Source organism: Drosophila eugracilis, unplaced genomic scaffold (assembly GCF_018153835.1).
Source record: "Drosophila eugracilis isolate 14026-0451.02 unplaced genomic scaffold, ASM1815383v1 contig_649, whole genome shotgun sequence".
Classification (NCBI taxonomy): Eukaryota; Metazoa; Arthropoda; class Insecta; order Diptera; family Drosophilidae; genus Drosophila; species Drosophila eugracilis.
The window spans coordinates 1,822,553-2,074,693 of NW_024573535.1; the positions used below are offsets into that span (position 1 = coordinate 1,822,553).

The following is a 252,141-nucleotide window of genomic DNA, read 5'->3' on the forward strand; positions in this document are numbered from 1 at the left end:
CACCTCCAATAGCGGAGCCCCACTGTAGTGGCAATTTTTTCGGTTCCCCCCAGTGATTTGACAGCCAAACAGGCAAATAAACAGGCTGGCAAACAAGCGAGAGAGTCAACAAAAGGCCCAGGACTCTGCACTTTTTTGCGAGTGCGCATTTCCGCTAAGCAAAATATAAAAAAAAGAAAACAAGAAAAATCGGGGGAAGGGGAAATGGGAAATAAGAAAACAGGCGAGAGGTGCGCTTATCTGACATCTACGATATGCCATTCATCACCTTTGTGACGGGCCCAATTCAATCAGCGGTAATTATGTCGCATGCAAGTCCTTTATCGTCCTGCCAGATCGCTCCCGAAACCGAAACCCAAAACTCAAACTGAAACTGAAACTGAAACCATAAGGGTCAGGGATTAGCCCTCGGCGTTTATTAAAAACATCCGTGAACGGAGTTCAGATGGCTATCGAAGGGCTTAGTTGCCCAACATTGGCAGTACGGAGTGCTGCATCCAAAGGCCGGATGTCGATTTCCATCGACAAGTCTGCAAATTTCACCTGAGATCAGCGGAAAGCGATAGAAGAGGTTTATATGCAGTGACAGGTAGCTCGTTTGCCATGATATTCCCAGATAGAAGTTGAATAAAATCGCTTATTTATTATTTCGATTTTAGACCTGATTTTAAGCCAAGGTTTATAGGAAATTTTATTAAAACATTCGAAAAAATTCTCCAAATTTGGAATTCCTTGTCCTTAAGTTTATAATAAAATTGGACATTGATTGGTAACAAATCCTGAAAGGTTTTTTCCCCCATAACTTTTAGTTTTATTTTGTACAAAGGTTAAGGTTAAAAGTTAAAGTCTCGTTAAGCTTGCTATGAAATTGCCAATTGATATCTGAAAAACATTATTTATTACCACTTTTTAAAAAAAAGAAAGGAAAAGGGATGCCACTGCCCATGTGACGCCTTTAAACTTACATTTCTTAATAAATCGCAAAAAAAGGGTTCGATTAAATCATTTTTGGTATATCGATAGATATTGACAAAAAAAATGTCATACAACGTCAAACGAAAAATAAATTATAACTTTCTAGCTCTTATAGTTTAGTTATTACCATAATGGGGGGTACCATAAGAAACACCATGCCTAATCTGCCTTTTATAGTTACTGATATTTTAGGGTTCTTAGAGAATTCGGCTACCCTTTTTCGCTGTTGCTGGGTGCAGAGGGAAAGGTGTAAGAGTACGCGTGGCCAGATAATGTTATAGACTTGAGCTGCGCTGACATCCCAAGAATATACCGTCGGCACATAATTTATTCGTACACCCATGAGTTGGAAGTTTATTCCTTGATATCTCGCAAAATACATGCTTAATGGTTTGTAGAATGCGAAACGTGTCAATCATTTTTTAAAATATTGTTTTAAATGCTTAAAAATTGAAAGATTTTATGTACAGAATTTTGTATATTTTTATTTTATTTCATTCCGATATAAATTAAAAGAAAAAAAGGCTTGATCGCTCTCCTTCTCCATCGCAGTTTCATTTCCTCGCTGCATGTTCATAATATGTGTATATTTTATGTTTATTTTGTGTGTCTTCTGAATTATTCGGAACCAACTATTTTGTATTAAATATAAATTGAATTTAATATTCTGAGATGTCATAGTTGGTTTCGAACCCCTTAATCGGGTTTTTAGGGTTCGCGTTAATCACTCTTCTGATCCGCAACGACGCGTTGCTCGACTTCAATCGGAGGAGCATTCTCCTTATTGTCAACTTCAGCACCGAGATTTACATCGGTTTCCCCTTGGGCAGCCTCTTCTTTCTTAGGAGTATCTTCTGCTAGGCTCTTCAAAAGCTGTTCGATAGCTCTCGGTGGGAGATCACGACGGGCCCTCTTTGCTGGAGGAGGTTGGAAGTACGGATTGTTATTTCCATCTTCGGATAGTGGTCTGCGGCGAGCTCTATTCTCGTTCCTTGGCTGGGCAGTAGGTTTCCCTGCTTCGGGGTCTCTACCTTCCGATCCACTAGTCTTAGGATCAGCAGTCTTAGGAACATCTTTAGAATCACCATCGTTAGATTCGTCACCTTCAAACACAACAACTGTAGACTCACCATCGTTAGAAGCTTCACTCTTCGGTACAACATCTTTGGTTTTACCAACGTTAGACTCCTCATCCTTAGGCACCACAACTGTAGGCCCATTAGAAGCTTCACTCTTCGGTACGACATCTTTGGATTCACCACCATTAGAATCATCTTTTGGCACCACAACGGTTGACTCGCCATCGTTAGAAGCTTCGCTCTTCGGTACATCTTTGGATTCGGTACATCTTTAGTATCATTAAATTAAGGAACAACAACTGTAGACTTACGTCCATTGGTATCTTTCGACTCAGGCATACCAGGCTTAGGGTGTTCAGCCTGATCACCAGATCCTCCAGGGCTAATGCGTTCGTTTGATGAACTTTCTACCGCGTGGTCACTAGAAGGAGCGGTAACAAATAAGTCATTCGTGGCACCCTTGGCCACTGGAGATCCCGAATCAATATTTTCACACTGATTATTCATCCCGAAATATTTTTTAGGTCTTACAAGGATGAATGCCAAATATAAAGTGAAACTGCAACTTTCTGAGAAATGTCAAGCTCACGTTAGTTTTTTCGTCGACTTGAATTAGGATGTATTAGTGCGGCGATATATCGATATATCATTATTAAAGGGTTAACGCAGCAGAGGTGTAATTTTGATATCAACATCTTAGTCGATATTTTAGCATCAATTTAATATTAATAACAAGAAGAAAAGCTATAGTTGAGTGCCGCGGCTATAAGGTACCTGTTACTGTTCAATCCAATTTTAAAATATTCATTTTACTTTTAGAAACTAATGAAGGACGCCGCAGTTTTCCACGGCGTTAGAGTGGGTAAATATTACGCATTGGGGGCATCACTAGATACTAAATGCCTAATTCCAACTTTCTAGAGTTTTTAGCATTCCACAAAAGCGAAAACCATTTTTAGAGCTTCGAGCTTAATAAAAGATAAATTAATAATAAAATCTCTATCAAATGCCATAAAACTTAAAATCCATTAATATTGGTCATAAAAAACATCATTTAACTTGATCTCAAAAACTCAAAATGATTGAAAGAGAGCATTAGTTTTGCTCTTATTGAGAAAATTGCAAGAAAATCGCCGTAATTGAATATATTATAGGCTAAGGAAAGCTATAAGGAAAGTGACTTCACAGCCGTGTGGATGTAATATTTAGATATAGTCGTATATATATATAGTGTCTTCCTGCATTATGTATAAGCTGAAACTTCATTACATATTATTTAAAATTAATGTTGGATTAAAAAAATGTTAGAGAAGCTGATGCATCTGTTCATAAGGTTTTCATTATAACAACAAGTAGTAATGTAGGTTAACTTGGATGTCTTACTAAGTTCATACAAAGTCTGCATTATATGGCTAATAATAATATTTTCCTTATCTATCATCCTTTCATATTTAAGTTGTAATATATGGTATGTTTTAAATTCTTTGATTAAATTACTAAAACTGCAAATTTTTATCAAACAAAAATCCATAAATTTTTATATTTATTAAGCTGAAAAGAAAGGTTTACCTAGTAATCAGGTTACCTGCTTTATTTATTATTATTTTTTATTATTTATCATATATTTGCCTAAAGAATGAACCGCCAACTGCTAAAGCTTTCGGCCAGAAGTATATGAAAGCTTATTGCACTTCAAAAACTAAGAAACACATGTACTTCACACAACAATAAATTAAATATTCCTTAAGTAACAAAAAGTCGAAAGTTGAACTTTATAACCAGCAGCTAGGTTTTCAACCATTTTTAGCCTTATTTACATTTAGCAAGTTTTACATTCGGTTTCGGGAAACTTCCGTTGCTAACAGGACGCCTCCTAGCGTCTGGTGGACAGACCTGATAAACTCATCTGGAATATTTATCCTACACGATCATTAATATCTACATGTTATTTTACATAACGCACCTCCTGTCGGCTTGGAAGGAAACTAAGCTGAACCGAAAAGTGAAAAGAAAATGTAAATTCAAAATTATAAAAAAGGAAAAAATAAAAGTCCTGCAAGAAGTGCCCCTCCAGCGAAATAAAAGCCACTGGATATTTATGTATATTTCGTAACAAATCGAAAATTGTTTTTATTACTTTCTGATCAAAATCATACAACGTTGTCAATTCGTTTTGTTGATTACTCAATTATCGCATTATAATAATGTGTTTTTGGTTTATGTTTGGTTTTGTTTGTTTTTTTTTTTTTGTGTTTTTTTTTGTTTTTTTCGTTTTGTATTTTTAATCTTGTTTGTTTTTCGTTTTTACGTTTGTTGCTTGCTTTCTTTAATAATAATTTATAATTATAATAATTTATATAATAATATTTTATAATATTACTTGGTAATTTATTAATTCCCATCAACGTCCCTGGCCTTATGTTTTCTCTTTCGTTTTTCTTGGGTCTATCTGGGGGCGGGGGGTGTGGCTCGTGGGGGGAGAGTTGCCCCCGCCCCCTATTTCCCCACTGGGCTCATTCGCTTTGCTTTTGCTTTTTCATTTGCTTTTGCCTTGGCCTCTGCCTTTGTTTGTCTTTGCCTTTACTTTACTTTTAATGCATATGATTTTGGTTTTATTTTTCGTTTCTCTTCTGCCTTTTTTTTAGTTGTATTTCATTTTATGTAATGCGCCTGCTGCAATAATTTTAGTTTGTAAAATTAACTAATCGTAAAATGTGTGTGTGTGTGTGTGTTTGTGTGGCTGTGTGTGAGTGGGTGTATGTATACTGATGTGACTGTCTGCGATCTGTCTGTGTCTGCATGTGTGTGTGTGTGTATTTGTCTGTAATGTAGTGGTGTGTGCGTGTGTGTGTGTGTTATTTACAAGTTGATTTTTTGTTCAGTGTCTTAAATGTTAGGTGTTCTCGCCTCCACTTCCGTTTCCGCTTAGTACTCACTCCTCCTCGCTTTATTGCATAGTATTATTATTAATGTTATTCGTATTGCTGACGTATATAATATATATATTTTCGTGTATATATATATATCTGCATACCGCCCTTGTGTTTGTGTGTGTGTGTGTTTCGTCTGTGTCTGTGTGTGTGTGTGTGTGTGTGTAGTTCGATTATGTCCGCCTGTGAGTGTATAATTTATTACTTAGTCTGCTAAAAATTCACGTTTATATCCTCAATATAGGGGCTTCATATAAGTGTATGCCATGTATTGTATATAGATTTGTTTTGCCTCCTCACTTCCTCCTCCGATCGGATCGATTCGATTAGTATAGACTAAAAATTCTCGTCACTGGTATTATGCATATAGTAAGTATATGTGTGTGTATATGTATGGCGATCGGGGCACGTGGGCATATATCGGGCATATATCGACGGATATCGGGGATATATGAACGTATATGCCAGCGGCGCCGATCTATCCTGCCTGGCTCTTCTTCTTCATTCTCGCTCTATCGCTAACGTTATCGTCATCGCTATCGCTATCGTTTCCATTTGCCATCAATAATAAATTGATTCGATAAATAATTTTAATTGTATATTACTTATATGGGGGCCTTAAGACCTAATCCGTACTGCCTACGTGTTTTCGTTTCGTTTTCGTTTCGTTTCAAGTTTTCCATGTCACTCATTTGAAAATTTATAAACTGAGGACGTTTCCTTGTCAGTATCTTTATGTGTGTGTGTGAGAGAGTGTGTGTTGAGTGTTAGTGTGTGTGTGTGTGTGTGTGTGTGTGTTTGGGGTATATATATATATGGGCGTATATATATACCTATATAGCTTCAAATTAAAGCTTTATTAACCATGCTCGCGTTTTGTTTTCGTATTAACAAAATTAAACGTTCCGTAATAATCGTACTCAAGACTCAATAATCGATAATCATAAATTACGATAACTGCACGTTATAACTAGTTAAATGTCCATTACCGTTACCGTTTACCGTTACCTATTACCATTTACCATTTACCATTTACCATTTACCATTACCTTTACCGTTAGCATTTACCATACAAGTACAAGTACAAAAAAAAAAAGATTGGATCTACTACTCCTCTATCGACACGAATCGATTTACTCTCGACCTCGTTCCACTGGCTAGTTGTATGCGGTATTTGAGTTATCGATAGGTCTGTATATCTGTATAATTATGCTATATCCATATACCTAGATATATCTGTGTGTGTGTGTGTATATAAGAGATACAAACTAGAAGTACGCTTAACGCCTAAAAGTATTCACTAGATTCGATCTACTTCGTTCAGCTCCTATATCATCTGCCTTCCTAATTTCGCATCTCCTTCGCTCCAGTGGTTGTGCATCTGTGGTTGTGGTGGCCATTGTAATTGTTATCATAATTGTGGTTGTGATCTCGACTTAGCCATCGATTTCGATATCGATTTCGCCTCTCGATTCTTGGGGTGTGCGTATCTAGGGGTGGTGGTCATTCGATAGGAATGGGGATGAAAAGTAATCGACGTCTTTCATTGGATATGTGCGAGTGTCTCTAGTTAACAAAAAAAAAAGCAGCTGAAGATGGGGGCTTTGTTTATTTGGGGGGGCCCTCTTCTTCGGTGCTGAGGGGGCTGGGAGAATCTATCGTTTATCGTTAATCGGTTATCGAAGTCGGTTTAGTCTAATAATGCGTGTATAAGTTGCGTACTCCTTAACGGATCTTTAGTGTACAAATATGAATGCTTTATCTTGATTTCTCTTATTTTTCGTTTGTTTTGTTCTCTTTTGTTTGCCATTTGTTACTGCTTTAAAATCTTTGTTTTTACTTCAGTTCTTTTTGAATTTCATTTTTGTGTAGATTTGTTGTTCTCTCTGCGTCTGTCTGCGTCTGCTATTCTGCTTTTTTCTCATCATCTGCTTGCTCTCCTCTGCTCTAACCACTTCTCCGTATATTTATAGTTGTTTTTTATGTTTTGTCTTGTATAAATATTCAATGCATTATTCAATTATTTGTATTATTATTAATTATTTAGTATTCGTTATTCGTTATTCGTTATTAAGTGTAATCAAAATTCCTCTAGTTGAAGGCAATCGGCGAATATATTTGAAATTATTTATGCAATTATTTTACATACGTTTGTTTCGTTTTATCATTTACATTACATTACGTTGACTAAACTTAGGATCTCCTGGAAAACAAGTTGAAATACAAATAGTTTCTTAATCTGACTGCTTTTCTACATAATTTAATAATTTCATAATTTTTATAATTTCATAATTTCATAATTTGTCTACCTGCCAGCCTGCTGCTTTTTGCCTTTTGCTTTCGCTTTTGTCTGGTTAAAAAGTCATCTGAATCTGGAAAACTTAGGTGTAATTTTGCTAAAGATGTCTCGCTCTACAGTTACCAACTAATCCACTTCGTTATAAAACACTTTATATAGGTATATGCTTGTATATATATATATTTAAATATATATATATATATATATATATAATATATATATGCAGGGCGCTTGTATGTATGTCGACTATGTACAGGTCGTGTGTTTGGGGTGTTTCTGTGTTAAAAGTTAGGCTTACTCGTAGGTTGTCTTTAGTAAAAAAAATGCTCACCGACTCAGCATCTATATAATATATACACAATTTGCTGGTTGATCGATCGGTCTCACTTGAAAATCACTTTAAGGCAGTTTTCCTATACACTCCATCAAATGCTGCTCGCTAATTTTGCTGCTGAACTCTGGGCCACCAATGAAATAAATCCCTTTCTATCATTTTCAAGCCTATGAGATCCCGGGGGCATGGCATTAGTTTTGAATATAATTAATTAATTAGTTTAAAAAAAAAACTGGAAAAAGGAAACTAGAAAAAAATGAAGATTTAATCACATTTAGCTGCAACGTACGATTCCTGATTCCTAATTTGGGGAAACAAAGTATTAAGACTAAAGTGGTGAAACATTTACGCTATGTTGGAAGACGATAAATTAGCTGCTTGTGAAAATCCCCCGCCACGCCCCTTTGGTCCTGGGAGACTGTTTTTCCCTCGACACTGCAGTCCTGGACCTTCGATCTCGCCTAAAAAGTTCCCTTCACTAATTATTGTCTGCTATTTGTTCACACACACACAAATTGATATATACGCTAAGTGCCTAAAGTAAGCCTGAACCGCAATCCGATAAGTGTCATCGATCTTTGATTATCAATTATCGACTATCGGATATATTGGCTATCGGAAATAGAAAATCGGGAAAAACGAAACGAAGGAGGGTCAAAGTCGTGGGCCTAGTTAAATGATCTAGATACGAGTTCGATTTTCGATTTTTCGATTTTTCGATTTTGTTTCGCCTTTCGGTAATATTCAGCAATTTTGTATATTTTCGCTTAGTGCTATTAATTGGGTGTTCTTAGATTTTGGTTTTAGCTTTAGCTTCGTAAAAATTTGTCTGAGAATGTGAATTGGCAGTTTCAATTTGTATGCAATATTTGTTTATTTGTTCTTTACAATTTTGATTCGATTAGTATACAATTAAAAAACGCATTCGCTTTCGCTTTTGCTTCCTAATAAAAAGTTCTCACTATTCGATTCGATTCGATTCTGCTAGGGAATTCAACTAAATTGTATTTTTATCGTTACCGTTGCGCTAATCACTCACTAATTCGATTTAAAATATAAGTTACGAGTATTTCACCAATATGCTTCACTAATTGTTGCTTTTAGTTCATTCGATTTCTTGGTTCGTTCGTTTATTATTGCGTTCTTTGAGCCGTGAGAAATTGACTTTCTTCTTCGTTATTTCATTTATTTTTCGATATTTGTGCGGGTGCTGAGAAAGATACAGATAAAGGTAAGGAAAGGGAGAGGAAAACAGAAAACAGAAAACAGAAAAACAGATAAACAGGTGGGTGGAGCATCATCTGCAAGGCAACCCCAAAATAAAACCAAATAAACAATGATATGTATACAAGTCTCGTTTTTATTGCACGAAAGAACAAATGAGTGAGAAAGTACGGTAGGAGTTACAGAACTAAGACCTTAACTTAGCCACCAAAGAATACATAATAATTATACACAAACAATATGGCAGAAACCAAATTCAGACCGGGAACAAACAAACAAACAAGCGAAAAAACAATCAAACAAATGAACAAACAAACACAAACATTAAATGAGATTCTTTACCAACAGAATTTTTCCAATGTTCTTACAGATTTAGTTTGCTCAAAATGGGATAAAAGAGATAAGTAGCCTGTTTCCACTGATATAATGTATGGCCCGTTCACACCATGAATGTTACTGGAAAGTGGAAACAGGCTATTAAGTGTGAAACAAGCTTGAGGAGATATTTAAAGGGAAAGAGACAGGATAAAAGAGAGTGAGAGAGGAGGGAAGTGCTGTGCTGTGTGGTAAAAAGTGGACAGAACTGTACCGGAGTTGGTGAAACGTGGTGAAAAGTCATCGATGTTACCGTTAGCTCTGCCTGCTTCTGCTTCTGCTTTCGCTTCTGCATCCGTTTCCGTTTCAATTTTCATTTCCGTTTCCGGCTGTGCTTATTGCTTCTAGGATTGCGTCTATGAAATGTCCTTCTTAACCTCTACATTCAGCTAGTACAATTCGAATTGTTCGAGTTAATATATTGCGGCAAACACTTTGAAAAATAAAGTCTTGCTTTTTGTTCGTTTGCTTTTCTGCATTTGCATTCGCTTTTTGCATTTTGCTTTTTGCTTTTTGTTTGTTTGTTCGATCGCCCCTAGATCTGTTACGATATTTTACAATTGCTTTTAGTTGGAGTTACGAGTTACGAGTTACGAGATACGAGAGATTCCATCTTGAGCTACACTAAGTATTCATCTTCCTTCTTAAGTTTTTGTTTTCCGTTAGCCTAGCATGTAGATCATATACGTATCGCTTTAACACTATCGACTAATGGCAATTTCCTTGTAATATGCTTACGTTTTGGTATGGTATTCCTTCTTATTCGCCCCCCTATAATTACAGTGTAAGTATCCTCGATATTTATACATTTGCTTTTCGTTTACTGTGTTTTTGTGGTTGTATGTGTGTGGTTCGTGTTTGTGTGTTTGAGTGTGTGTGTGTGTGTGTCTGGCTTAATCTATGAATCCACGACAAAAAAAAACGCAGACAAAAATGGTTCAGTTTGAACTAGAATTACAATTACTTCACTTAGTTGGCTATAAGCTGTTAAAAAAAAATACGCTAAAATTACTTATTACCATTTATTGTTACATTTATTGTTTTTTCGCTTCAACCTTGCCCCCACTTGTCCTCCCTATTTATTTTTAAATCGTAATGCGTCTTTGAGTATGCTGAGTAGTGTGATTAGACGGAAAGAAGCACTCAAATTAGATGATTTAAATCCAAAAGTAATTCCCGAAAGGAGTGAGGTCTTGAGCAGGTCCATCGTATCGGCAATTCCTGATTCTGAGACGAGGAACACTTTTCTGGGGCTAATTCCTTTCGCTTTTTTTCTTTTCTTAATATGGCAGGCATTGCAGGGTTAACCCTACGCAAAAACCCTCCTACTCTGCTGGCCGCCCTCTACCGCTTAGTTTTCGTATTTAACTATTTTATTTTGACTTTACTTTAAGTGGTTTGTTGGCAGTGATATTTGTTGTTAGATTTGCATCTCTGGCTTGGCTTTTTCTGGCTGTTTTCTCTTTTGTGTTTGGTCGTCCTTTGAGAGATGGGAAAATGCGACGGGAAGGGGAAAAACTTTTGAGGCATCTGTGTGACTTGTTCATTGGTCCATTTATTGGGGTTTACGGTAATCGGAATTAGGAATTCAGAAGGATCTCAGATCAAGGATCAGGACCCAAAAAGATAGATAGAGAGAGAGAGAGAGAGCGAGAGATCGGAATCAGGAGAAAGATCCCATCTCAACGGAAATGGAAAGTTAGAGGTGCGCTTCAAAAGGTTTTCTGGACGGATATTACGATTTGTAGCACATGATGAACTCGTGGATGGGTGACTAACCGTCGGAGGGGGGCCGTGTCTGTCATACGAAGGTCTCACTGTAGGGCCAACTGCAATGCCTCGGGGGAATTGTCGAACTCCTGAACTGAACTGAACTGAACCCGCATCTTCGGGACTTTATTCGCTAGCGGTGTTATTTAATTATTATCGTTATGCTTACACTTGATTCATGTGGCAAAGCGTGAGTGTTCCGCCCGTTTTTCCTGGCGAATTTTCCCATTTTCCGCTTGAGTACTAGGCGTATTTTCGTAGAGAGAGAGTTGAGTATGCTCTATTATTAGTGGAGTTAATTGATTTATGCTGCGAATGTTGGCTGCTCTCGTTTGCTGAATGATCGATCGATAATTTTATATATATATATATATATGCTTTACATGCTATATATGTGTGTGTGTGTGTGTGTGTGTGGTGTGGATGTGAGTGTATGGGCTTAAAACATTTCCGTTTCCGTCTGTCCCCGTTTGTCCGTGTGAGTTGGGTGAGTGGAGTTCTGTTCGGTCGGTTGTTCAGTTTTTCAGTATTTCAGTTTTTCAGTTTTTCAGTTTTTCGGTTATATAATGATGCGCGCTATAGTTTCTTCTAATTAAACTATGTAAATGTATCTTTTGTTTCGGTTTTCGGTATTCGGTATGGTATTTTCTGAACTTTCTTTGATATTTATTGATATTTTCTGTTCGTTTCGTCTCGGTTTTTGGGTTTTTCTTTTCATTTTTCATTATCATTATTTCTCTATCTGCTCATTTCGGTTTTCGATTTTCTTTCATTTCTGTATACAAAAAATTCTGTTTTCAGTTTGCTTTTTTTTGGTTTGTTTTTCTTTGTTTTTTCTTTCTTTCATTTTGTTTTGTTTCGTTTTGTTTTGTTGTTCATTTGTTTAGCGGGTAATACAAATGCTTAGAGTTAGAAAAAAAAATTGTTTATATATATATATAATATATATATTATACATATATGTAGAATTATTTGTATGCTTGACTTAGTTAACCTACATTCGAATACATGAACACTTCAAGATTTCATTGTAATAAGTAATTTAATTGAATTGAATTTAATTTAATTAAACTGTTACTCTTCTCTGCGATTTCCACTTGCGATTTTCTTGACTTTCATTTGCTGCTTTCCTGGAGGCTGCCTTCGGGGATGCCTTCCCGCCTCCAAACTTTTGTGTTGCTGTTGTTGTTGTTGTTGATCTTTGTTGTAGCATCTCCTCGTTTATGTGGTACTCCTGCTTTTCCTCGGTGAAAGTGATGCTGATTTTCGATCTTCTTCTTCCTCTTTCTTCTCTTTTTTTTTATTGGGTTAATACAGAAATGCAATTTTCCGCGGGCGTCGTCTCGACTTTGTTGATGTTTGGTTTAGTTAACGCTGCATGACAAGCAAAGTGCGGTGTGTTCTACGGGGCGTATGAGTGATGTCGCTGTAAGCGTGTTTGTATGTGTGTATGTGGCGTCATAAGTATGTATGTGCGTGTGCTTGTGTGTGTGTCTGTCTGTTGTCTCCGTTTCCGTTTCCGTTTCCGTTTCCGGTGCTGTCCATTGATGTTGTTTTCTCCTCACACTTTGACCTTGTCCTTGGGGCAACTTTTCTATGGGTCGCTGATCGCTGATTTCCCAGGCGATCCCTTGTGACTTGTGACCTTGTGACCCCTGGCCGACGGCAGGCGCTACGTGCCACCGGCCTGGGAATCCTGTCCGGAAGCGCCAGGTCTTCCGGTCTTCATCTCTCGATTATCCATTATCCGTTTACTCATTACGTTATTCTTTACGTTACGTTACTTGATTGACACTGAATTTAAGACTTAATTCCTTTCGTTGCGTGGCTGTTGATGTTTTCCTATTTTGTCCATTATTCTCCCTGCTTTCAATCCGCTTCCATTTTGTGTGTGTTTTTCGTATTTCTATGCCCTGTGGTTCTTGGATGTGCTTGTATCGACTATCGATAGACTTAGCCGGCTATCGATCATGGTCTCCATGGTTGAAAATGCTGATTAATGACTGACTGCGAGCTGACGATAGTTTTTTTGGTTGTATTTTTGAGATACGTTTTTTTTTTAAAGATTTTTTAGCGGTGTGTGTGTGTGGGGGTGTGTGTGTGTTGAGTTTTTTGTTATGAAGCGGCTGCTGCGAAGATCTCTAGATTCCTTTGTGGTTGTAGTTTCCTTTTCTTAGTCTTGTTTTTGTTGTTGACATTTGTTAAGTTGTTGTTGTTGTTGTTGTTGTTGATTTCGATGGTTTTCAAATGGAGACGACAAATTGCATTTTGTATTGTTTCTAATACTCCCAATATCATGCATCCTGTATTTCACCTTTTAAGCCAGGCACCCTGTGGTGTTGGTTATGTCCTAAACGATTCGCTAAGTCCTGTACAACATCACGAAATATAACTGTATCTATGTTTTCACCTAGTAAATACAACAAAAACCAATCGCCCATCTTCGAACGACGAACGATTATTTCAATAGCGTCACGACGCACTAACCTGTAAGTGGACAAAATGTTGTTGAGTAAAACGATATATAGATTTATATAGAAGTGGGTATTACAAGACTTGATAGGGGGATAAATGTTACTGAGATAACAAAGATAACATCAAGAGCGTCAAAAAGTAGACAGCAAGGGAGATTATTATTATCTCAATAAATTACAGCATACTTTTGAGCGCGTTTAGAGGCGAATAAAGAAGCCGAGAGCCGGTCTCTCTGTCATATTGACATAAAATGAAGTTTCCTTTATACATATTATCCCCATATCATCGCCTACTATCCTACTATAACTCACCTAAATCGCATACGAAATAAGTAGACCCTCATGCGAGGAGAGAATATAATAACCACCCTGTATATTAGCGTTAATAATGTGAGAAACGTTAATAATATAAACCAAAACCAAAGGAAAATGTAAATCTTCTCATTAACAACGTTTAATGGTAAAATGCAAATGGCGTCGTGTTTCTCCACCTAGAAAAACAGATTCAATTATTAATCGAGTCTTGGGTGTTAGAGAGCTGCATTCGTTACTCACCTCCCCACTTGAACCATATTTAAAAAATGTACATTTGGTCATTCTGGGAAATATGTAAATCATCGGATCCATGCGATCTTCCTGATCGGTCTCCATATAATCTATCACTTCCAGGCCAAATGTCATAAATTCGCCATCGAAAAATCGATTCATAAGAAACATTTGACCTGCAAAGGAACCACAAAAAAGATACAAATCAGCACCAAGATGATACAGAGATACACTTTTCGTTCGTTCGGTTTATCTATCTTTCTATCTATCTATCTATTTATCTATACTGGCTATCTGTTTATCGGACCGCGGGATTGATGGGGTTCTTGCCACCGCCACCGATTTTCCCCTCTCTTTTTTTGTGCATGGGTGCATAGGTGCTCTTTGGAAAATTCGGCGTTACGATGCGGTACGGACTTTTCCCGATCCGATGCGATCGGATACGCCTGATCGATCGATTTAAGGCCAACGAGGCGGGAACGAATCGATTTACTTCTCAACTGCAACTTGCCCACACCCGTGCGGGCCATTAATTATGGCAGATAGATCGGATTCGGATTCGGATTCAGATTCTGACTCGCATTGGGAATCGAAATCGAAATCGAAATCCATCAATTGGCCGCGCTAATTGCGGCTAATTGGAATGGAGATGGAGGTCAATGAACAAACAAATGCCCCCAGGGAACGTTCATTTTTATGGCAGGCCGAGGCGCATTTCATTGGTTTTATTGGGAGAACAATAAAGGAATAACCATTGGATTTATGCTGCCACAGGGGCACTATACAATTTTTAACGAGCACTTTCTGCACAAGTATTGTTGGCATAATTACTTGCATAATAAACTTTTGAATAAATAACCAATGGATGCTCAAAGGCAAAGCTACTACGAAACGAACACGCTTCTGCTGGATGGCTCTTAATGAGTTTCAGAAATGACTTGGCTGGCAAATGACTGAGTGAGGCTGGATAGATGGGATTTCTCATATCAGAGGTAAAAGCCTGATTCCACTGACACATATTTCTACATCCCGACCGAATGTACATTATCCAGGCAAGAAGGCTATAGTCGAGGTCTCCGACAGTACTCAATTTGGGAAGTTGTATATATGATTAGCTTAAGTCTTAAGTCGAATTTTTGTTACCAGTAAAATGAGACATGAACTCTGTAAGCCACGTGATTCTACGATCAGATATTACTAAATACATTCCTTGGAAACGTCTACGTCACGATTCCAGTCAGGAAAATATTCAAATTAAACGACTGTATAGATCCCAGATCTAGCATTAAATGCATTTTCGTGGCGCCTCACCTTTCAGTCAAGGAAAATGGCCCCCGCGATTTCCATTTCCATTTAAATTTCCACTTTTCCCTGCTGGCTAATTGACCCATTTCAAATTTCTGGCCAATTAGGAACGCCTCTCCCCACGGATCGCCCCTCGCACTTTCCGAACGATGCGATGTCAGCCATTTTATAAACGTGTATTACTCGCATTATTATTGTTTATTTCCCATGTTTTCTGACAGTTCATTATTTTGTCAGATTTCGGATTTCAGCGCGCACGCCCCACGAGGGGACCAGAGATCTCGGCGAGTTTTTGTTTATTTTGATGCGGGGCGGTCAGTCGATAAAAATTCGTCATTGATTTTTCGGCGTAAAATCGAACGGGGAATGTTAATGAATGCCGAATTTATGTTGCCCCCGTCCCAAGAAGCCGTTTTGTTAACCCCGAAACTTTGTTTACCGATCTCACTGGCACCTGGAGAAGTCGAAAGATTGGCATGTACACCGTAAAAAACTGGGTTGTGATCTCATTTAATAATCTACATACAAGAAGATGGTCTCATTTTACTGGTAAAACTTAATTTTCAGATTTACATAGCTTAACTTCAGGTATTTCCTAAACATGAGTACTGGATAAAAACTCCCTGCCAAGACGCTCGACTATAGCTTTCTTCCGTTTTCCATACCAATTTGATCTTTTGGGCTCAAGGACAAAGATGGGCCAAGATCAAACCAATATGCTTGCAGCGTTAAGTGATACGAACTGGGATCATTAGAGTATTATATATAATGATCTCAAGACACATCGGATGGATATTAATACGTATTTCTTTCCGTGCACTACTACTCACCTATCACATTTATAAGGGCGAGCAGCTCACACACGTAATATCTGTACGCCCACCAATTGTGATATCTGCAAATAAAATCGGTGGAAATATGGCAATTAGCTGTGATTCAGATCTAAATAAATATATATATTCGCAAGCTTTACAAATGCCAAACGTTTCTCGAGTTTCCTTTGTCTCTGGAGAACTCTGACTCGTGACTCACTGGCGATTTCCGGAGAATTCTTCGTCAATTACTGGGACTAATGCTCGGAAATGTTTATTTCGGGAATTGTCTACAAAGGTGAGTTCAGGTGCATTGTGCCAAATAAATAAATAGTCAAAGATCGACTTAATAAATGGGTTCATTCCTATGAACTCGACAGCTTACTGGTAACTAAGTTTACCTTAAAAATAGGTAAACAATTTCTGGGATTTCTTGAGATTTTCGAAACCTTAAGTTCACTCGAAGAGCTGTGTTTTTATATTGCAAATTTAAAGATCCAAAATATGTTTTCTTTTACAAATTTAATCGTTTACGTTGAGGTGGCAAAAGTGGAATCTTTCTAAGATGTTGGCCATTTGCAGAGCTTGTGATCGATATTTAGGGCGTACTTACCTTAAATTTTCCCACAAATAATCTAAAAGTAATTTCTTTTTTTGTTTTTTCTCGGCTTCGGAACAAATGCCTATGTCTAAGTCCATGATGAGCGCATGAATCTTGCCACCCTCCCAAGATTTCCACAGCCATCTTGGTGTATAAAATAAGATTGCCTGCAAAAAGCAAGAGTAGAGAGCGGAGAAAGGCGGGTATATAGTATATGTATTTATAGAGATCTGCAAAGGTGAGTTCCGTGTGGGCGTGATGTCGCATTGGAACTGTCGTAAAAGCGAGAAGCGAGAAAAATACCCCTGACAAGTGACATTCGCCAGCTGTTTGTTAGATTGTAGATTGTGGATCGTGGACCGACCCCCGATTCCAGCCGAGAACAATGCCATATAGCATATGGACCGCATAGCCATAGGCATTAGTGACTGACCTTCCCCCAGCGACATAATTGTCTTTGCTAATTCCAATCCATTCCATTCCATTTCTTCGTCTCGGCCCTTGTCAATTAGCCATGAGCCATTAGGGGCAGTCTAACCGCCGGGTTTACCTAGCACAATATCGGCCGATCCGAAAGACAGACAGGCAGACACGAATTCTTGCTTAATTGTACCCATTAATTGGTTAGCCAGGAGGGTATATTGAATGTACGGAAGAAACGATATAGCCTAAATGACTTCTGAATTGTCAATAAGTATGCAAATGTTATATTTCGAGTTCGGAGGTCTGATCATCCATCTGCATACTCTACGATACTTTTCTATGTTTTTTGCAAACTTTAGTTTCTATAATCATTTAAATCGTGGCCTTCGTGCAAAAACTGAAATCACAGATAATATCCCCGATTTCCCACTACAAACTCTTTCCAAGAATAGTTTAACCCACCAATTTCCACAATACCACTGAAAGCCAAATGAACAAACTTTTAAAAAACCCAAGAGTACAGGGTATCAATGCCGTCCCCAGCATTCCTGCTCGTTATAAGTCCGTCTGTATTTTCTTTTGTCGGGGGATTTTAATGCCCGACCCGATGACAAATTAATAATAACTTGTATCGTAAATTAGCCGGGGATTCGGCCATCTTCAGACAGCTGGGGATTGGGCGAGTTGTGCAAATTGTGTACGGTGTGTTTGCTTTGGCACATGACAATGTCGCCCCATCATCGTGATCTTGATTCTTGAGTCTGAGTCCCTGGCAGGTGGTAATCCCCATGTCTTGCGTCTTTTGAGGTGAGAGTTCAGTTTGTTTAGTGGGCGCCCGACTGGCGGCTGTCCGTCAATCTTGGCCAGCGAATTTCCACTCTCGAATATTTCACCACACGCGCTGACGATCGTGCCTCCCAGATTTGCATTTATGCGATCTTTCCATTCTCTTTGGCTTTTCACTTTCTGGCCTCCGGGGCCTGCAGCTCCAAACTATTCGCCATTGTCGTTGGCATTTGGTTGTAATTGGCCCAAGAAACATCTGCAGCGCATTCTATCCGCTCATGACGGCAATCGCTGTGCACAGATGCGGTTAGTCGTATAGGGGCAACTTATTAGCAAAATGAAAGCTTATGCTTTTCTTTGCGAAACCTGAGAGAGAAAGTACCCTTTCCCTAACAGTATACAAATTCATTTCTGTAAAGAATTTTGTGTGATTAGCTGCTAGTATTCTGAGCGGAACTGTTGCTATTAGGGAGAGGTCTGTTGCCACGCCCTGCCGGAAGTCAAATGATGCGTTTGATTTGCTTTGGCCTCCATCATCTCAGCATGCCCTTTTGTGTATACAATCGCCGATTGCATTTCCCCGACGACAGGCCAAATGAGGAAGAGAAAAGAAGGGTGGCCTCTCCCCAATTTCCACCCGCTTTCCCGGTTTTCCGCTTCCCCTCTGTGCGTGTGTGGAAAGCAATTTGGCAAGCGTTCAAATTGCAAAAGCATCGTGTAAATGCAACTGCACCAGAAGCAACAATCAAAGCGAAAGGCAGAGGGCAAAAGAGACGTCTCCGAAGAATTCTTCCCTCGGTCTGCAGACTCCAGGCACAGTGGTAGAATATCTGGGATTTTATGAGGCAAAGAACACAGTTTCTTAAGGTTGTCGGCAGATAATAACATACAATATGGATTTTTGGAAGGGCTGAAAAGATATCCAGTGACGAAATCTCTATTTCATATCGAATGTTTTTAGATAACGAAGATGTGGCAAGTTCCTAGTTAGTTACTGAAACAAGGATAAATAAAGCCTAATGCTAAATCTCAATCTAGAGATAGATATTTCCCAAGGATGCACCCACTGTGCAGGGAAGGAATCACCTAGGAAGTGGCTGATCCCATCTGATCCGATCTGTCACTCCCCCAGGCGACGGCCCCTTCCTTAGATTTTTCTAAAAACCGAAGGGGAGGCCAAAAATACACGCGCATAAGTCAAATATAAACAGTTCCCTCCCCAAGAACCTTTGGCCATGTTCCCTATGCTGCCATGTTCCCAGCTCTCAGTAACCGTCTCCCAGATCCCAATTCTCGATTCCCGATTCCCTTTGCCTAGTCCCACTGGCATATCCATGGCTTTTTGTTTCAGCAATTCCCTGGCATCTGGCCAGAAATATTATTTCACTTTTATGTTTGTCTGCGCCTTTTCAATAAATATCTAGACATGCCGGGCACAGAAATATGGGTGGAAAAGCGGGAAAGTCGGGGCCGGAGGCGGCATAGTGGCGTAGAAGAAGAAATGCCAATTTTTGACATATCAGAGGGAGAGACCGGATCGATTGAATGGAAATTGATGGCTGCAGGTCTTTTAATTTTTATGGCTGCATTGTCCAAGTTAATGACTGATCCATCCATTAGATCTCTACAGTTGATCCATAATAACCGAGAATTTATGATAATTGGGCCAGGTGCTGTTGACCAGTTCGAAGAGAATGTATTTTCCACCTCACGAAAACCGGGTGACCTCGACTAGCCGGATAGGATATTCGTTAGTTTTGTCCGTGAGGCAGTAAATACCCCGCACCGTCGCCCGCCCATCACGCCACGCTCTCGGAAATCAATGATCCACGATTGCCGGCATTATTTTTTGTTTCTCGTTTTGTTTTCTGTTATTAATAAATCGTGCAACGAAAATTGGGGGAAAGTGTAAATTATAGAAACGCGTCTACGCGTCATTAAGCAGGGAGAATACCATGATAAATGTATTTATAGGAATTTGGGTGACTAGAACGTCTCTATAATCGCTCTGTGACACTAACCGAGAAAGGCCCCTCCGCTCGCCCCGCCCCCAAAGAGTGTGATAAAAATATACATTTAATATTTGTACATTGTTAGCGGGAAGATATATTGTGTAATCGTCGCACCAACCAGCAAACGTCTCTCTATATTTATATGCGACTCGATCTATATATACTCGTATACCTATGTACGCCATATGGGCGGCGACGTCACCGATTTGGCCAGGGGTGTGCTAGTCGAGGGGGGCGAAATGGCATCCATGACACAATCAATCTCCTTTAAGCGGTGCCAGCAATTAGCGATGACAGTTTGGGGATAGATCAGGTGGCGGAGAATGAGGCGGGGAGAGTGGGTAGCTCGAGGGGAAACTATAGATGAGCCCAGCAAAGAAATTATAAATCTAGATTATAGGGGAAGAACGTTGTCGAAGGGTAAATTCACTTGAAAACGATACGAATTAATCTAAGGTACACAGTTCGTTTAGGTTTTTGCCAGGCATAAGGTACTAAGTCAAGCTTAGTCCCTATATCGCATAAAAAAGCTTTCATATTCCATCAGATAACTATTTATCTAAGATAATATGTGGAATTCTGTAAGAATAAGGTTGATGTTGATAACTTTTTATAGTTCATATAACATATATATCACCTTTATAGCCAGTATTAACTAAAATTCCTCTGATAGCTTATAGAAATAAATCCAAATCCCATTTAAAAATAAGATGAAAAACTATTTTCCAGTCCCTGCATATATTCCCTCCACTTTCTGTGCTTTCCCACCGAACTGAAATTTGTTCTTAGCGCCCCAGCTCACTTTTTGATCCCATCGATTGCCGATCAATCACTAGCTGTCTCTAGCGCCCGCTCTCTCCCGCCCAGCAGCCCCGTCTCTCTGTTGGGCATCGCCTACGTCACAGCTCGAACTATCTTTGAGATACTCGCAGAGCGATACAAGGCCAGTCCAATCAGCAGCAACAATAACAAAACGGAGCACACACGAAATACTTAAACATTTTCATTTGGCTCACAAAAGGCCAAAACCGCAAAACAAAAAACCAAAAAAAAAAGAAAAGAAATGGAACAAATATTTGGAAATTGAAAAGTATGTATAGCGAGCGATGTATCTCAATGGGACGCTCAGTCGGCGAGAAATCGCTTAATTACTTAATCCATCAAATCATTCAACGCCCCCAAACATAACGATCAACTGATCTATGGCCGATTTCTGGGTCGTCTTTTTCGGGATTATTCGCTGCGCAGGCGTAGCCCCTTGAGGGTCTGAGTTATGGCATCGATTTTTAATTTGTTGGCCATTAAATAGGAAAGATGAGATTGATGTCCTCTAATCGTTTAGCTAGTTTATCATTTGAATGAGGGGTTGTTGAGATATCTTTGTTACCGAATTGTTATCGAATTTCTACTTTTGTATTAGTTAAAACCGTTTGTTACCGATTTGGCTATCTTTAGGATAGGATTATCGATAGTCAGGCTAAATAAATTGCAAATGATTCATACAGTCCTCAGACACAACCTTAGTATACCTGAAAGAAGAGGCAGAAGCAGACCCACTGGTAGTACTTGTAGTGCTTCTTGTCCGCCGGATCGCCGTCGGAGTTGCCGATGCCCGGATAGGGTACCGACACGCCCTGCTTCTTGAGGAAGAGGCTCTTGAGCGTGTAGGTGGACTGGATCCAGCAGTACGTGTTCAGCACATCCTCTGGAATATCTTTGGTGTGCACACAATCGATCGGATTGCCCACGTACTGGCGTGTGGTTATAATTAGCGAGAATGACATCAGAATCATCACAGTTATTGAGTAGTGCAGGCGGAATACTATCGAATCGGTTTTAACGTGACTGACCTTTACAAGGTTTTTCAATCCACGAAATATATCTAACATGGTTTGTCGTCAGCGAAAGCTGGCAAGATCGGCGATGATTCTCTTCGGCCTCTCTTCTTGCTTTTCTTGCTCTGTATTGTTTTTTTGTTGTTGTGTGTTGTTATCGATTGGCTTGGATTGATTATCGATAGTTCTCGAGTATCAGAATATCAGAGTATCGTGTGTCTATCGACCGATTGTGCTCCCGATTCCTGGCTGTGCTTTCTTTTGCGCGGCAGGCCCATTATCGGCGCATCGGCTAATCTGGACTCAAACCGGAACCGGAAGCGCGGCTGCTGGTGGTTCCGGTGGTGCGGGTGGTGCAGGTGATGCTGATGGCTTTTCAATTCCTCGGGTTGCGATGTGTTCGTTGTTGTGGGTCTGACTGTCACAGAGCTGGGCATCTTCGGGTCCGTTCCTCCGCTCTCCGCAATCCTTAACCCCCTCTGTCTCACATTGGCACTTTTTCTTAGGTTTTTGTGATTTTTGTTTGAGTTTTGTCTTATTAGCTAGCTGGCTTCTGCTCACGGAGGGTAAATATATATATTTTTTTAATATTTTCGCGTCGTTTTTCTATACTTTCACAAGGGTCCACAGCAAGCAAGCATTTTTGGGTTTATCGATAGGTATTAGGTACATTCCTGCCTTATATTATCTTTAATGAAATACTAAGGTAAAGTCTAATCAACGAGTTCATAACTGAAATGTATGGGAATCGAGTGGTGGGCAAGCATTTGAGCTTTCCTGCTGCTTGGATATTTATTTTTTATGCTTAGATAGCATTGAAAATTGCGCAAAGAAACAAAACAAATAAAAAACGCGCCGACGAGCATATAAATAAAATGTGGCATCACCCCCTCCTTCGCATATGTTAATAAACTTATGCTGACTGACGCAGGGGGAAAATGGAAGTCCAAAAGATGGGAGAACACAACAGTTTCCAAATGAACTGTAAATTTTAAAATTGCAATGTTTATAAACAAACTTTCCCGCCGAGTTGCCGATAATAAAATCAAAACACCAGCGATAGCAAAAAACTGAAAGCGAAAAAATAAATTTGAGTACACAGAAAAACTAAACTAACTTCTTAGATCTTCCAGTCTTCGATGAATTGTAAAAGGAATTTGATTTTTTATAGTTAATTTAAGCAATAAACTTGAAGCAATGCTCTTGCTGGCTAAAATGAATTTTATGAAATTTTATGTTCGAATTTTTACAGGAATGTTATTTTAATTCATATATTGAAGAATCTGAGCTATCAAGAGGAATGCTTTATTAATATTTCTTCTATATAATTTACTGTTTATTTTCTTTCTGTGTACATAAAAGAGAAAAATCCACGAAAAGTCCACGCACACACCGTGAAAATTGCGTATACGCACACGTGGCCCAGCAAAGTCAAAGGCGAAGGCTGACCAGCGGCAGGCAAAGAATCCGCGGCGGACTGGATCGGGGGATATAGCCCAAGGCGAGAGCATCGTTAATCTATTTCGTAATCCAGCAGAGTTCAGGCCGATCCCCGATTTGTTTATAAAACACACAACAGAGATCTCCCCATCGACCTGGTTGGGCTTCCTGCCTGCACTTGACATTTCAACGAAACTATTTCGTTGCTCGGCATTGTGAAATATGCCAGAAATGCTGCAAAGCTAATGAGGGGGGATCGAAAATGGAACTCAGGGACCAGGGACTACCCAAGAACCCGAGACTTTTCATCTGTTTTTCCCCCCGTAGCGCAGCGCTTGGCCATTATTATAATGTGGACAAAATATGAAAATGAGGCACGGCATTCCGAGAATCGGCGGAGGTGACTAATTGGGAATTTCCCTCGACCAATAACAAAGACACAAACGAAATGGGAAATAAAAGAACACTTTCCGCCGGGATACAGTACTCGTAAAATTGAACAACAGCCGATCGGCTCGAGTTGAGTTCACTTTCGAATGCAGCCAGCGGAGAATGCTAACAAAAACACATTTTCCCCCGATCAAAAGCGGCCAGCACACTTTGAAGTCGGCGGGCATCAGAGTCAGAGTCCGCAACAGAATCGATTTGATTTCAATGTTTTCAGAGTCAATACGGCGAAGATGGCCAAGAAGTTCGATTCGAGGGACCATTTCATAATTATTGATACATTTCCAGGCAGCTGATGGCGACTCAAAGTGACTTTCAGTGGGCCAAACATGAAAATCCCTGGCTTATGCTTGCCCAACACCATTTCCCTCAATGCGACTATATTTATTTGACTTATCAAAAATCCGGGGCTTTTATATTTCTTCAGATTTCTTACAAAACGTCTGCATAGATCAGTGAAATATTGATTGGGCAATACGAGATAAATTGAAAAAATTATTATCGGATGAAATGATTTCTAGGTTTTAGCGAACATCTCAAAGTTGATTACTGTTATATATTTTAGAAAATATTTTAAATTTTAACAAGTATTTTTAAAAAACTGTAACTTTACCCACCCTTTTTTGAATTGATTTTGCTACTGGTCAAACTCGTATATTCTTTTCTTTTAAGATCGTAAATTAACTTGAAAAACTCTCAAAAAGAAATAACAAACCAATCGCCGTTCAAGAGCAATGCTCTCGTAATAGAACCCTACAGCCCACAACTCACTGGCTCTTTCCCATTCATTTTTGTGGCATGAATCAATCTCCTGCTGCTGACTAAATACTCAATTAAACAAAAGCAAAAGTTACTAAAATAAACAACGGGCCAAAACTTAATATTTCATACCCAACAATGTGTGAATGATATGGGACAACAACAAACTCGCATAAAATATAAAAATAAAATGGAAACTACAAATTTTGTGTTTTTTTTTCTATTTTGCTTTTGGGTTTTTGGACAATCGTGTCGAATGTTAATTGTAAAAATTTGCGGATCGCCTGTTGGTTTTCGGTTTTTGGCTTTTTGGCTTTTTGGTTTTTGGTTTTTGGTTTTTGGTTTTCAGTTTTCGGTTTTCGGTTTTCGGTTTTCGGTTTCGGGGGCAACACATGGCCCCCGAATTCGCAGTTGGTTTATTTACTTTGTAAGAGTTAATTATGATCAAGCGGTGGCCTGCACACAGCCCCTACAATACTATATATACGTGTCTATATAAATATAAATTCTGATTCTGCGGGCATGTGGCTTCCTACAATACTCGTATGTTATGAACCCGCAATGCAGTCAATGATCTTTCGTGGGTGTTGTGAAAATATAGAAAACTCTGGGTTTTTGTTTGCACGGTTTTTCGGTTCGTTTCGAAATCTCACACTTGCTGCCTGGCTTTAGTTATCGGAGTTATCGGCTTAGTCGGCTTAATCGGCGTTTGTTATCGGTATTATCGCGCGGGACAAGCGCGGGTCACGTGTCCGACATGGTCGACGTTTCAATCGGGTGACCTGGGCACCTCACATTTTTCGATCGTTCACTGGTTAAAAAACAAAAAACAACTTCGATGGATTTTGCAGTTACAGAAAAAAAAAGAATTATCGGAAAATGGAGTTTTCCCGGATTTAGGTTTCTTTCGTCAGGGGTTTTCCTCGAGATCAGTTCGGGCGGAGAGACTGTTGGAGCAGACTTTGGAGCAGCAGGAGCAGGAAAAGACGCGCGCGTTCACTTTGCCAACGCAACAGACACTGGCGGGCATTGGCCAAGAAAAGCCACTCGGAATATGGCCTGGCCACAGCTGACGGCCAGAGAGATGGAGAGAGGAAAAGCCAGAAAGAGAGAGCGGGCCAAATGCAGAGAGCAGATCTCTGCGCTGCCAACAATTTTTGGGCGGCAGCAACACGTTCTCTGCTCGCGAGACACGCACACTTCCGGCGGAGGAAAAGCGGTCGCGGGTGGGGGGAAACTGGGGCGGAAAATACGAGGGGGTGGGGTTTAGAGAAAACCAGGAGCTGCACTCGCCGGCCATAAACAACAATGGTAGTTGCAACAATCTGTGGCCAGGCCCAAAAGCCTAAAACAAAAGGCCTAAAGACACCCTTCCACCGTCTAAATAAATCCCTATCCCTTCTTCGAGTTAGAAGTCCGAATGGCAGCGAAACTTGGCTAAGGATGGTGGGTCAAAATATTCCCAAAACTCGTGTAAATAAATTGTTAGATTTTGCATATTTTTAGTATTTAAACTTAAGAGTGTAAGTAACAACCTTATTCTTTCAAAAAATGATATCTGTTACTTTCTTTTGTATCAATAAAGATTCTTTTATTTGAAATATTTTAATGTGATCAATCCTAGGAAACCCACTTCGCTTAAAAGAAAGCCGACTCGTAACGCTTTAAGCATGTATTAATGTTATTTCAGATGGAAGAAGATTCATTTCTGTAGCCATTTAGGCAATTAAATTACCCATTACTAGTAATTAAATAAGCTTTTATACAAACTTCCAATTCCTAAACCAAAGTTTTTCTTATGGTTTTTCCTTCTAAAAACGAATCATTTCGAACCACTGTGCATTTGGGCAAACTATTTACATATTCGTATTTATTTCTCGCACGCTCGCGAATGACAACGAAAGCGACAACGAGGCGGATAAAGAGGCGGGACAGAGAACGGAGAAAGGAGTGTGGAGAAAGGAGAAAGCAGACTGCGAGTGACAACGAAAACGACAGCGACAACCCTACGAAGACCCGATATCCAATGATTTGAAGCGACGTCACAAGGAGTCGTCGTCTGACTTGGAGCTGCAAACTCCTTGGGGAAGAGGAAGTGCAAAAAGTACACTCAGAGAAACTATAGAGACTTCTAAAGTGCTTATGAATCTCTTGATTTTTTATATAAATTATGAACTGTTTCACGTTTCTTTGGAATTTGACTCATAATTTCTTGATTTCCGTATAATTCTTCTTAAATTTGTCCTCCTGTCAGGCACGGGCGACTGCATGAATTTTCTGTTTATTTTTGAAACATTTTAAGAAATCAAAAATATATATATTTTATTTCTCGCAGTGCACGAGTGAAGGGTTTCCGCTCTGCATTGTTGTGATTTCCGCTCATTATTGCTGCAATCAGGCGGCCGGAGCCCTTTGTCCTGTGGCAGGACATGTGACGTGGCGAGAGCCAGAGCCGGGATTTATGCGTATTTTGATTCCTGCGCCTAGACATCATGCGGGGCATATCAATTGGAGTTTTATGAGGACGAGCACAGCTGGAGTGGTGGGCATAAAAACTGTCTGACATATCCGCTGGCCGATTTGATTAAGTTGTCCCAGTGCGACCAGCTGCCTTGGCACACTGCTGGTCACAATAATAGGGCAACCAAATCAAATATCTAAATATTAGCCACATTTCTATGTTCTAAAGCACTTTTCCAAAACTCCTTTCTCAGAAGCTTACCCTTAATATTCTTAATTTGAAAGCTTCATTTCCAAACCATTTTACATACAAATTAAACTCCCCATCGATCCTATTAGTTCGCCCTCGACTGTAGCTGTATCTGAATCCCGTTCCGTATTTGTATCTGAATCTCGGCAGCTGCCGCAGTCGCCACAAAAATGGGTGTGAGTCGGCCGGAGGAAGTGCCTCAAAATTGAGAATGGCAACTGGAGGCTGGCCATCAAAATTCAATTGGTTTGAGGCACTACGTGAGTCGCCTAGCATACTCAGACCCGAAAATGTCTTCGTCTTGAGACAATGGCGGATCCCGCTGCATAATTCGGCCATTAGGCGATGTTTTTTTTTGGCCCTGGTTTTCCGGGGATTCTGGCAGACATTGAAGCGGCGTAGACAATGTCCGGAAAAAGCCTTGCCTTGCCTCATTAATGCACCCGAAAAACATTACCCGGATGGGAAATGCATGGGTACTTTTCCGATTTCCCGCCATTGGGCCCAGCGCCAAATGATGCATTAAAATCAAAGGGAGGAGCCCCGCCGCAAAAAACATGTTAATTATCGCTTGGACTTGAGAGGTGTCGTTCGTTGTTAGAGGTTATTGCAGAATTAAGGGCCTAACGAAAGTAATTTCTCTGTGCTAAGCAGTATGTGCTGAAAGCATTTATTGCTGCCTTTGATTCATTATTACATCTCTGAAGGTTCTTTTAAAAAAAAAATGCCCTTTTTTGCATTTTCTTGGAGTAGCAACTGTTTTTTCATTTCTCTCTGAGGGCTAAGATATTCATTCTGTTCACTTTTCTGGGCAAGACACACATTTCTTTCCTGAGAGAAAATTAAAAAATAAAAGCAAGCAAATTAAGTTGTTCCTTTGGCCAGATACAAGGGAACTGTGATCCCATAAAACTCGTGGTTATTGGGCAGATAAAGATCTGGGGAGCCGTTTCCCCGTCCACTTTCATGTAGTTTCTCGTTTCCGACAAACACTTTGATGGACTGCCCGATGGTTTGTTGGCGAACCGCCGCCCCCCCTGGGACCCCCTTTCGACACCTCCCCCGATAGCACTATAGCTTTATCATTATGATTTTATGATCGACAGGGAACCGCACACGAGGATTTTATGAGCGATGTCAAATGGTTGCGTCAGTTCTTGTTGCGATCGGAGAGAAATATGATTTGTTGGATGGGATTGGATTGGATATCAAAAGCGCTTTAACGAGCTCTCGTATAAATCGCTTGTTATGTTTTTTTTTTTACTTTTTTGTTTTATTTGGGTATTCCCCCGGGGGCGGCAGGTGGGGATCAGGGGTGCACCTCCCCCCTGGACCACACTCGCCACATAAATTATAATTTTTTCAGCACCCTCTCGCCCAGCGGGACGGTGGCGTAAATAAATAAAATTAATGGAAATATCAAGCACACTGCGCATAAAATTGATAAAAGACGTTCGCGTTCTCGTATTGGGAAGAGTTCGGAAAATTGGATGGAAAATACATGGCCCCGCCCATAGGTTCGGGTTTAAACGGGGTCAAGCGATTGCATTCTGAGTTGTTTTTTTTTTTCGTTTTTAACAAAAATAGCGCAGACAAAATATAATAACAGAGCGCACAGAGCTGGAAAAACTGGAGAAAGCGAAGCGTCCCAAAATAGTTCTTGCATCTTTTTCCGGTGCAGTAGCAGTGGCAGCATCGCTGCCCCGCAGCAACAGCAACATGCAACACGGGCAGGGGCAGGGGCAGGGGCAACTGCAGCGTCTGTGCCGCATTAATGCATCATATACTCGATTCTACGGAGTTACAGTGAAACAAAGGGGACAACGCCTCGAAAAGTGCGAAAGGTCATTGTTGCCAGTTGGCAGTTGACGTGGCTGATTGTTGGTGCTGCGGCGGTGACAACCATTTCCACTTTTCCCCAGGGATCGGCTAGACGGGGTTCTTCTTGCGTTTCATGCCAAAAAGCCAACTAAGAGGGATTAATAGTATTTTGGGATTTGATATTAGGGTCTGAGCCTTATGAGTTACCTCTTTGCCTTTGCTTTATATTTTAAAAGCTTGCCTTATCATGAAGAAACAATAATTCTTATCTATTTTAATTTTTTTATAAGATAATTTATTTCGAAAATCAATGTTAATTTGAGCTTTCGAAATGGGATGTGGAGGTGTTTTAAATATTAAAATTAATATTTTGGCAGTTGAAATACAAAAGGAAGTTTCTGTTGAAAGATTAAGACAACTTTTGCTTTGCTTCAAAGCTTAAAGCGTTTCTAAGACTTTCTCAGGAAGTCCAAAAGCATCTCGCAAGTTTTTCAAGTCTTTGCAAGTTTGAAACATAATGTTAAAAAATAATTTTGAACATATTTTTAGGTTTCACGAGACATTTGTTAAATTAAAACCATGAAGTAAACATAAACAGCAAACAAAGTTTCCGTTGGTCCTTAGTTAAGGATTTATAAATAAATTTATTTCAAAAGCTTCGCAAAAGTTTCCCGAAGTTGTGAAACTTGTTAGGTGGATAAAAGCGGAGGTGGATGCGATGAACTTCCCAAAGTTGCCTGCCCACGGAAAGCTTTCCCCAACCTTTAGACAGTTCCTTTACCAAAGGATAAAGCTTTTTATAAAAGCCGTTTAGGTTCTCAAAGTGACTTACCTGAAAAAATAGTGTAAACGCTACCCATTGATAATATTTTGTGTGCTTTATTGTTAGAGGCCCGCGGCCCTGTGAATTGTGAACTCCGGGAAAAGGCACCTCGGAACCTTGCTTCTTCATAAACGCGTCGACCACTGTATACGTTGAGTGTATCCAACAATATGTGTTGAGAACATCTTCGGGAATGTCTCTGCAATCGAAAGAGAGCGGCATTAATCGGGTAAAGTTATCGATTTGCGCTTTCGCGATCGCTCACCTTGTATGTACACAGTCTATGGGATTTCCTACGTACTGCCGCGTCGTCACAGCAATCGAGAATGTGATCAGTAATATAACCGTTGCGTTGGTGTGCAGGCGAAAAACAGGTGAATCGATTTTAACATGAGACACCTGTTGTCCGTTATCGATGCGTTATCGCGGAAGTAATCGTGTTTTGTGTGTGATTTATTGGGTGGTTGGTTGTTTCAAAGATGTTGGTTGTTTTTTCGGTGGGGACGAAGAGAGAGAGCATTATTATTGGATGTCTTGGCAGATGTTTAAGTTACATAAGTCGAAACGCAAAAGGTAACCCAAAATAGTTAAACGAAAACGGATGATGAGAGAAATCTCTGGAACGCAAAACGTTTGCTATATGTCTGTTCTGAATGAAAACGAGAGGACTGCTCTCGGGTGCTTTATCATATGGGGTTATATATCTGGTTATGTACATTCATAAGTAATTTCATTTCCGCTTTCAGGGGGCCTTACAATTAGCTAACTCACTTATCGATAAATAGAGGGCTTCCCCTCCGTCTGCAACCTGAAGCTATATATGATCTGAGAATATCTTTTGCATCACCAATATATTATATTTAGTACACATATCGTTCAAGTTGCAGGCGAAGTCGGGAGTTTTAAGATTAATGCGAAATAAATACAATTTGCTTTTGGAAGAATTCTCGAATTCATTTCGGTTTGGCTTTTGTTTTTCTTATGGCAGGTAAGTATAGTAAGGTGTCACAGCAATTGTTTCGACTTCCTCAGCTAGCTTTAACATTCCTTTCTTTTCTGGTTTCAAAACAAAACTCAAGGAAACTAAAAACTAAGTTTTATGTGTATGAGCAAGAGATAGAAAGAGATAAAGAGAGAGCGAGAGAGAGAGAGGTGTGAGAAAAACGAAAAGTGATTGAACTGCTGGGAATGCAAATTTTCGGGTTTCTTTTTTGTTTTGCATTTTGCATTTTGCATTTGAGGCGGATTTTGCATATAATTTACAGATCGTTAGAGATGAGGACTTCTTTCGGAGAAGGAAATATTGACCAATTGGCCGGCATGTTGGAATTTTTACTTAAGCCAATCAATGTACGCTGCAGATTTTGTTATCGAATTGGAATTGTTTCGACTGATAGACGGATTTAACGATGACCACTTAATCGATATTTATCAAAATGTAATCGCTCGACTGACTGACTGACTGACTGTCTGACTAGTTATGGCTGAGAAATCAAAAGAAAACACAGAGTTAAGAGGGAGAGAGACCTGTGAAATTTCGATAATGGCTTGGTTCAGAATTGATTTGATTTAGAATCGATTTGGAATGCAGACTGATTGGCTGAGTGGTTAAGTGAGTGGTTTAAGTTCAGTGGTTTTAGTTGAATTGAAATTTGGAGTGGTGGTTCGTTTGTGGCGGCTTTAGCGAGGTGAGTTTCGTGAGCTGAGCTGTGGTGAGAGACATACTTTAAGAGGTGAATACTGAATACTGCTGTGATCAGTGACCAGTAGTGATTAGTGATCGATCAGTGATCAGTGGTGCCACTTGGTGGTGAGTTGTGATCTGTGACCTGTGATCTGTGATCTGTGATCTGGGTGGTTGGGTGGCTTAGTGGTTTAGTGGTGTCTTTGGTGGTGGTGTGTTAGAGTGGTGAAGTTGAGAACGCGAGAGCGAGCGAAACAGAGATAGAGTGAGATCGAGTGAGAGTGAGTACAATATAGAAACAAATTGAATATATAAGTAGTTGAATGTTAATTGAATTAAAGTATTAATACGTGGTGAGAAATCTAGGTGAGTTGAGTTTGAAATTGAATTGAATTGAGTTGAATTGAATTGAATTGAATTGAATTGAATGTGGCGAAAATGTACGAGAACTGCTTATATAAGATGGTTAAAAATCGGATTACGTTTAATCTAGTTTTTAGGTAAAATCAAACACAATACACAAGTTAGAGTGAGACAAATAGACATAGAGAGCGAGAGAGATACATATATTATATATATAGGCGTATATATTAACTGAGAGAGTGAAAGAGACAGTGTGTGTGTGTGTGGCAAAGATAGAGAGACAGATAGCGCGCAAAGCTGGGTTCTATGCTTAAATACGTAAGTTCTGATTTTATATTTTATATTTTAAATTATATTTTAGCAGCCCAGATAGAGGTTGTCTTCCACCTGGGCCTAGGCTTACTTTCAGATATTTTCTTTATTTAGCTCTACCATTTCTTCTTTTTTTTCATTTAGCTTTACAATTTCAATTTAGTTATAACAAGTTTTGGGTTTTTAGGTCTTGTATACTTCGCTCTGGTTAATTTTGAAACACAAAATCGCAACGAGGTCAATTACATCTGGGGCTGAGAGCATACATCTAGCTATTAGTTATATAAAGATATTGATATGGTTCGGATATAGTTTGCTTTGTTTCTGTTGGATCTCTGTGGTTGCTGTTGTTGTTTTACTGGTTATTGTTGCTGTGGAGTCTGGCATTTGTATCTTGTAGTTTGGAGTTTTTGGTTTCGAGTTTCGAGTTTCGAGTTTGTAGTTTGGAGTTTGGAGTTTGGAGTTTGTAGTTTGGACTTGTTTGTTGGTTGCGGTTTATTTCTTTGCTGGTTTCGGTTTACTTTCTTGTTAAATATATACGATACGATACTTAAGGCTGACAGAGATACATACATGTTTATAAATATAGAGAGTGTGGTTTATTATCTTGTAGTTGCTTTATTCTGTTTTGGTTTGGTTTTGGTTTTGCTTTGGGTAGCGCTTGCTTTTCGTTTGATTTTCTTTCTTTTTTTTCTTGCATTTTCATACATTTTTTTTTTGTTTTTGGGTGGGGTCGTGAGATTGCGTGAGAGAGAGAGAGAGACAGAGTTTGTTTTTGGTGAGTAAGTGAATCCGTGATTGAGTGATCGAGAGAGATAGATAGTGAGTAGGTTTATATAGGTTTATTTTAGTTCAATTTCTTTTGCTTTAGTTGTTGGCATTTAATTTAACTTCGATTTAGTTTCAGTGTACTTATGCATTTACAGATACAGAGAGAGAAATTTGTGGGTCTTCAGTTTTGGCAGCCGACGGCGATTTAATTGGCCATTCCAAAGTGAGTAGAGAGAGATAGAGAGGGGGTTCGGGCTTTCGGATAGAGACAGAGTGATTGTGAGAGTAACGTGACAGAGAGAGATAGAGCGGCGTGATTCGTGAGACAGAGATAGAGCGTGAGTTTGGGAAACTAATTTAGTTTTCAGGAAGTCCGGAAATCTCCGTGCTCGATATACATTATTCGAAAGTATAACAGGTACAAAGAGTTATTAAAATATTAGAAAGAGAAAGTTTCCGATAATATCAATAATAATAGGATTTATTATTAAACTAATTTGGAGTACTATGAGAACTACAAAATGTTTACATTTTATTCCGAATTTAACAAAACGAACTAAAAATGTTTAATTAAGTTCATATCATGTCTTAATTTTCAAAAATATATTAAGTTTTTTTAATAAGAAATGAACTTCTAAGACTCAAAAACTACAAATAGATTGCCTACTTTTCGGCATATAAAAAAGAGTTTTGAATGCCTCAGAGATTTCCAGGATATTATCGGGATTTCTTGGGAGTTAAATCGGGATTACTGGCTTTCATAGTGTGCTGGCGTGTGTGAGCTTATTTTCGGCATTTGCTAATTAGATGCTGATTCGTGACTTTGGTGACTTTTGGTGAAACGTGACTTTGGTGAGCTCGTGATCGTGATCGTGACTTGGTGTTTGTTCGTGTCCTGTGCTTTTGGCGTGTTTCACTTTTAGCTTGTTTTGCTGTCTTTTTGGAAATTGCTTAATTGCTTAACATTTGGTTTGGCATTAAGATCTTGCATTACGCATTGTATATATTTGCTGTTTTAGTTTTGTGGTGATTTTGGTGAGAGGCAGAGGCAGATTTTTGCATTACGTTCATCACAATTGGCACAGTATAGATATATTTTTGGTTTGGTTTGGTTTGGTTTGGTTGGCGTGAGTTCTGTTGGGATGTTGGGTCCAAATTGGCAGAGTTTTTACGTTTGAATTAGCTGAGGTCAATCTTTAAGTGAGGCGTTTACTTTTGGATTTCTGGGTGTCTTTCTCATATAGATTTTCTGTTTTCTTTTTTCTTGGCACTTTCCAGGGTTTTGGGCTCGGGTTTTCAAACACACACTATACAAAAAAACACATCTCATATCAACGACAGAGAGGGCAACAGGGAGAGAGAGACAGAGAGAGAGAGAGAGAGAAAGAGACATAGAGATTGGGGCTCAGAGAAAGGGGGAGGGGGGAGAGTGAGCTGTGGAGAGAGACAGAGCGATGATCTTTGGAAGGCGTAAATAAAAAGTAAAAGTAAGGAAAACCATAAAGCGAAAGTGTCTACGTAACGAAATCGAAACGAGCAAAGAAAATGGGAAATGCGCGCACACATAAAACAGAAACAGGCCAAGGGGATGGTTTTTCCGGGGTGGGGTAAGCTACAGTGCGGCCCATGCAGCTAGAACCTTTCCTCTTCGATCCATATTATCGTATATATTTCAGAAATTTTTCCATCATATATTGCGTTGTTTCCAATCCAATAGTTGGCCCCTACTCGTAATTAGATTTGTAAGCTTCAATTAACATGGGCTGTGCTCTGGAGTCTCCATTGTCTTACATCAAAGTCCCCTGCTTCCGGTGAGTAATTTTCTTTGATTGCTTGAAATGAAATTCCCAACATTCGTTGGAGATCTCTGAAACCTCGACATACACCCCTGGCACGCACTGTACGATGATCCCCCGCCTCAAGGAGTCCAGAATCCTTTGACCAACCCAATCTGGCCGAGTGCACCCTTGGGTTATAATGGAATTCAGCCCAAGTGGATGTACAACGACTGTTCCCTGTTCCCCCAAGAAGCCACCACCCCCTTCTGTTCACCGCCCCTGTAAGAAGTAAGTAGTAGTAAGTAGCAAGTAGCAAGTAGCAAGTAGCATGTGTAATAAGTATCATGTGCGCTGGACTGACTTACTCAGGGCTGATTAACGAAATGAGGGCCAGAAGACTGCGTCTATGAAGACTCCTCCTCCTCCACCCCGGCTGACTGACTTATGCCCAGTAACCATAACAATGAATTTTATGCCCCCTTTCGCAGGGCGCCCAACCCCCTTTTTGCCTACTGGTAACTGCCACTGACTGTCGACTGTTAGTGCCACTGCTGCTGCACAGAGAGAAAAGAAGATGTAGTATTTTGGTATATTTTTGGTTCTCATTTCTCATTTACTCTGATATCTAAGCTGTGATGATTATAAAAAGAATATAAACTACAATGTACCTCAGGACTTTTTACCTCACTTTTAAGAAAGTCCAAAGTAAAGCTAGTAGAACTTTCTCTCCGTGCAGGAAGCGAATGGGAAGCTCAGTGGCTTTGGCTCGTTTCTGCTATTAGAACAACATTGGCAATATATTTGGGGCAATAAAAATAAGCTTTTGCTACAACAAGGAGGCACTGGCACTGGCTTTGCGTTTGTATTTGTACTTGCTGGCCCGTATTTGTTATTGTTATGGGCCCTGCCGCAGTGCTTGCCACTTACGCTTCATTAGGATGCGTCTAAGAACTCTTGCAACCAGTCAATAATAAATTGAAGCCAGCTCCCTCAGTCTTCAGAAGCTGAAGCTTTCTGTTCCAGGAGCAGGGTACTGGGTACTGAGTACTGGTGGCTCATAGCTCCAGAGCTCTGAGCTCCAAGTGCCAAGTGCCTGGTGGCAATAAACAAGCAAACAACAAGGACAGATACACATCAGTGAGCCACGCCCCCTCCCCAAGCACCGCCCAAACCGCCACCCGGTTACACATCATTGGAGTTGACTTTAAATTGGCGACTTAAACGAACAATTGGCCACGGGAAAAATTCAGCAAGGGAACTCAAGGGAGAACTAAAAGAATAAAAATTGTTAGAAATGTGAAAACTAACAACAGGCTTTTCCAGGGGGGTGGTGTGTTGTTTGTTTTGTGTATTTTGGGTATCAGTTATCGGGTTTTTAGTTTTTATGTTCAGTTTTTTTTTTTCAGTCAGCAGGCAGACTGGATGCTTTTCACTTATGCAAGATACAAATACAAGGGATTATAGTAAATATTTATAAATATATGTATATGTATATATAATATATATATATGTATATGTATAGTATATACGGTTGGGTGTTTTAGTTGATTGTTTCCATTGGAGTTAGTGTTAAATAAGAGGTGTTCATTGGTGTACAGGACAAACGATTTGTAATCGATTTGTGATTTTCAATTCATACTCCGGCTGTTAGGCGCTTATTTACACAAGTCCAAAGGGCTTCGGGGGCTCGGGTCTATTAAGGTCTCGTTTTAAGGCTAGTTACTCAATTTACTGATATACAAATCAAACATTTTCAACGTGCCACAACAAAAGCGGAAAAACTTAATATGAAAATATGTATATAGCTCTACGTGCTCATCTTTTTAGTACAAAAGTTTCTTTCAGAGTGAGATAGATAGAGATAGAGATAGAGATAGAGAGAGAGCAGAGAGATATATAGGACAAAGAGGTAGAGGTGCATGCTTCACGGGGGATTTGTAACAGCCAGGGTTGCCAAGGCTGGTCAACAAAATGCAAACAACAAGTTCAAGCGTGGGCAATCGGCAGCAAAATAAGTGAAATTCTTCAGTTGGATCGCCGCTTACTCATAACTTATACGTTTTTATTGTATGGTACATGGGTAGTCATAGGTGTATATCATATAGTGTTGGCAGTATCATACAGTTATATAGTGGTATCGAAATCAAATACGAAAAAAGGGTGTCAACTCTGGGTGTTTGCTACGTGGTGTGTGTGTGTGTTCTTTCAAAGCTTTTTGTCTCTGTGGCTCAAGTTGCACAAGTATATAGGATAGTTTGGTATATTTTTGAGTAGAGTATAGTATATATAGTTTAGCTTGGAGTAAATAGTATTTTTTTTTTTTCGATTTGGTTAGTATATATGCGGTATATTGGTAGTATACGGTATAGATATGTTCATGTCAACTGTGGGGTTTGCATTGGTTTTTTTGGTTTTTCGCTTTTGGTACTTATTTTTGGGAATATTTCGCACTTTTTCTTTCGGTTGATCATTTTTCTTTATTCTCGTTTATCGAAATTTCAAAAATGATAACAAAAACAAATCTCGATAGTTCTAAACTGAGTGAGTGAGTGAGATACAATTATACATTGAGCGGTGTACGCTCGGTGGGTGGGCGTGAAAGAGACAGAGAGATAGTGTGGGAGAAAGAGAGAGAGATATATATAAATATATATATAGAGCGGGAGAGAGAGAGAGAGAGAGAGAAAGAGACAAGGCGACGCCTTTGCTGATTTCTACACAGAAATTGCTCGATTGCCAACATATATGCTGCCTGTCCGTTTAGCAGTTGGTATTTTCTTCTTCTTCTTATTTTTGGTATGGATTATCGGTTTTTGTTAATATATATATATCGTATATAGATTGCTTTTTAGTTAACCAAATTTAATACAATTGAATTGTACACACACAAGCGCACGCAACACACGCACACACACAAAAACATTGAAATTAGCATTTTTGAGTGAGAGACAGAGAGAGAGAGAGTGAGAGAGAGAGAGAGAGAGAGATGGAGAAGAGTATTTGGTATTCTCGATTTTTAAGTATTTTCTGGTATATTTTTGGGGGTGTGGTGGTGGGTGGGTTAATCGGTCGGTGGGGGGTAGTTCGGTTCAGGTCTGGGGTTTCCTCCTCTTCTGCTTCTTTGTCTTTCGTGGGTGGTACTCTTCTAACGGTTCCAAAAACAAAGAGTTCTCAAAAATGCCAGCCCAAAAAGCATACTGTTGCATACTTTTTGGCTTTCGAACCGGTATTTTTTCTCTATTTCTGTGATATTTGTTTATACTTGATTATGGTTATTTGGTATACAGCTTCAGTTTTTTTTGGCATTCGACACAAAAAAATCGTTCGTTTACATTTGGCTTCTTTGGTACTTTTTTTTTGTTTTTTTTTGTATTTTTTTGGTATTTTTTTGCGTTTTCAATCAATTAAAATTGCACATTTTCAACAACATCAACAACGACAACTACTTTTTGGTATTACGAGTAATATTTATTGTTATTTTTGGTTTTGTATTTTGTTTGTTCCTTTAGATAGATATATAGATATATATATATAGAGGTATATGTATGTAAAGATATGCATATAGATATATATATGTATATATGTATGTATATTGAGTATGGTATATTATAGATATATTTAGTTTGAGTACGAGTAGATAGGTATATAGATATATATATAGATGGTGTAGAATACGATAGTTGTTGCTTCTTCTCGGCTCAGATCCATCGATCGCTTATCGGTAATCGAAATGAGAAAACCCAAAAAACAAACAAATAAACGGCTTACGATTACGATTACTTGAAAATAAACAAACAACAATTTCGCTTGCTCGCAATTGCTGGGTGAGTCGATCGATCGTTAGAAACGAAAGGATACAAATCAAAAGGATAATTCAATATACGTCTACACCGATATATACGTACAACTGAATACACATACACATACAGACAAGCATACACATACACAATGCGACATACTTATGTTTGGTTGAGTTATCAACACTCATATACGCTCTCGCACGTTTTTAATTAATCGATAAGTTGAACAATCGTCAACAATATTATCCCGAGCTTGAAACACTAATCGAAATAAAGTTGTATCGATATTTTCTTTTATAGAAATAATATATATTTAGATATACAATTGATGCTTGAGATCTCCAAATAAAAAAGTGTCTTGAAGCCAGTAAATGAAAACGCAGAAAGCAAAGTTGAACGGGAAAATTAGAATAGGTTAATCGAATATTTCCATTACTTTAGATGCGGTATACGAGCATATATGTGCGTTGATATATATCTGGCTTAGTTGGTAGTTAAAGTAGTTTGCACTTGATATTACGAATACGGATACAATACCACAAATGCCGCAATACGAGATATTGATTGGATATTGATTGATTACGATACGTTACGTATATGGTTGGGTATTATCACTGCTTGCTTGCTTGCTTGCTGAGATCTGCCGATCGAAACATTTCCGTGTACGTTACGCTCAAGTTACTACGGGGATATCCGGCAAACAATACAACAAATGATACAGTTTTGGTACAGTACGAGTAGCATTATGGATATAGATACGAGTATGCATATTATAGAACACAAGAGACTGCAATTGATTGAGTTGTTGCGTACAGTTTACGGCTTAAGACACGTGCAAGTTGTAGTTTTTTTTTTTTTTTTTTTGGGGATTTTGGGTTCTTTTGGTATTGGTTTTTGGTATTGTAGGAGGGTCGTTTTAGGGGCTTTAACTACTTGATTGGGGCGGGGCAGCAGAAAGAACGGGGAGCTGGTGAAAAAATTGAGGGCGTTACAGGAACAAAAGATCATCAGAAATCAAAAGCTTATTTCGGGGCGTGCGCGGTGTGGAAATCAAGAAAATTTCGTTTTGGAATTATAGGGTTATTTTATTTGATTTTTTTTTCGAATTTCAAGTAAGGTTAAGGTTTCTTATCTAGACTTCAGGTGGTACAGGGACTATCTGGACTCAGAGATATAGAGATAAATAGAGAAATAGAAAGAGACGGAGAGAGCGGCAAATAGAGAGAGAGAGAGAGAGAGATACAGAGGGGTTTTGTTTTTGGTTCTTGGCGATAATTGTTCCACATGAGAAGGATTTTTTCAAGTTTGCTCAATTTCAAGTTTGCTTTTATGTGTTTCGTTTCGTTATCTTTCGGGCTTTAGTCGCGTTCGATTTTGTCAAAATATATATATTTACACAGAACACCATATACGCGGCAATAGAGCTATTTAAAGGGCTATCTTTGGCTTTCAGACTTTCAGTCTCATCGGATTCCTTGCATCCTTCTTCCCTGCGATAGCATTTGGGTACAGTTATCGATTGCTTCGAATGCATTTGGTTGACCTACTTAATTAGTTACATACGCATAAATAGTCATCGTTATTGATAGATGTGGAAAATCATAATTGAAATCAACTGAAAAATTGAATCTTGGCTGATCGTTATCATCGATTTCTTGCCAGCTTTTCGTTGTCGTAATATTTATCGTGATTGTTTATAGGTTAACGCCAGGCACTCGCAACACTTTACTATACTTTTACAAAGTCTGCGTGTGTATGTGTGTCTGTAACTGTGTGGGTGTCAGAGTTACTAAAGAGAGACAGAGAGTTATCGAGATATATATATATATATAGAGAGAGAGAGAGAGAGAGAAGGAGGCACAAGTAGGGTTAGGGCGGAGAAATCGATACAAACTTCATTTTGTATTAAATTTGATTTGGTTTTCAGCTTAAGCTTTTCATGTTTTATTCGTGATAAAAAATTGTTATATTATTAATTTGTACGTAGACGTCGACAGCATAATCTGTGGTGGCAGGCGAGCAATCTGTTATCGTCGGGTTAAGGTTCTGGTTATCGTTTTTTTTTCTCTTTTCATTTTTTGCTTTGGCGCGGTGCGGCTGCGTTTTTGATAAAATATCGATTATCGTTCTTATGGAATTTGCATCCCCTGATTTGTTCTGTTTCTGTTCTGGGTCTAACTGTTCTTTAATCTGGAATCCTGTAATCGCGCTCTACTTTGAAAAAACGCTAAAAAATAAAGGAAAGAGACAAATAGAAATATAGAAGGGGACGGATAGAGTTGACAAAGCCAAAGCAAAGTTAAGGAATAGTGAACTGAACTGAAAAGATGCCAGCTAACACTGGGTTTTGGGAATCAAATCAAAATCCATTAACGATAACAATCAAAACGATAAATCAAAGACCACAATTTGAGCTAATCAACTACGGTATAACAATTTATTTATATATATGCAATATTTATAAGCAAAAAGAAGGCACAGATCAAGTGTACATTTAAAGAAAGAAAGGGAGAGTGGCAAATAGAGAAAGAGACGGAACGAACGGGCAGGACTGGTGAGATTGACTGAGAGACGGGGGATAGAGAGCGATAGGTCCCTATTGAGGGAGTTCGATAGAGAAACCGAGCTGGGGTTCGATACTTTCAATAGTTTCGGGGGAGCGGGTGGAGAGTGGGTTGTGAGTTTTTAAAATGAGAACTAGAATTGCTTGATTTGTAATTACCATTTTCTATCACTTTGCTCTTGGCGGGGGGGTGGGGATGGATGGGCGTGGGCGGCACCGCACACACACGCGCACACACACACACACACCGCCAGCAGTGGTTCAGAGCCAGTCTATCGGCTATCGATAATTGTTATCGCCGCCGCCGCTGCCGCTTGCGTTGAGATCGCTTTTGATTTCGATTTCGATTTCGATTTCGGGATATCGCTATTAATTCGATTGATCGCTGATTCGTTGATCGGATTATTGCTTATCGGTAATCATTAATCGATGAATTGATTTGATTCGGTTTGGTTGTTCAGTCGCACAATCTAAGGCCACCTTTTCACGAGTTGCCCTGTTTTCATTTGATTTTACGATAAGATATTTTTTGATTTTTGGTTTTTACATATTTTATGCTTATTTGCTCTGTGGTGCTAAGTTATCGCGCTTCACGTTTTGTTTTGATTTGATTTTTGTTTTTGTGTTTTGGTTTTGCAGTTCGCTTGTAAATATGTTTTGTTATATACTTGGATATATACGTGGCTATATGTACATACGAGTTATCACATTCGTTAGCATTATTCGATCGTAGTTCATAGTTCTTGCTCGTATTTCACCGCATCTGGCACCGATGCCCATTATTACTGCCGCACTCTCAACTGTCTCTGGGTTTGTTCGTCGATAGTTTCGTACCAGGTAACCGTCTCTTCTGGGCAGGATCTGATCTGGAACTGGAGCTGGTACTGGTACTGTGACTGGTACTGCTAATGGTACTGCTAGTGTTGCTGCAGTTGTCTATCGAGTGTGGCCAAAGTACTTCGTCTTTCCCAGCTGTTGCTGTTGCTGTTCCTGTTGCTGTTGCTGCTGCTGCTGCTGCTGCTGCCTCGGCCTCCTTGTCGTTATCGGTTATCGATCTGACGTTGATTCCGCTTCCGGTTAGCGCTGCCGGCTCTAAGTTGTCGCTTGGCAGGGTTGTCAGGGTTGCCTCATAGCCGCCGCTGCCGTTTCCGTATCCGTTTCCACTGTAGTCGACCTTCACGTTGCGGCACATTCGATTTTAAGTTGGTTTCGTTTCGAGGTTTTAGAGGTTCGTTCGGTATAGAATATATAAAGCATTTTGTTTGGGTTTTAATTATGTACATAGATCGTCGCTAAGCCCTATAAAACTTCTTCGGAGCAAGGGGCTTTCAGGGGGTTAAGAGTCGTGTGAGAGTGTCTGTGTTCGTTGGCTTTAGTTTTGGGGGTTAAACACGCACACATTTTGGGAGTTCTATAGATAGGAGCTTAACTAAAAAATTATAATAATTTTGCTTAAAAGACAACACAAACAAACACACAAACAGCGAGAGGGAGACAGACATAGAGTTATAGTAACATTTACGGTAATATATTCATAGACTCCAAAACATATAAGCTAATCAATCAATTACACAGCCGATTACGAACAAAAATCAAAAGTTTAACACAGAAAGAGAGGCAAACAGAGTGGCAGAGACAGAGATAGAGAGATAGAGAGAGACAGAGATATAGGTAGAAAAAGATAGAGACAGAGACATGTATATTTTGTGTGTGTGTGTTGGAAAGAGAGATAGAGAGATAGTCCGAGAGAGAGAGAGAGATAAAGATAGAGCGATGGGAATGTTGGATGGACAATGGTTATTAATGGACAATGGGCTCAGAAATGGGTCTGAATGGAGAATTTGCCACGTTCGAAAGAGACGGCAATAGACGGGGCGAGAAAGAGACGTCATTATCTTTTGTCCCGCCGATGGTTTTTCATGTTGAAAATCCTACTTGATGAATGTCTTGCATATTAATTTCATTTTTCTGCGTTCTTTTTCTCTGGATTTTGATGACCTTTTCTTGTGAATGTTCATTTGGTTTTTTTGTTGTTTGTTTTTTTGTTTCTTTTTCTTTTTTTTTTCATTTTTTTTTGTTTGTCTTTTGTTGTGATCTTTTGAAGGAATGTGCTCACGGTAAGTACATTATTACGAGTATTGTTATTCTGGTTCTTGTTACTTTTATTTGCATTTCGCTTTATTGTTATCATCTAGGGGCCGGGCCGGGTTATATGGAATGGCAATGGTTAAAAAGTCACGGCCTCTAAACTGAAAACACAAACGAAATGAGTGGTGGGGTGGAGGTTGGGGGTTGGGGGTTGGGGAAGTAAAAGTAAAGTGGTGGGACGAGTATTACTTTTGGCTGGAATGGAATGGTCTGGACTTGGTATATCTTTTTGCATTGTTACTCGACGATGATTATATGGGGTAGTCCCACCAAATTACGACGGTCCACAGGCAATCTGTCGAGTTCCGAAGTTTACACATGGGAGGAATCGGTTTTTATATATATATTCTTGTGGGGTCGGTAGTATATAGTGTAAGATACAGATTTGATACTCTCGGCACATTTGTCTTTCGCATTTCGCATTTAGTATTTAATATTTGGTTGGCTCATTAGTTACGCTTATAAGAGTGGTAGTAGTAGTAGTAGTAGTAGAGTAGTAGTATAAATAAATAGGTAGTAGAAGGTAGTAACATATTTGATTTTCGCTTTCGCTTTTGCTTTGCATTTTTGTTTTGCGGTTTTTTTTGTTTTGTTTTGTTTTTTTTTTTTATGTGACTCAAATCGATTTGGTTTTTGGGGATATAATTGATTTGATTTCGAGTTTGAGTTCGAGTTGAGTTGTAGTAGTAGAGTAGAGTATGGTATGGTATAATCAATCAATCAACCAAAGGCGGTATAAAAGTAGAGCAAGTTCACATGGATTAGTACGGTTGTTATAAAGGAAGTGGACACTCACCGATGATCTACTCACTTGCATAAACGCATAGACGCCGCGTAAAAACTCCATATTTTGCTGCTCTTGAGAACCCTTTTTGGTTGTGCGTTGGGCCCGACTTATATACTGCTTAACGGTGTCGGCAACAAGATGTGGCTTTAGTTTGCGTGATAGAACCCTGTAAGTAAATATATACATGAGATATGATCGGTGTTAAATGTGTTTTATTATACCCTTAAGTAAGCTATCTCAAAGTAACGAAGATTCACAGGAATCAAGAGAAAGGATTTGAAATCATTACAGAGGTATCTTTAGCAATACACTCTCCAGGGTATCTACAGATTCTTGCATTTTCACAGTGTTCTTTGTAATACCTTAACAGGTGATTCCAAAACTTTAGACTTAAGCGAAAACTTAACTTAGTTTTTCTGCTTTTACGTTTCTTGTTAGATGAGTATAGACATAGAGAGATACACCGGTTCAACTTTTCCAATAGAAGAATCTTTCCCTATTCAGATATTGATGACGAAAATACTATCATTTAGTATGATAGAAGTATAGAAGGATAGTATGATCAGAAACCTGAAATTCTAGAGTAATTCGAAGGTGCGTTTTAAGTTTTAAGACGGAATCTCTCAAAGTCCCTCACAATGCTGGTTATACGAAAAACCGAAAAAAATGTATTATGTTGACACGAATATTGTGACGTTTTTTGTAGTGCCACGATGCGGTGGAATGTGGGTTATTCTTGGTCGAGGTCACCAACTGCCACCATTGCTTTGCCGTCCTCCAGCCCCCTCCCCCTCTTTTCCATACTTTTCCACCTCACCACTTGGCCCTCGGCTCGCATCCAAATTGAAGCGCTAAGCAAATTGTCACTTGAGAGGTGCTCGCTTTTCTCATCTGCTAAACGGAAACACTTTCCCCAGTCTTTGTGCTAATTGGCCGCACTTAGTGGCCCACCCACTTTTCCGCTTTTCCGACTCTTCACTATATAGTATACGTATACCTATATAGTGTGTGGTGTATGGGTGTGCGTGAGTGTCTGTGGGCCATGAAATATGCGCAAAGGATAGTGCTGCCAGGATGGTTGGAATTTTTGTGCCGGCTAATTGAAATCCTCCTCGACTGACGACTTTACGCATTTTGTGTGAATTGACAACGCAGATTAAGCTTATCGTTTAATTGCCCCCAGCAACAGGGAGGTTACCCATCTCCCTTTCCCTCTCCCTTTCCCTCTCCCTTTCCCTTTCCTTTTCCCCCTCCATATCCATTTCCATTTCCTTCTCTGTCTGAGTTTTCATCTTCAATTCGCCTCCGAGTTCCCATCTACATCTATGTATCTGCTCCATCTTCTGGCACACACTCTCGCATAATTCCAGTTTTTATTAGCCAAGCTTTTAAGCTGTGACTAACCAGAGAAACGGAGATTGTGATTTACACAGGGAGAAAACTGTGCTTAGTTATGATCTTTGCAACTTTCTAAGACTTTTAACTAATAATTAATACATTCTATCATTGTAAACAGTAATTTGTAAGTGTAAATCATTCCCTTTACTTATTTTAATATTTTAATATTCAAATCACTTTTCTCACAGTGTACAGCTGGCGTTCAGTTGGCTGATAAGACTGAGGCTTCATTTACTACTCTATTGACTTAAGCAGCCGACAGCAAAAGCGAGCGAGCGCAGATTTTCTGTGATTTTCCCCACTTTTCTGTGGATTAGCAGAGCATTTAATTGGATTCCCATGTGAGCACAAAGACAGAGGAGACCCGAAAAGAATATGTATATAGTATATATACACTCGTTTAGCAAACACCAAGGGCAGAATCTGTGGAATTTAATTCTTGAAAAATGCAAAAATGAATTCTTCCTAATGCCGCATATTCCCCGGGCAAAAAGCGGCCAAAAAGAAACTAATAAAGTTAGCTCTGGGCGGGCTGCCAACGCGCATTTCCGTTTCCGGTGTGCTCCTAATTTATTATTAATGAAAAAAAGTAGAGGGGAAAGGGCGGAGGGAGAGGAGGGGCGCATTTGCTTGCTGATTACTTTCGCGGGGGAACATACACGAATTTCGCGCTGCTTTTCGGCATTTGGACGCGACCTCTCTCTGCATATTGACCCTCGGGGTCAAATAAATTCGAGTACAAAAACAGTGGGCGGGGGGTTGGGGGGCGTGGCAAGTTCCATCTTGACTGCCGAAATTGAAAATACTTAAAAAGCATCGACAACAGAATTTTTAACTTGTCCTTTGGCCTCGCCGTCTCGGCCAGAAGGGTATATAAGCTCGCCAGGGCTTTCGATTTCATGTAACAAAGTGGTTAAAATATTTTTAAAAATTACAAAATAACTTCTGTGTGTTTTAAAATAAGTAATCCTCTACCTAATCAGTCAATAATTCATACCTTAAGATATGTAGGCTTCCTCCGGCTAGTTAAGCTTCAATAAACTGATTTTCTGTTCAGTTTCGATCAAATTTCGAGCTTGTCAGTTTCACTTTAAGCTGATTTCTAAGGGTCTTGATGACTTGAAGACCTTTATGAATTCTTTGGAAAACATTTCCCCGGGTATTTTCATGTCGACTGTTTGAGATTTCACCATTTCCATTCCTTCCCAGTGCCCTGGGCATTTCATTACAATTCCAAATCGCGTAAGGACAAAGATTTGTTCCTTTTTTTTTGTGTTATTGAAATAATTTGACCTTTCGGCTGAGGGGCACAGGCTTTTAATTTATTATTATTTTCTTAACCGCATTCACCTTCTGCTTGGCCGCCCCACACCTTGGCCCGCAGGACTTTTCTTTTGGTTTTTCGGCGGTTTTCGGTTTTCGGTTTTCGGTTTGTTTTTCCTTGGCTTTTGTTTTGTTTTCCCGGCTGACAGGCGTAACAGAAATGTTAAATTGCGAAAAATAAATCTTGAAATTGACTTTGTGCAGGGTTCGGTTTGCTTTGGTCCCTGCCGCCTTTTTTATATATATTTTTGTCGGTTTTTGTTTTATTTATTTTGTGCTTTTTTTTCACAAACTGTCGCCTTTTTGAGTTGCTGCTGACAGCGTGAAAATCGAGATAAATGTGTTTTCACTTTCCCACTCCGCTGGCTATCGCTTGTTGGCGGTTAAAAGAACAGTTTATTTAATTTGAGGGAGAAAAGGAAACCCGAAAAAGGTAAAGGTGAGGAAATTTTATTTAAAGATTGCCATCAGCAAGGGTTTTCGAAAAGGAAAAACGTTTCTGATGTCTCTGTCGCTCAACTCACAAATATGAAATTATCTGACAGACACTTCTCGCTGGCTTTTCAAAAATAAAAGAAAACTCCTATTACTGAATTACAAAGGGTTAAATTTAAAAGTGTGCTATTTTAATATGGAAAAAGTTAAGCATTTTCACTTGTTGGCATTTCGATAGAGTCAGAATGCGAAATCTTTATTTTTTATGGCCTCTGTTTGGTACTTCATAAACCAAACCATTGGATAAATATTGAGAAATTGAATTTGTGGAGAGCAAATTTGTCTCCTGCAGTAAGGACATAAAAACCATATTTATTCTACCATATTATTCCTCTTTCGAAGTGCTCTCTGGGAAACTTTCACGAATTAAATGCCATATTTGCAGGGCACACAGAGTTAATTTGTTTTCCGATTTCATCAAATTATTATGCAGTTTTATTTCGTTTTGCGCAGGGCAAACGTATGGAATTCGGGTGAATATTTTCCATGTTAAATGATTTTCCCTACCTGGAACTGCCAGCTTATATGTCACAGAATTCCATGGGCTGCCCACCACCGCCCCCTCAACAACGGCACAACGGCACACACACTGCAGGCACTGCATAATGCAGCAGCCGTTACTGTATCTGAATCGGAATCTGAATCTGAATCTGTATCTGAATCTGAACCAGAATCATAAAGTCGCAATCAAATTTGGTGCTTCGGCAGGCCAGGGGGAAATATGTGAAGTAGCAGGGAATAACAGGAGATTGTCTGGTTACTTTACAGCCGCAGCCAATTCACTTCTGCCATCTGACAGCCCAGGCAATGGAATTGCAAATTTCCCTGCCTAGCTGGAGAGGCTCTGGCATTTTCCTGATGAAGCCAGCTAATCTGGAGCTTGGCTCGGAGTTGGACGTCATGTCATGTCAAATAAAAATTGAACTATCAAAGTGCAGCTACTTGAACTTATCAGAAAGGGCAAGAAAAAGTGAATATACTAAAAATATCTTTGATTTGAAATCATATTGATTGGTATGGTCATACAGAAACTAAAAACAAGAACTGGCCACTCTTAAAAATACTCATTTTTATTTGGATATTCACAGCACAGTTCAAAATTGACACCTTTGGTTTTTTAATAAAAATATTTTTAGTACCTAGTTAGGCACTCTGTTAACTTTTTCGCGTACCTCTATTCTCTAGCTCTGCGGCGACTACTAACCGATAATTGTGCACTTGCAGATATGTTTTCCGCGAGCGAAGAAGCACAAACCGCGCAGTTGCAAGAGTTAATAAGGGGGAAAATGCAGAGAAAATAGAGGAAAATGCGGAGGGGAAGGGCAGGGGAGGCCCAAAGTATGAAACAATAAAATGTTCTCGTGCATGTGTCAGTTGCAGCAAGAAAAGTCAGAGATGCACAAATACGATAAGGCCGCAAAGCCATTGGATGGCTCATTTCAGATTTCCTTCTCCTCCCATTTGGCAGAGGTTTTTTATTTTATTCGCTTGCCATTTTCTTGTCAGCGTAATAAGCGCAATTAGCAAGGGGCCAGTGGGTGGAGGAAATATTAGGATAAAAGCCACTTGAGCATGCAATGAGAGAGCGAATTAAGAGCCAAGTGCAAGCCAAGTGGGCAAAGGAATACGATATACATAAATCAGGATGAGGCGCAGCATAATCCAGTCATCGCATAATTAATTAACGAAGGCAGAGAGCTGCATAGCAAAAATCATTTAATAAGCTTTGTGTTTTTAAAAGTGGTCTACCGAGAGTTGGATTAAAAATTTGAATAATGTTTCAGATAAAAAGGCAATCAGACCCACCAGTCGGGATAGATAATAAAATCGTTACATGAAAAACATGTCAACTTGGCAACCTTCGTTCTATTTTGAAAACTTTTTCCCACCCTGTTCTCATTTTCCCCACTCGGTGGGTGGCTTCCATGTCCTTTTGTTGCGGCGAGTCCTTCAAGATTGCCTCCTTGTTGTCCTATAATTGCTCCCGTTAACCGCCGTCAATTAAATGGCATGGAAAGCGGGGTCGGCCAGAGCCAATGCCAAAATAATTGTGCATAATTCCGTTTTGCATTTTCCATCCAGCACCGCGTTTCTAGCGTTCGGGTAAATATTTTAAATTAAAATAGGGCCATATTGCATGGCCACCATCATTAGCATATTAAATCAGCGATCATTTATATATACTCAATGCCAAAGAGGAAAAACAATGCATAGCCGCCGACCAGGGCGGAATTTCCGATTTCAGTTTCAATAAATAACTACAATTTGGAAAGTAATAAAATAGCTCTTTGTATTCGCAATAATTTTAGCATAAACTATTGTTGTGAAGAGAACAAAGATTGATTTTGGTTCAGTGCATGCAGTAACCACTTCCCAATTTTAATAACAATTTTGCAGAGCATCCATGCCTCGGGTTTGCCTTCCACTCTTCTGCTGACATTCTCCCTGGCCATAAATTTCGATTGCGACTTTTTGCGCAATTTTCTGCCTTTTGTTTGCTGTTAATTAGACCACACAACCTGTCAATCTCACAGCGAGCAACCAAGCCACCGAACCGCCTGATCCGCCTGACCCCTACAGTGGTGCAGTGGTGCAGTGGTGCAGCTTAGCATGCATACCTTGCCCTACTTGCGGTTAAATAGCTTGTGGTTATATTGCATTGAAAGCGGTTCGCCTTTCGTCCTTTCTTTTTGGGCACTTATCTGCCCTGAGCTGGTTTAAAATCACGCTTTAAGGACATCGGGATCAGGCGGAGCACTCACCTACTGAGGGGAACTCTACATTGTCTTATGTGGGATTTGTGCGCCAAGCTCCAAATGAGGACAACGCACTCCGCACTCAATTCCATTTAAGTGCTGCACACACACACACACGCATGTGCAAATTATATGTACATAAAGCGCACGAGGGTCGATTCAAGGGTAATGAGGGCTTAAGTAAACGCTTGAATTGATATTGTTTGCAAGGATCGTATGATTGGGCAACTGGTAACTGGCTTATAACTAATTTTCTGCATTCCAACCCTAATTTTCACCGCATTTTAGATTGCATGGTCACACTGCGTATGTACAAACTACTGCTGCGACTTGGGCACTCTGCTGATAAAGAAAGTTGAGCTTGATTTTGCAAAAACTGAAAACTCACGAACTTCGTCGTTCATACCTAAGATTCTGTTAGATACTGTCAATGAAAACCAGCAATTTTCAGGAGCACCCAGCTTTAGTTTTCCCATTTCGCGTAGTTTCTAGAAATTTCCCAACTCAACTTTCACATTCATTTTGTCTGCTAAGGAGCGATTTCCCTCCCACTTTTTCCATATGCGTTGCTCTTCAATTCTGGCGCAGTGCTTACCCGCCTTCCTGCTTTCCCGCCTTCCTGCTTTTCCGACTTTCCCGCTTCAAACGGGCGACACATGAAAGTTATTACACTTATTATATGAAGAAAATAATTTTATGTGCGGCTGTGCGAGCGAGAGCTGCAGAGGGAAAATTAAAAGAGAAGACTTCATTTGTGCGGCTTGCAGAATGTTGATAAGAGGCGGCCGCCGAGGACGAGGACGGGGGCGTGGCACGTGTATGTGTGCAAGTGTGAATTATATGCGCAGGCATTATATTATATAATAATGTGTAATAATGATTATATACTCCCAGGCAGCAGGCAGAAAGTGGGTGAAATCTGTGCGCAAAAAGTATGGAAAACCACACAGCAGTTGGCTGAGTTTTCCTCTTCTTTTTTTTTTTTGCCTTTGTGGCCCTACAAATGATTTTCATTTTAATCTGTGCAGGTTTTTGGTTAAACAAAGTTATTGGATTTTAAGGAACTAAAATAGTCGGGGCTTCGATTGAATAAATTTGATTTTGCATTGAATTTTCTCAACAATCCTATTTCTTAGCCTTGTTTGATTTAATTTTCTTCGAAAAATTCGAAATGCATCAATAAATATGCAAAAAGGTGAATTTATAACAGCTTTATGGCTATTCAAGCAGGTTCTACACTGATGGCAAGAGTAAATCGCAGCTGTTTTTCAGTTTATGTATTTATTTGCTTAGCACTTCCTGTGCCCCCGTAACCCTAACGCCATCTCCATGGCTTTGATCCCATTTCCATAAGCCATTTTGTGCCCGAAATTCGTATTTTTCCATAGTTTTAAAATTCAAAACGCGCTCTCTGTCCATAAATAATTCCCAACTAGAGTTGAGCAGTCAGCCGCAACGAAACAACACACATACTCGTACAACACAACAACGGAATCAAGAACAAACAACAACCGAGAAACAACGAAAAAGGCAATGGGAAAATATTTTTTAATGTGCACTTTATCATCATCATGTCAGGCTAAGCGAGGAGAGCTCTCGCCTTCCCCCGAAAAAATAACAAAAAATAACAAAAAATAAAAGAAAACAACAACACAAATGACATTTATATAGACACGCCCCAGCGCCCCCGACAACCACCCACACACCACCCGCCTTGCGGGTCCCCTTCTTTTCGGCATTGTGCAAATGCTGTCCCATTTGTCAGCTGGCACAAATTTGCATAAGCGCACTCTGGCAAGCGGTCGGATGACTTATGGTTGTCCTGCCCGAAACACCAGGCCCTCTTTTTGGAACAGCCCTCCTCCTCCTTCTCCTCCCTCCGGAAAAGCCCCTTGAACGAGCCCCGCCCCAAAAAACCAGCACCAGCCCCGCTGTCCACTAATCCCACGATCCAAAAAACTCTCGTTGAAATTAGCTGTGAAATGCTAACAGCCACTGAGCACACTGCTCCGAAAACGTGAAATATAACTTTGTCCAAAGTATCGATAATCTTTCAAGTTATCGATAATTTCGATATATCGAAACATACAATGTTGTTGAAGCTGTCAATATGTTTTAAACTTATATTTCAATGGTGTGTTAATTGTATATTAAATAAGTTGAAATTGAAGTAATTATCGAAAAATCGATAGTTTCGATAGATACTTTTCGATTATGTAACCAATGTGAAAGAGTTATTATTGAAAAAAAAACAGAATTTTTTAAAGGAAACAACTCTTTGGCCATTTCGTTTGTAAAAGTCTTGAATATCGCAATGTTATCGATTAGTTGATCTTTCTTCTCTTTCAAGTTCTGCCCCAGAAATCTAGCGTTTCGGACCAGTGTGCCTCAGAAGAAGAGGAAGAGGCGGAGAGGGCGGCAGAAGGGCAACGGAAATGACATAGAAATGAAACAGAAAGCAGAAACAATGGCCAGTATTCGGGGGCGGTAAAAGGGCTGGCGGTGGAAAAGGGGGCGGGGCGCAGGGGCAGAGCCAACACAATGGCAGCCATCTCTCACCTCTCACCGCAAAGGTTTCGGGCCAACACACAATGGCCAAATGACTTGGCTCCGAGAATAAGGATAAAGCCCCGATGTGATGACAATGACGATGACGACAGCAAACGGCGACAGCGATGACGACAGTGGCACAAATCCTGTGTCGCAGGGCGAAAGTTGGAGTCTAACCCATATATGATATCTATATGGGTCACGGAGTTCTCTGTCTCAGCGAATCGGGGCGGAAAAGTAGGGGGAAGAAAGCCCTCGGGAAAGCCAGAAACCCACATAAATGCCAGATTGACGAAAAACAGGACAAGGATTCAGGACAGCGACGGTTTGAGGGGAAATCATTGTTAAGAACGTCAAAAATCAAGAGGTCATAAGATACCAGCAGAATATATTTCAAGAAAAATCCTTTTAATTCTCATTCTAAAATTCCTTTAAAAAGTTCATAGGCTGTCGCTGTACTTTAGACTTAGATTATTGCCAAAACACAAATGGAATGATATATTATATATCCTTATAAGGTAGGAGACACCTGTACTAAATATCAACTTAAATATGGTTTTAAAGTTTTAAAGTTATCTAAAAAGGACCCCGAGATCCCCGAGGAAATGAAGTAGAAAGAGAGCTTTAATAGCTCGAAAGAGCGAGCAAGTATGATACATTTAGAAGAAGAGAGAGAGAGCTATAAAATGAAATGAAATAAAATAAAGTAAAATAAAATAAAGCTCTGGCAGACAGAGGGAAAGAAAATGTTGGAAAATAGCAGCATCATCGTCAGCCCAAGGGGGTTTTCCTTCGCTCTTTCCCTCGCTTTCCCCACCTTCAGCATCCCGTGCTTGTCGTCGTCATTGTCATCGTCATTATAAGCATAATCTTTAATAAACGAGTGAACACCAGGGAACCAACTGAAGTTGGGACACTGGGGGTGGTGAAAAAGCCGCGGGAAAACTCTCAAGCGGCCGCAAATGGACGACAAGAGGATGCCAAAGGAAAAGCTGCGCCAGTGGGCGGGGCAGTGCGATTTTTCAAGTGAACGAACTTTTTAAATTAATTTAGACATAAGCAGCTCTTTAAACTTCTGCCTCAGAACCAGCTAAGCGGTTCGTGTTTTTCCTGTTTCTCCTGTTTTTCCTTGATTTTCCCAGCTTTCCCTTGCCGCTGTCTATTTCTTGAGGGCTTCTCTATCACAGTAAGTATGAGTGTGTATGTGTGTGTGTGTGTGTGCCCTTCTCTTTTCTCCGTTTATTTTTTCTTCTGTTGCAAAGTTGGTAATGTGTCTACCCGACTCAGGCTGGCCAAAAGGAAACGTAATGTACACTAAATGGATATTTAATTACACTTTGCCCAAGGATCAGGCGGTGGGTTGGGGATCCCCACATAGGTACAGCCCTACATAAACACATATATATATATGTATGTACTCGTATGTATGTATATATGTACAGCCGAAGGTGGAGCTGCACCTGGGCAAGCTCTTGAGTGCTGGGCGGCCAGCTGAATGGGCCAATTTGCGATGGCCAAATGGTCTTTGGCCCTAAGTGCTGGCCAAAAAAGGGGTGAAGTTGGCCAGTCGGGGTAAAATCGCAGGAGCATCAGTTGTCATAGGAACATGGCCCGTTTAATTGCCAATGATTTTCCCCTTTTGGCATATCTAATCAGAGCTCTTTGCTCGTTATGGTTTTCCTTAGCTAATTGTTGGCGATAATTTGCTGCTTTTGATGGATCAGATTAGATCGGAAGCATACACAATATCTATCAATGTAAGTTATTTTGCTAAAATATATTCATTGCCCTTCGAAATTATGCAGACAATGTGCTCATTAAATTGTTTCACTTTCTAGCCAAACTCGATAAGAACCAAGCATTTGGAATGTCGTTAGCCAGTGCTGTAAATTCAATTGAGAAACTCGCAGGTCAAATGAATAAAGGAAGTACTGTTGCACACATGTTAATAAAGCAGATGCCAATCGAATTACTTGCTTTAAGCAGCTTTTGGCAAACCCGCACCCTTTTGACCCCAGGACTTGGGCTTAAATATGCATTACCATTTGGTGAATAATTTTCTTAATTGTGCCTACAGCCCTTGGCCTGACCTCTGCCCGCAAATGATGAATTTATTCAATATTCACTTAGGCGCATAATTAATTCCCATTGAGCCCCAACGGCCAGCAGTGCGTATACGTAATGAGCAAATGGGCGGTCCTGTTGCAAAATGTTGCAATTCTCGGCAGGCACTCCAAATAAAATTGCACAAAAATCAAAGTAACTTAAAGGAATATCAAAAGAGGGAAAATCTCTCTAAGAAGGCTTTGGTGTTATATTAAAAAAGGGACTTTAAAATAACTAAATTTTGGAAACAATTTTATCAACCTTAAACTTTAATATAAAATCTATCAAAAAATAACAATGAGGTTGCTTTTCTCAGTGTGCCTGCATTGTCTGTGATGCAGAAATTTTGCAAATTGAACAGGCAATTGATATGCCAGAGATCTGCCTAACATATTCCTTATTGATTTATGCCGCCCACTTGAAAAGTTTTAATATTTTAATGCTCCCCCAATGTTTATTTTATTGCCCATGAACGTAAATAACTGGCCAACTCCGCCGGAGACAAGTGTGTTTACATAGCTCCCTCTCTGCATATATCGTATGTATATATATATATATATAAACCTGTACATATATATAGCTCAATATATGGCACACAAATCAGAGGGGTAGCCAGTGGACTCACAATGAAATTTGCATAAAGCGGTAAACAAGTGAAAGCCGTTGCGATATTAAAAGGCCCAGCAGGATATTGCGATATGTGCAGCAAAGGAATCGATCGATGCGGCCAGAGTTGCCACCCTCCCGGCGTAAACCGCTTAAGCATCGGAAGTATCGGGCTGTCAAAGGGACCGCAGTGTTGTCGCATCCATCTGGGCTTAACTGGCTGCCAGTAGATTAATTTCTTAATAGTTGTTCAATTTGCATCTGCCAAACTGCAGTGCCTTGTTCGGTTTCCTTTCTTTTTTTTTTTTGTGTGTGTTTATTTTAGGCGATTTTCACTTTAAGTTGCCTGACGTTTTGACAGCAAAATATTGTCTTTTCATAGAAAATTCTTAACAATAGCTGCAATTTAAGCCAGAAACTGACAATTTATGTCAGGCACAGCAAAGGGATTTCGCTAACAACAAAGGAAATATTTAAAAGTTCATTTGTATATTTTTTAGGTATTTTCATTTTTAATGGATTATTAATTTCAAAGGGCTTAAAATTTAATTTAAAAACGTTTCAGTTTTATTGTTGCATTTTCCTCACATCCCCCCCCAAAGATTGTGTTCTGCATTTCTTAATATGAAATCCCTTTGGCAAACGACTGCTGCTCTTTTCACAGTCATTATTCTCTATCTGCCCGCTTAAGCCTAGTTTATTTTCCTGAAAAATCCCTAGCCGCCCTGTCAAATTTCCGAGTCACTTTAAAAGCCCAAAATGTAAAGTGCAAGGACGGACGACTTCTGCCTTCCACTACAACTTGGCATTTATGCTGATGTTGCGCCCCGCCCACTGCCCCCGAGCCGTCCCCTTTTGCGCCCCTCTCAGGGGGCTGCTTGTCATTCAGCTCCTCAAAACAGCACAAACAGCGGCAGCAATTTCCATATTTGTTTACAAATACAATATACAAGGAGCGCACACACACACACACGCAGAAAGGGACTAGGATGAGGACGCTCTTCATTGAAAGTTTAAATTCTTCTTTTGTTATTAATATTTCACAAAAACCAGAAAGAGCGAGATAGAGAGAAGGCGAGGCAGACAGAGAAAGCCAGCGAGTTAAAAAAGTTTCTTTACATCTGCGAGGGCGGGCCCCAAAAAGTATGCTTTAAAGATAGAAATTTGATTTAGAGGCGGTATTCTTTCTTTATTTTCGATTACTATTCAAGCGGCCCTCGTCGTCACGCAGCTGTCTTCGGGGAAAAGCCTCTCTTCTCCCGCCTTTCCATTTTCCAGCAGCGACTGCAGCAAAGTTATGCATGTATGTGGCTGTTTTCCAACGTATCACTGTGTGTGTGTGTGTGTGTGTGAGTGCTGGTATTTACATGCTTACATTTCATACAAGCGTAAGAAAATATTTGCAGTTATATGTGTGTGTTTTTTTTTTGCCAAGCTAAACTTTTATGTGTACTTTTGTTTGGTTTTCTTTTCACTCGCTCTTCCCTCCCCCCTGTTTTTCACTGGTTTACTTTGCAAGTAATATTTGGAATTTGCATAGCAGGGGCACAAGAATCTGAAGGATGTGAGTAAATCCAGCTTTAAGTCGCTGGCCCAAGAATGAAAGGCTAATTGAGGCTGCTGAATAGCTCAGAAGCTTGCCACCATTAAGCTAAAGAACACAGAAATTAGCAAAATAAATAATCATATAATGGAGCTAAGCCAAAGGATCTGCATTTTCGCAAATTTGTTGTTATGGAAACTCCTTTTTAAGTAGTTGCTGCCACATTTTCCCTCTGTGTAAATTGGCATTTACCGAAGCCCAGATCCAAATGCCAAGGAAATTTCGCCCAGGGCTGTCAGGCAGCCCGAAAAACGCAAGGACTATGCACAAATATTTAACAGAATTAAACAGAAAGGGCGAAGGACACCCGGGTAACCCTCGAAGGCATCGATTCTACACGCTTTATTTACATGTCATGCATATTTAAGTTGATTTCCATTTATGTTTCAATTTATTGTGTGTGGCCCCCGCCCCGCCCACAGCAACGCCGCCTAACATCTATTTGCCCTGGCAGTCCAGCTAATAAAATTTGCAATGCATGCGACGCTTGCATATGAAATACAATTAACAAATTGCCGGAACGGATCCCGAAAAGAGCAGCAGGGCTGGGCGAAAAGACCCATAAACGAATATTTGCCATCTAAAACTCCCCGCGCCCGTTCCCCGTCTACCCACTCCCGCCTGTCATCCCTCAAGCCGAAAATATTGCATTCGAAATCAATAAAATGTGCACTGGCAGCTCACCCGAAATGGAAAATTGCAAATGGCAGGAAATGAAATGAAATAAAGTGGGGCGGCAGCCGGGGAAATGGGAGGGAAAACTCAAAGTGGGGCGGCAGTACGTGCGAGTTCAGTTACCTGGGAACTGGGAACTCTGCGCTGGGAAATGCTGGAAAATGCAGGCCAAGATTGCAAGCCAGAGAGCCCGAGAGGAGCCCACAATGGAGCATTCGAGGGCCGGGCAAGTGGCAAAGTCAAGTTCGGCAACCGGGGTCACGATGATCGATTTGGGGATTACGGTAGCACATGTGGGCAAAAATTGGACATGGCTTTGAAGCCTGCCCATTGCTTATGGCATTTAATGCATTCCAGCACGTTCAGGTACAATATATTTCGGTATTTACAAGAAAATTCCAAATAAAAGGGGAGTTTTATGTTGGAAATAACTAAGATTAAGTTCAACATGGTTGCCATTCCATGCTTAGATGGAGTCTTAAAAGGAAATATTGAAAATAGTTTATAAGGTTCAATAATGAACTCAACTTAAGATATTTATCATGGACTAATGCTCTTCAAAATGTAGTTTTTGAACCAAAAGGTAACAGAAGTGAAGGTTCATTTAAGAACAACTTCGATCGAAGGCTAACTTTACGGAACAGAAAACTCCCCAAAGAAAATCAAAGCCAATCGAGAATTTTCTAGAAAACTGTAAATAAATAATATTATCGTTTTGCAGCAGTGTTGGCTAAAAGGTAAAACTCAACACACTTGGCAGCAGTGTTGGGCAAGTAGAATCGCATCGACACGAAACAAGACGGACATTAGGAGGGGGAAATTCATTTACTCGCGAATCTTTTGCACTTTATTGACTCGGTCACGTGAGCGGATTTTGTGAGTCACGTTTCGCGAGTTTTTCCACACTCTCTTACCGATTTTCGCCCATTTTCCATTTTCCATTTTCCATTTTCCTTCTTGCGCGCTTTTTATGGCCGAATTTTACCTTTCAACTTTAATGATAAAAGTTTGCAGCTCTCTTTCGGTGGCTCTCTAAGCCATAAAAGACTTATTGCACCAGCCTAACAAGGTGGTGCCAGAGTGGGTGGTCCTAGACTGGTTGGCAGCTGGGCTGGGGTGCTTTCTGGTGGCTTCTGTCCATGTGCATTGGGCAAGCCATTCGTTATGGACCGAGCGTTTGGACGTTTTCGAAATTTATTACATTGCACCGACAAGTTTCGCGTGTTTCGCCTTTGCGCCTACACTTCACTTAGCACAACGCCGCCAGTGCTGCTGCTGCCGCCGCATCACCACCCATCCAGCACCACCCACCATCCGCGCACCACCCAATCCTGCAGGTGAAGTGCAACTTTTTGCACCTAAGAAATTCTCCTGGCCGGAATTTCAAGTAATAAGTTGGCAGGATGAGGATGGCGTTGACAAGCCCCGAAAAGCGCGGCTCAAAACGTAAACATCGTGAACGAGTCGGCGTCGTCGACGTCGTCTGACTGGCTTTCACCCCTCCTCTTTTTCCACCCCATTTTCCCCTCTCTATTTTCCGGGTGCATTGACCCCCACGCTTCTCTCCCACATGGAGCCGCTTACAAAAAAAAAAAAAAAAAAAATAGCTCGAAAAATGCAGCAGGCTAAATGATGGAGGGGCGGGAAAATGGCTGGGTGGACGGGAAATTGGGGGTCGGACAGAGCAGTATATATCCTATGCTCTTCACTTTTAAAGATTTATGTTCAACATTTTCACCGTTTGTAGCTTTGAATGCCCTAAGCATTTTCCGAGCTCTTGGCTTTGCTCTACAAGCTGGTTAAATCAAAAGGAAAATTCTATGATAGGTTTTTAATTTTTTTTAAATTATAAAATTAAAATATTTGGAATTTTCAAAAGGGAATATCTTGGTGCTAGTACCGTAATATTTTTTAATTTTAATTTATGATTACGAGTGGGAAAAATGTGATTCCAAGAGCATTTCCCTGTGCGACTTCTCTATGCCTTTCGCTACTTATTGCGCCTGCAGTTTGGTCGGTTCTTAGTCAAAATAAATGCCAGCCCCCTCATTTTCCATTTTCCATTTCCCATTTTCCCGTTTCCCATTTTCCCGAACGCTTTTCATGTGCGTTGAGACGCAAAAGTCAAAATGTTCGGTTCAATGAACGTCGAGAGTCCGGCACTTTAAATCGCTTTAAGGACTTCGGCAACGGGGCGGCTGAGTGATAAATCTTTATCACTTATTCGGGGATAAGCCGGTCCGCTGGCCAAATTGATTAATTGCCGCAAATAAACGAGGCCTCGAGGATGGATGATTGGCAAACTGCTCGATGCGGCCGCAAATCAAAAATACATAAGACTGAGGCTCCTCCGCCCTTCTCTGGCTTTTCTGACAACTTTCGTCACGTAGCGTCCATCAGGCGGAAATAATTTATCAAAAGCGTGGAAGGAAGCCGAGGCGGCTTATATTAAATAATGACTTGGTGGCAGGAGAGACCTAACCCCAACCCCACATAATTAGGCGATGGGTCCTCTTCCGGGACTAATTAAAATGCCCGGCGCTGAACAACAGAAAAATTATAAATCACATTTCTTGTATTTGATTCCCGTTTCATTATGCAAATGTTGGCGGTGCGTAAACAAGCCGGGAAAATGGCATAAACCAATTATGGGAAAGTGCGGGCGAGCTTTTCCCATCGAGTGTCAAAGGGATTTGAGCTGTGAGTTCGAAGTTCCCAGTTCCTCCCCAGCTTCGTGTTCTGAGTTCCGAGGGTCAAACGGCAACACTTTTTTAATTAACTTGGCTTGGGAAAACAGCCGCTTATGTGGGTATAAAAAAGAAAATCACAAGGAAATTATACATTGCGCCTGGCTTTCGGGGGGGATGAAAAACTTATGGAAATAATTACCCAAAATTATGCTAATGCTGGGATTGGACTGAATGTTTTCCCATTGTCATTATTCCACTTGATTGTTTATTTTATTTCCCCCTGCGATGCTTTTTAACGGCTTCTCATGGCAAATGGCTTTACCAGCCATGCCCATGCATTTTCCATGCGACTCGTCTAAAGTTCTTTATTTATTTTTCAATGATTTTGCATTATTAATAAGGTGTAATGAATACTTTGCAATATAGAGCATAGAGCATTGATGCCACCGATCAGTGTTTAGTTTAACAAAAAAGGTAATTAACCCGCTCTGTTTGCTTTTGATTGTTGTAACTGCGAACTCGAAACATTTTATTTGCTTTGCCCTGATAAATTATGGAAATCAGCTTCACTATTCACATATCAATTTGCTTTGTGAGCTGAACTTAAAGTTTAGACACACAAAAATGGTTACAAAAAGCAACATTCTGACATTGTTCCTGGCGTAGCTGGCATTTTATTCAGTGCTTAAGTGCTAACAACTTCCCTAATCTCATTACGCGGCGTTCCTATTTTTTGTCGAAGCGCAGGCTTTTCATAATCTAAGCAGCACTTCCATAGACATTTGCCCAGGACCTCTCCACCGTCAGCTCACCTTGCCTTGATTAATACACTCACGTAGGCGGTTGGTGAAACGTCAAAGTCAATAAGTAAAAAAATTTGGCAGGCAGTTCTCGTTTTTTCTCTCCCTTTGCCGAGCCATAACAAAATACAATCGGGCGGATCAGACAGACGACGACATCGAAATCGGAACGTGGCTACAACAACCAGGTGAGTGGCGGGTTTTCCTCGCATTTCCCCTGCTTTACCAACCGCCTTTCAACCTGCTTTTCCACCTGCCCAACACACACACACGCGCCTCGCATTACGCGCAACTTTTTAAAAGTCAGGCAGAAAAATGTTTTTTAAACGCTAAATTACTTTTGAATGGCAGGTGGGCGTGGCGGCGCCTCGTCATGTGGGCGTGTCGCAGAGCCAGCGTCACAATTTCATTTTGTGCTTCCTCATTTGCCCATCCCCTACAACCCGCCACCAGCCCCTCGACCATCGCTTCTCCACCGCTTTTCCGCGACAACAACAAGCGCTTTGTCACAAGAGGGGCGCTTTTTTCGTGTAACGTCTGAAGAGCGGAAATGCTTATCCCAACACTTGAGCGTCACGTGCTGCCGCAGTCGCTGCTGCGCCGACGTCGACGCAGGTGTACCCTACCTGCACCTGAATGTATATCCAAATGGGATTATAGCATCTCTAAGCTTGTCTCAAGGAATCATCCCATCATCGGGTCACCGAATCTCGATCAACGTTGTCCTTTCAGCGTTGTTTCGGCATGTTTTCCTAGTTTTTTATTTGAAAGTTCTTTGAAAGGAAAATAGATTCAAGTTAATGTTTATAAATTGGTAATTTGGTGATGACAAATCTGCATTTTGAAGATACTTTCCTTAACACCTAAGTAAATTCCAAAACAGAAATCAATTTCTTGATTTTTCATAAAAATTTGATAGATTTTCTAAGCGAAATCATTTTTATTGCTGGCATTTTGGACTCTTTTTAACCCGAGTTAGATAGATAGCCAAAGCCAACCTCTAGTCGCTGCTACCGTCATAATCCCCCGCTTTCGGCTGTTAGAGTATTTAAATCTGTCCGGCCTCAGACTTGCCAAACTGTGCCACGCAGATACTTTCCCGCGCAGAAAGCGCCTAAGGTCGTTGTCGTTGTCGCTGGAAAAGTGGAAAAGCGAGCAAAGGCGGGCAGAACGGGGGAGGGGAGACAGGTGAGAAGGATGGCAGGGGGCTGGGGAAAACACCCTGTAGGTGTTTTGAATGTTTAGCTCAAGTGGCTTTTTAAAACACATTCTATGCTAATTAAGGGCCCGGGCCCGGGCCTAAATGAGTTGTCGTTGTCGTTGTCGTTGACGTTGACGTTGCCTGTCGTCGTTGTTTGCATTTGATAAGCCAAGATTGTTGCCAGCCAATGTAATCAATGGGAGACGGCGGAAGGAAGCACCACCATCATGCCGGCAAACCAAACCATCATACCATCATCATCGCCCAATGCGTAATCCTCGAGGAGCGGTGGCCAAATCGCAAACCCCATTTAATTAACGAATTAACAAAGCCAGAAGTTTCTGTGGTTTTCAAGTGATTTCGGGTCGCCCGAAGGCAAACATTTTGCGGCCTTGTTATGGCATAATTGAATTATTGCCATATGAAAAAGCAAAAAATGGGCTAAGGCAGCAGCCAGAGCAGCCCCAGCCCCAGCTCCAGCCCAAGCCCAAGTCCCAAACCCAAAGACCCAAAAAACTCAGGCCCAGTCAGCAGCCAAAAAAAAAAAAAAGGGAAGACGACGGCAAAGTTTCTTGTTCGCTTTCTTATTTTTTCCTTCACATCTCGGGCTAAATAAATCAAAAGTCTTTTGGGCGCTTAACGAAAAGAAAAAATATGTTAGGAAAACGGGGAAATGCGAGGCCAAAGCCCAAAAGTCGGCGCCAAATTGAATTACGGCTTTAATTGGGAAATTTGTGGCTGAACTCTTGAGGACATTAATGCAGCTCACCCAGATTTATTCACATTTATGTCCGGATGGGGTTGCTGTTTGTTTTAAGCCAGTCTGTGGGCATTTTTCATGAATGTCCTTGCAGTTAATTGGTATTCAATTCGACTGGAGTTGTCCTGGCTTTGGAAGGCTTAATCCTAGTTTCATCCCATTAAAAATCACTCCCCTTCTTTCAGTATATCGAAGTAGAAACTTAAAAGTAGGAACTCTACAATCTTACAACCATTTCTTTCTCTAATTTTCTAACCCTTTCCCAGCCTTTGCTCCTTCTCCACTACTAGCAATGTTACTTGAATTGGTCATCCTGAGCATACCAGTGTGTGGGTTCTTCTTTTGGCTGCATGGTCTCTACCTGTATGTCCTGGAGCTGCTCTTCGAATGGATTGCCCAGCAGCTGGCGATAACCCACAGGATACGAGTGCGTGAGGAGCGCCTTCAACTGGGCCAAAAATGGGGGTCCGTGAATAAGCAAAAGAGGAAGGACTCGGAATCCCCGGATAAGAAACAGGACAAAGGTGACTGTCCGAAGAGGCAAGCCTCGCCGCCTATAAAGAACCGTCTGACCATCCGGGTGGAGCAGTGCTGCGACTTGATAACCGCCGGATTGGGTTTGGTGCTGGAGGACGAAGTGACCCAGAGGTTTGTGGCCCCGCCATCGCCCCCTGGAGAATGGAACCTACTCACGCGGAATCTTCGCCAGAAGAAACGATACCTAAACTGGCGCTTAAGGATTGTCTGGCTTTTGGGCTGGTTTACGCGCTATGGAGTGCTGTTGCCGTTGAGGACCACAGCATGTTGGATGTGCTTGTTCATGATCAGTGGGGTTTCGGTGCTGTTGGGTAACCTCCCCGAGTGGTATTTAAAGAAGCATCTGGTGGAGCTGGTCCTGAAGCAGTGCTTCCGCACTACCGCCTCCTGCCTTCCGATGATCCGGAGGTTCCACAACACGCAATACCGACCCACCCAGGGCATCTGTGTGTGCAATCATACCAGTCCATTGGACGTCTTGGCGCTGATGTGCGATGCCAACTACTCGCTGACTGGCCAAGTGCACACTGGCATCCTGGGGATCCTGCAGCGCTCCCTCTCGAGGATCTCTCCTCACATCTGGTTCGATCGCAAGGAGCTGGCCGATCGTGAAGCCCTCAGCACGGTCCTTCGCCAGCACTGCTCCTCGACGGGACGTCCTCCAGTTCTCCTCTTTCCCGAGGGCACGTGCATCAACAACACGGCTGTGATGCAGTTCAAGAAGGGCAGTTTCGCTGTTAGTGACATTGTCTATCCGGTGGCCATTCGGTACGATCGCCGGTTCGGTGAAGCCTACTGGGACAGCGCCAAGCACTCCATGCTCAGATATATGCTGATGGTGGTCAGTTCGTGGTGCATCTGCTGCGACGTCTGGTACATGCCGCCGCTCCGGCGACTTGCCAAAGAGTCAGCGGTGGAGTTCTCCAACCGAGTGAAGGCCGCCATTGCCGCTCAGGCGGATATCGTTGATCTGCCCTGGGATGGAAACCTGAAGCGTTGGAGTCCGGTGAGGGACTGGCAGTAGGCCAGCCAACATTATGTTACCCCCTAACCATCCTAATTCTAAAAGAAAATTTAAGCACAAACCAAGATATTCCACGATGTAGTTTATACCCTTTTCCACCATTCCATCCTCACTATATTGTATAACGATTTTATAATGATATCTTACGAGAAAACAGAGTGACATTAGATATGTCACACCACAACCCCGATTAGATAGTAGTTATGATATACCAAACCTCTTATGACAGATGATTCTAGTCTCCATTTCTGGAACTCTACCAGGGGGTGACCTTATGCATAGGAAAGACCTACCGTTTGGGCTGGACAATCTTTCGCTCTCCGTGGCGAATCGAGGCGTTGGGTCCGTACCGCCCTAGAAGGGCGCTCTGTGACTGGGAGACGCCGCCGGCGGCAGAGGCGGAGGCTGCGGTGATCGCCGCAAGGCCGCTGCGTAACGAGGTGCAGGTGGCTAGATCCCGGGGATGGGCCAGCCCGTAGGCGCCGAAGGCCGACTGCGAGTGGACCGCATAGTCTAGGCCGGGCAGCTCCAAGGAGGCGATCGGATGGATGCGGGTCAGCGAAAGTGTGCTTTCAAGTACGGTGCTCAGGAGCGGGGCGCTGCGCAGGGATCTCAGGCTGCCGCGGCGCGTAAGCGTGTCCGGCTTATACATCCGGGGTTGGGGGGGCCGACCGACCCCCCACCGCCGCCTTCTGTCCGCCTAATTGCTTGTCACCTCCCCTGCTCCTCCTGCTCCTCCTGCTCCTCCTGCTCCTTCTCTGGTTTGTAATTGCCGTAAACGGTCGGTTAGTCCGGCGTGCGGGTCATTCACAGCAGTCGCTTTATGAGCAATTACGCTGTTTATTGTGCAAAACGCGCTGGTCACGCAACTATTTAGGCGTCGTCTCCTGCTCCTTAACTTTCCTGCTGGCTAACTTGCTTACTGGCTCAGCTGATTTGCTTTTTCGCTTCTAGCAGCCGCCCTTCTGCTGCTTTACCTGCTGATGTGGGCTTTCTTCTTGCTAGCTTGTTTTTTGCTTTTGCTTCGAACCGATCTTGTTTGCTTTCTTAGTTTCTTCTAAGATTCACTAATATTCAGTAGCTTACCAGCTTACTTGCTTCTCCTGCTTATACTTTCTTCGCTTGTAAACAAACTCCTTTTCGTTTGTGGCTTTTTGCTGCTTTTCCTCTGCTTTTTTCACTAAAGCATGCTTTTCCCGCGTTAATGCTAGCCTGGGTATCGGTTATTATTATTGTTCTTTACCTTCTCTTTGCTTTCGAACTAGCTTGCTTTCATATTCTGCTTTTGCTGCCGTTGCTAGCTTGCTTTCTAGCTCTGCCGCCCGCTTGCTTTTTTTTGGTATGAGCCTGTTTATGCTTTGCTTTGTCTCCCTTCCCCTCGCGTGATCCCCTTTGGCCGGTCCGCTCTCCTGCTAGCCTGCGTGTCAGCGTTTTGTTGGCACAAATGCTTGTACAAATTGGTCGCCGCCTTGTTGCTTTTGCTGTTGGTCGTGTCGCCAGTTGCCGCTTTGCTTTGGCTGCTTTGCATACAAGATTTGATTTGTCAGATTGCAGATTGCCATTGCGATTGGGAGTGGGCACGCGGGAGTTGCCCGGCGGGGTTGCGCCCGACTAAACGAATATGCAAAGTGGGTGGGCAACTGGGTGGTGGGTGGCAAGTGGTGCACAACTAATTGATGGATGGCAACTGCAACTGCAGCACTCCCTCTAACGCTTCGCCCGATGGGTGCACTCGCGGCAGCTGTCGGCTAAGTGATTCATCGAAAGCAACTCTGATTGATGGCACTTGACACTAGTCGCTAATCACTAAGGGCTATTCACTAATCAGCCCGACGCGCTAATGAGTAACCCACTGAGGTCCCCAAATCACTTACTTAGTGGTGGGTCTGTGATGGGGGGGGTCTTCCTTCGCTGTATATCAAGTCATAACCCACTCTATACTAGGAGACTGGGGTCTTGCAATCACTTGTGAAGGTATTCTAAAAGTTCATAGGTCTATGATTGTATCATTATCCAAAAACGAACTGATTTATGTTGAAACTTTTATGTCACATTGGTTTCTACTGCAATTTAATGCTCTTCAAATTCGCATATTTATGTTTACTTTACCTCAAAAATGTTCCCTAATAGATATTACAAAAACACTTCCATCAACAGGTTAAGCATTTTAATTGAATTACTCACGGCAACACCCTAATGAATAGTGTAAAATCACGAAACCGTTCCAGCTAACGTGTACAGCTCTAATTAACAAACCACTCATCAGGGCTTCCTAGAACTGGCTAACATGCCATATATGTTAGTAAGTGGCTGCGAATGCTAATCTTGCTCAAAGATCTAAGTAAAATTGATTTTAGAGTATGTCCTTATACTAAGTTTCTATCTGAAATGTATGAAAACTAGTTTTTAAACAAGGAAAATATTTACAAGTGGTCTACATCTTGCTCTTTGAATATCTTAAGACAGAGCTAACCTTGATAGCCTTTAAAGAGGGGATCTTAAGGTGCGATTTTAACCTTTTATGCATGGAAACTAGTTTTAACAAGGGATTATATTTACAGTTCACATACTTACAGCTAAGAATGTTAATAAAATGCTTCTTAATGTCCCGCGAAAACAGAAACTCAATTTTTGCAGACCAAAATAGCAAAATAATTGCCTACTTTTGGGCTGAAACATGAAATTTCAGTTCCAGCGGGAATAACTTGATATATATTATAGATAGTAAGAATGATTATGATTTTAAACTAGACTCACTTGTGTCAAATCTAAACGAACGATGATGAACGAACGTTTGTCTTGATAATGGCAATGGCATTGGCAGTGTTGGGGGCGTTATGCTGTTGTTGTTGTTGTTTCTGTGGATTTTCTTGTTGATTTTTGTTGTTGTTGATCTTGAAGATTTGCTAGTTTTGTTTTTTGTTTTTTTGTTTTTCTTTTTGGTTGCTGTAACGGGGCAGCCCTCGGCCGCCCTCTCACTTCTGGAGTTTTCCCCACTCGATTTTCCTCTGCCGTCTCTTTTTCCTCCGACGTTTAACACTGAACACTGCACTTTGTTATTGTTTTTCTTTTCGTTTTCGGTTTTGGTTTTTGTATTTTTTATATTTGATTTTTGACTTTTATGAAACTAGTTCTGAGCTTTGAGTATTTACAGTAATGTGCATGTCTTGATCGCTTGCTATTGTTATCTGTTTTTAACTGATGATGTGGGGTACAACGACAACCGGGCACGATTGGCACGATTGATTTATTGAGTGGGTGACTGACTGACTGATTGATTGATTGACTGACTGACTGACTGATAGAACCTACGTGTGAAGCCGCAACGAATCAAATGGGCAACCACTCCAATCGGGTCTCGCGATCGCAATCCTTGTGCCCAGGGTTGTTCCTGACTTGTCCAGGGTTGCCAGCTCTTTCTCTGGCCATTTGCCACCGGGTCCAATCCATGGCCTTCGTCCTGCGTCCTTCTGCGCCTTCACCACCTTCTCAGCCCCCCTGGAATCCGGAATCCCAGTCCGCTCACTCACCGCCGCTCGCACATCTGTGTTGCCCTCTCTGTTGCCCTGCCTTCTGTTGTCTCACTTGCTCCTGTGGGCGTACCTTGGCGTGGGGCAGTTGGAGCCACGCCCCCAAAAAAAAAACAATATACTTTCAGCTGTCCTCATAGACACTTGACGATCTGAAAGAGATTGAGAGGAGGGAAAAGAAAGGTTTTCGTATTAATTTTTCAAATTACAAACTTTAAGTTCGAAGTTGTCAGGTTGTTATGTTGCAGCTTAAAAAACTTAAAAAAAATTGAATTAATAAATACATAAAAATATCTATGATAACCTTACATAAGCTTCTTGGGCTTATCTAGACATCCAAGACATTCTCCATTATTGATTTATAATGCAGCTGAGATTTTACTCGAGTTTTTCCCATCAAAACTTTCCCTTGAAAAGTACAATTTGATCATCAATTTATTAAGCAGCACTTTCAGCTTACTTCCCAAAATGTTTTGTTAGAGTCTTGGCACAGTTTTTGGTTCGTTCTACGGCATGGATTGATAATCCTTGAAATCTGCTTAGCGCTTTTACGAGGCCACAAATAATCGATAAATATGAAAATTTCTAATCGCATTCTGGGTTTGGGTTACTTTTTCGTGACCTATCTAAAATCAGCTGCGTTGAAGAGGCGAAAAATGTTGCCAAATTACTACAGATGCTGTCCACGTCTGGGTCATTGGATATGGTTTTTCCCACACCACCAACACCATCGTCATCGTCATCGCCATTGCCATCGCCACCGCTACCGCCCCAGATTCTCTGTCATTTTCCACTCAAGTTTGGGGCGTGGACCGCAGAATGTTTTGAGCCACTCAAATGCAGCTCCCTTCCAGTTTCCTGCTTTTCCTGCGGGTCGAATAAAAGTGGGCGGGAGAGGGAAATTTTGTGCCCAACAGCAAAAATAATGAAAGTATTTGCTTTGCTAAGCACAAAAATATGTCAAAGTAAATTTCTCTTCATTTCTTTTTTTTTTTTTTGCCTCTGCCCGACCTGCTTTGTATCCTTCTCCCCATCATTCCTCTCTGTAAGAGTGTGTGTGTGTGTGTGTGTGAGTGTGGGAAAATAGGAGGAAAAGTGGGAGTGGCAGGAGTTCACTTAGGTCGCGTTGGCTGCGTTGAAATGCGTCGCACGTAGCCATGTAGCAGATTTTCTTTTTAATATTTATACGCCCCCCTCGCAGCGAAAACTGCAGCATTTAGATACTGGCACTGCCAGTTACTTCTGATATTACTGCTCCAGCCACTGGCACTGCTTACGGCTCGAACTTCATTGTGGGTTGCCTTTTTTCGGGATACCCTCTGGCAGGGTCCTGGGGTCGAGGCTAGCAGGACTTTGTAGGGTGACAGCTACAAGTTTGCCTGCTCTACGTTATATTTATGAATATTATTTACATTCTATATTATTGGGAGTCGAATACTTTCCTAAGCAAGTGATCTTCTTCTTTCGAAATACTATAGCTGATGTATGAATTTACTTCAAATTTACAACAAAGAAACTAAGGTTAAGGCTTAAGGTTAAGCTTGGCTAAGTTTATCTTTCTTCAAAAGCAAACCAAAATAGGAAAGCTCTCTTTTTATTAACTTTCACAGTTTTGCAGGGTATCTCCCGCTTCTCCTATTTCATTTTCCTCAGCTTTTCACGTGCTCCTTTTTTCGCTTGCTCGTTCCTGCTTAATGCGAACTCGTTGCGGCAGTTAAAGTTGCAGCAGCGCTGGCTGAGGCAATTGTAATTAACTTTTAGATGGCTTTTCTGAGTTTTCCCCGGCTAGTTTCGGTCGGTGGTGGGGGGTCGGGAAATGGGAAAGCTAGTGGCGCTGGCTTCTTGCAAATGAAATGCGTATTCTTGGCCTCAAGGAGTACCGGCTGCGGGGCTTTACCCCGCCTTCCCCGCTTTCCTTTGCAATTGTAATGAGATTCAAGCAACACGCACAGAAATGGAAATGCGAGACGAGACGAGACGAGAGAGAAGCCACTCCAAATGGGATTTTGCAGACATTCAGGCAAGTTTATTAGATCATCTTGGAGTGTGTCCGGGCGCAAATTATTAAAGATTGTGAGGAAAAGAAGCATCTCATGTTGGCCTAAAACTTTTCCCGTTGCTGGTCAAAATGCAACGAAACTGTGTTATTTTTTATAATTTTTTAGCATATTTTAAGAGAAAAAATAAAGACAAATAATTTTAAAACCCAAAAAAGCTACGAGAAATACCAAAAAAATCCCATAAAAAGGCCTTTAAAACCTAAGTGCCGCTTTGGTGCTTTAAACATTATTTAAGGAGCGACTTGTCGCCCGATTTCCGCAGGTCCCCTGTGTCCTTGGCCAATTTAACCCCATCAGGAAGCGCTTTGTCTTGGCGTCAATTGCCCAGGAGTGCGTGCTCGAGGGCAATGAATTGCTATGATTTATGTCTCCGCTCGAGACGGAATTTACATTTGCCGGCTTTAAAATGTATTCGGCAAATGCCCCGCGGCAGCTGTCAGGAAAAAAAAAGCAGAAGCAGAGGCAGAAGGAAGCGGGTCGAACGTGGCAGAAAAGAGCAGCAGAGTTTTAGGCTGGGGAAAATGAAATCGAGGCAGAAAAAGACCCATATCATGCGGCTGCTGTTCCCCTACGGTTTGCGATATGATATATCACGATTACTGCTGACTATTGCTTATTTTGAAATCCGTTCCCCAGACCGTTTTTCCCCAGCATTTTGCGCTTTTCCCTTCTTCCCAAACCTTCCGCGCCCGCATTTTTCTCAACCCAAAAGTACATTCTTGTTGCGGCTTGACAAGTAAACAAGCGAATCCATCAATCAACCGCACGTAGAAGGCACACAAAAGTGACAATGTGGGTGGCCCCCGTTCCTTGGGAGTCCTGAGCCAGGACGCCAAACGTAACCCTAAAAAAAAAAGGCGAATTCGATATGCACGAGTCGTACGAAATGAAATTTCAGACATCACAAAACGACAACGGGCCAGGACTGGAATGGGTTGTAAAGGAAATAACTCGAATCCTTTTGCCAAAAAACACACACACACACACACACACACACACACATGTGAGTGAATAAAAATCAAGTGAAGTGTATAAATAGCAAATAGGCTTCTTTAATTCGTGATAAGGCTGCTGGGGATTGCTTGTATTGAAGTATTTAAGAAATCGAGTTAAGAGAAGTGAAATGAATGCATCTCAGTTTGGAAATGAAAATTTAGCGACTGCCTTAGAGATCTGCTAATAAAATTGAAAGTAAAGAAAGAACTCATAGGACTCCTCTCATAGGTCGTATGACTCGGTACTTGACTGAACGACAGACCATTATCAGTCACCCGTTATCCCTAAAAAAGTTCACCTATAAAACGTTAGTTTCTGGCGATATAACAAAGTTGTAAGTTGCCTCAATTGCAGCAGTATAAAGTGCGCGTCATAAAGCGAATGTCACTCGGTTGCCCCGAGAACTAACCGCGATTTGTCAGGATTATTGGGGGTTTTACTGGCAAGAGTTGCTAAGCAGCGTCATCAATATTAACTTAGCAGCGGGAAAAAAAGAGTATATATATGTACGATTTCCGGCACTTTTGACTGATAGACTCGTAGAGCTTTGTTCAAGTTTATTATTCTTGGCAAACTGCTTCCACTTTCACTATATCTTCTGGGTACTTTCATTGTGTGTTTGGGCCTCCTTTTTCCGGCGGTAGTGGCAAACTTTTTGTGGCTCGTAAATTTTATGAAATAAAATGGCAATAAAACAAGCCCCGAAACATGTGTATGTGGGTGCGTGTCCCTGTTTCTGTATATTCTGCAATTATTTGATTACTTTTGCTCTCGGAATTTATTAGCTAAGCAAACATGGAAATTCACACACACACACACACTCGCAGCATAACCAGGGAGAAACTTTTGCCCCAGCACGTTCTCCGACGGGGGTGGGGGTGGGTTGGTAAGCGAGTGCAAATATTGAATTAATCAAATTTCATTCTCTCGTGTGTAATTATTCGTGAGATTATAGCCGCAGAGCAGGCTATATTTGCCCATGTCAACGGGGTCTTGGGGGCTCTTCACTGAAAAGTTTAAGCTGAGGTATAACACTCATCAGATCCCAAATCAGAGCAACGCAAAACCCCGATAATCCTGCCGAAACTAGCCTAAGTCCTTGGACACACACTCAGGAGGCACACGCACACCCTGGGACACACACACGTACTTCTGTGTATGCATGCACCACTAGACCCCCCCGGAAAAGGCGACGGACTTTTGTCAACAGACATCCCGAAATAAGGACCTAAAATTTGTCACATCGACTTAAGCTACTTACGGGTATAAATGCATGCAAATTCCCCAAAAAGGACATCCGAGTGATGCGTCGATAATGCGATTCCAATGAGCATATGCGTTTATCACATTAAAAGACAATTTGGCATATTAAAAAAAAAGGGGGCCCGAAATTGCGGATCAAAAGCATTCGGTTCGGGACACAATCCTTTTGACAGGGATTAGGAAAAGGCGAAAAGTTGGCAATGGCTTGGCTTGGCAGCTTGGATGCCTGGCTGCTGGGCTGCTGGGCTGCTGGGCTGCTGGGCTGCTGGGCTGCCACAGCTCCATGGCTCCAGGACCGCGAATCGAATCAATAAAATTCAAATTAGTTTTGGGCAATCAGACGAGCCTACTGCCAATCGCAATCCCATCCTGGTCCAATCATTTAGCCATTGCCATGGCAAAAAAGGATGCGCCCTTCTGGCCAAAAGTGTTTGCGGCCACTTGAAACAAAAGAAAATCATCTTCTGGCGCCGGCAAAGGGGCGCAAAAATCCCGGGGCGGGCAAATCGGTCGAGTTGTTATCCGGACAAATCAAATCAGAATCAAGTAATTTGCCATGATTCCTCGGCGCTGTGACCGCAAGCTCAATTAAATTACCGAAAATCCAGAGAGAGGACAACGGAGTGGAAAAGTCCGATAAATGAACTTGGAAATGCCCTACAGTCGATATTCTATATCGCTAAATATGATAAAACCATACTTTAGTTCTTATAAATTAGCTTTTAATACAAATTATAATAAGTAAAAATTAAAACTAAAATCAAGATAAATGAAAATTTGACAACGCTCTTTCAGTTTTGAATTAAAAACAAGTTTGGAGAGTTTTGTTTTCCTTCAAGAGATTTCCTTTACTTGCAATTTATGTAAATTCAATCGATAGAAGTGTTGTTAACAACTTTATTCCCGGCTTATGGCCCAGTCAATTGAACCGAAATAAGCCAAGGAAAATTCAGTGTGCTGGCATGGAAAAGAAATGCCCTAAAAATGGGTGATACGGATTTGTGGCACTATCCTTCCGCCACGCCCCTCTTCTCCTCTTCCCCTTCTTTTCCCCAAGAGTCCTTCGCTCCTTGACGCCTCGTTGGGTTTTCGGCGATTTGCATCCCTCGTTTGGGGAACTTGGCGAACTCCAATTTGCCCATTCCCATCCGCATTTCCCACTCCCCAAGACTTTGGGCAATCCCTCAGCTAGTTTGTGGGTCATGGTGGCTGCGGCCAAGGCGTTAAGTGTCCCGGATTTATTATTGGATTTGTCCGCTGGCAGGATGTGTGTTATGTCTTCCTGTTGTGTAGCAAATCTCGGCAAATATGCGTGGCAACTTTAGTTAAAGTTCCCCGGCACACAGCACACAGCACCCAATAGCCGGCACTCCAGAAGGAAGCTCCAGCCGAAGACCCAAGACCAAGACCCAAGACCGAAGCCCAAACCCAATCCAATCCCTCTGCTAATGTGGTTTGTTAGTTCTTCCCGGCTGCCATTAAAAGGCTTTGTTATGGGATTTGTGTACGTGTTGAAATTTACAAAGTTTCGCCATCACTTTTTCCTCTCTGCCGTCTAATAATCAATTTAGGTGGAAATTCTTGGCCAAAAGACAGCTTTAAGGGCATAAAGTGTTCTTGCGAGTGAGTGTGTGTGTGTGTGTGTTGTGTATCCTGGCAAAACCGATTATGAGCATCTTAAGAGCAACAAATTTGCTACGCTTTATGGCCCCGGAACTTGGGGAAAAGTCCAGGGATCGAGGCAAGGGCCTGCACTTCAAGTGTTGCTCAATATTTAATGGTTGCCAGGAAAAACAAATAAGTGCCACAGAACAGGAGTTGTTTGCAGTTGAGTTTTCACTTCCCCGCTGCTCCTGCTCGACTTGAAATCCAATTTGAGACAAAGGAAAATAAATACAGCCAAGTCGAAGAAGTAGGTCATGCACTTTTCACTTCAGATTTATTAAAAGAAAATATAGAAGGCTGCCAAAAACACAAAGCGCCTTTTGAATAACACAGATGGTGAAGTAATCTTGTTAAAATAAATCCGCCAATGCAGCTTAATCTGGTGATTTATTCGTCCATCGAGTGTACAGAAAATGCTAAACTGTCAGCTTAGTTCATTTAATTGCCAGCCAACGGACTCGGTTTAATTTCATTAAACTTAAAATACATCTCGCTTACCAAATGATAATAGGACTTGTTCGGACATTTTCTGTTCGGCTGAAACCCGGCCCAGTTTTAAAGCTCGTTATCCTCACCGTCGTTTTCATTCTCCTTTTTTTTTTGAGGGAATAAACAAATTGTAAATTCGCGAAAAGAACAGATTTGTTTTTCCCAAATTTTTGTGGCTCTTTTCACAGCGAAAGTTAAGGAAATTCATGGACAAAATGCTTCGCCAACGACGGGGGGCAGGGTCTTTCCTAGGTATTATTGCTGGCCTAGGGGAGCTATAACCCCTCATTTTTCCCGCTTTTTCCCACTTAATCCCCTTTCTCGGCTTACTTTTCCGCAGTCTGTTTTTGGCTTTTCCCCGTCTCGGTTTCTGTTTCGCCTTTTTCCCTGCTTTTTGTCATCGGGTTTATTTTTATAGTTATTACACCCTGCCTTTGGCGTGGGTTGTCTTTATTGTGTCACGCTGTCGCTTCAACTCTTTGCCTTGCGATGAGGATGTGGGTGTGGGTGTGGATGTGGAGAATAGGTGGGAAAGGGGTGGAAAAGCGGGCGTGGGCGGGAAATGGGTGTTTCTCTCAAGCACCTTATTGTTCTCATCGCCCATCATCCATCGTCGTCGATTTCTTCAGTTTTGCCTCGCTTTCCCAAGCTTTTCTTACTCTTTTTTTCTTCAGCCGCTTTGCGGTTTATTTCTCTGTTTGCTGCCATTGCCGCTACTGCTTCTGCTGTCGTTGTTGTTGTTGTTGTTGTTTCTGCAGCTTTTATGTGGTCTCAGTTTTAAAAGGATTAAGCTGTCGTTAGGTTTTTGTTCGCCTTTCGTCCTCTTCCCCGCTCCTCCGCCCGCTTTCCTTTGAGTGCGTCTCGACTTTAAGCATCGATTATCCATAAAAAGCTGCAGGCACCGCAAATGGAAATGGAAAAGAAAAAGGAAAAGGACGAAGGCAGCGAAAGACAGCAACAGTGGAACTGAAAGGGGCTGCCAGCCACTGGCCGTCTTCCGTTGCATCTCGGCTTAAATCTCTTATTGATTCAATATGCAAAGCAGAGTGAATCCAAGGGATATCGCCGGTCCCTGCTGCTCTTCCTGCTGCACTCATGAACCCTTTTTCATATGCGATTTTTGTGAAATCAAATTGCAATCATAGCGGGGCTAAAAGAATAGCTTTAGGTTAAAATTATTTGATTTAAGTTTAAGACACAGAAGCAAAGTTCTTGTGACAAGCTGATCAGCCTTTTAAAGTCTTGGGCTGAGGAACTGCGTTCATGGGGCACCCATTATAATGGATTAATTTCTAAAAATAATTAAAGAGCCATATTTTGGTCCAATAAGCTGTTTATGCACTTTATTATCTACCCATTTGCAGCTTCATTGCCTTAACCACCAACAGGTAACTCGATAAAGTCTCCTTCAACTTCAACTGTCGATGCCCGGAAAAGTAGGCAACAAAATTGTTGATCACGGCATCATCCCCCACGAAAATAATTAAGTAAATATTACACCCTTTCCCTTGACGTCGCGCACACTCATGCATGAATTTATTCGAGTTGTTTAACTTTCTCAGGTAATCTGAGTTACCTGTCGACACCACGCAAGAAACTCAAACAGAAGGTGGGAAGAAAGGACTCGCCTATCTCGCTCCTTTCCAAAATCAACACAATGTGGCCAGAAAGTCGAAAAGGTGTCCGACGAAAAAGAAAACAGAGAGCCCAGAAAACACAAAACACAAAAAGCGGGCCCGGCAGGAGGAAGCAAAGGACATAACCGAAGGACCCAAAGACAAAAGGCGGCAATAAACCTGCTGAGTTCCACAAAGGTGTTGCTGGAAAAAAGCATATTTTGCTGTTTTCAGCCAGCCGAGTGAAAGGGTTAGGCATCCATAAAGTGAGGAAATAAGACAAAAAGCCAGATAAAGTTCTATACGAAAAGGCAGGACGAGGAAGCACTCTAAATATTATTTAAGTTAAATTATAAATAAATCAATTTGAGCTTTGAAAATAAATAATTTAAATATTTTTTTTACAAGAATCAAAAATGAATTTCGTACTAAATCACATTAATCCTTTCATAATTTGAAAATATTACCAATATTAAAGAAAAATAAAAATAATAACTTCTTATTTTTCCCACCCACTGGAAATTTGGTAGCCCCTTTGGAAGGGCATTGAAAAATGTGCGCAGCGATAAAAAATAATAAAATTTAAAATGTAAAGGACTGACTGGTCAGAAAAAGCAGGGGGGAATATCTGTGTGTGGGGGCGGGGGAAGGGAAAATCGGAAAAGGGAAAGCCTTAGCATATTGTGTCGCTGCTCGTTTTGCGGCTTGTATGTGTGTTTGCTTCTTTTGGGGTTCCCTTTTTTTTTGGGCATTTTTCCCCTTCTGGTTTTTATGATCGGACCTCTCAGACCCCGAAAAGGACCCCCTGCCCGCCGACCATGAGTGCGGCCAAATTAAATGCCGCAAGAAAAAACGATTGGGGTTTGAGTGGATTTTTACCTTTTTTTCTGTTTGCTTTTGTTTTCTTTCAGTTCTTTTTTTTGTGGAGAGGTCAGCGGACAGGTGAAACAGGTGACAGCGGACAGATTGGGTTAGCTCGGGAGCTCCACTGGCTGTCCATCAGGTGGGAATCCAGGGGGGATGCGACGAACAAACCGAAATATTATGTGGACTTTAAGGTTAGGACTGTTAGGTCTTTTAATGAAGGTTGAAGTCACAGTTTTAAAGCTGGTTTTATGGAATATTCAAAGATATTACTTCCTTATAAGCTCAGAACTAACAACAAACCCCTTTTAGTTTTGATAAATGTCCTTAATCAGTTACAAAGATAACTGAAAGCGCAGTAATGAAATTAAGTAGAAATATTTTCATTTTCCAGCTTCGCATAACCTCTGCGGATGTCAGGCCAGCTGTTAATAAAAAGAATTTGCGAAAAGTAGCTCGCTCTCCCCCGTTTTAGCCCCATAATCCCCATCATAGTAATTAGCAGGCCAGACACATTCACATTGCATATCTATAATTGCCAGATCTCGACCAAGTGCAATCATACTTAATGCAAAGTGGTCAGTAGTGTTGCCTCTTTTTTTCCCTTGGTTTTAACCGCCCTCTCTCTCTTTCCCCGCCCACTCCAAGGGGCTTTTCAATTGTGGCACTCATCTTGGGGCCCTCATTTCATTCACCTGGCTGCTGGCCTTATCACGACCTTTTGCGGCCTATTCAGAGGAGTCCTTCCCCACCTTTTTCCCTTTCCCCGTCTTTGATTTAGGCACGTAGGCGTGCTCAAGCGAGCGACAGTCGGGCTAACACACACAAACACACGCACAACAGCACAGGGAACGTAGGGTAACACACACACACACAGGACATATTTTAGACGGACACTTTAAACCTTTAACCCGTGAACCAAGAGAAGACCAGAAGGAACTACCCAGCTGGGGTACCTTGACTGGTGAATGGTTTTAAAATCTTAGGAAATTAATATATATCTTAGAAAATCAGCCAAATTCTAAAGTTAAAAGGATAAACATACATTTCTAAGGTGCTTAAATCACTTTTAAATATCAATTAATGAGAGTCAAGAAGCAGAATTTATTCCTAAAGACAGCGCCGGTTTTTGTTGCCTACTTTTAGGCACATTGGTAAAATCCTTGATGTATTTTCAAGTTTTTAAAGTTGATTTAAAGATTATTTTTGCAAATACCTTTCAATTTGTTGAATCACTTGCGAGTCCATTTGCTGCGAAAGGGTATTACCCGCAATCAGGAAAATGCCTGGCTTTCCCTTAACCCTTCTCCGCCCCCCCCAGTGGGCCTGTTTCCCTGCTCATTTCAGTCTCGTCGTGTTTAACCCTTTTGCCGGGCCACTTTTATTGCCCCTTGCGTGTATGAGTGTGTGTGTGCTGTGCTGTACTGAACCCCGAGTGTGTGTGTGTGTGCGAATTATAAACTATTGTTTACACAAAGCGGAAGTCCTGGGCCAGCGTCTGCCATATATGCTTCATTAAATTATGCTTTATTAGCCTTTCGGGACTTGAATATGAAGTAGCACTGCCCCTCGACTCACCTCGTCAAAGCCATAAAATTCGGCGCATGCCTTGGGCCGTTCGTGGGTTAAAGGGCCAGAGCGATGGCCAGCTGAGGGGTTAAGGGGGGCCGCTAAGGGGAAATTTATGTTTTTGTCAAGTGATAAAATTTTTAGCTTACACGAGCAGTTAGCCGAGAGAGAAAAAAGGGGCCAGAGATAGTGAAACCATAAATTGAAAATTCAATTTCTTCAAATGTGCCACCTCACCTTTGGCCATTTACGATTTGTTTGGGTTAAGCAAGGGAAGTCCCGCAAAAAAGAAAGCCTTAACCCTTTTTTCCATTGCAATGGCCCTTTGTTTGTCCCTTTTGTGTATGTGTATATGTGTGTGTGTGTGTGTGTGTGCGTGCGTTTCTGTTTGTGTGCCCAAGTTTATTTAGGCCATAGTAATTGGCGTCTGTGAAATGCAAATTGATCATTTTCCGCTGGCGCACTAATTAGTCAAAGTGTCCCGCAAGGATGTGTACGGATGGGTACGGGCTGATGCCCGGGCATGGGCATGGGCATGGGCACCCAAGGGTTAAATCAACACCGAACTGAGGACAATGCCGAGCTCATCGCTCATCATCAGCTGATTAGACCGGCCCTGCGACTAGATAAACACGTTCCCATCTCATTTTCTGCAGCGACATCAAAAGGAATTTTTTTTGTGCTGAGTCCGCCCCTTTTCCGATTTTTCCTCTATTCTGATTTTCCGCCTTTTCCCCAAGAGAGGTTCGCAGCGAGATCAAGGTGGAGGAGCCCTACCTTGAGACAAGTCTCAGCCAATTGATTGATGTTCGGCTAGTGCTCACCTCAAGCACACAAATCAAGGGGAAATCTCGGAAAATCTCGGAAATATGCTAACAAAAGTGCGGCCCTCTCGAAAAGAGCCCCACTGCCTTTTTTTCTAATTAATCCAGCAACGACCTTCAAAAGCCAACAAAGAGCCATCGAAATGTGAAGAGGCTTTTCGGAAAGAGGGGCTGGCTGGCTAAAGGGTTGAAGAAGTGCTCCAAAATTGGTTATGGCCTAATCAATTCAATGTCAATTGCTAATCAAGATAGACGGGAAACTACTTGCAGAATGCAAACGAAAAGGTAAGGCAAAAGATAGCTGGCGAAAATAGCTGGGAAAACTAGTCGACTCATCCCGAGACTCATCATGAAAAGGAGATTCGGCGCCAAGCCAAATGGATCACTCCAATAACCGATTAGAGAGCCACTCCGAAGAGCGAGCGTGCACAAAGTCCATAAAAATATTGCAAATCCCAAAACAACTAAATCAGTTTTAAGTTATTCAAGGCAACACGAGCAAGTCGAGCGAAAAGCAAACGAGAACCAAATAGCCATTTAGAGGCAAAACAAACAGATATGGGGAAAAATCCGCAGATATATGCAGTCCACTCGGAAAAATAGTTGGGGTTTTGATAATATTTTTCAGAAATTAAGCATCTTAACTTTATGATCTCTGAACTTGCAGCGATGGAGTTTCCATATGAGATATTTTCGTATTATTTTAATACTTTTTAAAGTTAAAACTAAATGCTAGTTAACTTTTAGTGTACGGTTGCTATGGGACTTTCGGGCGGTGAAGGATAAGCGGGAGTTACTCATCCAGAGTGAATTTCCACTGGAAACGCCAAACACTGGCAAATAAATTTCGATAGGGGCGCACCGAGTGGGGTAGCCCCCACGAACATAAAAGCCACTGGACTCTCCCTACTACCCCATATATATTCGGATATATATCGCATATATAGCATACGAGGTGTGTTCAAAAAGTAAGGTGACTTTTCAAATTTCGCGGGCAACATATTTCCGATTATCGTTTTTTTTGTTTTGTTATATTGGTACACTCTTCCCTAACATCTGTACCAAGTTTCAATGGAACATCCTCTTTTGTTTGGTTGTGAGAGGCGTAAAGTTACAAGTTGTTTTGCGAGCTCGGCGATTTTTTGCTTTTTTCGGTCTTGGCTCGTCTGGGCTCTTCCATTGGGACGATTGGGCTTTGGTTTCGATATCATAACCATATACCCATGATTCGTCACCAGTTATGACCCTTTTGAGTAAATCTGGGTCGTCGTTGACGTCATTCAACAGCTCTTGAGCGATGCTCATGCGACGGTTCTTTTGGTCAAAATTCAGCAATTTCGGAACAAACTTCGCTGACACACGACTCATACCCAAAACGTTTGAAAAAATTTCATGGCACGAGCCAAGCGATATACCGACATCTTCAGCAACTTCTCTGATAGTGATTCGACGATTTTCCAAAACAATTTTCGTCACTGCTTGAACGTTTTCATTAGTTGTTGACGTGCTTGGGCGTCCAGAGCGAGGCTGGTCATTGGCATCTTCCCGGCCATCTTGGAAGAGTTTGTACCACTTGTACACATTTTTTTTACTCAGAACAGTTTCACCGTATGCCACTGTCAACATTTCAAGTGTTTCAGAGCACTTAATTTTCTTTTTTACACAAAATTTGATGCAAATCCTTTGATCCATATTTTTCGATAGCAAAAAATCGCCGAGCTCGCAAAACAACTTGTAACTTTACGCCTCTCACAACCAAACAAAAGAGGATGTTCCATTGAAACTTGGTACAGATGTTAGGGAAGAGTGTACCAATATAACAAAACAAAAAAAACGATAATCGAAAATATGTTGCCCGCGAAATTTGAAAAGTCACCTTACTTTTTGAACACACCTCGTATATATATATACATGTGAATTCCTAATCGATTTGCTGGCGCGAATAAAAAAAGTAACGAGAGGAGCGCCAAACCGAAATCAAATTAAATGAATTATTTAATGAAACACAAAACCGAGTGGGGGCAGTGGGCGGAAGAGGCAGCGAGATTACACGATTATGTGAGTTACGGTCAAGAATGTTTTATGAATGTTTATGGGCGCGTAAAATCTATTACGTCACGGCGTCGAGCGTCGGTTTATTGTCGCAGCGGTCGTAACTCAGAGGAGTCCAGGACTTGAGGACTTCAGGACTCTTGCCAAACCCCAGTCCCTTCTCACCTAATAAAGTGCAGTTCGGATACCCTGACTTTTGGGCCAACGAAAGTATATGATTTTCGAGAGGTACTTTATCAGGTGGTGGTACATATATAGCAACCAGAATATATCAATATCAATGATATCTGAGTTAATCGCCGACAGATAAATCAGAAAAGCCAACGTCATTTTTATTTCTTCCGCCAAGAAGCCATTCTTAACTGTGTCGTTAATTTGTTCGCCTGAAAAGCTTTTAGCAATCGGAGGAATTCCACTTCCAGGCCAAATCAAAGTATTTTACGAAGGGTATCCCAACGGCAAATAACGCCGCTTCATTTTCCGCTGCTCGGCATAACTTTCCTCCAAGTTGGGTATATAAAATAAAGATGACTTTCATGTGCCTGCCATGCATATAAATGATAAAAATACATGCTAATGTTTGTCTGGGCTTTAACTTTGCCCCTCCTCGTCCACATCCCATTACTATATGTATCTGTATATGCCTGTGTGTGTGTGTGTGTAGCGGTGGGAGGGGGATTATATGTCCTGGGAGCCAACTAAAGCAAAAGCTAATGGCATGCTTAAGTTTCAATTATTGGTAATAGAATTGCCTGGAAATCGAGAATGATTCTGCTCTTTTGGCCAAGGATTTGATTTGCCTTTTCTCTGTCTCTGTCTCTGCCTCCCATTACCATCCCCCCTTATGCTGGCTAATTAAGTGGGCGGCAGGGGCATGGCAGAGGGGGGAATTTGTTAACCCGCCTGTGGACACACATCAATCTCTGTCCGTTGATTGATGCGTTCTGCGACCAGTCTTGTTTTTGAAAGCAAAAATTAAACTCACATACGAGTGGCCGAAAGAGATGGCCGGTGCGGGCGAGAGGGAGATGGATATAGGGAAAAGGACAGAGAGAGGAAGAGATTTGCTGACACAAATCCAAAAGTTTTCGGGGGCAATTCCTTTAGATTTGTCAGCTTTCTCTGGGGGCTTCCAGCTTACTTTATATCTTTTTTTTTTATATTTTTCGGGTCCCACTTCGCCCACTCTTTAACCCGCTCTCGGCCAGACATGGTTTTAACCCTGACAGATGTTCTTTTTCTCTCTTTCTCTCTGCGCTGCACAAGTTTCCACATTAACCCCCGAAAAATAGTGCAAGAACAAAAAAGCAGACGAAGCCGCATTTAAATTTACCCTCGACTCGGGGAATTGAAAGAGTTTTTTTTCGGTTGACTCTGCACGTTGCACATGCTGCCTCTTCTTGGGGCGAATTCAGGGGCTTGTGGGGGCCAAGGGTTCGGAATTCAGGACTCAGGACGCAGGATGCAGGGGGCAAATGCCAGAAATAATGGCTTTGCCAGCTCAAGAAAAATTGCAAACGAAAAGTTTTTTAACTACGTGCGAGGGGAGAAGCGGAATTTAGGTGCCCAAAAATAGGTGGTGCTGTGTGTAATTTTCCTGCCGGGCTCAAGGAATGCTTCTTCGGGCCCAGTTTTAGAGCCAGTCGAAGGCGGCTCCTTCTAGTTTCCCACCCATTTCCCCAACCCTCTGGGAAAACCCGCTGTAATTAAAGCCGCGCCATGGGAAATGTTAACTTTCAGACTTTAAAAGGTTTTCATTCCTTGGTGCTTAACTAAAAGATCTTTAAAGCCACTGAAATAATTCTGCGAACAAGATCACTCTTTTAGATTGGCTAATGTTCTGGAATGCTAATTCCAAAACATCCCCACCCCCTTAGCCGTGGCCAGTGTTCACTGTACTGGCGGCTAAATGCTTTCAAACATTTTCAATTTTCATTTGCTTAGCACTTAATTCCAAGACGGAAAACGGTGGAGTAGAAGCGTTTACCAGGCCAAGTATCTCAGCTATTTTCTTGCCAAGTTTCTGAATAGTTCAGCCGGCCACGCCCCCTTACCGTCGAGCAGGCCTCCGGCCCAACCAAAAATTTGGGAGAGAGGAGCGTTAAAAGTTGAGGAACGCTGACAATTTTCTTGGCTTGTTTTATCCCCAGGAATTTGATTATGCAACAATAAATCCTTTGGTCCATTCGTTGGGCGGTGGTTGGTGGGTGGTGGTGTGGTCTCAAGGACTCTGGCCAACCAAAAAAAGGAAAGGGCCTGGCAGGAAAGAAGGGCGGGGGCGGGGGGTGGCAAACAAAGTTTCGTGTGCCTTTTTGGTATTTGGGCCGCTCTCGCTCACGTGAAATTAGCATGTGAAAATATTTGTCAAAGATTTGAGCAAAATTATGCGCAGTGTTTGCCCAAACACAAACACACACACATAGACTAGCACACACACACACACACACACACACACACACGAGAACATGGCAAACTTTGCAGAATTTTAATTTGAAATTTTCGACGAGTTCGGTGCGTATGTGTAGATGTGTGTGTGTGTGTGTGGCCAGAAAGTTTGGCTGCCTGGCAAAATATTTGCCAAAAACGAAAAATTATGCAAAAAAAAAAGAAAATGGAGGGAAAAAAAGCGGAGGAAAAGCGAGAGGAAGAAGAAATTATGTGCCAACATAAACTAAAGCGAAAATCGCTTCAAAACTTGTTTGCCAAGTTGTCCGTCTCTTTCCGGCCAATGGCGGCCCTCTCTCTCGCTCCCGATAAGCCATTTACATAAGCCGAAACTGAAACCGAAATTGCAGAAGCATCTTTTTGGCCACACTCGCCGGTACAGTGCGTTTCAGCCGTGACAAGCCGGCCGGAAAATGAAAATAATTGTTCTCAAGTGCGGAAATTGAAGAGAATTTTCGTTGAATTTCTACAAAAATGTTGGTTGGCTTTTTAAGAGTGTTTTTGAGGATTTTTTGTGGGAATTTGATCGAAATCCAGCCCAAATTAGTAGGGCGCCAATTATTTGAGAGGATAATTTTTAATTCTTTTTCAGATCGAATTTAATACCTTTGACTTTGACTACTTGGCCTACTTTGGAAAATCGAAACGCACTGTTTTGTTATCGCCTGATTTTGGTTTTAGATTTTTCTTTTAGATTTCCCATGGTTTTATTTGGCTTTGTTTCCGCTTTGTTGTTGTTGTTTTGTGTCGTGAAAAGTTTAATTCCCCACCCGTTGTTCGTTATTGTTGTTCAGGTCAGAGAGAGCGGCCTGGAAATCGCCGGACTCCTGGGGATGTTTCATTTTTCTTCTGGGTTGGTTTTTGGGAGCTCTGCCAAGCCAAGTGAACGGCATAAAGTACGCGAAGGATTAGCGAACAACAAGGGGCTGTCTCTGGGGGCAGTGGGCGTGGCACATCTACAACCACCACTACCACCAACATCATGAACGCCCTTTTGTGCGGACACGCGCCCAATGGCCGCTTTTAATGGCATTGAAAATGGTCGCACCGAAGATCCAATGATGACCAAATGCCAGTGGGTGGTGGGCGATTCGATGGTGTCCAATTACGTCGCATAAACAATGCGTTTTTTATGGCCTGTGCGATTATGGGAGCAGCGGCAACAACAGAACACAAAACCAGATAAGCCTCAACCACGCCGCTGGCCGCGCTGACGTATACGTGATTTTTGTGATGCCTGCTGGCCCCGATTCCATAATGTGTACGTACACATGGCCATAAATATATACATGTCTATATATATATGTATGAGCGTGTGTCTGTGTATGGGAAGAAACAACAAGCCAACATGCAAGCCAAACAGGGAATAAAGCTTAAGGAAGGCCAATCAATCGGATACCCTGTACTTTTTCCAGTTCAAACTTTGGCTCCTCTCTTCCTAAAGGAAGGGCTTATAAGTGATACAACTTTAACATTTTCTGGAGTGTTCGGAAACTCTTTAGTTCATTTTCTAGTAAAGATTACTTTAAAGTTAGGGTTACAGTTTAGAGAACACATTTTTGTGGAATTTTCACGCTGATGTTGGCATATTTTTGTATTACTGATTAAAACCAAACCAAGTTAAGTAGAAAAACTATGAATATTTTACAGATCTCTTAAACTTTTAAGCACGACTACCATGTAGTACCCAGTACATTATATCCGCCTATCGAATATCAAACACTGTGCAGGGTTCGACGTCATTTTTGCGTATCGATGACGTCGACACAATTTTCGTTACATTATTTCTGGCATTGTTTGAGGGCACACCCCCAGCCCCCCCAGCTCCGTAGCTGGAAAACCCACACAACACATGCATAACTGGCCTTCTTGCTGTTTCATGTTTGTTTCTTCCTTTGTGTATTTTTGTTTGCCCCTCCCCCTTTGGCCTTTCCTTTGTCTTGCTTTATATTTCCGCCACTGCTGCAGTTTCCATCGCCCAACCACCCTCTCTCTCTCCCCTCTTTCCCTATATATTTGCCAAAAAAGGGGAAAAAGAGGAAAGGAAAAACATACCATTTCATTTTTGTTCTTTTGTCAATTGACAGTGAAAACTAACGATACGGAAAAGCAAACGCACTGTGAGTAATATTAGTTTGTAATTTGATTTTATGCTTCTGTTTTCCTTTTTCCCCGCACAATTGCAGGCAATCCCCAGGGGGGGAGCCAAACACATGGAAATGGATTCTCGCCGAGATTCGCCGAGACGCTTGGCCCGTTTCCGTTTCCGATTCCTGTCCGCTAGCGACGCCATCTTCGCCATCTTCACCATCTTTGCCATCTTCGCATGGGGGCCACTACCCTCTTGATGTACTTGGCATTAATGCACTGACAATTGTCTGGATGGCAGCAAGTGAGCCACTTAAACTAATTTAATGTTCTCACTCGCGGTTTCGAGTGCCGGAATTATGGCAATGGAGTGCCAGAGCCAAGTTTGTTTTGGGGATGTTTATCGCTGGGATAAGTTGGTTAACTCCGCACAGTAAGCCATATTTGCCTTCCCAAGATATAGGCCACTATTTAGCGGCTTTCAACAGGAGAACAAACAAGGAGGACAAACACAGGGATATCAATTTAAAGTTATTCATTTGGGAAGTTCAAGTCGCGGGATAGTTTGGATCTGTTTTTATTTTTGGAAAATACAAAAAGAAGTTATGTTAGTAGGGGAATAAGAAGAGATGATTCTGCTTAAGGAGCTTAAAACGAATCTTTATGTGCCATAAGTTAGTAGAGTACTAGGCCTAAGATGTCTGAAATCCCTGCTTATTTTATTTTCGGCTGTCTAGTTTCTTTTTTATTGGGAGCTTCTCATTTAAGTGCCACGCCCCCCACCTATTTCCCTTGCACTTTGCACTGACATTTGCCCACTTTCTTTGCCCGTTTTGCGGAAAACAAAAAATGGAAATGCCGAGCTGAAAGCTGAAAGTGAGGCAAACAATTGTGGGCCACATTTCATTTCGAGTGTAATTTGTGAAATATTCTGCCCTCTCTATAGTGGGCCTACTTCCCTCTCCCTCACCCATCGCTTCCGCCTCTCAGTCCCTCTCTTTCACTTTTAGCATTGTTATTATTATCGCCATCCTTGTTGGTTTTGTTGGCGTTGTTGCTGTTTGCTGTTGTTCGAACGTTAAGCAAGGATCTAGGTCGCTTTTTGAATATATTGTTTGTATCTAAGATTAGTGAGCCAGATATCAGTGGTATATGGCCACAAACTCACAAACTCACACACTCACACACTCGCACACAAGTACCCAAACACACACACACACACATGCTCGTATATATCATTTGCATAGTTAGACAAAGATGGCCGATAAGTCGATGCGAAATTTAAGCCACATTAAACGCTTCGAATAAATGCACTAAATAAAGAGCGTAATAAATTGCTTGATAATGAAAGTGCCTTGGCAGGATGGCCAATTTAACTGAAATGAATCGCAAAAAGGGAGATTATTTATAAGAAATAATAATGTAACCTATTTCCCAGATATTCCATCCTGCAATCAGCATAGTAAACTGCAAAAGCTAAAGCAAATCTTAAAGCTGGGGATTCCTGATGAGGCCAAACTCCTTGCTGCTCGTTATAGACTTCATTTAGGAAAGTATTTCACCAATTCAGATCGATAGACCTTGTTCTCCCATACATTCCTCGAAGTATTTTCCCACATCTAAGCCATGTGGCATGCAAATATCTCAGCTCTCCTGTCAGATTTCCACCGAGGGGACACTCGCTCATCAGCAAAAAAGGAAAACAGGCAAATGGGAAGGGAAGGGAAAAACAGCTAGGGAAAAAGTGAGCTGAAATTACCATCAATTGGGGTCAAGGGCGCTGCGGAGGGGGAAGTCGCTGGTAAAATAATGTAAAGCCAGCGACATATGAGCCATAACCCTCGACACTCGCAACTCCCTCCAGTCAGCCGTGACATGACACACGGAAAGGAGAAGGGGTCCGAAGGGGGCTGGGGCTGGAACAACCCCCTGAACATGAAAGCGAATCAAGTGAGGCCTCTGTTTCGCTTTCGGCCCCACTTTTTTGCTTCCTTCGACTTGGCCTAATGAAATTCCAACTGCGGCGGCCCAAAGACATATGTGAAAAGTGCCAGCTTAAATACCCTTCTTATCCTACCAGGACTCTCTTGTCAAATATTTGTATCCAAAAGACTTAGGGTCTCAGGGAATTTCGCTTTTCATTTTTGTTAAAGGCTGCTTAGGATCATGTATCGATTCTTGTTATCAATTGGCAAGTCTGCAAAGGCAAGTGGTTGAAGTCTTTAAAACTGCAGAAAGGTGTCCTACTGACTACAAACGTACATACCTCGATCCTTAAGATCTGCAAAGAACATCTTTATCTAATAGTTAAGAGGACTCTTCGTGACCATATTTAACTCTCTTCTCTATCTTAACTAATAATTAATCCTCAAAGAACTTAAAAATATGTTCATCTAAGGCTTACCTCGTAAAAACTACCTTTAACCCCATATGCCCCGTTTGGAGGGCAACGGAAAAACAGAGCTTATAAAAAAGCAGAGCCAACATTGAAGGCATTATTGATTAGGTCTCTTGGTCGTCAGTTGCCATTTTCCATTTTCCATTTTTCCCGAACCCCCCGTTAACTGATTACTGCTGAAGGCGAAGTTTTTGCTGCTCGCTGTGGAAAAGTGCAATTGGAAAAATTGTCAACGTGACTGCAGCAGAAGACGAAAAATGCTGACAAGGTCGATGCAGCAGGGGCGCCGAATGGGCTGAGAGTGGGGGGTCCTTCTTGTTTTGCAATAATTGCCACTGCGGCGCAGCAGCAGCAACAGCAACGGCAACAACAACAATGCGAAAAACAACGATGACGTCGTCCGCGTTCGGTTTTCCATTTCCCTTTTCCCATTTGCCGCTTTCCGTTGCTGTTGCCGTTGCCGTTGCCGTTTCGCTTTCCATTTTTCGTTTGTTTTATTGCGGCTTCTTTTACTTAACAACAACCCAGTGGCGTCCGGGGGTGAAAAACAGTGGTCTGGGAAGGGGGGGCTTCGGCAGGCCTAACATTGCTCATTTATATCGAAACGAATGCCCCCATCCCAAACCGAACTGTAACCCCCTTTTCACCGCAATTTGTGTGTGCCTGCAGTGACCCAGTAACATGGAAAACGCCGCAGTCGTTGTATCCTCTTAGTCCTGCCAAGCCCCCCTCGAAGACCCCATCAACCCGTTCCGGACCCCCGCCCCTGGTAAAACCCCTTAGCGGGGTGTCTTCCGCACAAATGCCTCCATTTGACCCACTTAAATGGCGTAATTTATGATTTTATAGTGTGAATTTTTTCTTCCTTCGTTTTGCCCTTTTAAAGTGGCGCCCCCCAGCGGCGAGGGGCTCAAGTGTACAGTGGGGTCGAAAGAGTAATGGCTGCGTCTGAAAGTCGAAGTTTCCCTTCCAGCCTGAAGAATGTTCGAATGAATGATGAAAACAACAGCACATGTATGTGTCTTTCCGAAACTGGGCTACTTCGGGTAGTTTTAAGATCATTTCTGTGGGTTTCTGAACTGAAAAATGATGATAATGATGGATCATTTTAAATAATAGTTCATAGTTCTTAGTTTATTTTACAAAAACTATGTCAAGATTCTTATCAAATCCATTTAAGTCTAAGAAACCGAAGAACTTTCCTGTTAAAAAAAAGAGGAAACTATATTAGAAATCTTACAGAAACTGATTAGAAATCTGAATCATCCTCCAAACATGCCTTGCTAGTACCCCCCTTTATCCCTAGTGTAGGGTTATGTCAAAGCAGTACTGAAATCTCTGTCTGAAAATAAAAATATGGAAATTGAGGGAAAACTTAAAGCCTCGAATTTGGCATTCGAATGGAACTGAGCTGAGAAATGGCCAAGGAAAGTATTACCCATTCCTTGCGGGCGCTAAATCTTACCCTCTATTTGCCCACATATATACAAGTATATATATATATATATATACAGCTATATATACGAGCACTTGTGCCTTTCTTTATCATGTAAAGTGCCTTGGCACGATTTATGTTTTGTTAATTTTCTTGCCAAACTCCGAGAGTGAGTCACATATGCATGACTTATGTGGCATTAGTCGAACCGAGTTCACTGTCCATATTTGTCTTTTTGCCTCGGCTCCTTGTCCTTGTTTTGCTCGAATTTCTCTGGTATCTTATTATGTAAATGGATTTTTGGCTTACATTCAACAAAAGTCTCGAGTGGAGTCGTCTTTGCTGAGGGAATTTACCTGCAACGACAAGAGCGGAGAATTTATGAAGTTGTTGGCCGAAAAGATTTCAGTTGCTGGATAAGTGGGCAAGAGAGCAAGAAAAGAAGGCCAAACAAAGGGAAATTATTTCATATTAAATGCTGAAAAGTATGTAGATGTTGGGCCAGATTCAGATTTCAGGCAACAAATGTGGCAAAACTGGGACTTTTATGAAATAATCTCATGAATTCCCTGCCCGCCCATCACTATGCTTCCCCTCGATTCGAGTGTTTTTTTCGGTAACTCTCCCTCCCCTCGTTTAAGCCATGCTATTAAGCCTCCCCTCCATCCTCCCATCCGACCAACTCAATCCCAAAGCAGCTGTCGAAGCCATTAAATTACCGCAAAGACCCAAAAATAAATCTGCAATAATTTATATAAATATACATGCATAAGCAGTAGGGTGGACCAGTGCTGGCTGGGGCTGGAAATTAAGGTTGTAAAAAATGATTATAAAAGCCTACAAAATGGGTTCCAAGATTATCACTCATCGCGCAGGGTGGCGGTGGCCCTTCTCGATCTAAAGGGTTTTCTGCGGCCTAGCTTCTCTTCGAGGTCCACCCTGGCATGTGTGTGTATAATTTATATATATAAATATATATATAATGCCGAGTTACAAAATCTGCCCAATGAGCGACGCAAATTTGTAAGCCATAAATTTGAAAATGAATTAATGGCGCTCGAGATTCAAATGGCCTTAGACATTCGGCAGCTTCCACTTCCAGCACCCTCTCGATTTTTCCACCCCCAGCGACATTGTGGCGCTTCGAGGGGGCGGCCTGTGGCAGGCTCAGTTGGCTGGGAAAATCGTTGAGGGGCCAAGGGGAACTACGATCCCGGTTGAAATGAAATCAATTGAATTAATTATTGGCGCTTAATTGATTGAAACGAAGCGAGAGTTCTCCCTGCCCCACTGTTTTCCATGCTTTTGGTGTTCCACTTACAGGGCTTAACAAGCCCCCACTTTTCCACTTTCCACTTTCCCACATTTTCCCCTCAACAGACTCCTGCTCGCGCCCATTGTTGTTGCCAAATAGAGCGCATTTTGATCCATTTCATGTGCTGTGCCATCGGATTGAAAATCAAGTCTCTGTGCAATAACCAACGTTGCGGATACGCTATAGAATTCGATGTCAAGATTTCCCAAGTCAAATGGTTTTTCGCTGAGCTGAATGAAACCCAAAATCGAACATTCTATATATATAAACTATATACCAGAAGGAAATAAGAAGAGATGGCTTACATTGTTACATATTTTTAGATCCCAATCAGCGATTGCAAAAGGTTTTTATTCCATGACCCTATTAGTAAACTATCAAAGCGATCTCCATGAAATGAGCTATAATAGTAGAAGAGATAGTTTTAAGAATATTCTGGGTAGGTCAGTATGAAAGAGGGTATAGAAATAATGCATCAGAATTGGCATCGAGTGTATTGACTGGCCGCGGTCACAGAAACTAAAACATTTCACTCACAATCACCGAAAAGCCGCTGGAAAAGCACTCATCGTAGCCAAAAATCCACCGAATTTTCCCACCTGCCACTCTGGATTTGTTTGCATTTTTTTTTTGGCCAATTCTGTTGTTGATTTTGTCTTAAATGCTTTTCATTAGAATGCAATTTTGGCTCTCTGTCTCTCGCTGCCAATCCACCTGTCACACCCCCCGCCACCTGCCACCTGCCATCTCTCTCGCCCGCAGGCTGGCTATCTCTTTCGCACTATCCATTATGAGATTTGTATGAATGAAAATGCAAGCCATTAACAGGTTGCGGACAAGGAGAGCGGGCCGGGGTTGGTTTTCGTGCGGTGGGTAAACTGAATTTAAATCTCAAATTTGTTGATTTGTGAGCTCCATCCAGGCGGCCGTGTGGGCGGGTAAATGTTATTCACAGCCCGAGCCTGAATAAATACGAAAATGCACGAGTTTCTATATGAAAAGAAGGGAAATGAAGATGGTGCTCAGCCCCAGTTCGTTTGCCCATTCAATTCACAGCAATTTGTGAATGGCTCTAGGTGTTTATGCAATTTATAAATGGTACATGGCCTTAATTAAGTATCGAAAAACGAATATATCGGTAGAAAGTGCACGCCCAGTTTGAGGATTTAGTGAGCTTTTCAAGGGTTTTCAATCCATATTACTCTCTCTCTCTCTTTTCAGAGGTATAGAAGTCCTTTTTACTTCTTAAAGACCGATGGTGCTATTTAAATTTGAGAAATGGATCTTCAACTTAAGTCCCTCGCTTTCAGCGTTTCCCACACTTAGAAAATCTTCATTAAGTTCTGTTCATTTGCCTGTGTGTATTGTATTTGTGCCAGGATTCATTAAGTTTGGTGGTCATTGGTGCTGACTCAATTATTCATTTCGATTTGAATTTATGGTCTTTCTGCAGGAAGTTTCCCCCTGCTTTGCCTTCGCTTCCCCACTTTCTTTTTGCGCCATTTTGAAGACCTCTCCCCCTTATTTCCCCTTTCCCTTTTCCCGTTTCTAGCGTGTTCGTTTGTGTGCCAACTGTTTTAGGTCGCCATGCTAAATGTTTGCAATTGCACAACAACGGCAAAGACCAAAGAGAAATTCCTATTCCCCTTCCGCCGGTTCATCTTGTTCTGTGCCACGCTCATTCGTTCGTTCGCTCATTCGAAATGTGCCAAATGGCAACGTGGCAAACAAGCGCCACAGACAAGGCAACCGACACTAAGCCACCCAGCCACCCAACCGCCCAGAACCACCCGAAACACCACCCATCCACCCATCCCACATCAACCGTCATTCAGTCAAGCGGTTGGCGCAGTGTTGCATACTTTCCGGCATAGGTGCACAGCGAGATGAGCAGCAGTGGAAATAAATTTGGTTTCGAAATGATTTTAGTTTTGAACTTATTCGATATAGACTGCTAATAAGAAGTAGCCACATTGTAAGTTAAGTTCTTCCAAATTTGATTACCAATTTTTTTTAATTTAGTTTATTATTTTCACTGATTTTATCAAAAATATTTAAATTTTATATTAGGACTATGCCTTTACATACCCATTCTAACTTTCATTTAACATTTGATTTGTTAAGGAATCTAAAGCACTCACTTTTTTCTCAGTGCAGCGCCTAAATGGGCCGCTGGCTCAGTCGCATTCGTCTCAGCCGCTCCTTGACTGACTGGCGGCTTTTGGCCAGCGCACGTTGACCTTATTTGCATGCGGCGCGACTCGGCGCGAATCAATTCTTGGCAGGATGGTAGCCACCCATATCCAACCCACTTCCATCGAAACACGGCCACCCTCCATCAGAAATCCCCACGATTGCGGTTGGTTCCGCAAAAAGGGGGGCGATGGATGTTGGGTGACCAACAAATTGAAACGAATTCTCGTATTGGAGTTCGAATTGCAATTGAGATTGGTTGCACTGCACAGTGGGCTATGTACACTGAACAAAAAGGTTTCAGCTTCCTCACTCATCTTGAATATGAAACTCCTAAGGTGATGTTAAATTAGGGCTTATGTTGTTCCTTAAAATGTATCAAAGTTTTAAGTAAATAAAATATGGACATAGAAGAAGGAATGACTTAAGAAATGACTTATCGATATCATCTCTGTATTGATTAATCCCCATTTTCTGGCAGTGTCGGATGTGGAAAATCCCGGGGAGTTGAGTGGGTGGTGCCGGCTTTTATTGCGGCCAAAGTTTTCTCTGTGCGCTCTGTTTTGTTGATTATTGTTGGCGGTGGTCGCGCGTTGATTTAATGCAAAAAGCCGACTGCAGCGACGCTGGCGCCGACTGCGACTGCGACGCCAAGTTGCCATTAAACCGTTGCAAGTTGCAACAGCAGCAGCAGCAGCAGCAGCAGAAGAAGAAGCGGCAGCAGTGGCGAAAAAAAAAATGTTAAAAGGCGCTTCTAAGTAAATAACTGGGTTTATGGGTCGATTGGGTGCACCAAATCGTGAGCAGCAAAAGGAAAAGCAATGGAAAACTGGGGAAAAGCTAGCAGAGGGGAGGCGGGAGAAGCGGTTTCATACAGGCGGAAGAAGCGATGGAGGAGATATTGCCAGGGAAATAGTCGGCTAGAGAAATAGAGAGACCGGCAACAATTGATTGAACCGCGGAATGGGAATGCAAATTGATGAATAAATTCGCGAAACATTTTGCTCCATTTTGCACTTGAATTTTGGGATGCCAAAAACGAAGGGAAAACCCTGACTCAGCTATAAGATATCATAATTAATATTTCCCTTTTTGGTGAAAGAACTAAATCTGTAAAAATAAATCTAGAAATGATAAATTTTACAAATACCTTCTTTATATTAGTAATTATTAAAAATCTTAAACAGTTTAAAATCAAATTTAATTTACAAATTGAGAACTTTAAACTTAGATATCTTGAATTTCCCGCCTGCAGGCTTGCAATTTTCCCTTTGATTATTCCAAAATCGAACTCTAGCTCACCACAGGACCCCCGACTGCCAATGCCCCGCATCCTCCTCGCCACTGCCCCCCTGCACCGCCCGCCTGCAGATGAGATTTAAAAAATAAATTGCGTACAATTTCCAATGGCATTTGCGAGCATATGTGGGTGAATTTGTGCTGGAAATGGAATTAGTAATGAAGTTTTGCCAATGCTTTATATAGACCAGCTGCCCCTTAACCCTCACGCCCTTACACCCTTACACCCTTAACCCATGGCAGCCGGGAGGGGGGAGAAGAGCGTGTAATTGCGTTTGGCCGCGCTCCTCTGATTTCTCTGATTTCCGAGTGGCTCGCGAGTCGCTGTGTTTGTGTGCGATTCGAAGTGCATTTTCAAGTGAAATTGAAATGGAATGCCAAGGGGGTTTGAGGGCTTCCATGGCCCCCGAAATGCCCCCTCGCAAAATGGGAAATAAAACATTTCATTTAACAGCGCGAAGGTACATATGAAAAAAGCAATAAATGTTAACTGCAACAACCGCACAATGCCCGATATTTGTGCGAATATATATATATATAGGATATACCTTTGAGCCTGAATAAAATGGGGAACGGAAGAGGGAGAGGAGGAGCTGCGAGCAAATTAAATTCAATTTATTGAGCTCGCTTTCTGCAGAGAACTTCAGCTAATTGCATCAAATTGAAAATGGAAATTGAATCGAAAGCGAAACAAACTCGAAATTAAATTCCAAACGGGTTAATTGCAAGGGATATTCCACATATTTATGAAAGCCTTTATTAAGTCGGCATTTCATTGGTTTTCCCTTTTAACCGAGCGGCATAAAATAATTAAAGCGAATGAATGGCAGCCGAGAAACCAAAACTATTTCATCACTATTCCCGTAAATGAAACCCAAAATTTATTTTAATTTCCGCCAATCGGTAATATTTGCAAGCACAAAGAGTCTGCTGTAATCAACAAGCATTTTGGGTCTTATAAAATCATGAAATTAAATTTAGTTAAAGAGCAAATTAAAAATGCAAGGAAGGGAACTTCCTGGCTGTCTCTGGCCAATGATCTTAACTTTTCAAGCTTCAACCTATTCAACTTGAAATGTTTCCAACTAAAATCCAAAATTAAAACTTTACCCATCCGAGTTTTCCTTAATTTTGAGCATTTCATTTCGCTGTGACTTTGGCTTCGTGTTGCCCATAAAACCAAGTTCAAATTGCGCGAAAATGCCAGCTGCAGAAGCCCACGAAGAGGAAGACGTCGGCATGACCCGCTCACACACTCAAGCTCACACACACACACGTGCACACGTACTCAAGAGCACACGCACACCGAGGCAAAGGCACTGAGAGAAAATGGAGGGGGATTGACAAGTTAAAGCTGTCTTCTTAGACTTAAACTTGTTAAAAAAGCTACAAAAATAAACCTACATTTGTTCTTAAAATTACAAAATAAGTTCTAAGCTTGAAGGATATTTAGTTTTAAGATACAAATAGAGTTTCCTTGCAACTTGCACTCACACTACTTTCTCCCGGTGCAGGTGTGTATCTGTGTGCAAATGTAAAGCATAAGATAGACAATTACACTTTTGCCACTGCAAGAGGGAGACGGCGCGAGCCCGCCAGAAAGAGAGAGGGCATTTAGATAAACGCCAAAAGGTAAATGAACTTTATCAACCGAACAAGAAACGAGGTGCACACACCAACATACCCACACAGTTACACAGCCACCACCAACACACATACACATGTGCGACTGCAATTGCAGATGCAATTGTGTGGGTGGCCGTCTGTGTGTGCCCTCCACTTTTGGTTATGAAATTGAATTGCTGCGCCTGCATGTATATTTATTAAATTAAGCCACGCCCACCGCCTCGCATTAAATTTGCAAACATCATTAACAACTTTTGGCCAGGGTGTTGCCAGCTTCAGATATCCTAAAGGGAATCTAAATTGGATTAAAGGTTGTTTAGGAAGTAATACTAACTACCTCCTGATTGGTACTCATTTTAAGTTTAAAGGTGAAGTCACTCAGAAGTTATTAATTACTAAATCGTATTTATAAGCAATCACCTTAATACAATATATTTTAGAAAGTATTTACATGCTAGCAAGGGAGTCCGCCCAGAAAGCCTTTCTTAGCTGCCATTTTACCAACTTCAATGAATCAATTTGAAGGCCCTGGAGAAAATTTCAAACTTGGATACTAAAGTATAAAATAATCAAGCCTGGGAATGTTTTCCAACACCACCTTATTTGACTTGGACTCTGGACACCTAACCAAATTCAATTCCTGGCCAAAAACGACCCAAATTGCAGAACAAATAAGATTTATAAATGGAATTTCGTTAGCTCCGATGACATTTACTATTTTTATCGTGCCAAATACCTTTGCCACATTCAATTTAACATTTTCAGCAGCCAGCAAAAATGTCAGCAAGAGTGAAAATCTAGAAAAACTCTGGCAAAATTCTGGGCCAAAATGGTAGGAAAACATGGAGCGAGTGTACAGAAGCCAAACAATGTGAAATGTAGAAGGAGCTGAAACAGATTTTCCGACTGTAGTAATAAATGATAAACAAGTGCAAGCTGGCCAAATGGGCGTGCCAGTGGCTGTGGGAGTGGGTGGGGAGGGGGTGGGCGGGGGTGGTTTTCCATTTCCCAGTTCAGTTGCTAGGCTGATATTGAAAACTGCTGCCTGCAAAGCTAAGCAAATGTTGCCCTGCGTCCGTGTGTGTGTGTCTTTTCACACTCTTGCATTATTTATGCAGGCCACCATTTGTGCGTGAATGTGTGTGTGTGTGTGTGTGGGTGTGTGTGTGAGCCACGTACGTGCCTCGAACTGCAACGACAGCTGCTCCTGTTCCAGGACACAGAGTACAGAGCACAGAGAAGAGGACCCAGTAACCAGGATCCTGGATCCCGACTCCTGGCTCCTAGCTCCTGACTCCAGCCTCCACTTTTGGACCCTGTGTGCGCGCATATATATTTATTCCATGTACATATTGTAAGTGCCCCATGCCTCGTGTCAAACTTCTAATTAACCTCGTAATTCATGCAGCCTGCATGGCAGAGGCGCAGAGGGCAGAGGTTCGAGGATACAGGACACAGGGCCCAGGACAAAGGGTGACTGCTGGCGTTTATTGTTCTGCTTCAGCTCCTTCCCCTGCTCCTGCTCCTACTCCTGCTGATGGCAGAGCTCTGGAGAAACGTGGCCGGGCATGTGACCCAGAAATTACCAGTTACCAGCATACAAATGGCAATTTTTGATGGATTTCCAAGTCATATTTTTTGGCTTTGCTGAGCGAATGAGGGCAATGAAATATATTCGCCTTATTGAGACTTCATGTTACAGCATTGATTTCGCATATATTTATGGTCTCTACTGTCAGAAAAACCACTCCATCAGATTCAGTGGGATCCTAAGTGAGTTACAACCACTACATAAGCCTCTCCATATTTCATTTATTGTTAATCCCAAAAAACCTTCTGATTTGATAGAATTACGACTTTCGCTGCTAACTTTTGTTTATTCAGTTCGACGTCTCATAAAGTTCGCCATTGATTTATTTGCATTGCCAATTATGCACGTAACCAGTCGGTAATTGAAAACGTTAATCCAATATTAGTTTTAACGGAAATATTAAACAAACCATTACGGGGAGTCCTGCATTCTGAGGCAGCCCCAAAAGTAGGCAACGCTTTCGTGCACACTTTCGCCTGTTCGCCTGTTCGCCTGTTCGCCTGTTCCTGTCAATGCAAATTGAAATTACATTATTTAATTGGTTAGTTGGCCTGTTCAAACGAAAAACAACGCGAGCCATGAAAACAAATAAACATAAATTGAATGCAATTGCATGATTAATTGTTGAGGGTCCAGCAAGACAGCCGAACAAATTACAATTTGTACAACAATTATAGCCGAATGTTGCGCCTGTTAAGAGTTGGCAAATAAACAAATTAAGCAGATAGAATAATTAAGGCCAGCACTGCCAGTGTTGAATGGCATTTCAAAGTTTAGTCCTGGCGGCTAACTTCTCCGACTGTGACTGTGCAATCAAATGTTCAATTGCCACTTATTTTGCGGCTGGCCATGGACAACATCAAACCACAGCACTTAATTCTCCAAGTCAAGGAGACAACCAGACAACCAGACAACGAAACAGAGCGGGACAGACAGAATATCGAAAAAAATGCAGAGGAAACGAGCGAACAAAGGGAGACACAAAGTCGTTATTGTCTTAGTTTTATTAAAATGCGTTCGTTCTTTTTTATTTGTATTATTTTGTGTGGAAAAAAGCAACTCTCCCGGGCAAAAACTTGTCAAAGGCAACGGCCAAAAATGGAACTCTGGCAACAACCATTTCTGCCAATTTGTGTGCAATTTAAAGTGTCCGAAGGGGGACCCTGGCTATATAGTACATACACAAAAAGTTGCCAACTATTTTGCCCCGACAGAGAGCAGCGAGCAGTGAGCAGCGGGAAGCGGAGTCAAGGGGCCCCAAAAACTTGGCAGACACGGACACAGATGAGCAGACCGCAATGGAACTGACCGCGGGGACTCACTGCTAAAAATGTGGGGATATCTTTTACAGGGAGAATAAGCCTAGGAGTCGTTAAAGTTTGTTACTAACTCATTAAAGTAATGATTTATGTTCTTAATAAAACCAAAAACGAAAGAATTGCCGATAAGCTATCGATTAAATCATAACACTAAGCATTTGAATCGAAAATGATTTCAAAATGCCTACAGAGATCACCTTTTCAGTCAGAATTTCCAAGTCACTTTACCAATCTTAGCCATGTTTTCTCTCAGTGCTTGGATGCTTTGGCCATAAAGCGTTCAGCTGCCTTTGACGGGGGACGGGGGCATTTTAGGGGGTTAACACTGCTGCATTAACGCTGACCGAAAAATCTCTGCAGCTGAAGTTGAGCTCGCATTTTTTTTGCAAACCAAAAAAAAGAAGCAAAAAAATATTTCGCGGACAAAGCAGCCAAAACCCCCCCCCATTGGCCCCTCTGCCATTCCTCCCATGTTGTTGCAACAATAACGGTACATTACAAGTGGCAGGCGAAAGCATCGAGTTAGTTAGTTTGCCGCCGCCCCGCCCCCAAAAAACCCTTGCTCCCTCTGCCCACAGTTTCTGCGGTCTTGTTAGTCTGGGCTGGCAAGTTGGTTAAAAAGTTGTTGATGCAGTTACTCCTCCTTCCGACTGCCACGCCCCCTTTTTGCGACGACATTTGTGCTAATGGCTGCCAACGACCTGGACACCAAAACCCAAAAACCCAGCCCCCTCATTCGACGCCCCCGCACATGGCAAACATGTTGCATACTCTGCGGCGTAAGCGAAAAATTTCTAGCGAACAGCTTTTTGGCCAAGCAAACACACAGTGGGTTAAGTGGGCGAGTTTGCCACAACATTTGTGTTCAAGAATAATTAAATTAAGCTGTCAGTCTGGTCTGGAGAATTACAAAAAATACGCAAAATTATGTTGCACTTTCCAATGTGTGTGTGTGCGTGCGTGTGTGTGCGTGTGTGTGTGTGTAGGAAGTTTTTGTTCAAAGAGCTGATTTAATGGCAGTTCCAAACTACTTTGTTTTGAGGTTCATTTTAACTAAATAATTGGATGAGTCGACCTTTGCTTACCACGGAACAGGACTCTGGGGCCAATGAGCTTAATTAAATGCAGTTTCATGCCATTTTCCCACTAATTGAGAAGGACAAACTTCAAAGTTAAAGGCCTAAATGAAAGAAAATTACTTCTGATTCTCAAAATAATAATAGACTTCTGGAGTCTTTCTTTACTGCACTGAAGTGATTTTGATCTTGATCATATCTTAAAACACAAATATAAAAGTTGCCCACAGAAAGAGGTTCTTTCCATACCGACAAAATCAAAGCAACGCAAACAATTTCGAAAAATCAAAGGCCTTAAAAGCAGCTCAGTTGGGCTTCTGAGGGTTTTCAACGTCATCTCCTGGGTTGTCCTCATTAATCGTCAGTCGATCCATCGCAGTAGCCTGTTCGACTTCCATTAAACTTTGCACATCTTCTTGATTCCCTGCGGGATCGGGGGAACTCGGCGGCACAATGGTCTCATCCTCGCAAATGGTGAGGTGCAGGATGATGTCCTGCGTGTAGTCTCCGGTGTGCTCCTTCATTTCGCGATGGGTGAACCGCATGAAGAGCGGACTATCGGAGAGCAGGTCGCACTTTTCGATAGTCTCAGTGTTGGAACAGGTGTGGATAACCTGGCGACGTGGCAGTCCCGGAATATTCTTATCGGTCTCCACGGTCACCATCAGAGGAGGCTGGGCCTGGGGACAGAGCAGCCAAAGGATGTAGATATGGGTGACCCGCGGACCGACGGGCTGTGAGCCCCAGGAGGTCTTCCACAGCATCACAAAGATGGGCAAACGACCCCCCCAATCCAAGTAAATCCTCGGCAGATTGGAGTTCAGGGCCACCTGCCTGCCGCTCTCGTAGACCATCAGACCCAGGCAGCTGCTCTTTTCCTTGGCTTCTTGCAGCGATTTTCCTACGATCTTCAAGCACTTCTCCTCTTTGGCCTTCAGTTCCAGGGAGATGACCTCCTCGTGGTACATCAGGCCGTGACTGAGAAGGATGCCAGGACTGACAACCATATGGCAACTGCTGATGGGACACTCAAAGGGCCGATTCTGGAGGGTCCAGTATTTCTTAATACTGGTACTAGTACTCCTACGTCGCTCATATCGCACTTCCGGAGAACTGGTACTGTCCTGCGGAGAATCGGAAATGGTTTCCGCACCACCACGCATCGCAACCCGTTCGCCCGCGGGAAGCGAAAATGGGCAGTCCATATAGAGACGCCTGCTATGATCGGGCAGAAAGTTCAAGTGGGTTATGCAGATCTCGACCTCCTCGTCGGTGGCATTGCCATCGTTCTCTCCCTCCACAATGACTGGCGTAGTGGTGTGAAGGGAGTACTTCGACTGGGCAAAGTCCAGAATGGCGGTATCCATAAAGGTTTCCCCCGACGTCGATGGTCGCTCGCACTCCTCTTCGCTACTCTCCATTGGGAAACACTTTTTTCGACTATTTAAGAGACTTTTAAGACTAGAGATTTGTTGGGATTTTGTGCGTGTGGAAGTGTTAACGTCTCGAAAGCAAATGATACTGATAGGTAACCGGTTCCTAAAAACCCTAACAGAATTAAAACTCGAAGGCTACTGAGTCAGCAACTAACTTATTTAACCTGACTTATTGTTATTTATGAGGCATCTAGTGATCCGACATAATAAACGATATATAATCTGAGAGAGATGATTTTTATAGAGAACTCAAGCGGATTGCTGGACTGCAACTGAGACAATGCCATCAAAACTCTGGAGAACATTTTGTTGCATTTGTAATTTCCGGTTTCAGACACACAAGCACACACAGTTGAAAAGGAAAATGCGAAAAAAAAATGTGTCAACATACAAGACAAAGCGAAATACAAACAAAACTCAAGTTGCCTCTGTGAAACAACGGAATGCAGCTGAAGGGTAGACGGACGGCTGAAGGGTAAGCGGCGGCAGAGGGAGAGAGCAACAGTCGGACTAGGACCCCTACAACTCCCTGCGGCCACGCCTCGCCCCTTTGCATCGCCGCCCACCGGCAACTCCTTTGGTTTTGAAATCGACAATGGAATGTGCCGCCGCAGAGGAAGTGCGGTATATGCCGGTAATATCGGACTTAAAACCTCGAGTGGTAAATATTTTAAGGAAAAACTAAGCAAAGATTGAAATGCTTAAAATGAAAATGAAAATAAAGAAATCGATAAGCAATAAGTAATGTAAAACTTAAGCTAAATATAATCAATATTTAAAGGAATAATAGGATGTTAAGCCGTTTTCTCTCCTTCAAATCACTTTTCTTTATAAGCTTGGAAAAATGATGACTTAAATTTCAAAAATAGATTAAAACGTTATCTTAATTGAGCATTTTTGTTAGGAACTTTCCCTACATTTTCGTCGTGCAACTTGACTGCAATGAAAGAAGTTGCGAGCTGAGTCACGTGCATGCGCCATTTGTTTATGGCTTTCTCCCTTTTACTTTGCTTTTACTTATTAGTTTGGAGAGGCAAACTCCACCTTCTAGCCATCCATACTTTTCCCTTTTCCATTCCCCATCTCATATCTTCGTCTGTTGCTTTTCCTTTGCGAGCTTTCGAGCTGCAATTGTCAGTTGGCAGTGCAGCCAACCGCAAATAGCAAACAAGCCAAAGCCTCTGTGTCCCTGTCCCTGGATCTGGTGACGCCTTTAAGACGCTCTGCCTTTGCTTACCCTATGCCTTAATTGAGTTTTCACAATTTGACAGCTGGCTGAGGGAAATTAACCCATCTCGTCAGAGGCAAAACTCACCTGAAACGAAAAGAAGGAAAACACATATAAGTCAGCAAATCAGGAGTCGAGAAGTGTTCGCGTGAAAGAACAAACAAGACTTGGATTTTGGGTGGTTAATTGAGGAAAATTAAACTTTGAGCTTGCATATTTACACACGCACACACGCCGATCCCCCGGGGGCAACAAGGGGTTAAGCATAGGGTTCACAGCCACACATAAAGATTTCCATTACCGGGCTGCTGTCTTAACATCTTAACAACAACCCAGACAACAATGTGTAAAACAATTGTGCTGGCAGTTAATTTGTGTGCTACGACAATCTAGTATCACCTCTACACTGAAAGAAAAGCACCCACTAGACAGGTTTAAGAGTTCTTTTTATGGATTTCAAATTGATTTTCATTTTTAAGTTATTTTCATCACAAATATCCTTTCAAAGATGACTTCTTGATCTTATATGTCTTCATTTTAATAGTATTAGCTTTTCTTTTTTACCAGTGTATGTGCTGTATGATAATGTTACTGCGAGTGACAGACAATTGAAAAGGCCATGCACAGCCACTGGCACACATGGCGTATGCGCAATGTGCCAAAGTTTATACGAAATTAATGTTAATTACAACGCGAGTTCAGCTATCCATCTCCCTCGCACCGCCGCGGCAACATCTGTGTCCTGTCAGGAAGTGGGCGGACATTGGGAAAGGGGTCTCAGGCAGGGGGCAGAGGGCAGAAAGCAGAGGCCAGGGAATGCAATTTGCCAGCAATGCATTTAACAAGCTGAAAGCGCTTAAGCCGAAGGATTCAGCATCGAATGAGTCGACAAAGGTGCATCGACTCTCTCGCACTGAAAGGGAATGATTAATAACCGAAATCGATAAATGTGAAAAACTGATGGCTGATGAATGGACGAATCGTGAATTGCTATAGCTAAAGACCGCCCTTAAAGTGAGACATGGTGAGATGTATGGCATTTCATTTTAGAATATAATTGATGTGAATAAATTTCTGTGTTTCCCTAATATTTCATTGGTAATTTCCCCTTGATTCCCACTGATTAATTGTTGAATTATGCCAAGAATGGACCAAATATATTTCGGTTTATAATAATAGGCCAAATCATCGCTCATCTTTATCGAGCAATCAATCGAATTCACCTTTCGCCATGCCGGTAAATCCCGCTTAAGCCATTCTCCTGCACAAAGGCAGTCAATTTTTCGTGTTTTATTTTTGCCCTTTGTAAGTATGTGTCTATATATACCTTTTTCTATATAGATATTCTTCTTGCTTTGTTTTGTTTGGTGAATTGAACAAGTTCTGCCAGCTGCGGGGATTCCCATGAACCATGCCAGGAGATTCCCCACCTCGTGCCGTGATGTGGCACAAATGGCAATGCGCTTACCGTGTTCCGTGTTGCTGCTGAGCTGCTGATGTGGCTGCTGCTTCTGCTGCTTCTGCTGCTGCAATGCAACAAAGACAAGCATGCCACACCCCCTAGCCCACTGAGCCCCCGAAAAGACACCTTGGCACCCACGCACAGACACAATTTATAAAAGCCACAACAAATGTCTGAGGCTGTAAACTTTCCGTAAATCTTTGCAGCAATGTCTGCCAGCGGCACCAGCAGCAGCAGCAGCAACAACAGCGGCGGCAACAATAGAAGACAAGGACGATGACGATGACGTCGTCACGCGGATGTTTCGACGCGACTCTGAAGGATTTTCATGGCTGGTAGGTAAGGTTTTCCCCGTTTTCCCCCTTTTGTAGTTGCTGCTGCCATGCACGTATGTGTTGTTGATGTTGCTGGTATTGCTGCTGCGCCTGGTGGCTTGTGTTGCATGTTGCCGTCAGCATGTCAGAGCCCCCAACACGTTGCAAAATGCGCTTACACACATGTAAGCACATGTTGCTACACGTCGCGCAGCTAAAGTCGACGTTTTAGTGCCCTTCAAAAGGCCAAAAGCCTGGCGATTAAGATGAAAATTTAATATAAAATAAGCTTGAAGTTCAGTTAACTTTAGCCTTTTTAAATAAATATTAAATAATAGTTAAAATATGATAAGGGTTAGCTACATTTTAAAAGGCCTTTTAGGGCGAGAGTTTGTAATTTTAATTCCAGTTTTTGGGCCATTTTCCAAAACAAAGTTGGTAAAGCAAAAACAAGAATCAAATAAAATGGAAAACTCAGAAAGAGTTTGAAAAAAGATTTAAAAATTGAAGACAACCCAGGGTATGTATTGAAACAAACCCGCCGAATACCCACTTGGAAAACACCTGAGGGAAAACGTACATTGTCAGCATCTTAGCGATTTTCGTGACAGCGTTTTCCTGGCACTGACTGTTAACATTTTGCCAGCTTTCGCAGCTTGCCCGGCTTTCCCATCAGCTGTTGTTCGCCAGAGTCTTTGCTTTCATTAAGCTAATCCAGACATGATCATGCATATATATATATATATATATGCTCACCTGAAGAGAAAATGGAAAAGCCCAGACAGTAGCGTTGAACCCGGAGACGGGGCTTTTCCTGATGCTCAAGCGTTTGCAGCATTTTCATTTTTAATATACACAAAAACATGCATGTGCTGGCTTTTCCCCCTGCTTTTCCCCTTGCCTTTTCCTTCGCGTCTCCCCGGGCATGACAAACTTTTTTATGTAAATTCTGAGGCAGCCGCTCCTGTTGTTTTACTTTCGGCTTGCACCTGTGAGCCCGCCCGCGTCATAAGAAAAAGTAAGGTAAAACTTTGCTCCGCAAAATATTGTTCGACAAAGGCTAAAAAATACGCAAAATAACATTAAAAAGGAAAATAGGAAAGTAGCAGGAGGGATTCTTGGCATCTAATCGAATCAAATTTCGTCGAACATGCTTTTCAGGTCACTTCCGAACTTTTGCCCAAAACACTTGACAAACTTTCAATTGGCTGGGTTTTCGGCCAGTTCAAAGTTCAGGGAATCCCCAATCAAACCCTAACTTCTGGCCAAACAAAATTTTGTGGCCAATGCAGCTGGCATAAAAGCTGGAAAATTAATTGAAACCGAATAGATAAGTTCAGGAAGCGAAAGAAGAGCGCAAAGGCGGAGGGCCAATGATTGATTAAGCCCGCTTTTCCCAGGAAAATGCGGGGGAGAGCGGGCAGAAGAAGTCAAGTCGCATTGAATCGAAGGGAATCGAATCAAGTGGAGTCAAGTCGAGTCATCATCAAATGCGATTAGACAGTCAGCCGGGAGATTAGACACTCGCACTGACCTGAGACATCGCCGGATATACATGGTGGGGGGTATATATTATAGCCGGGGGACGACGACAGACATCTGTCGATGGCTTCTCAACAGTCATTCTCCGACGAATACTAAATTGCCTTTAATCCACTTTATCATCGACACCAGGAAATAGACAGGCAGCCTTAGAGTAAGCAGGGGAAAACTAAGAAACAACTTTCACAGAGATGATACGAAGGCTTGAACTTAATCGATATGAAGAATCAGGCTGAGAATCATTCTTTTAAAATCGGGAATATAAAGAACGTCTTCTAAAAAGCCTAGCACTTTTTCTTCAGAGCTGTTTTTTCCCTGATAACATGCTTGCCCTATTAGAAATTAGATATAATTACCCGTAATCATAATAAACGGGCATAAAGAACGAAGGAAAAGCGAGCGAGCAGGACATGGGACCCGAAAGTGTCGCCCCCGTGACGGCCATAAATATGATGATAATTAAGTGTGTCTCGCACATATACTCAATTTGGCCTTATTAACCCAAAAAATGACACAGATATTAATTTTCCGCACACATGTGCCCGCTTTTCCGCCCAGTTCACCGTACTCCCTCCCACCCACACACACTCCCACACACTCCCACACACACACACACACACAAAGCCTAAACGTAAACGAGTAAATTGGCAGATTTAAGCAGTAAACAAAAAAAACGGCCAACAAAACATGGCCCAAACAACACTTTGCCCCCCTCTTTCGCTCTCTCTCTCTTTCTCGTGGTGCGCCGTCTCTTTCGCCGAAGCGAAAGTATAAAGAAAAAAATGTCAACAATCTATTGACAGCTGAGACTGTAACTGATTGTAAGGAGTGAGCGGGGGGTTGGAATAGGGGGCGGGAAAAGCAGGCCACGTAGCAAACAAAGACATAAGCGCCTCTCCCACACTCACACATGGTCATAAAAAGCGGGTGGAAAATAGGGGAGCAAGCAGTGACATGGGCGTGGCTCGGGGACTTTGCACTAAGTACTGCAAAAATTCGAAAAAAACTAAAACTAAATAAAAAAACGATTTAAAAAACATTCTGCGGAAAGTTTGAAGATATTTCTGAGCTGTGTTTAAGCTGTAAAAGTGAAATAAAAAAATATTATATGAAAAATCTTATAAATTAATTAAAGACACAAATCAAAAGAAGCTACAACTTTAAGCCAGACAAATTAAAGACCGATCAATATATCGACTTAAAGCGACTAAATGCAAAATAAATAAGACACGAAACCAAGCTTAAAAGCCAATTCCCTTCATGTTTCCCTTTAAAGTTAAGATTTATTTGCATTTAAAGAACACTTTCAATCGGGGCATTAACATCAAACGGAATGAAATCGAAATTAAGCGAGAACGAAGCGCCCAAATGGGAGAAAAGGGACCCCAAATTCGCCTAATTTAGATGTCAATAATTTGGTCGCACAGCCACACCCTCGACGGGGGTACATGTGTGTGTGTGCGGTTCGCCCGCTGACATTATTTTTTGCACTCCCCAAAAGCCATTAGAAAATAAATAAAATATCAACGAAGCAAAAAAAAAAACTGAATATAATAATGCAGGAGGGCCGAGTGGGAGGCGGGGCTTGGGTAGCATGTGTGCGCGATAATAATAACATCAAATTAAAATATTGTAATTCGTTTTTATGTTTTCTGTTTCTCTGCTTTTTCCTGCTCCTATGCGGTGGTGTTTCCCCTGGCCAATACCCAGCACAGCAGTAATTTATTTATTTTGCATGAAAACGCCCGTCGTCTAGTACTACTTTCTACTACTTTCGCTCCACACGTACAGGGTATTTCCAGAGTCGAGTTTTATCGCACAATCAAAGGCTATCTAAGTCCCTCTCCTCTGGCTGCCTGCCCCCATATAGTATTTATGGCCTAATATATTATATATTTATGTGTCTGTCATTTAATAAATTCTGCTGATAATGTCATAGACATCAGCGTAAAAATGACCTCCGACCTCGGAGTGTGTGTGCTTTTGGTGCTTCGCATGATTTGCTTCCATGATTTGTGTTGGTCAAAGTGGCAATGGAGAAGTGCCAGGAGGAGTCAATTTTTATTGTTGTTTATTATTATTTATTTATGTTTACGGTTTGCCCTGCCCTGACTGCCATTGTTTGCCCCTTCTGGTGCACGCGGCGTATACGTAACATGGTGACATGGTATTTGTGGCTTGTGAGGAATTTGTGAGGTAAAGGGTGCCTTGGACACTTAAAAATGCATTGTAGTTTATCATTATTGGTGTTTAATTGGCATATAATAACTTTGCTAGTAGATTTATCCAACATGGCGTATGCGTAACATCTTTAAAAACAACTCTCCATCCAGCTACCTCTGTATAATAATAAATTATGCATTGATATTCTGTTTAGTCTGCAATTTACATGAATTTCGCGGTACAGTGAATTGTCAAACAATTAATAAGTAAACACTCGCGACTCCATTGTGAAGCCTCTCTTCAAATTTGCCCCCGAAACATTTTCCGCCCATCATTTTACCGTTTATGCAGCATTTTGCCAGCTTTTCAATTGTTGTTCTTGTCGCTGACTCAGCTGTCAATGTTACCCCCACCCCCCACGTCCATGGCCACCACTTGCGACCCCATTTGCATATCACATTCACGAATTTTTTGTGTGTTCTCAAGTGGGATTCATTTCGATACTCAAAAACTGCTCAAAAGCCTTCAAATTGTGAGCCATAAATAACAGGGAGAGAACGCCAGAGAGCCCGAGTGGCGGGGACAAAGGAAGATTGCTGCTTTTGTACTTGAATCGATTGTTGGCAATGAAGTCAATTACATAAACGGCATGGAGGAATGAGAGGGTGGCCTGAAATATGGGAAACATGAGGTAGACAAATGATGCGGCCAAGAGCTTTGAATAAAAATATCAATAAATGTGTGTCACAGGGTGAAGTCTGGCTGGAAAATTCAAGATGAAAGGTTGTAATTACATTTTAATGGGAAACCTAAAAGAGGTTCACTTGATAAGAGTAGATCTCAGGGATTACTTAACTCTTAATTTCGATTTCATTTCACAAAATCAGTTTGAGGCTAAGCAAAGTGATTGAGCAAAGTGACTGAGTGTTGGAAATAATTATTTTAATTGGCGGGTAAATTATAAATTAAGCAGGGAAAAGAGTCGCCAAGGAAGCGGAAGTAAGGCCGGGAAAATCGTGAGGAGAAAAAGTGACTTGGGGGAAAATCAAACAGAGGGTCAGCCGCCATTCAACACCTGCCACGCCCTCTTTGTCGCCCCCTGCCGAGCATCCCACTTGCCTGCCAATTTTCAACACCAGAGGGCGTCAAAGTGACGTGTCGTCTGGCTGGCTTTTCCAGCTTTCCCCACTCCCCACTCCGCCTTTCCCCTTTTTCCGCCCCACCTTGACTTCTTTGCTTTTCCCGACTTCCCCCCTCGACGAGTTCCCTCTTCGTTTTTGTGTGTGAAGCATTTAAAAGTCACTTAAGTGGAAATTAAAAAGAAATTATTCACTTTGGCACACACACACAGACACACACAGAGAGTCGTGTATAAAGTGTTTTCCCCATTTTCCCCATTTTCCCAGCTTTCCTTTGCCTCAATTGCTTTTTTATTTTTTTCAGATTTATTTTTTGCTCCGCTCCGTTTGTTTGTTTGCTGTAATTGTTGTGGTCTGCCTCATTATTTGTATCTGGTCAAGGGAAAGCGGTGGAAAAGCGGGTGAAAAGCGAGCCCCAAAACAGATATCATTCCCCCTCGAAAGCATCGCCCCTGCCCCACCACCCCCTTTAATTGTGGTTCATTTTCCGAGTCTTTTGAGTTTCGGGTCCCTTTGGCTTGTGGCACATTTCCTACATTTTCCTACATTTTCCTATATTTTCCCACATTTTCCTACATTTGACCACAATATTTTTGTGGAATTGCTCGCAAATTGTTTATTGCTGACCTCAAAGCTATTTGGGGATTATGGCCAGCAGAGACAAGGTGTTGGCCATCATTTTGCCCCATCTTGCGACCTCTGAGCCGTCCTCGGGGCCAGATTAATTTTAATGGATTTTAAAGAATGAAATTAGAGCGGCGTTTAAGGCATTAACTTGTTGTTCCTCGCAGGCGATTAATACTTAAAAGGTTATTTAAATATAATTTCGGTACTAAACATCCTAAACTAAGGATAGAAAGTTAACTTTCTCATCAAAGTTGTTCAGCGGGAAATTGAAATCGAAAGAGCTTTCCCTTTGTTCGGCTCAGCCTGCAGTGGATAGACGAGTACATCCTCATAATTTGTCCCCTTTTATGCCTCGTATTTGTGTCATGTTCAAAGCGACCATTTTTTGATGCCATCCACGGCCTCATCAACTTAATCATTGAAGGAGAAGGAATAATTTGCCTGGCACAGATCCTTCGTCCTGCCTAAAACTGAAAGAGCAGAGAAAAGAGCAGAGCGCAGCACAAAAAAAAAAAACAAGAGGCGGAGGCAAAATAAATAATGTGAAAAGAGGAAACATTCAGCTTCGTTGACGGCGACCCATTGACCAAGTTAAAAAGGCTACATGTATATGGGCATATATGTATGGCATATGTATATGTGTGGGTAAGGCCGCACATGTGTGAGTTATGCAAAAACCATATATATACTATATATATATATCACATATATATATGATATATTTTTTCCTTTGCTGCGGAGGCACTTCAAATGCGGTTTGGGGCCGCGGAATCAAGCGCCAAGAGACCTCATAAAAAACGACTAACGCGACTGGCTCACACAGATACACACTCACACTGCCGCACATATTGAGTTGTGGCTTAATGCCGCACACACACATGTACAGAACACCCGCACACCCGCACACCGACACACATAAGGGTTCAAAGTTTGGCAGAAGGAGCGCAAAAACCAAAACAGAAATATTTCGCTCCATTTTTTGTACGAGGTTTTCTGTTTTTTTTTTTTAATATTTTCTTCCCACAAAATTTGTGTCATGCCATGTGCCCGGGATTGCATAACCCCCTTTTCAGGGGGCCTGCAGGGGCGCCTCCACCACGCCCCTGCACAGCCGCAGCTTCATTTGGCAACTGAAAATTCCCACAGATTAAACAGGGAATTGAAACGAGACGAGAAGCTGAAAAGGCGTAGTAAAAACAGCAGCCTTAACTATGTATTAAGTAGGCGAAATTGGGGAGATTAGTTATGGAATTATAAGGGGGAATAAGAAGGGATAAGTTTCGAGTTTCAAATCAAAGAAAAAGATTTTTCAAATATTTTTTTCAATATTTTTCTAAGTAGGCGCAGAGCAACCTCTAATAGCAGATTCTCAATTAAAATGAACTTCCCTTTCCCTAATTTAGTAAAATTAACAAACAAAAATCTAAACAGATGTTTAGATAACCAACAGCGAGCACTTTTTCAGCTTAACAGAATTTAAAATTCGCAAGTTCCCCGATAGATCTGCATCTGATATTTCAATTTAAACTGGAGCTGCAAACGCAACTGGAATTAGGGATTAGGATGACAGGGCGACAACCACAAAGCCATCAGCACAGCAGCGCTTCCATTTTCCATTTTCCGTTTCCCATTCTCCGCCCGCTTCATCGAGTTCCACATTCGCTTCGCTGGCAACTTAAATTTCCCCCCCATCCCCATCCTGCACTCAAAACAGGAATGGAGGAGCGTGGCTTTCAAGAGGGATTTCAACGGCGGAGAGCGGGGCGGTTTCCACAAGCATCTGTGATGCACTGCATCCACGGCAAAAAGTTCATTAATCTAGTTACAAGTTCGCGCAGACAGTTCGCATAATCAATCAATAGACACACGATGGTGGCTCTCCGGGAGCGGGGCAGAGGATTCTGGGGCGTAAACATGTTGAAAGCCCCTCGAAGCCCCACGCCGCTGTATAGGTGGGCGTGAATGCCGGGGTAAGGGCGGGGCGTGTGACAGTTTTTTGCGGTTTTCTGCCCGCTGAGTGACAGGAACAGGATAGCATTTTCTAAGCGGGGTTTCTTCGGCTTTTCTTTGGCTGCGAAAACTCCTACAGGAGCAGCAGTGAAAGATGTGCCATAAAAAAGTTAATTAAGTTAGAACACGGACTGGGGAAGAGGAGAACTTTAGCTTGGCCTTTTAGCTTAAAAACTACATTTTTTTAAACTAAACTTTAATTTAATGAGATTACGTGGTAGACACGATGATTATGGTGAATTTAAGTCATCGGCTAAAACACAAAAAAGGATTCGGATGGCTTAGCCAGCGAAAAATGGAAAAACGAAACGCCTTTACTCCTCCCTTAACTCCTCGCCAGTTGGGGTTTTGCCATTATTCATCAACGATTTCTGATCTTTGTCCTGAGTATCCTCCTTTTCCTTTTCCTCGACGATCCTTTCCATAGGCCGACGAACATTTCGATTGGTGCCCAGACGATGACTGCAACAGGAGCAGCCCTGCTCCGCCTTCTTCAGCTGCTTGGCCATGCGGTTGTAGGTCTTCATCTCCGGATGCCCAAAGCAGTGCTCGCACTCGTCGTCCGTGGAGGACGAACTCTCGCCGAAGGGATGCGGCTTCCGATAGATGCAGCAGCACTTCGATTTGCGCCGATTCATGTGCTCGTTATCGATAACCCCGGCATGGAATCCAACGCGCCTCTGTGGCCTCTCCGGTTTGGCCAAACGTAGCCGCAGCACGCCTGGAGCATTATCGTTAGTGGACACGCCGCCTTGGTGCACCGAATGGGTGCTGCCCGCCGAACTGAATCCGGAATCAACCTCCGTCGAAGTCACCGGCACAGAGCCGGAATCCGTCATATCGATTGTAGGCACTTTGGCCTTCGACTGATCCATGCACAAGTAGCAATAGCTAAGCGAAATTTAGAGCCCTTTCAAAGGCGATTTAGGAAATTTGGGGGATTACGAATAGATTCGTTCGGAATCTTGATCTCTAAGCCCGACCGGTTTTGTAGAAAACGAAACTTGAAATGATGAGCTGACGAAGCAGTTGCCATAACCAGCGGGGAAATTATTTTCAAGGCTTGTTAAGTTCTCGTTTTATTTATTTCAAGTAAAGTTATGTCCCAGCCTAAGTCCCTCCAAAGCTTCCTTCGATTAGATTCCAAAATAGGTGAAAAGTTTTTCGAACCTCTTCCATGATACTTCCCCTCTCGAGAGAGCGCTATTTAAATTAGAACTAGAGAACTATATATGTACATCGATGGGTGTCTTGAGGCTGCCTGTGAGCCAGCAAGTTTGCTGACCTCTTGCCCTTTCTTTGCCCTCTCGTTCTACGCCCGTCTACCCCTCCACCTCTGGCTGTCTCGTCTCCAGCTTTAGCCGCAGTCATTTTGGCTGCCAAAACTTGTGCACGACTTACGTCAATTGGACAAGCGCCAGGACACGCCTTAACCCCGCAGTGCCCCCGTGCCATTTAACCCGCAGCTTTTCCGCCCAACCCACCACTCCACCTTGCCCAACCGTTTCCCAGCTTTACCAATTCCCACAGCAGCTCCTTTGCCGAGCTCTATGTTTACCTAAAATGCAATTCTCCTTGCCCGCTGCAGTTTTGCATTTATTATTGGTAGAGTGGGTGGAAGATGGGCGGGAGCTTGGCGGCGGCTCGGAAAACCCATTTTCCATTTTCCATTTTACTTTACCACTTTTGCCTTTGAAAATTGCACAAAAAATCCGCCCTGCCCTGCCCCTCTGTATATATATTTTTTTTATTTACGCATGGCAAATAAATGTTGAAAATAATATGATGGCTGCTGTGCTGTGGGGTTAAGGAACTTTTTGCCAGCTTCGTTTTCGTTTTCTTGGCTTTCGGTTTTCCCAACCGCTTTTTTTCCCCACTATTTTCCCCACTTTTTTCTGGTGGCCTCGTGTATTTTACTTCTTGTCTACGTTTATCTGGCATTAGGAGCAAGAAAAATTATGTTTGCGGTCGAAAAAAAAGGGGGTTTTGTCTGCTCTGCAGGAGATAATAAAAAAGAAGCCGCAGCGTCCGAATTGCGAAGAGCCCAGCCAACGACCCTGAATGAAAAATTATGCTCAATGCTCTTTAAATAGTTACGCTTTCCCCGCTTTCCCAGCCTCCCCTGCCTTGGCGAACAGGGGCGTGGCCGGGGTTCAAGTGCAAGGCACAGACGTGGTTCGAGGTGACAAAGTATGCTTCTTGGCATACAAATGTTGTGTTAACCGATTGATTTAGCTTGAACAACGAAGCTTTTAGCATGGAAACTATGATTGCATTTTATTCTTCTTCTATTTTTAGGAGGTGGATTTAAAATTTTATATTCTTTTGTTTGGAAAGATTTATCAGTTCTGTTGAAACAATTTAACAAAAATAGAAATAGTAACAGGAAGATTGATGCTGACAAAAAAGGATTTTTGAAATCGGAACTATGTTTTAGCATTAATATTATTGGTTTTTTAAATACACTTTCTGTGTCCAATCATCTCAGAATCTGCATGCTTAGTCCTTTCAGATCTTTTACTCGTAGTTCCCAAGATATCAGTTTTCTCACAGACAAACGGACAGAAATGGCTTAATGGACTGGTGTAGTGATAGCGATCACAAAAAATAATATATAAACATATATCTATATATAAGGTTGTCATAAAAGTCTTGCGGTATAAATATGGTTACAATAATGCGATTCAAGTCAAATCTGCGCCAACTTCATAATGCCCCTCTCATAGAAGCTCGCTTCCCTATTGGCAAAAAACTCGGATCGTGGCGCATCTTCGACCACCTCTACACCAGAACGAAAACGTTGATACCATCGTTGTGCGGTGGAAATGGAAACTGTATCGGGTCCATAAACTGCACAAACTTTATTGGCGGCTTGAGATGCAATTTTGCCTTTATCGTAGTAGTACTGTAAAATATGCCGTATTTTCTCTTTATTTTGATCCATGATTGCGACGCTATACCTCACGAACGACTTAAAAGAAAAGACAATCAGTCAAACACGTGTTAGCCCGTGAAATGAGCTTTCCAAAAAGGTATAGTATGACCTGATGCGGCGAATAAAACAAAGGCAGTTCGGCGATGTTAAATAGTTTGACCAGAAGCTAGTAGTCCTTTTCAATATGGTATAAAATGGCATTCTCTTCCTTTTTCCTTACACTCTTCACGAATACAATACAACCTACTATCATTTTCAGATCAAGTTCAGATCAAATTATGATTTACGAAGTTCTGGCTTTGGCATTACCACTACTAATCGCAACCATAACTTGCCAACGGTAAGGGGTTAGATCTATGCCCAAAGGTAGACGCACTTCACCCGTTCCCCTTAATCGTTTGAGGGCCATCGGCTTTTTATTTGGGCACTTTCCGCGACACCCAGTTGGGGAATCACCTAAAACTATTTGCAGACCATTGGACTAAACACTTCGGCGGCTGCTCTTCACGCACTTAACGGCCAAATAAAAGTTTCCGGTGGGTGGAAGACGGGAGCAGGAAGTGGGAAGGCAGAAAACGGAGGGAGGCGTTGTGTCCGAGGAAACCAAATCCTCGAGTGCCTGTGGCCATAACTTTCTTTCTGTGTGCCATTGAAATGAAATCTAAAATTCATTACGCATTTTATGCGTCAAAAGGAGATTGGGGATTGGGATTGGAGATGGAGATGAAGATGGAGATGGAGATGGAGATGGAGACGGAGGCGGAGGAAGATGTGCAGATGAAAATGAAGGTGGAGGATGGAGGATGGAGATGGGTGGCACGTAATGAGGCACGTGCCCGGTCTGAACCGGCCCCATCCCCATTCCACAAATGGCATTTATGTCCCAATGGAGACACGCACAAAACGCGACGACAGCAACGCCTTCGACTGTCTCCTGTCTCCTGTCTCCTGTTTTCCTCGCCTTTCCTCCGGATTTTCCTGCAGCCCCATCTGCGCGAACAATTTACCCGCCGGAATTGTAAGCTCAAGCGTCCGTGTCTCCTTTGTCGCTGGTGTGGTTGTCTTTGGGGAATAAGATGAATTACATGCTACTTCAGGCAGCCTCCTTCTCCGTCAGCGACTCCCTATCGCCGCTCGCCACTCTTCTCCCTGGGCATGCAAAATCATGCAGATAACGCACAAAAAGGTACCAGAAACTAAGTCCCCGAGCGCATAGTTTCCCAGCAGGAAGTCCCTTTAAAAACAGTGGAACTTGAGCTCTAAGAAAAAAGACAAAAAATGGGGGAAAACAAGGAGCATAAACGAGAAGAATTGCAAATGGGAGAACCTTAGAAATACAGGGAAGAAAGATTTAAATACAAAGAAGGAAAATTCAACAACATTGAAGCTCAGTAAAGCTTGCTTGAAATTTCTCTGATTTTTATAAGTACAATGTTAGACTTGCACAATGATGGTCACACTTCTTCATTAGTATGACCATTTAGCTTTCTATCCAGTCAAAGTTAGACCGTTAACATACAAAAACGAAGTTTAACACTAATTGGCTGTTCATTCTGTAATCCCCAATCAGCATTTTAACCAACTCTTAATTTTGCGAATTATTCTTAAGTTGGTCACACTAATGCAGTAGTGTAACCTTCCAACGTTCTTTCGAGGCTCGTTTAGGGTATTCTTCATGTACTTAAGACCATATCAGATATTATTCCTAAGCCTTAAACTACTACTTAAGTCAGCATAAAATCCCGCAAAAATGTAAGTGCACATTGAAGATACACGAATCGTAATCTAATTTGTAGATCGAGTTCCTCTTGTGAAACCGATCCGTAGGGCTGCCAGCCCATGCTGTTCGGAATTTATGGAAATTTCGATTTAACAATTTCCGCCTTGCATCGAAAGCAGTGTGCCGGTAAAAAGGGAGAAAGAGAGCGAAATCAACCGCACGGAAATCATGTCTACGCATCATTCTTTGTGCTATTACTCTACTAGTCCACTCCCCCACCTCCCCCACCACAGTCCATTTCTTCCTTTTTTTGGCATTTCTGTATTGTATTTGGTTTGGGTTTGTGTGTGTGAGTGTGTGTGTGTGTGATTTTTCGTGGCTGTGTGGAAATGTGTGATAAGCAGTTTCCGCCAGGGAATAGACCACACACACACACAGATGAATGTGTGTATATATTTATATATATTAGGTATATAAGTGGCATGGGGTGCGAAGATAGTTCTTTGAATGCCTAGGCTTCGCCCCTATTCTTTTCATTGGCGTCGAACTGTACAACACGGCAAGTCGAAACGAGTAAGAAGAGTTAAGTTTTAAAAAAAGTCAACATAAATTTAGAATTACCAACAGAAAATGTTTTAATTTCATAAAAAATCGTACTATTCTGACTTTTTCTAGTGTCTCGTTTCTGTTTAGTGTGACCATGCCTCTGAATAATACGAATTTTCATTGAAGTTTCTCAAAAACTTAACAAAAGTCATCTTTATTTTCTAACAATTTAGTAAAAGTATCACAAAGTAAGGAGTTTTTCTCAGTGCAGGGATGCCAGCAGCCAACCAACTGAGGACCCAGAAATAGGCAAGGCTTCGAAATTGAGCCACATCTCATAGTTAAGGCGGCAAAGGGAAGCGGAAGCTGTGGCTACTAATGCAAATATAATGGCAAATGTTTCGGAAATATATTTCACAGATAAAATTGATAAAGAACACGACGCCGCCCTTAATCCACCCCCGGCAAATCCATTGTATGCGGCGGCAAGCGGAAAACTATTTGCTCGCATTTTTCCACACTGCTCTACACCCTATTATCCAGCAGCATTCACAAACAACGGCAACAAAAAAGGAAAACATCTGAGAGACGGCTCTCCTCACTTGTGATTCCCAATCCCAGTCCTTTGTATCCTTTCCTTTTCCCTGGCCTTGCTTTCCTTATCTATCAATCTATAACTCTCATCATATTTGAGGATTGTTCAGGCAGGCGAAAAAGGTTGGAAAAGCCTCCTTTATATCCGTTCTTTATGGGAAGACACATATTCTTCTCTACAAAGCTGTTTAAGTAGTAGATTTTCTAGGCACTTTCTTAAAGAATATTGTTAGTATTTTAGGTAATACTCAGCTGAAGTGTGACCAACTAGCCACTTAAAGGCCAGTGTGACCTTAAAATCCCTGAAACACTTCGTAAATTAAGTAACTCACTCAAGCAGAGCAGCATAATAAGCCATAGCTGAGACTTTAGCCACTCCTGACCATTTACATTTGCTGTCACTTAAGCTCACTTTCAACGTCTTCATTGGACTTGTCAAGCTCAGTTGGTAACTTATTTTTTCCCCTCCACAATAAATGTCAATTTTGCACTGCTCTCAATCAAATAAGTTCGCTGTTGAAAGTTGAGACTTCCTTTCGCCCTTTCACATCCTTTCAATTTCTTTCATTTGTCCGAGCTTAAGCTCCAGCTAATTTCTGTCTCGCTACCCACTTCCGTCTGCTTCCTTGGCTCACTCAAACTATTTTTATGATTCTTGAGCTTAAGTAATCGAAATAAATAAAACGGAATCTGTGTCACAGATTTTCTGCCATCTGGCCGAGCAAAATGTAAACAAAATAAATAAGAGAATGGCAACGAGAACGAGAACGGGAAGGAGCTAAAGCTGAAGCTGAAGCCGTTGACAATGGCATTCCCTATGGAGTGGGAGGTCGTTGAGCTGCATCCGTCCATTTGTCAGTTACCCTTAGTGGAGCAAAGCACAAAAAAATCTAATATAAATTCCATTACAATTATATAAATTTCACTTAAGTTTGCAATAATTTGAAAGCCTGAGATGCGACAGAAACGAGTTAAGCGAGGGAGTACTGTACTGTGTACTGTGTACTGTGTACTGTGTTCTGTGCAAAAAGGAAAGCGAAAAGAAGGGCTGGGATGGGCAGCCAAAGAAGAAATGCATCATAAATTTTCATGTTGCTCTCGCGATTTTCTATTGTGCTCCACTGGAGAGTGGCGAGCAATGGACATAAAAAGCCAAGCCCAAGACAGCGACAACTTTCAACTGGAGTAGTAGAAACTGGAGCTGGGGCTGCCTTCTGCTGCACAAGAAGAAAAGGTGGTGCCTTCTTTTATGACCCAGAAGTACATACGATAGCTGGGCTTACTTCAAAAACTAAGGCCTATGACTCATTCTCTAATATCACCCAATGGGAAAGGCAGTAAGACACGACTTGCTAGACTTTATTTCCAGTGCATTCAGAGTTGCTCTACTGCTGAGGCAGCAATTCTGTGTCCAGCCATAAAGCAGCGAGCACAAAAAAATGGGGGGAAAATGCAATACAATTTCATTTTATGCAAGAAACAACGCTGGCGGAAGGCAGGAGGAAAAGCTCGCTTTTTGGTGAAAAATTGTAAATTCCCATTAGAATTGCGCCAGTGGCGTGCGAGGGGGGGGGGAACGCATCGTGAAGGAAGGAAGGAAGAAAGTAAGCCGAGGAAATGAAATGAAACCAAAAATGAAACGAAAAGCGGACTCCGAGGAGCTGGAAGCGGGTAAGTAGGTAAGAGTATGGCATGTTACATGCATAAATAAATAGCCGAAAAATGGCAAGAGGCAGCGGCAAGTAATGTAAGAAATAAAAAAGATTAAACTTGAAGGAGCAAAAATTAAACGAATTTTTTTTATTATTATTGTGGGAGCAAGAAGACTCTTAAAAACCGCCAGGAAATTAAGGGACAGGTGAGAGTGAGGGAAATGGAAAAGTTTAGACAAGAAACTAAAAACAGAAAACTGATACTAGCCCAGAGCTCAATTTGAAGATGAATAAGTCTACAGAACTTGAAGATCAAAAGTGAAATTCTAAACTTCATATTTTTCTAACTGTTCTCCACTTTCGTCCCACTGTGCCTCCAGGCAAGAGGCGGCGAGTTCAAAATGCACCTGCAAAGTGCCTCCGCTGAGCTTAAAAGAAATGACTTCTTGTTCCGCCAGCAGTTACCTCTTTTCCAGCTTTTCTCGCCCATTTTTCAAGAGTTTCTTTTTTGTCCTTATACGTGTTTTTTTTTTCTATTTTCTTAGCTATTTTCTTGTGCTTTTTTTTTGGTGCAAACGAAGTTTACGCGTGCTGATGCAGATAATGACAGTCAGTCAGTCAGTCAGTCAGTCAGTCTGTGAGGGAGGGAGGTAGGAAAACGAGGTGAAGGGGGAAGTGATGTGGATCCATGGAGATGGTCGGACGTTGTCTGCCTTTTGGAAAGTTGTTACCTATTAGGAGCACACACACACACACACACATGGCTAGTACTTCCTGCTCCTGTCCCTTGGAATTTCTCCGGGCACCGAGCAATTACAGAGAAAGCATCGGCAGGATAAGGATAAGGATAAGGATAAGGATAGTGAAACCAGGCTAAAAGGAAAAGGTCCAACGACCTGAAATCTTTTCTCGGCTCCATCTTCAGGCCATAATTGCTTGGCAAGTTAATAAGTGGCAAGTCAAAAAGCTTATCCCCTGGACCCAAAACCCCTCGCACTTTTCCAACCCCCTCCCCACCCAGCCTCCCTTTCACATTCTACATTTCCACATTTCCCCAGAGAACCCATCCACACACACACACACACATATATACACACTTGAGTGGCAAGTTGCATTGCATTCCGTTGCAGCTGAGAGCTAGGAAAATGCTCGGGCTTTTCCTACAGCTCAGGCATTTTAATTAGCGCATTACCAGCGAAAAGGAGGAAGGGGGCCGGCCGGAGAGACGAACCTCTCGACAATCGACAAACCCAGCTCTCGACACCAATTTTTTATGGCCAGAACGTATAAACGATATGGAAACGTTGGAACTGCACGGGTGCACGGGGCTTAGCTTCGAGTGATTCCGAGTGTAAGAAACATTTTCCCAAGGAGGGCTACGAAAACTATTTTACAAAATCATATATCAAATTGTAAAGTTCATTTTCAAGTTATAAGTCCCGATAATCGATCATCTGGTACCCCGTAGACTGTGCCATTTGCTAATTTCCGAACATTTTGGCTCTCCCCTGGCGTTTTCTCACTGTCAGCTTTTCCATATTCCCTCACATTCCTGGCTAATAAAACTCAATCCCAATCGAACTGCAGGTTAAGGGAAAACGAAGAAAGCAGGACGCCAATTTCGAAGTCAACTTGGCAATCAATGTTCGCAGGAGCGATAAACGATGGCTGTTGCAGTTTTGCAAAGGGGCAAACTTCCTGCAGATGGAGTCCTTGGACCATGTCCAAGGAGCGGGAGGAAAAGTGTCCTTTTGTCAGGTGTTGCCACGGCTCGGGTGGTGGTAAAATAAATGATGTTGCAGCTGCCACTTGAGGCGGGCAAAAAAATGGAATGGAATAATATTGAGGATTCGCCTTCTTGCCTGCAAATCAATTCCAATTCCAATTTCTTATTTAACATTTTGATTAATGCAAGCAGCAGTCGAATATGCAAAGTTTGCGGAGACTTTTTCCAGCATTTTTCCTGCACTTTTTTCCCTTTTCCCTCTCCCTCTTTTTTCCCCGTCAATGGCGGCCACTTGACACATGCTTAAGCACACACATCCACATGCACTTTCGCAGTCGTGTAGGTAGGAGCATGGGGATAAGGCGTTGCCACAGCTGCTCCCGTTTGCCGTTTGGCTTTTTGCAAAGCCAAATGTTGTCAAATAATATTTACCCAGCCACACACACACACACATGGGAAATACGCTGGATATTGGATATGTATGTGGTCGGCCAAGGAGTTTCCCAGAAATAAAATGCAAAGTGTTGGCTAAAAAGTTTCAAATGTGGCCAGTCTGAGGAGGAGCGAAAAAGTCCTGGAAACGGCAGCAGAAAAGAAGCTGTTGAAGGGATCTTCGATTTGATTTTAAAGTTAGAACTAAAGTCTAAAGTTTGTTAAATACAAAATTCTATATTAAAATCAAGGAAGTTGCCCTCTCAACCCAAGTAATCAAACTAGAAACCAACCAAGCCCTTGCAACTTTGGACAATTGAAGTGAAGTCGTTCGAGTTACAGCCACTTCGCGATTCAAAAATATATATAGTAGAGTTCCTGGGGGAATTAGCATCTTACCCCTTTTGCCAGGGGCAGCGGCCCCCGTCGAGTGGCAAGTTTCAAATTACACGCCTCGCCAGCCCGGGTGGAAACTTAACGAAAATAAATAAAATATATGTAAAGGACATTGGAGCGGAACAGTTTTGGGCAACGGGAAGGCGGGAAAGCGGCGACATGTTCAATCTGTCCAAGTCACGGCGTCTGCGTTCGTCCCTTCCAATCTGAACTTTATCGGCAATAATTCTCAACTGTCCGTTTATGTCTCTGTTTCCCCCGACCCACAAATATATATATATATATATATACAGATACAGATATAGATATAGAAATATATTTGTATTTAATATCGGGAGACAGACAAACAATCATATCGGGCTATTTACGGCAGCCAGCCAGAAACCAGAACCGTAAAAGATACAATTCATAAAGCCGAAAGACAAAAGTTAGACAAAACACTTTTCCAAGGAGACGTGGTGGAAAAGCGTTTTATAGATAGCAAAATCGGGCAACACTCGCACACACACACACACACACACACATGTCCTGGTGGTAAGGAAAACTTTTGTGTTGGTCCTTTGTTGTTTGTATTTTGTTTAGATGGCATAAATTAGATACGTGCCCGCCCAAGACCAGGACATCGGGACATCGGGACATCGGGACATGGGTAGATCCCACCAAATCCTTCTCTTCTCTCTCGATTGTTTGGGCTTTAAACAAACAAAGGCGGCGATGGCAAGCATACAAGGCTATATGGCTACAAGGCTACAAGGGGTTGGCCTGGAGGATACACAGTGTCACAGATTATGTCCTGCTGGTCCTGCTGTCCTTTGGTCATCATAACAGTGCGCCATCATATATTTGCCCTCAACTTGGCGGCCCGCAAAAACTGCAAATTGCAGTTTGGACTGGCCAAACAATTTTCTGATTAATTTCAAGTTTTGTGTAAACTGTTGAAACATTCCACGAGAACGGCGATAATGATGGTGCCGATGCTGATGATGATGATGCCCTCTTATGTGTGGCCCCAAAATTTCGCTTTTCCGTTGGCCTTTTTGCGCCGACAGCCAAATGAAAAGTTTTCCCCTCTTCACTGAATGGCTGAGCAAACTGGAAGCGAGGGAGCGAGATCTAAATAAATAATTAGTTCGCATTTATTTCATTAGACAAACCGGAATCCCGAGGCAAAAACTTTTGCGGATAACTAAAGACCCTAAATGGTTGCCAAGAAAACGACTTTGGAAACATATGTGCTTAACCGTCCCACTTCAGCGATTTGTCTTAAAAAACTCCCCGTTTCCAGGGACGAATTTGTTACCAGAATTTGCTCGGGTCCTTTGTCCTTTTTAAAGTGACCGAAAGCTACCTTTCTGTAACCTTAAAGCGGACAATTTTCATATATTTATGCAGCGAATGCAGCGAATGAAGTAACTCATACCTTCTTGCCTTACCTCTGATTACTAATTGAAGTGATTAGTTTCCCTCGTATTTAGCTCATGAAATCCCGCTTGATTTGCGGATTCTGCAAGTCACCTTAACTCTTCATTATCTCATCATCTAATTAATCCCCTTTAATCTCCTTCAATTAACCCCCTTTGATCAGCGGCCATTCAAAGGAAATCCCATGCTCGTTGCTCTGGTTTTATTTCGCCTCATTTTCTATTTTCCAAATGCCACGCCCCCATTTTCATACCCGGCCCGTCATACCCGCTGATGAAACTTTCAATTAGCGCCAAGTGTAAAATGGAGCAGCGGTGGCATCATTTTCATCAAATTACCAGTGACACCGACTCAACCGATTCCCTGGCGCTTTTCGCCACCCCCTGGGGCGGATGCCACGCCCCCGCCTCCTCCTTCTGCTGGGCCACAGCATGTTCAGCGTGTTCATCTTTTCCGTTGCCACGGTTTTAGCCATTTTCATTTCTGGTCGACGATGATACAAAATGTCGGTCACTTGCGGCTTACCGCAAAACCATCCACTTGCCAGTTCACCGCCCCGCCACCTCCTTCGCCGACCCACTCCACCAGCGCCCTGCCCCGCACTTCGGTGTGCCCAATTTGCAGAATGCTGCAAATAGCCAGGAAAATTACCTCATGCGCATTTTCTTATTACAGAAATGTGCATAAGAAAATGGACGTAATGAAAAAATGAAAAATCTGAATAACAAAAACAAGCAGCATGGCGATGGGGTGGTTGGTTTTAAGAAGAAAAAGCGGAAGGTAAGCCTTAGGGGGTGTACTCTGCTGTTAAAAAGTGGAAGTGTATACCTGTTGAGAATTTGGGAATGTTTAAGGGAAATCAATGGGAATTTTCCAGAAAGAAAATGTAATAATTAGATATAGATTAAATATCAATTACAGTTCCATAAAAAATATTTACAAAATATTGAAAACCAAGAAATTTGCTTAAGCTTAAAGAGTTGCATGTAAAAATGTGAAAAAGTTTAAAAAAAAAATATCTAAAAAATAGGAAACAAGCTGAAATCGAATAAAAAACCAAATGAAGAACATGAAAACAAAGCGCTTTCGAAAATGAAAAAGGAAAACCAACTAGAACCTAATGGAAACCTAATGTAAGACGAAAGGAACGAGAGGAAATAGAGTGGTAATCAAATATTTTTCAATGGGGAAAAACATTGAAAAAGTGAAGCCGAGCAAAAAACGAGATAAAGCGAGAAATGCAATGGAATGGAACAGAGGAAAAGTCACCTGCCCTGCATTTGCTTTTTCTCTCTGCTTCCATGTTCTATTTTCTATTTTCTACTATTTTCCTTTTTGTTTTGTGTTTTTTTTTTTGCAATTTTCCCCCTTTGGGAAAACTGGCTGCAAATTGAAAATGCCAAGGCGTAAAAAACAGGACAACAAAATGGGGAATCTGGAGACAAGGAACAAACGGAATGCAAATGACGCAAAAATGGAAATGGATGGAAATTGAAAACCGAGCTGGGCGGGGGAGATGGGGGCAAAATGAAAAATAATTAGCGCAATTAATGACCACGTAATTAGCGCTTCAAATCCATTCCTCTCTCTCTCGCATCGTGTACCTACGCCGGCGCCATCTCTTTCTGCCACAATGTGTGCAGTGGCACGTAAAGTGTAACCCACACCGCCCACATTTTCCACCATTTTCCCACGATTTCCCTCCAGATTTCCCAGCAAGAGCATTTCCCATACCAACACCAACACCACCCCCCTCCCCCTGGCAACGCCACCTTCATTAATAGTTCGCTGTGGCTACGTTTGATAACTCTATCGCGGTCCGGTTGCCACTGATTTTCCTTTTTCCCACTTTTCCGACTTTTCCATTTGCCCAGAGAAGTGAGCGAAGAAGAGGGGCGTAGAAGCGGAGAAGCGGAGAAGAAAAGTGGAGAACAGATCCCAACGACACGCTAATGAATGCACGATGGCCCCGTTTCATTTTCCAAAAGGGGTTTCCATCGGAAATGCAACTCTGTCATGGCATTTCTTCATCAGCATTTGAGGTTAGCGGAAAATCCACGCAGATCAGCGGGGAGAAGCGTGCAAATGGACGGCGGCTAATTAAAAATGGCCTTTGATTAGGCCAAAATGTTAAATTAACATTAGTGCGCGCTAAGAGGCCCTTTTGGTTTCAGTCAACGGCAGAGCGGCGAGTCATTTGGCTTTCTGGGAAATTAGGAAATTGGGATGTTCGCCGCTTCTGGCTACAAACTTAAATGCAATGAAAGTCATCATTTATGGTTATTAAAAGTATAAAATAAAAAATTCCCTTAAAAAATAAATCAAAAAATCATTTTAAATAACCAAAATTGGGTAAAGATTTTTGGAAGCCAGCGCGCCCGAGTAATTCCCACTTGCGCAGCGTGGAAATTCCTACGATTCCTTAGCTTATGAACAACTTAAAAATTCATTGTCTACACATGGTGCCCAGGACCTCTCGCTGCAGGACCTCCTGGGAAAGCGCCTCGGAAAGTCCTTTTGCTGGTTCGGCGAATGAAAAACGAAAAACTGTCATCATGTGACGGGAATCAATCTAAAGTCATTTTATAACCCGAAAAGTCATAAATCTAACTTTAATGTTTTAAACGTGACTGCGGCACGAGGTCCCTCGACCACGCCTCCACAACTCGCCTACATATGTAACGAGTATGTGTGTGTGTGGGTGTGTGTGTGTGTGTGTGTGGGAAAGAGAGGGACAGACAGACAGACCTCCGGCATTGAAATTGGAAAAGTAAAACAAGCAAATGAATGTATTTCCGTTTGGGATTTTTCACTTTCCGGCTTCGGAGAAGGAAGTCGAGGAAAAGCTGGGACGGCGGGCGCTCTTTTCCGCAGTCACCATTGAGGGCGTGGCCGTAGAGTGGGGCGAAACACTATAAATGACAAAACGAATTCAAGGAGAAGTCGTCGAGCTGAGACAGGAAAATAGATAGAAAATTTTATTAAATGGGCATCAAAACTATTTGGCGTGTCCTCCTCAACAGGGTCGTGACAGGGATGGAGAGGGGAGTGTTGCAAGGGGGAGATGGGTTTACCGTACGAACGGTTGGTTGGGACAGAGAGGGGGAGGGGAGAAAGGAGAATCCCCTTAGCTAAATTCATGGGCCAAATGGCGTAGCATACTTACGTGAGCCACACATAAAATTCAAGCACCGCATGCGGTCAACGAAGGTGAACACCAGAGCGAGACGGCCAGATGCGTGGGAAAGAGACAGAGAAGACAGAGCGGGATGCCCGGGCAATGTGTGACAGGATTAATTAAGTGGCGGCAATGGAACCGTTCGTGTCCATAACGAATTGTGAGATTAATATGGCCAGCTCAGGAGGAGGAATGGGAGGAGCTGCTGGAGATTATCCCTTAAAGAGGCCAAGACTAAGTTCGGAAGACTTAAAGAGATGCAAAGATAATAGAAAGGGGCAGAGGTTGCACTATTAACATGGAACTATCATGGCTGAGTACTCTAAATGAAGAGAAAAATCTCAAAATTGTTAACAAACTAACTTAGCTTTCTCCTAAAAGAAAAATACTTCCAAATCAGAATAGGATTATCTGAGTATTTTGCTGAAAGTGGCATAAAAATAAACCTTAAAAGCCTCTAAAATGTTAACCTTTCATCATCAGCACTAAAAACTCTAATAAATTGATAGGAAAAAACACTAAAATTGAGGTCAAAAGGATACTTTGGGGTTACTTTTTGCCGGCTGGGCCGTCTTCTTTATGGCGTTTATCGCGAATTAACTATCGCTTAAAATAATCCGTTTTATTGTCTGTGCAGAAATCGTTTATGCAATGCGAGTGTCCCTTTCACTGGCCATAATTTCGGGGCGGGGCGGGGAGTGGGGAAGGATAAAAAATTGCACTCACTGTGAGAGCAGCTCGCCGCTAAATTGTGTTGGCCAAAAAGCAAATCGAATATGCCCATTCTGGGCAAATCCAATGGCCATCAAAGCATAATAACCAACAAGCCCAAATCGCATTTACAGATATAGATTTTCCCGAAATTTATCGCCCCCGGGGGGAGCCCGAGATATATAGATTCTTTCCAGTGTGTGTGTGCTCATGTGTGTGTAATTTAATCAATAAGAAAATCGTCTTTTCACTTACATACACATCATTACATTTGGGCGCATAAATTGATGATGCTCCGGGGGGGAAATTCACGTGGGCTTACCTGGAAAAAGGAGAAGGGAGAATGGGGAAAAGTTTGCAAATTTTAGTAAGCGGTTTGCGGCATAAAATGGTATGTTTTTGGGAAGATAAATTTGGTTTTAGATTTAGATTTGTTACGCAAGCAGTTGGTACCTTGCCCAAGTTAATGGAAATAACTGTTGTTATTCTTAAATTTTAAATATTTAAATATAAAAAGAGAGCCTGGCAGTATTGACAATCCCTTAAGGACAATCTCAGAGGTCTGTAAAGGGAGTTCTTCTCGTCTTTAGATGAGTATTTGAGGAATGTCCCACCTACAATCGACATACACTCCCGAATCGCACTGTACACGTGCATATTCGGATCTCATTTTAAATTCAATTTGCGGTCGAGTGTGAGATTTTTGCCATTGTGCCGAGGTGGACGCACGTGCGACAATTGTTTGAGCTGTTTAATCACAGTGCGGTTGGATTTACCCGGTTCAGTTCGGTGCGAATCGGTTTGGGTTTTGGGTTTGAGTCTGGGCTTGGGGTTTTGGGGTTCGGGTCATATTTAATTCATTTTATTATTATGGTTATTGTCCTTGTTGCGGGATTGTTGAGAAGGAAATGGTTATGGTTATTGGACCAGAGCTCGGGAGGGGGGGGGGTACAACGGAAACTAAGCACAATTTATAATGATGGCGAGAATTTTCCAATTTAACAAACAATTCAATTAATGCAAATTACAATAGGAATCGGCACTAATGAATATTTTATGACGAAACTAATTTCATTTTCATACATATAATGCGGACATCGCAGCAGCTGGGCATCGATTGTAAATTGTTTACACGCCGCGGGGCCCATAAAATGATGAAATCAACTCCGCCCCAAAATGTTTTCCCGTTTTCTGGGCCTTACTCTCTCCGCTCTCCACTCTCCACTCTCCACTCTCCGCTTATAATTGCCACAAATGTTGCTACGACAACACAAACGACAAAAGGGGTGAAATTGAACGCCACCAGCTCCCTGTTCCCAGTTCCCAGCTGCCAGGTTGGCCGTGCTACCTCCCTCCCTGCCAGACAATGGGAAACGGGCCACGAGGAAGGGACGCTCCTTGGTTCCACAAAATGCTAATTGTCCTGGGTGTCGATAACAATGTTGCCCACAAGCCGGCTAATTCAGAAATTCAGAAACCCATCCACATCGCCACAATATTGAATTGCACTCCATTCCCCGTGCAGATATCATTTCTGACCTGCCAACTACCAGTTCTATCTGTTAACTTAGTTAAAGTGATTTAAATTTGGATTTTTGCCACGATTAACTTAGGAACTCTCAGCCTAACTTTCTCATTTAATAACCAAATGAAGCCTTGCAACAGCGCCAAGAACGTCTTAGCTCGCAAGCTCCTAATTGGCTTGGCTCCAATTTTCTTTCCACTTGGTTTCCAGTGTACCTTGGGATTTTACCTATTTTGGAGCTTCGATTGTTCGCTGCATTCCTTGTTTTCCAGCCTGGCTGGCTCATTGTTGCAAGTTGCTGGTGTTGCTGGTGTTGCTGCTGTTGCTGGTGTTGCAAGTTGCTGCTGTGCAGCTGATGTTGCTGCTGGGGCTTTATGAAAACAGTTTCGCAATTATGCCGCCCGAATGCCTTCGTGTTTGGTGTTGCTCCTGTACTTTCTGCTGGGTGTTCCTGTTTTCCAAATTTTCTTAGTGTTGTTGTTGTTGTTGTTGTTGTTGCAGACGTGGAGGTTGCTCCTTTTAGTTGCCACTGCCATTGTTGTCATTGCTTTTGATCCTTTTTTTATTTGCTGGCCCGTTTCGTTTTCGTACCAACTTTGCCAATTTGGATGTCGTTTGGAGTTTCGGGAGGGGTCAAAAGGGGTCGAAAGGGGGTCGAAAAGGGCCTTGTTGTTGTCGTCATAACGTTTATTAATAAGTTTTCCGAGCGGCTCAGTTGTTGCCATGCTGATTGTTGCTCCTGCTGTGTGTTTTCTCCTTGATTTCCCATTTTTTCGATACTCTTTTTTGTGGGTTGGGGAGCATGATAAGGGGAAGGGGTCATAGGTCATAGCATGACTTGTCAGGAAAATGGGGGGAAAAATAAATAAGAAAACTAAAGAGAGATGGAGAGAGACAGGGAATTAGAGCAAAGTGCACTTTTTGATGACTTTTGATTTGTTTTACGATTCAGCCTCGGCTATGAATATTTATTGTCGTGCCGGGCGGCCATTTTCCGCTTTTCCGCCCTTGCCACCGCTTCTGTTCCTGTCTTTAAAATGCACGAAATATGTTTGCATGACAACAACTTTTTAATTGATGTTTATTTAACGTTCAACATAATTAACTTGTGCTCGAGCATAATATTTAAGGGATCGTAAACGGGCATTATACGAGCCATTAAATTGAATTTGTAAACGCTCGACTGCTACTTCGGTTCTATGACGATATGTATGTCTCGTTTATAGATTTGCTAGGAATCTTTATGCCAAGTCCTGTGATTTTCGTGGCTTTAAACAATGCCATAAACGTGGCCAAAAGATCGCATTAACACTGCCGCAAGCGCGGAGTTCTACCCTCAATTTTCCGCCCACTTTTCCGTGACAGCCCCCGGTCTAGTTTCGTCTCCAGTTCCAGTATTTGCCTTTACGACTTTGGGTCGTAAAAACCAGAGAAAGACGTCGTCGAACAACAACAACAACAACCAATACAGAAGAGAAGGAAATGTCGTGAAGGAAAATAGAATTATGTACGCTGGAGGGGGGGGGGAGGAGTTGGAAAAATCGGGAATGGAGGTGCCAAAGGAAGGAAGGACTTGGGCTAATGATAATAATACGCATAATAATGTAACCAGCCACAAACAAATTTGATTTGCCGGCTCTCTATGGCGACTACAGTGCGTTTCAGGGCCATAAATCAATTAGGGAACGTTTAGGGCCAAATTATCAGCGTTTTCTTCTCCACGGGAAAGTAATATAGTATTTATGGTATCTAGTTGATTTCCCTGACTTACTAAATTTTTTTATGAACAACACTATCAGTCCTTTAAGGGGAAAATCTAAGCAGTTTTTCAGGAAAAAGCAGCCCTGACGCTCCATCAATCCATCAATCAACGGGCATCAGCATCCCTTCTCCCGATTAATAAATTGCACTCGACAACGTTCACTTATTAATTTCTTTACAAAGTGCACAAGTCAACCGTTTTGTGTGGCTTTTCCGCCGGCCCTTGTTTCCCGGCTTTTCCGGCTGTACGTGACCAATAACAGGGAATTCATCAGTGCCCCCGGCCCCGGGTTTTCCGGATTGTCAGACGAACTCATCGTGGAGTCAGTGGCCTAAAAACGACCATTATGGAGCTGCTCACTTGATCGTGCAATGTACTTTTCTTGTTGCTGCCCAGCACTTAGCACGTTCCCAAAGAAATCAAGAAAAGCTGGTAAAGCTCCCATGCCAACCTGCCAGCCTGCCGTTCTGGCCGCCTGCCTGCCTGCCTGCAACAATGCACCAAATTAGCACAGGACAAAACTCGAGCTGAGAAAATCGAAGGGGAAAAGGGTGGAGGAACGATGGCAAAATCGAGCGGGAGAAACTTGCTTGATGTTGTCCCGCGTCTGGCATTGATTGCCATTTCCCAGCTAATGATGTGTGGAAAAGTTTATTTGGCCAGTAAACAACGCGGAAAATGTTAAATAAATACCCAGATAAACAAGACAAAAAGAAAAGCCAGCGAAACAAAAGCAAATGCAGGCGCACAATAACACCAGCCACTAACAGTTTCCGATTTATGAGTGAGTTTTGACGAACGACGCATATCCAGTAGTGTTAGTTTGAGTCGCTTTTAGTCTACAAACCACCACCAATGTTGCATTAAAAATATTAAATTAACATTAGATAGGGGATAAGAGTCTTATGTTTGTAATAATCTTAAACATAATTAAGATAAAAACTTCTTAGTTTTAATACAGAACATCTTCCCTAAGCGATATACCCCAACTTTCCTGTTATTAAGACTACTAATGGTCATGGAAAAGCGCAACTGGATCGGCCAAAATGTTTGATGCGTTGATTTTCACACGCCAAAACAATGAGCAGACAGATGAAATTTATGATCGCCGAGAGGAAAATCATGTCAGGTTGAAAATGAGCAGCGACCCTGAGCGCAAAATGCACAAAATTCGCGGAAACTGGAACAAAAAGTGAAGGCGACTGACTGCCATTTAAGGTCAGCATTTCCAAAGATTATATATATGAAAAAAAAAGAAATATATACATATATATAGAAAAGAAGATAATCCATGGAATTTGCGTGCCATCAAACGTAATTGGCGGCCATAAAAAGCGATTTGGTTGAGTCAAAGCCACAGAGATCCAAGGGCGCACATGGCGCATACGCAATTTGGCTTTGATTTGTCAGCGGTATAAAAATCAAATGTTTTATCTGAAAGCACATGCATATTTATTAGCCATAAATGTTAGCAACTTCATAAAGACTCTTGGACCCACATAAATCTGCTGCTAAACTGCTTAATTTGCCATTTGGTGCAGTTTTTGCCCGGCGATTTTAATAAATTCATAACCACAGAATGTGCCATGCATCCGAAATTAATTTCATAAAATCACATACACACATGTTGCAAATTTAAATTAATAAGGCGCAGCTCCGCCACGCCTACCTCTTCCCGCCGCCCCCTAGCATAGAAATCATTCGGCATCGGGGCTTTGTGAACTCATTTCCGTCCAGGGGGGCGGAGGGGGGGGATTCATGTTAGTCATATTCGCATTTCACAAATGGCCAATCTTTGACAAATACTCTCTGAAAGTATGTGGAATATTATCTGCACATTTATTCAATCCCAAGCTAGCCTAATTAAATGGAAAATTCAATTTGTTTCGTTCTCGTTTGCATTTAAATGAAAGCCCTGTGTGAGGACATCTGTCATAGCAACATTTTCTCAGTCTTCTGGTATGAGAAGTAAGCTACGAAGGTCAGAAATGGATTTAAGTTAATGAAAAATACAGCCTTTAAGTCAAACATCAAGTCTGTTAAAGTAGAGCCAGTAACTTGTGTCTTTTAAAAATAAAACTCATGCGAAAATAACAATAAATAAATTAGTTAAAAAATATTAAAGTTTTGATTAATTTCATAACTATTTCCTGTCAGAATTTAATTTAATAAAAACAAATAATTTAATGCAGCTGCTAAAATTATTTTATCAATAAGGGGACATAATTTACTTATCGAATCGCATTTATCTTCTAAAAACTATATTATCTAAAATGGGAAAAGGAAACCGGATGGCTGGCATAAATTGCATAACGAATTCAATAAATTCAGCATAAATTATGGGCAAATAAATTATGAAAATAATTCGCCCCGCGACTAATATTTATATATATCAATTTGCTAGCAAAGATAAAGCAAGATGTTTGCCCTGAAAGGCAATGTTAGACTTTCCCGAATATCTAACAAACTCTGAAATTCTTGCGAGGAAAATTGGTAAATATTTTTCGGGCTCTTCTTGGCGCAATTTTTAATTAACTGCAGAACTGTGCGGCATGTCAAACATTGTCTGTGTGTGTGTGTTTTCGTCTGCTATTTATTTATTTATTAAATTTTGCACAGTTTTCGGTGGAAGATCTCCGGAAAAACCTCCGCCCAGGCATTTTTAATTATTTATTTCTGGTACAAATAAATTCTGATTTCCGTTGTCTGCCTTTCTCTCTCTCTCTCTCTCTTTGTGTGTGTGTGTTTGTGTGCTGCAACTAATTATGTGAGCTCAAACACACCCATATACACACCCATACACACACACACACAAAGCCGCGTGCGTATTAAATATGAATTATATTTTTGGGAGCCACTTCCACTTCCGTTCTGGCACTCAACCAACTGCCAAGTCAACAACAATGGCTCACAGCGTCAATCAGGCCACGTCGACGTCTCATCAACATCTACGTCATCACTTTTCCACTGTGTGTGTGTGTGTGAGTGTACAGTGTGTTTGTGTGTGTGCCTTGGTTGTTCTATCTGTGAGCCCCCACAAGTATGCAATACTTTTCCGCTGAGCCGGAATTCAGTTTTTGGAAGAAAAAATGAGTGCGCAGCCAGAAAATCTGTGCTTCAAAAGGGACCACAGCTTTGCATTACTATTACGTAAGCTTTATTCACATTTCATATTTTTGATAATCATTTTCATTGCTAACAATTCCCTGAAACAAAATTTGATTCTTAAAGCAAGGAAAACGCATATTTTTTTCCATTTCCGAACTAATGTAAAGTATAACTAAAACTGAGGGAAAATGCCTTCGTCTACATGAGTGCAATTTATCTTGGCAGCTAACGATACGATGGGCACAATCACTCCGAGCTAGACCTTCCCATATGGAGACCTATTAACCCAGCTTTTGCCCGCCCCATTCCGCCCTCTTTTTTGTAGCCCGTATTTATTTGTTGGTCGTTGTCGTGGTTTCCGGATTTTGTTTTGTTGCAAATGTTCGCCGTTCCATAAGCATTGTCAGGCCACGCCCACTGGCCCCATTTGGCCGCTTTTTACCCGCCCACTTTTCCTAAGCGGCTACATCATGCGCTCAACGATGCGACAACGTTTTATTAATAATACTTGAAGGGCTGATGGGGTTACGAGGAAATGTTGCAGGCAGTCGACGCTTTTAATGCCCCACATAAAGTGGGCGAGTGGAGAGAAGAAACTGCAGAGAGAGAGAGAGAGAAAGTAGAGCGGCTCATCTGACGTTACTCATACGCCCCGTGGATTGCATTTGGTTTTATTTTTGTTGCTTTTGCTATGTCATTTCAGCTGCTGCAGCGCCCATGAAATAAATAAAAACATATAAATAATAAGGCAAGCAGCAGAATGAAAGCATTGACCCGGAGTTAAGGTGGACTTTTGCATTCTCAAAACACTAAGGACGGCAGCGATTAGGGAACTTTCAGGGATTTAGAGCAGCTAAAAAGCGGAAGTTCCAAATCAGCTTAGAATGGCTTTAAATAATTCAGTTTCGGCCAAGAGCTGGTGGCATAAAAGCTTTTCCAACACTTTTAGCTTAACTTTCTATAATCACCATAACAAAATTATTGTTTAGTTTTGCGTTGGCTAAAGGCTTTGAAATGTAAAAGGTTCATCCAGTTTCTTCTTGTGTACGAAGATAGCCCCCGCCACCCCACCCCATCGACATACAGCCATACCATATGTAAGTACATCCCCCGGCTACATCATTCAACTTTCATTTTGGGCTGCTAACGATGCTTCTGATACATACTAATAACTTCTTTCATTAAAAATTCCTATGGGCCGCCGTCAAAAGCCATAACCGCCGAAAGGGGCGTGGGTATGGGCGTAAGCGTGGGCGGAAAATGATGACAGGCGGTGGAAAGCTGGGGGCGGGGCAGAGCACACACTTGAGCGACGCTAAACTCGTCCAATTAGTAGCATTTAATTTGGTAAACAGCGGCATTTTCGTGCTTTTGCATTTTTTTGTAATTAACAACAACAAGATAATGACGATGATGATTAAGAAGAAAATGCTGGAGACGATGATGACGAAGGGAAGCAACAAATGTGATAAGGAACGAGGGGAAGGAGCTAAGAAGCGTGCGTTTTTCGCGCGTTTTATGTGTCAGCCAACTCCGTAGCTGTCTTTCTGGCCATCTCTTTCCCTCTTTGTACAGGCCCTCTCTCTCTCCTCAAAAGTCTATCAAACACTGAACATTTTCGAAGCTGCTTTTGGGCTTTCTAAAACGGGAAATGATACTACATATACATATACTTCTTAACCCCCAATGATTATATTTTAAAATATTTTTTATTTACTTTTTAATTTCCCTTCTCCCTAAGTATTTCTGCCAGTGCATGTTTCTGGATGTTTCCTGAGCATATGTTTGCATTGCCGCCGCATAACGCCTTCCATTTTTCGGGGCACTTTCACCGCACCACCAACCCCCTATTTGCCCGCACCAAAGTCATTATTTTGATGTCAACAACGTGCCAGGCAGATGATTGCCCCGGAAAATCCTCCTCCCCCGGCTCAAAAATGCTCCCAGCCTCCCCTCGTCCAATGACCAACACTTTCGCTTAATTTTTTGCACCTGACCATCCAGTAAAGCTTATTAAAAAAAAGAAGAAAAAAACACATACACACACCACACTCACCTCAAATAAAAAGAAAGGAAAAATGGAATTTTTCGACTCGGCTTTCTTTTTTTTTTTTGGCCAAACTTTGTCAGTGAAACCCAAACAACGAGCGAAGCAGAACAAACAGATTAACCGCAATAATGAACACGGACAAACGCACAAGAGCGGTGGAAAGTGGAAAATGGAAAATGGGAAATGTGGGGCTGGGGTTGCAGGTGGATAAAAGGGACGACGGGGTGACAAGCAGCTGGGGGCAGTGTGTGACCTTTTTCTGGAGTAGCTCCTCTTGTGCTGGGAACACCTTTTTCCGATCTGTCTAAATTTCAACATCAAATATGCTGGGAATGAACTTTAAATTGAACTTTTGATGTTTTTAAAGCAAGAAAGAAAAAGAATTAACTGAATATTATAAAGGATCATCCCTTCAAGGTGGACTTTTCTATACACAAAAATTACAAATATTACTCAAAGTCCTTGGAAACTGACTCACTCAAACTCTTAACTGACTTAAGTTACTTAAAAAACTAACAGCTTAAGTTTTTCCCTCTGGAATATTAATGGGCTACATCCATAATAACAAGAAATACCCTGTGTTTCAATATAGGCACCCTGTACCTTAATATAGGCACCCTGTTATATCTGTTCTGGAAACTGACTAACTCAAACTCTGAAACTAACAGCTTATGTTTTTCCCTCTGGAATATAACTGTTCTTCATCCATAATAACAAGAAACACCCTGTGTTTCAATATAGGCACCCTGTTAGTATCTGTTTTGGCCATAGATTGGTCAAGTTTTGTCGCCAGCTCAAGGAAATGGGGACGGAAAATGGTCCTCCAGCTGTGGTCATTTTCCGAGTAACAGGTTTTCTTTTTTTTGGGGGGTTGTAGAGCGGAAAAGCAAACGGAAAACTGGCACACAAACACACGTGTAAGCATTTAAAGAGCTTGGTAAATTATGCAGAGCCACAGAGCGAGAAAACCCGAGGAAGGAGAGGGCGAGGGAAAGCGGAAAGTCGGAAAAGCGGAAAGGCGGAAAAGCGGGGAGCGAAACACACACACTCACTCACACAGAGTCACCGTCATCTCAGCGCGACTAATAAACTCAACTTAGCTGGCATAAAAAATATCCATGCAAATTAATTAAATATTTACAGTTTACTGACATAAGCCGAGGACACAAAGCTCGAGAAGAAAAACGACGGCGACGGCGACGGCGACGGCGGAAAAGCGGAAAAGCGAGAGGAAGTGGTGAGGAGCGCGAGAGCGAAGTGAACTTTCCGCTGAATTGCAAAAATATGCAAAGGTATGCAGGAAGTGTACGAATGAATGACTGAATGAATGACTGAGTGAGTGAATGACTCAGCCTAGAAGAGCAGACAGACGGATTATGACGAAAAACGGGGCCAAAGCGAAGGGAGTTGGCTCAACTATTTGATACCCCTTGCTTACCAAAATGACTTGCCATTCGACTTCGTTGGACTAAATTGACAGATCACATCAGGAGAAACTCACATTTCATCACCTAGTTCTGTGCTAATGAAGACTGATCTTGAGCCCTTCCCCTAGTGACCGAATGAAGAGAAAACCTTCCTAGTTAGCAGAAGCTAAGGGGAATTTCCAGCAAGCAACTAAGGCGGAAATGGTACTCTCTTTCTCCTCTCTGAATAGTTGAGCAGGCTCACCTGCGAAATGAAATTAGTGTTACGGCGAGGCGAGGACAAGGAGCTGGTTTCATTTCGGCCAAACAACAGCAAACAAGCAAACCAACGGAAAAATAACCGAGGAGAACAAATAAACTTTTATGTTTGTAATCAAATTTTGCCACGCTGCTGACGTTGGGCATGCGAAAATTTAAATCAATGCAGCTGAGATGGCAGAGGGGAAGTCAGGGGTTTCCCCTAGAGAAGCAGACCGAAAAGAGCCCCCAAGAGGTTGGGAAATCTATAAGAGACGAGTGTTGGGTTATTATTTGAAATTTATTTAAATTTGCAAGATCTAAGCCCAATTTCTAACCCAATTTCGCAGCTTCTAGCCTTATGCCCGACTCTCGAATAAATAATTTAGCCATCTCAATGCTGACCTAATTGTGCTACTCGATATGTTAATTAATCCCCGAAGCCTGACACTTAACTTACGGCCAGCAAAGTTTTCCCTCTATTTTTTGCCATGTCACCTACATATCACTCACGGCCCCATTCTGTGCCACCCCCGGCCCTGGGCAGCCCCTTCATCCCCACATCGAACATTCTCCCAATTGCAGCCCCAAAATGTTGCACTTGACAACGGGAATGGCAAGAACAAATAAGGAGGGAAGACAACGTAAATGAAATACCAAAGTAAAATACCAAAAATACTTGAACAATGAAAAACCCAAAAAGGAAAAGCTGCCTGGCTGGGTGGATGGTTAGCAGGGCTAAGCGTTTTCGGGGAAAACTTTCGCCCTGCAGGGCTCAACTTTTAATGGCAAGAGCAAAGAGAACACAGGGCCGGAGAGGCAGAGGCGTGTGCATGGTACACATGTTCCAGCTGCGGGTTCCAAAAATAAGAGCAGGAAAATCAGGGGGGCTTTTCCGGCGCGGCGGCTGCGGCGGCGGCGGCGGAGTGCGGTGTGGCATACTTAAGTGCATGTTACCCGAACAATTTACTAGCGTAAGTTGGAAATTTTTGAATTGGCTAAGAAGCACAGCGAAGCTCAGCGGAGAAGGCAGGAAAAACAAAAAAGAGAAGGGAACGCAAAAACTTAAAAGGCAGGAGGAAGGAGGCAGGAGGCGGTGTGGCATCACTGAACAGCTGAGAAAAAGTTAAGAAAGCCTCACAAGAAGTTGAAATGAAGATTTATTTGCCTATTTGCTTATTTATCTTTGGCTCAACTAGAGGCTCCATCAACATGAGCCTTGCCAACCCACCCACTTGAGAAAAAACGCACCACCCCCGACCCAAAATGTGGGTGGAAAAGTTGCCAGCAAAAGGAAATTACGTTAAGTACCGTAAACTTAAATGTCGAGTGGGTGGCAGCTGAAAGTCTGTAGCCCAGCACCCAGCACCCACCACCCAGCACCCAACCGTGTGTTAGCATGTTATAAATGTTGTTAAACATCTTCACACACTGAGAGACATAAAAGAGATATTAAATGGCGAACTATTCTGTTTTCCACAAAGCCAAATGGACTTTATACGGCTTACGGTTTATAAAATTTCCCTTACAAACGCCTGGCAAACGTAAGTCCTGAAATTAAGGGTCTTCTGTTCGTTATTTTTCAAATATTTTTCATTTCAAAACTAATTTTCAGTAGAGTCTTCAGTGATTTCCCCCCATTGCCTCCCATAAACATTATTAAAGTTGCATTTTTTTTAGAAATCAAGCATCTTCCGGCTGAATAGAAGCCCTCCACTCCACTCGACTCCACTCAAATGGGCAATTTAATTATACGGAAATCACACAGAATTCATCTAATTAGTTTGGCGTTTTAATTGCCCAGGGGGAGGCCGCTGGAGGACACTTGTCTCCACTCCACTAGCTGCCATAAATTATGTCATCTCGGTCTGGAGCAGGAACTGAAACAAAAACGGAATCGGAATCCGAGACTGAAACTGAAGCCCAAGCTGAAGCTGAAACTGAAACAGGAGCCAAAGGACACGAAGAAGGCTCACTCCACTCCTCTCCACTCCACTCCTCTCCAATCCACTCCACTCCTCCTCTCCACTCCAGCATCGCTTCAATTGTGTTTGTGTCTTGTAAATATTTCAATAATAATTCCTTCCATTTGTGATATTAAAAAATATGCATTCGCAGCCGTATCTGCATCCATAGCCCTCTCGTTCTGAAACTGTATCCGAATCTGAATACGAATCTGAATACGAATCTGAATCTGTATCTGAGTCTGAAGCGGAGTCTGCAGCTGCATTCTTTATCTGGCAACCAATTGGCAGTCGTTCCGTTTGCTTTTGTCCCACGTAATTGGCCAATGCGAAAAGCAGAAAAACAAGCAGAAAAAGCGGGCCAAAGAGCACATAAAAAAGAGTGGGAAAAGTGCATGTGAAAAATGTGAAGAGATAAATATAATATGCAGAGGAAAATCGATGAAAAAGGTGAGGATTTTAGGCATTTTCAAGCGGATTTCGTCCATTAGAAGTCGGAAAATGCGTTTTTCCCCCCAAATGGGATCATCAGTTACCAACATATATATACGGATATTAAGCCATGCCAATCAAAAGTCTATTCCCTGGACGCGTAACCATGAAGTAACGATTTGAAATGATAATCGCTTAGGGAGGTCAAAGAGCTTTGATGTTGCCCTCGGGCTAAAGGGAAGCAAAGTTCCACCGAGCTTAAAATTTATTTATAGAAATGGCAAATTCTTTTTCGCATCAAATGAGATTCATATCAACTTAATCAAAAGCTGCGAGTCGATGGGAAATAGTTTCTGGCGAAGGAATACACTTTCCTCGACGAGTAGCAGATTCATGACGAGTGGCTAACAACTTTGACATTTGATGAGCTTTGAAAGTAAAAGATGTTTTTTAATATTTTAGCACGCACACACAAAAGTACTTTCGGTTTAGTTAAGAGTTCCGTAAAGACCGAGAAACGCCACTCAAAGTGCCAAATTTCACGCCACTTGAAGGATCCCAAGCTGAGGGATGAGATCTGAGGGCTGAGGGCTGAGGGCTGCGGGCTGAGTGGTATGACTTTTAATCCTTTTTGCATTTCGCGCTGTGTGCAGCGTAAAAAGCATCGTTAAATAAACATGAGGATATGAATGTATGATTGCCTCAGACTCTCTTTCTCTCTCGACAGGATTGAAACTCCAGGAGTAGCAGGAAGAATCTCCGGCAGATGCGCCCGTTGCTGCTCCGGCGATAAAGTTTATGGCCAAGCTGAAACTGCCGCTCATGAATCTCCATCCAGCTCCAGCTCCAGCTCCATCCTGCAACGCACTCTTTTTAATTTAGCCAACCTGCCTTTTTGGATTGAAAACTTTCCCGTTGCCAGCCAGCAAACAATCGAAAGTTTAGCTGTCCTTCGACTCTCAAATACGCTTGACTCTGCGGACGAGTCTGCGGACGAGTCTTCGATTAGCAAATCAGGAAAGGAGTTAACTAAGTTTTTAACCATTTTAAAGCTTAATCAAGTCTTGAATTTGAAGACTGAAATCCTATAATGGAATATATCCTTTGTTCCAGCAACAATAACTATAGAAGGCAGTCAGCCGATTCTAAGCTGCACGCCATAATTGGCATGCCTGCGAAACAAAAGGGTATCCGAAGACAATGCAGATGCGACAGCAGAGGAATAAGAAAGGAAAAAGTAGAAACGAAAAACAGAAACTGCAGCGAAGCAGCGACGAAGAAAGGAATCAAGTTTTTAGCCTCAACTTCAGCTCGGTTCCAACTTCAGAACTTCGAGTTTGTTTGGCCAATTAAAATTGTGAAATATATTTGTCACGACTACTCGCTCCGTCTTCCCTGCCTCTCGCCTCGCTTTTAATAAGCAAATGCAAATGTCGCCTGCTGCCTGCTGGCTGCTGCCTCCTGCCTGCTGCCTGCTGCTAAATAAATGGCCAAATTGATTTATGTTGCGAGTTATGGGCGGAGAAACCAAAGGCACTCAAACACAGTCGGTTTTTTCAGCAGAGGGATTATGGCTGGGACTCTGGAGGGATGGGAGAACTGCGTCCACTAAGCTGGAAACTCCCCTTTCAATATGGCCAGAAATAACAAAGATTGCATAAGGTTATGAAAATGCCGAACTTATCATAGAGTTAGCGATATAAATTTAATATTTAAGTTTTAAAAACCATTATTATTAACTACTATTGGTATAAGCCATCTATTTGAAAGGGAAAAAAGAACAATCGGGGGAGTAGAACATATTTCTTCGGCTGAATGAAGTGAACTGAAATGGAATCAAATATCGGTCTTATATAACCACCATCTCTCCCTGCGGCGGAAAACTATCTTTCCGCCCTTTCCACTTTCCACTTTCCACTGTTGCCATTTTTTGTATCATTTTTTCTGGGCCAGATAAATGCCGTCTGTGTGTGCGTCCTTATTTATGTTCCCTGGCTTGTGATGGCTTCCGCATTTCCATGTGTTCGTGCGACGTTCACATCTTTATTAAAGAGACGGCCATAGTTTTTAATAAAAATCCATCCAACCCTCACCATCCAACACCCACCAGAGGAAACTCCATCGTTTCTATTTTTTTCCATTTCCATTTTTCGGGGTGAATGTGAATGTGTGTGGGTTCACCTAATTTATGTACTACGACAGTGGGTGGCACTGTGCTGGGGGTGCTGGGGCCTCCTAATAGTTTTTAACTTAAATGGGTAAACGGCCAGGCAGATATACTCGTATACCTTGGCCAGAAAGGACGTAGGCGAATCTCTGATGACGACAAAGACGCCGAGGACAATGTTTCTCCATCAGCCTCCCAACTATCTCCCGCTCTTTCTGCCCATTTCTTCGCTTCTCTCCGTTTTCCTTTCCTTTTCTCTCCTTCTTTTTTTTTTTCTTATTTTGGTGGCGTCTTGGAGGCGGCTTCTTTTTGGACCACAAGCAGGCTATTGAGTCGTGTATCTTGGCAGCATCTCACTTAGTCCTTGCCACCCAAACAGCCCAAACAGCCCAACAGCCCAACAGCCCATCAGCCCAGCACCACCCAGCTCCTTATGGTAGATGGCTTATTTTATCTGTCTGACTCTCGGGTGATGTTGGTGGCTCCCCATTCGTGTGTCGATATTTTATTTTTATTTGAAAAAATCAATTTATGGGCTCTTTTGCAATAAACGATTTCTCTTTTATTTGTCTTCCCCGGCAACGACCATAGTCCGTCGTCCATCGTCCGTCGTCCGTTGTCGCTGGTCGTTGTTCTTGGTCTCCTTTTGCTTTATGGTCGCATATCCTTATAATATTTTCTATAGTTGTCATCGCTTCAGCTACGGCATCTCGTTCTTCTTGGTTTCCAGGACCCCCAGCCTCCATTATTCATTGTATGCCATATAGGCAGCCCCCCAGCCCCCAGCCCTCATACATGTGTGTCTGTGTGTGGGGGCCCGATTCATTTTTTACCCTATGAGATAATAAAGGAGCAGCAGCAAAAATGGGGCGCAAGAAGTTTGCTTTGCCTCCAAGAAAAATGACCCTCAAAAAATCGGTATATATGGCCATGGTGTTGGCCGTTGGCCGTTGGCAAAGGTTGGGGAGATGGCCTGGCCAGAGGGGGCAAATGCATTTCACTTGAAAGGCTTTTGACCAGGCCCGGCTCCCAATCCCGCCCAAGTAGCGAACGCAAAACACATTAGAAAATATTCACTTAGGGCAAACTATTTGCATATGAAGTCAGTCAAGTGCAACGGGGCGGATGATTGATAAATGAAGAAGTCGAGCGGGCACAGAATTGAGGATGAAGACGCCAGATTTGCAAGATGAAGGAGTTGAGAAAGTATGTGGAAAATAGTAATATCTGCTGAGGAGTTTTTCAAGCTGCCTTTTAATTTCTAAATTAAACTAAAATGGGTTTTCGATTGATCTTAAAGTCGGTTTTATGGTTAAATTTGTCATTATTCTGCATAAACATAGAAACTTATTGATCAGAAGTAAGTTGAAATTGATTGTTTTCAAGAGTATTTCCATCCTTGTTTAGTTTTTACAATTTTTTTTTGCTATCAAAAACGATTTATAGATTTCCCTTCACCTTTTTCCCATTCAATTTTCTTGCACTTTCCATAGAATTGCCTTTCATAATCTATTGCCTGGTTTTTCCTCCCCTTCGCCAGACGTCTTTTGTGTAATTTAAAGCCCTGTTCAGCCCACTCTTCCGCATTGGCATACTGGAAATGAAAAATTTAAATCGCGCATACGCCGCATTGGCCATTATTTCCACTTACAACTCTTCTCCTAAATCGCCCCTCTGCCAGCCTTGCTTCTGCTATACATATTTCTGGGGTTTTCCTCGTGCCGGAGCGAGGATAACTAGACTTGGCGATAGTTTCGGTGGCTGTGCCTCACTTTGTTGGGGTTTTATTGTTGCTTTTTATGCGCCGTACACAAGTTTTTATTCTGTTCTTTATATTTTTTGCGCCAGCGAAACTTTCCTTTTATTTATTTCCTGCCTTGCAAGTGCCTGCCACGCCCCATTTGAAATGGAAATGTTCTCAGCCATTTTATATTGTGTTTAATACATTTTAAAAAGGAGGGGGCGGCGAGTGGAGGATGGCGGATGGTGAATGGCTTTCAATGAAAAATTCCCAACAATCAAAAAAATTACACACATTTTTTTGTTGTTTGGTTTTCGTTTTTTCTTCCTTTTTTGTTTTTTTTTGGCTCGCCTGATAATTTATGAACTTGTCAAATGTGTCTCAGTTTTCCCAGCCATTCAGCCATTCGCTGGGCAAAATTTATTCATGCCTCTGCCGTTGGAAAAAGAGTTTTATTTATTGTGATCGCCGTGGCGCAAAAAATGAGAGTTAAACTTTATGCGAGACACAAAACCAAATGCATTCCGCGGCAACTGCACTCCCTTTGTGCCCCTTTGTGCCGCTGCCCCTCCCGCCCTTCCTTTTGGGCTCCAAATTAAATTTACAATTTGTTTGGCCAAAGCCAAAAAGTTCAGCAAAATCATCCTGTTATCGGGACAAAGGGAGAGCGGCTGGAACACAGCACTCTGCGGGCTCAAAAGGGCATAGAATTTTGCGGAATTTAAGCGGATTTTTAAAGAAAAGTGCGGAAATATTCCAGTTTTTAGGAGCACATTTTGAATATTTTTCAAAAGTTAAACATCTTTCTTGACTTCTTATACTAATCTTTCAGCCCTGTAGGGCTATTTATTAATATTTGAAATATTAAAAACCCAATAGTTCCCTACAGTTTTCTTCAACAGAGACCATAATTCACTTCACCACCACTGCAGTCATGGTATTTATAATTTTTATTCGTGGGCTTAGTTTGGGCAATGAGGTTAATCCAATTTGAGTTGTCGTTGTCGCTGTTCCTTTTGCCGTTTTTGCGCTTCATAAACCGAATTTCGTTTCTATTTTCGTTTGTTGGTTTTTTTATTATTGAATTTCCATTTCGATTTCCATTTGGTCCGCCCAACAGCAGCAGCAACGAACAATGAACTGGGACCGACCTGGCCCCTTTCACCCCCGCTGACATATTTGTGATCTATCAAAAAGCAATTCACTCAACCGAACCATCAGCATTCATTTGGATTCATCCCCTCAGCTCCTCCCTCCTTTCAGCCATTCAACCAACCAACCAACCAACCAGCCAGCCAGCCAGCCATCCATCCATCAATCAATCAATCATTATGCTCATAAAAATTAGCAACATCAAGCGGTAAACGGGAACAAATGAAATGCCGCCTCAAGCCGCAAAAATGTTTGCATTAAAATTAATTACAGCTGAAATCGTAGCCTGGCTGATGAATCTACGGCTGGCTGATGAATACAAATTGTGTGGGCGGCGTAAAATATGGAAGCGCATTAAAAGGGTTATGGCACTGGCTGCCGTCCCACGGGGCGTATGTGCAACGCCCTAAGGGACGGCCCTCGGCGACTGTAACAACTAAAAATCCATCAGCACTCGCTGCCACGCCTCCCGGTGAAAATGGGACACACATGCTGGGGACACACATTGAAAGGTGTTCTCCGGGCGGACAAATTGGAGGGCAAACAAAGAACTTCCCAGCTCAAAGCCGAATTCCCAATGATCTTTGGAGGATAAAAAAAAGGGGCTAAAAATATGGATAAAATCATCAATTTTTGTGTAATTTAAAACTTGAAAAAACCAAAAGAATTCCAAAAAACGAAACTAAAGGTAAGAGAAGTCTTTGCCAGATGTAATTCGAAAGTAGACAATCTGAAAATGCTTAAACCCACGAAGAAACAAGAACATATTGAAGTTATCAGAGGAATTGTGAAATAAAGTTGCTTCCAAGAAATGTAATTAAGTGGCCATAAAATCCATAAACTCACAAATCAGCCAATCTTATTTAATTTATCAGCGGCCACTTCATTCCTGGAATTCCCAGCGAAACTCGCACGAAGTGTGCTGTTCTCGAAAGAAGGGATTTTTATTGTATTTATTGCCGGGTCGAGTCAAGTGGGGAACATGCATGGCCAAGGGGAACGGGGAAAAGTGGGCGTGGAGCTGTTGGAAAATCTTACAAGCCGCCGAGTGACAAGGCAAGGGAAAACATGCCTCCGATGTTTGTTTTGTAAACGAACTTTTTTTTTTATTGCCAGATAAAAGGTGGGAAAATCCAAGGAGAGATTTTATGTTCGTCTTTGAATTTATTTTATTTTAATAATAATTTTAATAATTATTAATATTTCGAAAGCCATTGACATTCGTTTTTGAAGAGGACTTTTCCCGGTTGACTGGCTGAAGGAGCCAACTCCCACGACCCCTCATTTCCTGTCTCGCTCGTATTTGTTTGTTTGTTTGCCTTCCCCTTCGGAAGTGTTTGCCCAGCTCCTTCGAACTCTTTGATTTGATTAGTGCTAAGCCCCCCGCCATGCTTCCTCTGATTGCTCTATGAATGAGTCCCGATGAATGGCCACAAAGAAGAGGAATCGCTGCCCCCACTTTTTTATGATTTTCCCTCAATTTTTCAGCTCCGAAATTGGTTTGGCTTCGTCAGCGTTTTCCGTATATATAGCAAGTGAGAAAGAGAGAAAGAGCGAGAGAGATTGGGAAATATGTGTGTTGGATTCTGATTCTGATTCTGATTCTGGAATTAGCTTGTTTCCTGAGCTGTCGCACATGTGCCACGAATTTTCAGCTCCCAAATTGAGTTACGAAAGTGGAATGATGTTAATGAAGCGCCGTGTGCTTTTCGTTATGTGGAAACACTTTTGATTTTTCACTTATGTTTCCCTTGAAAACTCAACGTCCTGTCAGCTATTTTCTACTTTGTGGTTTTTCACCATCTAGGATTGGATGTTCTACAGATTTTCCTAGTTGAGTTTCATTTTCAGATTTAAGATTTCTGAAAGTATAACTTCTCAAAGCATCTTGAATATTATCTTGACCCCCTAAAATCTCAGTGACTTCCGACTTTCCCAGGCGTTCTTCGCTTCTTCCACTCATTAGACAGCCATTAGTCAGCGTAATACTCACGATGATCTATGCCAATCTCTTTCGGGTGCCTTTTCTTCTGTTCAATCTACCGCACAGTTGCGACTCATTAAGAAATCATTTTTCACAAGGAGCCAAACAAACAAACGGGCGGCATCAACAAATAAATAAAGACAATTTGAATGGGGGGCGGGGGGTAGGCCAGGGGGAAATATCATTTGTCTAAGAATAGAAACCGAGGGAGGAACAGGCACTTGTTGGAAATGCAGAAAGAGAGGGGCGAGGCAATGCCACGACCTCTCATACATCGCCCACCCCCTTGGCATATCTTGAATTCCGGAAAATGACTCCCAATAATCCCGCAGATCATGTGGGAATTTCAATTTATTTACCTTGATTTCTTTTCGGCCGCCTCTACGATTGATGATGATCCATTTACGTCGCCGTTCTCTTGGCTGTTGGACTAAACATTATAATTTATTGGGGTTAATTGAAACGCGAACTAAACGGCGAATTAGAATAGAATTTAATTGAATTATTGAGTATACGGTGTTAGATTGGTTATTGGTTCTTCGCGATGGAGCCACCACACACTCTCTTGCACTTTGATCTCCACTTTTTGTTGGTTTTGTTTCTTCTCTCACTTAATTCTCGCTGTTTTCCGGCTTTAGTTTTGACTTTTGTCCATTTGGTTTTCGGTTTTCGGTTTTCAGTTTTCGGTTTTCAGTTTTCGGTTTCGCTGGCCTCTGGTTTGTGTAATTACTTTACGGCTGTTTGGTTTTGCTTTGTTTATAACTTAAATGCAATTTGTTCTAATTAATTTATATGATATGTTGAATTAATTGCATTTACTTTCGTAATATATTTGGACTCTATTTCAGTCTATTTGAGCTTTGTTTACTATTATGTAATTAATTATCAATTAGTTTATTAAGAATAAAGTGGTTTAAATCTGAATTTGAAAATATTTCAAATGTAGAAGATTCTCGTAATAATTCGAAAGTTTTTAGCTTTAGTTTCTCTGGGCTTTTGTCTTAAAAAAGGTCTTCGTGCTGCAACGAGAAAGAGGGGAGGATAAATCAGTTAGTAAGTTACTAAAGATAGTATAAGCTTAACTAAACTCTTCTTTCCGCTGACCCAAAGAGGGAGAGGGAGAGAGGGCGAGAGAGAGAGAGAGAGGCCGCGAACGTTGCCGCTCTCCATTGAATTATCCTGCAATAAATTTCACCTCATAAGCCAATAATGACGAAAACTTTTGTGTTGCACATTTCGTGCCATGCGGCTGGCCTACTCCTGCCACTCCCCTACCCTTTTCCCTTGCCCTTCCCGCCTAGCCCCCTCTCCGTCGCTCTCATTTGCTCTTCCTTTTGTGCCGCCTGCCTGCATAACAATGTCCTACATTCCCAACACGTACCATCTACAACAACAACAACAACAACTTTGGATGCTATTTAACAAGCGAGCAAAGGGGCGTGGCACCCGCCCATTGCCCCCTCTTTGCCCACCCATCCAGAGCGTGCGAGCGAGACAGACAAATGCGAAAATTGCATACGAAACGTAACGAAAATGCAAAGCCCAAAGTTATTGAGACAGAAGAGTGGCGGAGTAGTGGAGAATCGGGCTTGTCAGACTTCTAGGTATATATATAGATATATATATATATATGTATATAGATATGTATATGTACATAAGCCATATGCATAAGGCCATATCTGTGCGCCAGTGCATATACCTATATGCATATGCGGGCCGTGATTAAAGCCAACTTAAAGCGAAACTGCAAAAAGGCAAGCGAAAAGTTGGTAAGAGATAGCGCAGAAGGAGCGATGAGGAAAAGAAAAAATATCTGCAAATTGAGGGAGTTCACTGAGAGAAAAAGTTAAAGTTTACAAAGGAAATCTACAGATTTTTGAATGAAGATTCAATGGCATTTGAATACTGTTACTAGCTGGGAAACCTGGCCACTTTAAGCTGCCTTAAATGGAGATATGGTCACTCTAAGCTAGTAAAATCCGTTTTCCAGATATGAAATATTTGTTCATTCCTATAAAGAGTTTCCTTTTCCATCTCATTATGGAAAATATATCTTTTAGAGATTTCCTTTTTCCACACCCACAAAGACAGTGCAGAATTCTTGACGTGTTGCGGCCGCCTCATAGGCAAGGTGACTGCATAATATATGCACACATCGCGCCTTCCACTGCCATTTTGCCCATTCCCCGCCGGTTGATATACGGTCTCGTACAGTTAAGTAGTTACTGTATACAATGGGGCCGGGCCAGCACAAACATTTCCGGGCTGCTTTCGTTTTCAAGACAAAGCCAAAAGTCGAACTTCTTCTTGGCCAAAAGGGGTTGAGGCTTCATCGTCGTCATCGCCAGCTCGGAATCTCGGTCACGGGGCGGACTTCAGGGGGTGTTGGCTTTTGGTATGGAGAACTCTCTGACTCTACTCTGTGCGACATAAATTGGCGGCGGTTCTATGTATGAAAAGGCATGCCATTAAATAAATATTGTGTAATGCGCCGTCTGTCCGTGTCTCTCGCTATGGCCATGCGCCAAAAGGCCCACTCCATCCAGCCATCCAGTACATCCCAAACTATGTAATTAAATTTGGTGTTTTCACTTGTCTGATTTAGTTAGTTTTACCAATTTGCATATGGGTCTGGTCCGGACAAGAGGAGCAGCCCCATTTGCGCGACCCTTTTACGCGGTTTCGCCGGGGCTTCCTTTTCGACTCCATGGAAGCCCCTCGCCGAAGGTAATGGAGAGGTTTTCAGTTCTCGTAGTTATTACTTTAAGTGGCATTAGCAGTACCAGTACTACTTCTAAAACTCGAAGGAGTGTTGCAAAAATCATTCTAATATTCATTAACAAAGGAAAATGTAATTTTTTTGCATGATTTCTGAGCTTAATTTTTCACTATTACATTAGAGACCCTCTCTTCTTCTACAGCTTCCACTTCATGTTATGCTTTTGAAGTTTTAAATTTGGTATTTTAAGAGCTAGTTAAAACTAAACCTCTCGTCCTATGGCAACTATTTACTGCACTTAATCCATCCTTTGGCATTTTGTATAACCATAGCCATTAGCTCTCCTCTCCTTTAATATACAAGTATGTACGTTGGCATTCTATTTTTAGCCAGACTGTTTCTCATCTTCATTCAAGCACTTTAACTAAGTTAGTGCATCGTTATGTACTCTCCTCTTTAGCCACCCATTTTCCTCGCTATTCATCCTCATCACGAGGCACGCTTATTCACACTTATCGAAGCATACTTATGGGCGCAGGCGAGGCTTAAGTGCAACATTGTTGCTGCTGGCGTCCACGGAAAAAAGTTATCTACCCATCTGGGATCTCAAAAGAATGCAAACATTTTCATTAGCTAATTCTATTTGGTTTTCTTAATATTTTCAAATCAGTTTTAAGCTGATTTTTAACTTTCTAACATTCATATTAAAATCTTTTTTCATTTTTTAAGAAAAGGAGGCGCTCCTAAACTGGATCAAAAGCTATTAAATTGGGGAATAACCAACCCAAAACCTTACTGTACTTTTAAATACTTCCTAATCTGATCATTATGAATATATATACTCGACCATGGAACGCAAAGTGCCGATGTTTGACCCAAATACTCCCTTTCGAGGGGTCGCAATTAAGAGCCAATAGTTTTTGTTAAGTGTAGCCCAGCTGGTGTTGTTGTTTGGCGAGTGTAAAAATACGGCTGTTGTTGTTTTTGTGCGCTGCCTCATTGCATTTTCGTTTTTGGGGGCACTCGCTTGATTATGTATATTTACCCTAACACATTGAGCGAGGATGGGGCGAGGGGTCGCGGGTAGTTGGCCTGTAATTGCTATTTACACTGGCACACTCTCACAAACACACACTAACGGATACTCACTAACACAGCGAGCGAAGATCCTGACACACACACACTCAGCACATAGACAATTATGTTTGTGTGCCTGATTTGATGGCGATAGCAGGCCAGGCCAGAAACCAAATCAAAGCCAACAGCAAACAAATAAATACAAACACACAAAGGAAGACACACATAGATACCCACCAATACCAAAGAAAGCGATACAGAGAGAGAGAGAGAGATAGAGAGAGAGAGAAGGCTGGCCTGTGCATGTATGCAAAATTTTGCAATGGTTTAATGCGCGACCTAAAGACCATTTAAACTAGGACAAATGAGGCCAGGCGCAGGACCCGAAAACCCAAAACCCAAAACCCAAAACCCAAAACCCAAAACCCAGAACCAACAATCCAAAGCCGAAAGCCCAAAGCCCAAAGCCGTAGCTGAAACTCAGATCAACAATGGAAGGATATGTCGAGACGACAATAAAGGAAGTCACTTTTGTTTTCAGTCCGCATTATTTGCCATTATGCAGTGTGCTCCTATATGGATTTTTAGCAGGCTTAAAAAAATATAGCGACAAATATGCGACACGTCCTTCCACCGTCTCCCTCTCTGCCTCTCTCCCTCCCACCCTCCTTTATCCTGCCATCTGATTTTTTCGTCCTGCGATTTTGTTTCCTTTTTCCTGCTCGTAAATTAGGTCAGGCGCGGAATGACAATAACTAAAATGAAGTCTAACGCGAGAAGTCGACTTATTGGCTACCGAAAAAGTCAGTTCTAAGGGGAAAAAAGAGGAGCTGTGAACTATCAACATTAAAGCAACAAAATCTATGTATTACTTGGTTAAACTTTTCGATCTAAGACTTTTTAAAATATTTAAATCAATGTTTGTTTCGATCTTGTAAATGAATTTATTGATAACAATTTAATAATTACTAAAAATAATTTTCGTTTTATTTCGGAAGATATAACCATTATTTCTCATAATACAAAATTTAATTTAAAATTTGCATTTTATTTTGGAATTCATTTTATAGTTTTATGTCTCTAAATGCTAGTCTATACTGTCAAAATTAAAATATTAAACAAAATCCATGTTAAAATGAAGAAAAAAAGACTCAAAAGTAAGGACTTAATCAGTAAATTTCTTCACGAATTATGAGGATAAGCATTAGAAGGTTAGACCATCAAACAAATCTACAGAAAATAAGGTAAATGCTAATGCCAAAAACCAATTTGAAAACAATAATTATGGGTGCATACCCTGGAGTACCCTGTACCGGAACATTTTGATGGCGATTCTGACAATTTCTCTTCTGCTCGCTTGACCAATTGATGATGCCGGCCGTGAGTAAATTTATTTCATTTTAATTTATTTATAATATTTTTCATCCATTTAGTAGTTGGTCGTCGTATTTTTATATAGAATGGCCCCGCCTTTGTTGTTCATTTCGTGGGCGAATGGTTTTTCCTACTTGGATGGCAATTTTCAGTTTATGGACATGATTTCCTCTGCTGGTTCGCTGCCGTTTCGGCTTATATAAATAAATAAAAAGATGCAAAAACAAAATTGAAATGAAATTTCATATGTCATTATATTGCACAATTATTCCAATTGTTTTTTTCCTTTCAACTTTGCCCCACATGTGTTTTTTATCCTATCAACCGTTTTTTGTGTTATTTCTGCATATTAAATGCGAAAGCGCCAACATTTGCATTAATTTTTTGTGGCCATTTTGATGTGACTGCTCTCTGTTTTTTTTTTTCTCTCTCTTCCATTTTGATGATTTAATATGGCAAAATGTGCGGAACCAGTTTCGAAACATATAGGCCTGGTCTGGCCTGCACTGTCCTGGCCATGGAAAACCAAAACCAAACCCGTTGGGGCAAAGCCCCTGACAATAATTATTTCTGATGGAGGAAGCCAAGTGGCCATTTCTTTGCGAGACTCTGAATAATTTTACGATTGAGCATTAATGGATCTGACAGCATTGTTTTTAATATAAACGAATTGAACGAATAAAATAAAACAGAATCATGTTTTTAAATATAACGAAAATATGTTTAAGCCTCAATTGGCAATTAGTTTTCCCTGCTAGAGGATTTCCCCAGTTCCAGTTCCGTTTGAATAGGCAGATAATTTATAACGAAAAGCCAATAAATTTACTTCTATTTTTATTTAGACAGAACTCTGCTGTGGTGATGGCAAAATCATTCCGCTGAGTTGGAGTTTAAGTTTATTTTAAATTTATTTAATTTTTTAGATTTAAATAGTAAGCAGAAATGGATTTACAAATAGTTTTTGATTACTGAAAAGGACTCTTAATTCGATTGACTGTCTTTCTTAACCTACTTTTTGGGAAAATTAAACATTTATTTATCGTTTTTTAAGCAACTAAGAGGGTTTTCTTATAAATTTTCATAATTTCAATAACTGTCAGTCTAACTGGGAGTCTAACTTGGACAGTTTTTCATCGATGTATCTGAAATTTTGAAAGTATATCCCAAAAGGTCTTTTAAACTGAGATAAGGTAAGGTTTTCCTGTACAATTTTCATGAAAACTAACCAAGAAAACCAAGAGATCTTCGATTTCAGAGGGAATCAGAAAGCCGCCTTTTCTTTAACGACTTCTAAAAACAGTTTCTTAAATACCAAGGAAATTTAGCTTTGATCAGAATAATAAATCTCGAGGGAATTTTATTAATTTAATGCCACACAGCAGGCATTGCCAAATTCCGGCCGCAGAGATAAAAGAATTTGTCCAATTTGCAGTTAATGTCGAAACAGTCATATATCAGGGCCCAAAGCCCTCGAAAGTTGGCGTAAGAGCGATCTGGACAATGGGAAGAGCCAGAGGGAGATGGCAATGCATCAAAATTATTAATAGACCGTTAGGAAGAGTCCGTCGAGATCGAGAGAGATGTTTTTCCCGCCGCGGTTCGCTAGCTTCTCAATGAGCGATGGCCTAGGAAAGATGCCGAAAGACATGAACAAATCATCAAATCAACTCGGCATTTATTTTAGAAAAATATTGTAACTTTTGCCCATTTCGCGGGATGGTTTTTTGTTTCTTGGCTTTGTTTATGTTTGTCTAGCGGCGGCAGCTGACGGCAGGGATTGTTTATAAACTTGCTTGCAAATGAGAGTCGAAAGGGAATTTAAACTATTTTTTTATAATATTTTTAAGGCCTAACCAGGAGTTGGAGAAAGCACAAAAGTTAAGTTGATCGAAGAAATACCATTAATCTTAGTTTAAAAGCAATTTAAATAGAATTAATATTAAAAACAGATAAATTAGGAATATATTAACCTTTAAAATTGCACAATAAATAGAACAAGCAACCCGGAATTTTCGAATAAAACCTGTGGTTTATAATAATCAGGCAGGCAGGCCGTAAACAAGCCATCGAAATCTTTTACGATGAGCAATTGCTCTTTTTAAGTATTTTTGGCATATTTTATTGTTCATTTTCTATTATTGAACAATTGATAAACAATTGGCGATTTAAAAGAAATCGTTGCCTCATTGCCACTTCGGAATTCCATTGATTGGCAAAAATATCTCTGTCCTAATATTTATTTATATAAAACAGTCTTTGATATTCATTTTCACCGGCGAGATTCATAGATCATTCCACTCAGCGCGTATATATCCAGAAGCGGAAGTGTTCGGCCAGAAAATTGGCCACAAATCAGCGGACTTGGCTCATAAAAAACACAAGAAAAATAAACCAAGAAGACTCGGGTGTATTATTTTCGATCTTTTTAAACATGGATATGTGGATAGAAGGTTGGGAAAAATAGATAGATAGATAGATAGATAGATAGACTCACACACCTTGAGCCACTCACTCAGCCTCAAAGGCAGCCGGTTTGGCTGCCAAACATTTTGTTCGGTTTTCCAGCGATTTTCTCTGCGTATGCCGTGTTGGTTTCTCCTTCGATTTTCACTGACGTTTGGGGGATTTTTCACTTGTCCAAAGTACTTTACCCTGTGGCCGCTGTATATCTGGTTTTTCTATGCACACGCACTGCATGTTGCCACTTTTGTCGAATTTCGCTTTACTTTACTTTGCGGTTGGACTTTCATTTGATTTTTGCCGCAAGCTCACAACACCGCACGTTGTTGTTCTCGCTGCTGTGGGGGTTGTTTTTTATTTTATTTTTTTTTTTTTAATTATTTTGTATTTTATATATTTGTTTTTATTTCGTATTTTTTTATATATAGATATATATATATGGAAAGAGAGCACGTTAAAAAAAATTTGCAAAAAAAAGTCGGTCGCTTGCACGCGTTGTAAATGCAGAGAAATTAAGAAACAATATAATGGGTAACCCCGCCAAACGCACGTGAGTGTGTGCGTGCGTGTTCGACCGCTCGACAGAGTGTGTGCGAGTGTGTGTGAGCGAACTGGCGTGTGTGCGTGCCAAGCACTAAGTGGGAATACTGCTCCAGCTTCCGTTTCCGCTTTGCACTGCACTTCCGTTCAGCTCCGTTCGTTCCGTTCCGTTCCGTTCGGCACTTCGATCTCGACACGACTCCTCTTGTCGACTTTTCTTCTTCTGTTTCTGATTCTGTTTCTGTTTCTGACTCTGACTCTGTTTCTGTTTCGGTTCTGCTCTGCTCTGCCCGCTCGGACGTCGTTGACGGCGGCAGCGAAACCGACAGCGGCGCCGGCAGCGAGAGAGTTACCGTCGGCCCTGCGGAGTTGCAACTTTTGGAGAGTTTCGGTTCTCTACAAACTGCATTGCCCTCAAACTTAGCCAAAATGCGAAATTTCGAAATTACGTTTTTTTAATTTTTTAACTTTTTTTGCAAATTAACTTTTAAAGTTAAAATCATTTTTAAAATAATTTTAATTGGTATTAAAAAACGTTGTTAATCACTGTTTTGAAAAATATTTAATGGATATTTATCTGATGTTTGTTCCTATTTTCTCCCTTATTTATGAAGTTTAAAATAAAATATTTGAATTTCTGTGTCTAAAGGCAAAGAAGTTACGTTATCCTTGTAAATATATTTATTTTTAAAATTTTAATTTGAACTTAATATATAAGAAAAATTTCGAATATAATAATTTTATTGGCTTGAAGTGAACAGGCTATCCTTCTATCCGTTCTATAAGCTCACGTTTTCTTAAGGAACAAATTTGCAATTTTTATATTTAATTTATCTATTTACCCAATTTTTTAACAAAGCTTCAAGGATGTGAAAGTTAACATAAAAAACTGGATTTTAGTTTAATATTTTTAATAGTTTACTTTAATTTTTTCTAAAAATGACCTTTGGCAACAAACTTCAAGTTAAAAAACTCGTTTTTCATACTTTAAATATTCTTCGAAGAACTTCTTAACAAACTCTCAAAAATTACAACAAAATGTATGTTAAAATATTTGGTAACGAAGCCTGATCTTGGAAAACCAAAAACTTTGCTTAAATCTCTTTAAAAATTCATTTTGCAATCTTATAAAAATCCTTAAACAAAAATCAAAAAGGAAATCACTTTGGAACTTCCTGAAATGCCTGCTAAACTCGTCGGTTAAACTCGAAAGTAGCCTAAGAAACTAGTAATCCCAAGTATAGCTTCTCGAATCCTTTACACACACGCACACACACTGGCTCACACACACGCGGTGCAATAACGGTGTTTCGGCTGACAAATAAAAAAAAGCCGCAAGAAGAGAGTTGTGGAGAATTTGAATGGATTTGGATGTGACTGTGTGGCAGGTGGAGAATATGAGAATCTGAGAAGACAAAATCAAAACGCAGACCCGTGAACGTGTGCGAACACGCGGAAAAACAAATGCAAACTGTTTTTGCTGCAGGGAAATTCGGAAAAACGAAATTCAGCTGAAAAGCCGACGGCGCCGCCAACGTCGGCAGCGCAGCCGAAGCGCCAACCGAAGTTGAGCCGAAGTCTTCGGCAGACAGACAATTGCGGTAAGAGCACGTGGATATGAGCGGGAAGGCAAGATGTTCGGCTGCCGTACGAACTATCACGAAGCCGCTTCGGGGCGCTCTGCCGGCGTCACTGCCGCACTCTCTCCTGCGAGAGAGCAGAGCTTTCCGAAGGGAGAGTGTGCGAGAGAAGAAGGCATGCCCCTGCTGCAGTTGTTTGTCTTGTTGTTGTGCGTCTGCTGCATTGCCATCAGTAATTGACAAATTGCCTACATTGAAGCGCTAATTTTTTACCAAGAGAAATCGCAAGACAGAAAGGGAGTTGAGGGATAAAGGCGGAAAATAAAAGTAACAAAAAGATTGAAAGCAATAAAAATCTGTTTAAACTTATTTTTTGTAATATATTTTCATTCAATAACAGTAATCAGTAGGAATTGATATAAATTTAACAATTAATATCGAAAAAATAAAATGTAAAAAAATAGTTATAAATAGAGTCTTTATTAGTCGAAACATATTTAAGCAGTTTCCAGAAAAAAAAATATTCTATTTATGAAAGAGGCATAAAAAAGAATGAATTTTTTAAAATATATATTAAACAATTTTTTTAATAAATAAAATATAAAACCTAAGAATTAGTCTTCTTTATTGGTCAAATCTCAAGCTTTTCCCCGACTTTCTTTAAATTTAGTTTAAGATTTCGATATAATAGTAACCGAGCTTAAAAGCAAATCTTCAAATTTATGATATTAACCATTAAAGATTTCTTGTCTTCATCACATTTATTCCCGAAATATCAGAAATCCTCAGCTCCTGAGAATAGGCAACAGAAGCTGGACAAGCAGTCTGCTATCATTTTGCCCCAGTTAACATTCGCCGCCTAACAGAGATCGCTCGCTACTGCAGCGCTGTTAGCACTAGCAGCGCAGTCGACGCCGTCGTCGGCGCTGGCCGAAAAAAACACGTTTTTGTGTCTGTGCAGAAGGCATTCACACCGAAAAGTTTTCGCCGCTTTTCCGTCGCTTTTCGTGCTGCACGTGCTTTTCACGTTTTCCGAGCCGAGCATCCCCTCTCTCTCTCTCCCACTCTCTGCCCCCTGCAGCTCACTTACTCCTCCTTTGTGGGGATTTTGGCCTAGCCGGGTTTTGCCATTTTTTGCGGTTAACAAAAATATTGCATATTTATATGGGCATTTTCTAGGAAAATTGTTTTTATAATAAAGTTGGCTTAAAAAAGTTAAATAGTGCTTCTATAAAATATTTGTAAATTTTTAGTTTTTTTAATTCGGTTTAAAAATATTATTATAAAAACGCAGTTCAGTTTACAGTTGAAAGTGTCTCTCAAAATATTTTAATTTTTACCACTTAATCAATTTTAAGTTTTGAATTTTAATCATATTTGAATATAAAAGTAAAAACAATAATAAAGAACATATATTTTATATATATTTAAAAACATATTAAAAATAATTATTATTACTTTATTTGTATTTTTATAAAATAAGTAAGTTCCTATTTTAAGTTACGTATTATGACGCAATTTAAAAACTTAAGCTTAAACTAGATATTTTAAACCTAAAATATAATAAAAAGTATTTAAGAAAACACCGAGTAATATTCCTCCTTAAGTTTGTCTTCGTTTAGTGCTCTACTTTCTTTGAGAGTTTCAACAAATATGCAGCACCGAAAAAAAAATATTTAAAAAAACCACAAAACTCCCAGGAAAAATTGAAATTGGCTTAAAGAAAATGCACAAAAAATCCACACACACACACACACACACACACCTTCACATTCACAAAAAAACACAAAAGGCATTTCTTGTTGTTGTTTCTTCTTTATTTAGGTGATGCAATCGAATGCCGCATTCCAAACACACACATGCTCGCCACTACTCACACACACTCGCACACACTCAAGCACACAAACACTCTAAAATATTTTTGTTGTTTACTGTTACGCGAAGTTTTCCACTTTTCTTTTTTGTGTTGATTTTAGCACGAATTTTCGAGGTGAAAAGCGGCGCGTGTTAATGCACCACTTCCTGTTGGGCTACTGTACCGTTATTATTTTGTGTGGCATGCCGGCAAAAGAACGGCACTTCTCACTCTCGCTCTCTCCCATTCTCTCTCTTCCGATTTTCCCGCTCACGGTTCGCTCAGCAGCGCCGCATTTTCGCCGACTTGCAGCCGGAAAACTGCAATGTGCAAAACTCCGGGCATGCGATTTGAAAATTGTGTCGTCAGCTTGACACAATTTTCCAGAAAATGCGCCTGGAATGGAGAAGCGGAGGGAAAAAGCCAGCCGAAAACCAGTAACAAAAACGGGAGCAATGATATGGGGGTTCCATGGGGGAAATCGGGTCTAAAGGGGGATAGCTTTGCAGCGGCGCATAACGAGTTTTTCGGCTTCGGGAATCGGGATTCGGGAGTCGGGAGTCGGGTGTCGGGATTCGGTGCTGGGTTCTGCTTTTGTTGATGTAGGTCTGGATTTTCAGGACACGTGTCCCCGGTGGTCCTGCGTTGGGTGGTCCGCCAGAGGGTGGTCTTTATAATTTGGCCGATTTTCGGTTCAACTCCAAGTCTTTATAATTATTATTTCACATTTATCGGGAATTATAATATGAAAGAAACCTATTTTTGTTTTTGGGCAATTTACATATTTAAATATGACCCATCTGTAGGTGTGTGTACGTGGCAATCTGGCTATATGTGTGAATGCGCCACTGTGTGTGTGTGCAGTTGTGTGTGTGTGTGTGTGCGTGTGAGTTCAATAGCATTTTGGGCTGGCAAATAAAAAATAAATAAAACCAGAAGCTTGCCGCCGCTGCAGTGAGAGAGAAAATGCCTCTATGGCAGAGAGCGAGAGATAGAAAGGCGAGAGCGAGACAGATAGCTTAAAAGTCTGTAAACATTCAGTGAGATTAACGGAAAAGCTTTTAAGAGTCTAAATTAGTGAGCAAGAGACGTTTAAATAGCCCTGCAAAGTGATCATCTGCTCTTTTGCCGATCTGAAAACATAAAGCTCACCGTCGAAATCAACTAAACGAAAATAAATTCAAAATTAACTACTTAAATTTATACAAATAACTTGAAGTATTTAGAAAAAATAGTTGTATTCCCTTTCATTTTGATTTTACTTAATTTTTTTATTTTCTTGATTATGTTTGCTTCTTTAAATTTAGGAATTTTTGAACATCAAAAACATCTGGTTTTACCTAAAGGAGACTCTTGACAGACAACAAAAAGGAATGCCATATTTGAACAACATTTTTCTATTTTCTGGGCGCAAGAGTGGGTGTGGCATAAATAGCAACATGCGTTGCGCAGGCATCTCAAGAATCTGCATTGGTTCTGTTTTAGTTCCTGAGATCTCAGCGTTCATACGCACAAATGCGCACGGCTTTATCAACGTGACTATGGATTCAGATCAAGAATATATATACTTTATAGGGTCAGAAACGCTATCTTCTATATCTTACATACTTTTCAATGAATACATTATACCCTTTTACGCCATGAGAAAAGAGTATGGAAAATATCTTTTAAAAAAAGTGTAGTTAGCACACTCATCGCCTCCTCCTCAACGACTTCTTCTCCCTCGCATTTTTAATGGCACAGTTCATATGTGTATATTTTATGATTATTTTGTATGTTTCTTGCATTATTCGGAATCAACCCCTTCATCGGGTTTAAAAGATTCTGGTTAATCACTCTCCTCCTGACTCTCAACGACTTTTTCTCCCCACGCAGTTTTATGATATTAAATTTAAATTTATTTAAATATTGAGATATTAATAGTTGGTTTCGAATCCCTTCAACGAGTTTATAGGGTTCTGGTTAATCACTGTCCTCCTGACCCTCAACGACTTCTTCTCCCACGCAGTTTTATGGATCGGTTCATAACCTTAATATGTGTATATTTTATGTTTGGTTTCTATGTTTTTTAGATGATTCGGAACCAAATATATTATATTAAACTTAAATTTATTAAAATATTGAGATATTCATAGTTGGTTTCGAACCCCCTCTTCGTGTTTATAGGGTTCTGGTTAATCTCTCTCCTCCTGACCCTCAACGACTTCTTCTCCCTCGCGTTGATCGACTTCAGTCTGAGGAGCATTCTCCCTATTATCAACCTTAACTTCAGCACCGCGATTTACATCGGTTTCCCCTTGAGCAGCAGATTTGCTTGCTACACTCTTCAAAACCTGTTCAATAGCTCCAGGCGGGAGATCTCGACGAGCCCTCTTTGCTGGAGGAGGTTGGGAGTTCGGATTGTAATTTTCATCTTCGGATTGTGGTCTGCGGCGAACCCTGTTCTCGTTTCTTGACTTGGCTGTAGTTTTCCTTGCTTTGGCGTCGCCACTTTCAGATCCACTAGTCCTAGAATCACCAGTTTTGGGTACATCTATAGAATCACCATCGTTAGAATCATCATCAACACAACAACTTTAGACTCACCGCCGTCAGAAGCATCAGTATTCGGTACATCATCTTTGGAACCACCCACGTCAGACTCATTATCGTTGAGCACCAGAAGTTTTGCCTCACTGGCATTAGGCTCATCACTCTTAGGAACAACATCTTTGGATTCACCAACGTTAGAATCTTCTGCAGGCACCACAACTGTAGGCCCACTGCCGTTAGAAGCTTCACTCTTCGGTACAACATCTTTGGAATCACCAACGTTAGAATCATCATCGTTGAGCAAATCAACTGTTGACTTAACTCCATTTTCGTTTGATGAACCTTCTACCCCCTGTGCACTAGAAGGAGCGGTAACATGTATGTCATTCGAAGATGTGGTGACACCCTCGGCCACTGAAGAGCCCGGATCATTCTTTTCACACTGATTATTCATCCTGAAATATTTTTGTATGTCTTACAAGGATGAGTGCCAAATATATAGTGAGTCTGCACTTTTCAGGCAGATGTTAAGGTTACATTTATTTCCAGTGATATATCGATATATCACTATTAAAGGGTTAACCCAGCAGAGTTGTAATTTGATATCAACACTTGAATCGATATTTTACCAATAATATAATATTAAAAAAGCGCTTTTAAAAAAGCGCTGTCGTGCATTGTTTGTTGAATGCGAAACATTCCATACATTGGCTATAACATACGGTGGATCCAAGGAGGAGAGACGTATTGTCCGAAAAGTGAAGGAAAACCCCAAGCTTTGCACCAAATTTTCTATCAAAATAGTTAGGTTTAGTAGCAGTATCAAATATAAACTTCGATTTTTTCTTGCACGAAATATGCTTGGATCCACTGTATTACACTGGCCAGCGGGCAAGAACTTTTTAAAATATGGTTATTAAATGCTTAAAAATGGAAACATTTTAGGTTACAATTCTTCTTTATTTTTATTTGATATATATTCGATATGAATTGGAACTCCTTCATCGGCTAGATCAATCTCCTTCTTAGTGCTCGGTGCATAATCTTAATAGAACATGTATATTTTATGTTTGCTTTGTATGTTTTCTGAATTATTCGGAACCAACAATATTATATTCAATTTCATTTAATTTAATATTCTGAGACATACATAGTTGATTTCGAGCCCCTTAATCGGGTTTTTATGGTTCGCGATAATCACTCTCCTTCTGATCTTACACGAATTCTCCTTACTCGCGTTGATCGACTTCAATCTGAGGTACATCCTCCCCATTGTCAGCTTGAGCTTTATCACCGCGTTTTATTTCTTCTGCTAGGCTCTTTATAAACAGTTCAATAGCTCCAGGTGGGAGATCTTGACGGGTCTTTTTCGCTGGTGAAGGTTCCGAGTCCGGATTGTAATTTCCAGTTTGGTTTTGGGTACTGCGCGAAACCCCTTCCCCGCTGCTTGGCTTGGCTGTAGTTTTCCCTGCTTCGTCGTCGCCACTTTCAGATCCACTAGTCTTAGAACCATCAGTCCTCAGTACATCTATAGAATCAACATCGTTAGAATCATCACCTTCAATCACAAGAACTTCAGACTCACCGCCGTCAGAAGCATTACCCTTAGGAGAAATGTCTTTGGAACCACCAACGTTAGAATCATTGTCGATGGGCACCGCCACTGTAGGCCCATTAGAAGCGTCACTCTTTGGTAGAACATCTTTGAAATCATCACCGTTAGAATCATCTTTAGGCACCTCATTTGTTGACCCACCGCCGTTAAAAGCTTTACCCTTCGGTACAACATCTTTAGATTCATCATCGTTGAGCAAAACTACTGTAGAAGAAGAACTTCCTACCGTCTGGTCACCAGAAGGAGCTGTAGCAGATAAGCCATTCGACAATGTGGTGGCACCCTCGGCCACTGAAGATCCCGTATCATTATTTTCACACTGATTATTCATCCTGAGATTCATTTTTATGTCCTATAAGAATGAATGCAAAATAAATAATGAGTCTGCAATTTTCAGGCAGATGGTAAGGTTACACTATTTTTCGGTGATATATCGATATATCCTTATCAGCAGAGCTGTAATTTTAATATCAACATTTTAACCGATATTTTATCAACAATATAATATTAAAAGAGAGCTTTTGTTGTTGTTAAGTTATAGTTAAGTGTGCGTTATTGAATGCAAGGCATGTCATATATTAGTGATAACTTATTACACTGGCCAGCAGGCAAGAACTCTTATATAAATATTATTTTTTAAATATAAAGATTTTTATTTTATATATACGGAAAATTTACGAAGCGCCACCTCTTGCTAGCTCGGTTAATAAGTGATGGTGACGTCTTTTAATAGTTCTCGCTAAATAATAGTTCGATTTGAAACATTTTTAGTATATCGATACATATTAAAAAACGCGCGATAAAAACAAAGTCCGGGCTGAAGGTGGCTCTAATAGAAAAAGGGGCAGAAACAACCCAAAATTTCGTTTCTTCGGGGCCAAGACGGTTGGAAGCCTTTATAAAACAAAATGGCTTACCCACAAAGTATTAATTTGAGTTATTTTCATTTATTTTTAAGTTTTTCAATAAGTGTGCCAATAATTTTGTTCAGGCAAATTCACCTCTTATTTATGTTATTTAATTTTTAAAAATCAACCATTGAAGAGAAAAAGTTGAAATAAATTTTGTCGTGTTATGTTTTTATAATATTATATGTATAAATTTTTGTTTATTTAAATATATGCATGTTAAGGGGAGAAATCGTGCCTTAAAGTTCATGAAGCCTTCTGTGCCAATAATTTAGTTCGTCACTGTATATGTTCCATCGTAGCGCCTCCTCTTACATACAGTCGGCACATAATTTATTCGTACACCCGTGAGTTGCGAGCTTATTCTTTAATATTTCGAGAAATCTGTATGTAACGGAATTTGAAATCTCAACTGAAAGATAATTCAAGCATATATTTTAAACATTAAAATTACAAGTTTTAAGTTTAATATTAGAATTCCTTCATAACACAAAACAGTATTATTATTTGTACACTTCATAATTTTGAAAAAATACAACAATTCCAAAGATCGAGATATTAAAGATTAAGCTTTCAACTCACGGGTGAACGAAAAAATTATGAGCCACTGTACCATTCAATAATGACGGTATACCCTTCAAAACATATTCTCCATAAGTGAAGGATATATTACATACATACATGTTCAATATTATACCTTTATATAAATATGTACATATGTATATTATAACATTATTAATATAAATATTACTCCTCTTGTTACGGATAGAAGAAGGAACTTTCTATCCTAAAGACTTTAAAGGGTCTGTAGGGCTATTGTCTTTCAAGAATTCTTTAAATTTTTAAAAAATTTGGGGAACAATTGATATAACAGCCGTAACCCAGAACAAAAACAAAATCAAATAAAACTTAGCTTAATAAAAAAATAAAAATCATTGCTTATCTATCTTATATCTCTCTTATATCATTAAAACCTTCTAATATTTAATTAGTAACATTAAAGAAGAAGTGAATTGACCTCAAGTAGTTTTTAAATCACTCAAATAAAAGATTTGATTAGTTAAGCTGCTGAAGGCACTCAAAATTTCAGCCTCAACTTCAAATAGAAAAGCACTCGGCGAAGTCAACTTTGTTGTTAAGGGTCGACAATTGCGATAAGATAGGGATTCGGAAATGATTTCAGCTAAGCCCTGTGGATCGTTAGCCGAGTGATCGAATCAGTTTCCAACTGATAAGCATTAGCAAGCTAAATAAAATTAGTATTTGTTTGTCCAGTCAATAAAATAAATGACTGAGAAATAGAAGCGGACGAGGGTAGCTTTTTGGTCTGCTCTGCAACTTAAAGGCATCAATAACTGATTAGATTGGACAATGTTGTATTTCAAATAATGTATCTATTTACATAAATATTAAATGTGAAAATATAGTCTTATTTGCTTATAAAAAATTGGAATGGTTAGCCACAAATTAGTTTTAAATGGGGTTTTAGGGGAATATGCTTGGCATTCAGACGAGGTCTTAACGATCACATTAATCATGGCGGGGATATATACCGGCGTACTCCTTGACAGAGATCTCCATATAGATTGGCTCCGTATGATTGTTGGTAAGGACTCGCAAGTCACGATCAGTGAGTCGCATATACTGTTTGCTGGTGTGCATGAACTCCTGGGAATTGTGGGATTTGTGGATTCCTCGGACCTTCATGATGGAACTCCTGGTGATATCCATTCGTCGGTTGAGTATAGTCATCAACACATGAACAGAAATAGGCAGATCCATGCTCACCATCCACAGGGCGAGCACATCCTCGTCCCCCTTTTCCAGATCGTCGAACCTCACCTTCTTGCCCTCGATGCTGCTCAGGCGATTCCTACAGATCACCACGAATAACGGCAGGTGCATGTCGAAATGGGCGTAGGCTTTAGATAAGTTAATATTTCGCGTGGGCATGAATCTGGCTCCTGGGAGACTACAAGGCTGGTCCCGTACTCCACCGTAGACAAGCACGGACATGCAGGTATTGATGCCCAGCTCAAAAGCTTTGGGACTGAAGATGATCAGTGTCCGCTCGTCCTCGAAAATCTCACGCAGCTCAACTCCCGGATCATCCAAATGCTGTGACACAAAGTGTCCCAATAGAGTGGCGTTCATCACTTTTGGACAATGGTCGTGGCCAAAAGGGCACAAGAATTGCTCTGAATTAGTATCCACCGGCTTGACCTTGATTTCCTGCTTCCTAAAGTGCTTGCGATATTTCTTATCCGAGGTGCACTGCACCCAACGCAATTGGGCCATTCTCAACTCGAGATCATGCCTCCTCTCCGCTCGACTCATTTTATCGAACTCTGACACGAAGTACTGTGTCCTCTCCATTGTTTGATCCGAATCCTTAAAAAGTGGAAGGCCCGCAGAACCAGCATCCAGTCGATCTATGGTCTCGAACCTTAGCTTATCGGCCCGACTATAGAGTCCCCCATTTCGTTGTTTTCGTTGCGAATACTCCCTGCCCAATCTAGATTGCTTCCAGACATCCGTGAAGGTATCGGAGTGCAGAGGCACCATGTTGCATTCGGTTTCGCTAACTGGATTGGAGGACTTCTTCAAACATGACTTCTTGGGCTCACTTTTCAGCAGGCCTTTTAGGTGCTTATCGAAAACATCCAAATTGGAACTCTTTACAGGATCAGGGGTTCTCTTACCCCTAAAATTGAGCTGATGGGTCCCATTCTGGAACAGCTCACCATCACTGCAATTTCTAAGGCGCCTGGGGGCCAATAGGGTCTCTAAAGTTAAGGGTTTGCGTTGCCTGGAGCTCGAATGTCCATGAAGTGGGCAGGTGTTTGATGGCTTAGTCCGATTGGGCTTACTTTCTGGATTATAAGGCACCCAACGAGAATTTAAAGACAACTTGGATACGTTCATTTTGGTCCATGTGCCTTTCTTTTTCGATCTGGAACATTTTGGGGAATCACTTGGTTCTCTGGAGCCTCTAAAATCCATCTTAAGGGACTTTTCACAACTGTTACTATAAGCTTTACGGTTCTCTGGGCTTACAGATCGCTTCCTTCCAGTTTGAATTGCACACTTAGAATGACGTTTCCTCTCAGCATTGTCCTTTTTCCCTGGCACTTTACTTGGGTTTTGAACCGGAACTTTAGTGGACCTTTGAGATTTAACGGGGTATAGGAACTCAGATTGCTCTAAAAAGTTAATGGAATCTTGTATGGGATTTGGGAAATGAGTTTGCTCTGAAAATTTGATGGAATATTGGGATGGTTCTTGAACAATGGGACTTGGGTTTGGTTTTTTTGGTGGTAATCGGAGTGAGCTAGTAGTAGGCTTAAAATGTGAGCCAGGACAGTGATCTAAATCTGGGGAAGAACTTCTCTTTGGCAACCTTCTTATCGGGCTTGCATCGGGAAGGCTTTCTAGAAATCGACTATTGAACTTGGGTGCATACTTGGATAACTCTACATCTTCGTCTTCAAAAATACGTTCTCTTTCTAAATCGGGTTGACTTTTATCCTGAAAGTTTTCCATGTACTTCGGATTCGAGGATCGGAAATTCATTCCTGTAAATGAAGGCGGTTGATATGTATTTTTTATAAGTTCAGATGGATGAGAACTGGATGTTTCGCGTGATATCTTTTGCTCTTTAGTGCCAGGTCGATAACCGCCCAGAATCCTTCCTTCTTGTTTTTCACTTCTCTGAAATTCCATGGAGTACAGCTCTAAGGGAGTAAGCGGAATTCCCAAGCTTTCGAAATGAAGACTGCGGCGAAACAAATCGACAAAGCCAATTTTCAGCTGACTGGAATCCTCCGAAGACTGCGAGATTTCATCTTCGGTCTGCGAGCTTCCTCGTATCTCTCCACCCTCCTCGCGTTTTTCTCCAACCTCGACTAGAGAAGGTGGCGTGTAAAGATGAGCCTCAATTTGATGGACCAACTGCAAGTAGCCGTTGGCCATGCTATCCAATGCGTTGTTCTCTAAGAAAAATATCCAAAATAGACTAAAGTTAACATGTTTTAAACTGTTTTAAACACACTCTGTAGAGGGTTCCTTGCGTTTCCAAACACCATAGCATCATCGCCGTCATCCTCTTCCTGCTCGGCCCCTATGTCCCGTTCCAATTGAGAGTCCAAACTGCCCCGGCGGTGGCCATTTCCATTTTTGATACGCGGTTCAGTCTGGGTTGCTGCCTTTAGGTCCGTATAGCAGAACTTCTTACCCATTTCTTTTCAAATAATTTGTTTGATTTTGGAAACTTGAAATTTGACCGGATTTTCATATAGATTAAGCAAAAGATTTGCCTGCTAGCTGAAGGGTTAAGCAATCGATATAAGATTCGATTTTTGTCTGCTTTCCTTGTAGTGGAAATTTATTGAGACCTTTTTACATTCCCGTGCTTGGCAGTAAATTATTCGAAAAGTTTCTAAAAATAAGCAAAATGCTATTTGTCCATTTTAAACATTCAATAATTAATATAGAATTAAACATTGTATATATTTTTATAGAAAAATAAATAGATTGTTTTAGGAATAATAATAATTGAATAATAATAAACAAAATAAACCGCGTAGAATCTTGTGTTTCGATTTTAAAATGTTTGTTTGTTGTTTGCTTGTTTACTTTGTGGCAATGTTCTCTTTCTTCCTCAAGTCCGTTATTCTCAAAATATCTTTTCGATATCTCCTCTCGTGTTACATCAAGTTAATTGCTATCGTATAACTATCGATACATCGTGACCTAATACGAAAAGTTAGAATGACCGTTCGGTGACCTACTCCAATTATTAATCTTTTCAGTGCACTCTCGTGGTTTGCTTCTTATAAACATTTTAAATTATTAAATTTGTTTTTAAATATTAATCAACTAATCTATTAATATATAAAAACATGTTACCCATTTTAAACCGTGTAGAATCTTGTGTTCCGTTTTTGAAACAATTTTAATTGTATAATCTCCTGACTAAAACCTATAATTTCATAAACAATCAGATATATAATCGAATATGGAAAATATCACAATAAGATTTACATAATTTAGTTACTAGTTTTGCAAAACTGACAGCCTAAGTCGCAGGCCACAGTAACCAGTACCTCTGTAATCCTCCATTAGGGGTACCATTTACAGTGGATCCAAGCTTATTTCGTGCAAGAAAAAATCGAATTTTTAATTTGATACTGCTACTAAACCAGCAGAGATATCAAAAAAATTTAAACGCAGTAATGTTAAGAATGTCGCACATCATTAAAATAATAACAAAAGTTTTTACTAATTTAAAAAACAAAAGAATTTTTCATACAAAAACTAAAAAATAGGGCAACTCCGACGCACAAGCTTATTTCGTGCAAGCACTTTAACGGTTAATAACTCTAAACTAAGACTTTTTAATCCATTTTTTTTTCTTAATACTAATAAAAATATATTAACAAAAGCATATTTATAAGTTTTCGAGGCTGGGGGCACCCAAAAATTACGGATTAACGAGGATTTTCAAACTATGGCGCCACGAATAATAGTCAATAGTTATTGAGCAAAGCGAATTAGTCCATTAGTCATTTTAAGGATGGGAAAACCCAGGAAATGGTTGCCTCAAGCCCTAGTACAAACCCATACATAACCCAAACGCTTTTTTGCGAAAATCGGGTGGCAGAAAGGGGCGGTAATGCAAAAGTGAATTAAAAACAAGCGCCATAATCAGGTACAACGTCTATCAGTTATCTTCTATTGCGAACAGACGGCCGATGAGTTCGGAAACTTTTTCGCAATTTGTGAATGTAAAGAATGTGCTCTGCTTATATTCGTGTCCAGCTTAGCATTAGTTACAAGTTTTGACTTACAAATTTGTTTGGTAGAAATTTAAATATAAAGTCACCTTAGAAAACAAACTCAAGTCAATCTGAAAGGTATAGTCATCCCTTTCTACAAGTAAATTTGGAACGAATACAGGAATATTTTATTTAAACTTTTCATTTCAATAAGAAGCAAAAATTATATTTAAAAATGGAGTAAGTGAGAACAATATAGGCATTCGTGGTTAAGAAACAGATCGGAGTTACAAGTGATTAAATGTGGACTTTTGTCACAGGTCGCAAGGTGTTCCCTTTTCCAATGATGTCCCGGAGACAAGTGTTGACGATTCTTCGGACACTTACCTTACTCTCCATTTCCCTGTGGCCGATGTTTGCAAGGTCATGTCTGAAATCGGAGGACCAGTCCTGTTGAGCAAGTTGGTGGCCCACTTCGAGGTAAGGATTCACTCCGAAGTGGCTCTTTTTTCTAAGATTCATAAATGTATGTTAACGCAGGGTAAGATGGCAGTTGGAGTTAGGCACAAGGCGTCGAAGTTTGTATGCCAGTCGCTCGTAGAGGGCCTTAATCAAAAGAAAATAGGAAAGCGAAATGGAAAGTTCGTGCTTCCAGAGTTATTCAAAGAGGAAGAGAGCGCGGAGGACATACTGTACATAGCTGAAGAACAACCAGCACCAACTTCAGGACAAGGGAAGAGCGAGCTCTCAAAGATGTTTTCGAAAATGTATGAGGTTGATCGCACTTACAAAAAGGGTCAAGAACGGATTAAGATGTACGAGTTCCTTAAGAAGGAAATTAAGTTTGTCGAAGAACTGATGGCCGCATCTCCAGAAGATCATAGGAAATTTTCCATGGCACTGGATTGGCTGATTCGCATGGAAGCAAGTGAGAAAGAAGAAGCTTTAGACGCTCAGAAAGTTTATGACTCTAATGGAAGATTAGTCGCCGTAAAGGAAGATGACGGCCGACTTGTTAATCAGTTTGGGATTTGGCCACTTGAAAAGTTCCGTTACAACCTAGTTGAGTGATCTGACCCGATTCGATATCCACTCCTAGAAGATTGAAACGTGAGGCTGGGGGCAATGACGAAGTAAACAAATGCTGGAATGAAGTTTATTAATATAAGAATTTGAAGGGAATATCTCACCTGATCAGTGGACAGATCAACTCGGTTGTTGGGCGTAATGAGGAATACTTGAACCTTCTTTATGGGATGGGAATACTTCCTATTCCTTCTCCACTTTATATTCATTTTATTCAAAATTCTTCATATTATATTATATTAATTAATAAATTGTGCCACATTCCCAATCGTAATTTATGTCTCGCAGCGTGCATACGGGCAGACGGACATGTCAATCGACTCGGCTACTGATCCTGACCAGTAATATATACATCATAACCATTTGTTATTCTTAATCATTAAAAAATGTAAATAATTTATATTTGCTGGACGACTACTAAATCTATTTCAAATCACATAAAATTTCACATAAGAGCCGCAGACTCTCGAGCCCGGGACTTGATAATCTTCTTCCTGTCTTTTGCCATCTTCAACGACTGCAGAGTCGGCTTGGCTTTATACACCTTCCGTCACTTTTCGGACAATACGTCTCTCCTCGTGGTCATTAAAAATTGTGTTCGGAGCTTTACGGCCCTTATCTGCCACCCGATTTTCGCAAAAAAGCGTTTGGGTTATGTATGGGTTTGTACTAGGGCTTAAGGCAACCATTTCCTGTTGTTTCCCATCCTTAAAATGTTTAAGGACTAATTCGCTTTGCTCAATAACTATTGACTATTATTCGTGGCGCCATACTTTGAAAATCCTCGTTAATCCGTAATTTTTGGGTGCCCCCAGCCTCGAAAACTTATAAATATGCTTTTGTTAATATATTTTTACTAGTATTAAGAAAAAAAAATGGATTTAAAAGTCCTAGTTTGGAGTTAATAACCGTTAAAGTGCTTGCACGAAATAAGCTTGTGCGTCGGAGTTGCCCTATTTTTTAGTTTTTGTATGAAAAATTCTTTTATTTTTTAAATTAATAAAAACTTTTGTTATTATTTTAATAATATGCGACATTCTTAACATTACTGCGTTTAAATTTTTTTGATATCTCTGCTGGTTTAGTAGCAGTATCAAATTAAAAATTCGATTTTTTCTTGCACGAAATAAGCTTGGATCCACTGTATATGCTCAGCCTAATTTGTAAAATAGAATAAATAAATACTTTATAATCTTTACTTCAAGAATTTTAAACTCTGCTACATGGTCCACCCTCTCGGCTCAATAACTAATAGAATTCTTCATATAATCAGAGACTTTTACTTTGGGCATTAAAAACTAAAAACCTGATTCACTTCTCTGAAACTAACTAACGTCAATATTCCTCTATTTCGTCGAAAAAACTGTTGGCTACTTCTGGCAGTTGGTATTTCTCAATGAATCACTCTTCCGGCGGAGATTAAGACCTACACGCCGAAGTTGCTGAGGCGTATAAAACTTTACGGCAGCCAAGGGTCTCGAGAGGGCCTCTCGACTTATCAACAAACAACGGAACAGGTGTTCCAAAAAAGAGCCGATCGCGATTTTATTGTGCCGGCCAGCTGCTCTTGGCTAGGCCAATTCACCCAACGATAAGCCCAAGATACAAGCTCAGGTGTCTGAACAGGTGCGGTTTCGACCAGCAATTAACGTAGATAATATTGTGCAAGAAATGTTTGCCGTAAGGATTATTGTGCACCTTTGCTGTAAGCTATTATATTTACCAATATATATTCTATGATGTAGAAGAAGTGAGAGGTAGTTTCTCTATCATTGAAATCTAATATTATCAAAGCAGCTAACATTGTCTTAGAAAACGTTGAATGAAATGTCTATTAACCCTTATCTTTGCTACCGGCTACCATAAACTATAGATCTATCTGGTTGGAAAAGTAAGATACAGAATGTCTTATCATATGCAGAAGTATCTTCAAAACTCTGGCAATAAACATTTTTAGCTAGTGTCTAGATATAAAAGAAACCGATTTAGCTCCGGAATTGACCTTTAATATCTAATCGTTTTACGATCACCTGTCGCTATGTGAGCATTCATTGATAATCCCCGTGAAGATAAGACCCCTTGCATACCCATTAAGCCTGCTTCAACACGAAATCCAAATGAATTCAGAAGCTTATCGGCCGGCGATAAGGGCTGGTAAAAAATGGAAAGAAAACCCAAAACGCTGGGCAAATCTAATCGGTGGGTACTCCAACCGATTTTCGATATAGCCTGCCGACCATTTAGTGTGTTAATGGTCAGTGGATTGGGCCGGGTTTGGTTCAGTTAGTGGCGTGCTGCCGGCGCGAATTGTTTTCACTCTCAACGAAGGGGAGAGTCTTCCAGTCTTTATTTATAGATTTATTTATTTTTTATTTTTGTGGTGTTGCAATGAAAGTGATTTTGGTGATACTATGGCTAATGGCCGGAGTGTGGTCGCAGAGCGAGGAGGAGCAGGAGTTGGGATGTATTTGGTATGGCCAAAGTCATATGATCGGCGCCCATTGGCAGAATCTGGCGGACACGAGGCCAGCAAGACCTCTGAATAGCCCAACTTCGGAGGCAATCTTTGCCAAACGATGTCCATTGCTATACAAGGAGTACAAGGGCGAAAGTGGTGAGGACGAACTGAGTCTTTGCTGCGATGCGGCCCAAATTGAGACTATGGAGTCGGGACTGTCGCAGGCAGATGGCGTCTTCTCCAGATGTCCCACGTGCACCAGGAACATGGCCATGACCGTTTGTGCCATGACCTGTGCCAAGAACCACACTCTCTTTTTGACCGGCTATAATGCCACCAACGAAGCGGGTGCAGTCTATGTGGAGTATATCGACTATCGGATTACGGATAGTACGGTATCGAAGATCTACGAGAGCTGTGAAGGGATACAGCACACCCAAACTGGACGGCCTGCCATGGATTTGGGTTGTGGCGGCTACAATGCCAAGACCTGCAATTACCGGAGATGGTACGAATTCATGGGCGATGTATCCGGCGACTATGTCCCGTTTCAGATCAACTACCTGTGGTCGGATGATGCGGAGGAGGGCTCTGAGGAGATTTATCTAGATCTAAGCCCCTTGAAGTGCGGCCAGAGCTACGAGGATAGCTATGCATGTGCTTGCATCGATTGCGAGGAGTCCTGTCCGATGACTGATGCTCCCACGGGACCCGAAGAGCTCTGGAAGATTGCAGGATTGTATGGAGTCACTTTTATTCTGGCTTTGATAATTGCCGTGGTGCTCTCAATATTCATTTTCTGGGGCTCCTTTGGCAAATCCTCCGCGCCCAATGTCTGCATGCCCACACTGTTTGGGGAGTTCTTCTACTATGGCTTCCGCGCCTGGGGAACCTTCTGTGCCAAGCATCCGGTCCTGGTTCTGGCCCTCTGTTCCTGGGCCATCGCCGGCCTATCCTACGGCATTCGGTACATGTCCATTACCACAGATCCCGTGGAATTGTGGGCGGGCGAAGAGAGCCAAACGAGGATCGAGAAGGACTACTTCGATCAGCACTTCGGACCATTCTACCGGACAAATCAGATGTTCATCAAGGCCATCAACCAGACCTACGTAAGTTGAAACTATTTATAAAATGATTGAAAGGAGTAATTAAACCAATTATCTTACACTTTTCTATTAATAAACTAAACAAGTTCAACCAGATAATTAGCATGCGGATTATTATAGATTAAGGCCATTAACTTTTTGAGATTTGAAATTGGAACACGTCGAGCTTTGTTTTAGATTACTCTTTTAAATATCATTATATAAAATCTTTAACTTAGAACAATCTAAAAAAAATAGAAGAATACGTCCTCAAGTCTGTTATTCTCAAAATATGACTTGAAAGTCCGTGCTTTCGATATCTCCAATCGTGTTACGTTAAGTTAATTGCTATCGTAATATCTATCGATACATCGTGACCCACTACGAACAGTTAGAGTGACCCTTCGTTTGACCTACTGCAATTTTGAATATTTTCAGTTCACTCACGATGCTCCCAGTGGCTTGCTGAACTTTGGTCCTGCCTTCGAGTTCAACTTCCTGAAGGAAGTCTTCGAGCTGCAGGAGTCCATTATGAAATTGGGCCTGGAGGACAACGAGGGTCTCGATAAGATCTGCTATGCCCCCGTTTTGATGGCCGGAGAGACGGCCACAGTCGACCACTGCGTCATCCAGTCGATCTATGGATATTTCCAGCACGATATGGATAAATTTGAGAATTCCTACATCGATAGCAATAACTACACCATCAACTATTTGAATCAATTGGAGGATTGTCTTCGGTAAAGATTGCATTAGTTTCAAGATAATATCATAGTCAAAGAAGATCGTATATTAAAACTAAGTTTATTTTTGGAATGACTTATATAATATGTTTGCTTTCCTTCGTTTTTAGTGTCCCAATGATGGAGGATTGCTTTGGAACATATGGAGGACCCATTGAACCCGGCATTGCTGTTGGCGGCATGCCCAAGGTAGCGGTGGGTGAGGATCCCGACTACATGCTGGCCACAGGACTTGTCATCACCTTCTTGGGTCGGAATCAGAACGACGAGTCCAAACTGGAGCCCAATATGAAGTGGGAGCAGCTATTCGTAGACTTTTTGCGGGACTACAAGAGCGATCGACTGGATATAGCCTATATGGCTGAAAGATCAATCCAGGATGCGATAGTGGAACTATCTGAGGGAGAAGTAGGCACAGTGGTCATCAGCTATGTGGTTATGTTCATCTACGTGGCCATAGCTTTGGGTCGCATCCGCAGCTGTTTAGGCTTCCTGAAAGAATCTCGAATAATGCTGGCCATTGGAGGAATAGTTATTGTTCTGGCTTCGGTGGTATGCAGCCTGGGCTTCTGGGGATACCTGGATGTCACGACCACAATGCTGGCTATCGAAGTAATACCCTTCTTGGTGCTCGCCGTGGGAGTAGACAACATCTTCATAATGGTACACACATATCAGAGGCTCGATCACTCGAAGTTTAAGACTACCCACGAGGCTATTGGGGAGGCCATTGGCCAAGTGGGCCCATCGATCCTCCAGACGGCGGGTAGTGAAATAGCCTGCTTTGCCATCGGATGTATTTCCGATATGCCTGCGGTGAAAACCTTTGCCATGTACGCCGCCATTGCCATTCTTTTGGACTTCCTGCTGCAGATCACCGCATTCGTAGCTTTGATGGCCATCGATGAGAGGCGTTACCTGGACGGCAGACTAGACATGTTGTGCTGTGTGAGGAGCAGTGGAAAGAAGACCAAAAGTGAAGGCGAGGACGGTGAGGATAAACTTAAGGAGGTCGGCGTGCTGGAGAGCATGTTCAAGAACTTCTATTCACCCTTCCTGCTTTCGAAGTAAGTATATGTTCCAAGAAGAATCTTTTCCTTGCAGAAGGGGAAATCCTTATCTCAAACCTTTATTTGTATACTACATTTCCCTTTTATACCATTTTCAGACCCGTTAAAGTGTGCGTTTTGCTGATCTTCACTGTGGTCACCTGTCTTTCATTGATGGTGACGCCCTCCATTGAAAAGGGCCTCGACCAGGAGATGTCCATGCCGAAGAACTCTCATGTTGTTAAGTATTTCCGCTACATGGTCGACCTGCTAGCGATGGGAGCTCCGGTTTACTGGGTTCTCAAGCCCGGACTCAACTACTCGGAGCCCCTTCAGCAAAATCTCATCTGCGGCGGAGTTGAGTGCAACAACAACTCCCTGTCCGTGCAGCTGTATACACAATCTCGGTATCCGGAAATCACAGCTTTGGCCCGACCAGCCTCCTCCTGGCTGGACGACTACATCGATTGGCTGGCCATTCTCGACTGCTGCAAGTACAATGTCACCACAAACGGATTCTGTTCCAGCAGTAAGTATATTCAAATGAGATCTTGAATTATTTAATTAATAAATTATTGGGAATAAGTTTAAGTTCACTGAAAAGGTGTTTTCAATCATAAATTTATGTGACTTAACACATTTTTACCAGTTTAATATGCTTAGTAATTAAAATAATACTTTACTATATTTTTAACCAAGGTCAAGCAAAGATTTAAGTAGTAATAGGTCTGATAAGCTTTCTTCCCTTTCAGAATATATCTCCTTTAAGTATTACTTTTAATCTCACTACATATTTTGTATATATAATTACTTATTTGATTAAAGGGATTGACGTTTGACATAAAAATATAATATATATTAATGAGAATCATATTATATAATATATAGCTAATATAGTCCTTAAGATGAATGGCCAGTTAGCTCAGTCTGTGTTCTATTATCACTAAAAAGCATGCCAATACACTTAATTTACAGGTTGTAAGGTTTAAAATATTAAGAAATGTTAAGAAAAGGAATATAAAAAGTTACAAATAAAGTTTAAAACAGTGTAGTCCTTGAGGAACTTGAATCGAAACCACAGGGAAACATTCAGAAAATTAGAATCAATAAGTTGAATATATAACTTATATCTATCTATGTTCTCTTCAGACTCCAAGAGTGAGGACTGCCTGCCTTGTCCACGCGGATTTACTGAGAATGGCCTGAGACCAGATGCCGAGACCTTTAACAAGTATATTCCCTTCTTCCTGTTCGATCTGCCAGATGCCGAGTGCGCCAAGGCTGGAAGAGCTTCCTATGCTGATGTGAGTAGTGATTAATTTTAAGTAGGCAATATTTTGTGTTTTTTTTCCAAATGAAAAAGCTTTTAGAAAGATAAATTTCATAATAATTAAAAAATAATTAAAAATCTATATTCCTAGGCCGTCATCTACACCATCGACGATGAGGGAATGTCCACTGTACAGGACACCTACTTCATGCAGTACTCGACCACATCGACCACCTCGGAAGAATTCTACTCGCAGCTGCGCGAAGTGCGAAGAATTGCAGGGGAGATAAATGCAATGTTCGAGGAGAATGGCGTGGATGCGGAGATATTCGCCTACTGCGTCTTCTACATTTACTACGAACAGTATCTGACAATCTGGGAGGATGCGCTGTTCTCGTTGGGAATGTCTTTGCTGGCCATATTCATCGTTACCCTCTTGATCACCGGCCTGGACATCACATCCACCCTGATCGTCCTCTTCATGGTGATCTGCATATTGATCAATATGCTGGGGATGATGTGGGCGTGGAGCATTAATCTGAATGCCATTTCGCTGGTCAACCTGGTGGTTTGCGTCGGCATCGGAGTGGAGTTCGTGGCACATATTGTAAGGTCCTTTAAGAGGGCGGAGGGAACTGCCCAGGAGCGGGCTCATCACTCTCTGAATGTGACTGGAAGCAGTGTCCTTTCGGGCATCACACTCACCAAATTCGCCGGCATCGTAGTCCTGGGCTTCTCCAACTCACAGATCTTCCAGGTCTTCTACTTCCGGATGTATCTGGGCATTGTCCTCATTGGAGCAGCCCACGGCTTGATCCTGCTGCCGGTTCTCCTCAGTCTCCTGGGACCGCTTCAAAGGCTGGCCAAGAGCCCGAGTGCCGAGCTCGGTGCATCCACCACAGCGGAATAATATATCCTTAGGAATGAAAATAAATATAACTATATAACCTTAGTCTATAGAGTGTGCCTGAGTGTGTGTATGAATCTTATGTAAGCCTGTCTGGTTTTTGCTGTTATCAATGAGTTTTTAATGTCAAGATGGTCGAACAAAGCTGTTAAAGAGAACTAAATAAAATAACATAATTTATGAAATTTATATTTACATTCTAAACTTTAAGGTAGTGCAGAAAAAATACAACTTTGCCAGATATTTTCTTTATAATTATTGGAATTTTCCGAGGAAGACTGCAAAGTAATTCAAACTTCAGCCAGCTCTTATTTGGTGAAAATGGAGTTACCCGTTTTTATTTTATCCACTTTTTTATATAGGTATATATTAATAAAGATAATTTCATTCTTAAGCCGTGCATTTAGCCCAAGACAATTGTCGGTGGGGGGCTGAGCCCTTTGCCCATTGTTTATCGTCGTCGCACCTTTGCTTTTTATGGCTTAAAGCGACCAACTGCCGCGTGCGGCGTCAAAACAATAAACAAAAAGTCGCACAAACCAACGATTTGCAGGCCTGGGGCCTCTGGCCAACCCCCGTTTATCCGGAGTCCTTGGTGTCCTGGTCCCTGGACTCTCGGTATACACAAAACGTCTTACGCCTTTTGGGCAGAAGTTTAGCTCAGATTTTTTAATGATATTTCACGTCCCTTTGGGCAAAGCTTGAATGCCCTAACCCAATGAAGTTGGGGTTACTTGGATGGAATATTTTTAAGAAATAATCAAATAACTACTTAATATTATTCATTTTAAAAATCATCATAAACTTTAATAGAAAATATGATATTTTTGTGACAATTCCTGTGAGAAAGGAAACTGCCGCTTCGAGAGGACTCAAAGTCGACGAAAGGAGTAAGTTTCCCTGATGATGGCTTCCTTGTTTTTAACTGCTCTCGCCGCCTGCTGGCCAGTGGAGTGCTCTGCGGCTTATGGAAGCCAGGGAAACACACAGGGAAAAGCTGCAAGAAAAGCGTTTAACCCTCAAAATGAGTCGAGTGTTTTTAATTAAAATTAATAAAGTTTAGAGTGGTTTTTCCGCATGCAGCATGGTCAGTTAACCGAGCTATTTGGGTGGTGCCTTTCCAGCTTTCCCAGCTTCTCCCTCTTTTGCAGATTTTCTCACACCCCGCAGCCGAAAAATCCCCCCACACACCCAATCATAATCACCTAATGAGAAATGTGTGCGGCATTAAGATTCATGCCTCATCGAGTCGCCGGCACTTCAAACGCCCGACAATTGAAAGGCATAATTATAAATGTATCAACTAATGCATATGGCAAAATCAATTAGCAATTACCAACACAGCCACATCAACAGATGAAGTGCAAATTGAGTTGTCCGTATATTCGAGAGTGTGTGTTTGTGTGTTTGCACTCGAATTTACGCATATTTCCGTGACTGTACGTGTGCGAGTGCGAGTGCGAGTGCGTGTGCGGGTCTGAATGTTTTTCATCCTCCACTTAATTGCCATTCAAAGTGCTTTAACAATGCCAAGTGCTAATGCCAAAAATGAACCCAATGAGCTGGAACATCTCGGCCAGAATATAAACACGTGAATGCCGCCCAACGAATGCCCAAATAATCTTCGAGTATTTTTAGAGGCCGAAAGCAGGACAAGTGCGGCCGAGTTCGTAAATTGTGCATTTTAAGTGTCTTTCAAAATGTGTGTGTGGTGGAGTTTGATTTCTCAACGCAAATTATGGATAATAATTTTGAAGATGTTCGAGAATGTTTTGTGTTAAAATGAGTACATAAATAATAGTTATTTAATGTGAATGCTGTTAAGGAAGCTGTAAGTAAGTTAAACAAGTTTTTTCTATAACAGAGCTTCGATTTATTATCAAGTAAACGGGTTTAAAAATATTATAGTTAACATTTGAATACTTGAAAATCATAAAAACAATATTACCTAAAATAAACTTACATATGTTTTATACATCATATAGAAAGCTAAACTTTTAATGGCCAAAAATAAAACATTTTATCGTACAAGATGTCGAGTATTCCATGCATGCCATAGAGCTCTTTATGGGCCATGTTAATGCTTGGAGAATTCAACGGCATCCACTTGGCCGACCCGGGAATCATTTAACACCAGTTATGATCTCTCCGGAGATGCGGAGAACTGGCGACTGGAGGAGAACACATAAACAGCATGCAGATGAATAATCCATTAGGAGCATCTTTGCAGACTCACATAAATCATCGGCCTGAGCAGACAGCACATTTCGCACAGAAATTGAGGCGAATCAACGAATTAATGTGTGTGGCAAGTGTGGCAATAAAAATTTAAATTAATTGATTTCGCACTGGCCGCGAGCCGTGGCATGTGCCAAAAGGCCCCCCCCCATCCCGAAAAAATGCAAAAGCGAAACAGAACAGATCTTGGCTATTTGGGCCACGATTTGTGGCCAATTTAGGCGGCTTGGCATAGGTCATAAAAGGCCAAAAATTCTGCAGGCTCCGCAGCCAGGACTCTTAACCAGGTCATAACTCACGTGCCGACGAGGAAGGCATTAAAATAAAATTTGCGCATATTTATTAATCGGTTATTGGATGCGTGGAAAGGCCGGAAAAGCGTATTTATATCTCTGTATCTCCGTATCTGCAATCTGGCCATAAAAGCGTTGGCCAAACAAAAACCCAGTTACCAGTTACCAGTTACCAGTTACCAGTTACCAAAAGGGAAACTCACTTGGCTGCCCTTGGGGATTGCCTTTCATTTTCAATATTTTTTGTGGCACTTTGAATAATGCGTTTTTTAATTAGTTGGGGAATTTCGGGATTCGTTCGAGAGTGAAACGGAAATTGGAATGAGATAAGTGGGGGGGTTTTCCTCTCCTTCCTGATTATTTTTAACTTTCATGGATTTTCAGTTAAACAAGTTAAATCGAAATAGTTTAAAGGAATTTGTAATATATATAAATATATATTTTGTATGAATCGAAACTAATTTACTTCCTTGAAGTAACCCCAATTCCATGTCATGAATTCCAACTAACAATCGCATCTTTTGATTTCATAATCCCCGCATTTCGGGCAAAACTTTTCAATTAATTTGCAATTAGCAGTTGTATTTGGTTTAGGATTATAGATACTTTTGTGCATTTCGATGTATGCATGCATTTTTTGCTGGGTCCTAATTAATGCAATCAACCAAAGGCCAAAGTCAGTCGTTGCATTAGGGTCAAATGACAAGGCCTAAGCCGGGCTAAGCCGGAGTTTCTGGCCGGGATTGCCATGGCTGGTCCCGTCTAAAATTGGTTTTTAATACAAATTAATTACGAAAGAGGAAATTCAATTTTTAGGAGTTCACAATCTGCCAAAACCGAACGCGAAAAAAAGTTAATTAAAGCAGAGCACACACAGCAAATACACACACTCTAACACACACACACATAGATAGAAAAACACATGGCCACATTTTCAATGATGGAGATGGAATATTTAATTTATTCATTCGCTGACATAAGCCCGGGTCCGGCTTTGGGACTACGGGACTACGGAGTCAGGACTACAGGACTACAGGACCATGGCTAACCTAGTCCATAGACGAATCAGTAATTTATAAACGTGCTTATAAGCCGCAATCCAATTCGCAATTCGCGTTTTGGCTAAAATTACACTTGCAGCAGGCCAAAAACCCATTTTCAACCGTTTTCCCCCCCTCTCCCCAACCGGCTTTCGTGCCCCTCTGCTTTTCAGCCGTTTGGCCCGTTTTGGCCGTTTTTCACTAGCCCGAAATGTTATCAACACTGACAAAACTCAAAACTGACCAACTGGCCATGGCCATGGCCGTGGAATTGGCCCAGTGAGGAGACTTTAAAGGGGGTCTAGGGGGGGATGAGCACCCCTTTGGGTTTGGCCAAACTGAAAGCTAAAACTGCAAACTGAAACTGAAGCCAAGCGAAAGCGCGTGAGCGAATGAGCTTGCTTTCCACTTTTTTGCCCAGCCGAGTTCTGTTTTTATTTTTGCCTCTGAAATTAAATTGAAAATTCATAAAATTTTAACCCAAAGCAGGAATGATAATTAAGTTAAGACTTTTTGGAAAAAAATATTAAATATATTATTACTGCTTTAACTTTGAATCATAAATAATTATTTAAATTCTGAGGCAGCCTGAAAAATGACAGAAAATTTATAGGAAAATTCCCCCCGTCACTGGAAACTTGTGGTAAATGTTTGCCGGATTTTCTTGTGGCCGGCAGTCGAGTGACAGGCCAATAACAGAAATCAAACAAATTACTGCAGATTAAATCCGAGTTGAGATGACACCGCCGCCTCAGTGGGTTAATGCTGTGCGAGTGTGCGAGTGTGCGAGAGTGTATGTATGTGTGAGTGTCTGTTTCGAGATGGGGGTTGGTTGATTGTGTGGGTGTGACAGCAATTTCCAACTAAATTATAACAACAACCTCAACAAATGCGCACAATTTTGAGAAATTTCATGCAAAATGCAGGAGCCAGGACGCAGGACATGCCGCAAAAAGCGGCAGCAACAAAGGCATCAGCATCAGCAGCTGGTTGCATTAAATGGCGCACGTTCTCCCCACCAGCAGCACTCACTCCTCACTCCTCACTCCCCCTATCCCGCTGTCCACCGAACATAACGAAAATGTCAAACACACATTTGACCAACACATGGAAAAGCCTGCACAGCATGAGTTCAACAGCAGCCCGGAAAATTCCACCATACTACCATTCCACCGTCTAACTGCATTGTCGTCAGCTGGTGAAAATTGGTGGAAAATCATGATGAACGGGGTGTGGGTGCGGGTGCGGGTGGCTCATAAATGCCATGCAAAATGGCAGCCAAGATGGCAATGCAGCTATCGATTGATTGGCCTTCGATAGATCGCAACACGCAAGATAATAACTTTTAATTAATTTTTTTGCCCCCAAGTGCGACGCCGACTGTATGCGAGAATAAAAATTAAAATAATTATAATTATTTTGTTGTGGTGCCACGGAGCGCTAGATAATCCAATTAATGGCATCGCAAACACAGGGAGACACGTGCGCCAGCACATACATGAGAGGCTAGGAAGGATGTTCTGGGATGGACAAGAAAGGGTCGATATTCCGAAGGATATTGATGATTAGAAGGGGAGATCATTCATAAGTCATTTTCTAAAATCATTTAACAGCTTTTTGTTATTAAAAACATATTGAAAGTGATAATAAATATTTCATAATAAAGAACTAAGGAAAACCTTAAGCTTAAACCACCTTTGAGAGTTCATCAGGACAAGAGAAACTTTACAACTTTTCCACCTAAGATTCCTCGGTGAATTCGCTTTGTGGAACGTGGCTGAGCAAGGATAATTTTTACTGGTTTATGGCCAGCCACTGTTCAATTAAAATCATGGCCAATGATATCAATTAAAAGCACAGAGAACACTGATTGCGGTGAGAGCAGCTCTTATCCCTGGGCCACTGATGTTACGGGCTTTCCCATCCCCCCGTCCCCTCCCCCCTTTCCCCGTTCTTTTTCCAGCATTTTCTCACCCCGATTTTCCCCTTTCTTTTTTTTTCTCGAGAATTTTTATGGCCCCGCCAAGACGATGGAGGCATCCCCTTGTGATTTATCACAAAACAGCAGCAGAGGCAGAGGCAGAGACAGAGGCATTGGCAACAAAAAGGAAACCTCAGCCAGGGGAGCATTTGCTTATCTCCGCTGCTGTTTTCACCCCACAATTTTCCCACCCACCCACTGACACCCCACCAATGATGGACCCCCCATGCTTTCTGTTCTTCGTTTTCTCTTCTCTGTGTGCTGTGTTGTTTATCGTAATTATGAATCTTTGCTATCCAAAAAGCGCTGCTCAGCTCCTCTGCGCACTCATGTGTGTGTGCGTTCAATCAAAATAGTTGATTTCTTTTATGCCAGTCTATGTTTTTCCCCCCGGATTTTCCGCCTTTCTTTCGGACCGAAGGATATTGGGGCAGGAAAGTGACGAAAGCGGAGAAAGCACGCAACCGAGCAACTATTTTTGATATGGCACAAATTATGCCGCTCTTTTGTTGCCGCTGCCTCTTTATTATTTTTGCTATACATATATCCATGGATATACACTTTTTTGTTCCTTTTGGGTCCATTGTGGCTGGCCACTAAAATCTTGGGCGAACACATCGCAAACATCGCAAATGTCGAAGGTCTCGACTTGGCTAGATCCACTTGAGTTAGGGTTAATTAACAGGCCGCAATTCAAGGTAAATTCCGGGTCAAGTCGAGTGGCCTTGTGGCATCCTTTGAATAACTATCTTCTCTGATAGTCTTGAAGTGTTTTTTGTTTGCTTAATAAGGAAGAAATCAAATATTTTTAACATATTTCTAAACTAAACTAAACTTCACAAAATATTTGGTAATTTAGTTGGCTTTGCCAAAATTTTGATTGCCTACTTTCGGGCTGCCCTCCTTTATACGACCATATACATTTTCAGGCCGATCTGCGGCATATGCTGTGCCAGTGCATAAACTTCCATTCACGTCCATCAATGTCCATCATCGGCGAATGCAAAAATGCTATAGTAATATGTGCTGGCAGCACCTGCACATTAAATCACACTTTTTCCCCCTCACCCCTGTTCCTCAACAATCCAATCCTGTCCAGCTCAACCCATTCCCCTTAATTAATAATCCCAACACCACCACCAACACCACCACCCACCCGGAGGCCAGACAATTCGTCATAAATCTTTGACTGGCAAGCCCGGCGCTTAATCAGGTGAGGCGGGTGGTCCACGTCCTGTTCCTGGTCCTGCTCCTGGTGAGTGGGAATCTGTGGGAATCCTGCTGCATAAACATGCTCTCGAACAAGTTTAATAACTCTGGGAGCCTTCGTATTCTGCGGTGGTCCATCCTTTCGAAGCTTAACCCCCTGTTGCCGTCGGTTGTACGTTCAGGTGATGTGGCTCCGCCGGATATTTTGACTGCGGTAAGCAGGGCATGCTTTGAGCCGGGATTCTCACCCGGAGCTTCTGGCTCTACCCTAACCAGGTGGAAATGCGTAAATTTGGCTTTAACCAGAAATGCTTTAAGTTTAAGTGAAGTTAACTTATGTTCTTATTTATATTTTATTTTCTAGATTTTTTTATTTTTTAATTACTCGGACAAAGTGTTGTCAAGATAAAGATTCATCGCTTAGCCAATAATTTTTAACAAAAAATGTATTTATGTTGAAATATTTAAGGAATAAATCATAAATAATGTAAAAATCTATTCTACATGAAAAATTATGTAAAATAAATATTATTTTTTAAATAATGTACCCAAAATTAACAAAATTTACGAAATAAAAACAATTTTAAGTCATTTTACAAAATATATAAAATTGACTTAAAAATTCCTATCAACTTCCATTAAAAATATTTAAAATATTAAACCTTTGTAACTCATTTCTTATTTAATTTTTTCTTTAGATATTTAGTAGGGCAACCATTTGTGCGGCATTTCGTTGCTCATTTCAGTAGCCGGATTTTGGTTGCCACCTCGATTCAGATTTTTATCGCTTTAATGAAGTTTCATGCCGTTTATGCTGCCAGCTGCCAAACATTGATGTTGCTGCTGCTGCTGCTGCGGGAATTTTGTTAAAACTTTTTCGTCCATCCCATGGCGAGGTCCCTCTACGGTTCCTCGGCGGCTCCTCACTAGCAGATCGCCCTGTAGCCCCCGTGGTTCATCCCATCCTGACCGAGCAATGTTATGAGGCATTTGAGGCGCTATTGATGCACGTCTTTCCAGTCTATTACTATCAGCACTTTTTTCACTTTGGCGCATTTTGTTTTTCCTAGTTTTTATACCCTTCCCATATTCAGCATCTGCGGGTTGGTAGTATTTTCAGGGGAAAAACGGAAGTTTACCAGAACATAGGACTTGCAAATATGAAATATAAAAATATATTTGTGAGATATATACAAATGATTACATCTTTTATGAAGTAAGTTCGTTGTTTTAGAAAGTAAATAATTTTCTTCTCTATTTAGAAAACAAAACTCTGAGAATCAAGTAAGGGGTATCGCTGAGTTCGAAAACTTGACCTTACTCGCTTTTTCCTATTACAATCTTATTTTTTTTTGATATTTTGTTGTTCAGTTTCAGTTAACAGTTTATTGACTTCGCTCAACTTGTCGCCGTTATAATGTCAGCAAATTGTTAAAATGCTTTGTTAGGAATTTCAAACAATTTTTTCCCACTCTTTCGGTTTCTTGTGCTGCTGCCGCTGGATGTATTTTGATTTTTTTTATATATTTTTCCAGTGTGTGTGTGTGTGTGTGTGTGCTGGGTGTTATAGTTGTCCCTTTGTTTCGCAGGAGCAGGACCAAAAATATGCCATGCCGGAAAATAGTTGCTGCTGCTGCTGCTGTGGGTAATTTGCCGGCAACAACAAAAGAAAAGCAGAGAAGCAGAAAAGCAGGGCCAAGAACAATGTTGCCACATTTAAGCGTTTGAACTTCGGAGTCATAAAATATTTGTTAAGCATTTTGCGCTCAATTTTCTTTTTAGCCATTTGCGCTCGGCAGGTCAAAAGGCAGCCAAAAAGCAAACACAGGGCCAGCAAACAGCAAACAGCAAACCGTAAACAAACAAACAAACAAACAGAGAGCTCTGTGTGTCCTCCGGTTTATCCCGTTTCCAGTGTCCTGCAAGTCCTTCTGCCACCCCCCCTCAAGAATATAATAACCAATTCGTAAGCACATTCATTATGCTCTGTAAGCAAAGCCCAGAGTCCGGAGTCCGGAGTCCAGAGTCCAAAGTCCAGATTCCAGAGTCCGAAAAAAGGTATGCCTCTGGATGTCGTCAACAATGTTGTCACACTCGACTGGTCAGCAAAGTTACCTTAAAAGGTACAAATTTTCAATAAAGCTCTGAAAAACATACGAAAATTTTCAATATTATTAGAAATTTTTAGATACAAGAAACATTTTCTTAAAAAATAATACTAATCTGAAAAATCCTTAAAGAAATATGGAAAATTATAAAACGAACTAGTTATTTTTTTAATGTTTTTACTGTATATTAGAGACCTGGAAAAGCTAGTCTTTGGATCTCATTAAAGAGCATTCTGCGGCTTGAAAAACTCTCATCAAATTCTGTCTGCCCCGCCCCCCCACCTTCCGTCTTTCACACTTTGACCAAAAATTAAAACACATTAGTGGTGAGCGCGAGTTTTCCTTTTCCTCTCAGCCTCCCTCCTCCCTCCGCCCTCCTCCCCATTTGCCATTTCCCGTTTATTAGTATTAGTATTTGTGCTTGATTTTCTTTTTCGCCCGCTTCTTTAGTTTCTCCCCTCACTTTTTTCCTTCGAACATCCCAGAATTTCCCTGGCCTCCTTGCTGTGCCCGTCTTTGTTGTTGTTGTCAGCGTATTATGGCAAAATGACAAGCAAACAAATTATGTTTTTGTGTGCTTAGCGTGGGCCCAAAAAAAGAAGAGAAGAAAAATATAAAAAAAAAATGAAGAGGGGAAAATCCAGAGCACTTGGCACAAGGTAGCACAGCAGGCGGTTTTCTGGGTGGTGTTGGTGGCGTTGGAAAATAGTCAGCGGGATGAACATGCTCCTGGTAACATTTCTATCGATGACCTGGGGGGGAATTCTCCCCAGTGAAGCTTTTGAGCTGCGTCTATCGGTTACTTTTCAATGGGGATTTGTTACCGCTTCGGTTTTTATTCCTGGTTTTCAGCTTAGGCCTTATTACCACCGAGCTTTTCCATGTACACTTTTCATGAAATATTTACCTTTACTCGCTTAAAGAGATTATTAGTAGACAGTCCTGTTCTAAAGTCATTCAGCAGACTTCCATCGTTTCTGATTTTCCAGCCATCTCAATATCACCTTTTTCCCTTTGCACAAGCTTTAGTTTTCTAGCAGGCAAAAACTAACACAACGTGGCTAAAACGGAGAGTACAAAAAAGGAAATATACATATACAAAGACAAAAAATGAAAACAAGAAGTAAACAATGCAAAGTTTTCCACCCCTTCGCCGAGGCGCTTTTCTTTGTGTTTCGCACACTTCACACACAAATCGCAGCTCCTCCAACGCCGGCGACACCGCAATGCAAATATTCCAGCGACTTCTGAAACAAAACGCAGACATGGCCCACACTTTTGGGCCAAAATCGCTGGCGGCGCCTCCAAGACGAACCAAAAACGCCAGCTGCTGGCCAGGCGGATTGGCGGGGAATATTGGGCAAAATGGAGCTGCAAAAATGGGAAAATCTAGACAGGAGTTGCCCTAACAAAAGCAAACCCGGTGATCTTGGAGATGTTCTAGTTAAATAGTATTAATATATATCGGGAGTATAATAATTCTTTTATCTTATATATGATTAGATAAAACATAGTTTTAAATCAGAAAATTAATGTGACCAACGTTGGGCTTGAGTCAAATGAAATTCCCCCGTAATACGAAATACCCAAGAAAAGCCAAGAATACTGTGTGGAAAAAACGAGTGTAAAATGAGATTGGGGAGGAGACATGGGTCAGGACAGCTGCCCGGCGGAGCCGCACCCATTTACGTGCTCCAAAATGACAGTCATAACAAATTAAGAAGGTTACCTTTATTGCCATGGCCCAGAGCTGCCTTGGCTGCAGCTCCACCTTCAGCGCCAGCCGCAGATTCAGGTTCAGATTCGGGTTCAGATTCAGCTCCGAGACGAGCTCAACTCCATTTACCACCCCCTCCCCACCATCCACCCATCGAAACGTCCAAGCTGGCTGCTTGCCTAAGTACTTTTGCTAAATCTTTGCACGTTCCCAGTAGCGCAACAAAAACCAAGCAGAACAATTGCAGAAACTTTGTCAGATAGTTTTAAAAGCGAATTCGTTAGTACCCTGTAATAAATTTAAAATTTCGAAAAGAAACAAAGAAAATATCTTCCTAAAATATCAAATTCCCAAGCAGTGAGACCAAAGCTAGAAGCTTTAAGATCTTTGGTTACACTTAAAGTAAATAAAAATATGGTCACACTTACAATTGACTGTTTTCAAAGGTTTTCAAATGCAGTTGATATTTGCCATTGGTTAGAGTAAGAAAGGCAACAACATCCTGGAAATTATGAGACCCAAACATTGCTGCGGTCAAAGTTGTTGCTCCCACGTTGTAGTTGTAGTTGTCGTTGTCGTTGTCGTTGTAGTTGCATTTGTTCGTTATTGTTATTATTGTTGCTGTTGGCCCTTGGTAGGCGTGGCCAAATATTGGAGCCCCGAAAATATGTTTACTCTTTGCGATACTCATAACCAACATTGGTTGCTTTGGGGAATTTGCAACGTGATCGGGTCGTTGTACCTGCTTGTTGTCTTCGGCAATCATCTCGTTTGTATTGGAGCTAATGCTCAATCAAGCAAATTGAAAATGGGTAACTTTGCAAGTTCAGTATTTCAGTTATCATTCTGAAAAGGTTTGGTATTTTTATCACAATTTTCAAATTTAAAATTTGTTTCCCTTGTCTGGTTCTACAGTTATGGTAATTTTCACTAAGTAGAAATAATTGGAATCGAAATGACCAGCAGCATTCATATTCAACTAGTAGACCTTTGTGCAATTGCTGACTTTTTGCAACCTAAAATTCAGTGAACCAACCTCAGAGTGACCAAATCACGCAAAATGCGCACTGATATGTGGACTGAACATTTTCCTTTTGTCGCCTTTTCACAATCGAGCGGACCTTTCATTGCATTTCATTTTGCGGTGCCCGCTCATTAGCCTCTCATCAATCGCTTAATTTCGATGCTACCAACCGCTGCTAGCCCCCCCTCTGAAACCCCCCCTCGAAAAACATAGTGAATACCTGCGAATGTGTGTGTGTGTGTGGGAGTGGGTGTGGGTGTGGGCGTGTGTGTCAATGCCACACAATAGCACCTATGATATGCCACCTGAGCGAACGTTGTGCCACTGCTGCATTCAACGCATTCATTTGTCATACATTTATGCAATTTACCCCATTGTGCCACGCCCATTGAGTGGGCGGCAGGGCGGCGCATGTGTGGAAATGGGAGTGCCACTGCACTGGGCACTGAGCATTTATTGAATTTTGTGACTTGAAGCATTTTACATTTTAAACATAAAACAAGTCGGACTGTGCGTTCTGACTTAACGAAATGGTGATACCCTGTAATAACAACATTCAGACTGAGTTGCTAGCTTAGGGATTTATAATTATTATTTATAAGTTCTTAATTAGTAAGGAATCTTTAAGTCTTAAAATCTATGAGTAAGATATTTAAAAACTATTATAATTTAAGGCTGAATGGATTAAAAATATGGCAAATGTCAAGCTCATTAATATTTATGAATACTCCAAAATGAAAATAAGATAAAATTTGTTTCTCAAAAATCTGTAATAATACTAGAATGATGAAAAACAAAACTAACTACGTTGTTAAGTTGGCAAAAGGTTTTTTATTAATGAAAATATTTAAAAGTAGGGATCAAGTAGACTTTACTACTTAAGCTTTTTGTTGCCAGAAAAATGTTTTTCACTGAATTTCTTAATTAAAAAAGTGTTTTCCTAACGCGTTTTATCTTTTTCTGTGGTGAAAAATCATTATTTATGTTATATATTAATTTATAAATACTTTAGATTGCTGGTCCTCCTAAGTTTTCTGCTAACAATTATAATTTACTTTTTACTTTTACTTTCAAATGATATCAAAGCTTATATATTTGTACAAAAACTAAAATGCTAAATCAAAAATATCATTAAAAATAATAAAAGAGATTCTAAAACGATGTAAGCCTCGTCTACACTTTCCAAATCAAATACAAAGAATTGCCATTCCGAGAAGAGTTATTACAGGTCAGCCTCGAGTCGAACCTCGAGCAGAAATGGCAATGGAATCTCGATGGGTCCCACTGTTTGCAAAAGGGGTTTCAGGGGTTTCGAGGATGGGTTTCTGGTGTTTCGTGGGTTCGGGGTTTCGGGGTTTCGAGGGATAACCGGTAACAGGCCTCAGGTTCGTTTCTGTTTGGCCTTTTCGGCACATAAATTGCCCTGGCCAGACCAGAAAGGACCTGTGGTCGTTGTTGTTGTTGGTCGGTTGGTGTGTTGGTGCGTTGTTTTTGGTCCTGTCTGCCATTTAGCCGCATTTTGTTTTTCATTTTTTTTTTCATTTCGCCAGTGCGTGTGCCTGGCTGCGTGTGTATTTGTGTGTATTGTCGACCGACTGTTGTGCACAAACACACAAATACACATACACTCGTACATACATACATACATACGTATACGGTATGCACAACGGAAATGAATTGAAATTTTAAAACCCACAGCTGCGACCGCTTCCTGCGGCAAAAGTAGCACCAACCGACGACACTTCCCAATATACACAGATGTATGTACTTACACATGTCTGTCGCCCTCGCTTTTTGTGCCTGTGTGTAGGCGGGCTTGTTTATGTGTGCGTTCCGGAGAGTCATTTCTATTATTTGGTTAAACAATTTCAATAAGAATAAATCAGGTGAATGGCCAAAAAGTTATAATACTTAACAGAAATCTATTGGAGGTGGGACTTTCGGGTATATAAATTATTTTAATATTTTTGGATGACTGTTTCTTAATTAAGTCACTTATTTACGCCATTTATTAAACATAGAATAAACGTTATGATGTGAGATGTAGTTAAAAACATCGGATTAATTTCTATATAAACTCTTTTTCTTTTAGCAAATATCCTTTCACCTGCCGAAATCCGTTTTTGGAACTGCTGCTGCGTGCAATTCATTTAAATAAAAACACATATATGCCCAGATATGCGCACAAACATGGATATATGTTGGGCGATATGTCTATGTGGACGTAGAAGTTTATATCGTTGATACACTTGGACGCATTCTTATGCCAAACACACACGCCCCGTGCCTCACTACCTCACTGGCTCAGTGGCCATCTGCCCCCTTGCCACTCATCGTCCAGTAGTTAAAGTTAAGCCCGTTGCTTCTTTTTGTTTTAAATTGGAATGTGCATGGGCTAGTGGCGTGAGCAATATATATATAGTATATAGTATAGTGTAGTTCCATCGATACCGAATGATGACACATCGCTGAAGGAGTGCGCCAGATCCAAGTTCCAGTGACTCGTCCACTCTGGTTTATTATTTCCGCTTCGAACTTGTTCAATTTGCAGCAAATAACACAAAAATAATGATCGAAATGGTTTTATTTTTGTGGAATTTAATAACTCTTGACTTGGAAACCAATATTGAAATGGTCAATGTGTATGTGAATGTATGTGAATGTGTAAAGATGGATTGATAGATGGCCAACAATTTGATGGTCACTTCCTGCTCACTCCACCGGAAAACTAACGAACCTGTATCAAATCAAATAACAAAGCCAAGTGGGTACGCTGCATTTCCGATGGCGTTTGCATTTCAATTTGGAATAATAATGTTTGGGACCCCAAAAAGAAAAACCATGCCTAGAAGTAAATAAATACCTTTCACTGCACATATTTATGCACTCCCACATGCATTTTCGACGCCCACTTCTGTGGCTTTTCACTCGCGATAATTTAAGAGGGAAATTATGAAGAGCGACACGCGACAAGGTTCATCGGAAATTCCGGCATTTTATCGCCACAGCCACAGCCACAGCCACCGCCAGTGCCAGTGCCAGTGCCACAAACTGCTGCAGTCATCTTCATCGGCAGACTGCGTCAAAAAAGAATTACACTCGCTCCTTTTATTTTACGATTATTTTCTATTTTAATTATTTACATAAAAATGCTGCTACAAATGATTGATGACATTGACATAGAGCTGAAGGGAGAGAGATCGATTCGTAGGACTCGCAACCGAGGCCAAATAAAGATGCCAATGATGGCTCTGACTGTGACTGTGACTGTGACTATGATGATGGCGACACACACACACTCTCGGCCAAATATTACGTATACGTACTGTGTGGCCGAGCATGTATAAATTGTAAATCAATAAATAAAATAAAAAACAAGAATCGAACGGGGCTCACGCAAAAATCGTAAATAAATAAAGCGCGCAAAGTGACGCAAAGTACGGCGCACGGAAAATGCAGCAAAAAGGGTTAAGAGCCAGGGGGTTAAGGGCGGTGAAATATATATTAAATTTTTTTTTTGTTTTTGGTAGGGGACTAACATTGAAATGGCATGTTGTTATTGCTATTGTTCCTGGCCAGCGCTGGCCCATTGTTTATTGTATTTTGTATTTGGTATTTCGTGCCGAGCGCAGCGATAAAAATGCTGCTAAAGTATAAATTATGCCAATATAAGTTTGAAAATGCGCGAGATCGCAGCAACAACATGGCCAATAAGTGAGACAAAAAGAGGCACCAAAGATGGGCGTGGGGGGTGCAAAGACTTCGAACAATATTCAGCTGTAATTGATTAAATTTAAAGTATACAAATATTTACCTTAAAAGAAATATTTTTTTTTAAATTTCCCATGCCTAAAAGTAGACTTCGAAATATACTTTAACATCAATAATAATAGGGCAAAAATGAATATTAAAACTCAAGCAATAAAGCCATAAATACATAAAATATAAACACATAAATTTTCATATTTATTTATAATATTTCATATTATACTTATTAAAGATCCCTCAAGGTTGGAAGATCAAACTTAAGTTGCCTTTTAAGACTCGCCAAAGCGTCAAATATTTTATCATATTAATAACCTAGATTAGAGGGCCTAATACCTATACAGTTATTTACCTTGATCAGACACCATTGAATATATTTTCAAGCTACCCTCGCCGAAAACAATGGCCAGGAGACAATGTAGCCAAAGCGATAAAAGGCCATATTCCCCATACACACACACACACGATCATAAATCCGTATCGGTATGCGTTTTTTGGACGGGTATTGGTGGCCATTCGGGTCACGCTCAAAAAATGCGCATAATTGGCAAATTTAGAGTAAAATTGCTTGACAAATATGCAAAAAATGTGAGGCACACAAAAAGGGCGCCAGCGCTTTAATGGCAAAAGGGCGGACAAAAATTTCGGCGATTCGACGGTGTGAATTATACAAAACACATGTAAATTAATAGATGTGCTTAGCGAAATGATAACTGTGTTTAGTTTTAGTCATATTAAAGGTATAATAATGAGTAACTCCCTGCTAAACATAATCTAGATTAAAGAAGTTCCACGCGTGTCTTCCTGAACTGTTATCGTTTAAGAACTAGCAATTAACGCTATCTTTTCATTTTCAAATTCAGAGATAGTAAGTCAGAGTGTTTAATTTATTTGTCTAAAATAAAGTCCCACACTTTATAGCAATAAAATCAATTTTTCGTTTGCTATCATATGAAGGTGAGGGAGATTTCCAATGATAATAACGAGGAATATTAAGAAATTTCCAATAATAGTCCATTTCCTAACAAATATTACTATTCATTTTATTTTAAACAAAAAAACATTTATTTTTAAAACTAACAAAAAAAAAAGATCTATTTTCTTTGATTTCAGACATCCGAATGCTGTTTGATCCAGTCCTTGAAGTAGAAGACCCTGGCATATCCGTCCGGATACGTAGATCCGCATCCGCCCACAACGAAGCCAGCCACGCCCACCAACTGGTCGTTGTAAACGGCCGGTCCACCGGAATCGCCATTGCAGGCACCATTGTCCACCATATGAAGCAGGCATAGTTCGCCCTCGAAACCAAAATCGATCAGCTCCTCGCACTGTTCCGTGGATATCGACTTCAAGGTGTTGTATTGCAAATAGCGTGGTAGATCGCCCTGATGCTTGATCCTTCCCCAGCCGGAAATGACGACATCCACATCAGCTGGAGTATCCGAGCTGGGAAGAGCGATGGGCTGAATGCTGCTGGACAGGATTAGAGGGGTTTCAAGCAGGAGGAGGGCCACATCATTGAGGAAATTTCCGTATCCTTCGTGTACAATAACTTTGGCCACCTGGATGAGAAGTCCGCCACTGAACCGATCATTGGAACCAGCTCGAATGGTTAAGCGCTCAGCAGCAATGGCAATGTGATTTCCGTTAGAGTCCTCATTGGTCACACAATGGGCGGCGGTTAGGATGTAGTTCTTGGACAGGATGGAGCCTCCACAGCTGTGCGAACCGGCATTCCTTAGGGAGACTTGGTGGGGAAACTGCGCCTTGGCGGCATCCTCGCCGCCCACCACACGGCCGTTTAGGCTACTGGGTGCGGACTGTACGGGCAGCACTAACAACAGCAAACAGCTGCTGAGCAAAATCGCCAAGCTAACGGTTGTCATTTTCACAAATGGGCAATGCCCATCCAGACCAACCTTCTTATATACAGCCGGGGATTACGCCTCCTGATTTGCAATGCGCACCATCTTATCTTATCACCCGATGAGATTTATTAAATAGGAGGCTCCAATCTAATCGAAGAAACGCGTCGGCTTGAAATTATGTCATTGCTAATTGTTTTATGGCTTGTAGCCTAATCTTGATATTTGTTTGGCAGCTTTCCATGGTGAATTACTATTCATTCAAATACTATCAATGATATATAAATTGAAAAAGATTGCCTTTTGATGGTGTGTGAATCTGTTTATACTAAACTTTTTATATTACGGGTTTTCATTAGAGAGGCCAAAGCTAAACGAAATCAAAGATGGAAAAAACATAAACAATAGCTTATAAGCCGATGAATCGATAAAATACAACAGAAACGCGGTGGTTCACCTCTAATCTTTGGTAACTGTGATCTAATTCTTGGTATGTCATGGCCGCCCTTCTGTGTGTAATTTGGTTTGGTTTGCCTCTGTAAAATGTTACTTCACATGAAGTCCGAGCAGAAAAGACAGGTTTTATCAAAAAGAAAAAATAACAATAAAAATATTACAAAATCCCTGTTACGAAAAGGTAAAGAAAGTGTGTCCTATTGAACGCTGAATTAAAATATATAAATTTTTAGATTTTGGCATTTCGAACATTTCTATCGTATTGTTTGAATCCACCACCTTTCGTTAAGAGACTCGAATTCTATTGGACCTTGCCAAAATTGAAATGGTCAGGGCAGTAGAGGTGGAGAAACATCGATGTTCACGGACATCGATGTTTACGATGTTTTTGGCGAAAACATCGATGAAACATCGATGTTTTAAATAAAAAAAAATGTGCAGTTATTTTAATGTATTTGAACTTTATTTTAATTTGTAATGTTTAAAAATTAAAAGTCAAATTTTCAACAAAAAATATCCAATTTATTAATCACTTATTAAATAAAAACGAAAAGAAAAACAAATTAAAATAAAACTGTTCATGATATTCATGTTCTACTTCTTTGGTATATTGTCATATTCTTAGTTTGTAAATAATAACAAAAAAAACAAATTTTATATCAATGTTTCAATATATACATACATGATCCAAAGAAAATAATAGTTTTTTTGGATAATGTGATATTCCTACTATACTTACTATTCCGAACTCTACTATATATGTATATTTATACATATACATATACACTATACACACATATACACATATACATATGTATCTGTGTATTTATTTACATCTTTGTTTTTGTATAAAAAGAGGAGCTTATCGACAACGGTCGATGATAGCCGCGTGCGACGTTCACTTATAAGTTGTCCAGCTTTACTGAAAACTCTTTCAGATTCGCACGAAGATGCCGGATCGCAGAAGTATTATTAAGCTAACGTTTTATAAGCGTAGCCATTAAATTAAGTTATATATGTACTTACAATTCGCCAATCAATCAATGTGCCTTAGAAAAGAAAAAACATCGATGTTCCTCCGGTAAACATCGATGTTGCCGATGTTTCGAAAACATCGATGTCATCGATGTTCGCATCGATGTTTCTCCACCTCTACAGGGCAGCCGCCGATTTCGAAGAAGATCGTCAAGCTAGCAATCTTTCCCACAGTAACCAAGCGTTGTTAACAACATAGAGATCAATTTTGTGAGAAACTACTGGGACAACCCCTTAGTCCGGGGTGCAATTCCATGGCTTTCTTAACTTGCTATGACCTTACAAAGAGGTCTTGGGTACCACTGGTGGAACATTTTGAGTTTATCTTAACCAACCGCCACATTTTCGATTCCCAGCAAAGTCTTTGATATCGACTCGCTGGCGATATACAGTGACTGAGTAGAATTTCCTCTCATCATATTTATTCAATACGAGAGGAATGGCATACACCTTTAGTAACTCGGGGCGAGCTACTGAATGTTTAAGAACTTTCTCCTGAAGCGAATGATTATGACTAGATATGACATTTCTTTCAGTCAAGATGTTCCTCTACCGACTAGATGCTGTACTACTGGTACCGAGCATTATATCCTACAGGACTTTGCCATCGGTTTCTGGACAAAAAAAATTAAGTTATTTATTATTATCATTATTCCTATACCCATTATCCATGGAGAAAAAGGGAAAAAGAATAGATGTAAACGAAAAATGTCAGAAAAATAACAAAAAACTATTGAAAGGCTGATTATAATATCTCAGTTTACAGGATTCAGGACAGGCTGCTACTATTATTATTATTATTAAACAAAAAACATATAAAGTGTTATCCATTGTCCGATTTGAAGGTTTTTATACTCGACCAGAGCTTTATTTAATTACTGTATTACAGCAAGTAGGTTCGACATTATTTCACATCCGAGTTCTTCCGGATCCAATCATTGTGGAAGTACACCCTAGCATATCCGTCCGGATAGCTTGTTCCGCAAGCGGACCAGACGAACCCGGCCACGCCCACCACCTGGTTGTTGTAGATTGCCGGACCGCCAGAGTCGCCATTGCAGGCGCCATTGTCTGCCTCGTGGATCAGACACAGTTCGCTCTGAACGCCCCAGCCAATCAACTCGTCGCACCTCTCAAGGGATATCGACTTCAAGGTGTTGTATTGCAAATAGCGTGGTAGATCGCCCTGATGCTTGATCCTTCCCCAGCCCGAAATGATGATGTCCGCATCTGCAGGGGTATCCGAGGTTGGAAGAGAGATGGGCTGAATGCTGGTGGACAGGATCAGCGGCGTTTCAAGCAGGAGGAGGGCCACATCATTGAGGAAATTTCCGTATTCTTCGTGAACAATAACCTTGGCTACCTGGACAAGGACTCCGCCACTGAACCGATCATTGGAACCAGCTCGAATGGTAAAGCGATCAGCAGCAATGGCAATGTGATTTCCGTTAGCGTCTTGATTGGTCACACAATGAGCGGCGGTTAGGATGTAGTTCTTGGACAGGATCGAGCCTCCACAGCTGTGCGAACCGGCATTCCTTAGGGAGACTTGGTGGGGAAACTGCGCCTTGGCTGCATCCTCGCCGCCCACCACACGGGCGTTCAGGCTACCAGGTGCTGACTGTACGGGAAGCACCAACAGCAGCAAACAGCTGGCGAGCAGAGTCGTTAAGGCAGCAACTTGAGAGGTTCTCATTTTCCAAATGGGCAAAGCCCAAGAGGGGCTACCTTCTTATATAGACGGGCGCTTAACTAGATTTATAACACTCTCACTGTCCGAACTTAACCCTTATGTGTACAAAGGTGTTGTAAAAATAATATTTGCTATCAAAGGAAGATTTCTAATTTATGATAAGTAAGCAGTCTTAAAACGATTTAAAATAATTTATTTTGATCTTGTTTTGTATCTACATAAATAGATTGCTTTTTAACCTACCGACCTTATTATTATTTTATTTTAATCGGAAGATGTTAACCAATTTTAACCCCTCTGCTTACTTAACCGTTAAGCCTGTAATATCTTATCGCAGAATGCGATTTATTTTGAGGCCTTATGTAGGGGCCAATCTTATCGATATAGTAAACTATCTAGGTGATTCGGCGACAAGCGAGTTATGAACTAATCTTGATGGGGAAATTCATTTAATAGTTTGACCTTGTCAGGAAAGGGGTATACTTTGGGGCGGCTACATATTTGAGGATTATGCAGAAGAAATCTACAGGCAATAGCCTGAATAGTCTAAAGAAAGTCTTTGGAAAAAAGAAAATTATTTTTTATTATTATTGTAATCGTTTCAAAAATCGCACTGACCAATGGCCAAGAAAGTCTTCTGGTAATGTAAACTAACAATTCTACAGACAAAGCCGAGGCACCCAGAAGATTTGGCAGAGGAGAAACGAGAGAAGGATGGAGAGGCAAGACACCTGAAGTGGACACCAGTGGAACAATAACGGTAACGGGCTGTGAAACGATTCATGATAAATCTATTAGCTCATCCAAAGCTTCATTGTTCTTGCTTGTGCGAAAGAGAGGGACTGCGGCGGCCAGCAGAAAGAGACGACTGAAGACACAATTAGTAGATGTGTCAGCAAGGGTGGGGGAGGGGCAGGGAGTTCTCCTCACCTATTTGTTTGTTTGCATTCGAATGCGTGTTTGGTTGTTTGTTTGTGTTTGTATGGGCGACTGAGACTGTGGTAACTTTTTAATTTAATCAAAACGAAGCGAATGCAAAGAGAAGAGAAGAGCCTTCGAAAGGATAAACGCAGACAGGCCAAAAGAAAAGGACGAATGAATAATACACAGAAAGAAATATAGTGTTGATGATTTTTGATATGGATTTTTGAATGATATATAAAAGTCAGTTTTTGTTCAAACAAAGCAGAAAAGTAAGTTAAAATTGCATTAAAACTGTTTTAAATACCCAGCACGAGTCAAGCATTTCTGGGCCTAATAAAATACTGTAAATTATATTCAAAAACATTTTTTGAGGTTAAAATCAGCAGTTTTTTTTTGATGAGTTATAAATACTGAAAATTATTCATATAGCTTAGTACTTATCAACCCACGAAGAACTATAATTTATAAGAGAATAGTCTTTTTATAATGCTGGTAAATTTCTCTCAGTGCAGCGACAGCGAAAGAGACGGAAGACCCGTCGACCGTCAGCGAAGTTGGCGTAAAGTTTATATCAAGGTTCGCACTTAATTATTGACAGTGGCAGGCCGGATGCTTGAGGTATTCTCACTTTTCGTAGGGTGTAAGCGGAGGGTTCTTCGATTTCACTTACGAGCTTGTAACGGAGTGAAGTATCATTATGAGCAATGAAATTATATATTCCTGTTTCGTTTTTTGTTTATTAATTAAATTATTTTAACTAATTTTGGGACTTTGTCATGTAAACCTTTGTCCTGATTTCAAAATTTATATATGTATGACTAAAAACTGAATGGCTTTCATTCTATTCTTATACCATTAATTAAAAATTAATTAAAAATATAAGAAAATACATTAAAAAAACATTTTATAAACATTTTAAGGGTATTTAGACTTCGATTTGCGGAACTGGGCTTCCCTTTTCTTTCGTTTTGCATTTTCTTCTGCCTTTTTCCAGGTTTCCATACCATTCCACGCCCTGCGGTCAGTCAAAGGGGCGGGATGGGGTCTAGACATTTAAATTATGCACGGCTTTCGTTCGTCCCTTTAGAGAACTTGCCAGCAGATGTTCAATAAGCCGATTTTTAATTGCAAAAATATAAAAAATGAAATAAAGGAAAATATTTTAATGAACATTATAATAGCTTATTATTTTAATGGAATATCAGATCAGTTAATTAGGTTACGTACTATTATCTTGTTCTATTCATTAATATCGCCCAGTTAAAGTTCAGAGTATTTAAAGTTTGGGGCTTTCTTAAATTTATTTTTGCCCATTTCTTACATCTCCTAAAAAAGAATATATTTTTTAGATTTATCCACAAAACATAGACCTGGGATATACAAATTGTTAATTTGATTATTTTTAAAATAATATTCAAAACTTGTTTTTGTTACATTTCTTTCAGTGTACCTACTAGCTCCGGTTTTTTTGATTAAATTTTTTAAAGTTATGCAGAAATGATTCGGGTCTGGAGCGTTGCCTTTGCGCTGCCATTTGCTTTTTTGGATTTATCTTTCATCTTTGGCAAAGTGTTTCACAACTATTTCACTGCACTTGAGAGTGCAATGTGGAAGGGGGCGTGGCATAAGGGACGATAAGCGGGGAGGGCGTGGCGGTGGAGTTGCGCTGAGTTGGGTAAAAATCTTTCGAACAACTCCCTTTACCGTTGGCGCTGTTATCGAATTAAATACATACAGACAGACAGGCAGACATATATAGAGGCAGCAGGCAGCAGGCAGCAGGCAGCAGGCAGGAGGCAGCGCCACAGGGCGATCAATGTGCAAATTTATGGAGCGAAAGGCGGTACCAGTGGGGCGGTGGGGTTGACTGGGCTATAGGTGGGCTGGGCGGTACGGAGGCCAGGCAACAATTTTGGCAGCCGAGCACGTGAATTGAGTCCAAAATTTTGCGCACTTGTGCAATGATAGCGAACCACCGAAAGCCAAAACCAGCAGCATCAATCCTAGGGAAAACTGCCCCCCATCACCCCCTCGATTTCCATGACCCTCGCACTCTCTATGCAGCTACTCCAAAAACCCGAAGCCAGGTAAACCATGTACTCCACCAATTGCATGTATGTATGTATGTAGCTGCCTTAAATATGCACATAGGTGTGGGCAGGGGTTGGCTTTTGGAAATGGAAAAGGGGGAAAATAGGGTTTCCCCGGGGGCGGCGAGCGTTGGCCATTTGGCGCTGCTGATAGCCAAAAATATTAGTCATTGCCTTTAAGTTCTTTGGCTTTTGATTAATGCTGAGGACATCTCTCAGGCATTTGGTTTGGAAGGGGAATGCTCTTGGAAGAGGTAAGTCTTGAATTCTATTTTGTAATAGAAAACCAAAAAATATTTAAAACAAATATTTAAGAAGCGCATCTACCTAAGTAGATATCTTTATCAAAGACTCAGCTGAATAAAAGAGCCACTGAAAGTCAGAGAGGCAGAGATAGAGCCGCTGAAGAACAGCAAGCATAAGGAGAAGCCCTAGCCCCCTATTTTTTATCGTCTGCAACTAACAAAACAGTGGCAATCGAATCAATTCCCGTAATATCCGAACATGACAACTCATTAGATCCATAATAGATAATTGAAGCATCATCATCGTGGCGCGGCGGCCATCATCTTCAGCCTGCAATGGAATCCCATGGAGAATGGCCAAAAAGTTATTGAACTGTTGCCATTACGCTTCAATTGATTGTGGAGTGCCAGGGGCAGGGTGACGCGGGGTGACTGACTGGCCAATTATGCCCCCGATGCGGGCGGGGAGTTGGTATTTTCGGTTGGGAATGGCCATGTCCGCTGTGAGAGCTCCTCCTTATCGCCAGTGCACATTGCTCATGTCCATGTCCACGTTAGCGACGCCTCGCGACTCGCGACATTTGCCAAAAAAGGAGGCGTATAACCCCTCCGATTCCCGCCAAAATCCAGCCACCCCACGTCCTTCAAGCCCAGCAGCCTTTCCTGCTTTCCAAACGCTGAACAAAATCTTTGTCCACTAACGATGGCATTTCAGTTTAAGTAATTGAAAATTTGTATACATAGATCTCTATAAAAGTTATTATTTATGATCTTAATACATGTATTTGATGACTTTCAGTTTCCCAATATATTAAAACACTGCAATTCTCTAAAATATTTCTCTCAGTGTGCCCAAACAGCGATAACAGAGCATCAACCTCGCTCGAGACAGAAAGCAAAGAAAGAGTTTCGTGACTGAGGAGGAGCTTGAGGCGGGGACAAGGGCGGGAAAGAAAGGAGAAATGAAGAAAGAGGCAAGAGGGTGAGGAAAGGGAGGAGGAGTGGACCAGTGCATCTGCCACGTGCAGCACTTGATTTAGTTGCGGCAAAGAGTCAACGACATGCGACCAAGGACCATGCACCAGGCAATTGAAATTAACATTGGCCTGGCCAGGGGTCACCCGGTGACCCCCTAGTTCTTCCTTCGTCTCCTCGGTCTCATCCTGCAGGAGTCAACACTCACTACCCCACCACCCACCAATGCCCACCCTTCAACCGCTGACAGCTCATTTCACTTTCTCAGTACTTGCGAAGGATTCCCCTTGCGAGATTCGACTCCGTAATGAAAACATAAAAATCCTCCCATATATGTGTTTTTGTGTGCAACCGAAATTAATTTCCATTTCGTACATTTAATGGAATTTACTTGTTGTCTGTCAGCCCAAAAGGCTTGGCCAGGGGGTCGTTCTTCTGCGACCGATCCTGCTCTCGTCTCTATATATATCCCTCGAAGGCCTGCAATCCACTGCAGTTGGTTATTTCGGTTTTGGGGCTGTTTGTTTGATGCCTGTTTGTCACTTGTGGCCTAATTGCAAGTTCGGAACAAGGGCATAGAGGACATCTAGAGTTGGTGGTGGTGGCGGCTATACAGAAACCTGAGGCAGGTGTTATTTTTGGGAACCAAAGAACTACTATGAAGTCATCAGAGTTTTCATTTTCTAACCAAAATTAGTAACATTAACAGACTAAGTTTCACAGTGAAAGTTTAACCTTTAACCATAAGTACTCCTATATCATTATATATATTCTTACTTATCAATCGGTCTCTTTATTGATTTGATATCAATCACCAAAACTTTCATTGCTTTTTACTTTAAGAATAAAATAGTAGCAAAACCGACTTGAAATTCAAACCGAATCGAATCGATATTAGCATTTTAAAACTCTTCTTCTGCCTCCTTTTTATTTCAGAATTTTATTTGTGAAATTAATTAATTCAATAAAAGGGAAATATGCAATTTATGGTGGCCATAAATTTCTTCATACACACTGAGAGGGTGGCGAAAATGGTATGAGAAGTGGGGAAACTCGAGCTCGGGCAGGATTCGTGCCTTGTCTTGCACTTGGCCAATATGTCTGTGCATAATTTATGCGCCATCTTTTAAATATGTTTGAAATTTTCCCAACATTCAATGCGAAGTTTTGTGCACTCAAAGGCTGGCCTACACACACACATACATGTACATACACGAGTGTGTTTATTTGCCCAGGCATATGTGTGTGTGTGTGTGTGTGTGCATATTGAAATCATTAGATCCCGCAGAGAAAGCAATTTGATTTAATTTACTTATTTATTTTATTGGAGTGCCAATTGAAAGCTTTCTATTTCAAAGAGACCAAGCAAACTTATTTTCAGCGTAATCTTATAAATTCTGTTATATTTATTTTGTTAATATTATTGGGTTTGCTAATCACACAGTCAGGTGTCGTTTCGTTATTTTATCTCTGTGTTGAGGTTTTTCTGCACTTTCTAAGATGCATAAAAGTCCATAAATCAATAATAATGGCTTTTGGGTCATTTAAAAACTTTTGGAACCACTTTCTATGCCCGTCACTCCGTAGCTTATAATATTATATTAGTTTAAAAGTTTGTATCAATTAGGAGGAAACGTTTTTAACCATAAGGACCAGCTACTACCATGTTCGTCTGTCCCTGCAGTCAAATCTTAGGCTCAAAAAACTTGATAAGCTTTGATATCCCATCAATCTACGAAACCTATTTCGAATTGGAAAGTTATATCAGAATTTGTTTTAGTTTATGATTTTGATCAGATAAATACTTCGTCAGCAACCAACTATAAGGCTGCTTTCAAAAATATTGTTTACGTAAAAGGTAAACATCAAGAAACCAGTGTGGCCAAAGATTAAGCTTTCAAATAATAACGAAAATAAAAAAATACTAAAATACCACAAAACTGTTATTTTCAATAAGAGCAGGTATTCCAACACTATTTTTTAAGAACATTAAATAAGATCTACTAATAGATGGATTTATAGAAGTTACAAATGTCGTTTTCTCATGCTTACCTATCAATTTTAAAATGAAACGACCAAGTTAACGGTGTGTTGGGTATCTGATAGTCGGTGCCTTTGGAAATTACTTTCCTTCTTGTTTTTTTGTACCATTTTTTGGTGATATTTGTTGTCCTAAGCGGAGAATTACCTCCCCTAGAGTTGCCTCCTCTCGGGATTATCATTCTTTACCGCCCGCTGGGTTCTGCTCTGGATGGGATGGGACTGGGAAACTGGGACTTAACCAACCTTCCCTGATGCGTGCCAGGCAGAAAACCAAATGACTGATGGCTGGTTAATTGTCTGGCCATGGCTTTTGTTCTTTTTCCCCCTCTGTGCCTTTTTTTCTTTTTTTTTTTTGAATGTGTGTTGTTTTTTGTGCAGCACTCCTGCTGCTGACGCTTGAAACATTAGACTTAGACGTGGCACAGATATAGTACGACTACGACTACGAGTACGAGTGCGGAGCTGTAACTGCAGCTGAAGATGAAGCCGAACGTACAACAACATCAAAGACAATGCACACATGCACTATACGAGGGGATACGAGGGGAGGGGGTCAACTCGATGCAAGCCCATCCAGTAGTAGCAGACTTTGGTAACTGGGTTTGGCTAAAATAAAGAAGATAGGGCAGGGGACGAGAGCTCAACTCCAGGCTACCCAATCGCTGGCAAATTTCAGAGCTGAAATTTCAGTTTCCCTAATTCTGAGTCTTGTATCACATGGGGATGATAATCTGTAAGCACTATTTGACCCTTAGCTATCGGAGTTTCTTTGTCTTTTACAGATACTTTGCTGGCAGAGGTCTTTTAGGAAATCCAAATCGAGATAACATTGCCAAATAAACATGGAATAAGCTGTTTATTCTTCAATTAAGATTTAAATAATGGAAGTGATTGTCGTACCAAACTAATTAAATTATAATTGGAAACCAAGATAAAGAATCACAGATTAAATAAAGGAGAAACAACTAACTAACAGAAGCACAAGATGTACAAAGGGGTCGCGTTGGGCGCCAAAAATGTTGTCCAACAACATATGATCATATAATTTGCAGAAGCTGATTATTATTTAAAAACATTATAGTTTGTAAAGTAAATGTTTTTCGTTTTGCATCGCATGGTAGTTTTTAAGGATGTTCCAGAGTTCGTCTTAGACTCGGGAGTATCGCCTCCTCTGTGGGTTATTTGTACTTTTTGTTGGCCACGTTTCACTCGGATGTTCTAGCTGTTATTGTTGTTGTTGCGCCTTCATTTTGTTGGTTTTATGCGTGCTGAAGCGAGAAGCGAGAAAGGGGGAACGCCGAGGAAGAGAGATAGCCAGAGGAGTGAGTGAAAGAGTTTCGGGAAACAAATGGCAAGAAAACACCGCATGGCGATGATTGTGATGACGACGATGTTTTCATTGTTTTGTTACGCTCGCTTTTCATACAAAACTAGCCCCAGTCCTCCACGTTTTTCCTCTTTTGGAGCCTTCGCGCAGCTGCCAGCTACAATATTTTACTGACTGTTTGCTGGCTTTTCTTTGCAATTTTGATGCTATTGCTGAACACAAAAAAGAGAAAACAAAAAGTGAGGCCCGACTTGAAATAAACGAAGTTCCTAACACTCTGAAAAGATTTTCTTGCTTAAATATTTGAAACGAATGACTTGAAGCTGCAAATCAAAAATGTTTGTCCTAGCATCACGATCTTTGGTGGTAAGATATCTTAAATTCTTCAAAGAAAATGTAAAATATATTAATTTACTCTATCATTACCATCACTTACCTTTGAAGCTTGGAACTTAGTTTTAAACTCGATTTGAGGGATCTTCTGGAACTTACAAGACCACCGTTTAGGGCATTCGAAACAACCGAATGGAGCAAAGAAAGAGGAGCGGAGAGAGAGGGAGAGAGGGAATAGGGAGAGGGGGATGGACTGAAAGAATAGAAAGGGGCGGAGAACAAAGGGGGCGGGAGCTTTGGAAGGCTTTTTAAACCGAAGCAGGAACAGCAGGAAGCTATGGAGGGATATGCTATATAGACCGGGTGGCATGCAGGACGATGGAAGATGGAAGATGGAGCTGGCAATAACGATGACTGGGAACGATGCAGCGGCAGTGGCAACAACAATTTTTCAAGCACTTCCGAATGTTGCAATAGAAATCTGCATTTTTAATTCGTGTGTGTGTGTGTGTGTGTGTGTGTGTGTGCCTGTATGTGTGTGACAGCATGTGTGTTTATGGTGAGTATGTGTTACTGTTGATTTCTTCTCGTTCTTCGCTTTGTTGTTGTCGTTCGCCTGCTGTTGTTGTGTTTTCTTAGGCTTCAGATTTGAAGCAACGACTTTTGGAGTACACTGAAAGTAATTTTGGTTGGATATATTTTTTAAAAATTTTAATTTTCAATATTAAAAATAGTTTTGTTAACTGAAAAATATTTTAAAAAATGTTTATATAAATTGTTATTTTTTTTAAATAACTAATATTTTCACTAAATTATATAAATTATTAAAATTAACTTATTTTTTGCTAAGGTAAATATCTATACAAATCAATCAAGTCTATCCATTTTTCCAGTGTATTTGGTGCCTGGTCCAGCGCCATCTAGCGGTTACTGGCCATGCCTCTGTATGCGTGTGCGAGCCCATGTAGTTGTGTGTGTGTATTAGCGTCCCAGTTCTTGTAGCGTTTGATGTGCCTGCTGTTGTTGTAGCTTTTGTTGCTGGTATGCTGCGCCATGTTGTTTGCAACTTCCTCATGCTCGGCACATGACCCCTACCCCTGCCCCTGCCTCTGCCTCTGCTCCTTGCCACAACCTCCTCGCTTTGAGTCCATTTCGGGTGAAATTGTTGGTGAAATACGGCATAGAGTTGCAATTTTGGTTAATGATCTACGAAGTACTTTGCGGGGGGCGGGTTAGATATAAAAGCATTATCTATTACATTTGAAGATCCCACTCGTTCGCAGTGGAAAGTACAGTAGACAACCGCAAGGGTGAACTTGGTAGTTGAAAACTTTGTTGTGATTTTGGGATCATTTACAAGAATGGGGTTTAAGGGTTCGATAGAGGTAAAGTTTCCAGTAATTTTAAAAATGTTTGCAATATCAAAAAACTAAACTTTAACATGTTTCCTTCGCTCATTTTCTTTCCTTCCAACATTTCAAAACTGAGCTTTCCAAAGTCCCAAAAGAGCTCCCCAAGGAAACTCTACGAGAAGTCGCCACATCAGGTTTTCTTTTTTTTAGGAGGGGAGGAGGATTTAAGAGCAGTATCCTGAATCCGTTGGGTGCCATCCCAGAAATATCATCTCCACTGTCGTGGATAAGCCGACTTTTTGTACATTTTCCGTTCATTTTGTCTTTGGTGCTGGTATTTATTTTGTATTTGGTTTTTATTTTCTGTGGAGCGAATGGCTGTGCGTTTGGTGGTTAGCATTTGATTGTGATATGCACACAAAAGCGGATTATTCTTGACTCTTTAGCAGCATCATTTATGACATGCAACAATAACAGTGGGGAAAAGCGGACCAGCGGGAAATGGAAAATGGGGGATGCGAGCAAATGGTGGAGTGCAGCAAATGCAATTTCGGTTAGTGGCCACAATTTTGTTTAGAATTTTTGGCCCTACCATTTTGTATTGTCTCGCATTCCAGCTCCACGCTCCCATGCATTGTAGTTACATTATGCTTACATATTTGTGCCATTTCCCCTACAGAAAATATATCTATCTATATATCTATATAGATAAAGTGTAGAAAAAACAGGCAATTGTGGAATTGCAACCGCAAAAAGCTGCTTAAGTTATTAGTTATTGTTATCAATAATATATACAACTAACTATAACTATCCATCGACATGGAGTTTGGTAGTTTGGTAGTTTGGGCTGCACACGTTCATTACTGCAAATTTGTGCTGAATAAATTTAATTGTTTTTCCATCATAAATTACCGTGGCTCGCATATCCGTTGATAAAAATTGAATTGCGTTCTAATTGCGAAACGAAATCAAATTTCGTGCCATAATTAATTGGAAAATGTGCGCAAATTGTTTAGGGGCTTAGGGATTTCTTGCTATTGATCTGGTTTGCTTTTAATATGGCTATCCAACACTGTCAGCCCAATGGAGTTTTAAGCCATTTCACGGAGTTAGTGGTTAGTGGTTAGTGGAAAAAGAGCGTCGATTAACTATTAAATACAGAAATCTATTTGAACTTCAAAGTATTATTTTTACTTTCAGTGTGTAAAGAACACAAAATTCTTCAAAAACCATTTACCAGCACTGTTTGCCTTAAAATACTTTTATTTATATTTTTATTAACTTCAAAAGAAACCCTCCTTCTAGGGTAGCTAAAACGTTCAAGGCATTATTAAAGCCCAAAACTAAACTATTATTATTAACAAAGATATTTTTATATCATATACCTTTCCTTTATCATTTACCAACACTCTTTGCCAGTAGATACACTTCTCTGCACTCTGATTAACTTCTAGAAATCATTCCTTCTTAGTAAAAGCCTCCGCCAAGGTGTGAACGAAAAGGATAAGGTAGCTGGGTATATAAAGTAGGAAGAAAAGTGGTGAGTAGAGAGGGTCCGAGTCAAGGGGGATTGGGAGACAGAAAGTAGACATAGATCCAACAGGCGACGTCGGCACTTTTGGTCCACTTGCCCGGCAATTGGACCATTTCGTTGAGCGCTTCACAGCGCTCAAGTTGCCTTGGGTTTGGGATTGGGAATGGAAATGGGCAAGGGATTGGGTTTGGGTCTGGCCAAAAGAGGTAGGGATCCCAGCTGTGCTGCCAGCCGACTGCCAACGACATTTAGCCCACTTTTTACGCAGCAGCGGGCACCACAGGAATCAGAGTACGGGATGGGACCACCATCCATGCCCAGAAGGTACCCACCGTGTGACCCCACTTATGTACCCCTTTTCATACACTTGAAAAAACAAAATCAAAAACTGATAATTTGGCATGCCAAAGTGTCAATATTCTAGCAGTTTGAAGTTGCTACTCTCCCGATTTTATGTTAATTTTTGTGCATTTATTCATATCTAAATTTATTACTTTTAAACTTAATACATCAGTTTTAAAATTTGGAGTTCAAATATCTCATTTCTCCCATGATATATATCTATGAACTTGCCTTTAAACTATAAAAATGATATTAAAGAAGACTATAAAAGTCTCAAACTACACTCCTAAGTAAAGTTCCTTAAAAATTATGTTTATTTATGTTTTTTCCTCAAACAGGGAACAAATAATGAATAACAAACTAATCCATTTATCTGTATTTTGGAATTCATTTCATTTAGATTTAAGTTCAAAAAATATTAAGAATATTCCCACACTATTTAATACAATTTTTTAATATTTCCTTGCATAATATTACTTTCTTAATATTATCTTAAAAACCTCCTTTTTCCCAGTGAATGTCCTTAATTTTTGCCAGAGTATGTACATAAAGTTCCCCGTAGTTCGGCCGTTCAAGTAGTCAGTCAAATTGGGATTCGGTTGTGGCTTTTTGGGGTCACCTCGCCCAATGCCTCGCCACTCCTCGCTACTCCTCACCAGAATCTCCAAATGCAATCCACTTCGCCTCGGCGATTGCCTTTTGCCGGTGCTTTCGGGCCGTTTAAGATGCAGATAATGCTAATTAATTGTATTGATTAGCTCATTATATCATTAGCTGGCAGCGGACTGGCGAACTGGCGAACTTGCCCCGGGCGCCTTTTCAATGTGCCATGCGACGACAATAAGTTCCGACCGCAGCAACAATGCATGCACAAGATCCTTGGATGCAGATCCTTGTGCGTTTCTGCATTGGATTTTGTGTGCCGTCTGCCGTCTGCTGTCTGCTGTCTGCCGTGTTGCTTGGGGCCGCACATTCATATAAATAAACTTGTCTAAATTGCAGTTACCGCCCCAGGGCCATGGCCAAAATTGTGTGCAACACCGAAAACTTAAGTGGGCTTGGGGTATGGAAATTCGGGCGGTATGACGAAAATCTTCGGGGCACGGTTGTGTGTCCAAGAGCTTTGTTCTAGGTTCCGGTGGCCAGTGAAATCCGGTACAGTTGTAGAGGGATTATGTGACCTCCTGGAAAATAGCTTTTCGCCAGGTAAGACACCAATTGGGATCACAATTCACCACTGACCTCCAGCCACAGGGCAATAAAAATGGCTAATTGAGGAATTTACTTCAGTAGCTAGGTTTTTCGGTTTCATTTGCTAGGCAATATGTTGGTTATATAAGAAAAATAAGTAAGTTAGTTAGTTAAGTTAAGTTAGCTCTGTAAGCTGAAGAACGAACTTGTTTTCGATTAGTCCATCTTAAGTCCTTTTAATCACACTCTTCCTTACTTCACTTTGACAAAAATTAAGTATTTTCTGATAAGTTTATGTTAAAGTTTCCTTTATTTACTGTTTACTGTTAGCCAGAGCCACCTGTACTTCATATATCCTGTTCATTCCATTCATTAGATCCTAAATCGGGGACTCGAGTGATTTCTTTTTGTATTCTTAGCTGCCTTTGCGACTCTGTCGGGGTTGTCAGGTGTTCGTCGCCCGCTCCTTCTGCTTGTCCATAAAGTTTTGGCCAACTTTTTGGAAACAAGCTGCATCGTCCTTCGTCCTTTATCCTTGCCCCGCTCCCTGCCCAATGTCGTCGCTAGCATCGTTAAGGCGTATCCATCATAATATCTATCGGGGGGGGGCGAGGGCTCTACTACCGTATACTGCCTCATCCGAATAATTCATTTATATTAATACATCCTGCAGAGCAACAGTCAAGCTCACTGCGAACGAGACGGGGATAGATATAGATATAGATATAGCTTCAGATATAGAAGAAGCCGAGGAAGAAGTATTTCAATTTGTATTGCCAAGTGTCTGGCTCTATCTGTCTCTCTCTCTGGTAGCCTCTCCCTCTCTCCCTCGCACTGTCTGCAGTTGCAGTGCTCGACTTTGCCTCGTCAACAGCTTAAAGTTTGAATTGCTGCACACGGAGTCACTAATACACTGCGGGAAATTCCCTAAACTTTGTTACCATTTTAGCTTCAAATGTTGAAGTAATGTATCCGGAATAAATATATATCCATATCCAGTAGATACTTTGAATATATTTTAAAGTTTTATAATAATCTCCGAATATCTCTCCTTTTTTGCAGTGCCTTTTTCCGCCTGGACAACCTGGCCGAAGGTTGGCACTGGGATGCAGCTGGCTGAGGAGGGGGGTTAAAAATGGGGCCGTCGATGGAGGAGGATTACAGGATGCAGGACGCCACCTTTTGCAGCTGCTTCCATGTGTTCATGGCGCAAATAATCGCCGTCATCAACAACAACAAAAACAAGATGGCAGGACAGGATCAGGACGACAGGATTGGGTCCCCGGTTCCTGAGGACACCAGAGGGTAGCAAGGGATAGCACGGGATAGCAGGGGGTGTGCAAAGATGAGTTGAGAGACGTTGACGCTGACGCCATTAGCACCGAGTTTTGCAGCATCAACGACAAACTTTAAATTGTTGCGTCATTACAATTCGAGTTGGGGCTTCTGCGGATAGAGGGGTGAGGGGAGGGGATCAGCTGAAATGTTGAGCAACAGGAAGCCGGGATATATATTCTGGGCCTAGCCAAGGCATAAATGCTCCTTGCCAAAAGGCGAGAAAAGAAGAAGTCTTGTCCCCGTTTGCACCAGTGATTGATGTTGCACTTTAAATTTCTGTTCTGTCAGTCGGATGCGCACACACATGCTCCCTAATGACCAGGTGCCACAAATGGTTGCATTCTTGAAAAAAAATAAACACTGCTTATTTTCCACTAAAATGTTGCAAAGGCAACATTCCCCCAAAGGCATTAACTTCTATTTTCTTCCAAGTCGCCGGGAATGTCATTTGGCCAAATGATATGGGGATATAACATATTTATGCTCCCCAGCTCCCGTTCTTACTTACTTTTTGGTTACAATTTTAAAGGGTTAAAGTGTATTTTAAAGAAAATTATTTTATAAAATATATATTCTTTCTAGATTTATCCCTATAAAGGTTACGGAAAGGGTTTAACGGGAAGTAACTTTCATTCTAGAAACTTTAAGTTCTTTTTAGTTTTATGAAGAATGGCTTTCTAAAGATTTCAAGCCTTAAAAATAATTAATAAATTTGTGTAAACTAAAGAAAACCTATCTAACTTTAAGCCATAAAGAAGGGCAATGCATTTTTATAGTCGCAAGGGCATGTACAGTCCGCTGCCCTCTGCCTTTGTAATCATTTAAATGAACAAATTATAAATTACCCCAATAATGGGCTCGGGAGCAGGACAAGGAAACCGACCAGGATACGGAGACAGGAGTCAGGAGTCAGGAGTCAGGAGTCACGTCCAGGCACACATATATTCTATATGCATACACTCATATATGCTGATATATATACATACATATATGATATATATATATGATGCCATATATTATATATTGCGGCGATTGCATCGCAACGACAATTTTGGCTCATTATAAATTTGCCTTAATTTTAATGCAAAATGTCTCTGCCGCAGTCTGTCTATCTGTCTGTCTGTCCGTCCCTCTCTCTCTCTCTCTCCCTCTCTGTCTGTGTGTGTGTATATGGCCGTCTCTTTCGGCAATGTGTATGTCTGGCACAGTGCCTTACATTTAATGCAACCAAACTCCAGCTGGCATCGGACTGCGATTTCTGAGTCGAAACTGGGAACTGGGAACTCCAACTGAACTCCTCGCCACGAATTGCATTCAACTGCAGCCTGCAGACCGAGCCATCCATCTGACCCTCTCCCTCGCCCACGGGATCTGCCCTCTCCTTCATTCGCTGTAGGTAATCATGTTGCTGACAGCATTGTTGCCACACAGTCCACTGTTCCTGATACCCAGCGAAAATCTCAAGGAGAAGTCTGAACAGGATTCAAAAAAAGAGGATAAACTTTTTTTTTTAAATTTTTATCTCTAAAAGTTCAAGGGTTTTCCAAGGATATTCAGTACGTAGAAAGATATAAATTAACTTTAATATATTTTTGAAATAAATTAACAAAAAAGAATCATAACTGGGTAGTTTCAGCCTCGAATAGCCCATAAATTTCCTCCACGTTGTATGTTAAAATTGTTGCACGACAATGAGCAGGCTGCCGCCAAAAAAAGAAGAAAAAAAGAAAGGGAACAAAGATGGGGAGAAGAAAAGAAAAGCCAGCAAAATGCACATGCCACGTAGTTATGCATATGTCGTTGTCCCAGGACCACCGATCCCCCGATTTCCCCCCAGGCCCGCCGCCACTGTACGTGTGTTCCAGGCAATTCACAAATTGAACGTACGAAATCACATTAGCCCCAACGTCAGCCCCAGCCCTCAGCATCAGCTCCAGATCCTGTCTGTCCTTTCAGCATCTTCGCTTGTTGCAGCGGCTCCTTGGGGAAAATGCCCCTTGCCCAAACACTAGCAGGCCCAGTTCCCGGATCCTTAAACGGAACAAAGTACACTTTGAATCTATATTCCATCCCTGACGTTAGCATGCTTCGTCTTAGTTATTGATTACATTACAGAACTTCGAGTTTTCATCGAGAAATATGAACTGCTGATATCGATAACAGATTTTTTTCATCATCTTAAAGTTGCACATCATAGGGAAAGCTATTTATACTTTCAGAGCTATTTATGCTTTCAAGAAAGCATATTTAGTTTAACCAACTTTCAAGCTTCTACTTTAAAGCACATCTCTTCTATTTTGAACCATTTTAAATACAGCAATGTATTATTTATCGTGTACTGGGACTATTTTGGCCGAACACGTACGGAGCCGCTGGCATTGGCCAATTGGCCTGGTCTAGGCCCTTCTTGGTCCTGCACCCCTCATACATGTATATATATATTCTATATGCCCCTCTGCTGCGACGACGTGCTGCAGCAAAAGTTTTCCTTGTCTATTGATTTGAATTTGAATTTTTCGCCTAATTGCAAAAAGTGAGCACAAAGTGAAACGAGCGAGCGAGAGAAGAAACGAGAAGAAGATAGGGCAGAAGACAGAAGGATAAAGAGAAGTTCACCATTTTGGCCAGTAAAGGAACTTTAGTAAATTTTTGATTTTTGATTAAATTGAAAATTTAAAAGATTTCATTTTTATTATGACCATCAAATTCCCCCTGCGGCCAACTTTCCACTCATCTAACCTGCCACAGGCAATGTTTACCCAGTGCTGGAAATAATTCCCCATAAATTCCAATATTAATTGATTAAAAAACAAATGCCAAAATCTAAACTGAGCCCCCGGGGAAATTTCAAATAAATTTGCACACTTTCGAGGCTTAGGCAGGAGTGCTTTCCCTGAGCGAAGTAACTTAAAATGGTAAACAGCAAATGTAGTGGCAAAAATTTTGAAATAAAAAATTAAACAATTCCTGCGATGTTTGCTGATAACTGTATTTCGCTTTTCCCCCTTATAAAATGTGCACTTAAATTCAAAATTGTATTTACTTGACCCTTCCCTTTTCCTCTCCGCATTCCTTGTCCTTGTGCATCAACAATTGTTTTTTGGTTTCTTTTGTTGTAATTTTGAAAAACATATTTATTTAGCTTGAGGCCGAGGCAAAAACTAACTGTTTCATCCTAGCTAGGAGTATGTGTACAGTGGTGGGTAAAGTATTAGTGCCAGCTAATGAAATGTTCATAGAAAATCTTAAATTGCAATATTCTGACTGGGAAACTTTATTTTTACTTAAGAGAAAGCATTTCCAAAATTCAATTTGATATTTAATTTATTTTTGCTTAATTACACAAGCTATATTTTGCGAACATCACTTTTCGAACTCGCAAAACTGTTTATAAAAACTAAACATACATATTTGTGTATTGCTTAGAGCTATTATCCTGCCCGCGACTGTACATGAAGTCGGTGTGTTTTGTGCATTTTCAATGCAAATATTTGCATCTGTGTCCGTGTCCATTTGTGTGTTTGCTCGGATCAGAGCGATATATAGAGCACAATGTAGCATATATAGGCGTACGTATAAACATAATATCGCATATCGGGCCAAATTGTTTTTATAGAATTTGTATATTTTCTGCAAATGTGCCAAGCAAACATTAAACGCATAGATAGATGTATAAATATCATAATAATAAAAATGGAAATCAGAATCGGAATGGGAATGGAAATGATAAGAGACGGGGGAATATTTTCCATGGGCTCGCATAGTTTTCGAATTGATTTCACAAGTGCCGGCCAAACAACTCCCGAAAGTGGGCGTTACGGTCCGAGTTTATTGAAAAGAAAGAGAGGCCGCTAAAGCGCCGGAAAGAGATGGCAATAGACGGGGTGTAGTAGTAGAGAGAGGGAGAGCAACAAGCGGAGTGTCCGCCCACGCAACAAGGTAATCAAATGCAATTGAAAAACCAGCGCAAAAAGTTTATCCTTTGGCTTGCCTTGAACACAAGCGTTCCCGGTTCTCCTTCCGGGCCACCCCTTTTTCAACCCGGTTCACCCACCGCCACCCGGACTTTACCCGTTCCCGCTTCACAACCGTTCCCTTCGATTTTTCACCCGGTTGCCATTGCAACGAATTTAATCAAAAGTTACAATTCCAATTGTCCGCAAGCGGGTCACTCGTGTTGCGTATTAAAAAAGTTCCACTGCGGTGAGACAGAGACGGCTACTACCCATAGAGCGAGAAGGGCACAGATGCACTCAGCGGAAATATGGAGTTACATTAAAAACTTTTCATTTGAATTTTTATTACAGAAATGTGCCCTTCAAATTTACAAAGAAATTATCTAGAATTTTAAAATATCAAAAAATATTCCCAATTTATAACATTAACTGCCTTTTTTTTTTGAGTGTAGCGGAAAAGAAACAGAGATGGGGCGAGAGATAGAGTCGGCGTTTCATATCCGTGTTCTATGTAGGCCAAAAACAAAAAGGACGAAAAGGAGCGGCAGGAACCGGAGCGAAGTGAGCCAAAAAGTTTGCCCGCTTAAATTGCAGCGATTGCAATGAACCGGACGGACAATCAATGCCGATTTTTGCCACATCTATCTCGCCCTGTCACTCCCGGCAGCCCTCTCAGTCGCACCATAGAGAAAGCGAAACGGTATCGAAGTATCGATAAAATCGAATCATTTGCGGGCATCTACAAGTGCGTTTTGAGTGCAAAAGGGGAAAAAGAAGGTTCATTCCCATTTGACTTCCTTTTTTCCTTTTGGTTTTCTCAATTGCCGCTGAAACGCGATTTAAATTTTGCTAAATGTATGGCATGTTGGATTTTTTGTGGATTTCATTAATTTACCAATTTGGTACACTGAAAACGTAACTTAAAAATGATCATAAAATCCATTTTTTAAAACTGCTCAAGGCCTGGTCATATTTTTCTAGGATTTCCAAATATCTCTCTACTTTTGGTGTAGAAATAAGCGAAGTATCCCACCGATTGTTGGTTTCCTTAAATGGAAGCAATTTTCTTGTCAACACTGCTTGTTTTGGTCATTTCCCCTGCCGTCCCTCTAACCCAACGACTGCTGTCCATCAGCGTCATTCAGCCAGCCCTAACTCTCCTCTGCAACCCATTCTTCCTTCGCCCTGGCATATGTGCCAGATCCAAAGTCGGGACGACTTTCCCTCTGCCGATAATGATGGGCCAGCCGAACAATCAATTAACGCACTGCCAGCCATCAAGGTTGCTGACCCGGGGGGCGGAGCGGTCTGGTCAGTGGGCGTGGCATTTGGCAGTTGACAGCGGGAAAGGGTGAAGCAGTGGGGTAGATGTGTGGCTGATATTTTGGGGAAATCGAGGGAAAGCTGGAGGCGGTTCCTTCATGGTCAGCCGCATGCAAAAGCGATTTGCCAATGCAGCCTCCTCTTGTCCATTTTGCCTTTCTTCTGCAGTTTCCTTTTCACTGAAAGGAGGTTTAACAGGCTTTAAGTTAAGCAACTTATTGAAGACTTGGGATATAGCAGAGATCGAGACTGAAGGACGCATCATCAAGGGAACAAAGACAAAGCTGACATGGAAATGCGGAATGCAGATGATAAGGAAATTAAATCAAGAGCCTTCGAAGGCGTACTAATTTTTGGTTTTAGGGTCTTTGCTTAAACTCATTTTAACAAGCATAAAGTGGGAATTCACTAACACATCAACATGATTTGCATTTTTTGTCAACCAAAAGCAGTTGAAAATCTTTTTAAAGCACCCTCTGAACTCCGTTTGGGCATGACTTTTTGATAGAAATTGAAAATAGCAAACAAATCTTTGACCGCCATGGATGCCAAGCAGCAGCTGCCGCAGCAGGACGTGAATCAAGATCGCGGCGAGTTGGCCACGAGCAGCAAGGACCTCGAACTGGACGGGCACGGAGAGGACCTGAGCTGGAACACCAGTTTGACCACCGTCTGCAGCAGTTTGCCATTGACCGCAAGGAGCAGCAAGGACCTCGAACTGGACGGGCGCGGAGAGGACCTGAGCAGGAACAACAGTTTGACCACCGTCTGCAGCAGATTCCCATTGACCTCAAGGATCGAAAGCTGGCAGCCGATGGACTCAGAGACTGCAAAAGAAACCTTCATAAATCCCAAATTGGAAGTGAAGAGTGAGCTAAAGGTCCAGCAGGCCGTGCTGGTGCCGCACGCAATTGAGCCCCTACAGCCTTGATATCACATTGAATAAATTCAAGTTACTTTTTGGAAATAGCTATTGGTATTCTTACAATAAAACTCTTTTGTTTTAGTATTTTTTTAGTTTACCTAAACACCACTGCGTATGAGTAATAAAAATGCTCATACGACATATTGACCATCAATTTAAAAAAACTTTCATTGGGCTCTTTCATTAAAATGCCCAAATTGAAGCCATTAAAGTGGCCCTGACTTCCGCCAGAGATCAACAAGCTCTATAAATTCCACACCGTCCAATCTAACACCTCTCCCATAATTGAAGGTAAATTAAGTTTGCTCTCCTCCACATTCGACGATTGAACTCGATTGACGCACATCGTTTGCTTTTCGGCATCGACGGCATGGCGGCCTCAAAAACGAAATTGCTATTTACAAACAATTTTACATATTTACGCGGCAACTGTTGACATTTTGCTATAAATTCACCCGGTCCTGGTCCACCTCGCGCCCTCGCTACCCCGCCTCCTTGGACGAAGACCAGGGCAAACAGAAGTACAGTGAGAAAAAGTAGTAATCTTAGAGAATATGCCAATATCCTATTATTATTTCACTTAAAAATAACTTTCTTTTGAAAACTGTATTTTTTAGCATACTTTTTCGGGCTGAATATTGCAATCTTACATATCTCTTAGAAGTTCATAGAAAATATATATAAATTGAAGAGTAAACTTAATAGTATAGTAGAACTACTTTATAAGCAACCACTACATATCAAATTTCTATAGTCACAAACTTGAAATATCGAATTTTTTATTTGCTAAATGGAAATGATTTACGTTTTAGTTTGATTTAAAATTTGTTACTTTAAACTACTAACCGGAATTATAAGTCCATTGCTCGCAGACTGCAAACATTTCCTCTAAGTGGAGCCCCAACTTGTGATGCAAAAACTGCCCCGAACTGACTGATGGCTGACTAGATGGATGGCTTCGCTCCGTTCCTCCGCTTCTTGGCCTGAAGTAGGAGCTGTTGCTGGACGCTTATTGTTAGATGGATGGATGGATGATGTGTAGCTGTTGCTCTTGCCATGCCTCTAGCCCCCAGCCCTGTGCCCAGTACATCCCTCGAAAGTGCAGTGTTGTTGCAATCTATACGGTATCTGGTGGAAAGTCCATGGCCAGGGACAGAGGGCCAGATAGAGTTGATGATTTGTGGCGCAAAATGCGAAACTGACAGCGCGCTTCCGCTTAAAGGAAATTGAAATCCTTCTTTGCACAAAATTGTTGACGTATTTACACACACTCCCACATCCATGCATACACACTCATATGCCGAGATAAACACACGCAGACACACACACACAGTGTCCTTTTTTTGGCAGTTAGTTTACTCACTGGTCGAGGACATGCGAACTCTGGCCCAAGGAAACTTCCACCTGCTATGCGGGCTCCTTTGTTGCGGAACTTGGCTAATTGGAACTAACTTACGGATTTACATTTTTAAATATTTTTGTTAGGCTTTAGAAATATTTCGAATAATAATTAATAACATTCATTGATTTTAAATAATTAATTTTAGAAAAAATTAAGATATGACTAAACTACATAATATTAAGATTTATTTCGTTTTATATTTACATAATTATAAGTTCGGCTAAAATATTTAACCTTTTCCCTTTTCTGAACTGGTTTTTGCTGACTTTTCGGCACTGAATAATGACACGAGGGACTGGGAAATGAGGGAGTTACAGTGCCCCTTCACTTCCGCCGGACATATGCCGATTATTTGCCCGATGTTGCCACCGCTGCTACGTGCCGCACTGCCGCCCATCCTCATTAGGCGTACAGCTGCAGCAACATCTGCAGCTGCTGCTGCAACTGCAACTTTGACTGCAACATGTAAGGCCCAGCACCTGGCTGCAACGGCAACGGTTTCATTTTATGGCAGCTAAAAATGTATAATTTGGGCATAATCCAAAGTTGTTTAAGTATTATAATAATACTTTTTAAATAAGTTGTCATCGTCTAAGGGGTATAAAAATAGAATAATGGTTATTATTGTTATTAGTATGGACATATTTTTGGCTTGCTTTTGACAGAAGGTACTATAAATGTAAACCCGTTACTCTTAGAGTTCCTTGAAGAATATGCAACAGATAGAAGGAAGCATTTCCGATTCTATAAAGTCGATTAAGACATGTCCATCTGTCCCTCTGTTCGTATGAAAGCTGAGATCTCAGGAACTATAAGAAAAACAAACTTGGCCATATGCCTTTCTAGCATATGCAAGGTGAATCCAAACTGTCTTACCCTATAACTCTAACTTTATATTATAAGACTTACAGTTCCCAATATTTCAGCGGTTTTCGTTATTGTGAGTTCAGAGTTAAAAAATATGTGCTCCTCCAAGGTTTCCTAAACAGATGTCTCCACAGGATTTATTTATTTTAATTGACGTTATTTAATTTACGTTTCTGTATAAAACAAAGATTCCTAATTATCACTGATTGATTGCCCAAAACCACAAATATGAAACGGAAAAGTTTATTTAATCTTTAAACATCTGATGAAGACCTTCACATTTGCAAGTTATAATGATAATAATCCTCACAGTATATTCTATGGTTTAGTTATCATAACCCTCATGATGCGCATCGTCACTAAGTAGATGCACCTGCAGTTCATTATGAGATGAGATTTAAAAACTCATATTGGATTGAATTGGAATAGATCCTAAAGAACCATAGGGGGAAAACATAGTAGGATTGTCATCCCTCGAACATTCCCTTACTAAGACGAGGTCCAAGAAACGGTCTCATTCATTTGTGAAAAACATCAATAGCCCTGGTTTAAAGTAATGAAAGCCATTTTGACATATGTATGTCAACCTAAGCTGCTCATAATTTTGTATTCCTGCTGAAGTGAGGACCTTGCTCTGGTTAGTTTTTTGTGCTTTGTGACATTAAATACAGATAATATCCGTACTTAAGATAGGTAATCGAAGAACCTACAAAACCCACAAAATATGAAGCCCAAATCTAAAGATAACAAGCCCTCGACTTTGGAGGCTGCGCTCAGTTTTATAATGAAGAAAAATCGCGATGATTTGGGCGGGAAACCTCGGCAGGCAATCGCCAAGATGGGAAAAACCCCATCGCCAGGGCCCTCGGGAAGCAAGAAACCCGCTAAACAGGGATTCTGGAAGGGCAAGAGGGACAATGACTGGGACCGACAGATGTACATGAATAGCATTACGATGCTTAATGATGGACTCCGCGAGAGAATTGAGCAGGCGGAAAAATCAAAGATTGCATTGATGGAATCGAACACAAGCCTCAAATCGGAGATTGAAGATTTGACCCGAATGAAAAAAGAATTGGATCAAATTCACAGGGAGAACTCTTGTCCGATCTGCCTTTCCCGGTGGCATCTCGATGGCGACCATTTTCCGATGTCTTTGAAATGCGGCCATGTTTTCGGGAGCAAGTGCATCCTCCAGCACTTGGAATGTCGCTTTGGTTGTCCCACCTGCAGGCAGCCGGTGCAGTTGTACTCACTACGCGGCCTCCACTGCTCATAATATAAGACTGGACTCTAATGCTTGTAAACGCTGAACTTAATACATTTACTATTTATAATACTAGTACATTAATTAAATCGAACGAGCTTATGATGCACTAATTACCTCTTAGTTAATATGGATATATGGCCTTACGATTGTACAATCACAGTTAAAAAAATATTAATATTGTATAAAACGTTTTTATAGGATGGAAAACCAAGAACTAGATCAGAGTTACCAAAGCTAAACAGATTAGAGGTGGAACAACGTCTGTCTGTTGTTTTGTATCGATTAATCGGCATATAAGCTATTGTTAATGTGTTTCCATCTTTGATTTCGTTTAGCTTTGGCCTCTCTAATGAAAAACCGTAATATAAAAAGTTTAGTATAAACAGATTCACACACCATAAAAAGAAGACCTTTATCAATTTACAAATTCATTGAAAATATATGATTGGATAGCAATTTTTAAGAAGCCAAAACACCCATGAAAAATTATATAATAAATATCATAGGGTGATGAGATACATAGAATCGATCGGATGGGCAATCCCCATTTGTAAAAATAACAACCTTTAGCGTCGCGATTTTGTTGCGACTCCAAACACCTTGGAGGCTCGATCCCGCCCAGGAACTTCATCGTACATTTTACCAATGAAGACGCTAACGGAAACCACATTGCCATTGCTGCTGAGCGCCTTACCATTCGAGCGGTTTCCAATGATCGGTTCAGTGGCAGAGTCCTTGTCCAGGTAGCCAAGGTTATTGTTTACGGAGAATACGGAAATTTTCCTCAATGATGAGGCCCTGCTCCGGATTGAAACCCCGCTGATCCCGCCCAGCAGCTTTCTGCCCATCACTCTTCCCACTTCGGATACGGCTGCAGATGTGGACACCATCATTTTAAGCTGGTGAAGGATCCCGCTATCTGAAGTACACCACCTTTAAGTCGATATCCCTGGAGAACGAGTTGAAGAGTTGATAGCCTAGGGCGTCCAGAGCGAAACCATTATTATTATTATATTTATTTGTTATTAATATCTCTTTTATTCCAATCGTCACAGATTCACATTTATAAAAAGACGCATTCTACTTTTTTGATCCGTGAGAGGAAAACCTAAAGACCATCCCGATCCCGTAGAGTGATGAACAGACGAAGAAAACGGAATGATCTGTCCTGAATGCTGCAAACTGAGGTATTGTTACCAGTCGATAAATACGAAATTTTGATTTTCTTTGTTTTCTTTTTGATAAAACTTGTTCTTTCTGCTCGGGCTTCGGACGTGAGCTAACATATTACTGAGACAGGCCGATCCTCATGTCCAGGCGTGGCCATTTTCCTTCCAGCTCTTCCAGCATAGTCCGGGGAGTCGTTGACCCCCTTCCTTGCTTCATGGAACTTCAAGGATTGGAACTCGTCTTTGTATATACCACGCTTCTTACTTCCCTTATACACTTTCTTGGTCTCTACTTTGGCTCTTCTGTAAATGGAGATTCGTTTAGAAGATCCGAAAATGAAGGTCAGGATAAGACTATGCAGTGTTCGCGGAAGGTCTTATGCCGTTTTGTTTCGCAATTCACTTTCTCACTCACCCCATTTCGGTAAAATGTTTGTTAAATATAATTTTAAAGACTCAAAAAGTGAAAATTTGATGTTACTTCTATGAAAGTCAGAATAGTTATGAGAGCTCATAGGATCGGTTCGTCATAAGGTGAAGTTTCGTTTAAAGTTGTTTTCAAAGGTCACTTAGTTTTATAAAAAAAGTAATTTTAAACAATTTGTAAAATGAAACGTATAATTCACATAAAGCTTAACACGGAGACAAGAGGCAGACGTTTCTAACTCTCCAAAATGGCTAACGAGTTTTCCGGTTAGATCCAGCCCATGATCTAGTTGGGATCTCAGGAACTATAAGATATAGAAAGTTGGAAGGCCAGAATAGTTATGGGATATTGTAGGATCGGTTCGTCCAAACGTTGAGTTTGTTTTAAAGTTTGTTAAAGGGCACATTTTCAGCCTTCCCTAATTATGCTAAACTAGACATTAGGTAATATTAGTATAGGTTTGTTAAAATATGTGTTAACTTCTCCAAGTGCAGCAGCGGAGTTCAAGAGCATCAATACCATCATTGCGGGCTGCATGTGCGAGTAAGTGAGTGGCAAGCCCAATGGCCACCGCAAATGTGCGTTCAACTCTGGCCAGCCAGAAATGGATGCTGAAGGATGTGGGTGCAGTGTAAAACCAAAAGAGTCGTCAATATTAGACAAGAAGATTCCCTGTAAATGAGAAATACATTAACATACATTATCGCCAGTGTTAATTGCTAGTTCTTAGATTAAATTTTACCACCAATCAGTCAATGGAGAAGCTTATAAAAACATCACTTTCCCAATGTGTTTGTATTAAACATCAGCTCTTCAATGTTTTCCTAAGCTTGGTAACAAAATGACTCCCAAAATGTATCGATTAAAAGCAAATAAACTATCGTTCGTTTTTTTCCGTTGTTCAACATAAGTTCCGACTCAATATACCTTTCCAAATAGGGGGGAATGAAAAAAGTTTGCATTTCCACTGACATTTTTGACCTCTGTCAAAAGGACTAGGGGGCGTGGGTAGGAGGCGTGGCAGGTGGGTGAGTGCCATACAGGGTCACCTAATTGGTTGCCTGCCACACGGAGCGAGTGAACGAGAGAGCCAGCATGGCAATCAACGAATGACTAGCGGCTTAACCCGTGTGTATACGAATGTGTCGGCATCATCGGTTCGTCTCACGTTTGCGGTGTTTGTTTGTTTGTTTGTCCCCTTAAAACATCCCCTGCCCCACCCAACGGGGCACGCCCCTGGCATGCATCTGTATTTTGACAGTTGCCAAAACTCGAGGGAGGGAAAAAGCGACTGTCATTCGACTGTAACTAAACATTTTTGTTCTGCCTTGTCTCGGCTTGCTAAGCGCCTTTCAAACAAGATCCCCTCCTACTCCCCCGGAACAATATTTATCCTCCCTCTGTACAACCTCCCCCAGCCCCCTAATCATTCCCTGCCAATTGCACCGGAGTTCAATTAGAATTTGTCAGTGGCTGCTGTCCTGCCTCCCAAATCTGTCCCAAAACAAACAAACAAAAAAATATCGACAACAAACCAAAATTCTAGGATATCAAAAAAAGAAGAGGAAGACACAACCAAATCGAAAATCAAATATAAAATAAATACCAACAGGACAGAAAATGTTCCCTAAAGGGGAGCTAAATGGTCGCTGAAGGTTAAGCAACTAATTTAATGCTCTTTTCATACTTACATAGAATTTTGATCAACTTCCCAAAGCTACATGAAGTAAATCTATAAGTTTAAAGGTAAGTAAAAATGAATAAGGATTTTTTTTTGGTAAATATCTAAAAAATAATCACCTTTCCGCCTTCTTAAAACTAGCAACCCTTCGACTTAGCTAATATACCTCGACGATCTTAATTCCATTTGGTAAAGGCATTAAAAACCATATCGAAAAATAGTTGTACGAATGGGGAAAAGCCTTTTTCCAGACCGAACGGCATAAAAATCCTGGCAAACCCCAAAAAGGTGCAGCCGGTTCATTTGGTTGGGGGCTTTGCCAGTGATTTTGCTTTGGGCCATCGTTTGGCCATTGAGCTTTTGCGGTGGTTTTACCATCGCAACAGAAAAATATGAAATGCATTGGGCTAATACCCCCCCTAGCTCCCCTAGCACCATCTCTTTCCATCGATATCTGTCTGTCTTTTTCTATCTGGCCTCTTTGCACCTTAACCGCAGTTTACTGTGGCTCCATGCTCCATCTAGTCATCGATGGTCATTCATCTAACTGCTGTCTCTCGCTCCGTAGACCCTCTGAAAGTCCATCCCTCCAGGGGCGCTGCTTCCCTCCCCTTATCCTGCAAATGCCTGGTCATAAGGACCATTCTAATCCACTTTGTTGAAAATACACCGGTGCATATTGAAGAGTCTGAAAGCATTCCCAGAGTTCAGAGGTGTCGCTGATAAAATGTTCTAAATAAATAACGTTTTTCGAATGAGACTGCAATGCTGTGATTTCAACGTGAATAATGGTTAGGATGTCCCTAAGATTTTAAGAATTATGTGACTGGAGAATAGCAAAAGTTGAATGATTTCCAAGGAGCTCACCAAAATACGGCACTTTTTAAGGATTTTTGGTTATTTTTTGTATTTAAAGTAAGCCAAGTTAGGGTGAATTTCCCTAACAAACTATACGATAATCCTTTTAAATATTATATATAAATTAATAATCTGGGATATAATGTCTAGAATTTCAAATGATTTTATGATATATTATTTTATTTAGAAATTTCTAAGCTAAAATATTTAATATAATAACAAAAATTCAAATTAAATGCATTTATAATGGATTTAAAGGAAAAATCACACAAAAATATTATCGTTGATCCTTGGTCAATCCCCTTTAACGCCGCCCTTGCTAAACAGGAAAAGGACTCAGGGGCTGAGCTGCGTTTTGTGGAGCGTTTCAAGTTTAGCGCGATGGCGACATGGTCAGGATGCGAGGGGTCTCCGCTGATGGCTTAAAGGGTCTCGTCCTGTGCATATCGATTTGATGTGATTTTCATTAAAAACTCAGCACAGGTAGCAACAAAACAAGGTGCAAAAAGAGGGGGGTGGGGTGCAGAGGTACGGACCAAAGGAACGACTGAAAGCCACGCAGTGCACAAAACCACGTGAGTGGTTCAGGTTTTAGGGGGCTTCGAACTTATTTTTTTATTCCCAGGTATTGAAAAGAAAATCGTTATAAAATCAGCTTTGCGATGCCATGAAAAAAGAAAGCGTAGCCCATTCCAAAAAACAAACCGAAAACCAACAACAAACAAGGAAGTGGAAGTATCCCGAAAGTGTTTCGAATACCAAATACCTCATAGGAACATAAATAGATTTAAGAGTTATTCCACTTTAAGATATGATTTCCCTGCTACTTTTAATATATATTTGAAGCTTTAACTTGATAGTATTATATTACGTTTTAAATAAAACACCTTTCTAAGCATACCCTTGCCAAACTACAGGGTATCAAAAATGACAAATAGAAAAACGATGAATGGGCCAAAAAGCGGAAGCAGCTGCACATTAGCCAAAGAGTTTGGGACCGGGATTTGGGTATCGAGGACTGCCATTGAGTTGGTGTCCTACGTGAGCAGTCAAAGTTCGACCCCCAAAGAAATTAAAAACAAACAAACAAATCGATTATTAGTACGCACTCCGAAAAGGGTTCAGGATATGCTTTTTGACGATGGATTTATTCCCCTTTTCTTCTATTTCTTTTTTTCGGTTTTCTGAGCCGTCCGAAACTCGGACACGGATTGCGTATTGGCCAAAAAGTGTCGCTGCATCAGCTTGAGCCGCTCTTCATTGTTTGTTGCTGGGCGTGCGTCCGGGCGGTGGGAGGCGTGGCTGAGCAGAGCAGGGAAATCTGTTTTCCGTTCGATATTTTCACGCATGATTTATGACCCCGTTAACAAGTAAAAGTCTCAACGTGCAGCAGCATCCGACCAGGCCGGTCTACAACTTGAAAAATGAATTTCTCGTTTTTAACCGCCCACACCCGCCGTCACGCGGCCCGATTTGCCCGCTTTCCAGCTTTCCCACGGAAAATGAAGTGGCACCGAGGCACGTAGAATTCGGGCGGAAGGGACTGGAAAACAGGGACAGGCCGCATAAAGTTGCCGAAATGAAGCTTAATTTAAAGACAAACATTTGTGCATAACAGCGACAAGAACAAGGGTTTTCCCGACGAAAATGGCCCCCTGTTTTTCCGCAAGGCAGAAGGCAGAAGGAGTACATTAGCTGGACACACACAAAAACACACACACCCCATCAGCTGAACCTCGCTGGCGAAACATCTTTAAGGACACCATTATTTTCAGGTCGCGCAATTTAGATGGGTCACCAAATTTCCTTTACAAGAGACTACAGGAAAACCAAATAGTTAATACTTTATGCAGGTTAGAGAATGCCATTCCATTTGGAGGGAAAATCTAAATGTATTTGTTAATATAAATAACCTTAAACGAAGTTAACTTTTAGAGTTTGTGTCTTAGATCACAAAAATTCAAGTTTAGAACTCTTAACTTTATTAATTTAGAACCCAAATTAAGGGTATTTTCTAAGACACCTGTTACGGTCTTATCCACTTTGAAAATAATAATTTTATTAGCGCCATTTACACTTCAACAATCTGCTTGCCTGATTCCAACTTTCTATATCTTATAGTTCCTGAGATTCCAACTAGATCATGGGCTGGATCTAACCGGAAAACTCGTTAGCCATTTTGGAGAGTTAGAAACGTCTGCCTCTTGTCTCCGTGTTAAGCTTTATGCGAATTATACGTTTCATTTTACAAATTGTTTAAAAGTATTTTTTGTGTCAAACAAAGTGACCTTTGAAAACAACTTTAAACGAAACTCAACCTTATGACACACCGATCCTATGAGCTCCCATAACTATTCTGACTTTCATAGAAGTAACATCAAAATAAAATTTTCACTTTTTGAGTCTTTAAAATTATATTTAACAAACATTTTACCGAAATGGGGTGAGTGAGAAAGTGAATTGCGAAAACGGAATAAGACCTTTCGCGAACACTGCAAAGACTCCTTTCTATTCCATCAATGCAATCTAAAGTGATATCCAACAACAGGCTTATCCTGACCTTCATTTTCCATTTACAGAAGAGCCAAAGTAGAGACCAAGAAAGTGTATAAGGGAAGTAAGAAGCGTGGTATATACAAAGACGAGTTCCAATCCTTGAAGTTCCATGAAGCAAGGAAGGGGGTCAACGACTCCCCGGACTATGCTGGAAGAGCTGGAAGGAAAATGGCCACGCCTGGACATGTGGGTCGGCCTGTCTCAGTAATATGTTAGCTCACGTCCGAAGCCCGAGCAGAAAGAACAAGTTTTATCAAAAAGAAAACAAAGAAAATCAAAATTTCGTATTTATCGACTGGTAACAATACCTCAGTTTGCAGCATTCAGGACAGATCATTCCGTTTCGTCGTCTGTTCATCACTCTACGGGATCGGGATGGTCTTCAGGTTTTCCTCTCACGGATCAAAAAAGTAGAATGGGTCTTTTTGTAAATGTGAATCTGTGACGATTGGAATAAAAGACAAATAAACATAATAATAATGGTTTCGCTCTGGACGCCCTAGGCTATCAACTCTTCAACTCGTTCTCCAGGGATATCGACTTAATGGTGGTGTACTTCAGATAGCGTGATCCTTCACCAGCTCGAAATGATGGTGTCCATATCTGCAACCGTATCCCAAGTGGGAAGAGTGATGGGCAGAAAGCTGCTGGGCGGGATCAGCGGGGTTTCAAGAAGGAGCAGGAAATTTCCGTATTCTCCGTGAACAATAACCTTGGCTTCCTGGACAAGGACTCCGAACCGATCATTGGAACCCGCTCGTTAGCGTCTTCATTGGTAAAATGTACGATGAAGTTCCTGGGCGGGATCGAGCCTCCAAGGTTGTTGGAGTCGCAACAAAATCGCGACGCTAAAAGGTTGTCATTTTCACAAATGGGCATTGCCCATGCGATCGATTCTATGTATTATCTCATCACCCTATGATATTTATAATATAGTTTTCCTTTACAAAACCCCTATTTTGGCTTTTTAAAAACTGCTAACCAATCATATATTTTCAATGAATTTGTAAATTGATAAAGGTCTTCTTTTTATGGTGTGTGAATCTGTTTATACTAAACTTTATATATTACGGTTTTTCATTAGAGAGGCCAAAGCTAAACGAAATCAAAGATGGAAACACATTAACAATAGCTTATATGCCGATGAATCGATACAAAACAACAGGCAGACGTTGTTCCACCTCTAATCTGTTTAGCTTTGGTAACTCTGATCTAGTTCTTGGTTTTCCATCGTATAAAAACGTTTTATACAATATTTTTTAAACTGTGATTGTACAATCGTAAGGGCATATATCCGTATTAACTAAGAGGTAATTAGTGCATCATAAGCTCGTTCGATTTAATTAATGTACTAGTATTATAAATAGTAAATGTATTAAGTTCAGCGTTTCCAAGCATTAGAGTCCAGTCTTATATTATGAGCAGTGGAGGCCGCGTAGTGAACGAAAATGCACCGGCTTCCTGCAGGTGGGACAACCAAAGCGACATTCCAAGTGCTGGAGGATGCACTTGCTCCCGAAAACATGGCCGCATTTCAAAGACATCGGATAATGGCCGCTATAGAGATGCCACCCCAAGAGGCAAATCGAACAAGTGTTCTCCCTGAGGATTTGATCCAATTCGGTCTTCTTTTGGGTCAAATCTTCAATCTCCAATTTGAGGATTGCGTTCGATTCCATCAATGCATTCTTTGTTTTTTCCGCCTGCTCAATTCTCTCGCGCAGTCCATCATTAATCATCGTAATGCTATTCATGTACATCTGTCGGTCCCGGTCATTGTCCCTCTTGTCCTTCCAGAATCCATGCTTAGCGGGTTTCTTGCTTCCCGAGGGCCCTGGCGATGGGGTTTTTTCCATCCTGGCGGCTGCCTGCCGAGGTTTCCCGCCCAAATCATCGCGATTTTTCTTCATTATAAAACTGAGCGCAGCCTCCAAATTCGAGGGCTTGTTATCTTTAGATTTGGGCTTCATATTTTGTAGATTCTTCGATTACCTATCTAAAGTACGGATATTATCTGTATTTGATTTCACAAAGCACAAAAAACTAACCAGAGCAAGGTCCTCACTTCAGCAGGTATAAAAAATTATGAGCAGCTTAGGGTGACATATGTCAGAATGGCGTTTAAAGTAAACAAGGGCTATCGATGTTTTTCATAAATGAATGAGACCGTTTCTTGGAACTCGTCTTTTTAAAGGAATGTTCGATTGATGACAATCGTACTATATTTTCCACCTATGGTTCTTTAGGATCTATCCCAATATGAGTTTTTAAATCTCGTCTTATAATGACCTGCAGGTCAACTTACTACGATTAATCTCTGCTATTAACAGTCTACCTAGTGACGATGCGCTTCATAAGCTTTTTAAAATATATCATCTTTCGACCATTATAACATACAAATGTGAAGGTCTTTATCAGATGTTTTAAAGATTAAATAAACTTTTAATTTATATTTGTAGCTTTGGGCAATTAATAAGTGATAATTAGGAATATATGTTTTATAGAGGAACTTTGATATCTAATTTTAACGCTGTTTTATTTCTAAGCACATAAGTATGAACTCACATTAACGAAAAACGCGGAATTATTGGGAACTGTAAGTCTTATAGAAAGAGTTAGAGTTATAGACTAGGCAGCTTGGATTTACCAAGCATATTCTAAAATAGCCAACGCAACCCAAGGTGGTTTTATCATTCGGCCACGCCCAGTTAATGGTACTACCTTAAGATGCGCAAGATTATGCGATTATACGAGATTAATTACAATTATTTTTGCAAAATACGGAATAAATTTTAGAAATTATATGTTTTTTTTATATGTTATTTTTAATTATTTATTAATTAAGACAGAATAGTGTTTCGTTGTATAAAAAGGATCACAAAACCTAGACTCTAGTCATATTAACGAGGTCAAAAGAAAGAAAGATTAGAAAAAGAAGGAAAAAGTGTTTTGGAGGTTTTGAAGGAACTGAAAAGGTTTGTAATTTTCTTTTTCTTTGCAAGTCCTTGAATCTTAGATTTCCATCTTCCATCTCATAAACATTCTTTTTTTTATGAAAACACAAAACAGTGGAAATGGAAATCTATCAAACGGGCTTTTTCCTCTCACTGTGGCCTTGCGTGCGTGAAAAGCGAGCAAAGGGAAACTGGCATGCTGGACGCATCAGTCCGACTGGCAAAAAGAAAAACAAAAAACAAAGGAAACCAAAAAAGACAAAGACCGGTCGAGAAAGCAGTCCTTTTGCCGTTTGTGTTTGCCTTGGCCATAGCCAAAAATGTTTGCCTGATGTCCCAAACTGCGGATCCAAAAGCGGGGAGCGAGAATTATGGGGGGAAGTACCCAACTGAAAAAGGGAAAAGTCGCCCGTTGCTTTATGAATTTTACATATGTTTCTCAGCCTGAAACTGAAACCAAAAAGACAGAGGCATAACCAAAATGAAATAAACATTAGAAGGAAAAAAAACCAACGCGAAAAGTGGGGAAAAGGAAAGAGGAAAGAGCCAGTCGGAAATCCATACAAATCAGAAAAGTAAAAGGAATAACAACAACAGCCATAACGAAACTTAGCAGGTGTGCCCCAAAACGTAATGGTTCAGAAGCACTGAGAAAAATTAAAATACCATATGCAACTTAATTTTGTTCATTTATTATAAAACCTGTTAAGGTAAAAATTGATTTAAAAACACAAAAATTAGTAATATTTTAGGTAAATCAAAAAACAAAAAGGATACGATATGAAGAAGATTGAAATAAAATATTGTAATAATTATTTATCGATCAGATATCCAGCTGATAACATGATAATACCTACTTATATACCGATATAATACTACAAAACACAAAAATACATTTTTAAGAAAACAAAATATTGGAAGTAAGAATATCTTTTCAAAGCATAGAGCTTCATTTTCTTTTTAAAATAAATGAAAACCAATTTGACATGAAAAAATTTAAGCAAATTTATTTCTTTCAGTGTACCGAAGGAGAGCCAGTTGCTGGTGGTAGGGAGGTGAAAGGCCGGGATAAGCGACTCCCCGACATTGTCATCAATCATCGCAACTCGCGCCCACGCAGGAAAACGGAGTCGCGGGCGGTGGGAAAAGTGAAAGGGGGTGGCTTGGGGAAATGGGGAAATGGCAAAAGGAAAACGAACTGGGCTGCTGTTTGGACTCTTTTGGCCATTCACGAATCATGCCTTCATGCTTTTCAAGCCTCAACTGTTTCAATAGGTCAATGGGTAGCGCCACGGGGTATGCCCAGAATCTTAAATTCTCTTCTTCGGCTCTCTCTCTCTTTTTGGGTTAACATATATTGAATCGTATTTAAACTCGTTGTTTATCTGTTCAAAAACACCTTCTATTGTTTTCCACAAATTCTTACATCAAGTTTATGGAATTTTGTATTTGTTTTTGATTTATATATTACTGTAAATACCACTCAAAGTTATCCTTTGGCTTGGTTAAGTAGTTAAGCCTTTTCATCTCAGGTAACTTCAGAGCTGCCTTCGATACTGGGTAGTCCACTGATCGGGTGTCCTAGTTAGGAGGCCCCTCATCTTACCCCTATAGCTTCTCGATTCTTTGTAACAGTTGCTGAAAATGATAGCAAAAGCGGCAATCCAATTGCCGAGGGACTCACGAGCGTTCCTTAACTCCTTCTCCTGTTTTCCGTCGGAGTTGTCAATCGTTTTTAGCAAAAGTCTGGCTATTTTTTAAGATGAAAGTTTAAAGTACAAGTTAAAGTTTTTTATTAAAGCAAATCTGTTTCATCAAAACAAATATTCTCAAAAGAAAACAAATATTTGTAAGAGTGCATATTTTTCATATATTTTTGTAGTCCATGTTTAGTCCTAAAATTGGATTGGGAAAATTTTAAAGATTTTTCATTGATTTTGTATACTAATCCATAATCTTCAGGTTCAGATCATGAATAATTTAACACATAAAACATATTTTAATTTAATATTCAGTAGGGAAAAAAAGTGATACCAGGAATTAGGTTCACTTATATAAACCTAATCTTACCCTTTTCAAATTTTTGGCTATTTTTCGAACTAACAAGTGGCAACTCTGCTGTTCAGGTGCTCGGCACGCGTGTATTTGATGGGCCTTTGGGAATCCATGGGCGGGGGCATTGGTGGGAGCGGGGGGCGTGGCTGGCGCCTGTTTGTTTGCGCTTAATTCGCACCGCTTCGCGTCAGGGGCACTCAACCATGTTCAGCAACCGGTACGCGTACCTGTGGCAGGCCGTTAACTAAGCACAGGGCAAATGTTTGCCAGCTGGGAAGACGTTTAACTACACTGAGAGAAATTTTTGTATGCAAAAGTATTAAAGAAAATTAAGTAATTAAAATTCATTGTTTAGATATGTTAAGCATCCAAATTTGATGATGAAAAAACTTAAAAACTAGACAAGAAGTAACCTAAAGATACCCCCATTGAGTCTTTAAAATTGTATAAAAATTGGAAAAATAGGGAAATCTTGCATATCAAAAAACGATTACAAATAATCATTCGATTCCTCTCAGTGCCTGCTTATTAAAACCAGTCAGTGAACCCAGTGTCGTTGTAAAGGCCACAGGGGGCATGTCATACTTTTCGCTTTCCCTTTCGCCCTGCGATTAGGTTAAAGGGAGGGAAGGGGGCTAGGCAAACCAACCCCATCAATATTTATAATGTTAGTTTTAAATTAGCGCAAAATAAACGACTGGCAAATATTGAAACAATCTCAGGCCCCATTCATCCCCGGACTCCTGGCTCATTGTGCTAAATATGATTTAATCTTTGGCGAGGTGTTCTCTCTCCTCCCCACCTGTATTAACCCCACGCAGCCCCCTTAATCCACAAGGGGCCCCTCTGCTCACAAAAGCCGCCGCAAATCCCTCAATCAAAAACACAAAGCGCGAATGGGTGAAAGCTGCGAAAAAAGGTGAATAAATGGTGCCGAAGTTAACTAACGTTAACAGCCGAGCAATTAATTCAAATTTAATATTGATGAGCGGGGGGAGTGGCAATCTGGCTGTTTGATAAAGGGAAAATGCCAGCGAATGAAAGCGATTTGCGAACTGGTTAGGCCCAGTAATAAGCACTCGCTGACTTCTTCATAGTTCATGAGATCTTTCAATTAGAAGTCTAATATTCAGTTTTTCACTTTCAAACCTAAAATTTGGAGCAGCTTTTCAGGATACTAAAAAAAAAAAAAAGATCAGTTTTTGCAGTAACTATTCAGCATAGTTTATAGTTTTATAGTTTTTCAAAGTGTCCATGGCAAATAGCGGCTATTAACAAATATATAGAAATTATAAGTTGACATAAATCTTTTAGCCAAAGGGGGACTCTCACTCCAGCCAGACCCACTTTTATTCTCGCTCATTAGGGGTCTCATCGGGAGATTTTTCCGGACTTCCTCACTTTCAAAGTGGCGTTACCCAGTCCGGCAATCAACGACTTTGACTTGTAAATTTTCCTTCCAGATCTTTCAGCACTGTCCGGAAGGAACTTCCTTGCTCCATGGAACTTCAAAGATGAAAACGAGTCCAAGAATATGTCACGCTTCTTCCTTCCCGTATACACTTTCTTGGTCTCCACTTTGGCCCGTCTGCAAATGAAGATTCATTTAGAAGATCCGAAAATAGTCAGGGTTAAGCCCGAGGTTATATACGAGGTGTGTTCAAAAAGTAAGGTGACTTTTCAAATTTCGCGGGCAACATATTTTCGATTATCGATTTTTTTGTTTTGTTATATTGGTACACTCTTCCCTAACATCTGTACCAAGTTTCAATGGAACATCCTCTTTTGTTTGGTTGTGAGAGGCGTAAAGTTACAAGTTATTTTGCGAGCTCGGCGATTTTTTGCTATCGAAAAATATGGATCAAAGGATTTGCATCAAATTTTGTGTAAAAAATAAAATTAAGTGCTCTGAAACACTTGAAATGTTGACAGTGGCATACGGTGAAACTGTTCTGAGTAAAAAAAATGTGTACAAGTGGTACAAACTCTTCCAAGATGGCCGGGAAGATGCCAATGACCAGCCTCGCTCTGGACGCCCAAGCACGTCAACAACTGATGAAAACGTTCAAGCAGTGACGAAAATTGTTTTGGAAAATCGTCGAATCACTATCAGAGAAGTTGCTGAAGATGTCGGTATATCGCTTGGCTCGTGCCATGAAATTTTTTCAAACGTTTTGGGTATGAGTCGTGTGTCAGCGAAGTTTGTTCCGAAATTGCTGAATTTTGACCAAAAGAACCGTCGCATGAGCATCGCTCAAGAGCTGTTGAATGACGTCAACGACGACCCAGATTTACTCAAAAGGGTCATAACTGGTGACGAATCATGGGTATATGGTTATGATATCGAAACCAAAGCCCAATCGTCCCAATGGAAGAGCCCAGGCGAGCCAAGACCGAAAAAAGCACGCCAAGTTCGATCAAATGTCAAAGTTTTGATCACTGTTTTCTTCGATTACCATGGCGTGGTGCATCAGGAGTTCTTACCATATGGTCGTACGGTCAATAAACAGTATTATCTGGAAGTTATGCGCCGTTTGCGAGAAGCAATACGAAAGAAACGTCCAGAATTGTGGAAAATTAATTCATGGCTTTTGCATCACGATAATGCCCCTGCTCACTCATCTTTGCTTGTGAGAGATTTTTTGGCCAAAAACAACACCACAATAATGCCTCAGCCACCATATTCACCGGATTTGGCCCCATGTGACTTTTTCTTGTTCCCAAAACTGAAGAGACCTATGAAAGGACGGAGATTTGCAACGATTGAAGAGATAAAGACTGCATCGCTGCAAGAGCTCAAGGCTATACCGAAAAGTGCTTATGGGAAGTGCTTTGAGGATTGGAAAAACCGTTGGCATAAGTGTATTGTATCTGAGGGGGATTACTTTGAAGGGGACAACATAAATATTGATAAATAAATTAATAGTTTTTCTTGAAAATACAAAGTCACCTTACTTTTTGAACACACCTCGTATTAAGCCAAACCGAGACTGTGTAGTGTTCGCGGAAGACCGTTTGCCGTTTTGTTTCGCAATTCACTTTCTCACTCACCCCATTTCCGGTAAAATGTTTATTAAATGTACTTTTAAAGACCAAAAATGAAAATTTTATTTTGATGTTGCTTCTGTGAGTGCTAGAATAGTTATGGGAAATTGTAGGATCGGATCGTCATAACGCTGAGTTCGGTTTGAAGTTGTTTTTAAAGGCCACTTTGTTCTATATAAAAAACACTTTTAGACAAAATTGTAATACGAAGCATAAAAGCAGGCCATGACAAGCTCAACAGGAAGAAAAAAAAAGAAAACTTACCTTACCTTTCCGATTAAATCTAGCCCAGCTGAGGTCTGCGGCAGTGACATTATCGGTTACTAAAAACGATTTACAGTGGATCCAAGCTTATTTCGTGCAAGAAAAAATCGAATTTTTTATTTGATACTGCTACTAAACCAGCAGAGATATCAAAAAAATTTAAACGCAGTAATGTTAAGAATGTCGCATATTATCAAAATAATAACAAAAGTTTTTACTTATTTAAAAACAAAAGAATTTTTCATACAAAAACTAAAAAATAGGGCAACTCCGACGCACAAGCTTATTTCGTGCAAGCACTTTAACGGTTAATAACTCTAAACTAGGACTTTTAAATCAATTTTTTTTTCTTAATACTAGTAAAAATATATTAACAAAAGCATATTTATAAGTTTTCGAGGCTGGGCGCACCCAAAAATTACGGAATAACGAGGATTTTCAAACTATGGCGCCACGAATAATAGTCAATAGTTATTGAGCAAAGCGAATTAGTCCTTAAACATTTTAAGGATGGGAAACCCCAGGAAATGGTTGCCTCAAGCCCTAGTACAAACCCATACATAACCCAAACGCTTTTTTGCGAAAATCGGGTGGCAGATAAGGGCCGTGAAGCTCCGTACACAATTTTTAAGGACCACGAGGAGAGACGTATTGTCCGAAAAGTGAAGGAAGGTGTATAAAGCCAAGCCGACTCTGCAGTCGTTGAAGATGGCAAAAGACAGGAAGAAGATTATCAAGTCCCAGGCTCTTATGTGAAATTTTATGTGATTTAAAATTGATTTTGTAGTCGTCCAGCAATAATAAATTTACATTTTTTAATGATTAAGAATAACAAATGGTTATGATGTATTTATTACTGGTCAGGATCAGTAGCCGAGTCGATTGACATGTCCGTCTGCCCGTATGCACGCTGCGAGACATAAATTACGATTGGGAATGTGGCACAATTTATTAATTAATATAATATAATATGAAGAATTTTGAATAAAATGAATATAAAGTGGAGAAGGAATAGGAAGTATACCCATCCCATAAAGAAGGTTCGTGTATTCCTCATTACGCCCAACAACCGAGTTGATCTGTCCACTGATCAGGTGAGATATTCCCTTCAAATTCTTATATTAATAAACTTCATTCCAGCGTTTGTTTACTTCGTCATTGCCCCCAGCCTGACGTTTCAATCTTCTAGGAGTGGATATCGAATCGGGTCAGATCACTCAACTAGGTTGTAACGGAACTTTTCAAGTGGCCAAATCCCAAACTGATTAACAAGTCGGCCGTCATCTTCCTTTACGGCGACTAATCTTCCATTAGAGTCATAAACTTTCTAGCGAGCTCTAAAGCTTCTTCTTTCTCACTTGCTTCCATGCGAATCAGCCAATCCAGTGCCATGGAAAATTTCCTATGATCTTCTGGAGATGCGGCCATCAGTTCTTCGACAAACTTAATTTCCTTCTTAAGGAACTCGTACATCCTAATCCGTTCTTGACCCTTTTTGTAAGTGCGATCAACCTCATACATTTTCGAAAACATCTTTGAGAGCTCGCTCTTCCCTTGTCCTGAAGTTGGTGCTGGTTGTTCTTCAGCTATGTACAGTATGTCCTCCGCGCTCTCTTCCTCTTTGAATAACTCTGGAAGCACGAACTTTCCATTTCGCTTTCCTATTTTCTTTTGATTAAGGCCCTCTACGAGCGACTGGCATACAAACTTCGACGCCTTATACCTAACTCCAACTGCCATCTTACCCTGCGTTAACATACATTTATGAATTTTAGAAAAAAGAGCCACTTCGGAGTGAATCCTTACCTCGAAGTGGGCCACCAACTTGCTCAACAGGACTGGTCCTCCGATTTCAGACATGACCTTGCAAACATCGGCCACAGGGAAATGGAGAGTAAGGTAAGTGTCCGAAGAATCGTCAACACTTGTCTCCGGGACATCATTGGAAAAGCGAACACCTTGCGACCTGTGACAAAAGTCCACATTTAATCACTTGTAACTCCGATCCGTTTCTTAACCACGAATGCCTATATTGTTCTCACTTACTCCATTTTTAAATATAATTTTTGCTTCTTATTGAAATGAAAAGTTTAAATAAAATATTCCTGTATTCGTTCCAAATTTACTTGTTGTAGAAAGGGATGACTATACCTTTCAGTTTGACTTGAGTTTGTTTTCTAAGGTGACTTTATATTTAAATTTCTACCAAACAAATTTGTAAGTCAAAACTCGTAACTAATGCTAAGCTGGACACGAATATAAGCTGAGCCCATTCTTTACATTCACAAATTGCGAACAAGTTCTCGAACTCATCGGCCGTCTGTTCGCAATAGAAGATAACTGATAGACGTTGTACTTGATTATGGCGCTTGTTCTTAATTCACTTTTGCATTACCGCCCCTTTCTGCCACCCGATTTTCGCAAAAAAGCGTTTGGGTTATGTATGGGTTTGTACTAGGGCTTGAGGCAACCATTTCCTGGGGTTTCCCATCCTTAAAATGTTTAAGGACTAATTCGCTTTGCTCAATAACTATTGACTATTATTCGTGGCGCCATAGTTTGAAAATCCTCGTTAATCCGTAATTTTTGGGTGCCCCCAGCCTCGAAAACTTATAAATATGCTTTTGTTAATATATTTTTACTAGTATTAAGAAAAAAATGGATTTAAAAGTCCTAGCTTAGAGTTATTAACCGTTAAAGTGCTTGCACGAAATAAGCTTGTGCGCCGGAGTTGCCCTATTTTTTAGTTTTTGTATGAAAAATTCTTTTGTTTTTTAAATTAGTAAAAACTTTTGTTATTATTTTGATAATATGCGACATTCTTAACATTACTGCGTTTAAATTTGTTTGATATCTCTGCTGGTTTAGTAGCAGTATCAAATTAAAAATTTGATTTTTTCTTGCACGAAATAAGCTTGGATCCACTGTATATGGCTCAGCCAATAGGTAGACTACTAAAAATTATTACTTTAAAGTTAAAGTTAAGGATAGGACAGTAATGTGGGAATGGGTTAGAAGAACGAGCAGGACTCTAGACAACGAAGCAGAAACCATGTTACGATTGACCATCTGGCGAAGGAGATGATCAAGTCGCAGACAAAGAAGTCGACGACGCGATGGATGATGCTAAGGAGAAGAAAGCGGTGAGTAGAAATGGGAAACTATCGATGGTGACGGAATTCCATATTGTGGGCAACACGAAATTTTTCGAACATCATCGCCAATGAGCAAAAAAAAAGGTATTCCGTCACAAATAACTTTCCTTAAGCCTCGTACCATCGATAGTGAGAAGCAAACCATCGATATTGCCTCCGAAACCCAAATATTCGATACCTCAATAGTATCATCGATAGTTCCCCAACGAAAAGACGTCCTCAGTGAGGAGCTAATAAGACGCAGAGTTTGATTCAAAAGGTGACGCTTTGATTCAAAAGTAAGACGAGCCAATGAGAAACACATAAGACGCGACGACGTTTTAGTTAAAATAGTTTAACATAAACTTAAGTTAATCAATAAATATAATATAAACACCAGGTCTATGAATATGAAACATTTTGCTTATTTATTAATTATCGGTAATAATAGTGATTGATAGGTTTTTGTTAAACATTTTTGTAGCATCTTTCAAACATTACTTGCGAGCTTTTTTTCCAAAAATTTGAAATTGTCGAGTTTTATACCCACAAAACATGATTCGCGCACAACGTTGCTTCACTGTTTTCTTTTAAAGAAGCTTACGGTGTGCATGGCCTAAACATCAAAAATTCCAGAGCCGTGAATTTGGAGTTGAGAATGAAGAGCGTGGAAGACCACCAAAAAAGTTTCAGGTCACTGAATAGCAGGCGTTGCTTGATCAGGACGATGGCTAAACCCAAGAACAATTAGCAGAACAATTTAATGTTGATTAATTATAAATTTGTAGGTATTTAAAACAGCTAAATACGAGTAAAGACAAAGCTAGACAAACAATTTACCGTAGATTTGTGCGTAATTATTCGTAGCATCCTCTTATTATGGCAGCACTCGTGATTCCTGCGGTCCAAGCAGCTGCCACAAGCGTCAAGAAAATCCACCGCAATGTTATTAATTTCCATGGCATGCCAGCGAATTAATTGGCATCCGATTTGAAGTCAGCACAATTTTGCTTCGCCTTGCGGGAAATCCGGGCAACCTCAGAATCCTTTAGCCAATCCAAAATGTGGCACGGGCTGTGGGTTCGGTTCTTCACATGGCCATGGCTTTTGTGTGTGTGTGTGTGGAGCTGGGGCTGGCAGATTCTTCTGGTTGAGCTACCGTTGCGGTTTCTGTGGTCCGACCGCAAAGCGAGTTACAAAAACCCAGAGAGGTGGACCCAAAACAGGTCCACCCCAATGTCGACAACAGCCCGCATAATTTTTACCTGGACGTCCCTTTAATTTCAATACCCCGCAGCCATATTTTCCAGCTGCACTTCACACCTTTATTCTGTATACTTTAAACTTAATTAAATTGGCCAGAAAAGTTAGAAATTTAAATTAAAAATGAATTATACGAAAGTGTTAGGAAATATCGATAAATTATCTACACAATTCTAGGTATTACTTTTACTTTTATGCTTTCCAAATTAGATTCCATTTGCCAGATACAGGGTATTCCCTATTCGAACCACTCCAGCATCCATCTGGGTATCTATTTTTATGTGTATAGTTTTGCTTTTTAAACATTTGCAGCATGTTATTGATACGTTTGCGATGCGCACCACAAATCACAGTCCAATTAAATGCCCAGTCGGACTCCAATTAAAGCTGCCACAGCCAGAGGGACGCTCCAATTGGAACCTTGTCCGGCGGTGGTGGTGGCGGCAGAAAGGGGCTGAGCAGAAGAAGAAGCAGCTGCCGTTGCAAGCTGAAAACGTTGCAGAAACTTTTTCGACTGGCGAAAGTTTCGATGTCGCTTTGTCGAGCGCCAAATAAACCAGTTGCAGTTGCCCAAACCCAAACCCAAGCCCAAGTCCAAACCCCATGTCCAAATTCCAGGAGTCGGGCTATATACATATGTACAGATACGTATATATATATATATTTATATACATTTAAAGGATATATATGGCATGTGCCAGGGATGGCACTCGCAACGTAGCAACAAATTTACGACTTGTACGTGAAAATTATTTGCCACACAAAAATTAAAACAGTCGAGCATTAAATTTCATCTGCGAATTTATTAGCCACGATGACTTCTTACATAAAGTGGTTATTTCCTCTTTGAAAGAAGTTAACTTAAATGTAGACGGCTTATGGAAAAGCCTTTTATGAGATTTTGGTGGAGGTATTTTCCAGGATTTGTAACTACATGTTTATTCCAAAAACTAGTTAACTTTAAAAACAAAGTGCCAAAAATGTGAAAATACATATTTTTGAGTGTTTTCTTTTTACCATTTAAATGTCTTTAATTAAATATTAGCCCCATTGACTCATCATTTTCCTATTACAATTAATGTCTTAACTAAAGGGTGGCCCATGAAAGATTTGCGTTTTAAAATTGCCATAAAAATATCAATATTTACCGATTTTTCTTCGAGCTTAAACTTAACCATTTCGTAAACCGCAAACCTTTTACTACAAAATAATAAAATATATTTAATAATACTTTTCCTTTTTTATTACAGTCTTTTAAAATGTCTTTTTTATTGACTTGCAACTCTAAGAGTTTAATCACAGTTACTAAAAATTTCCTTCTTGGCCAATCACTGCATCTAACACAGCCCGAAGTCGAAGTAATTAGGTAAAAACCTTTAGCTTGTGTGTTTATGGCTCCCTGAACTTAACTTTCATTTAAGTTGGGTGAAAATAGAAATCGAAAATATGCAGCGCCACCTCTCCATTTTCTCCCATCCTTCGCCCCACCCCCTGGAAAATTGAACTAAACTATTTAAATGTTTGTTGTTGCTCTTCCGCATTTTGCAGCTTGTTGTTTTTGTTGCGATTTTTAGACAGTTTTCGGGCAACGTCAAAGTCAACAGCGACTGCGCTGCCTCCGTCGACGTCGACGTCCTTGCAGCTCCTGATTTTGTTGCTATTTTAGTCCTTTTTCCAATGCTTTTTTTTTTTTGTTTTTTTGCAGGACGGTCCGCTTAAGAGCGTAAAATGCATGGAGTTTATATAAAGTTTATTGTAACACAAAAACGTAGAACTTTTTGATGTTTTATTAATTAACTTTTTGCATTCTACGGTAAGGGGCGGTGAGGAAAATTGAAGGCGCAACGGAAAGGGGGTGTTGGGGAAATTGGAGGTTGGCTGGAAGTGAAAATAGTTGCTAGCATGTGGTTAAAACTTTGATGCCTGCTCCAGTGACGTACACTCACACATATCCTTTGAGCATATTAAAATATTTATGATTGTGTGAAAAAGAGAATGTTATGAAGAAGGCGAGAGCGAGAGGGAAGAAAATGTTCCCGGGCTAGGCAACTTTTCCGCACTAATAAATATGTGCACCTGAGAAAAATCTAGATTATCTTAAATGGTTTATTTTGGATTAGAATTTGATTTGATTTTTGGATAGACATTAGATTTGTATCTTTTAAGATTTTCATGTAGAAATTGGCAAACTACGAATAGGAAATATTTCAGCAAATAGGTTTTCATAATATAAGAGGATCTTCTCACCGAATAGTGACCCACTTTCCCATCCACTTTTCCCAGTGTAAGCACACACTTTTTTGGCCAAGTACTTTTGCCATCTTTCGCTTAATTGCTCGTAAAATGTGAAAAAGTAGGAAGTTTTCAAAGAGAATCGGAGGGGGCGAAATAGCCAAACACTTGGTCCAAACAACAAAACTTTCATCAAAAGCAAAGAAGCTGGCATCAAGAAACAGCCAACTCAAAGACGATGGAAAAAATTGTAAAAAAAAAACAGCGGGGAAAAAAATAAATAAAAACCGGGAACACAAAGAAATCGGGGAAATGATTTGATCGAATATATAATAAGGTAGCCAGGGCCAATACTCATTAATATATGATTGAGTTTGGAGCGAGAGCGGGCCTCTCGGCTGCGACTCCATTATAAATCTTCGAAAATATGCCATAAATAATGCAAACAATTTGCCAGCATAGAAAACCCAACTGGCAAAGGAAAACTCTCTCTGTGAACAGTCCGGGCACAAAGCGAACTGCAAAACGAAAACGAAACAAAAGACCCACAAAGAAAATTCTGCCTGGGAATGGGAATGGGAATGGGTCGGTGAAAGTATAGACAACAACAAACGGCAAACGCAGAAAAGTAGACTTCACATTTGGTCAGTCGTCGTATGGAAATCCAGACACCCTCTCAAATCTATAGCATACTCATCAGGGTAAATTTAATAATACAAAAAACATGGGTAAAATCTTTGATCATTTAATCCTTTATTTATTTAATTGAAAGTCTTGAATATCAAATAGTATTTTATGCTCTATAAGAACTATCAATTTTGTTACCCACAAAGAGGAATGCCCAACCACGTTGTTTGTTTTCCCAAACATTGTTAATTATCGTTATTAAGATATCCCCGAAACCAACCTATTAATTAGACCAAAATCACATTGCACATCCTGTCTTCCTAATTGTCTGAGAATGCAGTCGTTAGGCCCAGTTTCATAGGGTAACCCTATGCACACACCATGCAAAAACAATTGCCGAGGCAGTCAAACTTGTATTTTTGCGCGGCAATAAAAAATAAAAACAACAGCAGCAGCAGTAGCAGCAGAACTTGGCTTGTTTTTCCTTTTTCCAGCAGAGAGCAGAGAAGTGCTGGATTAACACACAGGAGCAAAGATGGCAAATCCGGGGGAAAAACTGTGATAGGGGAGAAGAGGAAAAACTGTGCGCGGCATAACGTAACAACAAAGCGCACCAGGCACGAGTACAAAAGTACAATAAAATTGCATACGAAAGCAGTTTACTGCAGACGAAAAAATTAAATTAATGAAGAAAAATGGTAATAAAGCGTTAGTCACGTGTGTGTCCCCCCTCTCTGGCGCTCTCTCTTTGTCTGTCTGTCCCTTTCGTAGACGAGAGTTAGACACAAGAACTTAAGCCAACAAATCTGTGAGTAGTCGTAAAAAAGGACGAAGCGCTGCAAATTAAGTATGCGCGCTGTAAAGGACATAAACATAAGAATTTTGACTGGAAATAAACAGTAAGAGCTGCTCTGAAATGGACATGACTTTTAATTCGCCCACTCGGGTGCACAGCGAGAAAAATAGAGAAAGAGAAGAGACATTTTTAATTTTTTAATAAAAGGATATATTAAAGAACTCTCTGCGATTAAGTTTAAGTACTTTTAAATTGTATTTATATAAAGAATTATTTTATTATTATTTATATTTATTTATTTTACTTGAAATTAAATAAAAACTTTAATATATTTTAACATACAAAATATTAACAAATTTTCGTTATATTTATCAGATATCATATTTTCTTATATATTTATTCATAATTTTATATACCTTTTTATTTCCCTTTAAAAATACTATATTTTTAATTCACACTTAACAGTGACATAATTTTAGCCATTTCATATTAAATTTTTATGTTCTCAAATTCAAATTTTATATTTCCCGCCAAAAGCATTACTAAGTGTGGTAGGCTGACTACATGGTCACCTTAAATATCGATATGAATCCGATAACCGATGAACCCAAGCTAAGACAAGATCATTGGTTGGGCGGCTCATTTCGATTGTCATTCTTTGTTGAGAAAAAGTTAAAAAAGGCGTGTCGATTAGGCAATTGCATTACATATTAACTGATACACTTAGTAGCTATCTATAACTTATAGAACGTTAACTTTAAGCCTTGTTTTTACATTATAAGCATACAGACTAACCTCCCTATTAACAGCTAATTAATTGGGCAAGCTTTAAAGTCTCATAAATATCAACCGCTTATGAGTAAACCGAGCGGATAAAGAAATTTCGAAGCTGCTTTAATTGAAATGCCATTAAATTGATGAAACCTTTTCAAATTAGATTAAATACATATAAACGCGTGTACGGCATACTTTGAGGCTTTCCGATGGCCGCTCATTAATTTTGCAGGATTAGCAATTAAACACATGTAGATATATCCTGCAAAATGGTTGGAAAATGTGTGCGACTGCGTGTGTGTGTGTGTATTGGAGACTTAATCCCATTATTAACACTTTACATGGCCAGCGATTTGGCGGGCAAATCGCGCGACTCGCAAAATCATTCGAGTGCACAGCGCAGCGTGCAAATTGACAATTAAATATCAACTTGGTTAACTTTTATGCATGTGGCATGTGGCATTTGGGCAATGGCTGCTAGTGCTGCTAGTGTGTTGGCCAGTGTTGATTAACAGCTAATTAATGGGGCAGGGCTTTAAAGTCGCATAAATTATGCGCATTAAGTCAATGAAATGGGGTAGATATATACATATATATAGGGGAAGTTTCTTCTCTGTTTACACCACAAATATGCCTCAAAAGCAAATCAAGCATAATCAAATTATTTCCACTCGATTGGTGTTTATTGATAAATTACGCCACAAACAATATTTTGATAACATCAATTATAGTCACCACTGGCAATGCCAAGCTTGATTCCCCACACCCCCTTTAACCATTTTCCACCCTCCCCAAGGAAATATCCATCCTGAAACTGAGACCCAGCAAGGGAGGAAATACAAAACAAACAAAAAAAAAACGTGCCATTGATATGGAAAGGTCTTTCTTTTGTCACGCATTTCCCGAGGGTTAGTAGGTGCTAATCGAAGACGTATGCATGGCTCGAGCCAATAATTATGAATGGAAAGCGACTTGGGGAAAGCTGCGATTTCCTACACTCAACGAGGGAATATTTATGAAGGAAAAACAGGCCAAGCGAATAAGTTTCCAAAGGTCCTCAAAAAGTAATTCAAATTTATGTTTATTTTACCATAAGTCCTAGTCAGTTATTGAGCTTTAAGCTTTATAAAAATGTAGATAAGTATTGTGAGAAAACCTAACCCTTTCACTAGAACTATAATTTATCCATCACATAATAACCAACCAACCTAAAACACCCATAAAAATCATCTTTCCCATTTTTAAAGACTCACCGCTGGTGGGGAAAACGAACATTGGGCTCTCCCCCGTCGACAAATGCCACATAATACCCTCATCACTGATAGAGCAACAAAAACCAAGGAAGTGGGCGGGCTGTTGTGTATTTCTCGGGGGTGTGGCACCACATGTGTTTTTATTTCCTGGCCACAATTGATTTGTAATCTTGGTAAACAGGATTTAACAGATTAGACGTGTAACAAGCAACGGGCGACCGATAATCGCACACACACGCACACCACCAAAAAAAAAAGGCTCTCCTTCCCCTTCTCCTTCCCCCTCACGCACACACACAAACACTCACACAGTGGCACACGTGTCCTGCTTTTTGGGGCCCTCTTCAAAAAGGGAACAACCGAAATATTGCACATCCCAGATTTATTTTCGGGGCATATAGTTTTTGGGTTTACGAAGGAAATATATTTAAGTTAGCCAAAATTAATATAGGATTGCTGATATGCTTTGAGTTTATTATCCAAAAAAGCATATATATTTTAAAGTTTATTTTAGCATGATACATCCTTTAAAAATATAGTATTTTTATATGATTTTTGGGCAACAGCAGTTTTAATTTTTATTAATGCAGTTTGTGGGTTAAACAAAGGAATGTTAAAAAGATCAATTCGGGATTTTATTTTTTTTTAACAATAATATCTTTTGTATGAAAATTAACTACACTCTTTATACTTTTTTTCTTCTTTAATCAGTGCTTTCTTAAATAAAAATACTTTTTTTTTTTAAATAATAAATATTAATGTGTAAAAATCCTACAAAAGAAAGTTGCTTAAGTCAGGACTGAACCTCAGAGAAAGTGTTACCCTTTAAATATCAGCTTTTTCATACAATCAGCTTACAATAAATTACTATTAAAAGAACTATTTAAAGGGTATTTAGAAGTACGACCCGGAATCAATAGTCGCCTGGCGGGTTCCTTTATTTGCGCTCGCTTGGCTCACATGGCTGGTTTGGGTTTGGGCTTGGGCTTGGGCTTGGGGCTTGGGTATGATTGATACTTAATGCCGCTTTTAGCCTCGTTAGGATATCGCTAGCCGTGTCCTGCAACCGTGTCGATGTGTATGTGTCGCCATCCTAATCGGCCAGTTTTATTGTCATTTCTTTGGCTTTTGTTTGAGCCTCAGCCGGGCGCCAATTAGCTGCCCGTTGTCATCGAATTCTCGCCTACCAATTCCCCAAATCCCCGATGTCCTTTCCCATACCGACACCGGCACACATACACCCACACACACACACACACACACCCACATCCACATCCAATCTCACCCATTTTTCCATTTGTCAACGTTAATTGATGGTGAGCACTCATTTAGACTTAGATCTCTGGCTAGTGCGTCAATCAATCAGTTGGTCAATTGGTCAATGAGTCAGTGAGTCAGTGAGTCAGTCGACTTTCTGGCTTTCAATTAATTTATGCCAATGCCTAATTTTGATAACTGCCCACACCGGCTGGATGCGGATTGATGGCATGATATAACTAAAACAGGTTGCACTGGTCCCTAATGAAGCGGCCACATGGCGGATGAGCAATGTGCGGATGCCCAATCCACGAGACCATTAACAATTCAGATGAGTTCCTTCTTCTATTTCAATTACTGCGACTCTCCTTTGTGCTATTTAAATTAAGGAAATGATTAACCCAGAGAAGAGAGAGATTAGTTCTGACATTTGCTGGCCCATTATTAGTTAGTTAGTTGCATAATTTAATTTTAAGTTGGAATATTATAAGTCCTACATTTATTTACCATCTTTAGAGAGCTTTAACATGTAAACTACTTGCTCCCTTGACTAAACTAGCACTTAGTTTGATTACATCTAAAGCGATTGCTTATATAGCGATCATAAACGCTTCTGGCTGATAAGCTAACACTTTTTTTTTGTTTTTTGTTGTCCTCTAAGCGTTAAAAATTAGCATAGAAATTTCATGTTTAACTAATTTTGGATGCGGGCGCTTGGAAAAGCGACAAAAACAAAGAGCAAAAATTATGGGAAATCCATTCAATTAACGCATCAGTTGGGGGAAAGGGGGAGGAGGGGTTGGTGAATCGATGTGGAAATGGTGAGCAGCGGGGCGGCGGATAAGTGGGCGGCGAGTGGGGAAAACACACATAAACAGAGGCGCATAAGCGGCCATATAATCACTTCAATCACGTTTGCATAATTGTTCAATTATGAAGCAATTACCGCAAGCGATGGCCGGCTTCTCAGTCGCTGTCTCTTTCTCCTTCCCCGTATAGCCGTCTCTTTTTGGTTGCGTATGCCCCCGTCTCTCTTCCTCGAACCGCTGACCGTCTCTTTCGCACGTTTTTCGGGTAGGCGACCGCGAGTGTTATCAGTTATATGCCAAAAACCGAAAAACGATGCCTGGCCACCAAAAATCATCAGCCACATGCGATGTCCTTTGGACCTACAGCCGCTCTACTCCCCCCTCTCTGTAATCCTGCCACCCCCGTTCCTGGTTCAACCCGCCGAAGCTCCCAAGCTTGTATTGGTGTGTCATATTAATTAAGCGTTTGATTACCTACCAAACGAACGTTGGGAAATCCATTCGGATTTGGTTCGATTTCCCAATTTTTTCCTGGTGCTTCTGGGGATTTTTGGGGTTTCCCGTAAAGTAGAAGGGATCCGGGGATTTCGGCGATTTTGGTGATTTTGGTGATTTTGGGGTGTTGCAGGGGGGGTTGTGCAGAAGACTGGGCATAATTGCATGCAATTTTTATCGCCGCAAGGACAGATGCCCAGGATGACGATTGCTATGATGATGATGATTCTGACCATGCTGACCATTCTGGAAGGCTGGCGAGCTGGAATGCAGGATGTGCGGGTTATATGACCGATACACGCACTTAACTGGTCGGTAATCGGTTATGCAGCAGCTGATAAACTTAAAAATTGCAATGGTCGAACATTGTAGGAAGCCTTTCCGGGCATTAGGCTATAAATCACATGGCAAATATACGGGGAAAGCAACTGAAATACAGCTCGATTTTAGGGATTTCATCGAGGTTTGATAAGATCTAACTTAATAACTAAATGTAAAAATAAATTATTTATATTAAAATGGAATTTTCATTTTTTGATGTGTGTCTTGATGTGGAGGTGTCAATTAGCTTACTCATTTAAATAGTACGTGAGGAGTCTCTCCTAATCACCCACCTTCAGCGTCTACACGTTAAACCTCACTTACTGAGGTTGTTCCATTAGTAGTAGATTAGTGAAGGCCACCTACTGTTATCGACATGATGTGATCAATGGTTTTCAAGTCTAATGTTAAGAAGAGTATTTTCATACCCATTACTCGTAGCACAGCATTCTTTAGTTTAGATATTATAGCCCTTATGATGGGCAGACTAAGTAGACTGGTGATAACAGCGATTAATCGTGGTAAGCGAAGGTAAGTAAGCAAAGGAAAACGTTTGGATGTCTTCCAGATCATTATGAGAATGCCAACCATTACCACAGCTTCAAGATTGCTGCTCACAATATTCCTACTGAAATGAAGATCTTTCTCTGGCATGTTTATGAATACGAATAACGAATAAATTACGTACTGAAGAAAGATAAACGATGAACGAAATTATCTGAAAATAAAGCCCAAATCTAAGGATAACAAACCTTCGACTTTGGAGGCCATGTATTCGGGAGCAAGTCCATCTTCCAGCACTTGGGATCTTGCTTTGCTTGTCCCACCTGCAGACAGCCGGTGTATTATAACTCACTACGCAGCCTCTACCCATATTAACAGACTGGGCTCTTCCAATGCTTCAGATTGTAATGTTAATAACATGAATGGAAACGTTGGACTCAGGACATGTAATTATTTATACTAGTACTATTATCAAATCGAACGAGCTTGTTAAGCTAAGTTGCCTGTTAGTTTATACGGATATATGCGGATATCACAGTTTACAAAAAATTATATAAAGGGTTTTTATACGATGGGAAACCCTGACGAAGCAAGTGTTCGGAGCAGCATTAACAAAATTGTTAAATTTTAAATGGCATCAGCGATTGTTTGTTTTAATAAAACTTTGTTTGGAAATGATAGCGAAAAAGGTTATCACGGAGACTTTTTCGATCCTCTTGCTTACTCATCTCTTATATTCCCCGAGTTTGTAATCAGAGCGATCGAAATGCAGTCTTTCGGCTTTTGCGTACCCTTTTTTGGTCACTGCAGTGCAGCTCCAGTAAGTTCGCAATGAATAAAGTATTTTTTGTGCAGTTCAACTTAGTGTGTGTTTAATTCAATTTGATAATTAAGGGTGGCAAAACGAAATTGCCATTGCCATTGATTGCTAAAAGGGCAGTCAACAAAGTTGTATCTTTAAGCAACTTGCAGCATTTAATTTATTTTAATTTGCAGCTTAAGTTTGAAGACTGCTTCTGAGAGTATTTCACAAGATCATGTATATAAATCCATCCAGAACAACGACATCCTCCATCACAATTTCTGTCAATATGTTCCAAATATTGCTTCTTCCCTTATTTCCCTTATCCCTTATATTCCCTTATATTCCCTTCCATATCCATCCATTCTATATCGATCAAAGAACAACAACATATCGATCAAAAACTAATTATGAACTACAAAAATGTAATGCAAGTCATCGCCAAACGAAGAATTTGACTAAAAAGAACGAAAACAAAAACAAGCTACAACAACACGCTGAAAGAAGCTCGCATAGAAATTGTAACTGTACATCAGTGTTGCCAGTTTAGCTATTATAAGCTAGTTCTAGCATATTTGAAACTGAAAAGCTTGTAAAACTTGCATCTAACTTACAGCTTTATATATAGCTTTTTTAAAACACATCTAGCATATTTCAGCTTTAAATTTGCTTTTGATTTGCGACATCAACGGTTTGTTTTGTAAGAAAAATATTCTTTATGGCATGAAAATATCGAAGCATGTCCTTTTTTTTGACGATGGTTATGTGCAGTTTATTTCTAATCGATAGTGTGGGAGGCACAGGCATGGGAAATGTTGCCAAACGTACGTGCCTATAAAAAGAATTAAAAATATTTAAGTTACGATTAAGATCACGAAAATTATTAATTATTTACTGATTTAATTTAAATACAAACTCTAAGAACATCTAAGCTTTAATATAATTTCAGGTTATTCTA

General features: G+C 40.9%; 16 protein-coding genes and 2 pseudogenes across 20 annotated transcripts; 6 read left to right on the plus strand and 12 right to left on the minus strand.

The window, feature by feature from the left end:
• Positions 1 to 1,343: 1,343 nt before the first annotated feature.
• LOC108109656 (protein IWS1 homolog) lies at positions 1,344 to 2,628 on the minus strand. 2 transcript variants are annotated; one of them, XM_017218236.2, is made up of 3 exons: positions 2,366 to 2,628; positions 2,106 to 2,306; positions 1,344 to 2,048 (listed from the first exon to the last, which is right to left on the minus strand). In XM_017218236.2, exons 1-3 carry the CDS (start codon positions 2,559 to 2,561, stop codon positions 1,696 to 1,698), a joined length of 750 nt encoding a protein of 249 aa, XP_017073725.1. In that variant the 5' UTR covers positions 2,562 to 2,628; the 3' UTR covers positions 1,344 to 1,695. The 2 variants fall into 2 exon arrangements, with proteins under 2 accessions (XP_017073725.1, XP_017073724.1); XM_017218235.2 differs by having other exon boundaries at positions 1,344 to 2,306.
• Positions 2,629 to 8,961: 6,333 nt separating this feature from the next.
• Positions 8,962 to 156,631, minus strand: LOC108109670 (innexin shaking-B). 4 transcript variants are annotated; one of them, XM_017218249.2, is made up of 12 exons: positions 156,608 to 156,629; positions 154,674 to 154,973; positions 147,365 to 148,024; positions 67,268 to 68,192; positions 43,996 to 44,152; positions 30,046 to 30,179; positions 29,790 to 29,979; positions 16,737 to 16,891; positions 16,142 to 16,206; positions 14,016 to 14,182; positions 13,773 to 13,951; positions 8,962 to 13,473 (listed from the first exon to the last, which is right to left on the minus strand). In XM_017218249.2, the coding sequence occupies exons 5-12, from the start codon at positions 44,044 to 44,046 to the stop codon at positions 13,281 to 13,283; spliced, it is 1,134 nt and encodes a 377-aa protein (XP_017073738.1). In that variant the 5' UTR covers positions 44,047 to 44,152; positions 67,268 to 68,192; positions 147,365 to 148,024; positions 154,674 to 154,973; positions 156,608 to 156,629; the 3' UTR covers positions 8,962 to 13,280. The 4 variants fall into 4 exon arrangements, with proteins under 4 accessions (XP_017073738.1, XP_017073739.1, XP_017073741.1 ...); XM_017218250.2 differs by having other exon boundaries at positions 154,674 to 154,970; positions 156,608 to 156,623; XM_017218252.2 differs by having other exon boundaries at positions 67,823 to 68,192; positions 154,674 to 156,631.
• On the plus strand, positions 62,749 to 64,700 carry LOC108109669 (glycerol-3-phosphate acyltransferase 3). The gene has a single exon (XM_017218247.1). It carries the CDS (start codon positions 63,242 to 63,244, stop codon positions 64,508 to 64,510), a length of 1,269 nt encoding a protein of 422 aa, XP_017073736.1. The 5' UTR covers positions 62,749 to 63,241; the 3' UTR covers positions 64,511 to 64,700.
• On the minus strand, positions 100,356 to 101,725 carry LOC108109671. The gene has a single exon (XM_017218254.2). It carries the CDS (start codon positions 101,642 to 101,644, stop codon positions 100,529 to 100,531), a length of 1,116 nt encoding a protein of 371 aa, XP_017073743.1. The 5' UTR covers positions 101,645 to 101,725; the 3' UTR covers positions 100,356 to 100,528.
• Positions 112,324 to 113,187, minus strand: LOC108109672 (type 1 phosphatases regulator YPI1). The gene has a single exon (XM_017218255.1). It carries the CDS (start codon positions 113,017 to 113,019, stop codon positions 112,459 to 112,461), a length of 561 nt encoding a protein of 186 aa, XP_017073744.1. The 5' UTR covers positions 113,020 to 113,187; the 3' UTR covers positions 112,324 to 112,458.
• Positions 124,936 to 125,545, minus strand: LOC108109629 (annotated as a pseudogene).
• A 3,954-nt stretch (positions 156,632 to 160,585) lies between the features above and the next one.
• On the minus strand, positions 160,586 to 161,603 carry LOC108109663 (trans-Golgi network integral membrane protein 2-like). Its single transcript, XM_017218243.1, has 2 exons — positions 161,197 to 161,603; positions 160,586 to 161,143 (listed from the first exon to the last, which is right to left on the minus strand). The coding sequence occupies exons 1-2, from the start codon at positions 161,594 to 161,596 to the stop codon at positions 160,785 to 160,787; spliced, it is 759 nt and encodes a 252-aa protein (XP_017073732.1). The 5' UTR covers positions 161,597 to 161,603; the 3' UTR covers positions 160,586 to 160,784.
• Positions 161,604 to 162,192: 589 nt separating this feature from the next.
• LOC108109664 lies at positions 162,193 to 163,100 on the minus strand. Its single transcript, XM_017218244.1, has 2 exons — positions 162,728 to 163,100; positions 162,193 to 162,670 (listed from the first exon to the last, which is right to left on the minus strand). The coding sequence occupies exons 1-2, from the start codon at positions 163,098 to 163,100 to the stop codon at positions 162,372 to 162,374; spliced, it is 672 nt and encodes a 223-aa protein (XP_017073733.1). The 3' UTR covers positions 162,193 to 162,371.
• A 1,946-nt stretch (positions 163,101 to 165,046) lies between these two features.
• Positions 165,047 to 167,908, minus strand: LOC108109641. The gene is made up of 2 exons (XM_017218218.1): positions 167,717 to 167,908; positions 165,047 to 167,657 (listed from the first exon to the last, which is right to left on the minus strand). Exons 1-2 carry the CDS (start codon positions 167,901 to 167,903, stop codon positions 165,196 to 165,198), a joined length of 2,649 nt encoding a protein of 882 aa, XP_017073707.1. The 5' UTR covers positions 167,904 to 167,908; the 3' UTR covers positions 165,047 to 165,195.
• A 1,654-nt stretch (positions 167,909 to 169,562) lies between these two features.
• Positions 169,563 to 170,513, plus strand: LOC108109650. Its single transcript, XM_017218227.2, has 3 exons — positions 169,563 to 169,682; positions 169,763 to 169,922; positions 169,983 to 170,513. Exons 1-3 carry the CDS (start codon positions 169,678 to 169,680, stop codon positions 170,511 to 170,513), a joined length of 696 nt encoding a protein of 231 aa, XP_017073716.2. The 5' UTR covers positions 169,563 to 169,677.
• Positions 170,514 to 172,814: 2,301 nt separating this feature from the next.
• Positions 172,815 to 178,228, plus strand: LOC108109717 (NPC intracellular cholesterol transporter 1 homolog 1b). The gene is made up of 6 exons (XM_017218349.2): positions 172,815 to 174,098; positions 174,513 to 174,814; positions 174,928 to 175,884; positions 175,986 to 176,395; positions 177,016 to 177,170; positions 177,288 to 178,228. Exons 1-6 carry the CDS (start codon positions 172,917 to 172,919, stop codon positions 178,044 to 178,046), a joined length of 3,765 nt encoding a protein of 1,254 aa, XP_017073838.1. The 5' UTR covers positions 172,815 to 172,916; the 3' UTR covers positions 178,047 to 178,228.
• A 16,233-nt stretch (positions 178,229 to 194,461) lies between these two features.
• LOC108109713 (serine protease SP24D) lies at positions 194,462 to 195,640 on the minus strand. Its single transcript, XM_017218344.2, has one exon. It carries the CDS (start codon positions 195,305 to 195,307, stop codon positions 194,528 to 194,530), a length of 780 nt encoding a protein of 259 aa, XP_017073833.1. The 5' UTR covers positions 195,308 to 195,640; the 3' UTR covers positions 194,462 to 194,527.
• A 1,970-nt stretch (positions 195,641 to 197,610) lies between these two features.
• On the minus strand, positions 197,611 to 198,473 carry LOC108109712 (serine protease SP24D-like). Its single transcript, XM_017218343.2, has one exon. It carries the CDS (start codon positions 198,471 to 198,473, stop codon positions 197,682 to 197,684), a length of 792 nt encoding a protein of 263 aa, XP_017073832.1. The 3' UTR covers positions 197,611 to 197,681.
• A 13,488-nt stretch (positions 198,474 to 211,961) lies between these two features.
• On the plus strand, positions 211,962 to 212,239 carry LOC108109667. The gene is given in 2 exon segments (XM_041819371.1): positions 211,962 to 212,162; positions 212,165 to 212,239. Coding segments are annotated over 2 exon segments (276 nt in total).
• Positions 212,240 to 217,902: 5,663 nt separating this feature from the next.
• On the plus strand, positions 217,903 to 218,452 carry LOC108109662. The gene has a single exon (XM_017218242.1). It carries the CDS (start codon positions 217,985 to 217,987, stop codon positions 218,372 to 218,374), a length of 390 nt encoding a protein of 129 aa, XP_017073731.1. The 5' UTR covers positions 217,903 to 217,984; the 3' UTR covers positions 218,375 to 218,452.
• A 2,761-nt stretch (positions 218,453 to 221,213) lies between these two features.
• On the plus strand, positions 221,214 to 222,900 carry LOC108109628 (annotated as a pseudogene).
• A 7,012-nt stretch (positions 222,901 to 229,912) lies between these two features.
• Positions 229,913 to 230,718, minus strand: LOC108109661 (E3 ubiquitin-protein ligase RNF4-like). Its single transcript, XM_017218240.1, has 2 exons — positions 230,647 to 230,718; positions 229,913 to 230,594 (listed from the first exon to the last, which is right to left on the minus strand). The coding sequence occupies exon 2, from the start codon at positions 230,566 to 230,568 to the stop codon at positions 230,014 to 230,016; it is 555 nt and encodes a 184-aa protein (XP_017073729.1). The 5' UTR covers positions 230,569 to 230,594; positions 230,647 to 230,718; the 3' UTR covers positions 229,913 to 230,013.
• A 7,122-nt stretch (positions 230,719 to 237,840) lies between these two features.
• Positions 237,841 to 239,065, minus strand: LOC108109652. The gene is made up of 3 exons (XM_017218230.2): positions 238,963 to 239,065; positions 238,723 to 238,882; positions 237,841 to 238,662 (listed from the first exon to the last, which is right to left on the minus strand). The coding sequence occupies exons 1-3, from the start codon at positions 238,965 to 238,967 to the stop codon at positions 238,216 to 238,218; spliced, it is 612 nt and encodes a 203-aa protein (XP_017073719.2). The 5' UTR covers positions 238,968 to 239,065; the 3' UTR covers positions 237,841 to 238,215.
• Positions 239,066 to 252,141: the final 13,076 nt, after the last annotated feature.

What these genes read in the sequence shown, in the direction of transcription:
- LOC108109656 (XM_017218235.2), bottom strand. Translation starts at nt 2,561, where the DNA reads ATGAATAATCAGTGTGAAAATATTGATTCGGGATCTCCAGTGGCCAAG. An exon ending in GTCGAAAGATACCAATGGAC is followed by an intron (nt 2,307 to 2,365) that starts GTAAGTCTACAG and finishes CCGAATCCAAAG; the next exon opens with ATGTACCGAAGAGCGAAGCT.
- LOC108109670 (XM_017218252.2), bottom strand. Translation starts at nt 44,046, where the DNA reads ATGGAGTTTTTACGCGGCGTCTATGCGTTTATGCAAGTGAGTAGATCA. An exon ending in TGCAAGTGAGTAGATCATCG is followed by an intron (nt 30,180 to 43,995) that starts GTGAGTGTCCAC and finishes AACGGACAACAG; the next exon opens with GTGTCTCATGTTAAAATCGA. An exon ending in CGCCCTTATAAATGTGATAG is followed by an intron (nt 14,183 to 16,141) that starts GTGAGTAGTAGT and finishes GTTCCTTTGCAG; the next exon opens with GTCAAATGTTTCTTATGAAT.
- LOC108109669 (XM_017218247.1), top strand. Translation starts at nt 63,242, where the DNA reads ATGTTACTTGAATTGGTCATCCTGAGCATACCAGTGTGTGGGTTCTTC.
- LOC108109671 (XM_017218254.2), bottom strand. Translation starts at nt 101,644, where the DNA reads ATGGAGAGTAGCGAAGAGGAGTGCGAGCGACCATCGACGTCGGGGGAA.
- LOC108109672 (XM_017218255.1), bottom strand. Translation starts at nt 113,019, where the DNA reads ATGGATCAGTCGAAGGCCAAAGTGCCTACAATCGATATGACGGATTCC.
- LOC108109663 (XM_017218243.1), bottom strand. Translation starts at nt 161,596, where the DNA reads ATGAATAATCAGTGTGAAAAGAATGATCCGGGCTCTTCAGTGGCCGAG. An exon ending in TACTGATGCTTCTGACGGCG is followed by an intron (nt 161,144 to 161,196) that starts GTGAGTCTAAAG and finishes GTGATTCTATAG; the next exon opens with ATGTACCCAAAACTGGTGAT.
- LOC108109664 (XM_017218244.1), bottom strand. Translation starts at nt 163,100, where the DNA reads ATGAATCTCAGGATGAATAATCAGTGTGAAAATAATGATACGGGATCT. An exon ending in GGGTAATGCTTCTGACGGCG is followed by an intron (nt 162,671 to 162,727) that starts GTGAGTCTGAAG and finishes TTGATTCTATAG; the next exon opens with ATGTACTGAGGACTGATGGT.
- LOC108109641 (XM_017218218.1), bottom strand. Translation starts at nt 167,903, where the DNA reads ATGGGTAAGAAGTTCTGCTATACGGACCTAAAGGCAGCAACCCAGACT. An exon ending in CGCAAGGAACCCTCTACAGA is followed by an intron (nt 167,658 to 167,716) that starts GTGTGTTTAAAA and finishes TATTTTTCTTAG; the next exon opens with AGAACAACGCATTGGATAGC.
- LOC108109650 (XM_017218227.2), top strand. An exon ending in AGTTGGTGGCCCACTTCGAG is followed by an intron (nt 169,923 to 169,982) that starts GTAAGGATTCAC and finishes ATGTTAACGCAG; the next exon opens with GGTAAGATGGCAGTTGGAGT.
- LOC108109717 (XM_017218349.2), top strand. Translation starts at nt 172,917, where the DNA reads ATGAAAGTGATTTTGGTGATACTATGGCTAATGGCCGGAGTGTGGTCG. An exon ending in TCACCCTTCCTGCTTTCGAA is followed by an intron (nt 175,885 to 175,985) that starts GTAAGTATATGT and finishes TACCATTTTCAG; the next exon opens with ACCCGTTAAAGTGTGCGTTT. An exon ending in GAAGAGCTTCCTATGCTGAT is followed by an intron (nt 177,171 to 177,287) that starts GTGAGTAGTGAT and finishes CTATATTCCTAG; the next exon opens with GCCGTCATCTACACCATCGA.
- LOC108109713 (XM_017218344.2), bottom strand. Translation starts at nt 195,307, where the DNA reads ATGACAACCGTTAGCTTGGCGATTTTGCTCAGCAGCTGTTTGCTGTTG.
- LOC108109712 (XM_017218343.2), bottom strand. Translation starts at nt 198,473, where the DNA reads ATGAGAACCTCTCAAGTTGCTGCCTTAACGACTCTGCTCGCCAGCTGT.
- LOC108109662 (XM_017218242.1), top strand. Translation starts at nt 217,985, where the DNA reads ATGGATGCCAAGCAGCAGCTGCCGCAGCAGGACGTGAATCAAGATCGC.
- LOC108109661 (XM_017218240.1), bottom strand. Translation starts at nt 230,568, where the DNA reads ATGAAGCCCAAATCTAAAGATAACAAGCCCTCGAATTTGGAGGCTGCG.
- LOC108109652 (XM_017218230.2), bottom strand. An exon ending in AGTTGGTGGCCCACTTCGAG is followed by an intron (nt 238,663 to 238,722) that starts GTAAGGATTCAC and finishes ATGTTAACGCAG; the next exon opens with GGTAAGATGGCAGTTGGAGT.